Source organism: Mirounga leonina, unplaced genomic scaffold, assembly GCF_011800145.1.
Source record: "Mirounga leonina isolate KUSES-001 unplaced genomic scaffold, KU_Mleo_1.0 Mir_176, whole genome shotgun sequence".
Taxonomy (NCBI): Eukaryota; Metazoa; Chordata; class Mammalia; order Carnivora; family Phocidae; genus Mirounga; species Mirounga leonina.
Window position 1 is genome coordinate 54,299,140 of NW_023270454.1, and position 238,675 is coordinate 54,537,814.

A 238,675-nucleotide genomic window follows, 5' to 3' on the forward strand; every position below is an offset into this window, starting at 1 on the left:
CTATGCTTATCATGATGAGCATGGCAGAGAAAAGGACAACCAGCAGGTGTTAATTAGCATTTTCCAGCTTTATAACGCAAAAAGCAAGTTCTCTTCCACTTCAGTACCAAATAAAAATGTCAGGTGAATAATAATAGCTTCCGTTAATATAGCACTTAGTATATTACCTCATTCAATCCTTCCAACATCTCTAGGAAGCAGGTACTATGATCCCCTCCCCCTACAGTTTTCAAAGAGGAAAATGATGTCGTAAATTTCCCAAGGTCATACAGCTAAGAAGTGACAGAATCTGAATTCAAACCCAAGAAATTTGACTCTAGAGTCTATATTCCCAATACTGGGCTATTCCAACATAGAGTTGAGTAAAGAAAAACACCAACAAAAGTCCAAAAAGATCAACCAATGGGGTAGAAGAAAACCAGAGAAAATCTGGAGGAAAATGTGATAGCTTAATGAAGCAAGAGTTTCAAGAAGGAAGGAGATATTTATCCACTCAATTAGGAATAATCATTTACCCTTCAAAACATGTCATATATTCAACTATCTCCAAGTGTGAATTATCAGGAGATATCTGAAAATTTTCAAAATGAAAAGCTGCATCTATGAAAGAGTCAACGTGAATTCTTGAATAGGCTTTCATTACCTATTTACAACTTCACTTCAGAATTATTCAGTACCATGTTTCATTTGTCAAACAAACAATAAACAGCATTAAATGTGAATGGGAGGAGGAAGAAAGAGAAGTCAACTGTGTCAGATGCTAGTGAGAGGCTGAATAGATTAGGGCAGAAACTGACCATTAGCTTAGATGCTATTGATCACTGGTAGATTAGATGCTATTAATAAGACCTATTTCAGCCGAATGGTGAGAACAAAAAGTACACTTGGAAAGGGCTTATAAAAGGAAAAATGTAATGTGAGCAAGTAGAGACAAAGTATAAACAAATAGTTTGAGGATTATGTGAAGAGAGGGAGAGAAATGGAACATAAAAGGGGGATGTGGGGCCAAGGGAGGTTATTTTTTTTTTTAAGATTTTTTTTATTTATTTATTTGTGAGAGAGAATGAGAGACAGAGAGCACGAGAGGGAGGAGGGTCAGAGGGAGAAGCAGACTCCCCGCTGAGCAGGGAGCCCGATGCGGGACTCGATCCCAGGACTCCAGGATCATGACCTGAGCCGAAGGCAGTCGCTTAACCGACTGAGCCACCCAGGCGCCCGGAGGTTATTTTTAAAGATGACTCATAATAATCCATTTTTGTATTGTGTGGGTAATAATTAAATGATGAAAGAGAAAAGCAGTAGACAGTAGACAGAGGATAGTATTGGGGTCCTTGAGTAAACAAGCAGGATGTGATCTAAGACACCAATGGAGGGGCTGGATGTTAGCAGCAGAAACACTACTCCCAATGAAACAGAAAGGAAAAGTAAAAATGTGGAGAGTACAGATGGAGGTAGTTTGGTAGGTATAGTGATGGCAAAATGGGGGAATTTTTTAGTTAATTGCATTTAATTGGTTAAGATTATTGAGTATAAATGAGATGAAAGTATGGAGGTTTGAAAAGAAAGGTTGTCCTAGAGTATGGCAGAGTGAATGTGCTAGGGAAGTATAATAGCATTGTCTGGCAGCATTGGATACTATTTGGGATTTAGGGTGGAAAACTTGAGGCAAGCCCAGTCAGCATGGTTGCATGAACTTTCTCTACAAACGTCAGTTGCTCAAATGCGGTCACATTTCAAACAAACTCCAATGATATTTGAGATTTCAGACAATGACTACAGCTCCCTATCACCCTTTGTTCCAATTTGCATCAAAACAAAATAATATAGGTAGACAAAGACACACGACAGACAGATGGATAGACAGAAAGAAAGAATAGGATAGACTGACAGACAGATGGACAATAGATAAATTAGGGAAGGGAAGGAACGACAAAAAAGGGAGAGAAAACAGAGAAGAGAAAAAGAAAGGAGGGGAGGGGAGGATAGGGGAGGAGAAGAGGGAGATAAGATTTGGGCAACCCTTTGATGGTTAGAAAAAATGTCTAGATATTCTTTGAACTAATCCCATGTGAAAAGAATAATCTTGTTTAGAAATCTAATTGGCAAAATTAAAGCTAATTTCCTCATTCCCCGACTTCTACATTCAAAACATTATGACAGCTTCCACACAAAGGTGAATTTGAAGTAGGAAAAGCCATGAGGAAAAATTGGAAGGCCACTCTGGAAATGTCTTCCTAACCTCTGACTCAGAACTGATCTTAAAATCCCTGGGGTAAAAGAATCCATTCAGAGGCAAAGACAGAGAGCTGTAGTCCAAAGACCTGCTAACCTGAACCCTGCACTTCCTAGGAAAACAAGATTCTTAAGTCAACATTAATCTCACTATAATAATGAAGAACTGGCATCATCTCTCAAGAAGGACCAGCCAGTGGATTATGGCAGCTGAAGAAGGGAGTCAGGAGCAGAGTTTCAAGAGCCACTGCTTGAGCAGTACTCACTTAAAATCCCCATAGTGAGTTTATTCTCTCAGGGGCCATAAGACTTCCGTTCTTCTTTTAAATAAACACTGTGGCTTTATTTTTGGCTATAGAAGCTATATGACATTCCAGAGACTCAGATGAGAAGACAGACATATCCTGGACCATAAGTTCTTAAACTGATGTACATATGAATTCTCCCATGAGGAGGATCATCATAAGCTCCCAGCACCCAACCCTTAGAGCCCTGCACATACGATCAAAATTGTTACTACATTTTTTTGTAACACACCCTGTGTGTCTCACCTTTCTGTCTTTGCTCATGTGCTTTCTTTTGCCTGTAGAGCTTTCGTCCTCCAGCTATAGCTACTGAAAGCTGACCAGCCTTCAAAGCCCAGCTTAAATCTTTTGGAAAGTCTTCCCTGACCTTCTGAGTTGGGTTTTTTTCTAGTACTTCCTCAATAGTTTTTATTTTTGTGACTCTTATTCTATTGTAATAAAGGGCTTATATATCTGCCTTTGCTACTCTTTAATAAGCTCCCTGAAGATAGGGATGATGCCTTATTAATTTTTATACCCTCAAAGGACCCAGCAATATTCTTTGCACCTAAAAGGCCAACAGTAATTATCTGTTAAATTCACATATGTGTATCTTTAAGAAATCACATACTGGAATTAAGTGTTTTTGAAACCGATCATTAGGATCATTTATCTATGTGGACAAAATGTAGTTTTCAAGGTTTCTTGGTGACATATCTCCCAGGAATTGACATAAAGGTCTTAAAGACAGATATTTATCATAGCCGTGAAGTATCTTCTCTACCCCACCTTGGCCTCTCCCTCAAATCACAGTGATGGCTGACCTTATGGATGAAATGATCAACTTAGAGAAAAGTAATTGTTGTAATCTTCTTTCCTGTTTAAAAAGACAAGAAAATATTTCCTCCTCTGAAGAGCCTAGTAAATGAGAGATGAAAAATGTTTCAATTCAGAAACAGGAGTGGCAGGGATAATTTGTCAAGGCTTCAGAATACTTTGTAAAACCCACAGGGACTTTCAATCCTTGCAGTTAGCAAGTCCCAGAAGCTACATGGTGCAGCAAAAAGGCTTTGGACTTATCCCAGCTCAGCTACTGATAGCCTATGAGACCTTATCAATGTCACTCCTTGCTTTTGGTCTCAATTTCCCTATCTATAAAATAAGTAAGTCAACATACTGAGTAATCTCTAAGGTTCCTTCTATCCCTGATCGTCTCTGAATCTGAGATATTAAGATGTCTCTGCTCTGTAGCCATTTGAAGCAATACAGCAAAGGTGCAAACAATCTGAGCACCACAGTCAGACCCAGCAGAGGTCTAAATCCTGCCTTGACCCCTCTGCTGTGTAACATCAAGGAAGATAGATAATCTCTCTGTCTTCGGTTTCTTCATCTGCAGGAAAGTTATAATAATATTAGTAACTACTCAAAGGGTTATTGTAAGGACTAAAAGAGATGAGTGAATTGCTTAGCACAATGCCTGGCACATAGCAAGCACTTGATGAATTTCATGATTATTAACTTAAATGGGATCTATTTCCTACCCCCCTCCCCGCCCCGCCAAGCAGTTAAGCATTCACTTATTCCCTTATGCTTCTACACCTACGTTTACAACCACATATATGTTAATGAAAGAAGATGGTACTTAATGGATGCTTTATACATTGTGCGGGTTCAAGCAGTTTAGCACTCAGCTATCCCAGTATGTTTCTATATATAAGATTACCAACACTTATATCTTATTAAAAGATGTTACTTGAAGGGAACCATTATGCATACTGTAGTTTTAGGCAATTAACTAAAGGTTATTCCCATATTCTTCCACACATAAGTTTATATACCTGCATATCTTAATGAAAGATGCTCTTTGAAGGATGGTTCAGACACAGTGAACTTTCAAGCAGTTAACCACTAGGCTAGTCAAATGGGATCTATTTTCAAAAACAGTAAATATATCTTGAAACTACTAAGGGAACCACCTTTTGCAGGTATGTGCCCAAGTATCCCTAAGGCAGCCGGGAAATGGCCCTGGACTAATGAAGGAGGAGGTTATAAACTGGTAGACAGCGATATGATCCATGAGTATATTTTCTTGGTATGAATTATGTTGTTGTTATTTAATTGAATTACTTACCAACATTTAAAAATCAGAGTTTCACATTTCTGGCTTATTTTGAAAAACTGGAGTATCTGGCAATAGTGAACCTACATTCCTACATAGCTTCAACAACTAAAGCTTCCCCCTTAAAGGTCCCATCACTCTCTGTTGTTTTCCACCCAGCCTGTTCCACTCTTTACACTACGTACCTCACCCTTCTAGATATTTCAGTTTTGACCCCTGTCTTAGGGAATGAGGACAGCTGTTCTTCTCCATTAAAGAAAGCCCACATTTTTCCCACCACATGCAGAGAATCTAAGAAAAAAAAAAAAACAACACACAGAAGGATGCGGAGCTGAAACATGGAGTCAAAGGGAGCCCTAATTACATCAATTGCTCCCTGGATGCTGCTCCACCTGAAACCCATACATCCTTAGCTTTCCCAGTTAAATGAGTCATTAAATTCCCTTTTTAAACTGAGGTACTTTGAGTTTTTGTCCCTTGCACCCATGAGACATAACCAATTCCATGACTAAGGTGGCCAACTCATCCTTGTTATATCGTGGAGAGTCCCACATCCCTGGAAATCTCTCACTCACAGGCAAAATGGGAATGTTGATCAGCCTACTACTCATGGCAGAGTTATGATTCCAAGTCAGTGCCTATCATCAAAGCCTATGTGTCCTACCTCTTCACAGCTCTCACTTTCATTTCCAAAATTCATTATTATATTATCAAAATATGGGCCAGTCTCTAATACAATCTTCCTATAAAATGAACCAAGGCCCTTTGGAGAAATGGCTGATTCTAGGGCTGAAGCAGAGAATATACAAGATAGTCTAGACCATCTTGTAGTACTAGAAAGTAAGGAAGTACTAAAAAAACATAATGATGGGGGCATATCAAAGACACACAGGAGCCAGGTGAAAGAGCTCCCAATGGCCAATGCTGGAGCAATTTGAGCAACTAATAAATAACAAAATATTGTATTATAACCCAAAGTATAAAATAAATATCCATGGATCAATACTGATGTAAACAAATGGTTGAAATAAATAAATAGGGAGAAGAAACAAATCTCCCTTACAAAAGAATTCCAAATAATTTATGTTGATACTCTCCCCTTCAAGAGGTAGAATTTAACTTCCCACCCTTCCTTCCCCCTTTACAGTAGGCTGGACATACTGACTGGCTTCCAAGAGAAGAGTATGGAAAAGGAGGAAGAAGTGACTTAACAGTGGAGAAACCTGACTACCTTGGCCAGGTGATGAAGATTAAGATCAACATGATAAGTCACCTTTATATGATGTAATGAGAATGGCACTACATGTTATGGTCTTCTTCCTAAAAACCCATGATCTCTGCCTAATCATGAGAAAAACACTGGAGTAATCCAAAGTTGAGAGACATTCTGAAAAAAAAAAAACCAAAAACAAACAAACAAACAAAAAATAAAAAACCTGACTAGTATTTCTAAAACTATAAGGTCATTAAGTTAAGGAAAGTTTGAGAAACTGTCACAGACCAGGAGAGGCTAGGGAGGTATTATGATTAAATGTAATGTAATATCTTGGGTGGGATCCCAGAACAACAACAACAAGGGAATTAGAGGAAAAACTGGTAAAATCTGAATAAAGCATTATGTTTAGTTTTAACGTACCAATGTTTATTTTTAACCTGTGACAAATGTACATAGTGATATAGATTGTTAGCAATAGGGGAAATGGGGTGAGGAGTATATGGGAGTTCTTTGCACTCTCTTGCAACTTTTCTGGAAATCGAAAACTAATATAAAATTTTTAAATTATTAAAAAAATAATAGATCAGTTCATATTCTAAAGAAAAGCCCCACTACAAAGAATGATGTGGCTTTATCCATTTCAAAAACTTAACATAAAAAGTACACTTTAGAAAAGATGGATTTTATGTAATTTCTTTATTTTCTATATAATGTAACAAGCAGCTCAGTGTCATCGTCTGGACTTTTCCCATTATAATTAATTGCAAATTAGTTGTACCATAAGATTTGATTGACCTACTTAGAATTTTGGTTCTTCCAATCATTAATTAAACTTACATGTCTTGGCAAAACAAATTAATACTATCCAAACAAATTAATAACCTAGGCTCCTAACTCCTGTGATTTTGGCAGGTTATATTTTACTTTCTAAAGACTGTACATAAGGGAATCCTTAGGTAGGGATCTGCTGTCCTATCAATACACATACGGAGTTATTCTTAATGAGTGTTAGAAGAATGCCCTGAAGGAAGAGCAGACCTCATCATGCCTTCTTATCAGAGCAATGAGAAGCTGGCCCAGTGCCCTAGTAAAAGACTTAGATGAAAACATCAAACACAAATCCTCATGATGAGGAAGCGACTCATTTACTCAACAACACTCTTCTTAACGCCTGAGTTAAGAATACATAAACGACAGACACTGAAGTTTTCCATTCTTCAAGAGCAAAATAGCAACACGTTAAACAGAAGGTGTAGAGATGCTAGAGATGAGTTCTTTAAATATGCAATTGGGTCTTTAGGACATCAGAGCAGTATGTAGTAGGAATAAATATGCATTTTATGAATAAACACTGATCACGTGCTTCCCATTGACTGCTTCTTCTAGGCTCTGCAGAGGACATAGAAATGATTAGGACACAGTCCATTCCCTCAAGGCACCTGCTGTCTGGTAAGTTGGATAAGGGAAGTATACCTTTAGTTACAAGCATAAAGCAGAAGTTAATATGTGCCCCCAAGAAAAGTACAAAGTGTTCCTGGAGGTCAAAGAGGAAGACATTAAATCTGATTATGGACAGGTAATCAGATAGCATTTTGAGATAGGTTTAACATCGTGGTACAAACTAGACAGCTTTGGATGGGAGTATTATTTTTGAGAGCCTCAGCAAAATCATTCAAGTTTTTCTGTTTACCTAGGGTATATGTAAATAAATCTTGGGAAATGTGACTTTTTTAAATTTAAATTTCAATTAATTAACATATAATGTATTATTGGTTTCAGAGGTAGTCAGTGATTCATCAGTCTTACATAATACACAGTGCTCTTTACATCATGTGCCCTCCTTAATGTCCATCACCCAGTTACCCCATCTGCCAACCCCTCCCCCCCCAGCAACCCTCAGTTTGTTTCCTATGATTGACTAAGAGTCTCTTATGGCTTGTCTCCTTCTCTGACTTCGTCTTGTTTTATTTTTTCCTCTCTTCCCCTATGATCCTCTGTTTTGTTTCTTAAATTCCACATGAGTGAGATCATATGATAATTGTCTTTCTCTGATTGACTTAATTCACTTAGGGAAATGTGACTTTTAAAAGGAACTGAGATAGATGCTAAGTCTAGGGAAAAGAGTGAGATGAGGAGCATTATGTCTATGTGCTCTTAACACATCTCCCCTCTAGGGCTGAAGCAGAGAAAGAAAATAGTAACTGTACTGTGGAGAGATCAGACAACACTTTAATCAAGTGATCAGTGTTAACATGATGCCATACCCCCTGAGAAGGATACCACATTTCTATGTAGTTTTCTAGCCAGACATCTAGTCATGAGGAAATCTGAGTCTAATCATGAGGAAACATCACACAAACCCAAATTGAGGAATATAATATAAAATAACTAGCCCACGTTCTTCATATACATCAGTCATAAATGACAAAGGTGGGGAGTTCTTCCTGATTGAAGGAAACTGAAAAGACAAGACTAAATGCAATACATGATCTTGGATTGGATCCTGAACTGGAGGGGAGAAATGCTAGAAAAAACAATCTTGAGGCAACTGACAAAATTGAAATATAAACTGTACATTTTAACTCTACATGTTAAATTTCCTGAATTTAATAACTCTACTGTAATTACATATGAGAATATCCCTGTTTTTAGGAAAAATGCACTAAAGAATTAGGGAGTAAACAGGCATGATGCATGCCATCTACTCTTAAATAATTCAGAAAATATATATGTACATATGTATATGGAAAGAGAGAAAGCAAGTGATAAATGTAGCAAAGTGTTAAAAATCAATGACTACAAGTAAAGGGTATATAGGGTAAGGGGGAATTCTTGGAATAATTCTTGCACCTTCTCTGCAGTTTTAAACTATTTCAATTTAGTCATCCTTTTTTTTTAAATTTTATTATGTTATGTTAGTCACCATACAATACATCATTAGTTTTTGATGTAGTGATCCACGATTCATTGTTTTCGTATAACACTCATTGCTCCATGCAGTACGTGCCCTCCTTAATACCCTGTCTTTTGATTGGAGTGTTTAGTCCATTTACATTCAAAGTAATTATTGATAGGTATATACTTACTGCCATTTTGTTACTTGCTTTACAGTTGTTTTTGTAATTCTTCTCTGGTCCTTTCTTCTTTTGCTCTCTTCTCTGTGGTTTGATGACTTTCTTTGGTGATAATGCTTGGATTCCTTCTCTTTATTTTTTGCATATCTATTACCAGTTTTTGATTTGCGGTTACCATTAGGTTTATATACAACATCTTATGCATACAGCAGTTTATATTAAGTTGATGGTACTTAAGTTTGAACCCATTCTAAAAGCACTAAATTTTTACTCCCCTCCCCACAATGTTTTAGGTATATGGTGAATCTTTTGACTGTTTTTTTATAAATATATTTGATTTTACTGCTTTTGTGCTTTCACCTCCATACTGGTTTTATGTGATTAATCTACTACTTTTATTATGTTTATATGTACCTGTGAAATTTTTCCCTTTCCCACTTTTCTTAGTCCTGCTTATGGTCTTTCCTTTCCACTCAAAAAATCCCCTTTAACATTTCTTGTAAGATTGGTTCAGTGGTGATGAATTCCTTTAACTTTTGTTTTCTTGCCATTTGCAACAGCATGGATAGATGAAGAGGATATAATGCTAAGTGAAATAAATCAGTCAGAACAAGACAAATACCATGTGATTTCACACATATGTGGAATTTAAGAATCAAAACAAATGAACAAAGAAAAAAAAGAGGAAAACAAAACAAACTCTTTTTTTTTTTTTTAAAGATTTTATTTATTTATTTGGCAGAGAGAGAGACACCGAGAGAGGGAACACAAGCAAGGGGAGTGGGAGAGGGAGAAGCAGGCTTCCCGCTGAGCAGGGAGCCCGATGCGGGACTCGATCCCAGGACCCTGGGATCATGACCTGAGCCGAAGGCAGACGCTTAACGACTGAGCCACCCAGGCGCCCCCAAAACAAACTCTTAAACATAGAGAACCAACTGGTGGTTGCCAGAGGGGAGGTGGTGGGGTGATGGGTGAAATAGTGAAGGGGATTAAGAGTACACTTACCATCATGATCATTGAGTAATATATACAATTGCTGAATCACTATATTGTACACCTAAAACTAATGTAACACTGTATTAATCATACTGGAATTAAAATAAATAAATATTTGTCATTAGCAAAAAATAATAATTTCAAAATAAAAAGTTTTAAAGACTATAAAATATTAAAATCAAAAGTATTTTCATGCATAAAGTTTCATAACTTATTTCTATTAAGGTATACATATTTTTACATAGGTGTAAATTACTATGTTATATAGCACTTAAAACTTTAAGATCTTCTTTTTCACTTAATACTGTCTTATTTAAACATTTCCATGTATCAACTTGATCACATAGCTATCATTTTTAGTAACTATATAGTTTTTTATTATGTAATCATTCTTCTATTAGACACTCTGTTGTTTCCAGTTTTCACAATTATGATGTCACTCCTGTGACAATATCTATAGAAATTATTTCCTTTGGGAAAATTTTCTAGGGGTTTTAGAATAATTCTATAGAACAAGATTTAAAAAGAAAACTATACTGTTCCTGTAAAAAGATTTTATTTATTTATTTATTTATTTGAGAGAGAGAGAGTACAGGCAGAGAGGGAAGGAGAAGCAGACTCCCTGCTGAACAGGGAGCCCAACACGGGGCTTGATCCCAGGACCCTGGGATCATGACCCGAGCTGAAGGCAGATACCCAACTGACTGAGCCACCCAGGCGCCTCAAAACTAAAATGTTTTAGATGTCAAACTTATATGGATTGATATATACTCATGCCAGAGGACATTTCCATACTTCCTAACATGGAGTCAGTTTTGAAAATTGCTCATTAGCACATGGTACCATTGACAGATAACAGCTCTCCCCCCCCCCCCCCCCCCAAACACACAATTCACCAAGCCTGTAGAGCAAAGCAAATGGAGAATAAGCTTTTCTGGTTAACACAAAGCACTGACGACCAAACTTGTTTATGTTCAAATGCATTGGTTTTGGTAAATATGTCTTATTCTTACAGAACTCCCAAGATATTAATATAGGAACTGCTTAGTTAAAAAACAATAACAAAAAAGATATATACTTTGACTATAAATGTGTTGAGAGAGCTTGAGCACCAAAAGAAGACTAAATGTGTATGTAATGATAATTATGTCAGGCTAAAGACCAACTTGAATGAATGACTGTAAACAAGGAACACCAATTAGCAATTTCAGCAACTAGGAACTGGTTTGTAAAGTATAAGAGAAACATGGGACTTCGTGGAAACCTATCAAGGAGTATACAACACAAACAAAGATGTATCTAAGCTGAGAACTATAAAATGTGTGGATATATACAGAATGTAAGCACTTGAATTCTTACTAATACAAATGAACAAGAGTAAAGTTTTCAAAGAGATTGCTAGCACCATGGAAAGTTTAGGGTAATGGAAACGATGCATATCTCAGTTTGAAATCAGTTACATGGGTACATGCATTTGTTGAAACTCAAAACTGTTCACTTAAGAACTGTATGTTTCATTCCACATAAGATATGTCCCAAAAAATGCAGTAGAAAGCACACAAAATTAGGTGCCAGCAGACCTGCTCGGCCACAAACTAATTCTGTGAGTTTAAACGTCATATAACTTCAGGTTCCTCATCTGAAAAGCAAGGAGACTGTGTTAAATGATCTCTTTAACACAGTTCCTAAGTTCCCTACCAGAGAGTCTAACTGACAGTTTTTTTAAAGTAGCAATGAATTTATGGAAATTAATAACCTTAGGACATTAACAATTTTAACCTAAGAAGTTTCAATTATATTAAGTAATACATGAATATATTATCATTATAAATAGAAATTCAAATGATATAGATAAAGCAAATGTTCCCTCCAGCCCCCTTCTCATAATCCTAGAGGGGACCATCCTGCCAGGGTGTAGTGTATTCTTATAGGCTTTGTTTTGTTGTTATGGCTAAAGAGGCAGTATGGTTCTGTGGCTAAGTATGAACACTGTGGAGTAATGCTGCCCAGGTCTACTGCCCAGTAGCACCATTAGCCAGTGTAGAACCTTGCTGAAGTCACCCAAACTCCCCATGCTTCAGTTTCCCTATCCAAAAATAGCAACAAAGGGGAGCCTGGCTGGCTCAGTTGGTTAAGCAACTGCCTTCGGCTCAGGTCATGATGCCAGGGCCCTGGGATCGAGCCCCGCATTGGGCTCCCTGCTCAGCGGGAAGCCTGCTTCTCCCTCTCCTGCTCCCCCCGCTTGTGTTCCCTCTCTCTCTCTCTCTGTCAATTAAATAAATAAATAAAATCTTAAAAAAAAGAAAAAAAAAGAAAAACAGCAACCATTCACGAGGTTGTTGTGAGAACTAGATATGACACACATAAAACAGAACAGAGCCTGGAACCCAGGAGTATCAGTTATTACTGATAAACTGTTCACTATTTCATAATAAAATATCTACACTTGCTTCCTTCAATACAGTTGAAGAGTAAGTAACTTAAACACCCTAACTCAAAAGAAGTCACTCAAAGTGGCACATTAAGTACAAAGGCACTAAAAAAAATCATTGCTCTTGAGCCAAAAAGGTTTCTTCAGTATCATTCAAATGGTACACCTTGCAGATGGAAGACAGGCCTATCAAAATTCTGTTGCTAATGTTTCAGATTTTTACTTAATATGGGAAATATTAAATGGGTGGGGGAGAAAGGAAAACTAAAATTCAAGAGAGCCACATCCAGCCTTGTTTCCCTAGGTCTATCCCATCTGAGTGAAAATCACCAAGCAGTCATGATACCTAAGGACCCAAGGACAGCAGGAAGCATAATCTGTCCTAACACATAGCCTAATAAATGACTAGCTTTGTATCTAGGCTTATGGGCAGGGGTACAGTGTGCTTGCTCTATTACTCATTCTGCATTTACTCTGTAAAAGATTTCCATTTCCTAATGAAGAAAAAAGCCTGCTAGTTGTTTATTATTTCGGTGACACAAAAAGACATAGAAACTAAACTTTCAACTGACACAAGGGAGAATAAAGTACCACATTTTCTTCCAATCAATTTTTAACCTTTATACACAGTGATAACAACTGTGCCAAAGGTTCTTGATCCTGTCTACATGAAAGGGCTATAACTGACACCCAGTCCACAAGTCAACAGCCTTAACTAATGAAAAGATAAGGACACTGACTGCAGATTTGTGCGGCTCCTGGCTCCTTCTGCTGGGGTGGACCCTGCACTAGCAGGTGATCCGTTTATTCTCATGACAATCCACCCTGCACAGAGTGCACCCATGTAGTGCCCTGCTGGAGATGAGAGACATCACGAGGGTGGGGATAAAGGCCTGGACTTGCCCTTTAACCCAACCCAAGCATGTTTCTCTGCCCTTCCTGGCTGAATACCGTATCAACATGTTTCCAAGAACAACAGATGAACTTAGGTGGCAGAGTAAACTACGGCCCTTATGGTGTGATTTAAAGATCCCTCTGCCCCCAAATTACCCTTCTCCTTAAAAGTGGCTGATAGCCTATATTTGAAATGTATTCCTTTAGCTTAATAAGCATTGTCTTAGGGGTGCCTGGGTGGCTCAGTCAGTTAAGTGTCTGACTCTTGATTTTGGCTCAGGTCATGATCTCTGGGTTGTGGGATCGAGCCCCCGTGTCAGGCTCCATGCTGAGCATGGGGCCTGCTTGGGATTCTCTCTCCTTCTCCCTCTGACCCTCCCCCACCCTGCTCGTGCTCGCTAGCGCTCTCTCTCAAAAAAAAAAAAAAGCATTGCCTTAAAATGTAAATGTCCTTGGGATACTTTGTTAATGTAGTAAGTCATCCAATCAATCATTCTCACTATGCCATGAATTCATTTCATCCATTCCTTTCTTTCTACCAGCTGGCTAAGATCACCAAATCTAGGGGATGAGAGTTATTGGGTTATGTTGTATTGTTGTTAGTCTATTTTTATCTTTTGACCCAGAAGAACTTAAAAAGGAGGGAAAGAGAATTTTGGAGCATGGGGCACTACCAGGGAAGGGAATTGAGGAGGGGGAGTAGATAGAATGGGCAGCTTGAGAACAACAGGAGGGCCTTGATCCCCCAGGGCAAGGAGAAGGACCCAGGAAATGAGTGCAAACTCAAAAAACCCTATTATTTCCCAACTTTGGGACCAGCCTACTTCAGGGAATACTACTCCAGATCTGGGCAATCTGGCATAAACTCTGATTAACTTTCAAATTAATAGTACTGAGATTAATAGAGGAGCAATTTTTCAGTACATAAACTGAATTTAAAATAACCCAATAACCACATGAAAAAAGCATAAGGAAAAATTCTAAACCCACACACATGTACACATCCCATCATGTACATAACTATAATTTCGGTGAGGAACAGAATTCTAAAGTTGTAAATGATGCAGAGAAAATAACCCCATCCATATATTTCCCCCTCTTCACTAAGGCAAACTGAAGACTATAGTAGTCCTATATGATGACACTGGGTGTGTATGGGGGGAGGGGATTATCTTCCCACACTGGCCTGCTCTCCTGTGCTACATTTCATATAGCCATGACCACAGCCGTATATGGAGTGGAATAAGGACAGGACCTGCACAGCTCTTGGTATCCCAAGGATGGAATTGCTGGCGTCCTCTCTTTAAATGTGGGCTGAGCAAATGTGTGAGCCAGCAGCTATGAGCTAGTTTCAAATAAATGACTGCTTCCTAGATCTGCCTGGCTTGTAAAAATTAGTGGGTGCCTATTTAAAACAAGCCATGCCTTAGAATTCTGATTCAAAATATCTGAAAAGGGCCCAGGAAATTTTCACTGGTACTTCAGATGATTTTTGAAATCAAGCAAGTTTTATTTTATTTTATTTTATTTTTTTAAAGATTTTATTTATTTATTTATTTGAGAGAGAATGAGAGAGAGCACGAGAGGGAAGAGGGCAGAGGGAGAAGCAGACCCCCCGCTGAGCAGGGAGCCCGATGCGGGACTCGATCTCGGGACTCCAGGATCATGACCTGAGCCAAAGGCAGTCGCTTAACCAACTGAGCCACCCAGGTGCCCTCAAGCAAGTTTTATAAGCACAAGTTTTGTAGTTTTGAAATCTGCAATTTCAGAAAGAAAACCATGAAGAGGGAGAGGCCAGTGGTGTTTCTCCCCTGAGCTTGGGAATATGCATTGGGAATATGACAAGGTAGATTATTACTTCAGGTCCAATCCACTGCCCATCTTGAAGAGAAAATTTCCATGATGTCCGCAGGAATCCAAGATAAAGAGGGATTTTAACTCTTATGTATAAAGGCCGATTAATACTCACAAACTCACTACATGTAGTGAAACATACAATGAAAATCTTAGTGTCACACAGCTATTCTTCCATGTCCTGGTGGTAAAGTCATAGCCCCACTAACAAAAAGTAAATAAATAAATAAATGCATGCATCTCAATACTATAATGGTACAGCCAGAGTTCTGAGATAATAGAATAAAGCTAGTTAATGCAGCTAGTTAAAATGTGGATACTACTGAGAGCTATTTTTAACATAATCCTCAAACAGAATACAACTTTTCACAAGAATTCCTATATCATAGAAGTACATTAGGAATCCCAACGAGCAGATTCATAAATATATGGTGAGGGCCTCGAAGGGAACATAGGAAGATAAAAACAGCAATAATGTAGATTGGTAGGATTATAAGTGAAGTTTTCTATATTATTTTCCTTTATTTTTATTTTAATATGGATGCAATAAATAAGGAATTAACTATTGTTAATGTATTACTTGCTATTTACCCATCACTATTTTGTCAAAAAGCAAATTAAAATATTCCTTAATGACAACTGAGTCAGCTTACTAAAATTGTTTCTATTAATGAAGATATTAAAGCCCATCAATATATTTCTTTGTAATAAACTTCATTTTTGACATGGAAATACTATAAGAGGCACTGAGAGTCTTCTTTTTTTTTTTTTTTAAGAGAGAGAGCATGAGCAAGTGGGGGGAGGGTAGGAGCAGAGGGAGAGGGAGAGAGAGAATCTTAAGCAGGCTCCATGCTCAGCATGGAATCCACTGTGAGGCTCAGTCCCATGACCCTGAGATCACGACCTGAGCCAAAGTCAAGAGTCTGATGCTTAGGGGCTCCTGGGTGGCTCAGTCGGTTAAGTGTCCCACTCTTGGTTTCAACTCAGGTCATCATCTCAGGGTCGTGAGATCGAGCCCTGCGTCTGGCTCAGCACTCAGCACAGAGTCTGCTTGAGATTCTCTATCCCTCCCCCTCTGCCCCTCCCCCTGCCTGCATGCACGCACAGGTGCACTCTCTCTCTCTCTCTCCAATAAATAAATAAATAAAATCTTAAAAAAGAGAGAGTTGGACACTTAACCGACTGAGCCACCCAGGCACCCCAAGGCATTGAGAGTCTTATCCCAACTTCTGAAAAACTATTTTATACAGTATGAAAACAGAATTAAATGTTTACTAAAATAGCACCAACCATTCTGAAAACATAAAATATGCAACAGAAGTCTCTAAGGCAGAGGGAAGGGAGAGGCTAAAGTCAAGGGAGTAAGGACACAAGAGAGAAGAGTGGGCAACACCTGCTGCATGAGAATTCACTGCATACAGGTGACCTGTGATTTTGCTGCTGTCTTCACTGCCTGAGGATGAGGCACCTGGGCCTCCAGAAAGTACACCGTGGTTAGTCCTACATACCTCCTCCCCAAAACAACAGGGCTCACCAGCAGAAGTGTACAGCTGGAACCATCCCATATGGGCCTCATGATCCTTTTATGTTTTGATCTAGATGGAGGAGGAGAGAGTGCCTGAAGGTGGGACAGGAAGAATCATCACAAAGAGGATCCCAGGCTCCAGAAAGGAGAGTCTGGGGGCCTGACAATGCGTGAAAACAACTGATATCAGAGTGAAGGGCTAGAGACCAGCCCTGTGATGGTGGGGAGAATCATGGCCAAGACAGGGGAATAGCAGAGAAAGAAAAAGACAGAGACCCCAAAGAGAAACTGTGAGAACTTGTAGCCTTGCTGCTCTGTAGCTGAGTGCAGACAGACAGATGCTGCTGCCTGAGAGTCCTTGATGACACTATTCTCAGGCAGGCTTGGCTGAGCTCATGCTTTCCTGTCTGGCATACCTCATGAGGATTTTCTTGTTTGACCACAGCTGACTAAAGGATCTTTGCTTCCAGATCATTTGTTAAGGGAGGTGTAACTGTGCAAAAGAAAGACAGGTGCTGAGTCCAGGCCAATGGGAAAAACAGAACTTACACATTTCTCCCACAGTTTAAAAATACGATGTTTGAAATCTGTACTGAAATCAAAGATGGCTTTTTTTTACTTGACTTTCCTACATGATGACTTTTCTGCTTAATATTTTCACTAAAAAGATATAAGTTGGAATCAGCAAGAAATTTCTCTTCTTATATTTTGGTTTGAAGTTTGATGTTCTCCTTATTTTGAGGATAATAATTGGGTTTTACCATTACATCTAATAAAAATAGGAAAAGTAAAAAATCTATTTTAAAAAGGCCTTGAGCGGGCGCCTGGGTGGCTCAGTTGGTTAAGCGACTGCCTTCGGCTCAGGTCATGATCCTGGAGTCCCTGGATCGAGTCCCGCATCGGGCTCCCTGCTCGGCGGGGAGTCTGCTTCTCCCTCTGACCCTCCCCACCCCTCAAGTGCTCTCTCTCTCTCATTCTCTCTCTCTCAAATAAATAAATAAAATCTTAAAAAAATAATAAAAAATAAATAAAAATAAAAAGGCCTTGAGCAATATGTGACAATGCACAAGAATTAGTCTTCCTCTAAAAGTCTGGTTCTCCTGCCCCTAAGTTTCGGAGAGAGAAAGAGAGAGGTCTGGCTCAGAAGAACTGTTTTGTCAAGTAAAAAATGGCTCAAAAAGTGTTTACAATTCTCATTTGATTATTTTCTGTAGAAAAACAGCAAAAATCATTATGGGGACTTTAAATAAAACTTTCAGTATATGCAAAGGAAATGGTACAAGCTACACACTAAGCTGTGTGTAGTTTTGAATTAAGTCAAGTAAAGTAAGAAAGCATCCAAGATAAGGCTAAAATACACCCTTCCCACTGGGGATCTGCTATCCCTGATTAAAAAACTGTAACAAAGCCAATCCTGGCAAAAGCGATGTGCTAGCAAAAGGAACCTTCTCCATTTCCTCTTACAAATACCCACAGCAGGACTTTCCTAGTCGCTAAGTAGTTACCTCTCACTCTCTGTCTCTCTCTCTCTCCCTTTGTCTGTCTCTCACTGTGTCTCCGTGTGTCTCTCTGTTTCTGTCTCTAGATTTCTCTGTGTGTGTCTCTCTTTCTCTAACCCCCACCTCCTTCAAAAGACTGTGTGGAAGATAGTCACAATGTCCACATAAACCCTGTATATTCCAGAATTCCTCAAAGTAGTATTTAACGTATCCTAGAAATTACAAACTACTACAGTTCTCTGGTAGTGCTATTCAGATGCATGACTGTTCCACTTTAAGCTAAACTAGGGAGAATACTTGAAGAATTTTAACTTCTAGCTCCCCTAGTAACGTACATCTTTTATCATCCAAATTTGCCATGTGTCAGAAAGCCACTGCTATGGCAGCTATTCAACAGCCTACACAAAATGAGTCAGGGTACTCATTCCAGTTCCAGACAACCAATGTCCATGTCACCTATCACCTGTACCAGGGACATCTGGACTCAGAGTATCCCCATGAGGCTCAGTGAGTGGCAAGACAGGCCAGAAGAGGGAAACCAGGAACTCCAAATAGAGCCCAGGAGTAGAGCTGGTGATGGTCAAGGGTCCCAAGAGGGATGACTGGTATTTGGCTTTCACAGGAGACAAAAAGAAGATCTAGGGCCCCAGGCAGCACACCAAGCCAGGAAGATAATCTGGGGCTTGGTCATAGGACATGGCAAAACCAGTAACCAACCATAATAAAGTGAGCCAAATCAGATCTTTTTAGGAATTACTGGTGGTAGGGATAGAAAATTACATGTAAATACATAAAACTATGTATGGGAGAAAAATTCTAGAAATTATAAGATTAGGTATCTAGTCTCATGTTTACTCCTTACAAACTGGGAGCCTTAAGCAAATCACTAATCTCACTCAGCCTATTTGGACAGCTCTAAAGGAGATAATACCTGTCACACCTGTTGCACAGGTTTAACGGACAGGTGTGATGAAAGGACAGGTGTGAAAGCAGTTTAAAAACCACAAAGTTCTGAAACACACACACACAGTGTTCTAGACCTGTGACACGGCTTCTTTCCCTTTTGTTGCACACCTGAGGGACACTCTGGATTTATAAGAGAACAGTAGTTCTTAATGCTTCAACTTTTACCATGGAGGGAAGTACAGAAGTATCTGGGCTGGGAAAGTATCAGAACCTACAAGCTTTTAAAAGCCTCCTCCTGCCAGACTCCAATGCCCCGCTGTCTCTCTCCCCCCAACCCCACGGACGCACAGTGAGAGTTATTCCTCCAGTCCAACAGTATTTTCAGTTACTTATTGTCAACATGATATTTGATTTATGTTGTAAGTTGAAACTGGAGGCCTGGAGACCACAAGGCCCACAGATATACTTTCTTTGGCTACAGTGTGGCCTACACAGGTACCTCTCTGCTCCTCCTCCCCAAATTACACATACCCACTACAGTTCTTAATATTTAAAAATCTGGGGCGCCTGGGTGGCTCAGATGGTTAAGCGTCTGCTTTCGGCTCAGGTCATGATCCCAGGGTCCTGGGATCGAGTCCCGCATCGGGCTCTCTGCTCCTTGGGAGCCTGCTTCTCCCTCTGCCTCTCTCTCTGTGTCTCTCATGAATAAATAAATAAAATCTTAAAAAAAAAATATTTAAAAATCTGTAGAGTTCCATAAAAATTTAGTTTTCTATTTTTTTAAAGATTTTATTTATTTATTTGACAGAGAGAGAGAGACACAGTGAGAGAGGGAACACAGCAGGGGGAGTGGGAGAGGGAGAAGCAGGCTTCCCGCAGAGCAGGGAGCCCGATGCGGGGCTCGATCCCAGGACCCCGGGATCATGACCTGAGCCAAAGGCAGATGCTTAACGACTGAGCCACCCAGGCACCCCAAAAATTTAGTTTTCTAGAATCTCTTGAAAAATTAAAAATATCTAGCAACACTGGGTCCAAATTCCCACAAGGCAACACTCAAGTTTTAGGGAGGATCAGAATCACAGAGAGATTGTTAAAACAAGGCAGAGGATCACAGGGGAAAAAATGAAACAAGACGAAACCAGAGAGGGAGACAAACCATAAGAGACTCTTAATCTTAGGAAACAGACTGAGGGTTCCTGGAGGGGAGGGGGATGGAGGGTGGGGGAATGAGTGATGGACACTGGGAAGGTTATGTGTTGTGGTGAGCATTGAGTGTTGTGTAAAACTGATGAATCACAGACCTGTACCCCTGAAAAAAATAATACATTATATGCTAATTTTTAAAAAATCTTTAAAGAAAAAAAACATGGAATACAGGACCCCACCCTCAGAATTTCTGATTCTATTAGTCTGGGATACCCTGAAAACCTGCATTTCTAACAAGTTTCCTGGCAATTCTGATGCTGCTGGTCCAGGGATCCTACTTTGAGAATTACTGTGCTAGACAGATCACTGCATGGGCTGCTCCTGGTGAATAGAGATGCACACTCCAGTTTGCCATAGCCCCCACTACCTCCTATTGTCGGTGACACAAGTATCTTGTCATTCATCATGCTTTCTCTGTTGTTTCCTTACACGTGCAAAACCACTTAACTAACTTAATGTGCCTGGCCTCCTAGGCATTTGAGTTAGCAACCTCTGCTACTTGAGGGCAAAAACCCTGCCTTACTTCTACATCCACTCCTCCCTCTCCCTTACCCCCTTCTCTTTCTGTCTCATACATACACACTCACCATCCCACAGTGTCTTAAGATAGCATTCAAATATGTTAGTTGCTTTTACTTCCTGCATTAAGCAGAACACTTCAAGGCCTGAGCTTGAAGGACAGTAAGACTTCTAAGCTAGGAGCTGGTTTAGTCAGTCCTCTTTCCCCTTGTTTATTGGATCCAGACCTCAGAGCAGGTCTATGCTGCCTCAAATGTGGATGTGGGAGCAAAGAATAAAGCAGAACACTACACTGAGTCAGGCATTAAGTTCTCCTGAGACCCACTTCTGCTATTTAGCTTCTCAGCTCCTGTACTTAGCCCCAAATCCTCTAAATTGAGCTACCATCCAGGAATACTATCAGTTGAGTAATTCAACAAATTGCCTTCACAAATTGGTTTTGTGATCACCAGCTTGAGGGCAGGGGACAGGCGTGGGTGATGACTCGAGGTCCCTTGTAACTTTCTTTTCTCTTTCGGGGACAGGGAGGAGTGGGGGGAGGGGAATCTTAAGCAGGCTCCATGCCCAGCACAGAGCCCAATGCAGAGCTCTATCTCACAACCTGGAAATCATGACCTGAGCTGAAATCAAGAGTCAGACGCTTAACCAACTGAGCTACCCAAGCGTCCCTATAACTTTATTTTCTATGAGCCCATTAATGAAGACTTGGAACAAATTCTGTGCACATTTTGAAATCCATCAAAATGCAGGCCAGACTCTTCTCCCTAGTGTCCACCCCCTACCTACACATGCTCTATCTTGGATCTTTGGTCCTAAGCCATGGTTTGTGTAAAATGGTCTCAAATTTAATTTCCACTGAGAGTTTAAAAGTTTCTCTTTTCAATAATGAAATATAGGCAGTTCGTTCCAGATGCGCTGTAAAGAATTCCAGTCTTTAAGGCCAAGAAATTTTATCCTTCTTTTATGGGCTGACAGCAAATGAAAGTTTGTTTTGCCAAAAGGGGTACCAAAGTAATTTGTGAAGACCTGACCTCATTAAAATATTCTTGAAATACGACAAAAAAGAAAGAAACATCTAAATTAACTGTTAGAGGCCTTTCTTGCACTGTCAAAAAATAGCCTCAGAGCAGTATTACTATCACTTCCATTTTATGGAAAAGGGCTCTGAGGCTTATACCAACCCCCCAGGATTATACAGTTATCATCAAAGACAGAGTCAATCTTACTCTCAAGCCCATGACCTCCCCATTACCAATTTATCTTCACTATCCACAGGTCTTATACCAAGGGCAGATCTTCCCTCTACATTACCTCTAAAAAGCTTAAGAACTCAAGAGGCTGAATATGGCCCAAAATGTAAAGCATAAAATAGAAGACCACATGATGATTGCTTCTTAAAACAATGAGAGAAATTTTGGGTGCCTGGGTGGTTCAGTTGTTAAACGTCTGCCTTCAGCTCAGATCATGATCCTGGTGTTCTGGGATCGAGCCCCACATCAGGGTCTCCCATTCCCCCTGCTTGTGTTCCCTCTCAGTCTCTCTCTCTGTCAAATAAATAAATAAATAAAATCTTAAAAAAAAAAATGAAAGAAACAGAGAATCAGCACATAGTGAATCAGAGCAAAGATATGCAAACACACTTTTATAAGTGACAAATGACTCCTAGGCCAGAAAGGCTTTGCTTGAATGTAATAACAAATCTTTAAAAAGAACAGATCCCTCTGAAGGAGATAGGGAGGTAGCAACACAAGTAAAAGAGCCTGAGACAAAAGTTATCAAAGCCCATTAGGCACTCTCCAGACTCTTGGCCTTCAATGAAAAGAGATGCCTAAAACCAGTCAATTTCAGGAAGCCCAGAAGCCATGAAGGGAAAGACCAACAGATTTAACCACATAAAAAATTAAACAGTTTTATAAGGTAAAGGATGCCTTAAAAAAAAAATCAAGACTAGTGAACATAAAAGAGGAGAACCTATTTGAACACATGTTAGAAAAAGGGTTAATATTACCACTACCATAAATATCCCTCCACCAAAAAAAATGATCAAGAACAAGCAACCCAACAACAAAAAATGCACAGGAGAGGAAATGAATAGACAGATCATGGAACAGGAAATGCAAATATCTCAAAAACATACAGAAAAATTCTCAACCTCACCTGCAGTCAGGAAACATAACAAATTAAGGAACATTGTTTTTATCAACCACAGTGCTGGGGGAAAAAAAAAAAAAAAACCTAAAGAACTAAAAATATCAGTACATCAGGACTAGTAAGGGCATAGGGAAACAGATACTATTCCACATTTCTTGGGGAGTATATGAATGCTATATATATAATCCTTGAATCATAATTTGGCTGTGTATAATAAAAATAAGTATGCCGCAAAATCCCTAAGTGGACCCATGCAGTTCAAACCTGTGCTGTTCAAGGGTCAACTGGATTTCTTTGTAAACTTCCTTTCAGCTTTCCAAGTGGTATAATACTTTAAACAAATTCATAGGTAAGATAATGACACTTAAGTTTCATACAGTAAATATAGATAGGAAATAATGGTTTCAATTCATTAAAGTTATCATGTTGACTAAAATAATGCTTATCTAATGATTCTATGAGCTGGGGGTATTAAGTTTAGACCCATTTTGTCTTTAAACCAAAGAAGAAAACAGCAAGATTCTTTCCCCACTCATTTTTTCACCCTGTAGTCAGAGAACAGTTCCCTAACATGCCAGAATGTAGATCTCTTTTGATCTTTAGTTTTTTGACATTTTTGGCTTAATTTTTATTTAAAAACTATTGCACTAAAATATGATATACCTTGATTATGGAGTTATTTGGCACCCTCTTAAATTCTGAGTATGAAATTAGTGCCTCACTGCCCTAATTCCAGCCCTGTCTTGCATCTTTGGTGCACAAGCTCAGATAATGTAAAAAATATGCAATATTAAAATGAATCTAGATGGGCACCTGGGTGGCTCAGTTGTTAAGTGTCTCCCTTCGGCTCAGGTCATGATCCCAGCGTCCTGGGATTGAGCCCCACATCGGGCTCCCTGCTCAGCGGGAAGCCTGCTTCTCCCTCTCCCACTCCTCCTGCTTGTGTTGCCTCTCTCACTGTGTCTCTCTGTCAAATAAATAAAATCTTTAAAAAAAATTTTTTTTTAATTTTTAAAAATGAATCTAGACAACAAAACCTTCTGATAGTTGTTTTTACATGGTAGTGTGTAGGTTAAAAAAAAATGTAGCACATAATGTCATTCATGGTGAGGATGTTCAAAGTTTTGGAACAAATGATGATGTATATTTTTTATTTGTGCCATTTCAAACTTCTTGTCTGAGATGGGCAGGAAGATATCTGCCGAGTTGCAGTATTAGTAGATGGCCAATATTTTATAAAATATTCAGGTAAGCCATGGCTATGCCCTTTAGCACTTCTATCTGGGTTATTCTTTAAACAACAAGAAAATAATTCAGAATTGATGACTGCCATTTATGAAAACAATAGGATTTAATTTTCTTATTTGAAGATATACATAAAGCTAAATGAAAATAAACTCTTCATAAAATAGGTTGCTCTCTCTAGGGGAAGATCATTCAATAATGCAAGAAAAATAAATGTATTTAAAACAATAATAACTCACTTATCAGCTGTCATTTAGGGAGTACTTTGTGTTACGTGAGATAATGACAAACTAAGATGTAAGCTGAAAGTATAGTCAGGAGAAAAAATCCATATAAGGAACAACCTCTGAATAAATCGTCATGCTGAATACTAGTCCCAGTCTTTGTTTTTTGAAGTGTTGAAATGTGTTATATAATTATTGAATAAGATTGGACACATTTGTTTCCAAAACAAAGTAAGCTAGCAAATAACTAGCGTATTCACTTTGATATTGAGGCATTTTAAGTAGTGGGGAAAAAAAACCCTCAACATTCACCAGTAGGGGGATGACTGAATAAATTCTGAATATCCATATAAACATTGTGTAGTTATTAAAAAGAATAAAAATAGCATTATTTGAGAGGTAGTAAAAGGCAGTGGCTAGCCTTTTACTACTTTTACTACTAGCCAATGTGAACTCAAGAGCCACATTGTCCAAGTTCAAACTGCTGGTCCCACAATCACTAGCTGTGCAATTGAGGACAAATTAATCACATCTCAGTTCCTCATCAACCCAATGGGGATAACTACCTATCTCATATGGTAGTTGTGGAGTAAATGAGATAAAGCATAGGACCTGGCATCTAGCACGTATTGGAATAATGTCCATACTTTCTGGGAGGTGGGGGTGAGAACTGTACACATTTCATAGCATAGGTCTATTTTAGTTAAAAATATATTAGACCACTGGGGCACCTGGGTGACTCAGTCAGTTGAGAATCCAACTCTTGGTTTTGGCTCAGGTCATGATCACATGGGTCATGGGATAGATTCCCTCATGTGCCTCTGCACTTAGCTGGATGTCTGCGTAAAGATTCTCTCCCTCTGCCCCTTCTCCCACTCATGCGCACGCTCTCTCTCACTCTAAAATAAATAAATAAATCTTTAAAAAATACTTTACAGCATTTATTAAATATAGTTGAACATTTAGAGCATAAAAATATTTTCAGCACACTGTATATGTAGATGTGTTTGGTGGTGAGAGGAAAGAACATTTTAACTTTTTCTTTGCACATTTCTGTGTCATTTGGCTTGTTGCAAACATGTATTGCTTTTTGGAAGTGGGGTGGGTGAGGGTGCTAGCAGGAATGGAGGATACAAAAGCATAATTAAAGACTGGGGAGTGAATCTGGAAACTGAGAAGTTTGGCAGGTTGGCGCACAGAATGCACAATGGAGAGCCGCAGGTATAAGGCTGAGGGTGACCCAAGGAAGGGTCGTGTGTTCAAGGAAAAGGAGTGTGGACTTTACCCAGATGTTCATGGAAAATTCTGTAGAACAAAAGAAATGCAAAGTATTGGCTGTACCCCGGCAATATGAAAGATGAACACCTCTCCACCAAAACACAAACTTTTTTTTTAAATTTTATTTTATTATGTTATGTTAATCACCATACATTACATCATTAGTTTTTGATGTAGTGTTCCATGATTCATTGTTTGCATATAACACCCAGTGCTCCATTCAATATGTGCCCTCTTTAATACCCATCACCAGGCTAACCCATCCTCCCCACCGCCCTCCCCTCCAGAACCCTCAGTTTGTTTCTCAGAGTCCATAGATAGTAGGAAACACAAACTTTTCTGTGGCTCCCTTTTACTCTGTATCAGGATAAAGTCCAAACCTAAGTCCATGGGTCTTATCACCAGCCTTCTTACTCCACCCTACTCCAACCCTAAACTCTACTCCAACCCCAAAACTCTACAGTGAACTACTTGGAGTTTTTAGAAAGCTCTGCTTTCCCCAGGTTCTAAGACCTTTGCTTAGGCTACAGCTTCTGCCAGCAGTGCCCTTCCCCTATGCCATTCTTGTTCTGCCTGGCTAACTCCTCAGAGCTCAGCTAAAACACTCCATTTCCTGGGAAACTCAGCTCAGTCTCCCAAGGCTCAGTTTCCCTTCTAGGTCCTCTCCTATCACCCTGAAACTAACCTAAAAAGAGTACTTTTGACATTTATTCGTAACTGTGCATTTATTGCCTGCCTTGCCAACTAGACTGGAAATCCATTAAGGGGTGGTACTTGATATTATTCCTTGCTCATTCTTCAGTACCTAGCACAGAACACAAAACACAGAGATCTATAAATAAAAAATATAAACAAATAAACAAATGGATATCTTTAACTATACAAACCATCTAATCCCCTTTCTTGTATTCCATGTTTTCCCAAGAAGTTTCTGCTTTAATTCCCTGTCTTATATATGTTAGCCCATAGGCAGAGAATCCTCAACAGGTCATATCAGTGCAAGACTGGGTCCATGTGACAGTCATATTGCTCACTTAAAACTAACAAATTGGCATAGGGATTTTATATGTCAATTCTGTATCTTGGTTAATTTAAGTTCTGCCCTAGAGGAAAAAACCTCTATATACTGGCAAAAGCAGATGTCTGAGCATTCAAAATGAAGGGCCACAAGTCTAAACTATGGCAAATTATTATAGCAAAGGCCTTTTGGAAGGACTTTCCTGTTACATCTGGACCTTGATTCATTCACTCATTCAGCAAATATAATAACTCCCACCAAATGGCAACCTTCATTCTAAGCTATGACAATACAGCAGGAAATAGGATAGACAAGATCTACCATCACAGAATCACATTCTACTGGGGGTTAACAGAGGGACAGATAATAAACATGTAAAAATAAGATAATTTCAGGTAGTGCTAAATGCTGTAAAGAAAATCAAACAGGATAAGAAATGATTAAAGTTGAGGGAGAGGGAGTGAGAGCTCCTTAGACATATGATCAAGGTAAGGCTTCTCTGAGGGGTGAATATTTGAGCTGAGTCCTAAGTGATGAGAATATTCTCAGTCAGACGTTAGAAAATCTGGAGGCAGAAGATTCTAGGCCTACAGAAGAACAAATCCAAAATCTCTAAGATAGGAATGAGCTTGGAATATTCAAACAAAGATAGAAAATCAGTATGGTTGGGGCATAATGAGCAAGAAGGGTGATATGAGAGCAACCAGAGGGTAGGTATAGAATAGATCATACAGGCTATAAGGAGTTTGGATTTTATTCTAATGCAAAAGAAAGACATTAGTAAAGTATAAGTAGGGAAGTAATAGAATCTGATTTATATTGTTAAAAGGCTAATGACAAAGAATGAACTCTAAGAAGGCAAGAGTAGACAACAAGAGGCTGTTGTTGTGGTCCAAATCAGAGCAACTGATAGCTTGTACTAGGACAGTAGCAGTAGATCTGGTGAGAGGTGGTTGGTCAGGTTTGGGATAATATTTTGGAGACAGAGTCAATAGGATTTGATGTAAAATTAGATGTTGGAGGCAAGAGGAAAAGAAGAATCAAAATTGTGATCTTCTGGCTCTTCTTGTCAGAAATTCCTGCATCCAGGACACCCGGGTGACTCAGCCGGTTAAGCTTCTGCCTTCAGCCCAGGTCATGATCCCAGGGTTCTGGGATCGAGTCCTGCATAGGGCTCCCTGCTCAGCGGGAGTCTGCTTCTCCTTCTGCCCCTCCCCCTGACTCCTGCTTGCATGCTCCTGTGCTCTCTCTCTCAAATATAAATAAATAAATAAATAATCTTTAAAAAGAAATTCCTGCACCTGTTTGCTCCTAAAAATTAGTGTTCTGCTGGAGAACTTCCTTTCAATAACGACAACAAAAATTTCTCCTAGTGTATGACAATATTTGAATTACCCACATCGATTTATTGTAGAGAATTCAAGAAGTTTATTTTGTGTTAAACTAAAGCTTTTAACCTGCTGATATATATATATTTTTTTTTGGCAATCTAGAACATAGCTCATTTTCAAAAGACCCAAGTGCTTATAGAACCTAGGCTTGTGTCCCTTCACAAAGTGTCATTTCCTTGAAATGTTACAGATCTTTATGCCCAGAGCTTCTATTAGTTATCACTTCCTTATTTTGCTTTATAATCTTATTTTCTCATATCATGGCTATACTTTATATCATTGTTTTACGAATGTTAAAACCAAGGCTTAGGAGGCCCGGTAAATTATAGCACAAAAAGAAACAGAATGGCAAGCCTGATTTCCTTAGTCAACCCCCTAATGTATTCATTCACCTGTGAAACTCGGGAGATAGTATGTCTTAAAGAACTGTTTAAGGCTACAGAGCGATTCTTTTTCTCCTGAACTTAACTCCTTTGATGTTTTATATATTGCCCTGTGATAGTCTCTTAGAAAATAACATTTTGAGGGGTGCCTGGGTGGCTCAGTTGTTAAGCATCTGCCTTCGGCTCAGGTCATGATCCCAGGGTCCTGGATCAAGCCCTGCATCCGGCTCCCTGCTCAGCGGGAAGCCTGTTTCTCCCTCTCCCACTCCCCCTGTTTGTGTTCCCTCTCTTGCTGTCTCTCTCTCTGTCAAATAAATAAATAAAATCTTAAAAAAAAAAAAAGAAAACATTTTGAAAACAAACTACACTTATTACTATGCACAAACCTATAAGATATATACAAAATATTATTGGAAAAAATGCAAGCAGGATTGAATATAATTTCATGGCTAAAAGAACTTACGAAAATTCACAGTATATATTTATTGTGTTAATAATCAGAGCACTGTTAAGGATGGAGAGTATCTAGGGAACACAATAAACCATACCCCTCTTCCTACCAAGTTGTGAACCAACTGAAAAACAGGCAAAAGAGTAGACAGCTGAGAACTATCACTCTTACTGATAAAGCTGATGCTGGGAACAAGGCAGCACTAATGGGCCTCCCAACAGTGAACCCTGGGACCAGGCATACATACCACTGAGTCACAGACTAGCAGAGCAGGACTATAGAAACTCTCCCCTCCACCCATTTCACAGACTTGTCCCTGTAAAATCTGCAGTATAAAGAAACAGACCAGAAGGCATGATTCCTGATGGCAGCCTCACAAGAGTGAGGCTGGCAAAGGGCTGAGCTTTCTCACCTAGTTTCTCACCATCCAGCATCTTGCCAGTGGGCCACTAAGAGACCCAAGAGGCTGAGAGCATTAATAGAATCCCCTGCAACTACACATTGCTCACATAATTTTGTTGTCTTAACCTTAGTAGTCTCCAAACTGGAGTCAGTCTACCATGGGATTCTACAAGTACTTTCCAAGGAGAACACAGATAATTTTTAGGAAATCAAGTCCATTTATTCAACTTTTACCTACTCTTTCCTAAAACTGAGCTGCCTAAAATGTGACTGAGGTTGAAATGTCACAACAATTCTGTTTATCCAACTCCCTTTAAAAATCATTTTTTTCCCACTTATAAAAAACAACCATCCTCTCACTCATCCCAGATCTTACCATGGCAAATGTTCCCATGTACAAAAAGCCTCTGAGTCACCACACTAAAGAACAACTCTAATATCGATGTCAATATTTAATTTAATCGAGGCATGATAAACCTATAGGAGGACTTCCTGATTTTCTTTATCTTATACATACTCTATTAAGAGAAAAGCATGGTGGGGCACCTGGGTGGCTCAGTCGGTTAAGCAGCTGCCTTCGGCTCAGGTCATGATCCCAGGGTCCTGGGATCGAGCCCCACATCAGGCTCCCTGCTCAGCAGAGAGCCTGCTTCTCCCTTTCCCTCTGCCTGCCACTCTGCCTACTTGGGCTATCTCTCTGCCAAATAAATAAATTAAAAAAAAAAGAGAGAAAAGCATGGTGCTAGAAATAGGGTATTTTGGTCTGTGTTGGGGTGTTCTGAGTTTTTTTTTTAAAGATTTTATTTATTTATTTATTTATTTATTTATTTATTTATTTGAGAGACAGAGAGCATGTGTGGGGGAAGGGCAAAGGGAAAGGCAGAGAATCCCAAGTAGACTCCACGCTGAACCTGAGGCAGGGCTTGATTTCATGATTCTGAGATCATAACCTGAGCTGAAACCAAGAGTCAGACACTCAACTGACTGAGCCACCCAGACGCTCCAGGGGTGTTCTGAGTTTTATCTACATTGTAGAGTGGGATGGCAGGAGTCATGATCATTTTTGCCCAATGCCATTTCCTCTTCCATTCCCTGTTAATGCCAAAGAACACTGTTGAGATAGCCAAGAGAAATACTGAAGGAGGTTGAGCCCTACTTCAACTGGGTAACAAACTCACAGCAAGATTTCATATATCTATCTCAGAATTCAAGTATAGATGATTTGTGGAAAATATTCTGGTAAATACCAGTCAGCTACAAGGCACACCTGCCTCAGGAATGAGAAAGAACTTGATGTAAAGGCTCATTCTATGTCTCAGTTACATATTTCAGATGATTTTAAGGAAAAGGATGTTAAAAAGTTCCAAATTTCCATCAACAGATCAATGTTACATGTAAAAGAAACATACATATATCAGAGGTAAGTCAATGTTCTGTATTCTTGAGCAATTATACAGACTCATAGGAGAAAATATTTTCATTAATATTTCATTAATTTCATTAATTTTTACCTAACGATTATTGAATACAGTAAATCTATACTAATTTACTCCCACAACTGTTCATTGTCACTTGTTAACCATCTCACCTCATTATTCATCCCCATCTTTTATGTAGATTTAGATACATAGTTTTCTATTGTATTTTAATCATTTTTGGTAAGCCCTATACCTAATAGTCCTATCTTTTTCTGTCTTTTCCTATTCTGTCTCCTAACAAAAATTACATTCATGAACTAATGATGGGGGGGAGCTCCAACCATTTCATTGAGAGACATATTTCCAATAAAATTTTAGTTCTCTTTAGTAATGATGTATAAAAATTTATAACAGGGGGCGCCTGGATGGCTCAGTCGTTAAGCGTCTGCCTTCGGCTCAGGTCGTGATCCCAGGGTCCTGGGATCGAGCCCCGCATCGGGCTCCCTGCTCGGCGGGAAGCCTGCTTCTCCCTCTCCCACTCCCCCTGCTTGTGTTCCCTCTCTCGCTGTGTCTCTCTCTTCAAATAAATAAATAAAATCTTTAAAAAAAAAAAATTTATAACAGTTATGATCAATTATGTACTAATAATAATTGTAATAATAATTCAATCCAAAAGAAGTTTTTGACACTTAGAACCTTTCAGTAATAGAAAATTGTTTAAATTATAAACAAATTTTTATTGCAGAAAAGAATGATAAGGTAAGCAATAAAATATATTTGAACATAAAATATATTTTTAAACCTTTTGTGGGGAAGTAGAATGAAAATACAAACTCAAAGAGAAAAAATAATGTAAATTTCTGTAAAAATAGATGATGATGAGTATTCAATTTCTATGGAATTTAATTTCATTAAATGTATTTTAAACTTCTTTATTTTAAAATATTCGTATTTACTTTAACCAGAAATTACATCTTTTGCAACTAAACTTAGGACAAAAAAATTTTACATGTCAACTTAAAAATTATTTGGGGGTTATGTCAGCAAAATGTATGAAGACCATTGCCTTAACCCCTTCAGCTTACCCACTGAGATCAACTTGGGATATGATTATCCTCCTTGGATAAGAAGTCAGCAGTCAGGGCAGTCCTGCTCCCACCTTCTGCTTCCACCTTCATAAGGTCACTTCTCCAATACAATGTTCACCTCTTTTGTGGGATCTCCTGGAGTCACTGGTAAAGTGTAGATTTTGTTCCCAGAATGCCTTGAATGGGTCAGAACAACATATCACTAAATCAGCTCCAATGCTGTTCTGTACCCAAGGCTATAATTGACAACCTATTCTATTCCATCTCAAATTATGTCCCCCTACCTTTTTCAACATTAACAGAGGTTCTAAAAGGATCAAACAATAACATAAAAATACTCCAAAAATTAAAAGCCAAAAAGATGTGCTCAATTTGATTATGACCCTCCCCAATATGAATTTTCCAGGGAGAAATGAAAAGTTCAGATATTAAATTATCTTGTTCTTCTAAGTTATAGCCCAAAGTAATCAGTACTAACCTCCTATTAAATCTAAAATTATTGATGTCCAACACTGAACTTTCATGATCTTGTGAATTAAAGTTCAAACAACAGGTTTTGTCACTCCCTGGCAATGAACTTAGCTCCCAAAACTGAAGCTCCCCTTCCCCCAAGGGGCCTATCTTGCTAAGCTTACCCCAAACATCCCCTGGCATGGGCAGGACCCTGTGAAACTTACGGTATGAAGTAGCAGAGCAGAAGGCACACCTTCTGTGGGAGGTCTGACTTCTATGGGAAAGGGGAGAGGAAGAAGGTGGGCTACACACACCAAACTTACACATCAGGAAACTTGCTAGGAGCACTGGAATAGAGTATTGAGAGTTATGGTAGTGGCACCCACTCCATACTTCAAGAAACATCTGATGTGGGAAAGAAGTGTTTTCCCCTAAAATAAAGAAATAGAAAAGAATTATAAGACATAGGCTCTCTTATTTAAGAAATATTTGTTGAGCACAAATTTCTGAGCTAGATTTGCTGGCAGATTCATAAGTGAATCAGAGCTGGATGCTGCCTAACGACCAACCACTAAAATTTGTAACATATACGTATATGGATATGTCACATATTGTAGGTTTTTGCTGCAGCAGTACCCTACTTCCAGTACCAATTTTTGTATTAGTGTAGATTAGGCTTTGTTTGCTAGCAAACAACCCCAAATATCTCAGCGGTTTAGAACAGCAGAGATGTGTTTCTCATTCATACAACTGTGTATGTTAGCTGAGGGCTCTTTTCCACTTTGTCCTGACTTTAGGACCCTCACTGACAGAAACAGCCACCATTTGAAACATTGTTGGGGTGACAAATTAAAGAATGCCACAAATTCTTTGTCATTCTTCTCCTCAATCTCCATCAAGACGTGGAGTTTATTTCTCCACCCTTTGCAACTGAGCTGGCCCTGTGAATGCTTTAACCAACAGACTGTGTTATTTCTAGGCCTAAGACTTACAAGACCTAGACGCTTTTGCACTTCTGAGAGTCTTGACCCACCATGTCAGAAATCAGGCTACTCTGCTGGAGAAGCCATGTAAAGCGAGGCCCTCGGATAACAATGGGAAGTAGAAAGTCTTGGACATTCTAGCATCTCCAGCCCCAGAAAATACCTGGCTGGAACCACATGAGATCCCAAGAAAGATTGGACAACTGCCCATGAGCCCACAAAACCATTAGCAATAGTAAAAACAATTACTGTTTTAAGTCATTAAGATTGGGGTGGTTTGTTATGCAGCAATAGATAACTAAAACATTCCCTCACTGTGTGAAAGGGAAAGAGGGCATGAGAAACTGTGCATTCTTAAAGCTTTTACTAGGAAGTGACACAGATCACTTCCAATCACATTTCACTGGCCACACTGAGTTCAAAAGGCTAGAGAAATGCAATTCTACTATGTGTGTAGAAAAGAAATGGAAATATTTGGTGGCTAGTACTATTATCTCCCAGAGAAAGGTCAGGGCTGGAGAGGTACATCCTCCATAGAGAAGACAAGTAAATCACTAAGTAGATAAAATGTCAAGAAAAAAAAGAGTAACAAGAGAAGAAAAGAACATAGATAACAACAGATGCTTGTAGATGACTTCTAGGTAAGGTAGGGATGGATATAAGGAAGTAAAGGAAGGTGGAAAAGACTCAGAAAAGAAACATCTACAAAGGCAAAAGGAGACATCTAGGGATCCAAAGGAGTTTCAAGAACAGAACAGTCAAGAACATAAAATAAAATGGATGGTATAGGCAAGGAATTTGTAAAAATTCAAAGAGATCAATGTGAGCTGATATAGTCACAGGCCTGGAACAGAGGTAGAATTAGAGAAGGAAATGAAAGACAACAGAATTTGGATGGTTGGAAAGGAGAAAGAAGGTCACTCTCAGTGAGGAAATAAAGTCTTGAAGTGGGGAATAAATTTAGCAATTGGGAGAACAGGGACTAGGTATTGTAAAGGGAAACACATCAATGTAATAAAAGTTATGTGTAAAGTAGATTACGTTTGCTGCAGGGAAAGCCATTTGTGGATTTATGGAGACCTTTGACTGCTAACTGAGATTTCTGAGTTATTTCATTTTAAATAGCTGAGCACCACTGGAGATAGGGTGCCTGAGTAAAGGAAATCAGTATACAGCACTAGTCCCTTCATGTAGAATGAAGAAGGGAAAGACAGAGCAAGCCATGAGTCAGAAAATTACAGTATTCAAAGCAGGAGTATCCTACTGGGAGAATTACCTGGCGGGGGTGGGGGCGGGGGGCCAGGGGGAGAACTCCCTTCTAGACCAGTTCAGGAGGTTTAGAATAAGTTGCTAAGAGAACTGAAAAGAAAAGGGGGGGGGGGTTCAAGTGTGGAGGAGTTGAGATATTTATCAAGGATATAAAAGAAGAGCACCTGGGTGGCTCAGTCAGTTAAGCAGCTGCTGCCTTCGGCTCAGGTCATGATCCCAGGGTCCTGGGATCGAGCCCCATGTCGGGCTCCCTGCTCAGCAAGAGCCTGCTTCTCCCTCTGCCTGCCACTCTGCCTACTGTGCCCTCTCTCTCTCTTTCAAATCTTTTAAAAAAGAAAAAGGATATAAAAGAAAATGTTTAACTTTTTACTTCCATGGCAGAGAAGGTTGGTTACCTACCCAACATTCCCCACCCTACTTTCTTGACAATACTGCTCATTTCCTCTCTTCCCTCCAAACCAATCAAGGAAAAGAAATCTACACATATATAATTGAGCTCCAAGGTAAATCCTGATAGGTTTAAGCCAATTGGTTTAACCACTCAACTAGCATCATCTTTCTAGGGAGTGTGTGGGGTGGGAAGAGGGTTGGTTTTTTTGGTGCCCCAATGCCAGAGGTGTGCTACTGACATTTACTGGGAAGAGACCAGAGATGCTAAAATGCATGCCACAATCCTGCACAAAACCTGCCAAAAGCTAGATAAACTCTTACCAATCATGGTAGTCCCAAGCTCCTTGTCAGTTACTGTTTCAGGGAATAGTGACTCACTGGTCAATAACATATAAGGATTGGCCTGCTATGAAACCTCTGGGGTGGTTTCTTCCTGCTGTTGATGTCATCCCAACTGTATGACACCTGGTACTGCTACAAGCATCCATCTTCTCCCCAAAACCAATTTCTTCCCAATCATCCTGTTTCCATCACTGGCATTTCCTGTTACCAAGTCCTAAAGCAGTTTTGGCTTCTAACCATTAACCTCAGTATGACTATTCACTCAGATTTGTCTGGGACAATCTAATTTTAATCCCGTTCTCCCAGTATATAGTGCCCCCTTTCAGTTCTAGAAGTATTCTAGATTGGACGCTAGATTATATGGACACTTACTTTTCCCAACTAAATGCTGTTCACTCTGCCTCAAGAAAGTTACCTTTAAAGCAGGGGTGAGCAAACTATGGCCTGTAGACTCTTTTTATACCTCTGGAGATTAAAAAAAAAAAAAAAAGTTTTTTACATGTTTAAATGGTTGAAAAAAATCAGTATTTCATGACATCTAAAATTTCAGTGTCCATAAATAAGTTTTATTGGAATACAATCATGCTCATACCTTTAAGTATCTTCTACGGTTGCTTTCTTATTTTAAGACAGATAACTAATTACGAAAGACAGTGCCTAAAATATTAACGTTTGGCCCTTTATAGAAAAGCTTGCAGACCCCTGCTCTAATGCCACTTAGTTCTAAGTTTCCTCATTTCTTGCACAAATACCGTAGCCTACTAACTTGTTTTCCATTCTTTTTTCATTCCAATCCTTAATATCCCTGGTAGATAATCTCTCTAGAAAAGTTTTTTTTTTTTTTAAGATTTTATTTATTTATTTGAGAGAGAGAGAGAATGAGAGAGAGCGAGCATGAGGGGGGGAGGGTCAGAGGGAGAAGCAGGCTCCCTGCCAAGCAGGGAGCCCGATGCGGGACTCGATCCCGGGACTCCAGGATCATGACCTGAGCTGAAGACAGTCGCTTAACCAACTGAGCCACCCAGGCGCCCCTCCTCTAGAAAAGTTTTGATCCTGTCATTTGCTGCTGTAAAATCTTCAATGGCTCCTCCAAAACGGGGAGTATTAAGTCCAAGCCTATCCGTTGACTGAAGACTACCAACCTAGTTTTCCAGACTTTGGTCCTCCTGACTACTTAAACCTTAAATGGACCACTTGCCCGTTTCCCTAATAAGTACTTTAGTCCATATCACACGCCCCCATTGCTTGCCCATGTCTCTCCTCCATCGCACCGGTTCCTCAAGATTAAACGGAAACTGTTACTCCCTTAATACACCTTCATTCACTCATCACACCAGTAGTTCACAGCAGGTTGTTCTTGAGGTGGGTGTGAGGGAACTCACTGACAACAAAGAAAACTAACTAGAGCAGGAAGGAGCAAGTCAAACGAGTTGAGTGCTTTAAGTAAAGGGCCCAGAATGAGGCTTCAGAGGTGACATTTACGCCAGATTTTTTAAGGACCTGGGAGTCTAAAAAGACAAGACCTAAGGAGATCAAAAGAAGCTGTAAATAAAGCTGAATGAGAGAACAGAAGGACCACCTTATTCTATCAACTTCCCTATCGGAATAACACCTTTAGTCTAAAACCTGAAAGAAAACTCTGCAAGAGCAGCCGTGACCAAAACCGCCCGGGAAGCGGCTGCTCGGTGCCACCGAAGACAGCAAGTAGATTCCGGATGCCAAACAGCCCCGGCGAGGGCTCCGTGCACTCATTCTGCGCCAGGAAGACTCCAGCCAGTCGCCAAAACTTTTGGGTGGTAGCTTTGTCCGCGCGCCCACGCTCCAGGCTTCCGGACAGGCGCGACGGCGCCCGGGTGAAAAAGAGACGCCGCTCAGTAGTTGGCTCCAACAATTAAAACTGTGTCGTGGCTTCCCACAAGCCACCAACCTGCGCCCTCGAAAAGGCGACCCAACCAGACCCCGCCTCCGAGGCGGCCTCGGCGCACGTGAAGTCCCCGTGCGGAGTGACAGCGAGGTGACGGGAGTTCGCGGACGCGAACCCCGGCCTGGGAAGGGCAGCGATTCCGGGGCGCACGCGCATAGCGAGGGACGGGGCGGAGCCAGCCTCCCAGAAGGGGTGCAAAGGAAAGGAGAGCGCGTGGCGCTCCGGAACCCGCGCACGCGCTGTAGTCTCACCCGGCCTTTGCGCGCGCGCGGCCGGCGCTGCATCTTTCCTTCAGGCCCGCCCCCCTCTTCTACTTCAGCAAGCGGAGGCGAGGAGCGAAAGCAGGGAAGTGTGGGGCGAGGTGGGCGGGGCGTCGCACGCGAGCGCGGCCTGCTAAAGAAGGGAGGAGGAGGGAGAGATCCAAGACATCGTTACCGCGTCAACACCCAATGGAGAGCAGGCTTGACCCCGCCCCCTCGCCTCATGTTATTGGCTGGGAGGCCCCCAGATGGGCGGGGCTGGCCGTGGGGTTGGGGAGGGCAGGGGGCGGAGAGGAGGAGGAAGGCGCTGGCGGGCAGTGATGGCGGCGGGTGATGGGGACGTGAAGCTAGGCACCCTGGGGAGTGGCAGTGAGAGCAGCAGCGACGGCAGCAGCGAGAGCCCCAGCGGCGCGGGAGCGGCAACAGAAGGGGGCGGCTGGGCGGCAGCAGTGTTGGCGCTTCTGACGGGGGGCGGGGAAATGCTGCTGAACGTGGCGCTGGTGGCGCTGGTGCTGCTGGGGGCCTACCGGCTGTGGGTGCGCTGGGGGCGGCGGGGTCTGGGCGCCGGGGCCGGAGCGGGCGAGGAGAGTCCCGCTGCCTCTCTGCCTCGCATGAAGAAGCGGGACTTCAGCTTGGAGCAGCTGCGCCAGTACGACGGGTCCCGCACCCCGCGCATCCTGCTCGCGGTCAATGGGAAAGTCTTCGACGTGACCAAAGGCAGCAAGTTCTACGGCCCGGGTGAGGAGGAGTTGGAACGGGAGGGGGAGGACCTCCTGCAGCTCAGGGGCGACCCCCTTCTGATGGGGAGGCCCCTGGGCACTGGGTTAGTTTCCGAGCCTTCTCGACGTCTGGACCCCTGCGCCTTGGCTGCTGCACCTGGGACGGCCCGCCCCACACACACCCCCAGCCGCGGGCACCTCCAGCTTTCCCCCCCCGAAGTCCGGGTTTCAGTGTCGCCCCAGGAACCAGCTCTCAGCTTTCATCTGTCTACCATCCCGTCCCTCCACGAAGCTTTTTCTTGTGCAGAATTTTTCAAAATCCTTTCAGTTGTCGCCCGTGCTGGCCCACAACCAACCTTCCCTGAGCTTTCTGATTCCTGGGATGGGTGGGGGCAGGAGGGACGGGAGATATCTAAAGTAGGGACCCAAAGTTGTGGGCCAGGTAATTCGCAGCTTTCCCTTCTTTACTCTATTTTGCCACTGATCTCCCTTTTCTCTACTATTCCCCATAAGGCCACGTTTAGGTACACGTCGTTCCAAGTCCCCAGCGTTTAGCTTGTGAAGTCTGGGCATATAAGCAACACCTCAGACTCTTTTTTTAAACCAGTTTTAGGATGGAGATGCTTTCTAAGATTAACAATGTATGTAGGATGAGGACAGACCAGAATGTAGATCTTAATAAAGACTGGCAAGGATAGTCTCCCTGAGTTTTGGGGGTGGAGCTCAACTACCCAGCAGGCGGGCCTGTCTGGTTTCTTTCTTTTCCTTTTTTTTGATAGTAGGAAGGCAAGTATTCAAATACACGTCGATAATGACTTACTGTGTTTTCACTGAGCAGAAAAAACTTAGAAGAGCTATAAATCCACACCCCAGTGCACCACTTCTGCAAGTTGAAGAATTTTAGAACTTTGCTTTCAGAGAACCGTGTGTGTAGGGTAGTTGGGTTAGAAACCCTTCCTTTACAATGTAGTTATAGCATACATTCCAGATTATGCCAATAAACTTCAGTCCAAACTCATGGAACCTGCTGGTATACAGTAAAATTGAGTAACGTTGTACATCTTGATTATGTAGTAAATAATTTCTAAGCTTTAAAAAAGTGACTACAATAAAAAATAATAAAATTAGGGACCTAGAGTGACCTGGTGTTCGAAAGAGTACATCCAAGCCTTAAAGTCAAGGGGGTTGGCAAGTCTAGAAAAATTGGTTTTCTTCTTGATTTAATCTGTTGGTACATGAGATTTATTGGCACTTGCAAATATGTACCTCTGATTTCAGTGCTTGGTGGTTGGAATATATTTTAGAAGTGCTTTGGTTTGCTGTTAAGTGGAATAGAGATAAGTAATTGGAGATTTTATGTGTTGAACTATTTCTTAGTTGCTTGTATTTTTGTGTGTAGAACTATATTCAGTTTAAGCAAGTCTGAGATAGTGCTTCTGGTTGTATAAATATGAAAAGCAGATGTCTACCTACTTAACTCTACTGAAACGGTTAATACTTTTTTTTGTTTAAAGTATATGGGACAAGAGAATAGGGAATAGGGCCAAAGTACAGTAATTAAATGGACAGACCAAATTAAATAGTTAATTATTTTTAAATCAAGGATTTACACAGTATTTTGTACCTGAAGTTTTTTCCTCATTGATATTAAAATGTATGTGCAGGAATTAAAAATTGTGTACAGGCTTAGATTTTTAATATAGCACCTCCCCAACTAAAAGATCTGCTTTTGTAGCCCCTATCTAAACTGATGATGAAACAAACAAAAGTATTAGTGCAAAGAAGCATATTAGTCCTCACACATTATGCTTTGCCACTATCTGGGAATAGCTAGGAAAGGCTGTTTTAGACACAGTTTAGCAGCCTCCAGTGGCAAATGTTCTGCAACAGAAATTAAAAATTAAGATGAGAGTCATAGATGTGATGTAGATAGCCTTCATGTGGCTTGGGCATTGAGGGGGCTCCTCAGATAACAAGGGAGAAGTCAGTTTTATTTATTTTTCTTTTTGGGGGGAGAAGTCAGTTTTAGGTTGGCTTCCACCAATTCCCAGGTCCTGATGAACAGCCTAGGGGTAATTAGTTATTTTCTAAGTATTTATTGATCAACCTAGTACAGACGTTTGGAATGTTATATTATGGAAAGGAACTTGAAAGTAGCCAGATCATCTATGGGCTTGGAATATGTTGATATTTCACATTAATAGGAGATGTAACACTTTTTCCAAAAGTCTTAAAAGCCAAATTTCTGACTATGAAACAGATATAAGTTCAGTTTGGGTTTTAATTTTTATTTTCATCCTCAAGTCAGTTGAGCACTTTGTAACAGAATAATTCAGAAGCAATGATTTTAGCCTGACAATCTTAGTAGCTTGAAAGAATGAGGTAAGAAGCCAGAAAACCTCGTTTCTATGCCTAGCCAATATCTACTCCCATTTCACAGTATTGGTCTTGGAGTTAAAAGTTTTTTTGTGAGGTTTTTTTCCTATGTCGAAGATGCTGTTTTCTTAGTCATTTTTAAAGTTCAAGTTCTTAAAAAATTAAATATTGACAATTTAGTGGAGTAAACACATGTTGGCAAACAGTTGGCATTAACTACATTTGCCATCATTAAATTTAGTAACACTTCAGGCACTTGGCCAGCATGTGAGGAAAGTGGTCATATAAGAAACAATGAATATGGGAGGAGAAAGGGAATAAGATTTGTTAAGCACCTACTACATCAGATCCATTAATTTGTCATCTCCACAATGCCTCAGTGAGGTTAGTAAGTATTTCTGTCCTCCGATGGGAAGTCTGAGGTGTAGGTATTTGGGGTAAATTGGCTTGGGTCATACAGACATGGCGTTCAAATCCAGATATATTTAACCACAAAGCCTATCTGTACTTCAGGTAAACTGCGTTCTGGGATAAACTTCTGGAGAATCTTACTGTTGTTTTTATATCCTCTTCTGGTTCCCATAAGGATTTAAAGCCTCAGATACGCTTTCATGGCCGTATGTTGTGCTGTCCAGTATGGTAGCCATAAACCGTATGGGGCTTTTTAATTTTAAGTTAATTAAAATTAAATATAGTTAAAATTGAGTCCCTCCATCACACTAGCCACATTTCCACTACTCAGTAGCTACATGGCTACCATGTTAGTGCACTTTATAGAGTAGTTCCATCTTCCCAAAGAGTTCTATTCAACAGCGTTGATTCTATAGGTCAAGGGAGGAGGAGGAGGAAACTCCGTTTATTGAGCTTATTATCTCATTTCATTTTCAAACAGCCCTAGGAGGTAAGTAATGTTCCCATTTTACAAATGTGGAAACTGAACTCAGGGAGGTTTTGCTCAAAATCACATACTCAGTGGCAAAACTAGAAATCAAACACAGTCTAACTGGCTTTACAGGCCATCCCTTCCCATTGTAGCACTACAAAATATACTTTCATATGTTTCTAGCGTCATAACAGAGTAGGAAGACTGGAACAGATAGTATAATTTTAAGTAACTTGATTTAATATTACTACAATGAAATTCTACCAAAATAGTGTTTTTATTCTTTAGAATGGCAAGAAATTATACAGTTGACCTTTCTAATAGTTTATCCTGCATTTCTGAAATTTAAATCTGTTGCTTCCCCCTTATTCCATGTAGCATATTCTTTGACACAGACCGAAGCAGTATTTTCTCCAACTTACCTTTTGAATTCTACTGGAAAAGAAAAAGTCATATATAAAAGAGGTACCCCATGAGATGCCTAATATCTAGGAGAATGGGGAAAGGAGCACATGTAGCTTTCAAGTGTTTTTCCTCCTTTTTATAACTTTATCTTCGCGATGTTAACTTTTATTTATAGTTTGCAAAATTACAGTTGAAGCAAGAGTTGCAACATATAGACTAGGCCCAACCTGACCTCTTCCTTCATGGATATCCTATTGACACTACTCAGCTCACATCCCAGCTACTTGCTTCGAGGCCAACTGGGTCTGTTTGGGCTAATGGCCATACACACCCATTACCTTTCAGTAAAATAAAAGGATCAGCTGAGTTTTCTGATGAGTTTTGATACTCTGCTCAAATTTATACTAGTTATTTCTATAATACCTACTCTGAATTCAGCATCATTCCATTGTTTTTAATCTTTGAGGGAATTGTATTTGTGTTAAATGCTAATGCTAATTATTAAAGAATAGCTGAAAGCATATATGAAACCAGACTATGTTATTCATGCTGGAAGAAAATAGATTTAGTAACATCTGGAGTTAGCTATTCAAATTCTTTTAATAATTCTTTCAATAAGGGGCGCCTGGGTGGCTCATTTGGTTAAGCGACTGCCTTCGGCTCAGGTCATGATCCTGGAGTCCCAGGATCGAGTCCCGCATCAGGCTCCCTGCTCAGCAGGGAGTCTGCTTCTCCCTCTGACCCTCCCCCCTCTTGTGCTCTCTCTCTTTCATTCTCTCTCTCAAATAAATAAATAAAATCTTAAAAAATAATAATAATAATAATAATTCTTTCAATAATATATGACCAAGATCTCTCCTCCCCTCTGTACCCATGTTAGACGTGACTAAATAACTGCTGTGCCCTTAGAACCTGCATCCTGTCTCAAGATCACTAATATAGGACTTCATCTCCATTTTAAATACTGAGAAGGAGTTCTCTGGATTTCATTACACTGTTGCTTAAATAAGATGCTGTGAAAAATGAGTTAACTGAGTTTTCAAAACAGATAGGTTCCTACCTGTGTAGAGTTTATAGTATATTTGGGAAAACAGACAATAAATAAGCATTCAGCATATAATTATAATTTGTAATTAAATATTCAATGAAAGAAATAGGATATGTAATAGAGGGTAACAAAGGACTTTAGAATAGATGGTTAAGAAAGGTGCTTTATTTATATTAGTTTATCAGGAAAAGGGGGTTGATATTTAAGCAAAAACCTAAAGGAGTCAGCCTTACAAAGATTGGGTGTGAGAATGTTCTGATGCCATCTAGCACTAGATCTAGAACTGATCATATTGTGTTAATCATCAGAGAAAGAAACATCCTTAACCTTTACTGATTTTGAGATTTGACTTCAGCCTTTGTTTGGTTAGTATTACCTCAGTGATTCTTTTTCCACTGATCTGTGGTATGTTTTATTTTCCTTTTATAATATAGCTAGATTTTTTTTAATTGAATCTAGTATCAATACTTTTTTTTTTTTAAGATTTTATTTATTTGAGAGAGAGAATGAAGGGGAGGGGTGATGGGGCAGAGAGGGAGAAGCAGACTCCCCGCTGAGCAGGGAGCTGGACTCGGACTCGGGGCTCCATCCCAGGGCCCTGGGATCATGACCCAAACGGAAGGCAAAGGCAGGTGCTTAACTGACTGAGCCACCCAGGTGCCCCTCAACACTGTCTTTTAACAGCTTAATCAGTTTATATGTTTTCACGTTACTAATATATTTAGATATATTTCTACCTTCTTATTTAGTAATTTATCTTTGTCATACTTTGCTTCTTTTTTCTACCTTTTTTCCTTCTCAGATTAATTTTTTTTTTAATTCTTCCACTTTTTCTCCCTACTTATTTGGATATATTCTATTAACATTCTTTTAGTGATATCCTTAAAGTTTTTGCTGTAGAAGACACTATTCTTCTGAAGAATATAGGAATGTTAGCCACCCTATCTGTGTGAATTAGAAAAACTCTCTTTAAGACACTTTACTGTCATTTGAGAGAATATTTCTTAATAAATATACAAAACTACCATGTACACAAATGTGGATGGTGTCCCTTGGGTTGTGTAGTATACAGCCATAGGTTGTGGCCCTGCTTTAGGAAACCTTTAATCCTTCCTCCACCCTTATTTTCTATGGTATTACTATTAGACTTGTAGATCTACTGTATTTTTTCAAATTCCTCCCCCAAATTGATTAAAGTATTACCTTTTTTTATTGTCACCCTCATTTAAATTTACCAACATAGTTACCATTGTCTTTATTCACTGTCATTTCTTGCATCTCATTCCTTTGCTCAGGGTTCAGCTCTTATTTTAGTAAGGTATGTCCTGTAGTTTTTTCACTGACACAAAAAAAATTCTGTATATGCCCTTATGCAGGAATAATAGTATAGGTTTTGGATATAAAATTGTAGGCTGATTGTTTTACCTTTAGATCTTCAGTAGTAGTATGCCACTGTCTTCTACTTCTCTTCAAGTCTGCTTTTGGTTTATTTTCATTCCTTTGATTAATCTGTTTTTCCCTTTGTCTAGAGTTTTGCTCTTTTACTAGGATTTGCCGAGGTGGGGATTTGATTTTTTTTAACATGTGCCAGACTCTACTAAAATTTGAGGATGTGTGTCATCCATTTATTTTAGAAAATTTGAACCCATTACCTCTTCAATTATTGCCTCCCCCATTGTCTTCTAATAGATACACATTAGCTTTTCATTCTATCCTTCATGTCTCTTAATCTTTCCTTAATGTTCCATCTCTTAATTACTTAAAAATTTTAAGCAAACATACTATAGTTCTTTAATCTGCTTGTATTATTCTGGGGATGCCAGTTCTCATCTGTTATATATGCTCACTTCATGGTGGTTTGTTTCTTCATGTAGTTTATAATTTTTACTACAAAAACACATCTTCAGCAATTACAGTCTTTTTGTTTCTGGGGGATTTTTTTTCTATGCTGTTCCTTAAGCCCTGGGTTTTAGAAGTCTTCCTGTAGAGTAGCTTAGATTTATTTCTAAATAGGGCCTCATGGAAGTTTTTTTAAAAAAACTATATTTTTATTAGATAATACATATTCAGAATAGAATATTTTAAAGCATATATTGTGAAAAGTAACCCAGTGACGATGTTCCCCTTCCTAGAAGTGAGGAACCAATCTGAGTATTGTTCCAGAGCTATTATCTGTAAGTATGACCATGTGGATATGTACTCCCTGTGTACTCCCTCCACAGACACACACATACACACACACACACACATATATTGTTGCATATTATACAGCCTTTACTATCTGGAGAGCCTTTCATCTCAGCATAAAAAGAGTCATCTTATTCTTTTGAATATATGTATATTCTGTTACATGAATGTATCATAATTTAACAGTCCACTATTAAGAAACATTTGTTTCCAATCTCTTATTAATACTTAGTGCTGCTGTAAATATTCATGTACATGTCCTTTTACACATGTGAGTAAACTTATAAATTCCCAGAAGTAAAATCACGGATTCTTAGGGTATGGGACATTTTTTAATTTGGGTACTTATTTTTGAATTGCCCTCCAGAGAAATTGGAGCAATTTACACTTCATGAAAATGCCTATTTCTCACCCCTTTGCCAAAAATGTGATATTAAACTTCTTGGTCTTTGTCAGTCTGAGAATTTAAAATGGTATCTCAGTATTGTTTTAATTTAACAATATTTCTCTTTTTTAGTGAGGTTGGACACCTTCTGAATTTTGAGCCATTTATGTTTCCTTTCCTACAAATTATCTGTTCATATATATATATATATATTTTTTTTTTTTTTTAAGATTTTATTTATTTATTTGACAGAAAGATAGTGAGAACAGGAACAGAAGCAGGGAGGATGGGGGAGGGAGAAGCAGGCTTCCTGCCAAGCAGGGAGCCCGATGCGGGGCTCCATCCCAGGACCCCAGGATCATGACCTGAGCTGAAGGCAGACACTTAACGATTGAGCCACCCAGGCGCCCCTGTTCATACATTCATTGCCACAGTTTTTCAATCATGGTATTGGTCTTAGAGATTTTAGGTGTTCTTCAAAAAGTGAATCAACCTTAGCTTCAAACATTTTTCCTAGTTTGTCTTTTTACTTTATTTATGGTGTTTTTGTAAACCACACAGAAATTTTTGGTTTTATGTATTCAAATTTATCTTCTTTTTATGGCTGCTGAGTTTTCTATCATAAGTTACTTAAAGGTTTTTTGCACTAAAAAGATTATTTTTTTTAAATACATAGTTTTTGGAGCACCTGGGTGGCTCAGTCATTAAGCGTCTGCCTTCAGCTCAGGTCATGATCCCAGGGTCCTGGGATCGAGCCCCACATCAGGCTCCCTGCTCCACAGGAAGCCTGCTTCTCTCTCTCCCGCTCCCCCTGCTTGTGTTCCCTCTCTCGCTGTGTCTCTCTCTGTTAAATAAATAAATAAAATCTTTTAAAAAAATATGTAGTTTTTTTTAAATACTTTTATGGTTTGGGTTTTTTAGTTCCATTTGGAATTTATTTTAAGATGTGAAATAAGGATTTTTACAGAAAATTATTTAATTACCCCAACTATTTATAGAATAATTTTTCCCCCAACACTTGCAGTATTACTTTTATTGTTCTCTAAATTCCAATAGATATTTAAGTCCGTGCTATTTCTTTTTTTTTATCACATTAACATTCATGGTTTATTAATCCTCTCATGTAAAATCTGCACAACCACCACAGATAAAGCCACTGCTGCATCTTTACTCCTTCTCTTGTCCAATCTCCAGCTCACATTTTGCCAGCACCAACATTGGCTTTTGCAGTCCCCCTGACTTCATTCTGTTCTTGCCTTCCTTTCGCTGTTTTCTTTTTCTTCTCATATCAGCCATGTCTTGCCAGTCTGTGTTTGGGTTCATTTTGTTGTTGTTGTTGCATAATCCAAGGAATCATAAATCATGCCAAAGTCAGTTGTCTTGCCACCACCAAGATGGGTTCCGAACCCAAATACAAATATGACCTCTGATGTGGTCTTGTACATTTTGGCTATTTTTTCCCAAATACTGTTGCCTTTCTGGGGTGAAGGACATCAATGACCATCTGTTTCCACCGAAGTAGTCGGTTGGTCATGAACTTCCTGGTCTAGATAGTTACTGTGTTGTTCATGATGGTGGCCAAGCTTCAAGCAGCTGGGGAGGAAAAGAGCAAGTCCATGCTATTTCTTCACCTTAGAATTCTCATTCTCTGGTGGCTGTGTAAACTCAATCCCCACTCCCACATCTGGCACAGGCCTGGGATTTTAATTTTTCAGTCTTCCTGGTCCCCACTCTAGCCATAAGCCTTGGGGCCAAGGCCACTGAGCTGAACCCACAGTATTGCTGACAGCTTTCTAGTTTGAATTTCAGAAACAAGATTGAGCTGGGGAAAGTATTTTACCTGCCTAAAGTTAGGGCCAAACTAGATAGATACTTGACCCATTTTATACCAATGCCTCTAAGATTTGCCCATTGTTAAATGTTGGTTGAAGCCTCTAGAACCCAGGTATCTTGGCTTCTTGAGGAGTATTCTTTCATTTTGACCACACTACCTTCTCTCTAAAAGTCTTGGGACTTCCTAAATCTAAATATAAAAAAAATAATATTTATTACTTGGATTTCTTTTAATCACTTTTACATTATTGCTTCATTTATTCCAAGGCCCATTGTGATCTTATTTGGAATAAATTACTCAAATACCAAGTATAATTAGGTTTTTTTTTAAGTTGTTTTAATAATCACAAAAGACTATTATCAAAACAGGCCAGAAAACTAGGCTGTTTATGAACTTTAATGGATTATAGTTTGTCCCTGAGAACTATGGTTTTTATACCATGGAAATAACTGAACTATTCATTCTGGAATTTTCTCCTCTTCATAAATACTAATGTAGCTACACAGTCATCCTAATAATCACAGAATTATCTGTGAACATATTTTAGATATTTTATTTCCTCCTGGAATTTTCTGTTCATTAAATTACTCTTTAAAACATTTTCTTACAGTGACCATATGTTTTTGCCTTTTCAAAAATATGTTACCCCAGGAGCGCCTGAGTGGCTCAGTCGTTAAGTGTCTTCAGCTCAGGTCATGATCCCAGGGTCCTGGGATGGAGCCCCGCATCGGGCTCCCTGCTCTGTGCGAGGCCTGCCTCTCCCTCTCCCACTCTCCTTGCTTGTGTTCCCTCTCTCGCTATCTCTCTCTGTCAAATAAATAAAATCTTAAAAAAAAAATGTTACCCCATTCTACCTGATTTTATTAAAGTAAGCAGTTTCAGGATACACTAACTAGGAGATTTATTGAATTTTGAATTTTAAAAATCTGTGCCACAGGTTGTGTTTAACTCTCAGAGTATTAATGAAATCTGAATTCTAGTATAATGTCATTTTGATATATTTAATATTTTTGAAAGATTTACTTTGGGGTGCCTTGGTGGCTCAGTCGGTTAAGCATCTGCCTTCCGCCTAGGTCATGATCCCAGGGACCTGGGATTAAGCCTGCATTGGGCTCTCTGCTCAGCAGGGAGTCTGCCTCTCCTTGTCCCTCTGCCCTCCTTCCCACCACCCCCACTCATGCGCTCCCTCAAATAAATAAATAAAATCTTTTAAAAAAAGATTTGTTAAAATGATGTCTTAGAACATTTGTTATATAAGTATATTTAAGAGAAACTGCTTTGGTTGAATAATTGCTGTTCATTTTTGTAGCAAGAATTTTATTGAAGTTGTAAATCCACTTTTATATCAGCATTATATTATAGTCTTTGATAAAGCAACAGAATATAATTCCCTTAGCTATTACTGAAATGTTAATGTCTAAATGAGCCTTAATAGTCAAAATAACAGTTTATATAAGCTGGCCTTACCAAAAGACTTAGTACCATTTAAAATTTGCTTTCCTTGGGTAGTTCTGTTATTTTAGTATTATGGATAGGCAAGTACGGTTATCAAAATACTGGAATCCGTAACATTTATGTTTGTTGTATAAGGGGGTAGTAGAATGGGGAGGTATTACTGGCTTCTCAGATAACGCTTCTGGTTGAATTATGAATGCAGAAATATGTACTTTATGTAGACCTCAGATCCTCCTTTCTCTGAGCACATCTGTCCAGTTCCAATTCTAGTTGTTAATGTTCTTTATGGTCTTACGGGAAAAAGTAAAGAAAACTGTTCCAAAAAGACCTTTTCAGAAGTTAAATGCTTCCTGAGGGAAATCCTAAAATGTGGAGAAGACAGCTTAATATAGTTTAGAGGGTGGGGCAGTACATTAATCACTGAATCATTATTTTCTATTCAAGAGTTAATAAAACATCATTTTGCCTAGAATGGGGATGGTTGTTGACTCTAGTTCACTCTGAGTAAATCGGCCATCTAAAACCAAAAAAAGAACGTGTTCTATGAAGTTTCGTTTTTACATTTATTCAGTGTTGAGGTCTCCTTAGAGAAATTGGCAGAGAATTTTATTAGAGAATGCATTGGTACATAATTAATATACTCAAAGATGGAGGATTTTCTGGTTGCTGTTTTTTATAATGATCATCTTTTCTTCTCTCCTTTTTACCATTGAGATGTGTTTAATGATTTACACTCTGAAGTACACTGAAGTAGATTGACTTTTGCAGGCCAGGGAGGTAAATACTATAACAAAATGATAAGAAAAGCTGTCGGTGTATACAGCTTTTTTGTTAATTCTCCTTCATTTTGATTTAACCAGGTATTCCAAAGTGTCTATTCCCCTGAAATTTTGTAATTAATGAAATGCTCCAATTTTCAGGGTTGTCATTCCATCTTTGGGTTTGTGGATCGGATCGTCTGTTTTCTCAAGTGTATTGTGTTTGGGGTAGAAAAGTAGAGATAGTACTTCCCAAGTCTGGTGGTCATTTTAGGCAAGTTACTGAATGTCTCTGCTCCTTTTCACCTGCCCGGTGGACAAAAATTGTTCCTTCCCCTTTGCAAGACTGTGAGAAACGAAAGTCACATGCTAGAAAGTTCTTTAAAAGGTTGAAAACTATCGTTTTACACTGGTAGGTTTTTATAGCCCTGATCAATTTTATTTTTTCTTTTGTGTGTATGACTCATCGCTGTTTTAAGTTTGTCAGCATTGCTTTGTTTTGAGGGGAAAAAAAAGTCATAGTAGTTCTGTTTATCTAATTTATCTATCTGTTTATCTATCTATTTATGGCCTCCATCTGGGGAAAAACAGCTATTGGCACAAAGCATGTGGAGTTATGCAAAAGAAAAAAAAAAACACAACTACTTTTCTTTTCCCTAGAGACTGTTCTTGCTTAATTTTCAAAGTTAATATTTCTCTAAAATAATTCCAATTTAAGGAACAATATTGAATTTTTTTCTTAAATGCTTAATACCCTTTGCAAGGTGAATTGATATAATGGGCAATAGTTTGAAGGTTATAAATGTTGGCCAATTGTAAATAGTGTCCCAGTTTCTTATATAGAAGACAAATTTATTTATTTTTTATTTTTTTGAAGATTTTATTTATTTATTTGACAGAGAGAGACACAGTGAGAGCAGGATCACAAGCAGGGGGAGAGGGAGAGGGAGAAACAGGCTTCCCGTGGAGCAGGGAGCCCGATGCGGGGCTCGATCCCAGGACCCTGGGATCATGACCTGAGCCGAAGGCAGACGCTTAACGACTGAGCCACCCAGGCGCCCCTATAGAAGACAAATTTAAAAGTTTAAAATGGTAGCCTAAGTGTATACTAATAGGAAAATGATTAAATTTTAGGTATATTCATTCAGTAAGAAAATATATAACCATTAAATGGTAATTGTGAATGTCACCTAATATTAAGGAGCAATATGGAAAATACTTGGGATAAAAAAGTACTTTACTGGGAAGAATTACCTTTATTTTCATGTTAATGTAAGTTGTACCTAGTAATACCTAGTAATGCTACTTTTTAAATTTATCGCAAATGCCGCTTCTGGTTCCATGCCTTAAACTTTGCAGACAATGGCTTTCTTAGACCTGATGAACTTTATGGTGCACTGCTTTCTGTAACTCAAATTAATGTTCATAAATGTTTAGATTATTGCCCATTTAAGTAGATTTTGAAGTTTCCTAAATGTTTTCAAATATGAATATGGGTATAATCATTACTCATTTAAAAATTAACAAATTTCTAGGTTTTTTTCTTGTTTACTTCTCCTTAGAAAGTATTTTATTTTGTTAACTGGACAATAAGCTCTCTTACCACTCCGTTGCTCATAATAGTAATTCTGGTTTTAAAATTATTTTCTCTAAATTACCTTGGTCATATACAGAAAACTGTAGCCTCAGGAAAAAAATGTTTTTATTTTGTAAAATTAGGTATTTTGGCAATCTTTTTTTAAGTAATCTCTACACCCAATGTGGGGCTCGAACTCATGACCCTGAGATCAAGAGTCGCATGCTCTTCTGACTGAGCCAGCCAGACACCACTTAATTTTTAAACCAACATTTTAAACAGAAAAACTTTATGATCTCTGCGGCCTAACGTGAAGACAGAAGTAACTCTCAAAAGATTTTTATTATAAAAATAATTTTTTAACAAATATACAACCAAAATCAGAAACAGACCCATAAATACAGAGAACAAACTGATGGTTGCCAGAGGGGAGACGGTTGAGGGGATTGCCAAAATCTGTGAAGGGCAGTGGGAGATACAGGCTTCCAGTCATGGAATGAATTAATCGTAGGGGTGAAAGGTACAGCATAGGGAATATAGTCAGTGGTATTGTAACAGTGCTGTATGGTAACATATGGTAGCTACACTTGGCGGTGAGCATAGCATAATGTATAGAGTTGTCAAATCACTATGTTGTACACCTGAAACTAATATATAACATTATGTGTCAACTCTACTTCAATTAATAATAATAAAGGAAAGTAGTAGTAGTAATAACAATAATAATTTTCTAAATAGCCAGACTTTACCAGTTATATGAGGTAAAATTTTTTCTTCCATTCCCCAGAAAAGATTGCCACTGTTCAGTGTGTGGTCTGTATTCTTTCTGGTGTTTTTCACAGATACACAAACACATGTATGTGTATTTTCTTAATTCAAAGCAAATCATACGCTATATATACATACTCTTCTGAATTGCTCTTTTCAGTTACTCTATTATGAACTTCTGTCTGTGTATACATATGGAGATACTTCATTCTTGTTGATAGTTATGTACTATTATTACATTAAATTAATGTACTGTAATTTAACCAGTTTCTTGATAGGGAAAATTAGGTTGTTTCAGTTTTGTTTATTATATGTTTTAAAGAACTGAAGTGTCTTTTTTATCATGTATTTGGGTGGAGATTTTGCTCACCATCGTGAATCTGTTTAAAGGATCAAAATCGAGAGTTACTCCTTATTTGAAATTGCAGCTAATATTTTGGAAGAAGTTTCCTATGTTTCTGCTTTATGCCAGGCCCGTGCTAGGCATTGAGTACTGACCTGAGCATGACAACTGCTGCTCTCAAGCACAGACTTTGGGAATGGCTCATTTCTGTCAGCATAAAAATCATGCCATTCCTCCCTAGGGAGGGTGGTTCCTAATTCCTTGGACAAAAAGTTAATCATTTTGTGTCACTCAGAACGGTTGGGGCGCCTGGGTGGCTCAGTTGGCTAAGCGTCCAACTCTTGATTTCGGCTCAGGTCGTGATCTCAGGGTCGTGAGATCAAGCCCTGCATCGGGCTCAGCACTGAGTTTAGAACCTGCTTAGGATTCCCTGCCCCCTCCCCCACCACTCCTCACACTCTACTCTCCCCAAAAATAAAAATAATAAAAACTTAAAAAATAAAAACTGTTCCTTGTAGCCACATCTCCTGTTTCGCAAGAGCTGTGACAAATGAAAACCATTTTTTAATGACTTTTCATAGTTTATATAGGTAATTGTGAGTATATTCTGGTAGTCAGGTGATACTTATTTTGAAAATTGGTCATATTTCTGATAAAACCAATCATTCAGCAAAGACCTGTTGAGGATGTGCATGTGCTATGCGTTGAACTAGTCACTGGGGGTACAAAGATGATACAGTCTCTGCTTTCATACGACCTACTTTGAAAAAGAGAAAGAAAAATATTTTAGATCCACAGTTGACTTGAGTCTTTAACAAATGCTTATCTAGTGGATGTTCTGTTGATTATTTTTAGATGCCACAATTAATTAACAGTAATCAGTGAAGCATTATCTCCCCTCAAACAAACCAGCTTCCAAACCTAACTAACTGCTTAAGTTTCCTCTTCTCCCTAATATGTTATAGTCTTCAACTTTGAATACAAGTTTTGAGGTATTTAAATTTCAGAGAAAAACTTTATTTTGTTCTACAGGCAGATTTCCAAGAAGTTTCTTCTCATTTTCCCATTTAGTATCTGTCATGTTTTAAAAATTAAGGCTGTGTACCAAATATGAGTCATTATGAGGTTTCTTTTATTTCACTTTTTCCTTTGAGGCATTCTAAAATAATGTTAAGGTAATGTCAATAATTTCTTCTTTTCCCCCCCAGCTGGTCCATATGGAATATTTGCTGGTAGGGATGCCTCCAGAGGACTGGCGACATTTTGCCTAGATAAAGATGCACTTAAAGATGAATATGATGATCTCTCAGACTTGAATGCTGTACAAATGGAGAGTGTTCGAGAATGGGAAATGCAGTTTAAAGGTACCTTCATTTTGTCGGGTTCTTCGGAAATATTAAATTTATGGCCAAAGAAAGTGTATACTATGTCACATTCCTTAAGAGCCTGAGGATATCTCTTTTCATCACCATCATTATTTGATGATAAAAAAGCTAAGTATGAAAATGATTGCATATTATTATTATTTAAAAATTCATATTTAAAATTTGACTTGTTACAACCTATAAGTCTAACAAAAACTGTGGCACCTTTAGTCTTATAAGGCTTTTTAATTAAGATAGAGTATTTTTAAATATAGGCTTCTATTTAAAACTGAATTTATTTTGATATTGATACTATAATTTATTCCAAAATGATTTTATTGATCTTACTCTCAAACCATAAAGAAAAAATATCTTTCCCCTTTATTATACCCTCGTGGCATCCGTTATTACCTCCTATGTGACAATCCAGATAGCTATTTATGTGACCTCTGCATCCCTTGGCAACACTTCTGGTTCTTCTGGCTTCTTGGCACTTGAACCGGTTCTACTGTAGGAAGCAGTCCTCCTATCTTATCCTCCTGGTTTGTCAGTTAATTCACTTAACCTAGGTTCAGATTCCTGACCAAGAAATAACTAAATATGGATCACCTTGGACACCACAATGTTCTAAATTAATACCTGGTAACATGAAACAAACAATATTAACAGAGATGTAAGAAGAGAGTTTGATAGGAGAAAGAATAATGGTATGACTGGAGCCACACACTGAGATCTCAAAGAACACAGGATAATAAGTAACAAATGACTTTGCTTTTCATTTGGTTTATTTTCCTGGAGAGTAGTACCCTATGTCACATTTTCTTCCCAAGAATATTTTCTGGTTGGATCTCCTTATCATGAGCTCTAAGTGATTCTGATGAAATGTCCTTGGTTAAGAGCTGGTATATATGGAACACTCTCCTGCAAAGACAGTCCCCAAGCTTTGTAAATTCCTTAATCCCATTTTCTTTTGTTCAAGCCTTACATGAGTACAAAGACCAGCCACAGTGAACAATAGGAACAACTTAGCCTATTCTATATAATTTTAAAAGAGGCAAACACCTTCCTCACTGTATAATGGAATAGCGAAACGAATTTGATCACTACTGATTTTCTTTTGATGTATTTTTCAGAAAAATATGATTATGTAGGCAGACTCCTAAAACCAGGGGAAGAACCATCAGAATATACAGATGAAGAAGATACCAAGGATCACAATAAACAGGATTGAACTTTGTAAACAACCAAAGTCAGGGGCCTTCAGAACTGCAATTCTTATTACTCCCTTTCACAGAATGTCCAGCATCTTTGGGTTTGGTTCACCTGCTGCAAAAAACATTCAACAGATTGTATACAAGCTAAATGAGTCTCACTACGAAGATTTGAATACTAGACATTATTTATGCTGCCAAACTCATTTATTGCAGTTGTTTGTAATGTCTGGTGGGGCTTCATCATCCTGAAAAGGAGGAAACAGGGACTTTTTTAAAGAGCAAGAAAGTCACAAGGTTACTTTTTCCTTCCTTGCTTCCTCCCTCCCTCCTACCCTCCTTCCCTCCCTTCCTTCCTCTTTTTTTTTTTTAAATCAAAGACAACCAGATATGTATTTGCTACATAAGTGTACAAATCTCAAAAACAGCAAGGGATTCATGTGCTGTGTTCTTGTTTTAGCTTTGAGGGAAGAGACTTGGGCAGGAGAAGTTGGGGGTGCACATCAATTTGGGTAGTTTAGGTTACTGAAACATTAAAATGTGAATTCCCAAACTTTTCTTTTTGGGTTTTGTCAGGGAAAAGAAAAATACCTTTATTTCTAAGAAATTAAGAGAAGGGATTTCAAGTGGATCTAAGTCAAAGCTAATTCCCCAATAGTAAGATCATTTGAAACTAGTTTTTATCCCTTCCCTTCCCCTATTGATCAAATCAATATTAATTGTGCCTTATTTCACTTATATAGACTTGAATTATTTTAGGGAAAGCCCCTATGTGAATTCAGAAGTCACTACAAGCAGCATTGAGACTGAAGTTGGGATATTCTCTTGACCGCAAAACCTTGAAGTCATTCTGTGTATATAGAATGTAAAAGGAATATTCAGTGTTACTGCCACATATGTTAATATACACAATCTTAATTAGCATTGTAATGGCCAAATGCATTCCCTCATGCTTTTTCTCTTTTAAAAAAAATTGAAAAACAAATCAACTCTGTCCCCCAACAGCTGCCTAATTTTAGGAGTCTGACCCTCACATCTCATTGGTGTGGGTGCATGGGGCCGTAGTATGGATGTTGTATGGGTGTGTCTGAATGTGTGTGAGAGCGCCTTGGAAGGGACTCTGCAGATACTGTAAATACCAGTACCGTTTTAATAAAGCATGTACAATAAACCAAAATAAGCTTGAGTTGGACTTTATATACAAACTGTAAGCCAGTGCATTATGATATGGTAGTCAGGATTGTGCATTTGATTCAAGATAAGGAAAAATCTTGGAAATGAAAAGCAGGCACTGGTTAAACAAGTTGTACACATTGTACCACATTCACTGTAACTTTAGGAAGAAATTCCACTTTGTGGAACATTCTCAAGAGATCTGAGATTATTCAGGTAAGAATTGATATATAAAAATGTACATATTTTTACTTTATATTTTGATGCCAACTGATTATACTAGAAGTAATAGCACCAGATGGTAGTTACTGAACACAAAATAATAAAGGATATTCTACTGATAGGTACTGAATCCTTCTATTGTTCATTTGTAAAAGCCCTATATGTCGGTTACTTGATTTCATCACGACTACTTAGGTTCTTGGTTGGATACAAGTTACACCAAAAAAGATAATTTTATTAAACAAGTCACCAGTTAAAGAAAAGATTTATTCTGCTTTATGAGTATAATATATGCAGAAGCCATCAAAGAAAGGGGAAATGTAAACTGCAATAATAAGCTAAAGTATGTAAAATACTACATTCTATTATATTCGGTCTTGGAATGTTTTGTAGAAAATGATGAACATCAGCCAAATCTTTGCTGAAGACTGGTTGTAAAAACTGAGGAGTATTGGTAAATGCTTTGTGTGTTTTTATGTAAAATATTTTTTAAACAAATTTGTTAAAGTACATGTCCTCTGTAGTAAGCATATAAATATATATATATGAATCATTTGAGCCTAAAGTTCAGAAATAAATCTACACCTGTGAATAGAGAAACCCTAAATATCCATGCAGTAAAAATTATGCAGTCTGTTAAGAAAATTGAGTAATTTTGTGTTTTGGACTTGAAATAAACCGTGTTCTACAGACAATTCCTCAATTTTAGTTGAATGTTTCTCATTCTCAGGTAGTTTGCTGGGTAGTATTGGAGTAAGGAGATGGGAGCTATGGTGGTATTTTTGCTGCTGATTTCCCCTTAGCCTCAATTTCCCTAACTTTCCTGATGATTAGAACCACTGGAAGTGCTTTAAATATAAATCCTTGGTCCCCAGTCCAAACCTACCACACACTGAGCCAGAACTGAAAGAGAATGGTTTTCAGACTCTTTATTTGTAAGAAGTGCCATGGTAATTCTTGTGGTCAGGCACATTTGAGAAACCACCGTAATCTTTTCAAGTATGTTGTCCATCTTTGTCATCCACTTGAAATGGAACTTACTCTTGGATAATTTTGGTCTAATTTCCTATATTTGGTTTCATATCATCCCCCAAACTTCCTCAGAGTTAAAGTATCAGGAGATTCCACATAAAAAATCTAATGTGGTTTTTTTAAAGAATTTTATATTCAGATTTTTATCTTTTGATAACATCTCAAAGTTGGCATGTTTTTCAAATCTATACTGTGTGTACTAGTCAGTTTCTCTCCATTAGGAAATGGACCCATTCAGATACACATCAAGTTTTTAAAACCTTGACCATGATGTGAAGGCTTCTTAATATTCTCCTGACAGGGACGCCTGGGTGGCTCAGTCGTTGGGCGTCTGCCTTCGGCTCGGGTCGTGATCCCAGGGTCCTGGGATTGAGCCCCACATCGGGCTACCTGCTCAGCCAGGAGCCTGCTTCTCCCTCTCCCACTCCCCCTGCTTGTGTTCCGTCTCTAGCTGTGTCTGTCGAGTAAATAAAATCTTTAAAAATATATATATATATATTCTCCTGACAGTAATTCTACCTGCCTTTTTTTGAAATCTGTAGAATCCAACACTATACCTACCTCTACCTATAATCGGGAAAGCTAGGACTGAAGAAAATTGTCTCTAGAAAACTTGATGAATCAGACTCCTTATCTGATTATTCCATTTACTTCTATTAGTAACTGAGAAGTGCAGCAAGTTGCCAGAAATGTATGCCATTGGCATGTTAACACAGTGTATAACCTTACAGAGTTTTTATGGATCAGAATAAGCTGGTAATAAATATATAAAGTTTACAAGTTGCTTTGAGCATAATGGAACTGAGTCATCAAATATTATAGTGATGGTTCTTTTCCTCTAATGAGTTAAAAACAAATGCTTGGGGCACCTAGATGGCTCAGTCGGTTAAGTGTCCAACTCGATTTCGGCTCAGGTCATGATCTTAGGGTTATGGGATCGAGACCCCTGTTGGGCTCCACACTTAGCGGGTCATCTGCTTCTCTCTCTCCCTCCAGCGCCCCCCCCCCCCCGCCTCACGCATGCCGGTGTGTGCCCTCTCAAATAAATAAATACATCTTTTTTTTAAGTACCAAATGCTCAAAGATAGCTTTTGAGTATGTGTCCCACTAAGCAGCTCTCAGTTTGGTAGATTCTAATAACATTATGATCTATTTGTTGTGGCAAGAAAGTTCAAATAAAGACCCCCCAACTTAATGTTTTTAGGCAAGAATCATCATTCCCGGGCACTGTCAGAAAAGGCTGTATCTCCTTACCACACTTCTGTAAGTCAAGACTTTGAGGTGACCGGAGCTAGATTCAGCTTCACATTTATTATACCATCACTAGTGACTGAGAGAACATTTGCCTGTGATTACTCCATTCAAGAGAGCACTTGACATGCTGTAAACACTCCGGTTTGTTCTCGAGATTTTTCTATCACTGTATCTGCATAGGACCCAACTAAATAAACCAAATGATAAAGTTTGGTGTAAGAAGACTGGTAAATATTTGTATATTTATTTTAAAAGCATGATTTTAATGACTACATAGTATCATTTCCAAACAGAATTTTTAGTGAAAATGCAGGATATTCCATATATGGTGTGGTGCCAACCTGGTTAAAGAAAATAGCAAAGTTTGGAAGCCAGATCAACAATTTAAAAACTAAACGATGCTTTTCCCTGATTTTAAAAGTAATATATGCTCAGCGTATAGAAAAGGATTAAGAAAATAACCAACAGTTAAGCAAACTTAACCTTTTCCTACATCTCTCCAGTCCCTTTCTATGTACAGGATCACAGTGTGTTCTTCAAGGCTTCAGACAAGAGGTATCCACCCAGTCATGCTGGACATCTCTACCTGGAACCGCAAAACGAATGCATCATTTTCCCCTTAAATTTGCTCCTACTCTTATGTTCTCTGTCAGAGACCCACTGCTATAGTCTCCTGACTTACCTTCCGACCTCCCTTGTTCTCATCAGATTCGTAGTCCCTGTTGGCAATCTAAAATGTAAGTTTGACCTCATTTCCTTAAGGCCTTCAGTGGCTCCCTATTTCCTAAAGAATCAAGACAAGGCTAATGCCCTCTTCATCAATTCCCACAGCACTATCTGTTACATAAAACAACTTGTATCTTCCAGAATATGCCGCTAGCAACTTACCCACTCCATTCTTCAGTCTGAATTATACTGTCCTCCACACCTTCCCAAATTAACTGCCTTCCCAGATCATTTGTTCAGTCTTAGAGACTCAGGCTCAGACTCAACTTAGTGCCCCCAGAATGAATTAGGGAGCCCCCATTCCATGCCTCCATAATATCCCAGGTGCATTTGTATCAGTGATTTATTCATGTGTTGTAATCATCTGTCTCCCCTGATGAGCCAGGGACCAGAACGTCCTCCTATTTTAGGCCCCAGTTTTCCCAAACTTGGTATAGTGCTGGACACATAGTATTTGTTCAAAATGTTTTTTGTTAAATTTATAAAGTCAGAGGGTAGACATTCCAATAGTTCTAAAACGGGGTCTCCAAGGAAACCTTTTAAAGACTCGGAAGAGAGCCTAGGGCTGCATGAGAGCAGCGCCTCTGCTTGGCTTTGCTTCCTGGGCTTGCAAGTAGGACTTTGAAGTCTGTGCTGCAGAAAAAAATGTGGGGAAACCAGTGGACGAGATGATCTCTAGTACCCTTTCTGTTTATGAATACAATTCAAGGGCAGAACTCTGCAGTCAGAAATACCTAGCAATACTTACTCTACGACTGCAAAATACAGATAGATCTTCACAACGGCCTGAGCACCACAATGCAACCCTGACCCACCTGCCTGTCTAATCAGAATTGTTTTGCAGCAGCTACAGGGCATGGGCTGCACCAAAGGGGGAAAAAATGGAGAAAGGGAGAGGACTTCCATTTCTTTCTTCCCCTTATGGCTAAAAACATTCATCAGTGCCTTTGAAATCCCACCCAGGGAGTCCTTTGCCCCCTCCACTATGGACCTCACCACCCGCTCCCCCTCTATCCCCACTACTCCCATTACAGAGCTGCTCATCGCAGTTGCTAGTCTGTTCCAGGGGTAATTTAGGAAGAGACAAGTTGAATTGATCTTGCCCAAAATAAACTGCGATGTAATAAAAATATAATGAGAACAGTCCAACCTGCTGCACTTGCCTAGGAAGAAATGCCTTATTTGTAGAGCAAGACCTTTGCCCTTAAAACCTGTGCTAACACTGAAAAAGGAGACAAAAGCAAGATAAGATAGGAATAAATCACCTTTCTTATGTAAGAAACGCAGGAGCAAGCATTTTCATTCCTTCTGCGTTTCAGCCGTGTCTAGTGGAATGAGTTTAGGCCTCGAAGGAGGTCTGCTGCCTTCTGGTGAACTTGAGTAAGTTTCTGAACTTGTCTGAGCCCCCAATTTTCCTTGTTTGTGAAAGGAACCAATAATACCTGCCTCAAAGGTAAGAAATAAGATAAAGGACACCACCGACCCCATGACATGGACTACACATTATCCCTTCTTCCTCGGCTTTGCAGTGGTAGAAAGACATTTGAAGTATCTTTTTAGGTGGTATATAATTTTCTTTCTCTTTAAAGTGAAAATCTGAATAACCTTTTGTTAATTAAATCTATAGTTCTAAATCTGAAAAATGTTTACTAGCCTTCCCACAATTTAGCTATCAGTAACAAAGTATTACATTCAGCAACAGAGCATCAGTGAAATATTAAAGTTCAACAATAATGCCAGGAGGCATAGATCCACCTTTATTAATATTCTCACATGCCCAATTCATAATTTATATATTTAGAATTTAAACTTGTAGGGTGGAGTTTATCCTGAAATCATTTGTTTAACTTTATCAACCTGTAGATGAGGTGTCAGAGACAGAACTAAGTGATTAGGGGCGCCTGAATGGCTCAGTCGTTAAGTGTCTGCCTTTGGCTCAGATCCTGATCCCAGGGTCCTGGGTTCGAGCCCCGCATCGGGCTCCCTGCTCAGCGGGAAGCCTGCTTCTCCCTCTCCCACTCCCCCTGCTTGTGTTCCTGCTCTCACTATCTCTCTCTCTGTCAAATAAATAAAATATTTTAAAAAGAAAAAAAGAACTGTGATTATATTAAATTGAAAACACTTCATTACTGACCACCTTCACTGAAGAACAGTAAGCACATCATCCATAAGTTAACTTTCTTTGGGAGCAAAATTACAAATGCTAGATTACAATGAGGTTACCAGTGTATTTGCTGTTTAGCTTCACAGATTTGTGTGCATTTTTTAGTTAACCTTATCTCAACTGCCACGAAATAATTCAGAATCATTTCACGACTCAACTTGTGTTAAGCAAAACTAGTGATTAGAATGGCTTTAATATATTGCAAATGTACTGTTCAGCGATTTTCCTCAAATGACTGAGTCTCTTAAAGTAAATTCAAACTTCAGTCATCCTAAATGAAAAAAATCACTAGGCTCACATTATCTCTAACATAGATATTCTTGAGCAGTCAGAATTCAGTTCAAATTGGAATTTACTCATAATGGTTAACTATATGTCAACTTGGCTGGTCTATGGTGCCTGGTTGTCTGGTCAAACACTAGTCTAGATGTTGCTGTGAAGGTGTTTATGAGAATAACATCTACAATTGGTTGACTATCAATAAATAAATAAAATCTTAAAAAAAAAAATGGGGTCGGGAGTGCCCCGGGTGGCTCAGTTGGTTAAGCAACTGCCTTTGGCTCAGGTCATGATCCCAGAGTCCTGGGATCAAGCCCCACATCGGGCTCTCTGCTCAGTGGGGAGCGTTCTTCTCCCTCTCCCTTTGCCTGCCGCTCTGCTTGCTTGTGCGCTCTCTCTCTGTCAAATAAATAAATAAAATCTTTACAATCAGTTGACTTTAAGTAAAAACAGATTACCCTCATAATGTGGGTGGCTCTCATCCAATCAGTTGAAATCCTTAACAGCAAAGACTGAGATTTCAAAAAAAAGAAGAAATTCTGCCTCCAGACTGCAACAGAGACACCCTTCCAGAGTTTTCGGCATGTTTACCTGCCCTGTAGATAATGGACTCAAGACTGCAAATCAACTTTTACCTGAATTTCCAGCTCCCCAGCCCTATGGATTTCAGACTTGCCAACCCCAACAATTATTTGAGGCAATTCCTTAAGATAAATTATTCTCTCATTGTCTACCTATCTACTATAGAGAGAGAAATCTCTCTCCATATAGATATTTAATTTCTACATATCCAGAGATTTAGATATATCTATATTTATATCTATATGTTCAAAAATTTAGATATATCTCTATCTCTGTCTCCTATTGGTCTGTTTCTCTAGAGAAACCTAACTAATATACTACCATTTCCTAATTATTAATACACATGAAAATTGAAACTTTTTCATTTTTGTAATTAAATGACAAATCCCTTCTTAACTCGGTTCAATACCCAATACTTGATCTGAGATGGTCACCTGCGCTTCAGTTTCTGAACTTGAAAAACATTCTAGTCATGAAATTACCAATATGCCTCCAATTGTTCCAAATAAAGTCTGAAATAATTTTTCGTCTCTGAAATAAGATTTCAGCAGAAGTCATGAGACAGGCGCCTGGGTGGCTCAGTCGGTTAAGCATCTGCCTTCAGCTCAGTTCATGATCTCAGGTCCTGGGATCGGGTCCTGCATCAGGCTCCCTGCTCAGCGGGGAGTCTGCTTCTCCCTCCCCCTCTGCCTGAAACTCCCCCTGCCTATGCTCTCTCTCTCTCTCTCTCTCTCTCAAATAAATAAAATCTTAAAAAAAAAAAAGAAGTCATAAGACAGACCAAGAGGAAAGATGAACCCAATTAATTCTTCTGCTCTCAACAATACCAAAATCAATATGAAATTTAGGAAAAGAGTTTAATCTAGTAATTTTAGTCAGAATCACTTACATTGACCCCAAGAATGATTTTTTAAAAATATTTAAACAATTACTTAGAAATAAATTTAACAGAAGTAACATGAAAAATCATTCTCTTTTTTGCGGGGGGGGGGGGTACCTTCAAACATTTCAGCTAAGAGAATGTTTAGAATGACCCTGCCCCACCTCCCATTGTTGGTTCCTCTCCAAAGACAACTATGATTTTCCATTTAGTGTGTATCTTTCTGATCTTTTTTTGAAGATTTATATTTGTATGGCTGCACCTGTAGAAATACTACAAAGCTTAGGTTCCAGAATCTATAGACTAACTGCCTCAGTTTAAATCCTAGCTGTGTGACTTTAGGCAAGACACTCAACTTCTCCATGTGCCCCAGTTTTCAAATCTCTATTATGGAAATAATAACAATACCCAATTCGTGGGGTCATTTTGAGGGTCAAATGAGTTCATCTAGTAAAGCACTTAGAACAGTGTGTGGCACATAGCAAGCACTATAAAATATTAGCCATTATCATTGTCCTCTCCCCTCTTTTTTTTTTAACATAAATGATAGCCATCCTACCATATGTTATTTTGCAAACTTGTCTAACCTATTTACATATTTTGGAAATATTTTCATATTACAGATAAAAATCTACCTCTTTTTTTCAACTACCTCAAGTCTCATTTTCCATATAATGATTTCAAACAGCTCCTTAGTACCTAGAAAAATATCTATGTTTATGCAAAGTTTATCACTTTTTCTACATGATTCAGTAAACTAAACTATCAGGGGGTACAACCCTACTTCGTCAAAAGCATTATTTGAACCAAGTTAAGAAGGAGATAAGACCCTGCCATCACCTGGGCCATAGCTATCACCACCCTTGGTAGCTTCCATTTTTTAACCTGAAGAGGATGACCCAACAGAGACGCAAGCAATCGGTCACTGGCAAAATTATGGTACTCTGGCTGTCCTATTTCTCCCTTCTTCTTCCAGTGCTGCCTCACTGCCGTAAGCCTGCATGTGTATTTAGAAAGGCCAGGGGAAACAAATGATTGGCATGGTTGAAGGTGATGTTTACGTTGTAGATCTGATTATTTGAAGTTCCTTTTTGAGGGGGTGTCCTCCTTTGGACCCAGGAAGAATTAGAAGTTGTTGCTGCCTCATCTCATGATGTTGGCATCCATCCACAGAGGAGGAGTTGAGAGGGCAGTTGGAAAAGGGTGAAGACAGACTAGGGAGGGTTCTTCTCTGATTTTCTGAACATTATCCTCAGGCCGGTCCTTAAATGGACTCCCTTACAGTCCTAGCCCCTGGAATAGGGCCTGGCACAAAGCAGACATTCAACAAATATTTAAATGAAAGAATCAATTAGACCTTTACTTTCCATAGCAGGACAAAGCATATTTCACATTTAAAAAAAGGTAGGGGAAGGGGTTATTGTATTATCAGCATCTCTATGTCTCTCTTCCTGCCCTCTCTTAGATCCTCACACTGTTGCATGAGCTGTTAGGGGCAGAAATTGAGTCTTTCTATCTTTGTGTCCCTAGCCCTAAGACAATATCTGCTCATAAATATTAATAAGTGAACAAATAACTTTTAACTAATTTAGTTCTGTCCTAAAGCAACACTTAATCGTTAGGTTAGCTCCAGAAATGCAAAAGCCCCTGAGGGTACCCCAAAATGATCACTCCAGCTTCTTCCAGGGCAAACCCACCTTTATGAGACTAGATTAGAACTCCTCAGCTTGTGAATCTTTTAGGAATGGGGGACCAAGGCAGATGTGCCTGGGGCATTTTGGCACTTTGCCATCTGCCAACCTGAAAAGTACTCCTCATTCTTAGCCAGATGGTTTTTGAGCTGATACTTTTTCCCAGTCACATGTCTGAGCTGATGCAATTATGTTCCAGAGGTTATAAGAGAAAAGTTGCTGGCGATTTTATCTAAATGAGCCAATGCCTTGTTTCTGTTTATGTGGCAAAGGTTTTCACAAAAATCAGCATTCCTAAGAAGTATACACACAGCTTGTCTGACCAGGCCCCAGTAGGAGACACAGCACGAGCCATGGTCAGGTGGAAAACACTCTTAGCACTCTGAAAGAATAACATCACAGTCAGCATACTCACCAGGGGACTCCAAGGATGACAAACATATACTGTGCCTTATAAGACAAAGGGGGAATCTGAGTCCTGGTGAGTTTTCAAGTGCATCATAAGACTAAATGAATGGTGCATTGCTTCATTATCAGGAAGGACCAGGATGGAACATTCCAGTGAAACCAGCAAGAGTCCTGAACTTTTCATTTTTACAAATAGGACTGCAAAGGTGTCAGTTGACAGGCAGGATGAAAGTTAGAATGGTGTACTGCCAAATGATTCCTTCCTTTGCCTACTGCACGTTTCGGTGCTCCCATTTGTCTAACTCAGTTGGCAGAAAGGAGACCAGCAGCAGATCCAAATCCATTCCATACACCAGATGTAAGTCCCCCAAGAATCCTGGGGAGGAGAGGGCTGATCTTATTTGTTAGGAGAGAAAGTGAGGCAACTCCAAAAGAGGATAAGGCCAAAATAGTGTTTTTCAAATGGAGAAATCTTCCCCTGCCTTCATTCCTAGGAGCATAAACTTTTACTTTCCTGGTGAGATCGCAAGAACTAAGTGTGTCAACTCCAAACACTTAGGTATGGATTTTTCAGAGAATGTTATAACTCCAACTTCACCCTGTCCCATTTCATTCTAGATGTGGTATTTAAAATAAGAGAATTCAAAATTCTCCTCCAAACTGGCTTCGTTTCAGAAAATTAACTTTGTAGTCACCAGGACTTCCTTCACAGTGAAGTTCAGCCAAGGCCTTATCTTGCAGAAACAAGTCATGTACCATGAACTTCACATAAAGAAGGGATAATTTCACACACAAGTTTTACCCATTCAGGTCTTAGATAAATTATGGCCCTCGTCTGTTCAAACATCACACTCTTTATATGTCTCCTCATCGAAGCAGGACTTAAGTTTATGGGGCTCTAAAAATGAGTTTCTTACCTGGCATCCACCAGGATATTGCAGCGGCCAAGAAATAACTCACTGGAAAGAGTCAGGCAGACATCCCCTCTGGAAGTTCTCAGTCCTTCTGGAACATCCATCACAAGGACATGAAAACTTTGTTCATGGCCCCTTTGCAACCATATGGAGCAGGTATATATTCAAAGCATGTGCTCAAGAATATACAGAATTTCCCTTTCTTATAACACACTCAAATCTCTATTTTGAACTTGCATTTCCCTTTGTGATGGATGTAAAATAACCCCCAATTCTTTGCAGCTCACATCAAGAAGTGAAATTTATTTCCCCACCCATTGAATCTGGACTAGCCCTGTGACTTGCTTTGGCCAACAAAATGTGGTAAGTGCATGAGACTTCTGAGCCTGGACTCAAGGGGCGTCACAGCTTCTGTCCTTATCCTCTTGGGAAACGTCCACCATCATACAAAGGAGACCAGGATGAAAGACTTGTGGAGAGAGAGGCCCAGGCATCCCATGAGTCACCAGACATGTGAGTGAAGCCATCTTGGATGGTCTAGCCCCAGGCAATCCCCAGATTACTGCAGCTGCATGAGCAACCCCAGGCAAGAATGGCAGAAGAAGCGGCGCCTGGGTGGCTCAGTCATTAAGCGTCTGCCTGTGGCTCAGGTCGTGATCCCAGGGTCCTGGAATGGAGCCCAGCATCGAGCCCCGCATAGAGCCCGCCATGGGGCTCCCTGCTCAGCAGGGAGCCTGCTTCTCTCTCCCCTCCCCCTGTTTGTGTTCCCTCTCTCGCTGTGTCTCTCTCTGTCAAATAAATAAGTAAAATCTTAAAAAGGAAAAAAAAAAAAGAATGGCAGAAGAACCACTCCAGGTAAGCCCTGCCCATTGCCAACCCATAGAAACTGAGCAAAGGAACAATGGTGTTTTTGAGCCATTAGCTTTTGGGATGATTTATTATGCAGCAATAGATAACTGGTACACCTCTGGTGGTTGAAACCATAATCTTGGTCAATTCCAGGAAAGTAAGTTTGGTTTAAATTCAAACAATTCAGAATTTCCTCATCCACAGCTTTCTCCCTGAAGTGACATCTAAAGTTCTACACAGCTCCTATATCTAAAACCTGAACAATGCATTTAATATGATCAAGCTATTGTATAAAACTCTACATCCAACAGAGAATACACTTTCTTTTTAAGACGTGAAAAATTTACAAAAAAACATTTCATGTGTTAGGTCAAAGGGAAATCTATATAATTCTGAGGGATTGCTATGCAGACTAAATTATCTTATCATAATACAATAAATTTAGAAGTTAACAACCAAAGGATACCTTTTGAAATTTTCATATATTTAGAAACTAAAAAAATTACTAAATAAAAGGGTTTCAAGTGATAATGAAATACATGCCCAAATCTATGAAATGCACCTGTGCAGTCTTTAGAATGAAATATAGCTTTAAATGAATTTTTAGGAAATAAGAAATATTAAAATAAATTCTCTAGGTCTTTAAGCTATTTTGGTGTGGGTTTTCTGGAAGTTGTAATAAAAATTATGCTCATGAAGTATTGTAATAGTGTTGTATGGTGACAGATGGTAGCTACACTTGTAATGAGCACAGCATAAGGAATAGAGAAGTTGAATCACTATGTTGTATACCTGATGCTAATATAACATTGTGTGTCAACTATACTTTAATAATTAAAAAAAAAGTATGTTCATGGTACTGGGCCCTCAGTTTTTCTAAAGGTTGCCACCCCCGTTCATTTCTTGATTGATTTTGAAAGTCTTTAGATCTTCTCTTATACTACAGAGAATATCTCAATGTCAGGCCATGCAAAATTTTCTGTATTAAGTTCTGGCCTGCTCAACTTTTTAAAAAAAAATTTCAGCTTTATTTTTTTTTTAAGATTTTATTTATTTATCTGAGAGAGAGAATGGGAGACAGAGAGCATGAGAGGGGAAGGGTCAGAGGGAGAAGCAGACCGTCCGCTGAGCAGGGAGCCCAATGTGGGACTCGATCCCGGGACTCCAGAATCATGACCCGAGCCGAAGGCAGTTGTCTAACCAACTGAGCCACCCAGGCGCCCCAAATTTCAGCTTTACTGAGGTATAACTGACATGTAAAACTGTAAGACATTTAAAATGTTCATCAGGGTGATTTGATATATATTTACATTGTGAAGGAGTCCCCCATCCAGTTGATGAACACATCCATCAGGGTCCTGCTCAACTTTTATCAAAAGTCCAATCGAAGGAATATGCAAGAAGTATATCTTTTTTTTAAAAAAGATCTTATTTATTCATTATCCATTTGAGAGAGAGAGAGAGAGCACAAATGGAGGGGAGAGGCAGAGGGAAAGGGAAAAGCAGGCTCCGCACTGAGCAGGGAGGCCAATGCAGGACTCGATCCCAGGACCTGGAGATCATGACCTAAGCCGAAGGCAGACGCTTAACCAACTGAGCCACCTAGGCACCCCAAGAAATACATCTTAAAGAACAAATAGTTACTCCACTTCTTTAGCCATCTCATTTTTATTCCCTGGATCATCACAGAGTTGCATATGGAATCTATTGTCTTCCTTCAGATCATCTTTTTGAATTATGTATACTGTTATACCTTTGTTTAACATAGAAAAATGGTGGAAGAAACTACAGACAGAACCTACTATTGTATTTATTGGGGAATGGTGTTAAGGATGTTCATGTGTCATTTAATGCCCATACATGAAAACCTACACAAATGTCTTATAGACCTAAATAACAGAATTACAGAATAACAGAAATTGAATCTTGTTTTAATGGAATGTGAAGTTTTAAACTATCAAAAAGTTTCTCTTTTTACCTTGGCTATTAAGCAGCACAAAAAAAATTGTAATCCAATTTTAATAACTATACACTACTTTATGACCTATTAGTCTGCATGCTATCCTAGCTTTAAAACTTTTGTTTTTTTTAATTTCCATTTAGCATAAGGTCAAAATTCTTTTAATTATCTCAATTCCTTTATGTAATGAAGAGAAATAAAAATTTTAAAATATATATATTGAAGTTTTGGGGAGTCCTTGAACTAGAATGTAATCTTCCTATAAATGCATATATATGGTCTTCCACGCTAGTGAGTTATATCTGACAGATAATTTCACTCCATTTAGCACTTTTCAGTTTTCAGGACAAGAGTATTATCCACAAAAGTGGCTTATCTAACCAGTCTCAGGCTCTCTAGAGGTTATCAGTTGGGTGACAGACATCTTAGTATTAGGCGTTTCTTGCAGCTTCTGTTAACCACTGGGTTAGGGGGTAATCTGAGGGACAGCCAGGAAGGAAGACAGGGACCATGACCCTCTCCCACTTTCACTGGACAGCTCTTTTGCACATAGTAATCCTGCCAGAATATGCTTAATCTTACTATGAACCAGATAATTTTGATACCTGCTTCTTCCAAGGGAAATGGGATTCATCAAATATGGTCAGATAAATCAGACTGAAATTACTCCTGAGCAGACACTTAATGGTGTTAAGAGTGTGATCTTAAAGTCTTTATATTGTATAGAGTCTTTTTAAAAAAGTGTTGGGCTTTTAGTACTTTGTTTTGTTTTTAAATAAGAGTGAAAAAGAGGTAGCAAAAACATTTTGGTGTCTCCCCCTGACTTCTGGGTTTAGCATATAGATTCTAGTTCCTTTCCTCTTTCTCCTTTTCTGTTTATGAGTGCCCAAATCACAAAAATGTATGCTTCTTTGAGAAATCCATGATATTTCCTGATTTAATAGGTATAGAGTAGGGGGAGGAGGGCATTATTGGCTGGAAGAAGATCAACAAAGGCATATTTGGAGACTCGGGATGATCCACTGGGAAATGGTGCTCGTGGTGTGGGGAGCAGTAAAAAGCTAGCAAAATGACACAATAGTGAGGCACACAACACCCATTAGAACGAGACACACTACACACTACCAAAATGCAGAACACTGTCAACACCAGATGCTTTTGAACATGTGAAGCAACAGGATCTCTCATTCATTGCTGATGGGAATGCGAAATGGTACAGCCACATTGGAAGACAGTTTGGAAGTTTCATAGAAAACTAAACATACTCTTACCATACAATCCAACAATCATAATCTTCGGTACTTAGAGTTGAAATCTTATGTCCATACAAAAACCTGCACACAGACATTTATAGCAGCTTTATTCATACTTGCCAAAACTTAGAAGTAACCATGATCTCCTTCAGTAGGTGAGTGGATAAATAAACTGTGATACATTCAGGCAATGGAATATTAATCAGTGGTAAAAATAAATGAGCTATCAAGCCATGAAAAAACACAAAGGAAACTTAAATGTATATTACTAAGTGAAAAAAAGCCAATCTGTAAAGGCTACATACTGCATGATTCAACCATATGACATTCTGGGAAAAGCAAAACTATGGAGACCATAAAAAGATCAGTGGTTGTCAGGGATGGGGGATGGGAATGAATAGGCAGAGCACAGAGAATTTTCAGGCAGTGCAAACACTCTATATGATACTATAATGATGTATTTATGTCATTATACATTTGTCCAAACCCAAAGGACATACAACACCAAGAGTGAACACTGAGGTAAACTATGGACTTTGGGTGAATATGATGTGTCAATGTAGGTTCATCCTTGGTAAAAAATGTACCGTTCTGGTTAGTGATGTTGATGATGGAGGAGGCTATGCATGTGTGGGGGCAGGGGGCATATGGGAAATATCTGTACTTTCCTTTCATTTTATTGTAAACCTGAAACTACTCTAGAAAAAAATAAAACCTTTTTATTATTTTTTTTAAAGTATCTTTAGAAATACCTTGGGAAACCCTCTGGAAAGGTACACAAGAAATAAATGGGGGACGTGGGAGAAACATGTGGGAAGGAAGACTTTTCTCCACGTAACTGATATAAATTTTGAGCCATGTGAAGTTAATGTCTATTCTAAAAAGAAATAAAATTATTTTAAAAATATATTAAGAGGGGTGCCTGGGTGGCTCAGTTGGTTAAGCATCCAACTCTTGGTTTTGGCTCAGGTCATGATCTCAAGGTCAAGAGATCAAGCCCTGGGTTGGGCTCCATGCTCAGCATGGAGTCTGCTTGAGATTCTCTGTCTCCCTCTCCCTCTGTCCCTCCTTCCACTCATGTGCACGTGCTCTCTCTCTCACAAATAAAATAAATAAATAAAATCTTTAAAATTTTTAAAAAATATATTACGATCCCAAAATATAATTTGGAAGGCATAAATGCTAGGGAATTTCTTTTCAACAACACTGTGTGACATGATTAAAGTGCCATTTACAAAAGGAGAGTCTATCAGAGAATAGGATAGAGAAGGACAGGAGGGACTAACGGCTTTGCTAGACACTTTGAAAGCAGGCTTAAACTTTTATTTGTAGCCCTGGCTAGTAGCTTGCACGTGGTAGCTCTGATAACATAACCATTGCTACTGTGGTGGTTGCTGCTGTGGTTAATGATGATAATAATGTTGACGATGGTGAGGGCATTGAGGGTGATGATACCATTTGGTATAGTGGGGATTCAGGAAGCGTTTGGAGTAATCCCCACACAGATGATGTTTTATGCCCATCCTATCTACTCCTCTAAATTTTGTCTTCCTTTCTGATGATATTGCTCTAGTTCAGAGTGCTTATCTTGCTGCCAATTTTCATTCTTTCCCATCTAAACGATTCTTTACACTGTGATGTCAGCCATCTTCTCCAAAAATCCATCTCCTTCCCAGTATCCCACAATGAGTTCCAAAGGCTACTCAGATCAAAACTTCTCACTAGTTGGTTTTCCTGCCTAAATACTCTTTCCTCCCTTAATACAGTATGCCAGCCCTGGCCCTCAACTCCAACGGGGAACATGCCTGTTCCTTAAATGTAGTTGTTATAGAAATCCTTGTCCATTTTTCTGCCGTATATTCATCTCAAAATTCTTTTCAAGCAGCACCTTCACTCAAAAAACAGTCAGTACAACATACTTTAAAAATCTTATCAAGAGAGTTAAGCTGGCAGAGTAGGAGGAGGACCCTATGCTTGCCTAGTCCCTCAAACACAGCTAGATAAATATCAAATCATTCTGAACACCCAAGAAATCTGAAGACTGACAGAACAAACTACACAACTAGAGGGAGAGAAGAGGCCACATCATGGAAGGTAGGAGGTGCAGAGACATGATTTGGGGGAAAAGGATCACAGGTGCTGCAGAGGGGAGAGAACTCTGATCATGGAGAGAGGTGAGAGCGAAAGAGCAACAGAGACAGAGGAGGAGAGAGAGAGAGCTGTGCACAGGGGATCACACAAAGAAAACATTTCCCCAAAACCACTGACTGAGAAAACAAGAGGGTCTGATTATTTTGAGTTTTTATAACCAGCAGAGCTCAGACTGGAGGTTTTGGTTTTTTTTTTAAGACTTTTATTTATTTATTTGAAGAGAGAGAGCACAAGCAGGGCGAGCAAAAGGCAGAGGAAGAGGGAGAAGCAGGCTTCCCACTGAGAAGAGAGCCCGATGCAGGATTTGATCCCAGGATCCCAGGATCATGACCTAAACCAGAGACAGATGCTCAACTGACTGAGCCACCCAGACACCCCCAGACTGGAGTTTTAGAAGTTTGTGTGGTGCCTGGTGTTGAGCCTTGTGGGCACTGCAGTGCTCCTTTGAAAAAGGAGGGCAGAGGCCCAGGATCAATGGCACAATCTGAGGATCCCCTGGGATGCACTGGGAGAGACAGCTCCCCCTTCTTGGAGTGCATCTGGGAGAGGTGGCATTGCCTCTCATGGGGACAAAAGAGCCAGCAGACACCATTGAGATCCCAGGGCCCTTAAGCATAGGGGCAGACATACCCACTGAGGGTGGCTAACCTGGACTCAGGCTTTTTACAGCACTGTACTCTAAACTCCAAGCTCCTGCACGATGGTGCGACTGCCCTTCTGGGACAAACCAGCACCAGACCCAGTGTGGCAAGATCCTCCCCAGGGGACCAGTGTGGGTCAGTGCCATGCCAGGTCCCTAAAGGTTGAAGTTTTGAAACTCAGCCAGCAGGCCTGAGATAAAATACAAGTGCAGTATGCTGCCAGTGGGCAGGTGGTCCAAACACAGAGAGGGTGAAAGCATGGATCTCACTGACTCCTAGGACACATGAGGAAAGATTGTTCACTCTTCCATGAGGGCTTCCTGGACAGCGCAGAACTCAACTCCCCTCTTTAGGGATGAAGGAGGGGGCCGGCGCTATTTTTCTGCCCCTCCCATCAGTACAGACTGACTTCAGTGGGCAGCACAGTGCCAACAGTGGAGGCTTGAGCCACTTACACCAATCCTTGCCCCCCGAGCTCTGCAGGTGTTTCTTTACTAGGCAAGTAAAGGACCAGAGCAGCAGGCTCCTCCCCCAGAAGATGAATACAAACCCCCTGCACACTCCAAGACTACTGACCACAGAGTGCTGCAAAGCTTTAGCTTTAGTGGAAATAGAATCAGAGTTCTCTTAACAAAAAGACCAGAGCACACCTGGTTAAAACTCGCCACTCTGGACAAGGTTCAAATACTCCCTACAACAGGCAAGGAGAAACTCTGAAGAGGACTCACCTGAGGGAAAGAACAGCCAGAACACAGCAGCAGAGTGCACAAGAAACATTTCCTGAAGCAATGGATCCAGGACAATAGATGACCTCTTCTTTATAAAGTCATTACTCTCAGGGGCAAGAAACATAATAGGCTCTCCTAACACAGAGAAGAAGAGAAAGACTTAGACAAAATGCCAAGATGGACGAATTCACCCCAAAAGAAAGAACAAGAAAAGGTTATGGCCAGGGATCTAATCAAAACAGATATAAGTAATACACCTGATCTGAATTTTAAACAACAATCATAAGGATATGAGCTGGGCTTGAGAAAAACATAGAAGACACCAAGGAGTACCCTACTGCAGAGGTAAAAGACCTGAAAACTAGTCAAGCCAAAATAAAAAATTCTATAACCAAGATCTGAAACTGACCAGATGTAATGACCACAAGGATGGATGAATCAGAGGAACGAATCAGTAATACAGAAGATAAAATTATGGAAGTAATGAAGCTGAAAAAGAGGTAAAGAAAAATACTGAATCATGAATATAGACTTAGGTAACTCCATAAGCATAATAACATTCATATTATAGGAGTTCCAGAGGAAGAAGAGAGGGGGGCGCCTGGGTGGCTCAGTTGGTTAAGCGACTGCCTTCGGCTCAGGTCATGATCCTGGAGTCCCGGGATCGAGTCCCACATCGGGCTCCCTGCTCAGCAGGGGGTCTGCTTCTCCCTCTGACCCTCTTCCCTCTCGTGCTCTCTGTCTCTCATTCTCTCTCTCTCTCAAATAAATAAATAAAATCTTTAAAAAAAAAAAAAAAAGAAGAAGAGAGGGGAAAGGGGGCAGAAGGTTTATTTGAGGAAATTAGAGCTGAAAACTTCCCTAATCTGGGAAAGGAAACAGACATCCAAATCCAGGAGGCACAGAGAACTCCCATCAAAATGAACAAAAGCATGCCAATGCCAAGACATATCATAGTAAATTTGCAGAATGCAGAGATAAGGAAAGAATACTGAAAGCAGCAAGGGAAAAGAAATCCCTAATTTACAAGGGAAGACAAATAAGTCTGGCAGCAGATCTGTCCGCAGAAACCTGGCAGGCCAGAAGAAAGTGGCATGATATGTTTAATGTGTTGAATGGGGAAAACATGCAGCCAAGAATACATTATCCAGCAAGGCTATCATTCAGAATAGAAGGAGAGATAAAGAGTTTCCCAGACAAACAAAAACTAAAGGAATTCATGAACACTAAACCATCCCTGCAAGAAATATTGAAGAGGGTCTTTGAGTGGGAAAGAAAGATCAAAAGTGACAATGACTAGAAAGAACAGAGTACATCTCCAGAAAAAACAGCTTAACAGGTAATACAATGGCACTAAATTCATATCTATCAATAATCATTCTGAATGTAAATGGACTAAATGTTCCAATCAAAAGACATAGGGTATCTGAATGGATAAAAAAAACAAGACCCATCTATATGCTGCCTACAAGAGACTCATTTTAGACCTAATGACATCTGCAGACTGAAAATGAGGGGATGGAGAAACATTTATCATGCTAATGGACATCAAAAGAAAGCCAGAGTAGCCATACTTACATCAGACAAACTAGATTTTAAGCCAAGGGCTGTAACAAGAGATGAAGAAGCACACTATATCATAATAAAGAGGTCTAGCCAACAAGAAGATCTAATAATTGTAAATATTTATGCCCCCAACTGGGGAGCAGCCAAATATATAAAACAATTAATAACAAACTTAAAGGAACTCATTGATAACAACACAATAATAGTAGGGGATTTCAACACCCCACTCTCAGCAATGGACAGATCATCTCAGCAGAAAATCCACAAGGAAACAATGGCTTTGAATGACACACTAGACCAGATGGACTTAATAGATATTAAGAACATTTCATACTAAAGAAGCAGAATACCCATTCTTTATGAGTGCACATGGAACATTCTCCAGGACAGATCACATACTGTGTCACAAACCAGGCTTCAACCAATACAAAAAGGTTGAGATCATACCATACATATTTTCCAACCACAATGCTATGAAACTTGAAGTCAACCACAAGAAAAAATTTGGAAAGACCACAAATACATGGAGGTTAAAGCTCATCCTACAGAAGAATGAATGGGTTAACCAGGAAATTAAAGGAGAAATAAAAAAATATATATACATGGGAACAAATAAAAAGGAAAACACGGCAGTCCAAAACTTTTGGGATGCAGCAAAGGCAATCATAAGAGAGAAGTATATAGCAGAAAATTTCCAAACTCATTTTATGAGGCCAGCATTACCTTGATCCCCAAGCCAGACAAAGACCCCATCAAAAAGGAGAATTACAGACCAATATCCCTGATGAACATGGATGCAAAAATTCTCACCAAAATACTAGCCAATAGGATCCAACAGTACATTAAAAGGATTATTCACCATGACCAAGTGGGATTTATCCCCGGGCTGCAAGGTTGGTTCAATATCTGCAAATCAATCAGTGTGATACAATACTTTAATAAAAGAAAGAACAAGAACCATATGATCCTCTCAATAGATGCAGAAAAAGCATTTGACAAAGTACAGCATCCTTTCTTGATTAAAACTCTTCACAGTGTAGGGGTAGAGGGTCCATACCTCAACATCATAAAAGCCATCTACGAAAAACCCACAGCGAATATCATTCTCAATAAGGAGAAATTGAAAGCTTTCCCTCTAAGGTCAGGAACACGGCAGGGATGTCCACTATCACCACTGCTATTCAACGTAGTACTAGAAGTCCTAGCCTCAGCAATCAGACAATGGAAAGAAATAAAAGGCATCTGAATTGGCAAAGAAGAAGCCAAACTCTCACTCTTTGCAGATGATATGATACTCTATGTGGAAAACCCAAAAGACTCCACCGAAAACTGCTAGAACTCATACAGGAATTCAGTAAGGTGGCAGGATATAAAATCAATACACAGAAATCAGTGGCATTTCTATACACCAACAAGACAGAAGAAAGAGAAATTAAGGAATCAATCCCATTTACAATTGCACCCAAAACCATAAGATACCTAGAAATAAATCTAACCAAAGAGGCAAAGAATCTGTATTCAGAAAACTATAGAATACTCATGAAAGAAATTGAGGAACACACAAAGAAATGGAAAGATGTTCCATGCTCATGGATTGGAAGAACAAATATTGTGAAAATATCTATGCTACCGGGGCACCTGGGTGGCTCAGATGGTTAAGCGTCTGCCTTCAGCTCAGGTCATGATCTCAGGGTCCTGGGATCGAGTCCCGCATCGGGCTCCCTGCTCCTCGGGAGCCTGCTTCTCCCTCTGCCTCTCTCTCTCTCTCTCTCTCTCTCTGTCTGTCATGATAAATAAATAAAATCTTAAAAAAAAGAAAAAGAAAATATCTATGCTACCTAGAGTAATCTACACATTTAATGCAATCCCTATCAAAATACCATCAACTTTTTTCACAGAAATGGAACAAATAATCCTAAAATTTATATGGAACCAGAAAAGACCCCGAATAGCCAGAGGAATGTTGAAAAAGAAAAGCAAAGCTGGTGGCATCACAATTCCAGACTTCAAGCTCTATTACAAAGCTGTAATCATCAAGACAGTGTGGTACTGGCACAAAGACAGACACATAGATCATTGGAACAGAATAGAGAGCCCAGAAATGGACCCTAATGGTCCATTTGGTCAACTAGTATTCGACAGAACAGGAAAGAATGTCCAATGGAAAAAAGACAGTCTCTTCAACAAATGGTGTTGGGAAAATTGGACAGCCCCATGCAGAAGATGAAACTGGACCATTTCCTTACACCACACACAAAAATAGACTCAAAATGGATGGAAGACCTAAATGTGAGACAGGGGTCCATCAAAATCCTAGAGGAGAACACAGGCAGCAACCTCTTCGACCTCAGCCGCAGCAACTTCTTCCTAGAAACATTGTCAAAGGCAAAGGAAGCAAGGGCAAAAATGAACTGTTGCGATTTCATCAAGATAAAAAGCTTTTGCACAGCAAAAGAAACAGTCAACAAAACCAAGACAACCGACAGAATGGGAGAAGATATTTGCAAATGACATATCAGGTAAAGGGCTAGTATCCAAAGTCTGTAAAGAAGTTATCAAACTCAACACCCAAGAACAAATAATCCAATCAAGAAATGTTTTTCCAGTTCTTAACCTAAAAAGTTGACATCAACAAAATAACAAAATCAGAGTATGAGTTCTGGAGGTGACAGAATGGGTTTTAAGTTCTCGCTCTGCCACTCATTAGGCAAGTCCTTGAACAAGTTATTAACCTAAGATTCAGTTTCCTCACACAAACATTAGGTTAATAACAGTACCTACCACACAGGATTGCTCTAAAGGATGAAATGAAAAAAGTATATAAAAGCTTTCTCATGGAGTCTGATAAACAAGAAGCACTCAATACTCTTTTGCTCTTTCCCCTTTTCTTATTCCACAACCTTCTCCATAAAGCTGTCTCCAACTCACTCCTCTTGGTTTCGGCCACTCAAGACCTGTTCCCCTCTTTCCAATTAGATATTATTTTCTGAGTGATTTTGAGCTTCTGCTTCTCTATCTCTATAAAGTACCTAGTCCATACTTTGTTTTACAGTCAAATCTTTTTTATAGTGGTAAAATATAAATACCATAAAAATGTATCATTTCAACCATTTTTAAGTGTACAATTCAGTGGTATTAAGTATATTCACAATATTGTGCCACTGTTTCCAAAATTTTTTCATCAACCCAGAGACTCGATTCCCATTCAGCAATAACCCCCCAGTTCCTAGAGACCTCTATTTTAGTATGTTTCTACGAATTTGCCTAGTGTAGGTACCTCATATAGATGAAATAATGCAATATTTGTCCTTTTGTATCTGGCGTCTTTCACTTAGAAAATGTTTTCAAGGGTCATCCATGCTACAGCGTGTTTCAGAATTCAATTCCTTTTTATGGCTGAGTACTATTCCAATGTATGGATAAACCACAGTTTGTTTATCCATTCATCTGTCAATGGACATTTTGGTTATTTACACCTTTTGGCTACTGTGAATAACGCTGCTATGAACATTGGTATAAAAGTATTTCTTTGAGCCCATTTTTCATTCTTTTAGGCATATACCCAGAAGTAGAAGAGGTGGATCAATGAAAATTCTGTTTAACATTTTAAGGAACCACCAAACTGTTTTCCACAGAGATTGCACCATTTCCACCAGCAACACACAAGAGTTTTAACTTTTCCACAACCTCACCAATACTTGTTATTTTGGTTTTTGTTTTTATAATAGTCATCCTCGTGTGTATGAAGTGGTGGCTTATTGTGGTTTTGATTTGCATTTCTCTAATGACTAATGATGTTGGTCATCTCTTCATGTGTTTACTGGTTGGTTATATATTGTCTTTGGTGAAATGTCTATTCAAGTCTTTTGCCTATTTTTGAATTGGGTTGTCCTTTTGTTGCTGAGTTGTAGGAGTTCTTTATATATTCTGGGTATCACTCCTTCATCAGATACATGACTTACAAATATTTTCTCCCATTCTGTAGGTTATCTTTCCACTCTCTTTGTACTATCATCTGACACACACAAGTTCTTAATTTTTATGAAGTGCAATTTGTCTTTTTTTTTCTTTTGTTGCTTATGCTTTTGGTGTAATACTCAAGAAACCCTTGTCTTCTAATTCAAAGTCATGAAAATTTCCCCCTATATCTTCTTTTAAGAGTATTATACTTTTAGCTCTTAAATTTAGGTCTTTGATCCCCTGAGGTGATTTTTTTTTTTGTATATGATATAAAAGTCCAACTTGATTCTTTCACATGTGAATATCCAGCTTTGCCAGCATCATTTGTTGAAAAGATGATCCTTTCCCCCATTGAATGGTCTTAGCACCCCTGCTGAAACTAATTGACTATGTATTTCTAAGTTTATTTCTAGGCTCTCTATCCTATTTCATTGGTCTCTATGTCTGTGTGCCAGTGCCACACCATGTTGATCATGGTAGCTTTGTAGTACTTTTTTAAATTGGTAAGTGTGAGTCTTCCTAATTTGTTCTTCCTTTTCAAAGTTGTTTTGATAGTCCATCATTTTTATGCAGGTGAGCTTGAATATGTGGTGGATGCATTCAAGAAAAAAAGCAGAAAACTGAAAACTCATCCTATCTCATAGTTCTTCATCTCTGGCAAGGTCCCCGTCAATGTCTTTTTAGTCAGACTGGTTCACTTTGCACTCAGAAAGATATAATGCAGCTGTGGCCACAAGTATAAATAAATGGGCATGGCATAGGTTACTGCAGTTAACGGGTGTATGGAAAGTCCATGAGTTACCCTATTGGAAAGAGCACTTCATAAAGAGACCAGAATCAGGGTTTTAGTTCCAACTCTGTACTTCAAAGCAATGATTGTGAACAAGTATCTCACTTTTCTAGGGCTCTTTAATTATTTTCATTGATCTATAAAATGATGATTATACCCCTGCCCAGTGTAACTCACAGTGATATACTGAGGCTCAAGAGATATAAAGCATATGGCACTCTACAGCTAAGCACTCTAACATGGAAGCTATTATCACTTGCATGACTGGTCATTCATCTCGCCAGAGCCATGAAGGTCTTCATTTGGTCAGGTCCTTGATAACTGTTAAATAGAATTTTCTCGTCATAAAAGTTCACTGATACTCCAAAGTTTCAACTCCATGATTATCAATAAGGGTTTGTCTAGTTTTATTTGTATTTTTTTTAAAAGATTTTATTTTTAAATATGCACCATGGGGCTCAAACTCACAGCCCTGAAATCAAGAGCCAGCTGAGTGCCTCAGGGTTTGTCTAGTTTTAGTTGACAGCTTTTAACCTATCACATCTCATGTCAACAACCAAGAGGAAGTAGTGCTCAGTAAGACTGCTTTAGTTCATCTATTTCATACAGGCAACTGTGAGGACCCTGTGAGAAATGTGGAAGCCTGTGGGAGAGAGAACTCATAGACACCTGGGATAATCTCCTATTCTATCTCCTAAACTGAAAGGAAATATATTATTGCTTATCCATTTATGAGATTGCCTTTGGCTGGTGAAATTGCAAGGGCTAGTCACAACAGAAGGCCTTTTTTGAAAGACAAAACAAGCAAAAACAACAAAAGCCCTCCCTATTAGTTGTTGGTTCACTTAGAAGCAATTGCCAGGACTCTGGCAGCAAGTCGTTTGGGGGCCCACTTGACAAGATTCACACATGATCCACAGAAGGTAGAGAGAAATCTCATCTCTGCATGTTAATTAAGGAGGACAGATGGCCCTGTGATTATTCAACCATATGTAGGTCAAGACTAAATGAATTAATAAGCAACTTAATTCTCAGCCGCCTCCAAGAGCTTATGGGGCATCTATGAACAAACAATTGCCAAAGTATCCTGGGAAACAAGAGCTAGGAACGGGGAGAGAGATTAAATTTCCCTCATGGTACACTAGGTTCCACAGCCTGGGAAGGGATGTCTCAGTTCCTCTACCACACATTGTCTTCTATATTGGATTTGGGATATTAAAATGAGTCAAAAGTTATCAATCTTAGTTTCCCATGTATAAATGATATAACTGCAGCCCATAGGGTCTCTCTCATTCTCTCCTTTTTTTTTTTTTTTTTTTTTTTTGAAGGTAAGCTTTCCTTAATCAATCACTTTAGGACTGAAAAGCTAAGGTAGTAGAGCCTAGAGCCATAAGGACAAGTGTAACAAGATAGGAACCACATGCTGGGAGCCAACGGAGGGATCCGGGAACAAGGTTTGAAAGGGCTCTGAGGAGCAAGGGGCTGCCAAGGCAGAGCTTAAGCTGGACCTGAAAAGAAAAACGGGCACCAGCTGAGGGGAAGAAAGGACCGGGAAAACTGTGTGCAAAAGGCAGGAAGCTGTGCAAAGCACACAAGGGATGGTAATCAAACCAGTATGACCAGATATCGCGGGGGTATTAGCAGAGATCGGTGGGTACAGGTTATTCGCTGCAAACAGGGCCTTGGAGCAACAACAACGTCGGGTGCTGATAGGAGAAACCAGCCTTTCCTTTTCCCAGCAATCCTGCCTGAGCCCACAGAATAGACACTAAAAACCTTCCAGGAGTGTATACTGGGAAAATTAGGTGCCTCCCTCCTCTTTGCTCTCCACTCCTCCCCATGTGTGAGGAACTGGTGAGACTGGCAAAGGAATTGAGCTGCCCTGCTCAGCTCCTCTTGCCCTTTCTCTTCCCCGGCCAAATTCCCTAGGCCTGACCAGTTTTCCGTCTTCATCTCCTCATCCTCTCCTAAATGGTGAGCGACTTCCCTCTGAGGAGAGGGCTGCATTTGTCCAGCTGTCTTTGGATGGGCACGTTTACCTTTCTGAGCAAAGGGGTATTAAACCCCGTTGTCAAAGCCAGCATTCCTGGGTTTGCTCCTTTTGTCTCACTCCTGGGTATATCTGAGTTGGGTTGGAACACTGAAGGAGAAGGAGCATCATTTCTCTCCTGCTTAAAACCCCGACATCCCAAAGTCTGGAAGATATGGATAGACTCGATAAACAGATGCAGATAGAGATACAGAGATAGAGATAGTGCTGCTAGTATTATTTGTCTTTACAGCAAAATGTAAAGGGGATGTTACAATGAGTCAGTAGTAATAAATCTTAATTTCTTAGCTATGTGAAGCTTAGGAACTTAAATTTTTCTTTTTAACAACATACATAGAGCACAAAATTTAAAAGGAATAGATTAGGGTAAAAGTCTCCCTCCTCTCTAACCCTTCAGTTACCCAGTTCTCCTCCCCATAGGCAACCATTATTAATCACTTTCTTATTTATCCTTCTAGGGCTATTCAATTTGTATGCAAGCAAATATGTGGGTTTTTTTTTTTTTAATCAAAAGGTGGTGCTGTGAGCCTTGCTTTTTTTCATTTAACCTGTCTTGTAGACTATCCCTTATTATTCCTTAAGGAATATCCCATTATTCCTTATCAACTGTTGAGTTATTCTACTCAATGGCATCCCATTATATGGCAGTACTATATCAAGTCCCTCATTGTTGGATATTCAAGTTGTTTTTAACCTTATCCTATTAAAAATAATGCTTTCATGACTAGTAGGTACATCTTTGCAAATGTGTGCCAAGTAACAAAGGTCAGGTGACGCTATTTATCCTGTTTACCAGGCATGACCTCCTTGGCAATCCCTCCCCAGCTTCTGTTCTGCCCTGGCCACTAGCATTCATCTGCTATCTTAGTACTAAGGTACCAACTATAATTGGAGATATTAGGTAAAGAAGTTGCCGTATTTAATGTCTTGAATTCTCTCAGAGATTTAAAAGAATTATAAAGGAAACGAACACAGGCGGCAGTTGACCTACTTAACTCTTTGGTATCACTCTGGAGCTACTTAAAATAGAAGTGACGTGGAACACAGGGGAGGAGATTCATAAAGTACATGCTATCTATGGTGCATATAAAATAATTACACCAACTTCAAAGCAATCTTTAGAGCAACCTTTAAGTTTGAGAGCTATTTTAATTGTATGGGAGACTAGAACCAAGATAAGTTAAAGCAAATTTATGCTTCCTTTTCATTTTTCCTTTACTTATAGCCTTGCTATCCTTCCTAGTGTCATCCCAAATAAAGGCCCTTCCAGTACCCCTTTGCCACATGAGCGGAGTTTCTTCTTTTGATTCATGCTTATGTCTCCAAATTATCCCTCTCTCCCAAATAAAGTTCTTTCTCCTCTGTACTCAATTTTTCATTCACTCTCAGAAATAAAGGATTTGATGAATTAATTTTCACCTGAGTGGCTAATTCTTTTCCCTCCTAGAAATACTTAAGATTTTTAATAGCAAGAGCAGGTTAGTGCTAGATAGAAATTTACATGCATTTTCATTTAAATATTGGGAGTAGAATAAGGGCCCATCGATCAACATAACATTGCCAGCGATACAGCCGAACCAGGGTTTGAATGCAGAGCTACTTAACTCCAAAGTCTGCACTTGCCCCCCTCTCATCAATGTTCAGATATTTTTGCCTGAAAAACCCCTACATTAATTTTCAAAACTTATGTATCCCTCACAAAGCTTTAAGTTGACATTTAATTTTTTTCATTTTAATAGTTGCAAAGGACATAATTTCTAGTATATTATACTGAACCAATATTTATAAATATCACCTTTTAAGTGAATCCAGTGAAACCCAAATATAACATTTATATCCATTTTTTAAAAGGTTTACGTATTTGAGAGAGAGAATCCTCAAGCAGACTCCCCACTGAGCACAGAGCTCCACATGAGGTTTGATCTCAGGGTCGTGAATTTGAGCCCTAAGTTAAGCATGGAGCCTGCTTAAGATTCTCTCCCTCTGCCCCTCCCCACTCATGCTCTCTCTCTCTCCCAGAATAAAATAAAATGTATGAGCAAGCTCTTCTTTAACATTTAGAAAATTTATACCTTTCCCTTTTCTCCTTGAACTTGTATTTCCATTCCATTTTCTTCATATTTTTATCTTTATACATGTCAATGCTTGAAAGTCTTTTTTTTATTTCAAGTTTTTATTTAAGTCCTAGTTAACATATATGGTAAAATTGGTTTCAGGTGTAGAATTTAGTGATTCATCACTCACATTTAACACCCACTGCTTATTTATCACCAGATATGTATCTATAACAAAAATATGTTTGTAATTTAAAATTTCATTTACTTTCTTCCGAATTTAGGTCGTTCTAATTGATAAAGTTTTTTTCTTCTGGATTGAGTTATTACTACAAATATACATAATTGATGAAGACAACATATATAAACATTTTGGTAATTACTAAACATAGGTAGTAAATTTTGCATTATTAGTTAAGGTAATATTAGCTACTGTAACAAATAAACTCCAAATTCTTGATGGCTTAATACAGAAAACTATTGCTTGACAATGCAGAGTCCCCAAAGGGACTAGGTGGTGATACAGATACACAAGCTCCTCCCATCTCGGGGCTCTGCTGTCTTCCACATGTGGCCTCCACATAGCCCAAAAAGGAAAAAATGAGCATGGAGACGGCATGTAGGCAGCTTTAGAAGTGGTGCCCTTTACTTCCTCTGCCTTCCAAAACCCAGAACCAGTTATATTGGCAAACCAAAACCAGCAGGAAGATGGGTTTGCTGTCCAGCAGCGTGCACCGGGGAAAGGAGAAATGATTAAACAGCTTGACATCTCTGCTACAAGTTCTACTGGAAATGGATGTCTTGAGAAGAATTACGATCCAACCTTTTAAAGAAATCTCATGAAAGAGAATGTTTTAATCTGCTAAAAACAACTTTCTCTGGCAGCTATTTTTAAAATATTTCTTGTAAATGGGAAGTAGGAAATTTTAAACATTTTATCAGTTGAAATAAGGACAGTAATTAGATTTCGTATGACTTGATAAAAACATGTTCTTTCATTAACACACTGAACACCAAGCAAAATAAACAAAGCTACTCTTAACAGAAATATTTTTATTATTTTTTAAAAGATTTTATTTATTTGAGAGAGAGAATGAGAGAGAGAGAGCACATGAGAGGGGGGAGGGTCAGAGGGAGAAGCAGACTCCCTGCCGAGCAGGGAACCCAATGGGGGACCTGATCCTTGGACTCCAGGATCATGACCTGAGCCGAAGGCAGTCACTTAACCAACTGAGCCACCCAGGCACCCAACAGAAATCTTTTTAAGGACAAATTCAGCAAATCTTGAATTTATGAGAGCTCAATGTATCATTAAAGAAGATTTCACCTCTGCGTGGCCCATAATGCCTTTCACATCTAAAGATATTTGGGATGGGTAAGGGCAATGCCTTTTCTTATAAAGTGGAAGAATCTATTAGTAACTCAAGCATATGATCAGATAAATCAATTTTATAAAAGAGTACTTATGTTGAGAATCTGGAAGTTGAATCCTTTAAAATGATTTATGTCTATGTAAACTTCTCTGGAAGTATTTATGTTCTCCTGGGCATACCCCCAATTTGAGTACTGCTGCATTATACCATACTACCTTGACAACCCAGAGAAGTTTCTTTTTTTTTTTTTTAAGATTTTATTTATTAGAGAGAGAGAGAGAGACAGCAACAGAGAGAACACAAGCAGGGGAAGTGGGAGAGGGAGAAGCAGACTTCCCGCTGAGCAGGGAGCCGGATGTGGGGCTTGATCCCAGGACCCTAGGATCATGACCTGAGCCGAAGGCAGACACTTGAAATTTTTATGCTTCCCTTGGTCCTTAGATTATATACTCTGGTTCATGCAAAAGGAAGTGAGAGGCAGTGAATGGCAGTGGGGGTTAGGGGTTACTAGAGTGTCACTGAGCCTGGGAGAGACCATGGGTCATGGTAAGGCAGATTCTCACATCCTGCTCAGGGACTGGATATTTATGATGAGGCACAAGTAATACAGTGGTGATGCTGGAAAAACATCATCAGCAAAATTATTAATAAATAAGAGAGAAAAGTAAAAGCGAGACGTTATTATAGTCCAGATTCATGACCTGGTGACCAATTCATGGAATTCACCCCCTTGTCAGTTGTTCTGAGTCAGTAGAAAGAGCAGCATCTAAGCACCCTCCTACCCCTATTGAAGTGAGCCACCACAAGGACAGAAAAGTGTTCATAACTTCATTACTCTGGGACAATGAAATCATTTTTCTTTTAAGATTATTTATTTGAGAGAGAGAGAGAGCAAGCATGAGTGGTGGAGGGGAAAAGGGAGAGAGAAGCAAACGCCCAGATGAGCAGGGAGCCTGACGCAGGGCTCAACCCCAGGACTCCAGAATCATGACCTGAGCCAAAGGCTCAACCGACTAAGCCACCCAGGCGCCCCATGACAACGAAATCATTAAAAGGAATCCGACTTTTCTTTACTAAAATGTTTTGAGATTAATTTCATATGAGATTTAAAATATTCATAGCCTATTGGAGAAAATATCTTTACATTCCTGAAGATAACGTGTCCAGTGCTTAATCCTAATAATAGCTAGTGTTTACTAAATGCTTTAACAGATATTATGTTAAAGGCTTTACATTTAATCTTTATAACACTCAAAATAAATGCAATTTTGTAGATGAAGGACTGAACTTAGGGGATCAAGGATTCAATTCATGTTTCTAACAAATAAGTTGTCTCTAGAACAGAGGTTACTATACTTATTTGGGATCATAAATCCTGGTAGGAATCTGATCAAAGCCATGGATTATCTCCCCAGAAAAACTCGTAAGTATATCAAATTCTACATACTAAATTTTGGGGTCTCACAGACCCTCCTCCTCTCAAAGCCCGTCTATTGACTCATAAAAGGTAGTCTCCTCTTATATTGGCATTCAACTGGAAACCAGAACATTTTAACATTAAACATTAGAGTACTCTGATTATGTTGTAATGAAAGTCTAATGTATCTTTTTTTTTTTTTTTTAAAGAGTGAACGAGCAGGTGGGGCAGAGAGAATCTTAAGCAGGCTCCATGACCAGCACAGAGCCCAACATGGGGCTCGATCTCAGACCCTGAGATCATGACCTGAGCCAAAATCAAAAGTTGGATGCTTAGCCAACTGAGCCACCCAGGCACCCCAAAAGTCTAATGTATCTTAAAACATGCTGAGAGGGGCACCTGGGAGGCTCAGTCAGTTAAGCACATCTGACTTCGGCTCAGGTCATGATCTCAGGGAACCTGGGATGGAGCCCCACCCTTGGCTCCCTGCTCAGCAGGGAGTCTGCTTGTCCCTCTCCCATTCCCTACTCCCCCCCCCCAACCCCCAGCTCATGCTCTTGCTCTTGCTTGTGGGCGTTGGCCATGCGCGTACTCTCTCTCGAATAAATAAAATCTTGAATAAATAAAATCTTTAAAAAAAAACCACTCTGAGAAAGGTATTCAATTTTGTAGAGCTGGAATACTACCTGGAAAAAAACAAAACTAAAACAACAAAGAGCACATTCTGCTTTTTTACTGAAGCAAATATGTATAGTATATTGGTAGAAACCATTCTGTTAACCAAATCATGTCTTAATTGGCCAAGTTTAAAAAAGACTCATTGTACACAATTCAGAAAATTGGTAAAGCATAAAGCCAGAGGTGCTTCCTGTTAATTGTGTGGCATATTTCCTTCAAGCTTTTTTTGAGACTAACATACCATTATTTACGAATACTATAGTATTGTTAGTTAACAATAATAACCCTAAGGTAATACAAAATTTATAATCATGTTCTGGATAAAATGTTCAGTTTAGTTTTTATTTACCGTACCTCATTCTGGGAAAACATTTAAATGCATAAATTATATTGTTCCCTAATCATGATTTTCCTCCGAAAGAGGATTTACCATATAGCACTCAAAGCATATATTTATTCTACTAGGCCATCCATTACTGCAGAGGATGTCCATGTTACAAAAAGTTTAGTCTTAACCAGAAGAATCTAATCTTGATTTTATAATAGTAAACAATCATTGCAGGTGACTTTTCGAGTCAGAGTCCACTTTCAGACTGATGTTAAAGAACACTCTGGTTAAGATGAAGAGCTTGGGGTCTAGAACTCAAACTACTTGAATTCAAATCCTTGCTTTGCCATTCAACTAGCTGTATGATAACAATTTGCTCTAATTATAAGAGTAACATCTGGGACGCCTGGGTGGCTCAGTCGGTTAAGCGGCTGCCTTCGGCCCAGGTCATGATCCCAAGGTTCCTGGGATCGAGTCCCACATCGGGCTCCTTGCTCAGCAGGGAGCCTGCTTCTCCCTCTCTCTCCCTCTGCTTGTGCTCTCTGTCAAATAAATAAAATCTTTAAAAAAAAAAAAAAGAGTAACATCTAATTTTGTTGCTCATGTTTCAGGCAGGATCCATTCACTTGTGTGATTTAACTATACAGCTTAGGTTAGCCAGACATTTAAACAGACGTATCTTAACAATTTTCTTGTTTGTTTGTATCTTGAGAGTTAAACACAAATAATGCTAATGAAGTACTTCAAACTTTAAAGTAAAAGGACAAAAAACCAAAGCAATAGTATTTTTATCTTTAACCATACACAAATCTTAATGCTGTTACTATATTTATTTACTAATAACTAAGCACAGTTTGGCATTGCCCTAACAAGGTAATCATGAGTTGTTGAGACACATAGGACTATTAGGAATGCAAGAGTAATTGATTTAATTATATGTCACCACAAGATGGAGAGTTCTCCAACACACACACACACACTTCTGTCAAAAGACTACAGATTTGACTTATTCCATTCTGCCATCTAGTGGTGATATAATTAGGTATTACCCACTATTGGATCAGTCTCCTGTGCAAGAATAAAAACAAGCAGTTTCTTAAGAACTAAAAAATTAGGGGCGCCTGGGTGGCTCAGTCGTTAAGCATCTGCCTTCGGCTAAGGTCGTGATCCCAGGGTCCTGGCGTCGAGCCCCGTGTCGGGCTCTCTGCACATCGGGGAGCCTGCTTCTCCCTCTCTCACTCCGTCTGCTTGTGTTCCCTCTCTGTCTCTCTCTGTCAAATAAATAAATAAAATCTTAAAAAAAAAAAAGAACTAAAATTAATTGAAAGACAAGATTTAAGCACAGAAAGGAAAGTGGTAACATCATTTAGTATAATGGCAAGGAGAAGCGTGTCAGAGAAAGTCAAGGAGAGAATGTCAGCATGGAGTCCCAAACTGGCAAAACAAGTTTAAAACATAAAATCTATTTCAAAACTAAAATATCGATTTTAAAGCATAACTTTATTCCTCATAATTACTTTAGTATAAAGAATTCTAAATATGGCCTCGCCTATTTCTTAAAAAAATAAGTAGTATGGATTTAAATAATATTAACGTTTTTTTACTTATAAAATGGAAAACTGCAAAATCATAAGGAAGCATCTAAGGTCTCTAGGGACTTACATAAATTTTGGGTAGGGCTATTTAGATTTATTTTCATTAAATAACAATGCTTTTATTTGCTTGAATTTTACATTTAAAATTTAAGGAGTAAATTTTTTAAAATTTATCAAAAAATATACATACCATGTCAAACTAGCAGAAACAAAATTAGAAAGCAAAAGGTTAATGTTCTTGATAAGTAAAAAAGCTATATAAATCAATCAGAAGAAGATAACAACAAAAAGAAGACATAAGGGATATGATCAAGCCATCTACAAATAATGTAGTTTATAAAGAATAAAAATTACCACTCATTAGTAAACTCATTAAAATAATATTTTTTGTTTCTCAATCTATCAAAGAGAAAGATTTATAATAACCAGTGTTGGTGAGGATGTAGGAAAGCAGATGCTGTTGGTGAAATATAAACTGTGCAACCATTCTAGAGTATGTTAAATGGGAATACATGTTTACCTAGAATGTCAACTACTGGGAATTTATACTCAAAGTAGAGGTTTCCCCTGCTATCTGAAAGTAGTGTGTTCTTAAGAAACCTTTAATAAGCTGAAATGGCATAAAGAGAAGTATCCCCCCCACTTTCCTCAAGTTCTCATTGCCCCACTTTGCTTTTATTTAAGACCTATCTTAGTAGCTGTTTTTGATAACTGAAAGAAATTCAAAGATTTTCCCTTTCACGACAAAAACCATTACTGTACTAAGGTCAGTCTTTCATAAATGTGAACTTCCCTGAAACTCCAATTTGATATATACACAAAGATTCATCTGTAGGTATGTGATTAAGTTGTTGTTTATAACAGCTCAAACCTCATCACATGCGAAAGTTCAACAATAGGAGATCAGATAAATGTAAAATATGATGCGATATGAAGTATACGCTGGTATTTTATATAACTTGTAAAAGTCATGGTGTAGAAATAATGACATCAATAAATGCTCACCTCTAAGATGTGGAAAAAGCAGGTTATAACACCAGATGTATAGCATGATACCGATTTTGGTTTTTTCTTTTTTAAAAAGGTACTTTATTTTCTTCTTTGTGCTTTTCTGAATTTCCCAATTACATGTATTACTTTTATAACCAAAATAATGATAAAATTTCTAATTACACATCACGAAACTCTTGATTACTGTATTTTTATATAAAATATACAATTTTCCAATCAAATTTACACTTGAATATTTAGGTGCATAGAAATAATCTTAAATACAGGTTTCAGATGTATGTGTTCAATACAAAAAGGATACCGAGAAAATTTTTTAGATCATTTCAAGAGACCCCCTTAAAGCTAATGAGTATGATCTGGAAATTTCTCAGTGAGAAGCCAGAACTACATATCCACTTAAGAAAACATTTAGAAATGTATTATTCTAATCCCTTAGTTGTTTTGTATTCTCTTTCCAACATCTCTAAGTAAAATGTATTTTCTGAGTCTTCAAATTTGACTGTTTCCTAAAATTAACACATCAAAATGACCCCCAAATACTAAATATAAAACTGCAGATTATCACTTATGCATGGGTAATAACTAATGAAAATCTCTTAGTTCCTGATGAATAGCCAACTTATCCAAAGATTATATGTATTACAATGTTGTCACTCTATAAGAACAAGACATCAAAAAGAAAATAATAATTTAGTGTATTAAACTAGCTGCTCTGCCAAGAAAATATATGTAGTAAATAAAAATGGATAAGTTTATAACTGAAACTTCATTCACAAAATATAATGGTCTTCTACTAGCAGAATTTGATATTATAGCTTTTCAACTATATTCTAAACAAAATAATTAAAAATCAATTCCAATAATTTAGAGTAAGTGCTTTATTTTTTTAATACCCACAAAAACTGAAACTATCATTTACATCAGTTGCAAGAGCAATAAAAATTAGAAATCAATTTGCTATAACTCTTGAAAACATGAGCATAAAACAAAACTAAAAGAAACAAAAAGGAAAAACTAAGTACTTCTTTTAAATTGAAGATAATCTGACTGCCTGTGACATACCCACCTGCAGATATACAAACAGCAGATGCATTCAAAACAGTGCAAGATTTAATTGATTTAGAACAATATTCCAACCAATCTCAACCAAGTTTTCAATTACTTGTGCAGGTTTATTATAGAGTCACAAAAAGTAAATAAATCTCTTCTAATATGTAACCAGCTGATGCCAATTCAGAACACTCCACACCAGCACAACAATAACTATGGAAATCATGAGGTATGACTACAGGAAAAAAAAGCAAAACCCAGCATCCAATGTGCACATATTTTATACTTCAATTTGACTGCAATATAATTATACTTTGGTTAAAAAAAAGAAGTTTCCTTAAACTATATGTCTAAAAGAAAAGCAAATTATCATTTTATATTCTTTTTTTAAATTTAAAAAATACATACGTAATCTTCCTTTGTTTTTGATAAGTTCAAATATGAATTGATAACAGGGTAATTGGATTCTTTAGGAAAGCTCTATAGAAGAGATGAATACAACATACTATATCTTCTTTAAGAAGTATGAGCTGAAATGTTAGGCATTCCTTGTATTGTTTTTGTATATATTTAAGGAATGCTGTTCTTGTAAACAATTGCTTTGAAAAAGAAATACTGAGACCAAAATACGTTACTAGAGGATCTCTACAAAAGGTCACCAAAACTATCCTTGCTCATGACATCAGGGAAAATGTTTTTAGAATTTATCTTGTTAGAAAAAAATGCTACCACTTTTCTTCCTTTTTCTTTTTTGTGATTATCACAGTTAAACATCAGAAGATTTTTCCCAAATAAATACGGATGTAAATGTCGATTTCAAGGGCAAACAACTTTCATAAGAGTCTATTTCTTAGGCATTTCACCATCTGTTGAGACTGAGGCAGCACTGTCCTGGTGTAAATTGTCACTGGACTCCTGTGAAGTATTCCTTCTGGGACAGTTTATTGGGACCTGAAGCTGATTAGCAGATGTAGGCTTAGCAGCATTTGGTGGCTTTGTAGAGGAATTAGATGGACGTCTATGACAACTACTGTCCTCACCAGAAGTAGATGAATGTCTTTTTCTTCCAAATTCCTCACTAATAGGGGGCTGCAAATTATGAAAGACAATATAGTGACAATTTTACTTTTTTTTCCTCCCTTCATAATTACGGTCAGACTTTTTCAACAAAGAAGGAAACTATGTTGGCATTTCAGTAGATTTTATTAGTATAACAAAAACTTACCAGCAATTTAAGGTATTAAGCTTAAATTTCCTCCTTGACTAAATCAGCCTATCAGTACTTGTTCATTCTTTCACTCAACATATATTTATTAAGATTCTTATACGTTTTAGGACTTGAACTACATTGCGAGGCATAAATATAAGGCTGGGTCCCCTGCCTCCAAGAAAATGTTTCAAAGAGCCTATTTTCCTTCTTTTTTCAACTTCTGTCAACTGCAAAGCATTTATAACTCTAGTCCCTTCCAACCCTAAACTCCTATCCTAGGCTTGTTTGAATGATAATGTTTAACAGATAAATGAAAGCAGCAGGGAGAAAAAGGAGATACCAAATCAAATAATCTTTAGCGAGTCTGAAGGTTTATCTAGGACTTCTAGGATAAGGAAACTGGAGAGCATTACTGATGGTACTAATTTTAAACATTTTCAAACATAAATATCCATTAAGCTCCCAAATCCCCTCAGACTACAAGCAAGGAGGGGGTAGGCAGTGAAACGGTATTCTGCACTGAACAAGTCAGCTTTTAAGGCCTTTCCAGTTACAAAGATTTGGGAGCCCAGAACTATACACCACCAGACTAATATTTTCATTTGGAGACAAGTTAAGACCATAACCTCCTTCTCCAATCTTCCACTGTATTTAAAAGCGGAGGCCTGAATTCTTAGTTTCTGCTCAGATAGGACAAAAGTCACTATTATAGAGCAAGGATGTCCTTACTATAGAACTGGCTAGGCCACTCTAGAAACATCTTAATTCCACAGACAGGCACTTCTATTAATTCTGTCCCTGAGCCATCAAACCTATTTACACAAAATATAAGACAAACAAATTACAATACTAAGCAGAGGTGGACCTAGCATTCCTTTCACCTCTCTCTTTTCTGTTCTTTTGATTCTTCTTCTTTCTTTTTTTCCCCCTTGTCCTTTACTTTATTTTCATCCCATTCTTTTTTTTTAATGCTTTCCTTTTCCTCTTGAAATCAAATTAAGGCTTACTCTCCTGTCTCTATATATGTACATAACATTCTTGTCTTAATTTCATTATGTGGGGAAATTTAAATTCATATTATATCAGCACATATTATGAAAAGTATAGAATAAAAGTACATAGAAAGTGAAAAATTTTAGAACTGTTAGTGAGAAATTAGTAACATACCCACATAAAAGTTACTAAATCTATAAAATGTTTAATTATAGGGGCACACCAAAATTAAAGTGAACTGACAATTGCACTGTGGTTATATAAGATGTTAACATTTGGGAATATGGGAATTCTTTATACTACTTTTGCACCTGTTTTAAAGTTTGATTTCAAAACTAGAAAATTACCATTTCAAAATAAAAAGTTAAAAAAATAAAAATTGTAAAATTAAAGTTAAGAAAGTCACTGAAAGCTCAAAATATGAAGGTAATAAAAAGACTACAGAAGAAAGGACTTAAAACTTACGTCAATGCGGAAGTCTTCTAACCTCTTAAAGCTACAGAGGTATTTCTGAAGTTTTGGGTCAATATGCTGCGTCTTAGATTGAGAATATTTTAGATAAGCCCAAAACTTTTCTAACCCATATAGCTGACCTAATAACAAAGAAAAATATTCACAATTAATTATATAGAATTTAAAAAATGATTCATATTAAACATGATCCTATCAGCAATTGACCATTTATCTTCCAGCATATACTTTATCTAGATTTTGAGAATAAGACTTTGTAATAATAATGGCAGCTAACATTTAGTAAGCATTTGTTATATAACAGGTATTAAGTGGTTTTTATATATTAAACTAATTTGAACCATATACAAACCTGTAATACGGGTGCTCTTGTGTATATTACTGGTAAGTAAACTAAGGCTAACAAAGTTATGTAACTTAACCAAGGTCACACAGCTACCAAGTGGTGAAAATGGGATTCAGACCTACGTATGGATCTAGCCCAAAGCTTGCACTGTTACCTACTGTGCTATTCCATCTTTCCAAGCAGTAACTTGCTGATGTTACAAAGAATTTTCATGTAATGGAATATCAGTGAGTATCATCTTCATGTTTGTCAAGGGAAAAATGGCAAAATACTACTCCATAAAGGAAACTCTTGGGCGCGGTTATTTTCCAACACCTCACAGGGATGACCTTCTTACTATATGGTGCCCCATCCTTCATCAAGAACCGTAATACTGGCCTGAAGGTCTTAAATGGCCTATTCTGAAGAAAATAGTTATGAACTCCTTCCCTATTTATTGACTCAGGTTTACAATTTCCAAATAGAACAAGATTATTGGGTTTTGTTTTGTTTTACCAGATTCGTAGTCTTTTTTGGTTTCTTCTTGGAAATCCTTAAAAATTTCTTGTCTGAATTTTTTTTCCAGTCCATAACTATAAAACCTGAACAGACATTCTAATCCATACCTGTAGAAAGGAAATAAAAGGTTTATAATAAAAATTTTACTATGACAATGCAAACATCTCATAGATAGAAGCAAACAGGACACAAATAACCCCAAGCAAAAAAAACAAAGGCTTAAATGTATGTAATTTTTAGGATGCAGGTTTTTTTTAGCTGAAGTGGTTATTTAGTAATCCATAGATGGCTTTGCTATTTTTGTTCACTCAGCCATAGCACCTCATAGAAGTATACCGGGAACCTGCAGAATGAGGCAGCCGATGGGCAACTACAGTGTGGCTTGGTATTTCTGAAGAAATTGTCAAAAGATTTAGTGACATTGGGAATGTTTTCAATTTTTTCCAAACCGAGGTTTATACTAGTGCATGGTTTTAAATACTTTTGAACAGAATCTTTACTCAAGAGAGAGAAAGACCTCACTTTTGTACCCTAGACCCTATGTGTGGTTGACCCATTCAACTAGAAATGACAAACCTAATTAAATGGCTCCTAACAGATCTTCCCTGCTTCAGTTATAAAGTACATTTCATAAAAGATATTTTGCTAAAATAATTGTAATCACTACATAAGTCAGAAAACAAATTTCCTTGTATTCTTCTATAACTACCTAGAGAACCCAAGACAAATTTTGCACAGTGGATTAGCAAACTACATGGGCTCAACCTTTAATTAATGGTGATGAGTAGAACCCATGAGAATGAACAAAGTCAACAAGGCAGCAGTAAAAGGACCATGTCTAGCTTACTCAACTAAAACATGTCACAATTAAAAGATTCCTCAGTTAGAATCCTTACGTTGTTCTGAGTGCCTTAGTGGAATAAAGACTACAATTTCTTCATTACTAGTAACATAATTTTGCCTAGTTTTTATTCACAAGAAGGGGTGTGTGTGTGTGTGTGTGTGTCTTTTGTAACTAGCTTATTTTCAAGATGGAAAGTGATGGTCTGTCCAGAAGAATAAATAGGTTTCTTGGCAAGCCACCAAGAGAAATGTGGGACTACCAACTAATACACCCACACACTGACCTGAACTCTTTGCTTTGGTAGCCGTAAGTGATGCTATTCTTTGAGCTTGTATGACTGAAGGCTAAGCAGACTAAGGACTAAAGAACCACCATCTCAGAAATGACAAATCCGCCTTGATACTTCTTTCACGGGATATTATTTTGATATTAGTTATATATTAGTTTATATTGGTAAAGGCCAATAGACTACTACAATATTTGGATTTTTAGTCTTATTTTTTAGTAAACCAAATCCAAAGACCAAAAGGATGACATTAATAACAACCCAACTAAGCAGCATAACTGCTGAAGAGCAGGGGCAAATGGCCAGCCTCTCAGTTGTTATTTATATTCATTTACCCCTCATTATGAGACAGCTTAGATGAGTGGAAAACATAAAGGCTGAGAAGCAGAAAGAACTATATTTGAATTTTAGGCCTGTAATTATATCCTAAAAATGGGGATAACCATATCCTACTTTTTAAGAATAGATGACATAATATTTGTAAAGCACTTAGACCAGAGGTGGCATGTTGAAGACACATAATATAAAGGTTATTTCTCTCCTTCCTTCTTGAAACCATCTTTAGCCAATGGATAAATTTAGTCAGTGGGTAGATTTAGTATTGATCTTCTAATAACAGTAACAATTTATTGAGCACTTACTGTGTATCATATGTTAAGACCTTTACATGTTCTGTTTTGTTTAATTTTCACAATAACCCTATGAGGGTATCTACCATAATTTCCCCTACTTTATATATAAAGAACCTAAAGCTTACTGGGAATAATAACTTGCCAAGCTCACAGTAATTAATAGGCTGGGATTCAAATTTAGGTCTGATTTCAAAGCCTTCAGATGCTTAACCACTGTGTGATATTTCCTAAGGAAAGCTAATCCAGGCTAGTCATGAACACTGCAAAAACAGACCCAAAATTATGTGTTAAAAAGCTACTAGAGGGACGCCTGGGTGGCTCAGTCGTTAAGCATCTGCCTTCGGCTCAGGTCATGATCCCGGGGTCCTGGGATCGAGTTCCGCATCAGGCTCCCTGCTCAGCGGGAAGCCTGCTTCTCCCTCTCCCACTCCCACTGCTTGTGTTCCCTCTCTCGCTGTCTGTCAAATAAATAAATAAAATCTTTAAAAAAAAAAAAAAAACAACTAACAGAAACATACACAGACAACTGTAGGAACACAGAAGAACTCCCAACCTAGACTTGGATAGTCATGGGCATATCAGAAAAGTTATTCGAAAGTCCTGAAGAACAAACTGTTTGCAGAAAGAGCAAAATATGCTGAGATTAATTATAAAAATGACTTTCAAACTTTTCTAAGTACAAGAGTAAGAAAAATACTTTATCTGGTGACCAAGTCAACATAACACTCACAAATATAATATGTGTACATAAAAGCATATATAAGTTTTGCAAACAATTCTTAAATTTGCATGTATGTATGTGAAACTGCGAAAAAATTTAGCTTTACTATGTTCAGTACAGTCTGATATTTTTCAAATTACTAAACTGACTTCACAATCCACTAATGGGTAGCACACCATAGTTTGAATGAGAACATCAAAATGAGAAACAGCAAATTTTGCCTTTTGTGCCAACTCTGGTAAACTGGCAGTAGCTGTTAAAATTTTGATAAGACTATAAATCTGAATTCAAGAACAACATTAAACAGTGCTGGGACTGATTAGAGATGTCAGTAATAACAGAAGAGAGAGAAACAGAGGTAAACATACTATGTATCTGTCATTCCTGATCAAGATAAAGATTCTGGATGAAAATTAAATAGTCTTTATTTTTATAGAAGTCAGGGCAAATGTAATTTTTTTCTAGAAAAATTTATTTGCAGCATCTTGTATTCCTTTCAAAGATCATAATAACTGATTAACAATATATTCTTATTTAAGATTTACAAATAGAACTTGACGAATGGTAAATATGAGTAAACAGTAAGTGTAAAATTATCTTTATTTCTTCTTTCCATCTCTTCTTCCTCCTACCATTTTCCAGGAATAAACAGTTTGCATGAGCCTATCTCATGTTCCTTCTCACCCTTTTAGTCTGGTCTCAACCCCACCCTAAAGACACTCTCAAAACTTATCCAGGGGCGCCTGGGTGACTCAGTTGGTTAAGCGACTGCCTTCAGCTCAGGTCATGATCCTGGAGTCCCGGGATCGAGTCCCGCATTGGGCTCCTTGCTCGGCAGGGAGTCTGCTTCTCCCTCTGACCCTCCCCCCTCTCATGTGCTTTCTCTCTCTCTCTCTCTCATTCTCTCTCAAATAAATAAAATCTTAAAAAAAAAACAAAAACAAAAAAACTTATCCTGAACATTTCCCAAGAAAACAAGGTCTAACCTGGATGAAAAGAATGAGTTAGCAAAGAAGAGGGAGGAAGAAGAGAATATATATAGACACCTTAAGGCTAGAGCTTGTGTCATTCAGAAAACACGTTCTGTACCACTGTTGCCTAGAGAACTAGAGCGCTGGTAGGAAAAAAATGAGATCTGATAGATGAGTCTGGACACATCATGAGGGGCTTTATTTTTTCTTGGCTCAAGGTATCTTAACAACTAGTTTAGCTCTAAGTATTTATCAATTTGGGGATGTGTATGCCTATGCAAGGGAAGTCTCTAGTGGTTCTCTCAAATTTCATTTGGCCTTTGTGCCAGCCCCTAAGAAGACTCCAAATGATCCTACCTCCTGGTATTCACAATCTTGGGTAGTCTCCTCCTACCAGGTATGGTACAAGGGTTGGTCTGTGTTTATAATACAACATGGCAGAAGTGATGGTATGTTACTTTCAAGCACAGGTTATACAAGACACCAAGGTTTCCATCTTGGAAGTTCTCCATCTTTCTTAGATCATTTCCTCTGAATGAAGTCATGTTGTTAAATGCCTAATGGGAGGCCTATGTGGTGAAGAACTAAAGCTTCCTGCCAACAGCCATGTGAATAAGCTTGAAGAGAATCCTCCAGCCTGAGTCAAGTCTTCAGAGACTGCAGCCTAGTAAAATACCTTGCCTGCACATGAGACATCTAAGTCAGAACCACCCAGCTAAGCTGTTCCTAGGGTCTTGACCCTTAGAAACTGTAAACTAATAAATGTTTGTTGTTTAATCTTCTGAGTTTTGGGATAATCTGCAATGCAGCAATAGGAAACTAATACAGCCCTCTCTCCAGTTATGTTGTGCTACTTTCATAGTTCAAAACTGGGCTACTTCAGTACTAGTTTTTATATTATTTTTTTGAAAACCCCTTAACTGTAAAAATGTGAGAAAATATTTGACCTGTAATTTTCTTTTGCATCTTCCCAAGCAAGTTGTCTAAATTCCTCATACATTTTTTTATTGAAGTGATCTCTGAGGAAAAAGGACCAGAAACGAAAGAGGGTATTCATTTCTTGGGACTGGCCAATTCCCAAGCGTTTTCTCTCTGGAAAAAGTTGAAATAATAAAACATTTTTTTGTTAAAGAAACTTACTAAAGTCAAAACAGCAGACATTTTACATAACTTAAAATATTAATCTCCAAAATGTATTTGGGTTTCTTCTAAATAAGGGACAAATATTAATCCATTTTCTGGCTCATTGCTCAAATTTAAGCATTCGTCAATAGTAACAAGAATATGCTAAACTTTATTTCTTAATGTATCTAAGCTACAAAACACATGAATACTTAAGGTAATTATAACAAAATAGAAGAATATCTTAACCTGATATTAAATGTCACATTTTTTAATATTATATTTTAGTTTTAAACATAGCTACATAAAGGACAAGCATCTTACCACTTAGACATCTTCGACGATACTTGTGGTACACTTGTTGGGTAAAGCCATTTTCCTTCAAAAGTTCATGAGAAGGGTGCTGGAACTTTGGAAATGAATGAGGAGTATATCCATAACTTCCTACTAGTGGTGCACCTTCTGAAGGTGAAGCATTTGAACTGCTGTTTGAGGAGGGGGGAAAAAAGCCTTCAAACTGAAATATCAAGAACCAAGTGTTTAAACAATTTGTGCTCTTTGTTTGTTATTGAGTCTGAACACTGGAAAAGACATTAGTCCCTAAAACTAAACTAATGACATAAAGAACTATATATGAATTGCTATTTATGTTTAACACACAGGTATATTCAGAAGATGATAAAGAACATGGTTATAAATTCCCAAACTAAAGCAGTAAGTAGAAGCAGTAAGTAATTGAATAGCTAGCTTATTGCTCTTCCAGATCATTATTAGTTTAGTTTCTTATGGTACTGGAAAAATTTTCAATTTTCATGAGTAATTAAGTAAATGATGTAAACTGGATAAATGGAAATAAGAAATAAAATCTGGCACAAAGGCAATAATTTCATGAGTCCAAAGACATCCTTGCAATTCTGTACATCAATTCCACTTCTGAAAAATCTCCGAAATTGGTCTTCTCCTTTTTGTCTGCACTCCATTATTCAAATATAGGCTTTCTTCCTCTTTTACTCAAACTAACCGGTCTCCTTGTTTTTCCAGTCTCCCTCCTCTATCCTACCACCAAAGTGAACTTCTTGTGTTTCGTTTTGTTTTTGTTTTTCAAGGTGATCTTCCTAAGACACTGATCTAAATCAGTGGTTTTCAATGTGTGGTCTGCGGATGCTTGGAGGGGTTCCCAAGAACTCTTCAGAAAGTTTGCAACTCGAGACCATTTTCGCAAAAACACTACGGTATTACTTGCTCTTTTCACTGTGTTCACCTTTGTACGGATAGTACTAAAGCAATGGTGTATAAAACCGCTGATGATAACTGAGGCAGTGGCACCAAACTTTACATACTAGTGATTGTATTATTCACTGCAATGCATGTGCAAGATTTTAAAAATGCCAGTTTCAACTTAAGATGTCCTTGATGGAGCAAAAAAAATTAACTTTATGAAATCTCAAGCCTTGAGTACCTGTCTTATTGTGTGTGACAAAATGGAACAAAAGCTTTAGTTCTGCAAAATGAGCACGTTCTGGAAATGTTTCACAACAATGTGAATATACTTAACACTCCTGAACTGTACACTTCAAAATGGTTAAAATGGTAAATTTTTTATGTGTTTTTAATCACAATTAGAAAAAAATGGGGGGCGCCTAGGTGGCTCAGTTGGTTAAGCGTCCAACTCTTGGTTTCAGCTTGGGTTATGGTCTCGGGGTCCTGGGATCAAGCCCCAAGTCAGGCTCCATGCTCAGCTCAGAGTCTGCTTGTCCCATCATTCCCTTTGCTCTCCCCTACCCACCACCACCTTCCACTCTCTCTCTAATAAATAAATTAAATCTTTAAAAAAAAAAATGAGATGAAAGCATAAAGCACTTTTGCAGCATTATCCAAGTACAATGGCTATTTTTATTGACTGAATGTTTCTTGAATTCCTAGCCCCTAATATGATGGTATTAGGTGGTAAATGAGTCATGAGGGTAGAGTTCTGATGAGTGGGGTAAGTGCCCTTATAAAAAGAAACATGGGATAGCTTGCTTTCGTTTCTGCTATTTGCCATGTGAGGATACAAGAAGATAGCCATCTGCAAAGCAGGCCCTCACCAGATACCAGATCTGTTGGCACCTTCATCCTGGAACTGTGAGAAAGAAACTTGTTATTTAAGCTACCCAGTCCATGGCATATGTGTTAGAGCAGCTCGAATTGAGACAGTTGTCTATTTTATTTTGTTTTATTTTATTTTATTTATCTGAGAGAGAGAGAGTGCACAAGCAGAGGGAGCAGCAGAGGGAGAGGGAGAAGCAGGCCCCCACCGAGCGGGGAACTTGACCGGCTCGATCCCAGGACCCTGGGATCATGACCCAAGCCAAAGGCAGACGCTCAACCGACTGAGCCACCCAGGCGCCCCGAGAGAGTTGTCTTAAGCCAAAGCACTTGTGTGATAAAGTTGTGAGCTGACCTAGCTGATTTTTTCATGGAACACCATTTTTAATTAGAAAACAACAAACAAATTATGGTTATTCAGACTTCATTTTGTGTCAGACATTTCCCTGAAAATGAACAAAATGAATCTGTAATGTCAAGGAAAACGGAGCTTTCATGCAAATATCAGAATTTTTGAAACCTTGTATTTGTCGCCATGAGCCTGATAGTTTCCACTAATACTTAAAGACTTTTCTAATGAAATCAGTGGTGATTTTTTTTTAGGAGTTTGTGTATGCATGTCTGCATGTATGGTAAAATATACATGATATTTAATTTTAATCATTCTTAAGCATGCTTACTATTCATCAGCATTAAATATTCACAATCTTATATAACCATCACCACTATCTATACCTAAAACTTCTTTATCATCCCTAACAAAAACTCTATTAAACAATAATTAGCCCTTTCCTCCTCCCTTCAACTCCCCATAATCTCTGTTCTACTTTGTCTCTTTCAATTTGACTATTCAGGTACCTCACATACAAGTGGGATCATACTATATTTACCCTTCTGAGTCTGACTTATTTCACTAAGCATGTTTCCAAGGTCTGTCTATGTTGTTGCTGCATAAATTAAACTTTCATTCTTTTATATGGCTGAATAATATTCCATTATATGTATATACCATATTGTTTATGCAGTAATCTGTTAATGGACATGGGTGGTTTCGTCTTTTGGTTGTTATGAATAATACTTCTATAAACATGGACATAAAAATGTTTGTTCAACTCCCTGTTTTCAATTCTTCTGGATATATACCTAGGAGTGGAATAGCTAGAACATATGGTAATTGTATGTTTTAACCTTTTGAGAAAATGACAAACTGTTTTCCAGTGGCTGTGGTATTTTATATTTCCACAAACAATGCTCAAGGGTTCCAATTTCTCCACATCCTCACAAACATTTATTTTCAGGTATATATGTATGTATGTATGTATTTAAGTAGGCTCTATGCTGGGCATGGAGCCCAATGTGGGGCTTAAACTCATGACCTGAAATCAAGACCAGACCTGAAATCAAGAGTCAGCTGCTTAACCAACTGAGCCACCCAGGTGCCCCATATTTTCAGTTTTTAAAAAAATTATACACATTAGACAGCTCAGGCTGCCATAACAAGATACCACAGATTGGGTGGCGTAAACAACAGAAATTTATGTTCTTCAGAGTTCTGGAGGCCAGAAGTCTATCAGAAGGTGGAGGAGGGGCAGTAAACTATCCTCTGGACTCAGAAGGCACTTTGAGACCAAAACACAAAGCAAGCTACTCCATACTATTTAGTTTTTTATTTAGGGCAACTTACTGCCAGGGGGATGGGGTGGATGGATGATCTCAGCACTATGCAGCTATTTTCCACAAAGTCCAGACCTTAATCTACAGAATTTACAGAGCAGGGGGATCATTGTGGTGAGGTCATAGGGTAGTTATCTAAAGTAGCGCCATCTCTGTGCCAGAGGGATCTCTACTAGTTGTCTAAAGTGGCACAATCTATACACCTTCCCTCATTCCAGCTAGAGCACACAGTATCCTCCAACAGGCCTGGAACATGTAGCCCTGTGGAAGGTCATTGTGCAGACAAGAACAAGATAGAAGGCAAAAGATGCAAAGTCCAAGATCAAAGTGCCAACAGCACTGGTTTCTGGTGAGACTTCTTTTCCTGGCTTACAGAGAGCCACCTTCTCAATGTGTCTTCACATGGCTTTTCCTCTACATATATACAGAAAGACATCCCTCATGTCTCTTCCTCTTCTTATAAAGACACCAGTCCTATTAAAATAGGGCCCATCTTTATGACTTCATTGAACTTTAATGGGTCTCCTTAAAGGCTATCCTAGCTCCAAATATAATCACACTGGGGGTTAAGACTTCAACATATATTATTTATATTACCATCCTAGTAGCTGTGAAGAGGTATCTCACTGTGGTTTTTGATTTGCATTTCTCTAATGACTAATGATGTTGAACATCTTTTCAAGGGCTTATTGGCCATTTGTATATCTTCTTTAAAGAAATGTCTATTCAAATCCTTTGCCCGTTTCTGACTTGGGTTTTTTTTTTTAGTTATCAAGTTTTTGACGTTCTTTATATATTCTAAATATTAATTCCTTATCAGATATTTGATTTGCAAATATTTTCTCCTATTGAGTAGATTGTCTTTTGACTCTGATACTATCTTTTGATACATAAAAGTTCTTAATTATGATGAAGTATGATTTATTTTTTCCTTTTGTTACCTGTGCTTTTGGTATCTTACTGAAGAAACCAATGTCAAATCCAGGGTGATGAAGATTTTCCCTTATGCTGTCTTCTAACAATTTTATAGTTTTAACTCTTCAGGTCTTTGATCAATTTTGAGTTAATTTTTTTGTACAGGGTATAAGGTCTGGATCCATTCTCATCCATCCTTTTCCATGTTGGATATTCAGTTTTCCCAGTACCATTTGTTGAAAATGGGCCTTTTCTCTACTGAACAGTTCTAGCACCCTTTTTTGAAAATAAACTGACCAGACACATGAGGGTTTATATCTAGGGCCTCTATTCTATTCTATTGGTCCACTTGTTTGTCTTTACGCCAGGACCATAATATTTTTGGGGTTTTTTGTTGTTGTTGTTGTTGTTGTTGTTGTTTTACTTTTTTCTTTTTTGTTTACAATTACCTTTTTTTATTTTTAAGATTTTTTTTATTTATTTGACAGGGGGCAGGGGTGAGAGAGCAAGCACAAGCAAGGGAAGTGATAGTCAGAGGGAGAAGCAGGCTCCCCGCTGAGCAAGGAGCCCGATGTGGGGCTCCATCCCAGGACCCTGGGATCACAACCTGAGCCAAAGGCAGCCACTTAACCAACTGAGCCACCCAGGTGCTTTAGTTTAATACTGTAGCTTTGTAGTAACTTTCAAAGTCAGGAAGTGTTAGTCCTCCAATTTTATTCTTCCTCTGTAAGACTGTTTTGGCTTCTCAGGACTCCTTGCAATTTCATATGAATTTGAGAGTAAGGTTTTCCATTTCTGTGAAAATGGTTGTCACCATAATCCATAGATTAATGGAACAGAATAGAAAACCCAGAAATGAACCCACAACAACATGGTAAACTAATCTTTGACCAAAAAATGAAAGAACATCCAATGGAAAAAAGTCTCTTCAACAAATGGTGGTGGGAAAACTGGACAGCCACATGCAAAGGAATGAAACTGGACCACTTTCTTATACACAAAAATAAATTCAAAATGAATGAGAGACCTAAATATGAGACAGGAAACCATCAAAATCCTAGAGGAGAACACAGGGAGTAACCTCTTTGACATTGGCCATAGCAACTTCTTACTGGACATGTCACCAGAGGCAAGGGAAACAAAAGCAAAAATGAACTACTGGGACTTCATCAAGATAAAAGGCTTCTGCACAGTGAAGGAAACAATCAACAAAACTAAAAGACAATCTTTGGAGTGGGAGAAGATATTTGCAAATGACATATCAGATAATGGGTTAGTATCCAAAATCTATAAAGAACTTATTGAACTCAACACCCAAAAACAAATAATCCAGTTAACAACTGGGCAGAAAACATAAACAGACATTTTTTCCAAAGAAAACATCCATATGGCTAGTAGACACAGCACTCCTCATCATCAGAGAAATCCAAATCAAAACCACAATGAGATACCACCTCACACCTGGCTAAAATAACAACATAGGAAACAACAGATGTTGGCAAGGATACGGAGAAAGGGGAACCTTCTTACACTGCTGGTGGGAATGCAAACTGGTGCAGCCACTCTGGAAAACACTATGGAGGTTCCTCAAAAAGTTAAAATAGAGAACCACCCTCTGACCCAGCAATTGCACTACTAGGAATTTACCCAAAAGATACAAAAATACTGATTCGAAGGGGCACATGTACCCCAATGTTTATAGGAGCAGTATCAATAATAGCAAAATTATGGAAAAAGCTGAAATGTCCACTGATTGATGGATAAAGATCATGTGGTATATATATATACATACACACAATGGAATATCATTCAACTATAAAAAAGAATGAAATCTTGACATTTGCAACAATATGGACGGAGGTAGAGAGTATTATGCTAAGCAAAATAAGTCAGTAAGACAAACACCATATGTTTTCACTCAGGTGTGGAATTTAAGAAACAAAACAAATGAACACAGGGGGAATAAAGAGAGAGGCAAACCATAAAACAGACTCTTAACTATAGAAAACAATTTGAGGGTTAGTGGAGGGGAGGCCGGTAGGCAGATGGGTTAAATGGGTAATGGGTATTAAGAAAGCCTCTCGTGATGAGCACTAGGTGCTGTATGTAAGTGATGAATCACCAAATCCTATACCTGAAAGTAAAATTACACTGTATGTTAGCTAACTGGAATTTAAATAAAAATTTGGAAGAAAAAAAAAAGAAAAAGGCTGTTGGAATTCTGATAAGGATGTTGTTGAATTTATAGATCACTTTAGATAGCACTGATGTCTTAACAATGTTAAGTCTTCCTATCCACAAACATGAAATGTCTTTCCATTTATTTAGGTCTGCTGTAATTTTTTCAGCAATGTTTTGTAGTTTTCAGCATACAAAACTTTCACCTCTTTTAGGCGCTAATGTAAACAGAATTGCTTTCTTAATTTCCTTTTCAAATTGTTCAATGCTGGCATATAGAAACACAACTGATTTGTGTTTTGTACCCTGCAACTTTGCCAAATTAGTTTATTAGCTTTAGTATCTTTCTCGTTGATCCTCTGGGATTTTCTATATATGGGGTCACATTATCTGTGACTGGAGATAGCCTTACCCTTTCCTTTTAAGATTTTTTTTTTTTTTTAATTCATTTGAGAGAGAGAGAGAGAGCACAAGCAGGGGGAGAGGCAGAAGCAGACTCCCCGCTGAGCTGGGAGCCTGACATGGGGCTTGATCCCTAGATATCATGACCCGAGCCGAAGGCAGATGCTTAACTATCTGAGCCACCCAGGCGCCCCTTACCCTTTCCTTTTTAATTTGATGTCTTTCCTTTCCTTCTCTACTAGCTCTGGCTAGAACTTTCAGTACAACATTGAATACCAACAGTGAAAGCAAGTATCCTTCTCTTGTTTCTGATCTTAGGAGGACAGATTTCAGTCTTTCACCATTGAGTATGATGTTAGCTGTGGGTTTCTCATAAATACTTTTTACCATGTTGAGGGATTTTTCCTCTATTCTTAGTTTTCAAACACTTTTTAATCATAAAAAGATGTTGGATTTTGTCAAATGTCTTTTCTGTGTCAGCTGAGATGATCATGTCATTTCCTTAATTCTTTCTCAAAAAATGTTATTTATTTTAGAGAGAGTGTGTGTGTGCAAGCAGGGGCAGGGGGACAGGGAGAGAGAGAATCCTTAAGCAGACCCCCACTGAGCTTGGAGCTTGATGTGGGGCTTGATCCCAGGATCCTGAGATCATGACCTGAGTCCAGATCAAGAGCTGGCTGCTTAACCAACTGAGCCACCCAGGCGCCCCAGTCATTTCCTTAGTTCTATTAATATGATGTATTACACTGATTTTCTTATGTTGAACCACCCTTGCATTACTGGGATAAGTTCCACTTGGCCATAGTGAATAATATTTTCAATATATTGCTGGATTTTTTAAAAACCTATTTATTTTTATTTATTTTTTTTAAGTAGGCTCCATGCTCAACATGGGGCTTGAACTCACAACCCTCAGGTTAAGAGTCACCTGAGCCAGCCAGGGGCCCCTGACAACTGCTGGATTTCATTTGCTAATATTTTGTTGAGAACTTCTGCATCTATATTCATAAGGGACACTGGTATATTATTTTATTTTCTTGTGATGTCTTTATCTGGTTTTGGTATCAGGGTAATGCAGGCCTCACAGAGTAAGCATTCCCTTCTCTTCAATTTTTTGGAGTCTGAAAGGGATTAGTGTTAATTCTTCTTTAAATATCTGGTAGAATTTACTTCAAGTGAAGCCAGTTGGGCTGGAATTTTGTTGGGGGATTTTTGATTAACGATTTGATCTCTTTACTCTTATGTATGGGTTGAGATTTTCTATTTCTTCTTCAATCAGTTTAATTTGTATGTTTTGAGGAATTGGTGCATTTCTTCCAGGTTATCTAATCTGTTGATGTATATTGTTCATACTATTCTCTCTGAATCCTCTTATCTCTGTAAGGTTGCTTAGTTATGTTTCCATTTCCATTTCTGATTTTAGTTATTTGCATCTTCTCTTTTTTCCCTGGCAGTCTAAAGAAACTTTGTTAGTTTTGTTGATCTTCTCAAAGAACCAACATTTGTTTTTACTGTTTATTTTATTATTTATTATTTTCTCTGTTTTTCTCTTCTCTTTATTGTTTATTTTTGCTCTCATTTTCAACATTTCCTTCCTCCCTTCTGCTAGCTTTGGGTTTATTTTGCTCTTCATTTTCAAGTTTCTTAAAATATGTTAGGTTACTGATTTCTGATCTCTTTTCTTTTTAAATGTAGGCATTTATAGCTATAAATTTCCCTCTGAGCACTGCTCTCCTTGCATTCCATTAAGATTTGGTATGCTATGTTTTCACTTTCATATATCTCTAAGTATTTTCTAATTTCTTTTATGATTTCATCTTTGACTCACGGGTTAAAAGTGTGTTGTTTAATTGCCACATATTTGTGATTTTTCCAGTTTTACTTCTGTTATAGATTTCTACTAACTTCATTATATTGCAGTCAGAGAAGATACCTTATATGGTGTCTCATTTAAAATGTATTGAAGTTTTTGTTTTGGCCCAACACATGGTCTATTGTGGAGAATGTCCTGTGTGTACTTAAGAGCGTGTATTCTGTGCTGTTGTTGGGTAGAATATTCTATATATATATCTGTTAGGTCTAATTGGTTTATTATGTTGTTCAAGTCCTCTATTTTGTTACTCATCTTATGTCAAGTTGGTCTATGCATTATTGAAAGTAGTGTATTGAAATTTCCAACTATTCTTGTAGAACTGTTTATTTCTCCCTCCAATTTTTTCAGTTTTTGCTTCATATATCTTTTTTAAAAAGATTTTTTTATTTGAGAGAGAGCAGTGGGGAAGGGCAGAGGGAGAGAATCTCAAGCAGACTCCCTGCTAAGCGTGGAGCCTGACATGGGGCTAGATTCCACAACCCTGAGATCATGAGCTGAGCTGAAATTAAGAGTTGGATGCTCAACTGACTAAGCCACCCAGGTGCCCCAATTTTTGCTTCATAGATCTTGAGGGCCTGTTATTAGTTACATATATGTTTATACAATTAACCCTTGAACAATGCAGGAGTTAGGGGTGCTGACACCCTACACAGTCAAAAATCCACATGTAACTTTTAACTCCCTAAAAACTTAACTACTAATAGCCTACTGCTGACCAGAAGCCTTGCTGATAACATACAAAATTAACACATACTTTGTATGCTATATGTATTATATACTATACTCTTATAATAAAATAAGCTGGGGAAAAGAAAATGTTATTAAAAAATCACAGGAGAAAATAAAATTATAATACTGCACTGGGGATTTAAGTATAACTGGAGTATATGAATTTATATTCATATCAATCAGCCTAGGATTTATTTTAGCAACATTCTGCAGATTAGGAATAAATATAATGGAAAGAGATCAGGGTTTACTCAGTTTGAGATTTGGAGCTATTAGAGGCATAAAGTCTAAAAGCAAGAATCTAGAATTCAATCAAAATTTATGAGACAGAAAAAGACAAGAAAATTAAAATTTTAATCAAAAGATAATGCAAAAAGGGGGCGCCTGGGTGGCTCAGTTGGTTAAGCGACTGCCTTCGGCTCAGGTCATGATCCTGGAGTCCCTGGGATCGAGTCCCGCATCGGGCTCCCTGCTCGGCAGGGAGTCTGCTTCTCCCTCTGATCCTCACCCTTTTCCTTCTCTCTCTGTCATTCTCTCTCTCTCAAAAATAAATAAAATTTAAAAAATATATAAAACAAAAAACAACAAAAAAGATAATGCAAAAAAACCAACGAGATTTACAGCAGATGACCCACCTATTGGTATGATCACACAGTGGACTTTAAAATTACTATGATTAGATGAATATGTTGAAGGAACTCGTGGAAAGGAGAACAACATGCATGATACAGAATTTCAGTAGGAAAAGGAGAACTATTATTAAGAAGTCAAATGGTAATACAAAATATATGAAGCACAATATCAGAAATGAAAAATTCCTGTGATGAACTTATCAGGAGACTGGACACAGCTAAAGAAAGTAAATTTGAACATGGCTCAATCAAAATTATCCAACATGAATTACAGAGAGAAAAAGTAGAAAAAAAGATCAGATCATCTAAGAGCTGTGAGGTATTAACAAATGGTCTAATGTACATGTAATTGGATTCCCAGAACAAGGGGAACAAACAACAAGAACACAGGCAAAAAATACTTGAAGAGATAAGAGATGAAAATTTTCCTAACTGAATAAAAGACAACAAACAATAAATCCAATGACTTGGATAAACACCTTGTGTGTCACACACATATATACACATATAACCGTATCCATATCCAGATCCATCAAAGAATTTTATACTCAATATCTTTCAAAATAGAAAAAAACAAACTTCTCCTGATAAACAAAAGTTGACAGAATCCACTGCTAATAGACCTGTACAACAAGAAATGTTTAAGAAAATGAAGAGCACTGGAATGCCTGGGTGGCTCAGTCGTTAAGCGTTAAGGCTTCAGCTCAGGTCATGATCCCAGGGTCCTGGGATGGAGCCCCACATTGGGCTCCCTGCTTAGCAGGGAGCCTGCTTCTCCGTCTCCCACTCCCCCTGCTTGTGTTCCCTCTCTCGCTGTGTCTGTCAAATAAATAAATAAAATCTTTTAATTAAAAAAAAAAAAAGGAAGAGCATTAGAAATGGTAAAAATGAGAGCAAATGTTTTAAAAATTTCTCACATTGGGGCGCCTGGGTGGTTCATCAGTTAAGTGTCTGCTTTTAGCTCAGGTCATGGTCTCAGGGTCCTGGGATTGAGCCCCAGGGATGTCTGATCATCTGGCTCCCTGCTCAGCAGGGAGTGTGCCTCTCCATTCTCACCCCCCCCATGCACTCTCTCTCTCTCTCAAATAAATAAAATCTAAATAAATAAATAAAATAAAAATTTCTCATGTCTTTAAAAGATAACTATCTAAAGAAAAGTAATAACAAAGCATAGCACAGATGGGAGGAAATGGAACTTTACGATATCAATATTCTTATGCTATACATGTAGTGGTATAATATTATTTGAAAGTAGACTAAGTTGAAATGTGTATTATGAACAGTAGAAGACCAATAAAAAATAAGAGATATAACTGAGAAGCCAATGGTAGAGATAAAATAGAATTATTATAAAAACTCAACTGATCCAAAAGATTGAAGGAAAAAAACCAAAGTTGAGATGAGAAAAGTAGAATATAAAATGGTAGATTTAAATCCAATGATATCCATAAGTACATTAATGTAGATGATCTAAACATATGAATGTTGATAGTGGGTGAGGCTGTGGTGTGGAAGGCAAGGAATGCAGGGAGTATAAGGGAACTCTCAGTACCTTCCACTCAATATTTCCTGTGAACCTAAAACTACTCTAAAAAAATAGATCAATTAAAAAAATTTAGTCATTATTATAAATACTTGTCTGTCACCCCTGAATTAAGCTCCAGAAAGGCAGGGACTGTAATTATCTTGTTCCCTGCTGCTTACTCAGTGCCTAGGAATGCACCCAACACAATGTTAAGCCCCTGCTTTCCTGATACATTTTACTTGTGGGAGAAAGTGGAGTGGTGCCTGGGAATGAATAAATCACTATATAGATGAATTATTAATAACAAAAGATATAACATAATAAAAAATGAATTGTAAGGAACATATTCCTAACTAAACGTTCCATTAAATGTTCTAACTAAACTAAATGTTATTGACTAAACATCCTTTACCATTATTTGTTGATCTCTAAATATACTGCTCTGATAAAAAAAAATATCCTGGAGGGGTGCCTGGGTGGCTCAGTCGGTTAAGTGTCTGTCTTCAGCTCAGGTCATGATCCCAAGCCTGGGATCGAGCCCTGCGTTGTCAGGCTCTCTGCTCAGTAGGAAGCCTGCTTCTCCCTCTGTCCGTCCCCTTGTTCGTTCTTTCTCTCTCTCTAATAAATAAAAATCTTTAAAAAAAAAATCCTGGAAAATAAACTCTCAAAATCACTTAGAACACAATAACCATAAGTATACAATAGGCGTGCAAAAAACATATACACATTTTATCTTTTAAGGACACTGTATCAATGAGAACAAAACGTAAAAGTACCAAATAAACATCACTGGAAAGACAGAGGAGGAGATTTTCAGATCATGATAAACTCACTAGCTTTTCTTTGACTGAAACTATCTAATCCTTCCCTCTAGTAACCAATCAAAGAACACTTTTTCCTAAAGCTAAGTTTTCATTTAGAAAGTTGGTCAGATAATTATTCTGAAAATACCTCTGCATCCACTGTACAGGACAAAACATACCATATTTTTTTTTTTTTAAGATTTATTTATTTATTTATTTATTTGACAGAGAGAGACACAGAGAGAGAGCGAACGCAAGCAGGGGGAGTGGGAGAGGGAGAAGCAGGCTCCAGGCCGAGCAGAGAGCCTGACGCGGGTCTCGATCCCAGGACCCCAAGATCATGACCTGAGCCGAAGACAGACGCTTAACGACTGAGCCACCCAGGCGCCCCAAAACATACCATATTATATTGCACAACTGGCATTATCAAATGTTTGCTCTATCATCTCTTTTGAGGTAAATAATAGTCTTTTTAAAAAAAATTAACGCTAAAAGAAAAACCACTTACTACTAACAGTCAGCTAATCTAAGTTATTTTCCCCAAAACGAAAAATTTCAAAATAACAATGTGTTTTATTTCCATATTCTTTATATAGTTTGAGTAGATTGTTTAGCACAGTAATTCACTAAGAATTAATGCCACTCAGAATCTGGAATCTTTCACAAACTTACATAGTTTTTATCTAAGAGTACACATTTGTGGAAACTAGTTTAAGTGGAAAAAAGATTGTCCTACTCAAGTATTCCTTAATGTACTTATTGGAAAATTGTCCCACTTATTTCTTTTCCTTTGGCTTCTTTTCAAAAACTATTTTCATTGTTCCATACTTTGCTAACATATAAATTTTTAAATATTCCAAATGCCTAATTAGTAACTGTTTTCAACTTAAAATCAAAAACCAAGCCATGTTTGACAAATATAGTACCTGACAGATGTTCTTGGCCCGTGATCTCTGGAATCCATTACCCAACCAACATGACACTCTAGAGGGGGATTTGTACTATGTCTTGTTTTTCTCTTTCTTGGACTCTAAAGAAAAAGAAGTCAAACATTGCAATTACTTCAGTAGTGTGAACTTCACAAGTAAATTAAAACCCTCTGACTGTAAACTAGCTCAAACATTTTCATACTGTGGATGACACATTATGAAATCACATGAAGTCACAAAACTCAGTATCTCACAAGTTACAAAACTTAACAAAGAAGGTCCTTTGCTAGGTTTCAACACAAGGATTAAAGGAAATACAACTTAGTGTGATTCTTCATTATACCTTCTGATCGACATTAATTACACTACAAACTGTAAAGAAGTTATTCCTTAACCTGAGAAAACATCACTATGGTAAAATACCATTTTTAAGCAAATTCTTACAATCTAAAATATATATTTAAAAAAATGATAGAAACTAAAAAGTCTCATTTTGTAATGTTAAAGGATATAAAATGCACGCTTTATATTCCTGCTTGTTTTGTGTACCTTTACATCAATAGCTTTTGGTTCTTTAACAACAGGATAAAATCTTGGTGTTTTGTTTGGATCTTGTAACCTGGGTGTTCGAGGTGTTTTAGGTGTCCTTGCAGGATAAATTCTAGGAGATTCTGGAACTGCTGTGGGCAATGAATTGGCCATTGTTGCTGAAGATATTTCTGAAACATCAAACAGCTTCTGGGCTAATTCATCACTCAAATCTGCAAAACAAAAAAACTAGCTAAATGTATTTAGATGCTAAGAAAGTATTTTACTTGAGAACAAAGTTAATTCTGAAATTTTCTACTCTCAAAAGATTTTTTCATTAGAAACATTTAATATGTAAGAATAAAAAATAAACACTTGTCTGTACATCACCTACTTTACTAAATTTTAATTTTGTTATATCTGTTTCTGACTTTTTTTAAAAGAAAAATAGGCTGAAGCCCACTATATAACCTTCCCCAACCCCATTTCACTTTTCCTCCTCAGAGACAACCAGGCTTTCAAATTTGGTATTTTTATCTATGTAATATCTATGTATTTTTATATTTATAATAACATTATTTTGCATAATTTACATGAGTGACATCATACTACATGTATCATTTTGCAAGCTTTTATAGTCATATTTTGAGACTTGATTATTCAAATTCTACTCATAGCTTTGATTTATTCATTTTTACTGCAGAAGATTATGCTGTTATACAAATACATTAAAATTTATCCATTCTCCTGAAGATACACATTTATGTTATTTCTAAATTTTTGATAGAAGCAAAGAAGCTGCAGTGAACATTGTTAAACCTGTCTCTCTGTACAGGTATGAGCATGTCGCTAGGGTTGATATCTGAAATGGAAATGTTGACTAAATGTGACTAAAATGACACATGTATCTTCTGACTTACTGATTACTGATTGCCAAGGTGATTTCTATAATGAATGGTTTCACCAATTTATACTCCCACCAGTAGCATGAAAAAGTCTCAGCAATTTGATACCCTGGTTAAGACTGGGTTTTGTTTAGACGTTTAAATTCTTTTCTACCTCATGGGATTTAAATGGTATTTGTATTTCCTTGGTTACTAGTGAAGTTGAGCTTATTTTCATATGTATAGTCATCATTCAGATTTCCCCTATCATGAGCTTACCATTCATATCCTGACTCTATTTCTATTGGGTTGTTTTGCTCATTAATTAATTAGTTTGTGAAAATATCTTGGTAATAAGATACTAATAAGTAAGCAAGCAGAATGTAGGTTCTGTTTCTATGGGTTTTCTTCAGACTTATCAATTTCTTTTGATTCATATAATAACTTTTTGTTCATCATTCAATAAATATTATTGAGTGCCTACTATATGCCAAGCACTATTCTAAACACAAGGTTGTAAACTCAAAAGTGAACTTACCACAGATCTGTACCTCTGAAACAAATAATGCAATATATGTTAAGAAAAAAAAAAAAGAAGAAGAAGATAGCAGGAGGGAAAGAATGAAGGCGGGGAAATCAGAGGGGGAGACGAACCATGAGAGACTATGGACTCTGAAAAACAAACTGAGGGTTCTAGAGGGGAGGGGGTGGGGGGATGGGTTAGCCTGGTGATGGGTATTGAGGAGGGCACGTTCTCCATGGAGCACTGGGTGTTATGCACAAACAATGAATCATGGAACACTACATCTAAAACTAATGATGTAATGTATGGGGATTAACATAACAATAAAATTTTTTTTTTTTAAAAAGTGAACTTACCTATTCTACTACGTAATTTCCCTAACTTCCCCTTTCCCTTCCCAATCTGTTATCAGAAGGTTTTCTGAGGAGCAAATTAGGTGATTTCATGCATCTACTTAAAATCCGTCAGTGTTTTCCTTTTGCCTCCGGAAGAAGTCTAGTCTCTTTATCATGGCATACTAAGACTTTACTGATTTTGATTCATCTATTGTCTTTCACCACTTCAGTTTTAATGCCCCAGATAGTAACCTACTTGATCCTGTTCTCTTGCTTGATATCTTTTCATGTGCTTTTTCCTCTCTCTGAAAGTCCCTTTCCCTTATCTTTTTACACCCAATTGAATCATATCCTTCCTTTAATACCCAGCATAGATTTTACTTTCCCTGGGAATTTGAAGCATTCCTTGAACATCTTCTGCCAGTAAAATTAATCAATTCTTTTCTGTGCCACCTTTGCATTTTCTCCATTTACTGTTTCATTTATTAAATTAAAATTTATTTTCTTATATATTATCCCATTAGATGCTAAGAACAAGTCCCAGTGGTTCCCTGAAAGCAAGGGCCACAATCTTCTCTTTGTATACCACTGCCTACAACAGCGTTAATAAAAAAGCATACACACACCAAATGACTGATGACTGAATTCTGTTAATACAGATTTTCCTTGGACCAAAAAGTTATGCAATCACAAGGATAAAACTATGATCATACACTGAAAAATATGTTAAATTCAGCACCTCTGTAAAAGAAATATTTAAAGATCTGGGAACAATAACAGTAAGCTTCCTAACAACCAGATTATAGTTTCCAAATTCCATTTCCCACTGATCTGGTCCTCTAAAAGAAAAAAGAAAAAAAAAACTAGAATAGGTCATGAGGATACAGCAGCAAACTTCAGTGGACCCCACCAGTCAAAACTGAAGTACTCTGACCACTAAAAATAATGACAAATTGATTAAACATGTCAAATAAGTAAGTTCTATGAATTCATAATGGTACCTTAAAACTTAATCACATTTGTAGGTTGCTAGGGCACAAAACTCATTGTTCTAAAAACTGATAAACTGAATAGAAAGAAACAAGCATTTATCCTTCCTTTCCTGGAAAAATTGAATTTCAGGGTAACAAAAGAGTAGATAAAAGAATATCCTTCTTGGGGTGCCTGGGTGGCTCAGTCATTAAGCGTCTGCCTTCGGCTCAGGTCATGATCTTGGGGTCCTGGGATCGAGCCCCACGTTGGACTCCCTGCTCGGCAGGAAGCCTGCTTCTCCCTCTCCCACTCCCCCTGCTTGTGTTCCCTCTCTTGCTGTGCCTCTCTCTGTCAAATAAATAAATAAAATCTTTAAAAAAAAAAATCCTTCTTTATAGAATTCTAATTAAGAAACACAGAAGGGATGATAGAATTAGAAGATGACTAAAAAAAAAGAAGACTATTTTGCAACTCTAATGAAATAGAGAATCTAGGGAATATATTCATCAATAACTCTTAAAACCATTTAGTAAAATGTTGAAGGGAGATTCAACATCAAAGACACGATCCCTGAAAGGAGTAACTGATAAACTGGACTTCACTAAAATGAAAAAAAAACAAAAAATCTGATACACAAATGACACTGTCAAGAAAATAAGATAAGTCACAGACTGAAAATACTTGCAAAAGACACATCTGATAAAGGACTATTATCCAAAATATATATAGAACTCTTAAAATTCAACAATAAGCAAACAAACAAACCAACTAAAAAATCTCAACAGATACACTGAAGAAGTGATATATATGGCAAATAATCACAGGCAAAGATTTTCCACATCACATGTTATCAGGGAAATATAAATGAAAGTCAAATACCACTACATACCTGTGAGTATGGCCAAAATCCAGAACACTGGCAACACCAAATGCTGGTGAGGATATGGAGCAACAAGATCTCTTATTCATTAGTGGTGGGAATGCAAAATGATCCAGTCACTTTGGAAGACAGTTTGGCAGTTTTGTATAAAACTGAATATACTCTTACCATATGATCTAGGAATCAGCCTCTTTGGTACGTATTCAAAGGAGCTAAAAACTTATGTCCACACAAAAACTTGCACATGGATGTTTAGGTAGCTTTATTCATAACTGCCAAAACTTGGGACCAATGAAGATGTCCTTCAGTGGGTGAATGGACATATTATGGTATATCCAGACAATGGAATATTATGCAGTGTTAAAAACATATGAGCTATCAAGCCATGAAAAGACATGAATGAACTTCAAATGCATATCACTAAGTGAGAGAAACCAATGTGAAAAGGCTACACACTGTAGGATTCCAACTATTCAGTATTCTGGGAAAGGAAAGCTATGAAACAGTAGAAAGATCAATGGTTGCCAAGGGTTGGAGATATGGTGGGGGAAATGTGAATAGGTGAAACACACAGGATTTTTACTTTGTATGATACTATAGTCATGGATACATGTCATTATACATTTGTCAAAACCCAAAGAACGTACAACACCAAGAGTGAACCCTAATGTAAACTATGGACTTTGGGTAATAATGATGTGTTGGTGTAGGTTCATCAATTGTAACAAATGTACCACTCTGATGTGGGTTATTGCTATGAGGAAGCAGCATCCTTCACCAGATGGGTGATGATCATGTAAGCTCAGGGCAGGGAGAAAATGGGAAATCTCTGTATCTTATGCTTAATTTTTCTGTGACCCTAGAACTGTTCTAAAAAAAAGTCTTTAGAGAAAAAAAAGTTGAAGGGAAATTTTATGATGAATGGATCAGGCCAATAACATTTAAATCCAATGATCAATCATAGCAGCAGCAAAAGAGAGCCTAAAAGAGGGCACCTGGGTGGCTCAGTCGTTAAGCGTCTGCCTTCGGCTCGGGTCATGGTCCCAGGGTCCTGGGATCAAGCCCCACATCGGGCTCCCTGCTCCGCGGGAGGCCTGCTTCTCCCTCTCCCACTCCCCCTGCTTGTGTTCCCTCTCTCGCTGTCTCTCTCTCTGTCAAATAAATAAAATCTTTAAAGAAAAAAAAAGAGAGCCTAAAAGACACTGTATGACATAATTGGAACTAAACAGCTCCTTCTAAGAAACAGTCTTGCCACCAGAGAAATAAAAATCTTGAATATACTAAATCTTCTACATCTAAATACTAGTTCATAGGGAATAGAGGAGATAAAGGGACATACTGATTGAAAGGAAGATACAAACAGGTAAATCTGGATCATAAATCTTATGACAAATTAACCAGTTTCTTCAACGAGTCATTGGGATGGAAAAATAAGAGAAGATGAATGCTTACAGATTAAGAGTAACTTAACTGTCCTAATGATCAAATGGAATGCATGTTTCTTTGTTCCTGATTCACACAACCAACTTGAAAAAGATATATACCAAACATCAGGGAAAACCAAACATAAACTGCACATTGTGATATACAATGAAGTACTTGCAGAAGAAACGATATTTATTTGAGTGAAATGAGATTCAACATGAAATACCAGAAACCTATGGGGAACAGGTACAGATGAAAATAGAATGTCAAACTATTAACAACTGTTGAAATTAGGTAAGATAATTACATAGGGTTCATCAAACAGTCCTCTCTACTTTTGATTTTATCTGAACATTTCCATATTAAAAATTAAATTTCAGTTTTATTATTTATTTTATTCCAGATTTATTTACGTGTAAATTTTACCCACCAATAAGAGCAGATATGTCAATTTTGTGAAGACTAGGACCTATAGAGTGTTATCTCAAAGGAAATATTTTACAAAATTTTTACAGCACATCTATACCAATTTACAATATTTTGAGAAAAAATTATCAAAAAAACCAAGATAACTGCAAGTACATAAAATATTTATAGTAGATATAAAAATTTTCTTACTAGAAATATAAGTAATTAGGGAACAAGAATATATGAAAGTTGTTTTTTAATCAACTATAAGCCTAGGATGCTATATGAATATCATTTGGATGTTATACCTTCTTAATCAAAATGATGGGGCATCTCTTGTACAAGAATGTTCAAAATAGCATTTTTCATAATAACAATAACTGGAAAAAATAAAAATATCAACTGTCAAATGGATAAACAAAATGTAGTAGTCCATACTATAGAATACTACTTAGCAATAAAAAGAAGCAAAGCACCGATATAAGCAACGACATGGATTTATCTCAAATATTTTAGTTGAAAAAAGCCAGACAAATGAAAACACATCATATGGTTCCATTTATATGAAATTTCTAGGAAGTGCAAAAATATACAGACAAAAAGCAGATCACTGGTAACCTCAGAGACTGCAGTTGAGTGTTGAGAGTGACTGTAAATGATCATGAGGGAACTCTCTAGCATGATAAATTGTTCTAAAACTGAATTCTGGTGCTCCTGTATAACTATACAAAGTCACTGAAACTCATGAAACAGTACACAAATGGGTTAGTTTTATGGTATGTAAACCATACCTCAAAAAAAAGCTATAAAAAAACAAGACAGAAGACCAAGCCATCTACTCTTCAGGGAACCTCAATTGTCACTGTATATCATACAGTTTCTGCTACAGGTTTATCAGAGAAGACTGATATTTCAGAGAACGAGGCTAAAGTACTGATTTTCAAAGTGTAGTTCCAACCAGCATCATCAGCATGACATGGGAACTTGTTAGAAGTGTATATGCTCAGGTCCCACTTCCATTTACTAAACCAAAAACTCTGGGTATGGAGTCCTATAATTTGTTTTAACAAGCCTTTCAGGTGAATGTGATACTTGCTAAAGTCTAAAAACCAATGGACTGGGGTACCTGGGTGGCTCAGTCGTTAAGTGTCTGCCTTCAGCTCAGGTCATGATCCCAGGGTGCTGGGATCGAGCCCCGCATCGGGCTCCCTGCTCTGCAGGAAGCCTGCTTCTCCCTCTCCCACTCCCCCTGCTTGTGTCCCCTCTCTCCCTGTCTCTCTCTCTGTCAAATAAATAAATAAAATCTTAAAAAAAAAAAAAAAAAGAACCAAGGGACTAAGGGGTATGCTAACTATTCTTCTACTTAAGATTTCCCAAATTTTATGACTGCCAAATCAAATCTTGGAACAGTTGCATACCTGAACCATATGAACCTTGTCCCTAGTCTTCACTGTCTTTATAGATAGGAATGCCTTTATAAAACCAAAACTTAATATTATGCTGTTGGTGTTCAATGAAGACTGATAATAAAACATGCTACATGAGGACTAGCAAATTTAGTTTCTTTTAAAAATAAAATGCCTTTGAAGCAGGACTAACCAAATGTTTTTTCTTTCTTTCTTTCTTTCTTTTTTAAAGATTTTACATATTTATTTGACACATAGAGAGAGAGATAGCAAGAGCAGGAACACAAGCAGGGAGGGTGGGAGAGGGAGAAGCAGGCTTCCCACCAAGCAGGGAGCCCGATAGCGGGGCTGGATCCCAGGATCCTAGGATCATGACCTGAGCCAAAGGCAGATGCTTAATGATTGAGCCACCCAGGCGCTCCAAGCAAATGTTTTCTATAAATGCAAGACAGTATATATTTTTGGCTTTTCAAGTTATAAAGTCCCTATTGAAACTACTCAACCCTGCCATTGAACACAGCCACAGACTACATGTAAATAAAGGTGTGGCCAGATTAGACCATGGTAGGCCAGTTTTGACTCATCATGTACTGTCCACTGTATGAGAGCAGTTAGATATAAATCCAAATACTGGATTTATACTTTGCTTACAAAAGAAGTCATTACAACTATATTCCATGTATTCAATAAGGTAGTGGAAAGTATAAACATATCAAAAAGAGATAAAGATAATAATAACTAAACTTCTAGAGAAGAAAAACATAAAAGCTGAGATTAAAAATGCACTGAATGGGTATAAAAATATATTAGACACTGCAGAAGAAAAAACTGATGAAGATATAGGAGTAGAAATAATCCAAACAAAACAAAGAGAAAAGAAACCGGGGGGAAAAAAAGAGCATTAGTGAGATATAGAACAACTTCAAGTAGCCTAATATACATGTGATTGAGGTCTTGTAATTGAAAAGGAAACAGAAAGAAGTACAGAAAAAATAAGCTTTTAAAATGTAAAATGTTGGGGTTCCTAGGTGGCTCAGTCGGTTAAGTGTCTGCCTTCAGCTCAGGTCATGATCCCAGGGTCCTGGGATCGAACCCCTCATAGGGCTCCCTGCTCAGTGGGGAGACTGCTTCTCCCTCTGTGTGTGCTCTCTCATCAAGCTCTCTCTCAAATAAATGAATAAAATATTAAGATAATAATAATAATACAATAAAGTATAAAATTAATTTAAATTTAAAATAATGGCTGAAATTTTTCCAAATTTTATTAAAAGATCCAAAAATTCAAAAGCCTCAAGTATAAGAACATGAATTTTTTTTTTTTTAAGATTTTATTTATTTATTTGACAGAGAGAGACATAGCGAGAGAGGGAACACAAGCAGGGGGAGTGGGAGAGGGAGAAGCAGGCTTCCCGTGGAGCAGAGAGCCCGATGTGGGGCTCGATCCCCTGCTCGACCCCGGGATCATGACCTAAGCAGAAGGCGTCCGGGAACATGAAGAAAATCATACCAAGACAATCATAATTAAATTGCTCACAACAAGGGATAGAGAGAAAATATTAAAAGTAGTCAGAATGGGAATGCAAGCTGGTGCAGTCACTCTGGAAAACAGTAAGGAGGTTCCTCAAAAAGTTGAAAATAGAACTACCCTCTAACCAAGCAATTGCACTACTGGGTATTTACCTGAAAGATACAAACGTAGTGATCTGAAGGGGCACCTGCACCCCAATGTTTATAGCAGCAATGTCCACAATAGCCAAACTATGGGAAGAGCCCAGATGTTCAACGACCCATGAATGGATAAAGATGTGGTGTGTACACACACACACACACACACACACACGAATATTATGCAGCCATAAATAATGAAATCTTGCCATTTGCAGTGACATGGATGGAACTAGAAGGTATTATGCTACGCAGAATAAGTCAATCAGAGAAAGACAAGTATCATATGAGCTCACTCATATGTGGAATTTAAGAAACGAGGCAGAGAATCATAGGGGAAGAGAGGAAAAATGAAACAAGACAAAACCAGAGAGGGAGAAAAACCATAAGTGACTCTAAATCACAGGAAACAAACTGAGGGTTGCTGGAGGGGAGACGGGTGGAGGGATGGGATAATTGGGTGCTGGACATTCGGGGAGGGTATGTGTTATAATGAGCACTGGGTATTATACAAGACTGATGAATCACAGACCTGTATCCCGGAAACAAATAATGCATTATATGCTAATTAAATGAATTTAAATTTTTTTAAAAGTAGCCAGAATCAACAGCATTTATCCAATCTGAACAGAGGAAATAACCATTGGAAAAAGTTAATCAAGTCTCGGGAATCTGTAAGACAACAACAAAAGTCTAGAAGAGATGAAAAAGTGCAGAGCTAAAAATTTTTGAAAAAATAATAGCAAAAAACTTCTCAAGTTTGGCTAAAGGCATAAATTACAGATTTAAGAAACTGAGAGAACCTCATAAAGGACAAACCCAAATAAACCCATGCCCAGACACATCAACCCTTAGGTGCTGAAAATTTAAGACAAATAAAAATTCTTGAGAGAAGCTAGAGAAAAAGAATTCATTATGTGTAGGGATATAACCTAACTTGAAAAGATATATGCACACCCTCCTTGTTTTACTGCAGCATTATATACAACAGCTAAGATATGGAAGCAAACTAAGTGTCCACACATAGATGAATGGAAGGAGAAGATGTGGTATATATACCACACACAATGGAGTATTACTTGGCCATAAAAAGGGATGAGATCTTGCCATTTGTGACAATGTAGAAAGAACTAGAGGATATTATGCTAAGTGAAATAAGTCAGATAGAGAAAGACAAATACCATATTATTTCACTTATATGTGGAATGTAAAAAACAAATGAATAAACAGACAAACAAAAAGAAGAATCAGACCTATAAACACGGAAAACAAACTGACTATTGCCAGAGGGGTGGGGGCTGGGAGGATGAGAAAAATGGGTGAAGAAAAAATGAGGGAAGGGAAGCAGGAGATACAGGCTTCCAGTTATAGAGTAAGTCACGGGAATAAAAGGTACACCATAGGGAATATGGTCAATGATATTGTAACAGCACTGTATGGTGACAGATGGTAGCTACACATGTGGTAAACATGGCATGATGCAGAGATACTGAATCACTATGTTGTACACCTGAAACCAATGTAACCTGTGTGTCAACTATACTCAAATAAAAGAGTTTTTTTTAAAAAGATGACCCAACTATATGCTATCTATAACAAAATAAATAGGTAGGTTAAAGTAAAAGAATGGGGAAAAAATATACTATATATCATGCAAACAGTAATCAAGGGCGCCTGGGTGGCTCAGTTGTTAAGCATCTGCCTTCAGCTCAGGTCCTGGTCCCAGGGTCCTGGGATCAAGCCCCACATCCGGCTCCCTGCTCCACGGGAAGCCTGCTTCTCCCTCTCCCACTCCCCCTGCTTGTGTTCCCTCTCTCACTGTGTCTCTGTCAAATAAATAAATAAAATCTTAAAAAAATAAAAATTAAAAAAAAAGAAAACTCAATAAAAAATATATATCAAAAGATTTGAGCAGATACTTCACCAAATATACTGATGTCAAATTAGCACACAAAAAGATACTCAACACTTTTAGTCACAATGAGATACTACTACGTATCTATTAGAATGGCAATTTTTTTTTAAACTAACAGTACCAAGTGCTGGTGAGGTATGGAGCAACTGGAACCATCATGCTTTGCTGGTGGGAATGAAAAATGACACAGCAACTTTGGAAAACAGGCAGTTTTTTAAACATACACTTACCACAAGACCCAGCAATCCCACTCCTATGTATTTACCCAGGTGAATGAAAAGACTTAGGTGCACCTGGGTGGCTCAGTCAGTTAGGTGTCTGCCTCTGGCTCAGGTCATGATCCCAACGTCCTACTCAGAAGGGAGCCTGCTTCTTCTTCTCTCTCTGCCCCTCCCCCAAGCTTGTGTTCTCTTATTCACTCTCTCAAATAAATAAATAAAATATTTTTAAAAAGTAAAAGTTTATAGTGGCTGAGTAAAAATTTTTTTAAAAAATAAAAAAATAAAAGTTTAAAGAAATTTAAAAGAAGTTACCTTTCAGTATTCATAGTAATAGTATTATTTAGTATTATTAATATTAAATCCTAAAACTATTATCAAAGGATAAACAAGTAAATAATCCTGCTACTGTGGTTAGGAACAAAAGATTTTTTTTCATGTAAGTAAAAAGCAGTACACATACAAAATCAAACAAATTAAAATTAAAACCTTTAATCGTAAAGTTGAACAGAAAATATCAACATGAGTTTATAACCAAAAAAGCCTAGAAACAATACCAACTGGCAGGAATTCAAGTACTGACAAAACTTATCATCATTCCCGTTGGCAAACAAAACAGTTAGCAATCTAACTCCATTATCACAGAAGAAAGCAATGAAAGGTGGACTTGGAGCTAAAAGCCAATAAACTGACGAGCAGCAAAAGTATATCAGTAAGAATAACTACAATAGGGGCACATGGGTGGCTCAATCGGTTAAGCGTCTGCCTTCAGCTCAGGTCATGATCTCAGAGTCCTGGGATCAAGCCCCATGTTGGCTCCCTGCTCAGTGGGGAGTCTGCCTCTCTCTCTCCCTCTGTTCCTCCCCACTGGCCTCCCTTCATGCTCTCTCCCTCTCTCTCAAATAAAATCTTTAAAAAAATTAACTACAACAGAGTAAAACACATCTAATGCATTTATGAAACCATAATGATAATTTAAAATGAACAAAAAAACTAAACCTCATTGGTGATCAATGAAAGATGTTAGGGAACCAGCTCATTACTTTGAAAACTAGCAAACAAAGAGAAAAAATTGAGCACTTATTCTCTTTCCGTAAGAACTCTATCTCAGGATAAACAAATAATCAATTAGGGGGATTTTTCTTTATGAAGTATTCTATCCTACTAAATTTAAGAAGCAATGATAAAAACAGAATAATCACCATTTTGCAGCCCCTGTGACATAAAAGCTCCAAGCAATTATTATCAATGGCTATTAAGGCCACACTGAGAGAGACAATTGAGCATTATGTGCCTCCTGGTAAAAATATTCAATAATTACCTATGACATATTCTCGCAAAAATTTAAGCCTCAATCTGATCAAGCCTCTGTATCAAAATAACAGTTACAGAAAATTCAGGACCAGAGAACAGGTTGAATGAAACCATGGAGATGCAATCAGCAAAATCCAAAATGTGAGACATTCTACAGAACAACAATCTAGTTCCTTCAACAATAAATTGCAAGGAAAAGAATTACTTTGAACCTAAAGATTAAACGAGACAAATCAACCTTGAAATGTTCAAACTTACATGGATCCCAATTTTTTTTAAATGATAACTGAAGAAATGTGAGCACTAATTAGATATTTGATATTAAGGAATTAGTATTAATTTTAGATGTGATAATGGCATATGTTATTTATGTGTTTAAAAGAGTTCTTTTTAGGGGCGCTGGGTGGCTCAGTTGTTAAGCATCTGCCTTCGGCTCAGGTCATGATCCCAGGGTCCTGGGATCAAGCCCTGCATCAGGCTCCCTGCTCCGCGGGAAGCCTGCTTCTCCCTCTCCCACTCCCCCTGCTTGTGTTCCCTCTCTCGCTGTGTCTCTCTCTGTCAAAAAATAAATAAAAAATCTTAAAAAAAAAAAAAGAGAGTTCTTTTTAAAGACACATACAAAAATACATAGGAATGAAAAAATATTAATAATAATTATTAGAAGTCTGCTTCAAAATTATCCAGTGGGAGTAAAGACCATAAGTGGAGCTGAGATGAAATAAAATTGGCTATGAAATTAAGTAGCAAATGGGTACTTTTTTGGGGTTTCATTACATTACACAATTTGTTTTATTTTGGCATATGCTTGAAGCTTTCCAAATTAAAAGTTTTTCTTTAACCTGCCTTCATAAAAACTATAACAAAATCCCTTACACTTGACTGAAAATGTCTGATTCAATTTATGTATCTCCCAAATATATTTATATGTTCACAATAGCTAAAGCCTTAGGACAAAAGAATGATGTTAATGGTATATTTTAAGGAATCAGCAAGTCAGCGAAAATTTTTCTTCATTTCAAAAAGAGAAACATTCCCAGCAATCTCAAAATCAAATGAGATACATAAAGAACCAACCAATTCTACTTGCTTTTCAGTAAGTATCTGGGTTTGAGCATGATCTGGTGTTACAACAGATGACTCCTAGATCACCTTTGTGATTACCTGCCTAGTCACCAAGAGTAAGGTGGGATTATACTATAAGGCTGACTTACCAAATTTACAGTCTGTACTTTCAAGTCTCTAAAATGTTTTGAAGTTCACCAAAGGACAAATAAAAGTTGAGTTTTAAAATTCTAGTCTTTTACCAGATACCTAAATGTTTTCCACAGATAGAAAAGAAGAAAACTTTTAAGACAATTTAGAACTGTACTATTCAGAAAGTATTACACAGAAAAGCAGATTTACATACCTTGCCTGGACTGTGAAGGTGTTACAGGAACTTCTTGGTTTGGCTCAAAAGGAAGTTCAGGTGTTAGGTTTTCAAACTGCTCTTTACTAATGAGATTTAGCTTCTTAAAGTTCTCAACTTCTTGCTGAAGTAGAATGGAGGAATCTAATTACTAAACTGGCTAGTAGAGTGACCAGCAAACAATAATTGTTACCAATCTCAAAAAAATGAGTTTAACTACAACAGAATAAAAAATTTCCTAATAATCTAGCATTATACTTATTAACAATTAATGGTCAGAATCTAAAAGAGGCACAGAGAACCCCAAAATCTTATATTATATAATTAAAATACATTATAAGAGCATACATTCTAATCATTCCTTATTTGTTGAGCATTTACACACAAGTCCACTAGGGTATTATAGAGGTTACAAAGTAATCTAATAATGTATGTTCCCTACTCTTAAGGAATTTACAAGTTAGATGGAAAAAAAGAAAGGTACACATAAAAATTAATAGTATTAGGCAGAATATGAAAAATTGTAGTATTTGGTATAAGAATTGAGATCATCAGGGAGGCATCACAGAAGAGATGGGACAAGAATGAGAAATTTAGAGAAAGAGAAAAGCATTCCAAATCAGGTAATGCAAGCAAAGATGAGAAGCTTGGAATAAGCAACCATTTATTAGAAAATAATAAAGTTAATGAGAAAATCTGTGTAGAATCAATGGCAAAAAGCCCTGATATGGAAATGGGAGAAAGCTCTTAGAAGACCTTTCTACCAGGCCAAGAAGTTTTCACTTCATTTTCTAGTAATGGGAAACATGTGATGATAAATCTAGATGGCCCTGGAGGCTCATTTCCAAACCCTATTTATAAGGTTAACAGCAAGAAGGCTTAGTGGGTTTGAGTTTTTTGAGCTCGAAGGAAGAACAGGCATCCCTGCCTCATGGACTGCTGAAGCTTCCCCTTTCTAACAACTGTTACATAGTCACTTAGATGTTCTCTGCCCCAACCTACATATATAGAGAGGATTACAGAGTGGAGGCCAGTCTCTAGTGTAAGGTCATTTGGCCATGGTGCATGACGACCATTCATGCCTGGCCTAAGCTGTGAAATAAAAAAAGAGTTTGAGAGACTCCCTGCACTCTACTACTTTTTGTTAAGTTTCCTCCAATAAACCCTATATCACACCTATATCACTCAGTGCTAATGGGTCCATGACCCATTACAGAACAACATCCAAAGAGGGTTTTAGCAGGTAAAAAACATAACAAAACTGTGAGATGGACCAAACTAAATATCATCATTACAAAACAGTCATAGTACCTTGCTCTTAACAGCTAACCAAATAATCTTTCCCTTCTGCCTTCAAACATAAATAATTGTCAGCTCACACCATTCATTAGATCCTGCTAGTCTTTTAAATTAGGATCTATCATGTTTTCATGAAAATACATTAAATGATTACTTCAGGGGTGCCTGGGTGATTCAGTTGGTTAGGGGTCTGCCTTCAGCTCAGGTCATGATCCTGGGATGTTGGGATCGAGCACCGCATCGGGCTGTCTGCTCAGCGGGAAGTCTGCTTTTCCCTCTGCCTGCCGCTCCCCCTGCTAGCGCTCTCTCTCTGTCAAATAAATAAAATCTTAAAAAAAAAAATGATTACTTCAGCTTTTGTACCTATACCAATACTGCGTTCCCAAAAGTCTTCAATAAGCTCTTCAAGCTAATTCAGTCATTACTCCTCACGGTCCCTTATCTTATTAGCAATTCCTACTAAAAAAAAAAAAAAAAAAAAAAATTACTGTTATGATTATCATATGCCAGAGATAAATAATATAGTTCTAACCTGATGGGAACGAACCTGTGTAACCACCATTCAAGTAAAGATATTACCAGCACCCTAGAAGTAACTTCATGCCCCTTCTTGTCACTACCCTCTTCCTCTCCCTAAAGACAATCAATTAGCCGACTTCAATACTGCAGGTTTATTTTGCCCGGGTTTGAACTTCATAAAAATGTAATCATAATGTATGGTTTATTGTATGCACAATTATCTTCATGAGACTCCTTTATAGTTTGTAACACTACAGCAGAGGTCGGCAAACTACAGCCCCCAAAGGCCAAACAGGTCTTTGTAAATAGTTTCAGTGGACCACCACCATACCCATTTGCTTAACAGCATGTTTGCTTCATTGCTGCAACTGCAGAGTAGTTGGCATAATGTATGATCCATAAAGACTAAAATATTTACTATGTAGCTCTTCACACAAAAGATTTCCTCATCCCTGCTCTATGGCATTCTACTGTATGGTCACACCATAATTTTAAAAACTCCATTACACTCTTGATAAGCATTCAATTCCTTTTCAGATTACAATTACAAATAATGTGATAAATATATTTTTACAAAACACTTCTCTTGCTGACAAAGATATACATTTTTAAAGATTTTATGTATTTATTTTAGAGAGAGTCGGGGGGGCGGGGAGGGAGAGAGAAACTCAAGCACACTCCATTGCCTGATGTGGGTCTTGATCTCACGACCCAGAGATCATGACCCAAGCTAAAACCAAGAGTCAGGATGCTCAAGTGACTGAGGTACCCAGGCACCCCAAAGAACACATTTTATTGAATGTTTACTAGAACTGGAATTGTTGAATAGGGTGGTATGCTTCAACTTTAGTAGAAAAAGCCAAATACTTCTTCACAGTGGTTGTACCTATTTACGTTCCCACTAGCAGTACATATTGTTCTACATTCTCACCAACACTTGGTATTGTCAGTTTAAAAAATATGTAGTCATTCTAAAAAGGACCAAACTATGAATATACACAACAACTTGGATGGACCTCAAGGGCATTATGATTAAAAAATATCAATCTTGGGGTGCCTGGGTGGCTCAGTCATTTCAGCGTCTGCTTCAGCTCAGGTCATCCTGGGATGGAGTCCTGTGTCAGGCTCCCTGCTCAGCAGGAAGCCTGCTTCTCCCTCTCCCTCTGCTGCTCCCCCTGCTTGTGCTCTCTCTCTCTCTCTCGTCAAGTAAATAAAATCTTTAAAAAATATATCAATCTCAAAAGATCACATGCTCTACGCATTCTACTTATAGAACATTACCAGAATGACAAAATTATAGAGATGGAGAACAGATTAGTGGTTACCAGGGGTTAGGAACAGTGAAGGGGAGGCACATGAATAGTGTCTTGACTGTGATGGTAGTTACATGAATCTACACGTGATAAAATGACATTAAACTATACACACACGGCGCGCCTGGATGGCTCAGTCGGTTAAGCATCTGCCTTCAGCTCAGGTCATGATCCCAGGGTCCTGGGATCGAGCCCGGTAGCAGGCTCTCTGCTTGGCGGGGAACCTGCTTCTCCCTCTCCTCCCTGCTCGTGTTCTCTCTATCTCTGTCTCTCTCTCTCAAATAAATAATATTAAAAAAAAAAAACTATACACATACATTTGTGGTAAGAAATGTCAATATTCTGGTTTTAATGCTGTGCTTCAATTATGTAAGATATAAAATCTGGAGGTAACTATGTGAAGGGTACACTGGACTTCTCTGTACTATACTTCCAACATCCCGGAACTCTATATCTCAAAATAGAATCAAAACTTTAAATATACAGCCATTCTGGTAGATCTATGTGTAATCACATTATGGTTTAATTTTCATCTTTCTGATTACTAATACTGCTAAAAACATTTAATATATTTTATTTGGATAGCCTCTTTTGTGAGGTGACTATTCAATTCTATTACTCATTTTTTTAAAGATTTTATTTATTTAAGAGAGAGGAAGATAGCAAGAGAGGATAAGTGGGGGGGCGGGGGGACGGGGAGAGGAAAAAGCAGGCTTCCCGATGAGCAGGGAGCCCAAGGCATGGGTCCATCCCAGAACCCTGGAACCATGACCTGAGCCGAAGGCAGACACTTTACTGACTGAGCCACCCAGGTGCTCCCAATTCCATTACTCATTTTTCTATAGATTTCTTTCCCTTATTGATTTATGAGAGTTCTTTATAAAATGTAAATGTATTCTTCCACTCTGTGGAAGAAGGAACTTGCCTTTCACTCTCTTATGGTGTCTTTTGGTGAAAAAAGTTCTTTTTAATGTAATGCATTTTATAAGTCATTTCCTTCATTGTGTAATTTCCTGTTTAAGAAATCTTTGCACTGTTCCCGGGAATGCAAACTGGTACAACCACTTTGGAAAACAGTATGAAGTTTCCTCAAAAAGTAAAACTTAGAACTACCCTATGATCCAGCAATTGCACTAGGTATTTACCCAAAGGATATAAAAATACAGATTCGAAGGGGTACATGCAACCCGATGTTTATAGCAGCATTATCAACAATAGCCAGACTATGGAAAAAGCCCAAACGTTCAAGTGATGAATGGATAAAGAAAAGATGGTAAATATATATACGATATACTACTCAGCCATAAAAAGAATGGAATCTTGATATTTGCAACAACATGGATGGAGCTAGAGTGTAGAATGCTAAACAAAATAAGTCAGAGAAAGACAAATATCATAGGATTTCACTCATATGTGGAATTTAAGAAACAAAACAGATGAACATAGGAGAAGGGGGAAAAAGGAGAAAAAAAAAGAAGAAGAAGAGAGAGGGAAACAAACCACCAGAGACTCCTAATGATAGTGAACAAACTGAGGGTTGATGGAGGAGGTGATTGGGGGATGGGTTGGATGGGTGATGGGTATTAAGGAGGCACTTGTGATGAGCACTGGGTATTGTATGTAAGTGATGAATCACTGAATTCTCCTGAAACCAATATTGCACTGCATGTTAACTAACTAGAATTTAAATAAAAATTTCAAAATAAATAAAAAATTTTAAAAGGAAAACTTTCCCCTTTCTATAGATGCTATATACCTTCCCTTTATAATTTTTCATCTGATTATGAAATTAACATATTCTATTGTTAAAAGTTTGGGGAGCAAACTTTTGGGGAATAAAAGCAAAAAGCAACACACACACACACCTTTCCCTACTCAAATATCATAAAGATAGTATCTCATCTTTTAGAAATTTTATTATTTTGCCTTTCACATTTAGAATAACAATATATGTAGAAATGAATCTTTGCATATGGTAGGAGATAAGGGTCAAAGTGCAAAAAAAATGTGTATTCTGCAGATGTTGATGCAGTATTTCATTACGTCAATTAAGCAGTTTCTTAACTGCACTGTTTGCATTTTCTACATCCTTACTGATTTTATCTTCTTGCTAAATCTTGTACCTTTCTTGATAAGGTGTTTCAAAATCTCCCACTACGATTATAAATGTTGCCTGTCAATTTTTGTCTTATGTAATTTGATGCCATGTTATTAGATGCATACACACTTAGAAGTATTATATTTTCTGTGGCAACTAAACCTTTTATACTTAAAAAGTGTCCCTTTTTATCTTGAATAATTTTTTGCCTTAAAAAAATCCACTTTATCAATAGACCTACACCAGCTTTGTTGTGTTTATTATCAATATTTATTCAAATCTACAAACACATTTACCCTTTACAATGCTCTTCATTCTTTTCTATTTCTTCAAGTTTCCTTCTGGAATCATTTTCAAATCATTTTCAAAATCTTTTAAGGCTGTATCTCCTATGCCTAAAAAACTCCCTTTAATATTTTCTTTAAAGCAGATCTGCTGAAAATAAACTTATTCAATTTTCACATGGCTAAAATTATTTTACCTTCATTTTTAAACAAATTCATTGAGATATGACTCATTTACCATAAAATTTGCCTATTTTAAGTACACAATTCAATGATTTATTTATCTTTATTCCTGAACACTAGTTCCCTTTCAGTACTGTGATTATATCATCCCATTGTCTCCTGGATTCCATTATTACTGCTGAGAAATTAGCTGAAAGGCTTATTTAAAAAAAAAAAAAAAAACAACAAAAAAGTGTAGCTCTGGGGTGCCTGGGTGGCTCAGTCGGTTAAACGTCTGACTCCGGTTTCAGCTCAGGTCCTGATCTCAGGGTTGTGGGATTAAGCCCTGTGTCGGGCTCTGCACTCAGTGCAGAATCTGCTTGAGATGATCTCCCTCTCCCTCTGCCCTTCCCCGGCTTGTGCTGTCTCTAAAATAAATAAATAAAATCTTTTTAAAAGATTAAAAAAATTGTAGCTTTTAAAGTAATCTGTCCTTTTTCTCTGGCTTTTATTATTTGTTTTCAGCAGTTTTACGATGATGGCCTTGATGTGGTTTTTCTTTTATTTATACTCTCTGGAGTTCTTAGGACTTCTTAAGTCACCCCTCATCAGTTTTGGTAAAATGCCACCCATAATCTCTTCAAATATTACTTGTACCTTATTCTCTCACTCATCTCTCTTCTGAGAATCCAAGTATATGTTAGATCTTCTGACTATATCTCCTATGTCTTATACTATTTTCTGTATTATCCACCTTTTTAAAAAAAATTTATTAACATATAATGTATTATTTGTTTCAGGGGCACAGTCTTACACAATTCACAGCACTCACCCTAGTATATACCCTCCCCAGTGTCCATCACCCAGCCACCCCATCCCTCCCAGCCCCCTCCACTCCAGCAACCCTGTTTGTTTCCTGAGATTTAGAGTCTCTTATGGTTTGTCTCCCTCTCTGGTTTAATCTTGTTTCATTTTTCCCTCCCTTCCCCTATGATCCTCTGTCTTGTTTCTCAAATTCCTCATATCAGTGAGATGATATGATACTTGTCTTTCTCTGATTGACTTATTTTGCTTAGCATAATACCCTCTAGGTTCCATCCACATCATTGCAACCATCAAAAAAAATGAAATCTTGCCATTATCCACCTTTTTTGCTCCATGTTTCACTTTGGAATCTTTTGTCCCATCTTATAGTTTAGTAATTCTACATTCAGCTGTACTTATCTACTGTTAAGGCAACTCACTGTGCTCAGTTATTACACTTTTCATTTCTGGAATGTCCATTTGGATCTTTTTTAAAGATTCTAGTTCTCTGATAAAATTCTCCACCTTTGCCTTTTTTTTTCTTTTTTTAAGTCATATTAACAATAGCTAACTTAAAATCTGTTTGATAACTCTGTTATCTGAATCTCTATGGGTTGGGATGCCTAGGTGGCTCAGTCGGTTAAGGTCTGCCTTCGGTTCAGGTCATGATCCTGGGGTCCTGGGATTGAGTCCTGCATCAGGCTCCCTGCTCAGTGGCAGGCCTGCTTTTCCCTCTGCCTGCCGCTCCCCCTGCTTATGCTCTCTGACAAATAAATAAAATCATAAAAAAAAAAATCACTATGGGTCTATTTCTTTTTTTTTTTTTTTCCTATCACATCATCTTGTCTTCTTATATGCCTGATTATGTTCTGAGAGACAGAGATTATTATTAAAAATTTGAGGCCTGGGGCGCCTGGGTGGCTCAGTCATTGAGCGTCTGCCTTCGGCTCCGGTCATGATCCCAGTGTCCTGGGATCAAGCCCCGCATCGGGCTCCCTGCTCAGCGGGAGGCCTGTTTCTCCCTCTCCCGCTTGTGTTCCTTCTCTCGCTTTGTCTCTCTCTGTCAAATAAATAAATAAAATCTTAAAAAAAATTTTTTTGAGGCCTAGGATGCTATTTTCCTCCACAAAGGATTTGTTTGCTTCAGTTAAGTGGCTAGGGGCATCAGAATGTTGACTCAATAGAAGCTGACCACTGAAAGCAGATCTTTTCCAGTTCACCCTAATTTCTAAAATGTACCCCTTTAGAGTTCCCAAAGCCTGGAAGGTTTATTAGAGGTCCCCCTCCCTCCAGTTTTTGAATTCCAATTTTTGTCACCCTAGCCCCACGAATTTTTTTTTCAATCTCTTTTCTGCCTCTCAGTTGCTTTTTCTGGAACTGACAGATGCCTCTAAGGATATGCAGACACTGATGCCAGTCTTCTTTAGATTTCCTTCTTCCAGATTTTGACCACACAATTCTTTACAATATTGTTAGCTCTACTGTGCCTTCACAAAGACTTTTTTTTTTTAAAACCAACTTTCCTAGTTCTCAACAGGAGGACTCACATGAATTAATCTACCACAACTAAATGTACATTCAAATCTAATTTTTGTTTTTTTATAAACTTATACCTTGCCTTGCTCAAAACGGGGCCAAAGAGTCTTAATCAAATGGATAAGAAATACTTATAAATACATGAATTACATTTCAGTGTGAGAGTTAAAAATAGGCACATATGAGGTACAAGAGTAGAAGAGAAGAGTATTTTTCTGGAGTAGATAACAATAAAAGCTATCGAAGAAGTATTTCCTGAGAGGATAATATCTGAACTAGGTTTGCAATCTAAAGGATGAAAAGGAGTTTGGCAAGCAAACCATATGAAATGATACTGCAGGCAGAGGGAACAAAACATGCAATGTGGTAATGATGGAGTATAAAATTTAAGTCTGAAAGCAGTGGCACAATGAAGATAGCTATGTGAGAGCCAAACCATGAATTATTATTTGCCAAGGATTTGCACATTACTGTGGAGGGGAGAGTAAAGAAGCACTGATTAGCATTAAGAAAAATATACAAATGGTCAAATCTATACCTTAGAAATTTGAGGGATTACATTATTTTCCTTGAGATCATTTACTTTGAAAATAATGTAAGCCTGAAACTGTACCCATCATTGCAATCAAATGGAGAAAGCCTGACTGAAAATGAAATTAACAAAGAAGAAAGTACACCAAAGTTAGGGAGCAGAGAGATGCAAAATCATTCTCTTAAGTTTCAGATAAAGACTTGCCTGAAAGCAAGGACTGCTTCTTGGACTTCTAGTAGTAAATTCCCTTACTTGCTAGGAAGAAAGGAAGAAAGGAGAAAGAAAGGAAGAAGACTACTCTGACAAAAGGAAAGCTAAAAAGAAAATAAACTAGAGCCAAGAACCTACTGTACAAACCACATGGAGAGATGATGCAGGCCAGAACTATTGTAAGGCAGTAGGAATGGATAGGAAAGGATGGATAGGACTTAGTGACAAACTGCATTTTGGAAGTTAGAAGTTGATGTCCTGAGGTATCCAACCTAAATTTAAAAATATAGGAGATAGGTTCCTTTAATTTCTTGAAATGGAGACAACATAAACGAGATACCTGAGGAACAAGAGACACGGCTGGAAAATCTAATAGACTGGTTATATATTGCTAGATACCCACAGGCACTGGGAAGTCATTAGCATACAGTTAATGACAAAGACCTGGGAGTAGATTCTCTTACTTATAGACAAGATGATACAAGATAAAGTAATAAGAGAGGAGATTAAGGACAGAACCAGGGAAGATCACATTCAAAAAACAAGCAAAAACTGTACACTTAAAAATGGTTAAAACAGTGAAATATATATATATGTATATATATATATTTATACATACATCTACAATAAAAAAAAAAGATATCCAAGAAAAGAGAGGGGCAAGTAGACCATCTTGTTGTGTCATAAAGTATGAAAAGCGCTAAACAGATGGGGACATACCAGTTGTACACCAGTCAACCTGAGAGAGCTCTAACCTGACCAGATTTGAGATATTTTGAACATCAAAACGAATGATGACAGGGGCGCCTGGGGGGCTCAGTTGGTTAAGCGTCTGACTCTTGGTTTTGGCTCAGGTCATGATCTCAGGGTCATGGGATCAAGCCCTGAGTAGGGCCCTGCACTCAGTGGGGAGTCTACTTGAGATTCTCTCACTCCCTCTGCCCCTCCCCCCATGCTCTCTCTAAAATAAATAAATATTTTCTAAGAAAGAATAATGACAGGAATGAAAAGGAACCCATTTGGGGCTCCTGCGTGGCTCAGTCGTTAAGCGTCTGCCTTTGGCTCAGGTCATGATCCCAGGGTCCTGGGATCGAGCCCCGCATCGGGCTCCCTGCTCAGCTGCAAGCCTGCTTCTCCCTCTCCCACTCCCCCTGCTTGTGTTCCCTCTCTGGCTGTTTTTCTCTCTGTCAAATAAATAAATAAAATCTTAAAAAAAAAAAAAAAAAAAGGAATCCATTCTAGAGTCCATACTGACCCTAAAAATAAATAAGTTATTTAATTAATTAATAATAAACAAATAGGGGCACCCGGGTGGCTCGGTCGTTGAGTGTCTGCCTTCAGCTCAGGTCGTGATTCCAGGGTCCTGGGATCCAGCCTCGCTTCGGGCTCCCTACTCGGCAGGAAGGCTGCTTCTCCCTCTCCCACTCCCCCTGCTTGTGATCCCTCTCTGTGTCTTTGATAATTAAATGAATAAAATCTTAAAAAATAATAATAAAAATAAATAAATAAAATGGAGAATAAAGGTTTTTTTACAGAAGAATGCAAAGTAATTAACATAAAAGGAACAAATAAAAAAATTACAATCATATAATCACCACAGTAGTAATATAGTCAGGCAAAAATCATCAATAAAGGCTAAAACATTGAGTGAGGACTGCTGGGGAGCAGTTTCAAATTGTCACCCCAGAGATAACTTATTAATTACAAAGGGTAAAAGGTATCTTTACAATGAAGAAATACGGTTCACATCTTGATAACCAGATGACCAGTTCTAGAACTGACATCATTATGTCTCCTGAGGTAATGTATTGAACAGTGCACAACATCACCCAAGTAATATTTCTGCCAAAATATTTAACCTGAAATTAATCATGTGGAAATGCCAGGCAAACCTAAACTGAGGGAAATTTTACAAAATTACTAACCTGGATGCTTCAAAAATGTCAAAATCATGAAAAAAAAAAAAAGGCTGAGAAATTCATCTAAATGAAAGAACATTAAAATATATAATTCTAAAAGCAATGTGTAATCCTTGGTTAGAGCTGGTATCAAAAAAAAGTTTTAAAGGATTTATGATAATTGGGAGGAATCTAAACATGGACTATATATTAGATATTAGCATTCTATCAATGCTAAACTTCCCGTGTTTGATAGCTATGGTTATGTAGGAGAATGCACTTGTTTTTAGGAGATACAGGATAATAGACGTAGTGATGAAGTGGTGTAATGTCTACAAATAACTCTCACACAGTTCAGGAAAATGCATTTTATGTACATCCATAAATGTATTATATAGAGAGAAAAAAAGGAAATGTGGTTAAGATGTTAACAACTGTTGAATCTAGGTGAAGGGTATACTGGTGTTCATTATTCTTGAAACTTTTCTAAAGGTTTGAAACACTCCAAAACAAAGACTTAGGGGGAATAAAATGCAGATGTGTATTACTGATAGAGAAACATGTCTATAATGTATATAAAAAACTAACACACTTTAATAATGTCTTCCAGAAGTATACATTTATCTACAATTCATATTGGCAAGAATAAGAAAGTTGAAGCAGGAAGGGTTTCCTTCAGCCAAGTTTCTGGAAAGAACCCTTGGCACTTCAACTATCTCACCTCCTCTTTATATCAATATGAAGTGCAGTCTGGATGGTAGAGGAGGTGAACAGTTAAGGTAAGATTTTTTTTTTTAAGGATGCATATGACCTTAGAAAAAGTAAGAAACCAGTAGAAACAAAAATTAAAGTTGAGAATATGTCCCTTTGTGGATCATGATCCCAAAAATCACTTGTTTTCTTGTCTTCCTCAAGTGAAACTATATATAACTACACCTATTTTTTCTCCTAATAAGTGGGCATTCTTTTCTCTTTTGTTCCCCTGTTTTTCTATACCTTAAAAGTTCAATAATTTTTCCAGTTTTAATTCTCCCTTCTACACTAAGTACCCTAAAATCTACATTACTGGCTTCCTTACCAACTCCAGGATTTACAGAGAGGATTAAAGACATTTTACATGAAGAGACACCATGACACCATCAACATTTTCAAATCTAATCCCAGTATCATTCCCTTTCCGTTTTTCCTTGTTAATTTTCCTATTTCTAGCACACTGATACTATGAACTGTTTCTTTAAAATCTCTTCCCAATTTGGCACTTTTTCATTCTCACAAAGCCTGGAACATAATCAGTTGTTAATGAATGTGGGGAAAAAAAAATAATATCACTTTGGCTAACATTTCATTTCACCTTTACTATAAATGAGTTTTTTAACTCAACTTCTGCCCTCTCCAACTCTGACCTAGGGTAACTCTGTTAAATGTTTTAAACCATATTTTGATCACACCACTTTATAAGAACTACAATTTCTCCTTATTCTATTTTTTTTTAAGATTTTATTTATTTATTTGACAGAGAGATAGAGAGAGAGCACAGATAGGCAGAGTGACAAGGAGAGGGAGAAGCAGGCTCTCCGCTGAGCAGGGAGCCCAATGCGGGGCTCGATCCCAGAGCCCTGGGATCATGACCTGAGCTGAAGGCAGATGCTTAACCGACTGAGCCACTCAGGTGCCCCATACAACTTCTCATTCTAAATTCCTACATAGCTTTCAAGATACTTCACAGTCTGATCCCATCTCACCTACCCAAATAATTTTCAATTTCAGTAAAGTCCAATTGCTAACATTTAACTTATAGAAATTTGATTTAGGGGCACCTGGGTGGCTTAGTTGGTTAAGCATCTGACTCTTAGTTTCCCTTCAGGTCATGATCTCGCATCCTGTGTCAGGTTCTACACTCAACCTGGAATCTGCTTGAGATTCTCTCTCCCTCTCCATCTGCCCTTCCCCCCGCTCTCTCTCAAATAGATTTTTTTTAGTTTAGTTTATACTTGTGCAGCAATAACAATAACTATAATGTGCCAGCAATGCAACTGCCATTCTATTCAATGAACAAATGTACTAATGTAATTAAACCCTAAAATACTAACTCACATAAGAAAAAAAACCAACAAAAGGGTGTATACATTTTATTTTTTTTTTATCTTTTTTTAAAGATTTTATTTATTTATTTGACAGAGAGAAACACAGTGAGAGAGGGAACACAAGCAGGGGAGTGGGAGAGGGAGAAGCAGGCTTCCCGCGGAGCAGGGAGCCGATGCGGGGCTCGATCCCAGGACCCTGGGATTATGACCTGAGCCGAAGGCAGACGCCCAACGACTGAGCCACCCAGGTGCCCCGGATGTATACATTTTAATAATGTCCTGATCACTGGAAAGTAAAGTGTCCAAACAAGTATAGTTATACCAAATCCTTAAGGACCTAATTATAATCAAGGGGTTTTTTGTTTTGCTTTTGTTTTTAAGTAGGCTCCATGCCCATTGGGGAGTGCAATGCAGGGCTTGAACTGATGATCCTGAGATCAAGACCTGAGCTGAGATCAAGAGTGAATTAACTGGGGCGCCTGGGTGGCTCAGTTGTTAAGTGTCTGCCTTCAGCTCAGGTCTGATCCCAGGGTCCTGGGATCGAGTCCCACATCGGGCTCCCCGCTCTGCGGGAGGCCTGCTTCGCCCTCTCCCACTCCCCCTGCTTGTGTTCCTGCTCTCGCTGTGTCTCTCTCTGTCAAATAAATAAATAAAATCTTAAAATAAAAAAAAAAGAGTCAATTAACTGAGTAACCCACCCAGGCACCTCAAGGGCTTTTGTTTTAAAAATAAAGTTGAGAACCATAGTGTAACAGCATTTGCATTTTTTTTGCATTATTTTAAAAATTAGTCTCTAAGAAGAAAGATGACCATGAACATAAAGAGCCACCAAGTTAGAATCTCCCATAAATCTGCTGAAGTGCTTCAAACAGTGAAACATTTGAATATTTTATAAATATAATCCTGTAAATTATTATATACATGATAAATTTACATATGCACATTATGACGTGGGGCTATACTTAAAACCATATACATATCTGGTGGGTGGTTTAAGGGAGTTTAAAAAATATTTTGGCTATATGCAACTTACAACTTAAAAGGACTCTAGAATCAATTCCCAAATAATACTCAACTCCATTGTATTAAAGAATTCATATAGTTAGGTCTTCTTAGACCAATCAATACTGAGCAACTTTTCTTTGCTCAACAGACAATATAAGAAAATTACAAGCTGTGTTTTTCATAAATTCTATCATTATTAAGATATTAATAAGTACATCTGATACCAGCCTAAGTGTCCCAATGAAAATAACAACTAACTGATACAAAATACCTATTTTTAGCATTGTACAACTATCAGTCTAAGACTGTGATTTCTGAGAGGAGAAATTCACAAGGTCGATTCCACCATCATCTGAGCTCTCTTTTTGGATACAATTTCCCAACCATGGCATAGGAAGCTTCCTCCCAAGGAAAGAATGGCTGTCCTGCTGAGCTGAGAAGGTAGTGCTTAGCATTCCAGAAAACTGGAGCAATGGAATCTGTGAAAAGAACATTGAAGAAGAGGGAGCTAAGGGGGCAGTAAGTTCAAGGGAGGGTCAGACTCCTGATGGTTAAACTACATACATGGAGGACAAGACTCCCTGAGACATATCCAAAAGTAGCTGCTATGAGGTTGAGCTAAAGAGGTATACTAAAGGTCCACAGTGTTGGGAAATGGCAAGCATACAAATTTTCCAGTTGAAAATAGAGACCCCTTGTTAACCACTCAATAATACCCATGGCACCCACAGTGAGATACACTTTAAAATTTAGGCCTTGCTATAAGGTAAAGCCTACACCCTAAAGAAAGATCTACTCTAGGTCCCTAGCATAGCTTAACACAAAATTTGGCAATACACTGGGTAAGACAGAGTTTAGAGAGTAAGTTCTGTCAAGCTAAAGGCTTTCTACAAATCTGACCAAACCAAGGGAAATCAAGCCCACACAATTCCAAGCTGGCCAGCCAACTGAACAAAAAAACCAACATTCATCAAGGGAAGATGACATAATCTATAATCCCTAAAGTATTTACAATGTTCCATAAAATATTTAATTATTAGATGTGAAAAGAAATAGGAATATGTAACCCACAGTCAAGGAAAAGGCAGTCAATAGGAACTATCTTCCAGACAGTTCAAATGTTGGACTTTAAGACAAGGACTTTAAAGCAACTATTATATATTTATGTTTGATAAATTGAAGGAAAAGATAGCCTTAATGAGTGAACAGATAAGGAATCTCAGCAGGAAAAAAGCAAACTACAAAAAACAGAAACTGTAAAACTAAAAAGTTTGTGTTGGATGAGCTTAAAAATAGAGTGGAGACGGCAGACAAAAGAGTGAAATTAAAGACAGATTAGTAGATATAATCCAATCAGTAGAACAACAACAACAAAAAAGGTAAGAAAACAAAAAGAATCTCAGGACCTCTGAAACTATAAAATGGTGGAACATACATATGATTGAAATCCTAAAATAAAAAAATGAATAAGAAAGAGTAGGAAGAAAGAACAGCTAAAATTCTCTCAGAAAACCTTCAAATTATTGGTCCACGAATTTCAGTTAACCCTAAATGGAATGGATTCAAAGAAAAGCAGTCTGAGGGGCGCCTGGGTGGCTCAGTTGTTAAGCGTCTGCCTTCGGCTCAGGTCATGATCCCAGGGTCCTGGGATCAAGCCCCGCATCGGGCTCCCTGCTCAGCAGGGAGCCTGCTTCTCCCTCTCCCAGTCCCCCTGCTTGTGTCCCCTCTCTCACTGTCTCTCTGTCAAATAAATAAAAATCTAAAAAAAAAAAAAAAAAAAAAGAATGAAAAGCAGTCTGAGACACATCATAATAAAATTGCTGAAAATCAGTGGTAAACTGGAAATCCTGAAAACAGCCAGACAGGGGAAAAAAAGACTCTTTATATACAGGGGAACAATACAAATAATGGTTGACTTCTAATTAGAAACTGTTTAAGGCCTAAAGATAACAGAGTATCATCTTTAAAATGCCAAAAGGAAAAACTTTCAATTCAGATTCTGTATCTAGTAAAGATATCATCCAAATATCAGTGTCAAATAAGGATATTAAAGACATTCTCAGGTAAACAAAAACTGGGATGATCTGTCAGCAGACCTGCACTACAAGAAATGCTAGAAAGTGCTCTTCACGCTGAAAGAGAAATGATAGCAGATAGAAACATAGTATAGAAAGGAATTAAAAGGATAAATATAAAATACTATTATACTAAGTGAAAGAAGTCAGAGAAATACAAATACCATATAATTTCACTTACATGTGGAATCTACAAAACAAAACAAATGAATAAACAAACCAAAAGCAGAATCAGACCTACAAATACAGAGAACAAACTACTGCCACAGGGGAAGGATAGGGGAATGGGCAAAATGGGCGAGAGGGACTGGGAGATACAAGAATCCAGTTAAGGAATGAATAAGTCATGGGGATAAAAGGTGCACCCTGTCAATGGTATTGTAATGGTGTTGTAACAGACCATAGCTACACTTGTGGTGAGAATACCATAAGGTATAGACTTGGATCACTATGTTGTACACCTGAAACTAATATAACATTGTGTGCCAACTATACTCAAATTTTGAAAAATTTAGGTAATTTTGTGTTGGTGGGAAAAAAAGACTTGTTTTCTTTTCACAATTTCTTTAAAAGACCGCTGATACCTTTTGTTTTTTAAGACAAGTGATAACGTTAAAGCAAAATAACATTTTACGGGGCGCCCGGGTGGCTCAGTCGTTAAGCATCTGCCTTCGGCTCAGGTCATGGTCCCAGGGTCCTGGGATCAAGCCCCGCATCGGGCTCCCTGCTCGGTGGGAGGCCTGCTTCTCCCTCTCCCACTCCCCCTGCTTGTGTTCCCTCTCTTGCTGTGTCTCTCTCTGTCAAATAAATAAATAAAATCTTTAAAAAAAAATTTTTAAAAAAAGCAAAATAACATTTTAACATGGGATTTACAATACATGTGAAAGAATATAACAATAGATAGCACAAAGGTAATGGAATTATATTTTTGTAATTACATATTTGTAAGCCTAAAAGTATTAAATGTTAGCTGAGAAGTAAAAAGTATAAAGTGGTACAGTAATGGCTCTAAATAAATTTTGAAGTTAAGGAAGCATATTATTAGCCCTAGAGTTAATCACTAACATAAAAACTACAAAGAGGCATAACTAATATTCAAAAGAGGAAACAAAATATCGTAAAATGTTTAACCCAAGAGGATCTAATATTTAAAGGACTCTAATATTTAAAAATTTTAAATCATGTATATATTTTTTAAGATTTTATTTATTTATTTGACAGAGAGAGACACAGCGAGAGAGGGAACACAAGCAGGGGGAGTGGGAGAGGGAGAAGCAGACTCCCTGCCAAGCAAGGAGTCCGATGTGGGGCTCGATCCCAGGACCCTGGGATCATGACCTGAGCTGAAAGCAGACGCTTCCTGACTGAGCCACCCAGGTGCCCCTAAATCATATTTCTAAATAATCTATGAACAAAAGAAGAAATCACAAGGGAAATTATGAAATATTTCAACTACATGATAACACAGCAGATCAAAATTTGCCAGAAGTCAAACCAAAGCTTGGAGAAATTTACCTTTAAATGACTGTAAAAGGAAGAAAGGTTTACTAGTGAAAAATATGTTTTAACCTTAGGAAGCTAGAAAATAAGAGCAAATTAAATCCAAAGTAAACAAAAATAAGTAATATATAGTAAAAATCAATGATACAGAAACAACACACTAAGAACATAAAACAGTATTTTATCAAACACTTTATATTGTGGTTTTAACATACATGTTCCTAATTAATAATAAGGTTAAGCATTTTTTTCATTTGTCTATTAGTCATGTGGATTTCCTCTTTTCCAAAAACCACATCCCTGGCTTTTGGTGATTTTTAAAAGGGGCTTTCTGTGTTTGCCTATTGAGTCTTAAGAATTCTAACACACTCTGAATAATCATTTGGGGCCATATATATTCTAAAATATATTCTCTCATTTGAAAATTATCTGTTTTCCACATTCTTTAAAAAACATACTTTTTTGTTGTTTTTAAGAGATTTGTTTATAATTTGCAGTTTCAGGTGTACAATATAATGATTCATTATTCACTGCTCATAAGTGTATTCTTACCCTCCCTTATTTCACCCATCCCCTCACCCACTAACCCTCTGACAACCACAAGCTTTTTCTCTATTTTAAGAGTCTGTTTTTCAGTTTCTCTTGTTTGTTCATTTATCTTGTTTCATATACGTATAAATTCCACGAGTGAAAAGCATATGGTATTTGTCTTTCTCTGAGTGACTTACTGCACTTGGCATTATACCCTCTAGGTCTATCCATGTTGTTGCAAATGGCAAGAGCTCATTCTTTTTTATGGCTAGGTAATATTTCACTAATTATATATACATATATATATATGGAATAAAATATATATAACACTTGTTCATTCATCAATCAATGCACATTTGGGCTGTTTTCATATCATGGCTATGGTAAATAATGCTGCAATAAATATATGGGTGCATAGATCTTTCTGAATTAGTGTTTTTGTTTTCTTTGGGTAAATACCCAGTAGAAGAATTATTGGATCATATGGTAATTCTACTTTAAATTTTTTAAGGAACCTCCATACTATTTTCCACAGTGGCTGCACCAGCTTCCATTACCACCAACAGTGCACAAGGGTTCCTTTTTTCTACATCTTTGCCAACATTTGTTATTTCTTGATTTTGATTATAGCCATTCTGACAGGTATAAGGTGATCTCTCATCGTGGCTTTAATTTGCATTTCCTTGATGGTTAGTGATGTTGGGCATCTTTCATGTGTCTGCTGGCCATCTGTACGCCTATTCAAGCCCTCTGCCCATCTTTGGATTATTTGCTTTTTGGTGTTGAATACTGTAAGTTTTCTATGTATTTTAAATATTAGCCCCTTATTGGATACATCATTTGCAAATATTTTCTCCCATTCAGTAGGTTGCCTTGTTTTTTTGATGGTTTCCTTTGCTGTGCAAAAACCTTTTATTTTGGTGTAGTCCCAATAGTTTCATTTTGCTTTTGTTTCTCTTGTCTTAGAAGACATATCTAGAAAGAGATTGCCATGGCTGATGTCAAAAGATATTACTGCTGGGGCACCTGGGTGGCTCAGTCGGCTAAGCGTCTCCCTTCGGCTCAGGTCATGATCCCAAGGGTCCTGGGATCGAGCCCTGCATTGGGCTCCCTGCTCAGCAGGGAGCCTGCTTCTCCTTCTCCCTCTGCCTGCCTGTCTGCCTGCTTGTGATCTCTGTCAAATAAATAAAATCTTTAAAAAAAAAAAAAGGTATTACTGCTTCTGTTTTAGGAGTTCTATGGTTTCAAGTCTTACATTTAAGGTCCTTAATCGATCTTGAGTTTACTTTTGTATATTATGTAAAAAGGTGGTCCAGGTTCTTTTTTTTTTTTTTTTTTAAAGATTTTATTTGAGAGAGAGAATGAGACAGAGAGAGCACGAGATCGGGGAGGGTCAGAGGGAGAAGCAGGCTCCCCGCCGAGCAGGGAGCCTGATGTGGGACTCAATCCTGGGACTCCAGGATCATGACCTGAGCCGAAGGCAGTCGCTTAACCAACTGAGCCACCCAGGCGCCCGGTGGTCCAGTTTCATTCTTTTGCACCTAACTGTTCAGTTTTCCTAGCACCTTTAGCTGAAGAGGTTATCTTTTCTCCATTATATATTCTTGCTTCCTTGGTTATATATTGACCATATATGTGTGGGTTTATTTCTAGGCCCTCTATTCTGCTCCATTAATCTATTTTCTGCCAGTACCATACTGTTTTGATTATTATAGTTTTGTTACATACCTTAAAATTTATGATTGTGATACCTCCAGCTTTGTTCTTCTTTCTTAAGATGCTTTGCAATTTGGAGTCTTTTGTGGTTCCATATGTATTTTAGGATTATTTGTTCTAGTTCTGTGGAAAATGTTGGTGTTTTTATAAAGATTACATTTCTTTGTAGTAATATATTTCATTTGTATTGTATAGATATTTTGACAATGCTGGTTCTTCTAATCCATGAGCACAGTATACCTTTCCATCTGTGTCATCTTCAATTTGTTTCAACAATGTTTAATAGTTTTAAGATACAGGTCTTTCACCTGCTAGGTTAAATTTATTCTTAGGTATTTATTCTTTTTGATCTAATTGTAAATGGGATTATTTTCTTAATTTCTCTTTCTGCTACTTCATTATTAGTGTAAAGGGACTCAACAGATTTCTGTATATTAATTTTGTATTCTGTGACTTACTGAATTCATTTATCAGTAGTTTTCATCAGTCATTTCCAGTAGTTTTTTGGTGGATTCTTTAGGGCTTTCTATATATATTATTGTATATATATTCAATCTGCCAATAATGAAAGTTTTACTTCTTTACCAATTTGGAAGCCTTTTATTTTTTTTTCCTGTGCGACTGCTGTGGCTATGACTTCCAGTACTATGCTGAATAAAAATGGTGTTAGACCATCCTTGTCTTGTTCCTGACCTAGCTGAAAGTTAATGAATTTCATTCATCTTCTTAAAGAACCACTCCTGGTTTCATTAATCTGTTTTATTTTTTTAGTCTCTATTTCTGCTCTGATCTTTATTATTTCTTTCCTTCTACTTCTTTTTCAACCTCCCGTAGGTGTAAAATCAAGTTGGTTGAGATATTTTTTGCTTCTTGTGGTAGGCCTGTATTGCTACAATCTTCCCTCTTAGAACAGCTTTTACTAAGTATCCCAAAGTTTTTGGACCATTGTGTTTTCATTCTCATTTGTCTCTATGTATTTTTTTATTTCCTCTTTGACTTCTTGGTTGACTCATTCATTGTTTAGTAGCATGTTATTTAGCCTCCATGTATTTGTGTTCTTTCCAAGATTTTTTTTTTTTTAAGATTTATTTATTTAATTGACAGAGAGAGACAGCAAGAGAAGGAACACAAGCAGGGGCAGAGGGAGAGGGAGAAGCAGACTCCCCCTTGAGCAGGGAGCCCAATGCGGGGCTCGATCCCAGGACCCTGGGATCATGACCCGAGCCGAAGGCAGTCGCTTAACCAACTGAGCCACCCAGGCGCCCCTCCAAGATATTTTTTATTTGAGAGAGATCATGTGAGAGCACAAGCAGGGGGAAGGCCAAGGGAGAGGGAGAAGCAAGCTCCCTGCTAAGCATGGAGCCCAACAACATGGGGCTCAATCCCAGGACCTTGAGATCAGGACCTGAGTTGAAAGCAGATGCTTAACCGACTGAGCCACCCAGGCACCCCTCAACCTTTTTCTTGTGGTTGATACCCAGTTTCATACTGTTTGGTTGAAAATGATGGTTTCCAATTTTAAAATTTTATTGAGACTTGTTTTGTTGACCTAATATATCTATTCTGGATAATGTTCCACATGCACTTAGGGAATGTGTATTCTAGAGGCACCTTGGTGGCTCAGTTGGTTAAACGCCCAATTCGACTTTGGCTCAGGTCATGATCTTGGGTTATGGGATTGAGCCCCACATCGAGCTCCATGCTCAGGACAGAATGCTTGGGATTCTCTCTCTCCCTCTCCCCTTCCCCCCGCTGGCTCATGCAGGTGCTCTCAATAGATAAAATCTTGGAAAAATAATGTGTGTTTTGTTGTTTTTTGGATGGAACATTGTATCTATTAGGTCCATTTGGTCCACATGTCATTCAAAGCCACCTTTTCCTTGATTTTCTGTCTGAAAGAAATATCCATTGATGTAAATGGGGGTTAAAGTCTGCTACTATTATTGTGTTACTGTCAATTTCTTCCTTTATTTCTGTTAATAATTGCTTTATGTATTTAAGTGCTTCCATGTTGGATGCATAAATATTTACAATCGTTTTATCATCTCGTTGGATTGTTCCCTCCATTATGTAGTGTCCTTCTTTGTCTCGTTAGTCTTTGTTTTCAAGCCTATTTTGCCCAACAATATATATTGCTACCCCAGCTTTCTTTGCACTTTCATTTGCATGATAAATGTTTTACTATCCCTTCACTTTCACTCAGCACATCTTTAGGTCCGAAGTCAGTCTCCAAAGTCACGTATAGATAGGTCTTCTTTTTGTAAACTAGGCTGTTATCCTATATCTTCTGATTGGAGCATTTAGTCCATTTATATTTAAATAACTGATAAGTATGTATTTATTGTCATTTTGTTACTTGTTTTACGGTTGTTTTCGTAGTTTTTCCGTGTACCTTTCTTCTCTTGTTCTCATCCTTGTGGTCTGACAGCTTACTTTAGGACTTTGCTTGGATTCTTTTCTCTTTATTTTTTCTGTATCTATTATAGGTTTTTGTGGTTACCTTAGATTCATATATAACATCTTATGCATATTGCAGTTTATGTTAAACTAATGGTCACTTAAGCTTGAACCCATTCCAAAAGCATTAAATTTTTAATCCCCTCACTCATATTTTATGTATATGATGTCATTCTTTACATCCTTTTATTTCATGCATCCCTTGACTGATTTTTGTAGATATAATGGGATTTACTGCTTTGTGCTTTAACCTCCATACTGGTTACACTGAAATAAAAATCAATACACTAAAGGGAATCAGTGACAGATTAGAAGAGGCAGACGAACGAATCAGCAATCTGGAAGACAGGGTAATGAAAAGCAAATAAGCTGAACAGGGAAAAGGAAAAACTATAAAAAATGAGAAGAGATTAAGGGAACTCAGTAACATCATCAAGCGTAATAACGTTTTCATTATGGGAATCCCAGAAAAATCAAAAAGAAGGGTCAGAAAACTTATTTAACGAAATAATAGCTGAAAACTTCCCTAATCTGGAAAAAGAGAAATCCAGATCCAGAGAACAGAGAGAGCACCCAACAAAATTAACCCAAAGAGGTTTATACCAAGACACAATAAGCAAAATGGCATAAAAGTAGCGATAAAGAGAGAATTTTTTTTTTTTAAAGATTTTATTTATTTATTTGACAGAGAGAGATAGCAACAGCAGGAACACAAGCAGGGGGAGTGAGAGAGGGAGAAGCAGGCTTCCCGCCAAGCAGGGAGCCCGATGCGGGGCTCGATCCCAGGACCCTGGGATCATGACCTGAGCCGAAGGCAGACGCTTAACGACTGAGCCACCCAGGCGCCCCAAGAGAGAATTTTAAAAGGAGTAAGAGAAAACAAGTTATATACAATGGAAACCCTGTAAGGCTATCAGCTGATTTTTTAGTAGAAACTTTGCAGGCCAGTAGAGAGTGGCATGATATACTCAAAGTACTGAAAGGAAAAAACTCTGCAACCAAGAACACTCTACCCAGCAAAGTTATGATTCAGAATAGAAGAACAGAGTTTCCCAGACAAAAGTTAAAGGAGTTTATTATCACTAAACAAGCATGAAGTTAATTCTTTGAGTGGGAAGAAAAGGCCATAATCAGGAGTAAGAAAATTATGACACGAAAAAATTTCACAGCTAAATGCAAACATACAAAATTAATCACTTATGAATATACTTATTTTTAATGGTATAAAATGCATCAGTAACTTTGTATATTTATGGAAAAAAGCCTTCCTTCACCTTCCCCCACAAGGGGGAAGATATTTTCTCAGAAAAGGTTTATTGTTTTGTCTTTCACATTTAGGTTTCTAATCCACTTAAAAGTAATGTAAATGTAGTTTGAGGCAGGGTTCAAATTTCACTTTTTCCCCCATAAAAGTATCTTACTGACTCATTATTAAGTAGTGCATTCTTTCCCCATTGCTCTGTAATATAACCACCTGTGTCATACATCCTGTGTCTATATATAAGTAAAATATTCCTGGTTCTCTATTCTCTCAAATTATCTATATATGCATTACCAACATTTCATTATTTTAATTATTAGAGCTTTATTAAAAATCTTAATATCTGGTAGGACAAGTCAACTTTGCACTTTTAAAAGTGACTTTGTGGGCCCCTGGGTGGCTCAGTTGTTAAGTGTCTGCCTTCAGCTCAGCTCATGATCCCAGGGTCCTGGGATCGAGCCCCACATCAGGCTCCCTGCTCGGCGGGAAGCCTGCTTCTCCCTCTCCCAGTCCCCCTGCTTGTGTTCCCTCTCTCGCTGTGTCTCTTGTCTGTCAAATAAATAAATAAAATCTTAAAAAGAAAAAAAGTGTCTTTTGCTATTTTTTTTTTTTTACAGAGGGAGGGGGAGAGAGAGAGAGAGTAGGCAGGAAAGGGGGACACAGGGAGAGAGACAATCCCAAGCAGGCTCCACGCCCAGCGCAGAGCATGATGTGGGGCTCAATCCCACAAACCTGAGATCATGACCCCATCCAAAATCAAGAGTCAGACACCTAACAGACTGAGCCACCCAGGTGACCTAAAAGTATCTTTGCTACTTTTAATATTTTGCACTTGCATATAAATTTTGGAATCAGCTCCTCCTAATAGGAAGGGAGTAAAGGAAAGAATGAGGGGAAAAACTTGGGGGACTGCAATGAATATATATATCAAGATGTTGAGGACCATTTCTACAATGTTAATTCTTGCAGTCTGTGAAGATAGCATCTCTATTTATAGCTCTTAACATCTTTTTAATAAAGTTTATAATGCTTGCCACAAAAATCTTGCACATATTTTGTTACAATTATCCTAGTTACTTCTTACCTCTTTAAGATTTTTATTCATTTGAGAGAGAGACAGACAGAGCACAATCAGGGGGAGGGGCAGAGGGAGAGGGAGAAGCAGACTCCCTGCTGAGCTGGGAGCCTGATGCTAGGCCCGGTCCCAGGACCTAAAGATTGTGACCTGAACCAAAGGCAGACACTCAACCGTCTGAGCCACCCAGGCACCCCTGCTTCTTACTTCTTGCTGCTATTATAAACAGCTTTTTTTTTTTAATTTTCATTTTTCTGGTTGCTAGAAAAAATGCAAAGAGATTTATTGATCTTTATATCTAGGAATCTTGCTGCAGACTAATAATTCTAGTAATCTTTAAATTTCTAGGATTTCTAAAATAGCTATTAAAATCTTTAAAAAAAATAAAATAGCTATTAACTTCATCCTATTCTTTAAATGAATGCTTTAAATTTTTTACCATTATGTATAATGTTAAATGCAGGTTCCTGTGCAGATATTTTTATTTGGGTTATAGAAACTTACATCTATTTTGTGAATTCTTTTTTCTAAATCCTAAATACATATAAGCTTATCAAATGCTACTGCTACATCTGTTAAGTTTATATTTTTTCTCTTATAACCTCTATTTTTCTCTTTTCTCTATGTGGCAAACTGGTATCCTAAGGCTAAATTAGCCTGATTCTGAAATAAATTCAATTTATTAAACTTATATTCCATGAGTTCTAGAAAATTCTTAGCCCTATATCTTCATATATTGCCTCAGCCCCCCCTTTCTCCCTGCTCTTTCTCGAACTATAGTTAGATCTGTACATTGGATTTTCTAACTCCAATTCCTGAATGTCTTTCATAATTTCCCTCTCACACTGTTTCATTGTGGGTAATTTCTGCCAACCTCTCTTCCAACTTACTAATTCTCAGTGTCTTGTCAGCTTTGTCTCACCTATTAAATCCAACTATGAATTCTTAATTTTACATGAATATTCACTTATAGGAAATTCCATTCATTTTTTTCAAATCTCCTTTTTATTTTCCCATTCTCATACTTTGAACTTCATCATTTATTAATTGAACTATGTAAAACATTTATTTTATATACTATGGCTGCTATTCTGTGACTGGGTAATTCCAACATTCAAATTATCTGTGAGTTTCTTTCTGCTGTCATTTCAGCTGTAGAATGCACTTGGTATCTTATTTCAGTGAGTGTTTAATAATTTTTTTCTCAGAGCTACTTATTTTCTTCAGAAAATATTTTATCGAACTATTTTGAGGCTTGGAATGAAGTCAGTCTGGGAAGCAATCTACAACTAATGGGCCAAAATATTTGGTAAAGTCAAAAATATTTACTATCCAGCCTGATACAGAAGAGTCTGCCATCCTCAGTTCCTCCAAAGATGATATGGTTTGCTTATGCCACGCACCTGTGATTATTAACAGCCCAGAATTACTTTATATTGTCAGTTTTAACTTTTTTCAGACTAATAAAATATATTATGAATTTCAACTGAATATCCATAAATGACTACCAGCACATAGTTACTTCTCAGAGCACTTTCCACCTGCCTCCATTCAGAACCAAGACCCGGGTATGCAATTTTTCTTAGTTTCTTTATGACTCAAATGAATGGTGAGTTCATTTCTAGTTCACTGTCACACTGAAGATATAGCCTCGTCTCCTATTTTACTTCCTCACTTGGGTGGATCCTAGGGTTTATCTCCTGTACCATGTTCATAAGGCTATGAATTTCAAAATGAAGTTCACCTTATTTAGTACATGTCTTCAGAGTAAACACCTGTCCTTGAACTCAGTTTCTTTCTCTAGATTCTCACTTTAATCTGTGGAATTAGTGAGTATACCTTATTTTTTGTAAATTTTTTCAATAATTTTATCTAGGATTTTTACTTATTCTCCACAGAAGGATCATCTGGGAACTTACCCTTACATATAATCATATACAGAACACTTGAATCAACCTCCTTCACTTGTATTTTGCTATACCAGAGGTTTATATAAGGTGCTGTGGAAAGAGCAGGAAGTGGAAACCAGGAAAGGATGCTCAAAGAAGCTGATGTCCAATCAAGTCTGAAATATGAATAGGAGTTTGTCTAACAAAGATGATGGGCAAGAGCATTTGAAGACTTTGAAGAAACATATGGAAAAGCTCAGAGATAAGAAGAGTATCTTTGGGAAACTAAGTATTTCAATGTACAAAGAGAGGAGCAATAAGGGTGGAAAAGTAGAAAGAGAGATATGGAAGAATTCATGAAATATGAGAGTACAAATGAGGCTTACTGACTAATGTGAGGCAAGAGGGCTATACCCATGACAATGTTCAGGGATCATAGAGCCAATTATCAAGATAAGAATCATAGAGCAATGTAGAGTTTTTTGTTTTGTTTGGAGAGGAAAAGGAGCTGGGGGTGGGTGGGGGGTTGAATTATGAAATAATAAATTGTTTGGGGCATGTTGATTTTTAAAGGCCTCTAGGACAAATATGATGAAATGTCCCAGGAAACACCTAGATACACTGTACCTGAAATTTAGGATCAAAATCTAGCCTAGACATAAAAGAGTTGGGATTAAAAACAACAGCCACAAATGAAGCCCTGAGTAGAAAGACGGCCTAGGGAGAATAGTTGAGTCTTAAGTCATAAGCCTAGGAATCGCCGGCATTTAAGGAAAAAGAGAAGCATGTAAATCGAACTGAAAAAGAGTGGCTTTAGAAGTAGGAGGAAAAGCAAAAAAAAAATATTGACTAATGGGAAAGCCAAATAAATGTTCAAGATCAAGTAAGATCTAGATAGTCTTTTATCCATCGGTTTTAGAAATCAGTCAGTAATAATCTCAGTACTATCCTCCATTTTCCTCTGTCTGGTCTCTCTGGTCTAAAGCCTCTACAGTAAAACTTCCTCCAAAAGAAGTAGCCTCTATTCTCCCACTGCTCACTAGGAATCTTCGATTTTTCTAAGAACGCTAGTCTCTCATTCTACAAAAATGACTTTTTATCTTCATCACTCTCGACACTTTCACCAGCCCCATAACCTTGACCCAGTTCACTGAGAAAGGTTAAATCATGAGAAGGAACTCACTCCCTCATATTTCCACCACCAAATCTACAAGCTCTCCCACACCCATGTTCTACTTCTCTCCAGATAAAGACAGGATCACTTTGAAGGCCAATACACTTCTATATAAATGCTTCTCAACTAGAGGTGATTTTGCTCACAACTCCCCTAAAGGGTAGGGTGCTACTGGCATCTGAAGGGTAGAGGTCAGGGATAATGCTAACCATCCAATGTTGCAAGACAGTCCCAACAAAGAATTACCTGATTCAAAATGTCAGTAGTACTGAGGCTGACAAACCCTGCTCCACATGTTCTGAATCCCTTCCTGTCTCTGAGAACTTAGCCCCATTTTTCTACTCCCTTCTGTATTTTCAACTCTCCCTTTCTACTCAACCATTCCTGTCACCTGTAAATGTTCCAGTATTTTCCATTCTTTAAAAATATACAAACACACACACACACCACAATCTCTGACTGCTTATGTCCCTTTAGGTACTATTTCTCCAATACTTTATACCAAAGTTCAATACTTGTATTATTCAATATAATATTTAATACTCACATACATTTGAATGTATTATACTCATATTTCCACTAGTCATTTCTTCAGACTTTTCCCCCAACTGTTCCACTGAGGTAACTCAGCAAGTTTCTTCTTTCCTGTTTATGAAGAGGCTCATAACTAAATTCAATGGTCAATTATGGTACTTATCTATTGCAAAGATTTTCTGGTCTAATTATCTCCATCCACCCACCCTACTCCCAATGACACCATCATCATAAATTACTAAAAGATTGTATTTTCAGTAGTCAGTCATGTTCACTACTACATTCCCAGTTCCCAGCACCATCAGGCACTCAAATATATGTTAATGACTGAATCCCTGGCAAAGAGTTAATTTCTTATGAAGCTACCATATTTGAAGTATGTATGTCAAGATAAGACACTAACATATGCAAGGGATTATGGCTGGAATTTAAACAATGGGGCAAAACCTGAAATCAGGTCTCCTGATTCAGCTGTCTCTCCAGCAGGAAGTCAATTCAAAACATTTTTCAAAAAAATTTCAAGATTTTATTTTTAAGTAATCTCTACACCCAGCATGGGGCTCAAACTCACAACCCCGAGAGCGTCACATGCTCTACCAACAGAGCCAGCCAGGCACCCCTCAAAACATTTCTAAAGTGCGTGACTACACTTGATTTGGGGCCTCATGTTGTACATGAGAGTAAAGTGATCTGAGAATCTTTCAGACTAAGGTATTAGAAGGAAGAATTAAGAATTTCACATTTTAGGGCACTTGGGTGGCTCAGTCTGTTAAGAATCTGCCTTTGGCTCAGGTCATGATCTCAGGGTCCTGCCAGAGTCCCACATCCGGCTCCTTGCTCAGCAGGGAGCCTGCATCTCCCTCTCCCTGCTTGTACTCTCTCTCTAATAAATAAAATCTCAAAAAAAAAAAAAAAAAAGGAATTTTACATTTTAAAATACACAAAAGGATTGGGCGCCTGGGTGGCTCAGTTGGTTAAGCGACTGCCTTCGGCTCAGGTCATGATCCTGGAGTCCCGGGATTGAGTCCCACATCGGGCTCCCTGTTCGGCGGGGAGTCTGCTTCTCCCTCTGACCCTCCTCCCTCTCATGCTCTCTGTCTCTCATTCTCTCTCTTGCAAATAAATAAAATCTTAAAAAAAAAAAAAACAACACAAAAGGATTAATCATGGAAATGTCTAACATTGTGGCACCCAGGAAGAACTCCACAGACTATACTTTGAATCAGTCACAATTTCTATGTAAAGCCTGAAGCTTCTGATTCTTTAAACTCCTGGTCTCTCCTGCACTGGTATCATTAATTATTACTGGTCCCACACAACTATAATATGGTCTTTGTTCTTTCTCCCACATGCCCAGTCTTTATGGTTTCCAAGTCTCTACAACCCTATGAGGTAGAAAAGAATGACCCCCATCTGAGATTCATAGAAGTTTTTAGTCCAAAACTGTACTCAGTGAACTTGCACACAAGTTGATTCTTGGTCAGGAACAGGCCTCAGTTTTGCCAGAAAGGTTCTCAACTTGGTGTTCTTCACTAGTGAGAAAAGAAACAGCTCAACTGGTAGTGAGGGAAAATTTAGATGACTCTCTTCTTGCCAAGTCAATATGATGCCCATATGATGTCTGCCAGGTGATGATGTGGTATCTCTTGGTGATTTGTACACCATTTCCAGCTATATACCAAAGACTTCACCACAGTTGAAGTTCCTCTCACTACCTGCAACAAATACAGACAAGGGCCTACTTGCATTTGTAAGGGGAATGTGGCAAGTAGTCAGCAAAATCAAGAGCAGCCACTGGGTATCCACAATTCCAGAACATTATCTGGGTCAAGGTAGAAGAGAGAGCCCCCACTCAGTATACTCTCAACAATGTCTCTGCAATGGTCTCGGTCATTCAGCAACTGGAAATGTTTTCTTACACAACACAAAGCCAGTAACTCCAAGACCACCTCTGGAAATTGCCACTTAGACCACCAGTGATTAACTTCACACAATACTCCAGGAAGTACTGGACAAAGCTGGCATACTGTACAACAGCAAATGTTATGAGCCTAAAGATGAGATTATAAGCAGGCTGACCAATGTGATTCAGAAGCTTTCAATTTGAAGGTTCTTCTTGAAATGCTGGAAACAAAGGTATGAATATATATATTTAGGTTTCTACATAAACAACTGGGACAGAGAGTATAATGATTGAGGAACTGGTTGTAATGGTTTCTCTCCCTTGTTCTGCAGATTCAAACTAAAGATTTCTAATTAGGGGGCAGTATCATGAGAGATAGTAGACTGGGCAGTCCCTGAACTTCATGTGCCCAGAGGCAAGCGAGCACTATGAGTAAACAGACACAGAGGTCCACCAGCACATCTCTGAGATGGAAGGCCTATCTGTATCTCTTCTATTAATAGTGCCTTCAACACTGTCCAAGTTTCCACCACCACCCCAAGCAGACCACTGGGTAAGAATAGTTAGATGCAAAAAAAAACAAAGACAGGCTCAACCTACCTTGAGTTTTAGCCCAAGGAGCAACAACCCTGCAGCTCCAAGAAGTGAATTAGTCAGCTCTGGCTTGCCTCTTATTGTCCCACACATCCCAGTTCATGCTAGCCTGGTTTTAAGTATTATTAGGAAATATGCCATACAGAAGAATGTATTAAATATACATGTGCAACTTATCCAGAAAAATATTCATATAACAACTAGAAACACAACACTGTTAGTACATTAGAACCTGTGTATCCTAGTCCCTCACCCCCCAAATCACCAAAATTCTGACCTGAAATTCTGATCAATCATTCCTGGCTTTTCTTTATATGACCTTCTATGTATACATACACTTCTGAAAGATACATGTTTGATTTGACCTGCCCTTGAGCTTTATGGAATCACACACTGTATATAACCATTCTTAACTTCTTACACTTAGCTCTTCTCAAGATTCATTCATAAAGGTGTTTATAGCTGTCATTCATTTTCACTACTATATAATTTATACACTGTATACTATACCATAACATGTCCAGTCAGTAGCTGATAGGTATTTTAGTTATTTCCAATCTGTGAATATAATGAACAATTTTGCTATTTTGCCATGTACTGTTGCTGATGAACACTTTTAAGTTCCACTAGAGCAGTGCTGTCCAATATACACATAATGAAAACCACAAGTAATTCTAAATTTTCCAGTAGCTACATTAAAAACATTTTTTTAATATTTTATTTAACCAAATATATTATCATTTCAATATGCAATAATTATAAAGATCATTGAGATATTTTACATTCTTCTTAACTAAGCCTTCAAAATCCAATACTGTACATTTAAAGCAAATCTCCTTTTGGACTAGTCATTTTGAAAACTCAATAACCACAGGTGGTTAATGTTGGAACAATGCAACTCAAGAGCATTTTTTTTTTTAAGATTTTATTTATTTATTTGACTTATGTAAGCAGGGGGAGTGGCAGGCAGAGGGAGAGGGAGAAGCAGGCTCCCCACTGATCAAGGAGCCAGATGTGGGACTTGCAGGACCCTGGGATCATGACCCCGAGCAGAAGGCAGACGTTTAGTTGAGCCACCCAGGCACTCCTCAAGAGCATATTCTTAAGTACAGATGGTAAGCATAAGATATGGTTTCACATTTTTTACTCCCACAGATTAATAAAGTTCTTGTTCCAAATATTCCCAAACATTAGTCTGTTTTAATTTTGCTCACATGGGCTTCATGAAATATTTCACTGACATTTTAATTTGCATCTTCTTAATAATGTTAAACACTTTTTCATGATTTCAACCATTTGGGCTTCATCTTTCATGAAATGCTGGTTCATGTCTTATAATCAGTTTCTACTGCATCTTTTATTGATTTGTACATTTTTTTTTTAATTTTCCTGAAGTAATCTCCATGCCCAATGTGGGGCCTGAACTCACTACCTGAGATCAAGGGCCGCATGCTCTATCAACTGAGCCAACCAGGTGCCCCTATGCATTTGTTTTACAATACTTATCACACCATGAATGGAAACTATTTTTTTTTTTTCGCTTCATGAACTACATATGCACTCTTGATGTTTAATAAAAAATTATTTGTGATAAACTTTTTTATTTTGTCCTTTATGGTTGTGTATTTTGTGTCCACTTAAGAAACCTTTCCCTACTGTGAGATCATGAAAATCTTTTACTATTATCCCTTCACAGCGTTTTGCTTTTGCCTTTCACGGGAATAGTTTCGATTGACACTAGAAGGCAGAAGCCTGTAATTTCACTTTCTTCCCCCACACACAATTTTCCCAGAACCACATATGAAAAATCAGATTTTCTCCTTGATTTGTAATACTACCTGTCATTCACCAAGTGTGCATATATGCATGCAACCATTTTGGGACTTCCCATTCCATTTCTACGGTCCGTATCTTTAATTTGCTAAAACGAGTTGCCCTGCTTTTAGGAGTGTGATGAGTTTCTTGTCCCTTATATTTTCATATAAATTTTAGAATCAGCTTATCAAATTCCTTTGAAAAAAATCCGTTGAAATACTTACTGGTATTTAATTGACTTTTGAATTGACTTTGGGAAAATTACCCTCTTTACCACACTGGATCTTTCAAACGTGAGCTTGTTATTTCTCTCCCTACTTATGTCTTTACTAACACCTTTAATTATAATAATCTCCTTAAAAGTCTGGTTAAAACTTTTACCTTTTCAAAGGTCTGTCTTCTAAAAGATCTATCCTAGGGGAGGCAGAAGGGTCCTTCAAAGATATCCAGATCCCAATCCCTGTAACGTGATTATGTTAAATAAATGCAAAAAGGAATTTGCACATGTAATTCAGATTTCTAATAAATGACCTTAAAATAGGGAGCTTACTTTCAGAAGTGAATTTGATTTGATAAAAGTTTAAAATATTTATACCTAGATAACCTATAATGCTGAATTCTCATATTCTCATGAATTTCTCATTCATGTTCTCTTCAGGTTATCAGTATCAAGGTTACGCTCTTCTCATAAAATACCTGAAGTATTTATTTTTCGCCTACTCATTCAACAAGTATCTGAGTATTTACTATTAGCTCTATTCACTGGAAATACTTGTGCATGGCTGGAATTATTCCAATTTTAGAAAAACATGCTAATAAAGCCAAGTTTTCTCCAAGTTTGAAGATTTATAAAAATGGTTTCTATCAACTTTCTTTTCCAATAAATTTTGGTAAGTTACATATTTTTCTAGAAATTTCTCCCTAGCTAATGTTCAAATTCTTGGTCTAAAATTCCTTCTTAAATTTTTCCATAATCAGTAATTACATCCCCATTTTTACTGCAGTGAAAATAAGTACATTTTCCTCTTCTTTTTCTTCATTAATATTAGTCTTTCCACAGAGTTAAGTGTTGGTATGATTCTCTTGTGTTAGATCTAATTATTATTTACTTCCATATACTTTTATGGGGATTTATTTTGTTAATTCTTTTTTTTAACTTTCACCTTCTTGGAAGCTATAGCAGATTCTATAATTGTTCAAAGCCTGCATTCCCTAGATTAAGGGATTATGCATATCCACCTTTCACACTTTTTGAGAATATACATTTCCAGCCCCATAAATTTAGCCACCATCATTTGCTTTAGCCAACTGAATGTGAGAAAATTACATAAAGAACATCTAAGCAGCAACTTTAAATACATTTATACACTTTAGCTCAGGCTCTTGTTCATCCCCTATTATTTATGAATGAATAAGCAAGTGCTATATAATGGCTGTTCTTTCAGCATGAATCCCCCCAAAAATAAGTATTTTCCTGATAAGATTCTTGACTTTTAATCATTACAAAATGACTCTTTAGTACTAGTAATGCTTTGTTTTCAAATCTACTTTGTAAATCTATTGTCTGATATCAATATGTACAAAAGCTTTAGTTACTTTTTATTTGGGAGGTAGGTGGATGTTCTTTTACAAAACTTTTACTTTTAATTGGAATAAAAAAACCATAACACAAAACTTACCATCCTAACCATCTTTAAGTGTACTGTTCTATATTGTTAAGTATATTCACTGTTGTGCAACAGAGAGCCAAACATTTTTCATTTAGAAAAACTAAAACTTCACACCAATTAACTCCCCCTTCCTCCCTCTCTGGAAGCAACTGCCAATCTGCTTTGTTTCTATGAATTTGATTTCTTTAGTGCCTCATTTATCAGTGGGATCATAGTGTGTCTTTGTGGCTGATCTCACTGAGTATGTCCTCAAAGACCATCCATATTGTATTATGTGACAGACTTCCTTCCTTTTTAAAGGCAGAATAGTATTCCATTAAACATATATACCACATTTTGTTTATCCATTCACCTGATGATGGACATTTGGCCTGCTTTTTGACTATTGTGAATACTACTGCTAAGAACATGACTGTGCAAATATCCTTTTAGTTTTTTGAGGAACGGCCATACTGTTTTCAATAGCAGTTATATCATTTTATGTTCCCATCAACAATGCACAAGGATTCCAATTTCTCCACATCCTCTACAACAACTGTTGTTTTCTGGGTTATACTTTTTATTTTGAAAGTAGCCATCCTAATGGGTGGGAGGTGATACTTCATTGTGAATTTGATTTGCATTTCTCTAATGAACAGTGATATTGAGCATATTTTCATGTGCTCATTGGACGTTTGTAGATCATCTTTGGAGAAAAGTCTATTCAAGTCCTTTGCCCATTTTTTAAACTGAGTTTCTTGTTGAGTTGTTGGATTTCTTTATATATTCAACAATATTAACTCTATCAGAGGATATGCAAATATTTTCTTCTTTTCTGTAGGTGACTTTTTCATTCTGTTGTAAGTTATTATAATCCCAAACTGTTTTTATTACATGTGCTTTTGGTGTCGTATCCAAGAAATCATTGCCAAATCAAATATGAAGATTCACCCTGTGTTTTCTTCTAGTTTGTCTTTAATCTTCAAAAATTTTTTTACGTATGAAGTTAAGGGAAGGGTCCAACTTTACTCTTTTGCATGTGGCTAACCAGTTTCCCCAACACCGCTTCTTAGATTGTCTTTTCCCATCTAGTGATCTTGGCACACATATTGAAAATCATTTGATCATATAGTCAACTCAAGGATTTGTTTCTGGACTCTATATTCTACTTCATTTTTTCTAGGTCTGTCTGTATGCTTATACCACACAGTTTGATTATTGTAGTTTTATAATATGTTTTGAAATTAAGAAATGTGGTATTTCCAACTGTATTGTTTTTAGAAATTGTTTTTTGGCTCTTCAGGGTCCCTTAAGATTCCATATCAATTTTAGCGCTAATTTGCCTAATTCTGTAAAAGATGCCGTTAGGATCTTGGGATTGCACTTAATTATATAGATCACTTTGGATAGCACTGACTTAAAAAAAAAATTTAAGATATAATTCACATATGGTACATCTAACCTAGTATATGATTCAACTGCTTTTTAGTATACATAATTTTGCAATCATCATCACAATCAGTATTATGACATTTTCATCACTCCAAAAAGAAACCCAGTACCCATTAGCAATCACTCTCTACTTCCTCACAAGGAAATTCCCACCCAACCTAATTAAGCCCCACCCTAAACAATCACCAATCTAATTTGTCTTCTGGACATTTCATACCAACAGAATCGTACAATATGTGGTATTTAGAATAATGTTTTCTTTTTTTTTAAATCTTTTTTTTTTTTTAAGATTTTATTTATTTATTTATTTGAGACAGAGAGAATGAGAGAGAGAGAGAGCACATGAGAGGGGGGAGGGTCAGAGGGAGAAGCAGGCTCCCTGCCGAGCAGGGAGCCCGATGTGGGACTTGATCCAGGGACTCCAGGATCATGACCTGAGCTGAAGGCAGCCGCTTAACCAACTGAGCCACCCAGGCGCCCTAGAATAATGTTTTCATGTTGCAGCATGTATCAGTAAATTCATTTCTATTGTTAAACAATATTTTTATATGGTTATACCACTTTTTATCCACTCATCGTTGGGTTCTTTCCACTTTCATAATGTTGCAATTAACATTTTTGTACAAGTTTGTGTGTGGACATATGTTACTTCCTTTGTGTACATAACTAAGAGTGGAATTCCTGGTCATAAGACAAATCTACGTTTAACCTATTGAGAACTGCCACACTACTTTCCAAAGTAGTTGGATCATTTTACATTCTAACCAGTAGTCCACAAGGATTTTAATTTCTCTCCATCATTACCAAAACTGTGAATGTATCTTTTTTATTATAGTCATCCTGGTAGGTAGGAGGTGGGATCTCATAGTGATTTTGATTCTTCATTCCTCCGGTGGCTAATGAGATCAACAAATTTTCCATGGACTTATTAGCCGATTGTGGATCTCCTCTGGAAAAGAAGTCTATTCCGATTCTGTGCTCATTTTATAATTGGGTTGTCTTTTTATTATTGAGTTATAAGAGTTATTACAAATACAAGTCCTTGGGCACCTGGGTGGCTCAGTTGGTTAAGCGACTGCCTTCGGCTCAGGTCATGATCCTGGAGTCCTGAGATTGAGTCCCGCATCGGGCTCCCTGTTCAGCAGGGAGTCTGCTTCTCCCTCTGACCCTCCCCCCTCTCATGCTCTATCTCATTCTCTCTCTCAAATAAATAAAATCTTTAAAAAAAAAAAATACAAGTCCTTTATTAAAAATATGATCCACAACCATTTTCTCCTAACCTACTTTTTCAGCGTTTTTACAGCACTTGTAGCTTCACAGCAAAATTATGTGAAAAGTAGACTCCCCACTATCAACATTCTGCACAAATTGTTTACATTTGTTACAATTAGTGGACCTACGTTGAAACATCATAATCACCTGAAGTCCACAGTTTCATTCTTGGTATGTATATCCCACAGATTTTGATACATGTATAATGACATGTACTCACCATTATACTATCATACAGAAAAGTTTAACTGCCCTAAAAAACCTCTCTGTCCTGCCTATTCATTTATTCCCTCCCCAAACCCTGGCAATCACTGGTATTTCTATTATCTCCATAGTTTTCCTTATTCAGAATCTCAAATACTTAGAATCATACACTAAGTATGTAGCCTTTTCAGACTGGATTCTTTTACTCAGTAATACGCACTTAAGATTCCTCCATTGTTTGCTCATTTCTTTTCAGCACTGCACAATATTCCATTATCTGGATATACCACAATTTATCCATTCATCTGCTGAAGGACATCATGGTTGCTTCTTCAGCAATTATGAATAAATCTACTGTAAACAACATATGCAGATTTTTTTAAGCAAACTCTAACTTCAACTCAACCCCAAGATTGAGTCACATGCTCTATCAACCCCAAGATCGAGTCACATGCTCTACCGACTGAGCCACTCAGCCACACCAACATATGCAGATTTTTGTGTGGCCATAAGTTTTCAGTTCCTTTGGGTTAAGTACCAAGGAAGATGATTACTGGATAGTATGGTAAGAGTATGTTTAGTTTTGTAAGAAACAAACTGTCTCCCAAAGTGGCTATACAATTTTGCATTCCCAACAGGAACGAGTGCCTGTTGTTCCACATCCTCATCAGTGTTTGATGTTTTCAGGGTTGTGGATTTTGACCATTCCAACGTGTTGCAGTATCTCATTGCTTAAATTTGCACTTCTCTGAGTATATGATTATTCACCAACTGTATAACTTTCTTTGGTGAGATGTCTGTTCAGATCTTTGGCCAATTTTTTAATCAGGTTGTTTTCACATTAAGTTTTAAGATTTTTTTTTAATATTTTGAGTAACAGTCCATTATGTGTCTTTTGCAAACATTTTCTTCCAGTATGTGGTGTGTGTCTTCTCATTATGGAGTGTTCTTTGCAGAGCAGAAGTTTTTCATTTTAAGGAAGTCCAACAACAATTTCTTCCTTCATGGATCATGCTTTTGGAGTTGTATCTAAAAAATCATCAACCAGGGGCACCTGGGCGGCTCTGCTGGTTTGAGTGTACAACTCCTGATTTCAGCTCAGCCTGTGATCTCAGGGTCGTGGGATTGAGCCCTGCATCAGGCTCAGCATGGAATCGGCTTGGGATTTTCTCTCCCTCTCCCTCTCCCTCTGCTCCTCCCCCAGCTCACACAGGCATGCTCTCAAAAATAAAATTTAACTTTTTTAAAAGATTTTATTTTAAACGAAATTTTTTTTTTTTAAGATTTTATTTATTTGAGATGGAGAATGAGCGAGAGACAGAACACGAGTGGAGGGAGGAACAGAGGGAGAGAGAGAAACAAGACTCCCGGCTAAGGAGGAAGCCTAATGTGGGGCTAGATTCCCAGGTCTCCAGGATCATGACCCAAGCCAAAGGCAGCCGCTTAACTGATTAAGCCACCCAGGCGCCCCTCTTTTATTTATTTGAGAGAAAGAGAGAGAGAGAGAAAGCACAAGCAGGGAGGAAGGGCAGAGGAGAGGGAGAAGCAGGTTCCCCACTTAACAGGGAGCCTGATGTGGGGCTCGATCCCAAGACCCTGGGATCATGACCCCAGCCGAAGGCAGATACTTAACCAACTGAGCCACCCAGGCACTCCAAAATTAATTTTTAAAAGTCATCAACCAACCCAAGATCATCTACATTTCCTCTATGTTATTTTCTAGAAGTTTCACAGTTTTATGTTTTACATGTAGGTCTGATCCACCTGGACCTACTTTTGGTGAAAAAATATAGGGTCCGAGTCTAGATTCATTTTTTTGCATGTGGGTCTCAAGTTGATCCATTACCATTTGTTGAAAAGACTCTATTCTCTCCATTGTACTGCCTTTGTCCTTTGTCAAGTATCAGTTTACTGTATTATTGAAAGTGTGTTTCTGGGCTCTCTATTGTGTTCCATTGATCTATTTGTCTATTCTTTTTACCAATAACACATTGTCTTGATCACTGTAGCTTTGTAGTAACTCTTGAAGTCAGAAAGTATCAGCTCTCTGACTGTTCTTCAATACTGTACTGGCAATCCTGGTCTTCTGCCTCTCTGTATAAATTTTAGAACCACTCAGTTAATATCCACAAAATAAATTCCTGGAATCTTGATTGGTACTGCATTCAATCTACAGATCAATTTGGGGAAAACTAGTAATACTGAGTCTTCCTGTCTCATTTAGTAGTTCTTTAATTTCTTTTCATTAAGAGTTATCATATTACTCATATAGATCTCCTACACCTTTAATTAGCTTTATACCTCATTATTTCATTTTGGGGAAGGGGTGCTAATGTAAATGGTATTATGTGTTTTTTTTCTTTCCCTATCATTTTCTTCATGGTGCCCCCTGAAGGACAAAATTTAAAAATTTTTTATGATATCCAATTTTTTTCTTTTGTCGCTTGTGTATTGGTTTCATATAAGAAACCACTCTGTCAAATACAAAGTCATGAAGATTTTATGTTTCCTTGCAATCCTTGTATAGTATTTGCTCTTATATTTTGTATCAATTCAAATGAGTCAATTTTTTTGTACATGGTGAGTTAGGGTGGCATCTAATATATTCTTTTGCATATGGATATCCACTTGTCTGTCCCAAGACGACTTATTAAAGACTATTCTTTGCCTATTGAATGAATAGTTTAGGCACTTTTGCCAGAAGTCAGTTGAACATAGACATATGCATTTATTTCTGGACTTTGTTTGTCTATGCTTTTCCTAGTAACAACACTGTTTTAACATAAGGACTGTATATGAATTCTTCAACTTTGTTCTTTTTCCAAGATTGTTTTGGCTATTCTGGGTCCCTTGAATTTCAATACGAATTTTAGAACATCTCATTTTTCTGCAAAGAAGCCACTTAGGATATTGACAGAGATTATGCTGAATCTACAGATTGATTTTGGTTGGTTACTACTTTATGGTGTATGCTCCCTTATCTTTTTGATGTCACATATAAATAACGTAACTGATTTTATTTACATATACTCTGATGATATTTATTATTTTTGCTATCTAAACATTTGGGTTTAAATCTACAACTTTAGGGGCGCCTGGGTGACTGTCAGTTAAGTGTCCAACTCTTCGTTTTGGCTCAGGTCATGATCTCAGGGTCATGAGATCTAGCCCCCCACTGGGCTCTGCACTCAGCGGAATCTCCTTAAGATCCTCTCTCCCTTTGCCCCCTGGCCCCTCCCCCAGCTCGCTGGCTTGCTCCCAGATAAATAAATAAACAAACAAACCTACCACTTTATTTTTGTGCTGGAAGCCCCTTCCTTATTCTACATTTTCCCTTTCTCCTAGTTTCACAGTTCTTTCCTCTAATTTTATTTTTGAATGGGTATCCTTCAAACTGCAACATGAAAACTTTAAAAACTAATCAGTATCTTTTTCCTAGACACAAAAAAAACCCCTTAAATACTATTCATTTAATTGCTCTCTCCAAGTCTGTGTTAATGTTATGTTAAATCTGTAAGACACTGTTTTATACAGTTAATATTTAGATTTATTCACATATCTCTTGCTTTGCTCTGCAATGCTTTCTATATACCTGGCATCTGAAATCATTTATTCCACCTTTGCAATTTCCTTTGATGAGGCTTTCTTAAGTTACAATTTCTCTCATTATATTTCACCCTCTTACTTGAAAGACATTTTGCAAGGCATACAATTATACAATTATAGGTTGATAATTATACAATTATAGGTTGATAGTTATTTTCCCTATATTAATAATATTAATAATTCCAGTGTCTGTTGCATTCAACTGTTTACTGTTGGAAAGTCAGCTGTCAGCTGTGCACTCTCCTACCTTTAAATGTATTCTGCCTTTTTTCCCCTGGCTGCTCTAACTGCTCCTCAATTCAGAAAAAGTCCCAGCTATTACCTCTTAAAATACTGACTTTGCCCCCTTTTCTCTAATCTTTCCTTCTGAAATTCTGATTAAATGTCTATTTTAGACCATTTTTATCACTCTGTATTCCACATTTCTTGCCTTTCTAAACCTTTTCTCAAAATAAAAAGCTATAAAATAAAATCCAGATGTTAAATTCTACAACTTGATTTGAAATGTAGTAAATAATAGCAAAGATTCTCCAAAATATCATTACATACCCTTTCATATATTTTCTTTGCCTCTCTGTGCCTCTCTGTACTGATTTCTGAGTAGTTTCTTGTAAGCTGTCTTCTGATTTACTGATTCTCTAATTGTATCTAATCTATTAATCCCCTTAATTGAGTTAATTTAATTAACTATTTTTACTTGCAGAAATTCTAGGAATGTTACTGTTTACTACTTCTTCCCTGCATATACTGTTTTTTTTTAAACAGAGTTAACAGTTATTCCATATTCTGTTTAATAATTCCATTATCTAAATTATTTCAGGATATGGTTTTGCTCAGTCTCACATGTATTACCATATTTCCTTGTTTTATTATTAATTTTGTGAATTGTTCACGTTCCTTTTAAGATAATTTGAGTAAATTATTCAAGGTCTAGGATAAAAGTGAATGTCCTCACAAAGGAGCTATGTTGGCTTCTGCTAGGTTTCTGGGAAATTAACAGGTCATAATCACTTAAAATTCATGACTAGTGGTCATGTCATCTAGATACTATGAATTTAAGTTGCATGATTATAAATTCTAAGCCATTTTTCTTAAGTCTGTTCAGCACAACTAGGGAAATTTCTTTGTAGTCCCACAGAGGAGTAGGTGAGAAAGCAAGTCAAGTTCTCTTTCACTTAGGGTGTATTCCTTTTAGGTACCAATTTAATAGAAGACTCACTCAAATCCCCAACTTTGGCTGAGCCATAGGTTTGTGGCTATGGCTTTTTTCCCTTTATTTTTGGGGGACTTCTGGAATGCTGAATTCCTCAAATTCCAAAATGGTCTCCAGGGCAACACTGGGTTCAATACTCCACACTCCTCTATGGCTTTATTCTGATAATAACTTACCTTGCCAATCTTCAAGGATTTTAAGATGTTTTCTCATCTAGTAAAAGGCCATTTGAGTTGTTTTCAGCAGTAAGAACATGGCAGAAACAGAAAGCCTACACTCAGTCTAGTGCAGTTCAATATAACTTCTGGATCCAGCAAAAAATCCTTTTGTGAAGTCAGAAAAGATCACTAAACTACCCTATCAATTTGGCATTCTTTTCATTTACATCTAACTCAATCTGTCCAGTTCCTGACATATCTGATTATTCTTTCCTCTTGAAGTTGGTTTTTGGCTTCTACAGCACCACTTCCTATTACAACTCCTCAGTGATGATTCCTCAGGGCTCAGATCTGGGTTTTCTTATTTCAACATTTCCTCTGCTACCAAGTTACCTTAAATTATCAATACCCATCTCCTAGACTACTTTAATAGCTTCCCAAGGGGATTTCTTCTGCCACTCTTGTACCTATCTAATCCATTCTCCACCATAATAACCAGAGTTATCTTTTAAATACAAAAACGAGGGTGGCTCAGCTGGTTAAGCATCTGGCTCTTGGTTTCAGCTCAAGTCATGAGCTAAGGGTCATGAGATCGAGTGCCATGTCGGGCTCCACACTCAGTGCAGAGTCTGCTGGAGATTCTCTCTCTCCCTCTTCCTCTGCTCCTCCCCCTGCTCACTCTCTCTCTAAAATAAAATCTTAAAAAAAATAAATAGAAAAAAATAAAAAGAAAAATTAGATTAAGCCCTGTTGCCTGTGTAAAGCCCTCCAAGGTACTTTACTTGAACTTTAGAAAAATTCCAATTTAGCACGGCCCACAAAACCATACATGATCAGACTTCTGCCTATATACTACCGTAACTGTCCTTATATAATAATACTATAAACAAATGGACTTGTTTTTCAGTCCTTAAAATACACCAAATTCTTTCTTCCCAAAGATCCTTGCCACTTGCCGTTTCCTCTTCCTAGAATATGGTTTACCTGGTCTTTGCAGGGTTTAATCTTACTCATACTTCAGATCTCACTATAACTGACTTTCTCACAGGCATTCATTCCCTGACAATCCAACCCAGGAGCATCCTGTTCTTTTCCTTTAGCACATTTATTATAATTTTTAATTTGTGATTAAGTATTTATTGTGGGTTTATTTTAATGTCTGTCCTCCCAATTATTTGTAAGAACCAGGCATGTAGAGACCCTACTGTTATCTTCCCATTCCACGCCCAGGACCTAGCACAATGTCTGGCTCATAGTAGGAGTTTAACAAATATATATTAAATCATTGTTTTCTTTCCTTTTAAGCAGACCCACAGGAAAAGTACAATTCTAATCAGAAATTACATGTTGAACACAGAATTAGAAAAAAGGGGAATAAGTCAGGTGATAAGAATGTACATACAAATCAGGCTAAAATACAATATACTTATGAACAGACCCATAATGCTTAAGAGTCATATAGCCAAGATTACTTTCCCCTAATGTTTCATGGTTAAGTGGTCAGATGCTGGTTTTTAATTAACTCAATACATGGCTTTTCCTTATTGTTGTCTACACTTTAGTTAAAGCAAATAAATAATCACCTACAAATATGTTTCTCAAGATGGCCTGAAAGTTCATTATTTGGAACTCAAAAAAATTCCCCATAGAACCAATATTATATACAGTGGTTAGCTTTTTGTTGGTTAGTTCATAATGTTTAATCCATTATTCATTTATCCACCTAATGAATATGAATTGAGTGCTACTATGTGCCAGGAACTGTTCTAGCAGTGGAGATATAGTAGTGTACAAAATAAGATAAAAATTCCTATCTTCATTGATCTTATATCCATGTGATCAAAACAGAAAAGAAGTGCAATATACAGAACAGTAGATGGTGAAGAACAAAGCAGGGTAGAGAGATAGGGAATGGAGGGAGTGTAATTTTAACCTATTATTAAATTTATTTCTAGCTCTTTCTATTCCAAAAGGATCTAAGTTAGAGATTACTTATAGAACCTAAGTATCACAAAATAACCATGCTTACACAAGGAAAGATTTTAAACCAAGAAACTATAAAAACATACTTCCTTTTCACAGTAGTAGGACAGAGAAAACTATTCAGACCTTAAGTTGCAGACAAGCTACAATAACCTGAGGCATGGTCTCCAAAAAGGCAATGGTTAGAGAAGGTAAGGGGGTGAATGCACTGATGGGAATTCCAGAAAGAAAAAGAAATGAAGAGCGAAGGAGGAAAGCACACTTCTTGCTAATGATAACGAACCTCCATGGACAGCCAGTCCCTTTGATTTCAATCACTAGTTGGCAGACTCTTTTTCTACAACTGTTAACTATTTCTGACCAAGATCTCTCCTCTATTTGGCATAGTATAGTTACACAACTTTCCCCCTCATTATTCTGTCCCAAAAACAAATATTTAACTTTTTTTAATGGCAGAAAAAGATCCCATTAGTCCCTGTCTTTATCATTAAAATTCATATCAAAGGAACGCAGATAGCCAGTAGAATACTCTGGTTCTCTCATATTTTACCCTCATAACTAGGATAGGTATTCAGGATGTGGGGTCAAATTCAAGAAGATAAAAAACTGGAACAAGGTTTCAAAGAGCACCCCTAACACCACAGTAATGATTGCACAAGGAGAGACAATCAGCCATTTTAATCTTCTATCCTTGTCCACAACCATAAAGCATTCACCATAGACTAAGGAGAGAACAATGGAAGGGAACAACAAAAGTAAGCCTTCTCTAAAACCCTACTCATTTAGCTGGGGTGATTATAGGCCAGGGTAAGGAATGAGCATATAAACTAAGTCTGTCCATTAACTTCAGGTTTTTTTCTTCTTATTAGAAAGAGCCTTATTATTTTCACTGAAAAAAGGGTTTTAGTAAATGAGTGCTAATTTTTTATAATTATTCATTTCACTGTCATTTTAATAAAATTATTTCTCAGGTTGTGACTATCAGACATATTCTGGGAATTTTCAAGATTAAATTTATTTATATTCAAAATTTAATAAAATAAAGCCTCAAGTTTAGGAAAAGTACAGGGAGCAACATAATAAAAAAACTAGTATCAGCAGAAATATTACCCAGAAAATATTACCTTTATGGCTGTGTGTGTGTTTTCATCTTCCTCCACCCATAGATCCTGTTCATAGTAATATAAGCCATCATTAATGACTTTAGCAAGTTCAGATGTAATTTTTGCCCGAGACATGTGGTTGCCTGTTCGATCTCCTCCAGGATGTTTTCTCATGTAAGGTGGTGTCTGAGTTACAATCAAAATCTTGTTTAAATCCTGGTCATCAATTTCATAATCTGAATCATTATCAGACCAATCAGTAAATGTGTTTTTTCGTCCTATTTGTTCTATCTCTTCATCAAATAAAAAATCAAGTTCTTCTTGCTCTTGTTCATCTGAAGGATACAGCTGATCTGATGCCTCTTCAGGTAGAGATGATGATTCCTAAAGGAAGAAAATGGTATTTTATATACAAACTTTTTTTAATCATTTGAAAAGAAACATATCACAATAATGTTACAAGTTAGTAATATGAAGCCTGTGTGTTCAGTAACTAGTTAGCAGGCAAATTATAAAAGAAAATCAAGCCAGTATTATTCTGGCCCAATAAATACAAAGAATTTGCTAAACACTAAGTTTAATGCTAAATAAAAACACAAAATTGAGTAAAAGGAGGGTTAAAGACTCCTTTAGAGTAAGAATGGTGCTTAGCTAATCCATTATAGCACACCAACTCATTTTACAAATGAGGGGAAAAAAAGGCTTAGAGCTATGAAGTTAATTTGTCCAGAATATCAGAATTCGTCAGGACTAGATCAAGGTTTTCTGACTTCCAAATTCAATGATCTTCCTAGTCCAAATCCTCACAACATTAATGCCATTAGCTAGGTTTCCTAGCTAATCCCTTTTCTCAATCTTCAGCCTCACTCACTGTGGCCAGGTTTTCATATTAAATTTACCTTAACATGCATTGAACTGTTGAACTTTGTCCTTCCTGAAAAAATTTAAATTGCTTCCTATTGGGTGACATAACAAGTCCAAAACTTTAGATCCTAGATCTTCTAAAATCTAACCTCCTCTAGATTTCCATAACTCTCAACACAAGAAAACAGATGTCTCAATGTCATTTTCCAATGTCAGCCTTTGACCAATCCTTATCCTTCAGCAAATGTTAACTCTCCTCTGCCTAGAATAAAACAATCCCCCTCTCTCAGAATTCCTATTAATGTAGTACATATCTTTTCAGTCAATTATTATCTGGTCCGGTGAGCCAGGCACTGTTCAAGGAAAGGATATACAATAATAACTCTGCCCAGACAGAGCTAACATTCTACTAAATAGAAGACAGTCCATGATAAGTTTTTACTAAAAAAACATAATAAAAATAAATAAGTTTTAACAACTGTGAATATATTTTTAAAAAAACTATATACCTTGTTATTCACATTTACAAGTACATGAAAAAAAGTCTGAGAATAAACACCGAACTGTTAATAATGGTAAACCCTGGACAGAGTTTCTTACTTTTTACTTTGTATCAGTTGTATTTAAATTTGTTTCAAACATAGATTTTTTTTTTTTTTTAATTTGTGAGGAAGAAACAAGAGATTTGGGTTGAAGAGGACTTGACTGAGCACACTTACTTGCAGTAATGATTCACAGTAATGAAAAAAATAAATCCATGTCAATATGAAAACAAGTATTATACTATCAGAAAATCAGAAATTGTTCTGACTTTCTGGAAAGCAGAAAGCAAATGGGATTGTATTGATAATAAACAAGACTAGAGGAAACAGCAACCTAGAATCTATATAAAGACTGACACCACTGGTTCCACCGGGGCCCTAAAAAGTTTTGAGATAAGCACAGTGAGCAGGAATGGACTATGTGACAGCCATCAAAATGGATATTTGGAAAACCAAACTACAGGATACAGCTAGACAGTCAGTCCCACACCCTTACCTGAGAATATGAAACTATAAAATCTGCTCCCAACTTAAAGCCCAAGAATTGCTTTCTAAACAAAATGAAGGATTTGCCAAGAGAAGGCTCATGTCCATGGAGCCAGACAGAGGTTGAACACATCCCAGTATTATTCTAAACTTCTAAAAAAGAGCTGGGGGGAAGAAAGAGAAGGTAATTTTACCAATGAATGAAGTACACTAAGGAATTCTACTTCCCAGAGAAAAGTACTGATTTTATCAATTCTGAAGACTCAGAACTAGCATGACTGTTCTCTGCCAAGGTCTAGAAGTCTAACAGGACCTTTACACCTAACCAAGAGTGTGCATGATGACATCTCACATTCAGGAGAAAGGCTTTCTGGATGAGCAATCTACAAGGCCACAAAAGAAGTCCATACCAATTTATCAATAACTAATATGAACCATCAACTAAAGATCACCACATATTAAGAAATAATCATCACCCTAAAAGAGGACTGTAAAAAAAAAAACAAAAACAAAAACAAAAAACTGATGGAAATATCAGAAAACAGAATCTTTTTTAAATCCCCAATTCCAAAAAAAACAGTAGCCAGATGATCAATTCAGGGAGTCCTAGGGGGTCCAACATCAGATAAAAAGGAACCAAAAGTTGAAAAAAAGAGAAACATGAATTTTCCCAAAATAACGGACATGAATACACAGCACAATAAATAAAAACAGACCAACTCCAGGGTATATCATCTGAAATTTCAATAGTGGTGATGAAGAAATACTCTTTAAAACCTCAACAACAACAAAATCACTTGTTACAAAAAAATCTAAAGGGACTAAATTTCACAAGAAAAAGAACCTGACCAAGATGACAGTAGAAAAAATGCTTTCAAGGGCACCTGGGTGCGTCAGTCGTTAAGCGTCTGCCTTCGGCTCAGGTCATGATCCCGGGGTCCTGGGATCAAGCCCTGCATCGGGCTCCCTGCTCTGCAGGAAGCCTGCTTCTCCCTCTCCCACTCCCCCTACTTGTGTTCCCTCTCTCGCTGTGTCTGTCTCTGTCAAATAAATAAATAAAATCTTAAAAAAAAAAATTCTTTCAGATTACTAAAGAAATCTATCTCCAAACAAGCTATAGCTACTGTAGAATGTTTATTTTTAAAAGATCATTTTTTTTTAAAAGTACGTTGGCAATGTTGTTAAGTAACCCAACTCAGGAGGTATCACTGAAATATCTAGGCCCCCAGAACCTACAGTCAGCTTTCCTCCAAGCCAGATCCTCACTCTGTAGTATCAGAATACATTTCAGATCTTACTAATGGCACCAACATTCTTTGGCCATAAAACTGAAGGTCCTAGATTTTATATCATTCTTTTTCCATTATTAAAACCAGATTCCATTACCAATTTGCTGGCCCTATACACACTTACCCTTCCAAAAACTTTTTTTAAACCAAGCCAAAGATGCTATCAATTTTAACAGGAACCACTATTTTTATTTTTTAAAATTTGCACAATTGTGCTTTATTAATTAGCACATTTCCTGAATTTAAGCCCCTTAAGAAAAAGAAATCAGTTTTGGAGAGTTTTAAGTTGCTTGGCACCTCTCTAACTAGTCTTTGCAGTAATTTCTGGCACTTAGTAACTTTCCTTTGCCAGTTCCTGTAAGAAAGGCAAAATTTTTCTTTTTTCTTTTATTTGGGTATAGTTGACACACAATACTGCATTAGTGTCAGGTGTACAACATATCAATTCAAGTTTTATGTTATGCCATGCTCACCGCAAGTGTAGCAACCATCTGTCACCATGTAATGCTATTACAATATCATTGGCTATATTCCCCATGCTGTGCTTTTTATTACTGTGATTTATTCATTCCATAACTGGAAGCCTGTATCTCCCTCCCCCTTCACCCATTTTGTCTACACCCCCCACCCCTGCCCCTCTGCAACCATTAGTTTGCTCTCGATAGTTACAGATCTGACTTTGCTTTTTGTTTACTCATTTTGTTTTTTAGATTCCACATGGGTGAAATCCTATAGTATTTCCCTTTTTCATTTTGACTTATTTCACTTAGCATAATACCCTCTAGGCGCACCCATGTTGTCGCATATGGCACAATTTCATCCTGTTTTACGGGTAACATTCCACTATATATGTGTATCACATCTTCCTTATCAATGGACACTTAGGTTGCTTCCACATATTAGCTATTGTAAATAATACTTCAATAAACATAGAAGTGCATATATCTTTTTGAATTAGTATTTTCATTTTCTTTGGATAAATATTCACTAGTGGAACTATTGGATCATATGGTAATTTCTATTTTTAAATTTTTTTCTTTTTTTTAAGATTTTATTTATTCATTTGAGACACAGAGATACAGAGAGAGAGCGCATGAGCAGGGGGAGAGGAAGAGGGAGAGGGAAAAGCAGGAGCTGAGCCAGGAGCCTGATGTGGGGCTCGATCCCAGGACCCTGGGATCATGACCTGAGCCAAAGGCAGACGTTTAACCATCTGAGCCACCCAGGCGCCCCTCTATTTTTAAATTTTCAAGGAAACTCCATACTATCTTCTACAGTGGCTGTATCAATTTACTTCCCCACCAATACCATACAAGGGAGGAACCATTATTTTAAAAGAAATACTGAAATGGAGATTTTTTTTAATGTGGAGGACAAATGTAGATCTTAGAATAAATAAAATACTATACAAATCTTTGTCAATGATCCAGGACACGATCCTTTTTATGGTTTTTTTTCTGTGTGTGTGTGTGTATGTGTTTTCAGGACACCATCCTTAGCCTCCCTACCTATACAGGTATGTTATTTGCGATGATAATCATAGAATTAATCAAGAACTTCAGAAAATCTTGTCTTGAGAAAGCTGCTTTAGGATTTTTTTAAAAGATTTTTACTTATAATGAGTGAGCACATGAGTAGGGGGAGGAGCAGGGGGGAGAGGGAGGCAGCCCCACATGGGGCTGGATCTTGCCACCCTGAGCAAAAACCAAGAGTTGGACACTTAACTGAATGAGCCGCCCAGGCACCCCTAGAAAGCTACTTCAGGCTTTTAAGATGTCCCCAGTGGGAGGGGGAGGGAGGGGGGACCACCTCTTTTAACATTTAAATATGCTGTGTTTAACCCCCACGGCTAATTAAAAAGTTATCTTTGATGAGGGTTTTTCAAGCTCAGCACTATTGACATGTTAGGCTTGATAATTCTTTGGGGGTTTTTTTTGGGGGGGGGCGTTGTGCGCTGTAGGATGTTTAGCAGCATCTTTGGCCTCCACTCACAAGATGCAATAGCACTCTCCCAGTTTTAACAACCAAAAAATGTCTCCAGACATTGCCAAATATCCCCTGACGAAGCAAAATTTCATCACTCCCTCATTCCCCCAATGGAGAACGACTCTTATAACCCTTCATGCTCTCTTCTTCATGCTGTGATGGTAAGGATAAAGAGCCTTGGGTTCATAATAATCTTCAATATAATAGCCTTCTTTATGCTTCCCAATTCTTTTCAGTAACCTTTTCCTTACAGAGCTGACTTTCAATATTTGAATCATTTGAGTATCACTGTTTCCACATTTATTTGTAGTAAACTTCTTACTTTGAGATAATTGTACATTCACATACAGTTATAATAGAAATCTTACATTATTTTTTTACCTAGTTTCTCCCAATAGTAACATCTTGTGAAAGTATAGCAAAATATCACAAACAAGATAAACATTGTAATAACCCATTAATCTTACTCAGATCTCCCCAGCTTTATTTGTACTCATGTTATTTATGGTTTAGATCAGAGCAATTTTTATCACACTTCAAATTTTGTGTATCCAACCATGTGTCAAAAATATAGCAGTGCTACCATCAAGGATCTCTTCTGCTGTTTCATAACCACACATCCCACTCCCTCATGTGTCCCTAAGAAATCAATTCTCTTTTCCTTCCTTACTGTACACAAAAGCACCAAAAACACATATAATCTGTACCCTTTATAAATAATTAACAGGTCACAAATAATATAACAAGGTTATAATATAAATTCACAATTTAGAAAAATTTTGTCAGCTTTAAAAAAGTTATTCAAATTTAAATTAGTCACAAGTAAAAAGACCACATCAAAATATTCTTAAATCATATTCAGAAATAGAAGAGAAATTTTTAAAGTTGACACAATATAACTTATTTTCAACTACTGAGTATACCTGAAGTTTTCACTTATAGCCAATTTTTACAATTTAAACTTTTCCAAATTTTATAGATTTACTTGACAAACAAAATACATTGGCCTTACACTCAACCCAGGAATGTACTACACTTCACTTGGTTTATAACAATTTACCTTCAATTTCACTGGAGATGGACGATGTCTCTTTTTAACTTCTACCCAAGGTTCTGAGTCCAAGTCAGGCAAACTTGTAGACAAACCTCTAGACATTGCTTGAAGATTACTTGTTTCAGTATTTTTCTTTGGGTTCAGTGGACTTCCAGTTCTTGGAGAATTTGGGGCAGACTCTAAAATTTTAAGTTAGTACTTAGTTAAAATATGGTTTTCTTACTTATAAAACACTTCTTTTTCTTTACTTAGGCTTGATTTTTTTCCCACAAAAACACGATATATCAAATCTCAATTACAATTTTTCCAATGTCTTTCAAACCTGAAAAGATGTAATGTAAGATGTATTTGAGTGAAGCCAATGAATAATAGATAAAAGAAATGTCACCAACTCTTACACAGATCACATTCATTCAAACTTCTTAAGCATATCAATTGAGTCACTAACTGTGGTAATACATTTAATTTAGGGGTCAATTCCCTGTCAAATCTTAAAATCTATCAATTATAATGAAATTATGGAATCTCAAATGCTATTAAGCAGAGTAAATGCATATTTTATTCAAGGCAGTATCAGTCCTTCACTATTCTGCTACAATCTATAGCAAGGCAATCATTATTCACTCTTCACATTTCCTCTGCTTACTGAGTTTTACCTAAATGCAGTGTGCCCACTTAGCTCCTACTGGATACTGTAAAGAGTAGAATGTCACATCATTAAAGTGCACTGCCCTGGTAATAAAGTTTAAAACATTTTAAAACTCTGTTGGAATTAAAAATGCTTTTCTCCACACTATCTCTTAATCAAAATAATTACATCCTCTATAAATAAAATCCTGATTCCTTTACAAATCTTTTTCTAAAAATTAAAAAGAATACTTATTTTAATTTATAATGCAATACGTACTTCCTGGACAAAGAGTTTTAAATACAAATTTATACTCTAAGATTCTAAATATCATTTAATTTAGTCCCCAAAAGCCAATTACTTGAAAATACTGCAAAGCTGAATATTACATGGAGAAAGTTGAAATAAATTAACAGCAACAATTCTTTTATTTACTAAATGAAAATGCAAAGGCACATGCCAGGACTTTGGGTTTGAGAAGAATATTCCAAGATTTTACTCTCATCTACTACATGCTAGAAACAAGTAAGAGTTATTATCCTCTCTATGAACACCTATTAGATACAGGATTCAAATATCAAATTACTATACTACTTTTTTTTAAAAGTACATTGCTTCATAATGGAGAAGGCTCTAAAATTGCATTGTCCAGAACACAGCCGCTAGTCATATGGAGCTACTGAGCACTTAAAACATGGGTAGTCCTAAAACGTGCTAGTAAGTTTAAGGTCCATACCAGATTTCAAAGTCTTAGTACAAAATATCTAAAAAGGTAAAATGGATCTGTAATTTTTATATTAATGTTATAATATCTGGGTATATTAAAATATTTTAAATGTTATTAAAATTAATTTCATTTGTTTTGTAGCTTTTCAGGCTATTAAAATTACTAGGATTACATGTGTAGCAAACATTATATTTCTATTTGACATTGCTGCTTACAACTTTCTTAATTAATGGTACATGTATCATCAATTGACCCACAGAGGTAGTATAGGTGAAATGCTAGGTTTGGGCTGCAAGTATTGATATTAAAGTTATAGGAATGGGAAGACATTTATCAGCAGAGAACCCTATTTCTAATACTATAAATCACCTATGCTCATAAAGTGAATAAAGCCTTAAAAACAGACTAAGAACCACCACCCTGGCAACTGTAAAAATTAACCAAATTACTACGGATAGTTCATGTATAAATGATTAGAATGGCACATGGTAGGGAAATCAGTTAACTACTATTTTTAACACAGAAATCTAATCTTAAACACCTACTTAAGTTTATTATATAATCATCTCTAAATGCTCGCTAAGCTTGAATGTTTCTACCATGAAGTCAAGTGTTTCACGATATCTACAACACATGCTTACAAATTAAACATTAAAATACCAAAGAATTTGAGTAAGACAAGAAAATTTAGAATAGTCTGAGTTTTTAAAGGGAAATGTTCACCTTATAATTACCTACACATACGCTGTGTGACTTGTTTTCTTTTACAATGAAAAAATTTCAAACATTATGTATGTAAATTTTAAGGGTAACGGTAAACCCCTAATCTTCCAAAAACCAATGAGTCTGCATATTACTTGGATGACTGGACATTCAACTTACAGATAAGAAATTAGACACACACTTTGACATTTATAGGTTCTAATTTGTGAGAACATAGAAAAAAATTTATCTTTGCTATTTTCATTAATTGAAAAAATTGTCAACATGACTCTCCAGGGGTAAAATCACCCTATATGTTCCATGATTATCTATCTAGTTTGACTTCTTTATCCACCCTGAATCCAGGTAATGACACAGATTGCTTTAAAAGGATTATATACTTTATGTGCTGCACATTCAGGAATACTTCTGCAACTTTCCAAAGGAAATCCCACAGCTTATTAAAAAATCATTAGGGATGCTCCTACATATTTTTCAAAAAGCCAACAACAACAAAAAACCCCAAGATGGTCAGGTACCTGACCCTCTCAATTTTGATGAATGAAATCCTTTTACTACTTAAGAGTTGATAATGCAATACTATATCCATTGAACTGCAAACCCTAAATTTTAAAATTAACATCTTACCATTCCCATAATCAACATTTTCTGGTGCATTGAGGTCCTCTGTTCAGTGCAAAGGTGAACTCATGTTACACAATTCAACCTCCATAGAGGGAAAAATAGACATTTTAATTTCTTTGATGAAAAAAACAAAAATGTTTAAATATTTTACCATATAAATCCCTCAGGAAGTATACATCAATGGTTATGTTTTTTGAAATATAAAGTCTTCTCTTTAGAGATAAAAAGGATACAGATAAAAGTTTCTTTATCTATAGGTACAGATAAACACAATCTACTTTTCCGATTCCTATATCCATTTCAAATTTTTGGTGACATACTACTCTCTACTGAATTTAGGACCTAAGGCTTTCTCATCAGAGGATAATTATTAAAGTCAGAAATATGGGCATTCATGGAAAAGGCTGAATTTATGTATTTATTCCTATGGTGTAAGGTAAATCTGTATTAACTCTAAGAACATTCTTTCTATATGCCTTCATTATGCAGCCAGTTACAGATGTATAATCTAAATAACCTAAAATTTTTGACATTTAAATATATAGTGACTTGTTTTGGCAATGTGTATGTGAGATGTAAATGAGTGTATATTTAAAAAAATACAAAAATGTACAAGGCATTGTGATTTTATTCTTGTAATTTTATTAATAATGCATAAATGGTTAAATGAACAGGCATCACCAACTTGACTGACCTATCCTAGCTACCCTGTGGGAAAAGTATTTTCTATTTTTATCTAACTCACTTAAAGCCTGTTCATAAGCAGGTTAAAAACGTCACCTTGGACCCCAAGTTTACACAAATAAATTAATCTAACTTATACAATCAGACATTAAGTCTTTAAGAAAACCTAAAAAATACCATTTTTCTTCAACTTTTAAAACAATTGCCCAAGTTGTTTGCTAGGGCTAGAGGCACAGAGGGCTGACAAAGAAACACTAAATAAAAATATCTGTGAGACTGTCTGCTGGTACTTTATTGATGGCAGGTCTCACATACTGGTGTATAAAAAATATATCTTGAAGAGTTCAGAAAAAAATATTCTTGTTCATTTCTCAAATGTCTTATCCCTCAGTGTCCACATTAACACATCTTATAGTCCATGTGAAATATTATGACAACATGTGAGTTGTACACTGTACACTACACTGAAGGGCAAATCAAATAGCAAAGGACCTAACAATATGGGAAATGCCACTCAAGCCTCTCCATTTTTGTTTTGTTGATCTGGACACAAGTACATAAGTCTGGAAGGAAAAGACAGAATCTTGCAATATTTCCAGAATGATAATTAACTCTCCCACCGTAAATAAAAGTAGCACATGCAGCTCAGGCTAATTACACACAAATGGGTGGCTCCTATAAAAACAACAGCAGTCCTCTGGTCTCTCTCTCATTATCATCACAAAGGTGTTTGTCTCCATTGTAGTGGTGGCCCAACCTCCTCCACAAGGAGTCGGGAGTAGACATTCTTGCATAGAAGTCTGGTCGCTTTCATTTCTGCAGCACGATTTGTTCCAGTGTTTATAATATTTCAGTGAGTCACCTATTCCTCTGCATATTCGATCAAATGACATCCAAGCATCAGTAGATCATCACCCTGACTGAAAAAAGTTTAAGCACACACATTTTTTCCCAAGAGGGAATGTCTTAAAAATGATCCAGGAAAAAATTCTTAATATCAAAGCAGTTTTTGGAAATTCTAATTACCACCAATTCTTTATCTGTAATTATAATAATTTCATAACAGTACCCCAATGCTGCTTTTGAATATAGGTCATCCCGTCTTTACAAGACAGGACTGAAGCACACTAGTAGCAAAATTAAAGTCACCCCCTCTTGAGTATAAGACTTTTAAACTACTCATCCTACTAGACTACTCCAATCTTACAAAAGGAAACTGGCACAACATATCCATAATCATTTGGTAAAATTACGAAGATAGGTAGAAATTCCGTACATGACAAAGTACACAATTTAAGAACAGAGCAGAGATTTACCCATAATTCTTAAATCCCTTTTTAATTTATGGCTGGGGGGGCAAAATGAATATAATTCAGAGCATCAAAAGTCATTTTGTAATCTTTAATTTTCCTATACAACCTAAATAAACTTTTTTAAAGGATAGGTCTATTGGACCAAACAGCCCACCATTACACTGCTTGCTCTAGAAGAAAAGTTGTTACCTGTATGTGAACAAAAGGCTTGGCCTGGTACAAACTCTGGGCAATCAATCAGTTGAGAGAAGTCTGTTTGTGGCACACTACGTGGAGGAGGGCCCGGAATTGGCCATTTTTCTGGTTCTATCTTTTTTCTCATTTTCTCATCCACAATTTCCACTTCTGTGCTATCTTTCAGTGCCTACAAATAGGTATTTTGAGCTATTAAAGAACTTTCATTCAAAAAACTGTAATTGCACATCCTATACTTCTAATAACCTAAGAATTTTTTAAATCTGAAATTAGCAGACATTATTACAATAAATGTTTCTAAAAATACCAATGAATTAACTACTTAGAATGAATTTTTAAATCATTTGCCCCTGTAATAGGTAACACATATCCTCACATAACACGCAGCAGATAATTTGGTTTTAACAGAATAGGCCTTTAAGGATCATTACATCACCTAGAATCAAACTACTTTTACCATAATTAATTTTTTTTCTCTATTTCCTTTTATCTTACCTTAATATAATACCGCCAAATAAAATTTAGTCACTATTTTAATAACTACCACCATTAATTGATAAGAAACAGACATATACATTCCTCACAATACCCTATAATGTACACAGATGAGGAAACTGAGGCTCAAAGAAATAATCTGATAAAGATCATAGACTGGGGCGCCTGGGTGGCTCAGTCGTTAAGCATCTGCCTTTGGCTCAGGTCATGGTCTCAGGGTCCTGGGATGGAGCCCCGCATTGGGCTCCCTGCTCAGTGGGGAGTCTGCTTCTCCCTCTCCTTCTGCCCCTCCCCCCACCTCCCGCTGGTGCTTGCTCGTGCTTGCTCTCTCTCAAATAAGTAAAAATCCTAAAAAAAAAAAAAAAAATTGTTAAAAAAAATAAATAAAGATCATAGACTTAGTATGAGTCAATACTAGGGCTCAATTTTTATTAGCTGTCCACCACTAAGTCTTAGTCACTAGACTATAGTGCTTTGCAAAAATAAACATGCTGCATTTAATGATAAAACTAGAACAAAATTTCCTCAAAATAAAGGACTTATTCATCTGAATTTTATCTGAAATTCAAGGGTACTCACCTTTTAGAAATTAAATCAGGAAAAATACAAATATTATATAAAAACTGAACATACGTACTTGTTATTTTATAAAAGTTACAACTCACTATCTTTTAGTGGAAGAACGTATCGTATGTGTTACTTTTACATCTGTATGCCCTTAGTGTTAGTATAGTACTCACTTTTCAAGTTATACTTTCAAAACTGGACAGGACTTTAAAATTATTAAAATTTAAAAACAAACTTTTTTGATGGGAATGAGGATACCCTCTGAAAAAATAGAGTATTAAATAGGGAATAAAGAAAATAAGGAAGAAGCCAATAATAAGGGGTTTGAATTGGTGATAGCTGTATTTTTTTTCTAACATATATTTTCCTAGTTTTGTCTGCTGAACATTCTAGAAGCAATGATACCCTAGTAGCAAACCTCAGTGCACGTAGCATCCAGATCCTGCAACAACATGGATGAATTTCAAAAACTACAAATGAAAGAGCCAGGAGAGGGGGGGCGCCTGGGTGGCTCAGTCGGTAAGCGTCTGCCTTCAGCTCAGGTCATGATCCCAGGGTCCTGGGATCGAGCCCCACATCGGGCTCCCTGCTCTGCTGGAGGCCTGCTTCTCCCTCTGCCACTTCCCCCTGCTTGTGTTCCGTCTCTCACTGTCTCTCTCTCTGTCAAATAAATAAAATCTTTAAAAAAAAAAAAAAAAGAGCCAGGAGACAGAAAAATTCCATTTACACAAATGTGTACAAATAAAAAGGCAAAATTAATCTATGCTAATATAATCAGAAAAGTGGTTTGGATTGCGGCAAAAAGTTGATGGGTAGATTGACTGTGACTGGAAAGGGCCATTAAGGAAGTTCTTAGAGGAATGGGCTGAATCTTTTTGGGGGCAGGCTTATACAGCTTAAATTTTTCAGAACAGTGTTTGGTAAAGACTGCCAATATGATGATAGAAAATGGAGCAAGTGAAACTCTCAATGGTGGTAGTTTTAATTGGTTCAATAATTTGGAAAAAATGTTTAGCAGTATCTACAAAAGCTAAGTGTGTGTGTGTGTGTGTGTGTGTATTTATCCCGTTACCCATGTCACAGGAAAATAAGAGCATTATGACCATCAAAAAATATGTATGATAATGTTCACAACCATACCACAGATTCAAACTGGAAAGAACCCATGTATCTACAAACAGCAGCATGGAAAAATACATTGTGTTACATTCATATAATGAAATACTACCCCAAAATAGATAATGAACAACTGCTACACACCAACAACATGGATAAACCTCACAGAAATGATAAGTACAAGTCAGATATAAAAGAGTACACGTACCTCTGATTAGGTGAAATTAAAAAACAAATTGAGAGAGCTCTGAGAAGCAATTACCTATGAGGAGAGCACTGGTACAGGCTAGGAGAGGGGCACAAGGGAGCTTCCTGGGACGCTGAACATGTTTTATATCTTAATCTGGAGGGCAATTACACAACTTTATACACTGAGAAAAGTCATATGTAATCCTATGATTTCTAATATATAGTGTATAAATTATGCCTCAATTTAAAAGAAAAAAAAATGAGTAGGGAAAAAAAACCCCAAAGTTCTTTGTATACAACTATTGAATAACCTAATAAAAAGGGGGCATAACAATTTATGTAGTATAACATGTACTATCTCAGGAGAAATAATACACAAAAAAGAAGTAACACTGTCACCAAGAAAGGTTTAACTAGTTTACTACTGGTAAAAGATGGGAAGGAAATTCTTCACTATGTGAAGAATTCCTGAATTCTTCAGGAAGAAAATAAAGAGAACAGAAGTGAATGTTGTGATTTAGACCTGAAAAACATCATACAAAAATTATGTTTTACACAAAATTAAGGAAAAGAGGGGCACCTGGGTGGCTCAGTCATTAAGCATCTGCCTTCGGCTCAGGTCATGATCCCAGGGTCCTGGGATTGAGCCCGGCAAGGGACTCCCTGCTCGGCGGGAAGCCTGCTTCTCCCTCTCCCACTCTCCCTATTTGTGTTCCCTCTCTCGCTATCTCTCTGTCAAAAAATAAATAAAATCTTAAAAAAAAAATTAAGGAAAAGATCTAGACAAAATAAGAGTTTTATTAAAACCAAACCATGATTATCTTCAACTTCTGAACAATTAGTTATAGTATACAGTTAATATTTCTGGATACCTGAAGGTTTCTCTAACTATTAATTTTGGTCCTTCTCTTAATGGTATCTATTATTATGAACAAATACCAATATTAGAATACATAGATAATGTATTCCTAGCTTCTGGTCCCATGCCTGGTACTAAAAGAAAAGATTTACTATGTGCAAAGACTTAAAGATAAGATGGCAGCACACATTCTGAGGAACCACAGTAAGACAATTTGGAGAACAGTTTCAGGTGAGAATAGCAAAAATAGTTCTAAGGATTTTACAAATATGTTAATTACTTCTCTTAAGCCCTTACACTCTATGATAGTTTAAGTATTATTTGCCCTATTTTAACAATGAGAAAACAAGCATGAGGAGGTTAAGTAACTTGAATAGTTACACAACTGATTAGCTAAAGATCAAGGATTAATTGAATTTTGTTATGTTCATCACCATACAGTACATCATTAGTTTTTGATGTAGTGTTCCATGATTCATTGTTTGTGTGTAACACCCATTGCTCCATGCAGTATGTGCCCTCCTTAATATCCATCACCAGGCTCACCCATCCCCCTATTCCCCTCCCCTCTAAAACCCTCAGTTTCTGGGAGTCCATAGTCTCTCGTGGTTCGTCTCTCCCTCTGATTCCCCCTCTTCACCTTTCCCTTCCTTCTCCTAATGTCCTCCATGCTATTCCTTATGTTCCACAAGTAAGTGAAACCATATGATAACTGTCTTTCTCTGCTTGACTTATTTCACTCAGCATAATCTCCTCCAGTTCCACCCATGTTGATGTAAATAAATGTTGGGTACTCATCCTCTCTGATGGCTGAGTAATTGAATTTAGGAAAAAAAAAAGGAAGTCACAAACAGCTCTCAGCTATGGAGCAAGAATCAGGAATGCAGTAAACTGGATCTACCATATGATCCAGCAATTCCACTTCTAGGTATATACCCAAAGAAAATGAAAACAGGATTCTGAAGGGATATCTGCACGCCCATGTTTATTGCAGCATTATTCACAGTAGCTAAGATGTGGAAACAAACTAAATGCCCATCAACAGATGAAGAGCTAAAGAAAATGTGGCATGCATATATATATATATGTATACACAGATATACATATGTATGAGAATATTATTCAGCCATGAGATAGGAGGACATCCTGCAATTTGCAACAACATGGATGGACCTTACAGACATTATGCTAAATGAGGTAATTCAGAGAAAGACAGGTACTGTATGATATTGCTTATATGTGGAATCTAAAAAAGTGAAACTCGGGGCGCCTGGGTGGCTCAGTCATTAAGTGTCTGCCTTCAGCTCAGGTCATGATCTCGGGGTCCTGGGATCAAGCACCATGTCAGGTTCCCTGCTCTGCGGGAAGCCTGTTTCTCCCTCTCCCACTCCCCCTGCTTGTATTCCCTCTCTTGCTGTGTCTCTGTCAAATAAATAAAAATAAAATCTTTTTTAAAAAAAATAAATAAATAAGTGAAACTCATTAAAAAAAAAAAAAGAGTAAAATGGTGGTTACCAGAAAACAGCAGGTGGGGGCGGGTAAGATTGATGTTGTTTAAGGGTACTAATTTGCAATGAATAATAAATAATCCAGAGATTTCATGCACAGTATAATGACTACAGATAATACTGTACTATAATTATGTGATAAATACCACTACAATACTAATCATATTACTATGTATGTATCAAAGTAAAAAAAAAGTACAGTAAGCTGAAAATGAATGGGAAGAAACAGATTCAGTAAGAATAGCTATGTAGGAAACCTCATCTGGGACAGAGGTGTGAACTAAAGTATATTTTGCTTCTTTTGATAGTTTTTCAGGAAAGAAGACTTGAGCCTATCAAAATACAAATAACAAAATATTGATAGAATTGAAATGAAGATCCAAAAAAGGAGTGAACAATAGAAGGGCATCCTTAAAGACTAACAATAATAGCAAATTCGTATTTAGGGCTTACTGTTTGTGCCAGACGCTGTCATTACACATTTCATCCTCAAGACAACCCTATGAAGTATGTATTGTTACCATTTCCACTTTACAGAAGTCTCAGGACATTGCCCTAGGTCACAAAACTACGAGGATGTGTATGCTGGTTCTCAAGCCTGTACTGTAAATCAATGTTTATATTGCAACGCCCAGTGAAACCTTAACATTCATAACAGAGAAAGGACAACTTTCCCACTGTAACCAATGGTAGGTACATAATAAATGTTAAGTGAATGTAGACCTGTGCTGTTCTAAATCACTGTGCTTATATGTAAATTCATTAACAGTAACACAAAAGTTCTTTTAAATATTCCTTCCCTACTGCTGTAAGTTATAAAGAAACAGATAATCAATAACCTAAAAATTATGCCTGAGGACTCACTGGGAACACCAACAGACCAAAAAATCAAACGATAATGAAATTACAACCAGATTCCTACAGAAGTACGGAAGAATGGAGAAAAACAGTAACAAATTCACTGAAAATGACAACTGAGATAGATCTTTGCTATAGTACAAACGATGGCAGTAGTTAATAAACTCATTCTACTATGAATATATCATAATATTTTTCTGAAGACTAAGCTTTACAGGAAAAAACCAAGTTTTCTTCAAATTATAGTATACAGAAATTATTTAGATGGCATCTATAAATAAATGTAATAATGGTAGTACTTGAAGTAATTTCTTTCATAGAACAAAGCCTCATTAATTACACATCAACAAATAACAAATCACTAGTTTTTATTGTTTTTGGAATCTTGAATCTTCCTATAGCTAGTTTTTAAAGCCTAGAGCACACATGTTCAAAAAAATTTGCTAAAGAAGTCTGTTAAGAAAATAAAAAGATGAGCCAAAGATTGGGAAAAAATATTCGTGAAACACAAAGGATCTGTATCCAGAAGAACTCTTACAATTATAAAAAAACAAACACTCCATTAAAAATAGGCAAAATATCTGAACAGACATTTCAACAAAAAAGGTACACTGATGGGAAATAAACACATAAAAAAGGATGCTCAGCGTCATTAGTCATTAGTCATGAATAAACTGAAATAACAAGTGCTGATGAGGCTATAGAACAATGGAAGTCTCATACAAAATGGTGGAATGCAAAATGGTCAAACCCACTTTGAACATACTTCTTACAGTTAATACACTTACAATACATGCCAGCAACCACAATCCTCAATATTTACCCAACAGAAATGAAAACATATCTACACAAAGACCTTTCTACTTTATTCATAATCTCCAAAAACTGGAAACAATCTAAATGTCTATCAACAAGTGAAGGGATAAACTGTGGTACATCCATACCGTGGAATACTAATCAACAATAGGAAAGAATAAACTACTGATAACGTATAACATGAATAAATCTCAAAAGCACTATGCTGAGTGAAAGAAATCAGAAATAAAGGGCTACAAACTACATACAAACATGTAACTTATTTATATGATATTCTGGAAAAGGCAAAACTAAAGGGACAAAAATCAGATCAGTGGTTTCAGGGGTTGTGTATGAGAAAAGGGATTGGCTACACAGAGGCACAAGAATATAAGTCTGGCAAAATTATAGCAAAAGGGCAAATCTGATTGCATGTATGTAGGGAACAGAAAACCAAAAATGTTCAAAGCATTTCTAGAACAGGACAAAAAAATTAACGAAAACATTAAGAATACAAGTGGAAAGACTTTTAAATTAGTGTTTCTATAGCACAGGAAAAATTCTCCAAATTTTAATAAATAGAAATACATGCTATTTTGCAGCAACCTGAGAAGACTACAGGACCAAGCTCAAGAAGGTCCAAGTTTGAAGGATCAGGTTAAAAATAGGTGGAAACATCATTAGTAAACCGCATTTGAGGGGTTTCCAAGGTTAGGCATTTACTTGGGTTTTATAAAATGAAAAAAAAAAAAAAGCCATGAAAGAGTCTAAGCCTTAGGCAACTAAAGATTATTTTTGTGGTTTTTTTTTTCCTTAAAGTTTTTAATATAATTTTTAGAGCAATTTTAGGTTCACAGAATAATTGAATGGAAAGTACAGACTGTTTTGTAAATGAATAATTACCTCTAAAATGAGATTAAGGTTTGTAGTGAGAGCCTGAACACGGTGGAAACCAGCAATCAGGGAAATAGGCAAGAAACCTTGTTTATCCATCTTTCTTCTAAGAAAGAAGTCCCGTTCTAAATTTTCTATACTGAAGTAATACTCACTGAAAAAAAGAAACAAACAGAAATAAACATAAGTTTAATTCATTTATTCAACAGGAAATAAAAATATCTATGACTTATATATCAACAGCTTTAAAATTATTTTATTAATAACATACAGATTTAATACAACTTAGATATGGGATAAATACAAGAAAGAGCAAAACCCTATTGAATTTAAAATTTCTTATCCATGAGTAGAAAGAACTTTAGACTATTGATTCCCTTCCAAAAACCTAACATTAACTTCTACTTAGATCAGCTTTACCTAAGTATAAAGAATTAACCAGCATTTTACTTTAAAATAGCTCAATAACTGATTTTTTTCAATAACTGTTTTTTTTAAAATGAGTCAATGAAGTGAAAATTTTCATTAAAAGTTACTTTAACTTGCTTCATTTAAACACTACATGACTAAAAACAGGTCTACAGATTGCCTTCCAACTTATTCCCCATCACTAAGAACATTATATTTGGAAGTATACTTTGTCAAGTTTACAGGGTAGATTAGTTTTTGTTTTGTTTTCTAAATTGACAGGGTACTGACATTGTTTAATATATTTCTGAATCCTAGTAATCAGCACAATGCTGAGTAAAAATTTAATGAATACATGAGCACAGGTGTACACACACAATTATATATTTGCAAGATCTCCCTCTTTCTTTGTTGGAGAGAACCATAAAAGACCTTACGAGTGAACAGAATATATAGCTATACAAGGAACATCTATGATACTATGAGGTATCTGGGGGTAAAAATACAGGAAAAACTTAAATACCTTAATCTTCTCTAGGAAAGTATAGTGAGAAATGTAAATGGATAAACTGTATAATCAATAACTACAAGTTCCAAGATACAAAGATAATATGGATATATTTAATAATGACATTTGAGAAACACATTTAAAGTTACAGCCTCCAGGGAGCCTGGGCGGCTCAGTTGGTTAAGCGACTGCCTTCGGCTCAGGTTATGATCCTGGAGTCCCGGGATCAAGTCCCACATCGGGCTCCCTGCTCAGCAGGGAGTCTGCTTCTCCCTCTGACCCTCCCCCTTCTCATGTGCTCTCTCTCTCTCTCATTCTCTCTCTCAAATAAATAAAATCTTTTAAAAACTAAATAAGTAAATAAAATAAAATTACAGCCTCCATATCGGAAAATAAGAAAAAAATTCTAGAGAGACCAAAAGGACAAATGGGAGGAAATGTACAAAAGAATACAAAAGAAATACATAACATCAATGATAATATGGCCTACAGATTAATAATCCTATGTTTCCAAATCAGAGAGAATTTGCAAAGATCGGTGGCAAATTATGAGAAAGCATACCAAATAATATACTTTGGTGTTAACACTGGGTGACTAAAGATACCCCTGAAGTATTCAGGTCAAATTCTAACTTTGAAGAAATAATCACCCATAAATGAGAAATGGCTTTGAGCTACTTTTCACTGGGAGGAAAGATCTTATTTTAGAAATGTAAATACTCAAGTTGTTTCTTTATACTCAGATATTTATCCAACTATCAAAGTGCAAAGCTCCCTTAGAGATCTCTGAAATACTACTGACATCCCAGTAACACCAGTAAATCATATACTCATCTTAAACACTGAAGAAAAAAATCTTAAGTCTTAAAGAAATAAACATTCTGATTTTGTTATACCTCAAAAAGCCCTTTTCACAGTGCCTGGCATGTGGTGGGCACGTAATACATGTGTTCTAATTTTTGTTACATGTCAAAAGTCCTTTTCACAGTGCCTGACGTGGTAGGCACAAAATACAAACACTTAAATTCTAAATTTTCACAAATTAAGACATTTGATTTAGTCATACGTTAAAACTGTTCTTAGACAAAAACTTCTGAATCATTAATAAGATGACTTTTTATTCTAGTACTTTGTGAAAACCTTAGTATCTGAATAAATTCATAAATCACCCTATTACCTATAGTATGTATTTTTTTAAACTTCTAGTGGGTTACAAAACTACTCATCTCTAAATCTAAATGCCAGATTCAGAAGCTAGAAATAATCAAGATCTTAAATTTTTAATATTCTGACACCAAAATGACAAATTATTAATATATTTTTCAGTTAAAATAATTTTAAAAATTCAATCATCCATAATGTAGTTAAGCTTCTTACTTTAAAATACATTTAGCACAGTTTTCCACAAATGCAAGAAAGTTTTTCAGTAACTTCTCAAAGAGAAAAATGTAAACCCTAATCAATGAGCCTATCTTGAGAAACCTCAAAGAAAACCAAGTCAAAAGTATGACTCCTCAAAGCATGACTCCACTAATCAAAGAACGATTAACATTAAGAGTCATTCTAAACCTGGTGCTCTACCACCTGCCAAAAATCCTACTGCTAAAACAGTAACAACAAAAAAAGGAGTCATGCCCAATGCTGTGTCTGACATTTTGTTCAGTGTCCTAGGGGACATTATCATGTCCTACCTTAGAAGCTCTGGATTCTACACTGCATGATCAGAAATTTTGTCAACACTGATGTAGCTCTGCTCCTCCCTCACTTGTATGAGCACATTGGAGGCCGATTATCCTGACATGGAGTTGCATATCCACTGTCAGGTCTCAGAAGGGACCTGGCAGCAAGAGTTACAAAAAAGACAGGAATAGTGGTTTGAAGTTGATAGCCACATGCCAGGCACTTTCTGCCCATAAAAAGGCCCTTTTCTTCAGTGTTTGCGTCAACTGTAACAGAAGAAGCAAGAACAAAATAAACAAGTTGCTTCGTATTGTATGTAAGCCAATCAAATCCACCATGAAGGCATCCCAGGAAGATGCCTGGATGATGCTGATGAAGAAATTATTTTCTAGTAACAGAGTAAATTTTCTTTCATAAATAAAGGAAGATGTTTTTAAGATGCTTATACCCTTTCAAAAATAGCCTTTTTCCTGCACTTTGTAAGAATAAAAAAATAATCAAATTTCAGCAAACTGGTTATGCAAATCACTTGGGGACATTTTTCTCACTACCATATAAACACATTATATAAATATGCAAAACATCCTGTAATACTAATATGTACAAGGGTTATTTTTTTCTTAAAGACAATAAAATATTCTAACTTCAACTTCAGTATTCAGAAGGCAACTATTATGAGGACTAGAGTAAAAAGTCTGAACTAAAAAAGATGAGGTAGTTCCCCTTCAATATGTGTCACAAAGAAAGAGAACTTAAAAGTTAAAAAATAAACTTAGAATTCTGAAATCGTTTGCTAAGAAAGTAAAAAAATATCTATCACAATGTTTTGCCATTTATGTTCATTTGCAAATTTCAATATAAAAATTTATTTGCAAATAAGAAGCCAGGCTTTGTTCAACTTCATATATATACATAGCAGTTTCATATTCTTTTATTTAATCACTCGTATTATATCCGATAATATTTTTTAATACCCCTTAAGCAGAGAAATACCTGAACAGTAGACAAAGCAGGAGTCTTATATAACACATGAACCAAATATAAGTTTTTTAAAAATATTTCAGGTTTTACTAATATTTTCTAGAAAAAAAAATAACACAAAATACTTAAAATTTTCCAATTTTACTAATAAACAGCTTAGAAAATGTGTTATAGGGCGCCTGGGTGGCTCAGTTGGTTAAGCGACTGCCTTCGGCTCAGGTCATGATCCTAGAGTCCCAGGATCGAGTCCCGCATCGGGCTCCCTGCTCAGCAGGGAGTCTGCTTCTCCCTCTGACCCTCCCCCCTCATGTGCTTGCTCTCTCTCATTCTCTCTCTCTCAAATAAATAAATAAAATCTTTAAAAAAAAGAAAAATAAAAAAAGAAAATGTGTTATAATGTATTCACTATCAAGGATGTTAAAATTTGATGTTACTATCCCATCTATGTCTAACTTACATTTGGCGTTTAATATACTCTTTAAGCAATGCTTCTTCCACAGGATACACCTGCACACCTGTACCATCATCATAGTAATACATCATACTGGTATTAAGTTCTGTTTGAAATGGCTGATCAGTCCTTTCACCATGTTCTCGATAGCCATACGAATAATCGAAGTTCACTTGATGTAAGAAAAAGAAAAGTGATTACACATTAAAAAGAGAGAGAGAGAGAGAAATAGTCACCATAAAGAAAAATCCAAAGTGAAGTATTTCAAGGGATAACAAATATAAAACCATCTTTATTATCAGACCAAAAAAAAAATTACTTAAAACATTATATAGGATACTGGAGGAAAGAGGGCTTACATACTTTTTTCAAACTCATCTAATTTAACAAAATAAAAATACATGTCCTACATCGAGGATTTCCTCTGCCTCGTCCTCTTCCCCGTCCTCGGCCTCTTCCTCGACCTCTAAAGGAACCTCGGATATTACCACCCTCACTTCTCACACTGGAAACTTCATCTTGATCGTCTCTCTTTTCTCTATCACGCCTCCAACCTGTTAAAAACAAATATATTTTTACACATTCCAATTTGCAATGGTGAATAATGTGATTATTTTTATGAAAACATGGTAACTAACCCTCCCCACCTTGTACCTAGCTGTTAGTAACCAGGCATTCTTCAGATAGACAGAAATTTAAGAGATCTCATAGGAATCTGTCAAAATATCCCTGGCATAAAAGAGGGCCCATAAAATTATTGACATATAAAGAAGACATTCTAATAAGCAAAATAATATACTAAAAAGATAAAGAGATCCTTTGTTAAGATGGTACTGTTGAAGATTCAAGAAGTTCCAAGATGACTGAGTTTGCATTATATAAAACTTAAAAAAAACCCTTTTCACAAAATGTTTAAGGAGAGGTTGTCTCAATTTAAGTAAAAGACATTCCTTTTAAAGAAAAAAAGAGGGGCGCCTGGGTGGCTCAGTCATTAGGCGTCTGCCTTCGGCTCGGGTCGTGATCCCAGGGTCCTGGGATCGAGCCCCACATCAGGCTCCCTGCTCGGCGGGAAGCCTGCTTCTCCCTCTCCCACTCCCCCTGCTTGTGTTCCTGCTCTTGCTCTCTCTCTCTCTCTCTCTCTCTGTCAAATAAAAATAAAATCTTTAAGGAAAAAAGGAAATGAAAACACAAAACAAACTAGAAGAGGGGCACGTGGGTGGCTCAGTGGACTAAGGGTGTGCCTTCAGCTCAGGTCATGATCTTGGGGTCCTGGGATGCAGTGCACCCCGCCCCCGGCATTGGGCTCCTTGCTCAGCAGAGAGTTGGCCTCTCCCCCTCCTCCTGCTCGTGATTTCTCTTCTCTATTTCTCTCTCAAATAAATAAAATCTTAAAACAAAACAAACTAGAAGATATCTGCAGTACGATACAGGAATTATACCCAGAATACATTTAGAATTCATTAGTGCACATACACTGTACACACACACAGCAACTCAATGGGAAAAATGGCTAAAAGATAGGTAAGCAAACAAGAAATACAAATGGACCATAAATACATAAAGTGGCATTCAGCCTCATTGGTCATGAGAAATGCAAATTAAGACAGAGTATTTGATCTACCCCAGGCTGACAAAATTTTAAGGTCTTATAATTTGAAACACTGACCAAGACAGAAGAAAGTAGAACACTATATACCATTATTGAGAGCAAAGCCAGGCACATCCACTTTGAAAAACAATTTGGAATAATCAAATAAATTCGAAGGTACATATATATAGATCCTAGAGACCAAGGTTTTTTCAACCGTAGCATTACTGACATTTGAGCCAGATAGCTCTCTAAGTATAGGGGGCTGGAGGATGTTTAGCATCATCCATGACCTCTACCCACTAAATGCCAGTAGCAGGCACTCACCCCCCACTCCCCTAAAACAGTATTATCTCCAGACAAAGCCAAATGCCCCCTTAGGGATAGGGGAAAATCACTTCCATTGAGAATCACTGCCCTAGATGCTGCAATTCCTCCTTAATGAGTATCTTAATAGAGTCTTTTTCAACACATCTGTCTCAACCCACAGTAAGCCTTACTGTATGTTACACCCTAGAACATACAAAAATTTTTTTTGTAATTTCAAAACAGCTGTTGGGCACCTGGGTGGCTCAGTCAGTTGGGTGTCAGCCTTCAGCTCAGATCATGATCTCTGGGTCCTGGGATGGAGCCCTGCATCGGGCGTCCTGCTCAGCAGGAAGTCTGCTTCTCTCTCTCTCTGCCCCCGCCCACCGCTTGTTCTCTCAAATAAATAAATAAAATCTTTAAAAAAAAAAAAACCCACAACTGTGATGAAAAATATATTTTGAGTGAAGCACTCTAGAATCTACCAATTTTTGAAAAAACTGATCATGACCCAGTACACCAATTTCATAATGCACTCATGGGCTGCAGTCTAAAGAAATTATCCCAAAGAACCTCTTGTACATGTTTACTGGAAAACATGCATAAAAATGTACATGGTAGCACTTTAATATGAAAAAACTAAAACAATCCAAAGGTCTATCAACAACAAATTCTATCAAATAGTGAAATACCCTTTGGCAAGGAAAAGGACTCACAGCAATACAACCAACATGCATGAATCTAAGAAAATGAGACTAAAATGAAAAAAATTAGTGCCAAAGAGTATGTTAATGGAGTCATACTGAATGTCAATTGCATGTAAAAAATACTCAAAAAACTTACATTCAGGCCTTTTTTTCTGAGAAGAGAAGCAATGGGTTGAAATTGCAGGGGGCACACAGGGAAGTTCTAAGGTAAAGGCAATATGCATTTCTAAACTTGGTGCTGAGCTCCCAGTGTTGATTATTATTGTTGTTCTTTAAAACCTTCATGTTTTCTTATATGCCCAATACTTCGTAAGAAAAAAAATTAATTATGGATATATATTATTTTTTTAACATTAAAGTGATATATTTGAGAAATGATACAAAGGCAAAAAATGTCCGTTTTTCTGTAGACAAGTTTCTTAATTTTCAAGTCATATTTTGTGGACAGCTGAGTAAATATAACTACATTTCAGATGGTATTAGGGAATTATTGTTGATTTTCCTGGATGCTATGTTTTTTTAGGACAGCAGTGCTGAAGCGTCATGACTGTCTGCAAGGTACTTTCAAATAATTCAATAGATAGGTGAGTTAAATATAGCAAAATTACTAAATCTAGGTGGTGGTTAGACAGGTATTCACTGTACAATTCTTTCAACTTTTTGTGTGTTTAAAGTTCTTCATAATGTAAGTGGAAACTTTTAAATGTAGTATTAGGTTTGTAAAATTTTCTTAAGCCCTCTCCATCCATTCACAGGACAACATGTATGCTTTGGAAATTATCACACTAGAAAAGTAATTGTCAGACTTAAGATTTCAGCAGAGACCTATAAAACCAAATGCTCACCTAATTGTTGCCACAAATCCTCCTACTGTCCTCTGCTTTCTGAAATGTGAGAAATTCTATTGAAATAATGTATCTGGGAAATAATCTTTAAGTAGTAACATTAAATGTGAATGTATTTTATACATGTATAATTTATATTTATAGCTCAGTAAAGTTGACTTTTTTAAAAAAGAGCCAGAGGGGTGCCTGGGTGGCTGTCATTAAGCATCTGCCTTTGGCTCAGGTCCTGATCCCAGGATCCTGGGATCGAGCCCCGGGTTCCCTGCTCCGTGGTAAGCCTGCTTCTCCCTATCCCACTCCCCCTGCTTGTGTCCCCTCTCTCGCTAGCTCTGTCCATCAAATAAATAAATAAAACTTTAAAAAAAAAAAATTAATTTAAAAAATAAATTAAAAAAAATAAAGAAGAGCCAGAAACCACCCATCAGAGGCTCCCACTAGCCAAATCTGGGACAATCTGAGCATCAAACTAAAAAATCACGGTAATGGATTATAATCCACCAAAGAAATAAGCTGTAAATCCACAATGATAACAAGAGAAGTCGTTCCTTATACTGGAGTGCCAGATTATAGTAATAACTGAATCAGGCAAGAATCATCAATGGAAACTAAAGCTCATGTGAAAAGTCTGATGAAAAACTGGGTGTTTCCAAAATTTCAAAGTCTCTCTCACAAATTACATATTAATTATAAAGGAGAAAAAGTACCTCTATAATAAAGAAACCTGGAGCACATCACCTTAATCAGCAATAATAAGATAAACCAAGATCATGTGCATTTCCATGCACTGAGAAGAAAACAATTTAACTTCTGCAGTATTCCTGCCAAAAATTCATAACCCAAATCTAATCATGAGGAAACACCAGAAAACCCAAAGTGAGATATCTACCACCTAACTACCATCTAAAGACAAAAGCAGAACTGTCCCAGATTAATGGAGACTAAACAGAACAGACAACTAAAAGCAATGTATGATTTCAGATTAGATCCTGGAAAGGAGGGAGGAAAAAAAAAACTGAAAAGGACACCACAGGGAAAATCTGCCTGTGGACAGTCACACCACATTACTGTTCTTATGATATATACTGTGAAGGTATTTAGTGTTAAAAGGGGCACAATGTCTGCAACTTATTCTCAAATCATTTATACTATAGTTATTAAAATTATGAACATTAACACTAAGTTCTTTAATGTCATTTTTCTCTTAGAATGTGACTTACTTCGTGTATCATTTCTCCTATTATTATGTGATGATTTATTTGTTTCGGGTTGACATCTTGAGCTGTTCCGGGATCCTGGTCTTTCTTGACTGTCTGGTCTTATATCATCTAAGTGGAGTGGTACCCACTTGTGCTTATTAGCTTGAAGAAAACCAAATAAAGTCATTTAATGACACTGCACAATTTTCATTAAAGCTTTGCAATTCTGAAAGGATGCTAAATTTTAATCAAATGGGAGATTTAGTTTGTCCTTAAAGGTTCTTAAGAGGACTAAAATAATTTTCTTTTCACAGAACTCCTTGATAAACTTACCTGTGCAAATATTTCTAAAATTCATGTGAAAAGCCAGTTGATGGAATACCATTGGTATTCTTTTACTTTCAAGCAAAATGCTCACCCTTGTTTAATTCTGATGAGTGAGCAATACATGTAATACACTACTCCTAATACTTGACTCCTTCACTTTAGAATGGGGTATATCTGACAAAACATTATAATGTACACACTGAAAAAGTCTGGCTGATGATTCAAAACACTTTTAGTTTCAAGTCACTGTCCAAAATATTAATTTATCCAGCATTACTAATAATGAAAGGTTTCTCAAAATTAGAGAATAAAATTTGTCTAACGGCATTTGATAAATCTCTTTATAGCTACTACACATGTTCCTAAGACAAGAGATACAAACAATTTAACTTCTCTTGTTGCCTAAATGATAGCATAATTGTTATACTATAGTAACATCCTGATTACTTAATTTGTGGAATCTATAGTTAAGGTTTCAAAATATTTAGTCTTCTACTCAATATATATATTTTTACTACAACAGCAAGACTCATGTGCAAAGGAAAAACTACCAAGGTAATTAAGGGAAAGGGAATTATCAGTATGCAACTACAATACTGATTTCCTTTAAATCCTGCAAACTACTCACAGATGAGGAAGAGAATAATGAAAGAATCTTAAAAAAACTCTTTAAATTCTGTACTATAAATTCTATCAGTGAGATTCTCTGGTATAAACAAGCCCTTTTAAAGATTTTAAAAAAAAATGGGTGCTCTAAGGAGAGTCAATTCATGACTCTTGTATGAATTTATCTATAAAAACCTGGATTTTAGTGTTGGCTGATCAGTTTTAATTGAAGCAATTAACACAGAAGACAAATTTTAAAGCAGGATGACAGACCTATCATCTGTATTAATTCTAGACAGCCAAAAAAGACTTATGTATCTAAGAAGCATGAAAAAGCTAAGTGACAAAAATGTTTAAGAAATGTGGGGCGCCTGGGTGGCTCAGTCGTGAAGCGTCTGCCTTCGGCTCAGGTCATGATCCCAGGGTCCTGGGATCGAGCCCCGCATCGGGCTTCCTGCTCCACGGGAAGCCTGCTTCTCCCTCTCCCACTCCCCCGCTTGTGTTCCCTCTCTCGCTGTCTCTCTGTCAAATAAATAAAATCTTAAAAAAAAAAAAAAAATGTTTAAGAAATGGGTAAATTTTTTCCTAACAACCACAAGGCTGTCCTGTTGCCAACCACTTTTGAGCAATCAGCCTTGGCTCATTGTATCAAGTGACCCTAATATGCTTGCCCTGCAGCTAAGGATTAGATATTCATTTAAGAAAAAAATTTAAGGGCGCCTGGGTGGCTCAGTTGGTTAAGCAACTGCCTTCGGCTCAGGTCATGATCCTGGAGTCCCGGGATCGAGTCCCGCATCGGGCTCCCTGCTCAGCAGGGAATCTGCTTCTCCCTCTGACCCTCCTCCCTCTCATGCTCTCTGTCTCTCATTCTCTCTCTCGCAAATAAATAAAATCTTAAAAAAAAAAATTTAAAAAAAAAGAAAAAAATTTAAGTAAGTGCTCAATATACCGTAGATTGTTAGTTCCATTATTAAACAAGTTGGCTGGAAACTACACCTCATTATAAAATGTCCACTCCCATGCCACATTACTTCCATGAATTAAAGTGCTTTAATGGCTTCCCATGGCATTCAAAGTAAAATTCTAATTCCACATTACCAAAGCCCTGCACAACGTGGACCTTGCTTACCTTTCCCATAGCATCTCCTGTCACTTTTTCCAATGTTCACCTTGTCTCAGCTACTGACCTTCCAACAGTTTAAAGAACTTTTCTGCCTAAAGGCCTGAAGACACTTTTACCTAGGCTCAGAACACTGAATGAGTATATGCTTTTACAAAGCATTTAAATCATAATCTATCCCTAGACACATGAAAAGTTGTGTAAAAAATATGGAAAAGGATACAAAGACTGTCTTTTCTTCAAGGGGTAATTTAATGAGGAAATGCTACTAAAAGGAAGTTGACCAAAACTATTCTCACTTTTTTCTTAGAAAAATATTTTCTCAGAACTCCCTGAAAGGGGCGCCTGGTTGGCTCAGTCGTTAAGCATCTGCCTTCAGTTCAGGTCATGATCCCGGGGTCCTTGGATTAAGCCCCACAACTAGCCCCACATCGGGCTCCCCTGCTCAGCGAGCCTGCTTCTCCCTCTCCCTCTGCCTGCTGCTCTCCCTGCTGTACTCTCTGTCAAATAAAATCTTTTTTTTTTTTTTTTAATTTATTTGAGACAGAGAGAACGAGAGAGAGAGCACATGAGAGCAGGGAGGGTCAGAGGGAGAAGCAGGTTCCTTGCTGAGCAGGGAGCCTGATGCGGGACTCGATCCAGGGACTCGATCCAGGGACTCCAGGATCATGACCTGAGCGGAAGGCAGTCGCTTAACCAACTGAGCCACCCAGGCGCCCCTGTCAAATAAAATCTTAAAAAAAAAAAAAAACAAAAAAACCCCTCCCTGAAAAACAGGGAGCAGTTCCAATGTAGACTTAAAAAATACTTACCACACAACTTTTCAAGAATATATCTTAAAAAATATATATATATATCTATGCCTATCTCTGTAAGTGCAACTTCATTACAGACTTACATAGAGTACATGTCAAATGCAAAAAAGGAAAGCCAAATAGTTCAAGAATGTTACAAAAGCACATCAGTTACCACTGCAGATGGTATCTGGAAGAAATCCAAATACCCACTGGTGACTACTAGGAATCAACTGATTAAACATAATTCATTACTATAACTTTCTTCAAAAAATTAAAATCAAAATGAAAATATAGTTAGGGCGCCTGGGTGGCTCAGTTGGTTAAGCGACTGCCTTCCGCTCAGGTCATGATCCTGGAGTCCCTGGATCGAGTCCCGCATCGGGCTCCCTGCTCGGCAGGGAGTCTGCTTCTCCCTCTGACCCTGCCCCCTCTCATGTTCTCTGTCTCTCATTCTGTCTCAAATAAATAAATAAAATCTTTAAAAAAAAAATAGTTAAATTAACCTCTCTTTCATTAATTACTTAACTGAGCCTCATCCTCAGTGGTATTTTCACCAGGACCATCTAACCAAGACATGAAAACAACTTAAACAACATTGATAGATAAATGGATAAAGGAAAATATGATGTATAAATATACAATGGAATACTATTCAGTCATGAGAAAGAAGGAAATCTTCCCATTTGCAACAACATGGATGGACTTTGCAGGCACTATGCTAAGTGAAATAAGTCAGAAAGATAATTACAGTATGATGTTCATTACATATGAAATCTAAAAAGGCTGAATTCACAGTAACCGAGAACAGATTGGTGGTTGCTAGGTGTGGAAGAAATGAGTGAAGGTGGTCAAAAGGTACAAACGTCCAGTTGTAAGACAAGTAAGTTCTGGCGATGTAATATACAGCATGGTGACTACAGTTATCAATACTGTACTATATATTTCAAAGTTGCTGAGACTAGATCTTAAAAGTTCTCATAAGAAAAAACTCTGTGACTGGGAGGTAGTAGATATTAACTAAAATTGTGGAAATCACTTCACAATATATACATATATCAAACCACTGTGTTGTGTACCTTAAACTACACAATGTTCTGTATCAATTATATCTCAATAAAACTGCTGGAAAAAATGAAGTTATAGATGAACTAACCTCTCTTTCGTTGATTACTTGACGGAGTCTCATCCTCACTGGCATTTTCACCAGGACCATCTAATTTTGTTTCCCGGCTTTCTTTGCTCTCACTGTTAATTCTCTTTTCAACCTTGTCTTCTCTTTCTTTTCTATTTTGTGGCTTCTTATTTCCTTGGCTGATGACACTCTGGCACTGCAAAAAGTTTTTCTGAATGAAATAATTTCCATGAACATTTTCACTAACATATCCAAAAATTTGTGGTTAGTCAACCTTTTCTAAATACTGCAAAACAAATGACAACTTTTATCAGAAATAAAAATCAACTTTTCGAAAGATACTGTTAGAAGTCAAGCCATAGACTAGGAGAAAATATTTGCTACGTATCTGATAAAGCACTTGTATCCAAAATATATAATGATCGGGACACCTGGGTGGCTCAGTCCGTGAGGCGTCTGCCTTTGGCTCAGGTCGTGACCCTGGGGTCCTGGGATCAGAGTCCTGCATCGCGGTCCTGGCTCAGCGGGGAGCCCACTTCTCCCTCTGACCCTTGCCCTGCTAGTGCTCTCTCTCAAATAAATAAAATGTTATGTGTGTGTGTGTATATATACACACACACACACACACACACACGTGTATATGTATACGTGTATATATATATGTAAAATGATCTCTGAAAATGCAGTAGTAAGAAAACAACTCAATTTTTTTTAAAAATGGGCTACTATTGAACAGACATTTCAACAAAAAGATATACTGATAGCAAATGTAAGCGGAAAGGTGCTGGCATCATTAGAGAAATGCAAATTAAAACTACAATGTGATGCCACCAAACACCTAACAGAATTAGATTAAAAGACTGACTACACTGAATATTAGTGAGGATGTGACACAACTAGAATTTTTATACACTGTTGGTGGGAATGAAGTTTGGTAGTTTCTGAAAAAGCTAAACCAATAGCTACCACACAATCCAGCCATTCTATTCCAGGTATTTACCCAAGAAAAATGACATAATACATCCATGCAAAACTTTGTACACAAATGTTTACATAGCAGCTTTATTTTTAACAGCCAAACACTGGAATCAATACAAATGTCCATCCATAGATGAAAAAGCAACATTTCACTCATAAAATGAAATACTACTCAGCAATAAGAAAGTATTAACTACTAATACACATTAATGACATAAATAAATCTCAAAATAATTAAGCTAAGTGAAAGCCAGGGGAAAAAAAAAAGTCATATTGTAGGACTCCACTTATATAAAATTGTAAGAAATGCAAATTAATTATAAGTGACACAAAGCATATCAGTGGTTGCCTGGGTTGATGGGGGGATTACAACAAGAAGAATTACAAAGGAGTGTGAAGAAGCTTTTGACGTAATGGTTAGGTCCATTATCTGATTTTGGTGATGGTTTCACAGGTATGTATAGGTCAAAACTTAGCAAACTGTATACTTCACATGCAGTTTTTTATGTTATTTACTCACTAATTAAGCTGTTTAGATATGTTATCTACAACTACAAACCAATAATGTACAAATTACAAATAGCGAAGTGTAGTATCAAATGAAAACATGTAACCAGATAACCATATATGCTACCACTTCTCTAAAAAGCCCCCTGATGTCTGGGGTGCATGGGTGTTTCAGCAGGGGGTCTGTTTCTCCCTCTCCCTCTGCCCCTTCCCCTGCTCCTTCAATTTCTCTCAAATAAATAAAACCTTTAAATAAATAAATAAAAAGCCTCTTGACAGAATATCTCAGAACCATCTTTTAGTTTCTTTCATAGTTTAAATTAAAAACCAGGCGCCTGGGTGGCTCAGTCCATGAAGCGTCTGCCTTTGGCTCAGGTCATGATCTCGGGACCCTGGGATCAAGCCCCGCATCGGGCTCCCTGCTCAGTGGGGAGTCTCCTTCTCCCTTTGCCTTCCTCCTCCCACCCTGCCTGTGTCCCCCCACCTCTCTCAAATAAATAAAATCTTTAAAAAAAATTTATTAAAAATCCATTCATTGTGGCTAAAATTAACAAGTCAGGAAATGACAGATGTTGGCGGGAAGGGGAAAAAGGGGAACCCTCCTACACTGTTGGTGGGAATGCAAGCTAGTGCAGCCACTCTGGAAAACAGTATGGAGATTCCTCAAAAAGTTGAAAATAGAGCTGTCCTACTACCCAGCAATTGCACTACTGGGTATTTACCCCAAAGTACAAATGTAGGGATCCGAAGGGGTACGTGCACCCTGATGTTTATAGCAGCAATGTCCACAATAGCCAAACTGTGGAAAGAGCCAAGATGTCCATGACAGAGGAATGGATAAAGAAGATGTGGTATATATATACAATGGAATATTTTGCAGCCATCAAAAGGAATGAGATCTTGCCATTTGCAACGATGTCGATGGAACTGGAGGGTGCTATGCTGAGCGAAATAAGTCAATCAGAGAAAGACATGTATCATATGACCTCATTGATATGAGGAATTCTTGATCTCAGGAAACAAACTGAGGGCTGCTGGAGTGGTGGGGGGTGGGAGGGATGGGGTGACCAGGTGATAGACACTGGGGAGGGTATGTGCTCTGGTAAGTGCTGTGAATTGTGCAAGACTGTTGAATCTCAGATCTGTACCTCTGAAACAAATAATGCAATATATGTTAAGAAAAAAAAAAAGAAGAAGGTAGCAGGAGGGGAAGAATGAAGGGGGGGAAATCGGAGGGTTAGACGAACCATGAGAGACGATGGACTCTGAAAAACAAACTGAGGGTTCTAGAGGCGAGGGGGGTGGGAGGATGGGTTAGCCTGGTGAAGGGTATTAAAGAGGGCACGTATTGAATGGAGCACTGGGTGTTATATGCAAACAATGAATCATGGAACACTACATCAAAAACTAATGATGTAATGTATGGCGATTAACATAACATAATAAAAAAAAAACTGAGGTGGGGGAAGGAGGAAAGGTTGAAAGGAAGAGAAACACACACAAAAAAATAAAAAATAAAAATAAGGGGCTTCTGGGTGGCTCAATCGTTAAGCGTCTGCCTTCGGCTCAGGTCATGGTCCCAGGGTCCTGGGATCGAGCCCCACATTGGGCTCTCTGCTTGGCGGGAAGCCTGCTTCTCCCTCTCCCACTCCCCCTGCTTGTGTTCACTCTCTCACTGTGTCTCTCTCTGTCAAATAAATAAAATCTTAAAAAATAAAATAAAATAATAAAATAAAAATAAAAATCCATTCATTGAACACTTCTTGATTTGATACGCTATATAAATGCATATGTGTGTATATATATACATATATAATTAGCACTTCAATACATATTGAAAAAATTATGTATCAAAAAACATATAGCGGGACGCCTGGGTGGCTCAGATGGTTAAGCATCTGCCTTCGGCTCAGGTCATGATCCCACGGTCCTGGGATCGAGCCCCACATCGGGCTCTGTGCTCGGTGGGGAGCCTGCTTCTCCCTCTCCCTCTACCTACCTGTCTACCTACTTGTGATCTCTCTCTCTCTGTCAAATAAATAAATAAAAAATCTTTAAAAAAAAAAAAAAAAACATATAGCAAATTCTGAAATAAAATGGGCTTCAAATTAGACTCATATTAATTAATGATATAATTAATAAAAATTAATCTCTTGGGCGCCTGGGTGGCTCAGTTGGTTAAGCGACTGCCTTCGGCTCAGGTCATGATCCTGGAGTCCCAGGATCGAGTCCCGCATCGGGCTCCCTGCTCGGCAGGGAGTCTGCTTCTCCCTCTGACCCTCCTCCCTCTCATGCTCTCTGTCTCTTATCCTCTCTGTCTCAAATAAATAAATAAAATCTTAAAAAAAAAAAAATTAATCTCTTTTGGGGCACCTGGGTGGCTCAGACTGTTGAGTACCAGACTCTTGATTTCAGCTCAGATCATGATCTCAGGGTCGTGGGATGGAGCCCTGCCTCAGGCTAAGCTCAGCAGAGTCTGCTTGAGATTCTCTCTTTTCTTCTCCCTCTATTCCTCCCCCAGCCCCATGCATGGACGTTCTCTATCTCTCTCAAATAAATAAATCTTTAAAAAAAATTTTTTAATCTCTTTAATTGTAAGCATTATATGAAGATAACAGCATGGTAATACCGCTTCCAAATGTAAGATTACCTCCTGAGAATATAATGAGATGAAGACAACATGATGGATAAAATCAGGTATCTGAAAAAGGGGTTAGACTATAGAAAGGATAGCTGCTAAGTTTTCAGCACTTCTTTATTAATGTAATTCTCTAAACCTGAAATAAATTTTGCATGTTGAAATGAGAATATTTTCCTTTTATTAAGAAAAAGCCTTAAAACAATACTCACTCCAGTGTTCACTAATTCACTTGGTGTTGGCCAATTCGCCATATCGCTGAAATCACTAGCCTAAGAAGTAATAAATAAGTGTTATATCTGCAAATTAGAAATCTTAAGTAGAAAAAATATTTTCTAAAAGTCAAAGCAATTTAAAAAATCACCTACATACAATTATATGCAAGCATTTGCCAAATTAATTCAACTCTCCAAACAACAAAACACTGAAATAACAATGCTTCGGTCTTATGATCCACCTTCTAGCACTATTAATGACACTAAATTGATTTACATAGGATAACAGAATAAATTAATATACACAGGATTTGAACAAAAGCTACAATTCTCTAGTGTATTAACTTTAACCTAACACCAATGACACAACTAAGTACACAATAATCTAAGAGTTTCTAACATACCAATTCTCAAACTCAATATAGCTAAGAAGAAGAGAGCTAAAAACATACCTTGTTGAATTTCTTTGTCTTGAGTTTTCCTGCTTTTATAATTTTGGGGGAACTGAGCTCTAAAAAAAACAAACAAAACAAAACAAAAACCACAGAATTAGGTGGGTTTGTTTTTGGTTTTGTTTTTTTTTTTTTTGGTTTTTGGGGGGTTTTTTAGAATTGGTTTTACAATCACTTAATTCAATATATTTAACAAAACAACTATTATATCAATTTCAGTAAGCCAGTGTCATCATCATTTCCAACAAAATCCAGAGTTCTGAAACTCAAATTCTTAACAAAAAAATCAACTATAGTTCAAACACAGATTCAAATTGGTCTTTAATCAAATCAAAAGTGAAAAATAGCAGTTTACTTAAACTGACAGATCAATCCTTTCTCTGACAGAATACAACATGAAAAAATTAGAAATATAACATGTTGTAATACAGTAAAGTTAGTAACTCACTTCCCAAATGGATACATTTTGCTATATAATTCATACATTGACATTTATCAAGGACTATCCAGAAAATAAATCAAAAGACTTCAAACTATTTGTCCTTGAAAACAAACCAGTTTGACAACTACAATAGGTTGTATATATATGAAGTCATAAAAAATAGAAGTTTGGACAAGACTATCATGGTATTGCCACTGATCCCATCTTGAATAAGACGACAGTGGTTGACAATAAAATAGATAAAGAGACCGAGAGAGACTGACTCTCTAAATGAAACTTTACACTGTTTTTTAGTTTGGTTCATTACTTAGAGCAAGATGACCAATGGGTGTGTCACCTACCTAAACATGATCTAAAGTAAATATTGAAAAGCAGAATAAACTTTGGATCTGTATCTACAGAAAAACAATAATCCAGCAAAACATGAACCCATAAAATCATGGCAATGACCAATTCATAGAATAAAGCAATCTTTGAGTTAAAACTCAGAAGCAGATTTTAAAAGGAAATAGAAAACTTATCAGAGGGATGAAAGATTAGGATGTCACCAGGGACAGACATAAAAGAATCTTGGATATTACAGTAATTCTATTCCGAAAGCAAAATAACTAGTACACAGGCATTTCTTTTATTCTTCTAAGTATACACATATATGTGTATGCGTATACATGTATAAATGTGCATAAGGATAAGACATTTCATTAAGAAAAATTAGATCAAAAACTACGGGTTAACAGGACAAAAAAATGGGGACAGGAAAAAATTAATTTAATAAAGAACAGTATCTGCCTGAACGTTATCTAGAATTTGACTGATGTTCTATATATATACTATGTATATTTTATGAAAACTATAAGATACATAACATTTGGAGGACTTTCCCCTCAACAAAGTGGAAAACATTTCCCAAAATATTGCTAAATCAAGTAAGTTAAGTGCCTGGTAGTTACAAAATAAAGCCTTATACAAAATATTTAATGAAATGGAAAATAATAAGGGAGAGGGCACACAAGCAGATTTTATTTAGCTTTATTATAAATCAATTAGACATTAATAATCACAAAATTAAGGTCAGAAACTAAAGATAAAAAATTATTCTGGCCATATAAAAATAAACTTTTTAACTTCATTACTAAATGGCACAACTAAGTTATTAACAAAATTTTTAAAGATACTTGAACATGACAAAAAATTAATAATCTATTGATTTAAAAACCGATACAGTTCCATACTCTACTCAGACATTGATTATAACCTCTAGCTAAACATGAAGAAATACGTTGGGGAGGAGTATTTATTTCTTTGCAAATTTAAAAATTTTTAAAAGGAAGAGATTTTAATTTTAGCAGATTCTTTTGGACTCAAAATTTTTAATTTTTCTTTAAATCTTAATCTCTCAAATTTACTCCTCAGAAAATTTGGTAGGAAAGTTTATATTTAACTCTGTGGCATCAATAATGCTGACATTTTAATGGAGTACCGTTATGTACACATTGTAATTGGGATGTTTATGTACATGTTATCAATATAATAATTTAATCTCATCACAGAGTATCTGACAAACTATGACGGCCAATGTGGTTGGATACTCTGCAATACAAAACAGTGATTTCTTAACATTTGTTTCTAAATGGTCCTTAAGAGTTAATTTACTTTTCCAAGAAGAAGACTTTCCCAGAACATTCCTGTTCCCAAATTCCAATTTCTACCATGGAAACAGTAAGTTTCCTGATTAATAAGTTTAGGAAAAAAACCTGAACCTACGAAGCCAGCATCTTTTCCTCTTTTTCCTTTGGGGGCTCGCTGTCCACAAAAAGCAAGCATCGTGGGGTGCCTGGGTGGCTCAGTCGTTAAGCGTCTGCCTTCGGCTCAGGTCATGGCCCCAGGGTCCTGGGATCGAACCCCGCATCGGGCTCCCTGCTCAGCAGGAAGCCTGCCTCTCCCTCTCCCATTCCCCCTGCTTGTGTTCCCTCTCTCGCTGTGTATCTCTCTGTCAAATAAATAAATAAAATCTTTAAAAAAAAAAAAAAAAAAAAAGCAAGCATCGTGGGCTGCTTTTTCATGCTGTCACCTTCACAGGGACAGCCTCCTCCACCAGATAGGAGGACCTGCAGTGGCAGTGCAACACCAACCGTGTGGATACATTTGTCTAATTCCAAGTTCAACATAAAGAAGTCCTTTGTGCTGCTCACTCAGACCACCTCATCAACTCAGACTTTTTCATTTAAAACGTCGCTAGTTAAGCTGGGCGCCTGGGTAGCTCAGCTGGTTAAGCTTCTGCCTTCCACTCAGGTCATGACCCCACGGTCCTGGGATCAAATCCCACACTGAGCCCCCTGCTCAGCAAGGAATCTGCTTCTCCCTCCACCCCTCCCACCCCCCCACCCCCCCACTCATGCTCTCTCTCTCTCTCTCTCAAGTAAATAAAATCTTTAAAAAAATAAATGAATAAATAAGAGCATGATAGTAAGCTGTAAAAAATAAATAAATTTTGAAAAACCTGAGAATCACTAAATTCTACTACTGAAACTAATATTATACTGTATGTTAACTAAAATTTAAATAAAAACTTGAAACATTAAAAAAAATCTGAGTAAAAGATGAACAAATGCTTTTAAAAAGAAATACAGGGGGCTGGGGCAAAATACGTGAAGGGAGAAGAGAGATACAAGCTTCTACTTATGGAGTGAATAAATCATGGGAAAAGGCACAGTATGAGAGGGACATAGTCAATGATACTGTAACAGTGATGTAAAAGGGACAAATGATAGCTACTCTTGTGGTGAACATAGTATAATGTATAAACTTGTCAAATCACTAAGTTGTATAAATCACTAAGTTGAAACTAATGTAGCATTGTATCAACTATCCTCAAAATATAATTTAAAAAAAAAAGAACATGAAATGGCATTCAATTGTACTAATAAAGAAATGTAAACTAAAACAAAACACTTTTTACCTATCCTATTGACAAAAAAGAGAATGCCAAGTGTTGGCCAGCCTATAAAGAAATGGACATTTCTCGGGGCACCTGGATGGCTCAGTTGGTTAACCATCTGCCTTCAGCTCAGGTCATGATCCCAGGGTCCTGGGATGGAGCCCTGCACTGGGCTCCCTGCTCAGCGGGGAGCCTTCTCCCTCTAGTGTCCCCCCCCGCCCCGCCCCGCCTGTGCTTGCTCTCTCTGTATCAAATAAATAAAATCTTAAAAAAAAAAAAAAGAAAAGAAATGGACATTACTCTCATGCAGTTGGTAATAGTGTAAAGTAGTATACTCTCTCCAGGGTAATCTGTCATTTAAATTCTATATACCTTTTAATAAAGCAATTCCATTTCTGGGAAATTACCGGGGAAGCAAGACAAGGTACAAAGATGTCTGTATAAAATGAAAGAAGCCCACCAGGTTTTAAAAATATTTTATATACACATAGAGAACAAGTAAAACAAGCCTAAGAAAGGTAATTTCTTTTCATGTATACCAAATTCTAAGTTACAATTCCACTTCTTTCCAAAAAATATAACCACTCCAAGTGAAATGCATGCTATGATTCTCTTCCAACTTCTCAATTTAAGGAATAACAAAGGATGAAGTAAGAAAGAATTAATGGAATCCTAAGATGCAATATATAACTAGCATCATAACCAACAAAAATGGGCTTAGTGCTATAACCACAGTTAGATGGTAATAATTCTCATATCTCTCTGCCCTTCTTTGCTGGATTTGTTTTGTTTTTTCCATAGTTGCTACTTTTGTGAAAAGTTCTTGCTTAAATGTGTTAAGAACACAATGTATCTTTTAATAAAAGAACAACCCCCACCCTATTTTTTTTTTTTTTGACCAAGACTCTCAGGCATCTATTAAAAGTCCAAGAAGGTGGAAGACCTAAAGCCTCACTCCCCCCTTTTTTTTAATTAACATATAATGTATTATTTGTTTCAGAGGTACAGGTAAGAAAGGTAATTTTAACTTAAAGTTTCCCATATTTTAACTAAAATGGAGGAAATTGCTCTGCATGTTTTTAGAGAAAACCTAAGACTGAAAAAGCAAGCCAGCCTAGAAAATTAAAAACATTTTTTAAATTAAAATATATTATGTATACATTTTTTTCCAAAACAGATGAAACATAAGAAAAAGCCTCCAGTGGCTTTAAATATACATGAACAGGGGCGCCTGGGTGGCTCAGCCGTTAAGCGTCTGCTTTCGGCTCAGGTCATGATCCCAGGGTCCTGGGATCGAGCCCCGCATCCGGCTCTCTGCTCCGCGGGAAGCCTGCTTCTCCCTCTCCCACTCCCCCTGCTTGTGTTCCCTCTCTTGCTGTGTCTCTGTCAAATAAATAAAATCTTTAAATAAATAAATAAATAAATAAACAAACAAACAAACAAACATGAACAGTGTGTGATCTTCATATATCTATTTTTCAAGTTACCACTGGTAAGACACTATACTACTGCAACCTTTTGAGTAATATTCCAGTATCCTAAACCATTATTCTTTAACTCTAGGAATCTATCAACTATAATCTATAATTCTAAATTGATAAGGAAAACAACCCATTTTTAAGGGCTTGGACACAGAAAAACTGCAACACTATTACCTAGTGAGGCAGATGCAACATCCTTAATTGTTAACAGTGATTTATTGTGCATCATTAGGATTGAAATCCCTTGTTATTCAAACTGTGATATCTGAATCAGCATCACTGACATTTGGGAACTTACTTAAAATACAGAATATCAAGTCCTACAGAATCAGATCTGCATTTGAACAAGACCCATAGTGGATTCCTAAGCACATTAAAATTTGAGAGTTGCTAGTATAATCTGTTCTTTAAAGACTGACTCTATGGCTAACCCCATAAGAAAGATGTCTGTTACAGCATGATTGCATTAAATCATAATTTTAAAAAGTCAAATTTTTTTTCAAATTAATAAAGTCCACAAACTGAGTACCATTTAAATGAAAGCCATTGTTGTGGACAATATACAAACATCAAGAAGACAGCCTTTGCCTCAAAGAACATGACAAACTAGAACAAGAGATAAAACATGTGAATATATAACCCCAGTACAAGGCACTTAGGGATAATTTCTGTAAGAGAACTATGAACTATTACGGGACAGCAGCTCAGAGAGGCAAGAAGACTACATACAAGAGTTAGCATTTGAACTTGTTTTTCAAGGATAAACAGAATTAAAACAAAGGGAAGGATGATAAGCAAAACCTTAACAGGCAGGAAAACTTAAGCCATTTATCCAAAACACAGGGTACACAGAAGGCAACATAAACAAAAAGCTAGAAAGGTAGGGTAAGACCAGACACATTATAGGTTCCCTCCCAATTTAAGTACTCTCTTCTCTTGTTAACAGCCAATATACCAATGTGTAGGGTATTTAAGTAGCTTTTTTTGGGGGGGCGGAGAAGGAAATGCAATGTCACAGGGACAATTTTACTCTAATTTTTATGGCTATAATCTTTAGCAAAATTTTAACTAAGAAAACGCACTGGTAATTACCAATATTTCACATAATTTTATATTTAAGAGAGAAATCTAGTAAAATGCCATTTTGCTACAGTGACTGCTTTAAAAACTACTTAATTCTCGTACTCTAAAAGTGGGAGTATCGATTTGTACAGTCACTTTGGAGAACAATTTGTCAACTAACAAATACCCTGTGACCTAACAATTCTAATTCCCATCATCTATCCTAGAGAAAGTCAGACATATATACAAGAGGTATGTAATTTTTAAAGTAGGCTCCACGCTCAGTGGGGGCGGGGGCGGGGGCTTGAACTCACTACCCCAAGATCTACCAACTGAGCCAGCCAGATGTCCCCAAACTCACTTATGGTAAAGAGAAAAAATAAAAAGGGTCAATCAACTTTAAACTAAAAATGGAGGATGATATGTTCTAAAAGCATATACAAAACACTGTATTTGGAAGAAAGATCTGAAAGGATATTCAGTAAACAGCATTATTACCTCTTTTCTTGAAGGAGACATCAAAACAAGCAGAATGTATTTATGTATCATTTATACAACTTACTTAAAGTGTTTTTAGGGTAAAAATAAGCTTATTTGAGGTTTCTGAGAAGCAGACATTAAGAAAAAGGAGAGTTGATGAGGTCAGAAGACTAAGGATGAAAAAGATGGAAAAAAATCAGTATTTTTATATACCATGTTTTCATTGAGTAAAAGAACTGAAATTATATTAGAAAGCTGATTTTTGGTATGTAGAATATAGCCATAGCTACAAGTAAGAAATTAATAAATCCCATATTGTGATTTTAATACATGTTTCCAAAATAAATGTACTTTAAACAAGATTAGGACAGATTGTGGGACAATCTTTTCTGGTCTCCTAACTGAATTAAAAACTGCTGTGACACTATTCTAGGCCTCTTGGATAGCCAGGCTTTGGTTGAAAAGAAGGCCTTGTGGAGCCTGGGTGGCTCAGTCGTTAGGCGTCTGTCTTCAGCTCAGGTCATGATCCTAGGGTCCTGGGATGGAGCCCCGCATCAGGCTCCCTGTTCCACGGGAGGCTTGCTTCTTCTCCCTCTCCCACTCCCCCTGCTTGTATTCCCTCTCTTGCTGTGTCTCTCTCTCTAAAAAAAAAAAAAAAAAAAAAAAAAAGGCCTTACCTAGATTAAGAGAAACAGCAATACACAGGCCAAAACCATCCTAAAAGCGGAATAAAGTATCTCACAAGGGCTGAAGAAGCAAGAATGATTCACCTGCAGTTCAATTAGAACTGCAGGTTCTAACAGAGAAAATTCATGATCATCTGTCCCAAAATAATCCTCTTCATTTGCTACGTTTCCATCTCTGATAATGAAGTCTCTGGCAAAATTTTGTGGATGGAATCTCTGTGCCTCATTAAGAGAGTGACAGTAGATCCAGGTTTGGCCAGGACAAGCATGGTTTAAGTCTGGTATTCCAGCATAATTAATATCCCTCTCTTTGCCTCTACAGTATCCTGGTTTGTAGGATAAATTACACAGGCCCCCTACTAATAGATTATCTCTAGTTTGCACCTACTCTGAACCTTTAAAGTCCTCTGCTATTTCATTATTCTTTAAGTTGCAAATTTGCTTAGGAAAGCAGGAAGCTAAGGCACCCCAGGTTGTAGATGGCACTCTGGTATTGACTGGAAGAGATGAATACACCCTTTTCATTCATTTACATGGCCCAGAAAATTGCCAAAAGTCAACTAGCTAGTTAGTAACAATATGTGCACTAGAACCCAAGTCTTTCAGAACAGTGCATTTATACACCATAATCTCTCAATTACCCAACTACAAAAAGAAGTTGAGGTAGAACAGTCAGTACTGGGGAGAGTTTATAAGTTACTACACTACTCCAAGTAGTTTAGAATGGTATTCCTCTAAGCACAGAATGTATTCCAAAAATAGAAAGAATTGCCTAGAGAGAGCCATCAGCAAAATCGAAATTCCCATGAACCACAACATAGCTCAAGCAACACCTTGTTCTTAATCTCCAACAAAGATACCCAATGAAGGCACCTGAGGTTAATTGAACTGTTAAATACTTTTCAAAAGGACATTTCCAATTAAGATTCCTGAGTCCTATCTTGAAAGTTTTAAAACCTGTCAAATTAGCTTTACAATCAAAAGTTCATTTTTTGGGTAGTTCACTGAATATAAATTTTAACTGTGTAAGTCTAGAAGTAGGGAGGTTGGACAGCCCATTAAGGCTCATTAAGGGCTTTCTTTCTCTTTGCTAAATTTATGGAGATTATACTTTAAGATTTTTGTTTCCTTCTGGGGCACATGGGTGGCTCAGTCTTAGGTTAAATGTCTGCCTTGGGCTCAGGTTCATGACTGAGCCCCGCATTGGGCTTCCTGCTCAGCGGGGAGCCTGCTTCTCCCTCTCCCTCGGCCTTGCTTGTGCTCTCTCGCTCTATCTCAAATAAATAAATAAAATCTTAAAAAAAAGATTTTTGTTTCCTTCAGTTAGCGATAGTAGTAAACAAATAGATCTTTGCAGCTAGAAGAGAATGGTGGTAATATTAAATTTAGAGCAAATTTCTAAGTAGTTTTTTTCTGCAAGTGTCAAATTTATCAAGAATAATGAGTATTAAGGGCGCCTGGGTGGCTCAGTCATTAAGCGTCTGCCTTCAGCTCAGGTCATGATCCCAGGGTCCTGGGATTGAGCCCCATATCAGGCTCCCTGTTCAGCGGGAAGCCGGCTTCTCCCTCTCCTGCTCCCCCTGCTTGTGTTCCCTCTCTCGCTGTGTCTCTCTGTCAAAAAAACAAATAAAAATCTTAAAAAAAAAAAAAAAAAGAATAATGAGTATTACCATGTAAAAGCTAAAGAAATCAATTAACATTTATCTCACTCTATTGGAGTTCCTCTGAAGAAATGTTAATATACATGCAATATAATGTATTTATAATAATCACCTTAGTTATACCACATCCTTTGACTCACTTGATCCTCACAACCCTGTAAACATGCTCACATTTTCCCCATTTTATTGTTAACCTTTAATTTTAAGAAAAAGATATGCAAGTAAACAGCTGTAATTTCTACATAAAAAGTTCAATTAACTTACTAAAACTTAATTTAGAAAATAAAACTAGGAGATACTACTTTTTGTTATTTAGTATTTCCATTTAAACTTAAAAACAAACAAACAAAAAAACTACAACCAAAATAAAGCACCCAGGGCCATACTGTATTGGTCAGCTTTCAAATGCTGTGACATAATCTAACCTCCTCTAAAGAGGAGGAGGGCTAACCGAATTTTAAGACTCTCATTTACGTACTGTGCAATCCACTCTCACGTCAACTATCCTGTTCAACTGTTTTCCACCAAAATCTCAAGTCCAAGCATTTTGTTGGCAACTACGGTATAGTCTCATTCTTAATATGACCTTTGTTTCCAAACAGATTTTCAGCTTATCAATTATATCACAACGAAGAAAATTACAATCTCGCTTCCACTTATAAATAAATCCCCTTGCTCCGACTTGCTTCACGCCCCCCCCTTTTTTTTTTACAAGTCCACAAAAACTTTTCTATAGGATGAACTGACTATCTACCTATAAAGTTAGCTTTCCCAAGTCACTACCACGTTGTGAGGGGGTAAAACTCAATGAAGGCCGCGCCAGTCGAGCGGCTCAGCGACGTTACTCCCGCAGTGCCCCCACCAGTCAAGGAGAACCCGAGGTCCCACCTCTTCCTGCCGCTCCCTTCCCAGATGTCCATTTATGTAAATCGGCAGAGTGAATGACACCTTGGAACAAAATACCTCCGACTGTCAGGGGAAGAAGGTCTGCCCCTCCCCCAGCCCCACGACAGGCTCTACAGCCAAGCAAATCACCCCTGCACACACCCTCCCACTGCCCACGGCAAAAAAACCACAGACCTGCCTCCAGGGTTTCCAGTGGGGACGGCGCCGGTCCCGTCCCGACAGGGGGCAGGTGCTGAGGAGGCTTTTTGGTCCAGGGGTTCTCCTTAGGCGGCGGCGGCGGCGGCGGCTGCAGCTTTTCCTTAGGGCCGGTCGCCGCCGCATCCTCCAGGGCGTCCTCGGCCGGCGGGTCCCTCGGCAGGGGTGGCGGGGGTTCCCCGCCGAAGGGGCCCCCGGGCCCGCGCGCCCTGTGCGCCAGGTGCAGCGCCAGGGGTCTCACGGGCACGGCCGCCTGGGGCACACTGTGCCCCAGCACCAGCGCCGGCGACGGCTCTCCCCGCGCACCCGCGATGATGGCTGTCGCGGCCCTCTCTTTACTCGCCGCCAACTTGCCCTCCCGTTCGGGCGGGGACAGCTGCTCGGCCTGCCGACTCGCCGTTACCAACAGCGACTCCTTCTCGGCAGCCACCGCGGATGGCTCCTCCCGAGAGTGAGCGGCGGGCACCGCAGCGCGAGCAGACATCGTCCCCTTGCCCCAGCCACCCCAGCCGGGGGGGGCCCGGGGCCAGGGAGCCCGACTGCCCGTCTCTCCGCCGGGGAAGCGACTGGCTCCGGCCTGGGGCAGAAAACCCGAAAGCCCGGCCGCCGCTGCCGCCACCGCCGCCCGCGTCGGCCGACGCCGTGCAGCGCCCGGCCTGCCGCCCCTCCCTGCGTGGAACGGAGCGCTAACCGCCCGCCGGCCCAGCCCGCCGCACAGCCTCACGTCCCGAGCCAGCCAACAAGCGCCGGGCGTCGTAGCCGGGAGCCGCGAGCCCTCACCTGGCGCGGGCAGCGGCGGAGGCGATGCGAGTAGGGGCTGGAGGACCTCTAGCGGAGTCAAGGAGGCGCGTGCCCCCAGAGCCGGTAACAGCTCGCGGGGGCGGGGCGGGGGCGTGGAAGGGGCGGTCCCAGAGGACAGAGCGGGGCGGGGCCTCCCGGAGGAGCGTGACGTGGCTACTCACCGGCTCTTGCCCTCGCCAGGCCGCCGCCTGCGGTGGTTGACTGACGAGTTCGTCCGGGTGCCGCCCGGCCTAAGGGCCGGCCCCGCCCCAGCGGCCCGCCGAAGGGGAGGGAGGGCGAACTGGACGATTCCGCAGCTCGCGGGCTACGGCGGCCCGGACTGCGGGAGCGGGGGCGGGGCGCTCACGGGGCCTCTGTGACTCGCCGCGCAGTGGCGCTGCGCTCTGCCGGGTGCGGGCAAGGGGCGGGCCGGGCTACGCACGTGGCGCCTGACAGGTGAGGGGGTCTCTTTGCCCCAGGCCAGGGCGCGAAATTGACTCGAGGACGCGTGGGCTCTGCCGACGACCCCGGGCCGCTTCCTTACGAGCCAGGGTCCCGTACGGGGCCGTTTTGCCTTTGTGTCCGTCGCTTCGCCCGGTGAAAAAGTTTCCTCCTGAGGTTTGGGGGCACCTCGATCACTTCTAATCCTGAGCCACGTCCAGAATGGAAATTGTGTACTTTGTAGGTAACTGTTTATGAAACCTTTCCCAGGCAATTGGTTTAGTGCACTACCCGCCTTCATTTCCACCCTCGAACTGAAATATTTTTAAAGTGCTCTTGAGTAAAACAAATGATTAATATTTCGCCAACTTCTTGTTGTTGTTACACGTTCCTTTAATTTGTAGAGATAACACTTGTTTACAAATTAACCGTGTTTCCTAATATTTTTTCCTGGAATGGATATATGTTTAAAAGTTACAAATACGTTTTGATTAACTCCAGTAAGAGCTTTATACTTGGCACTGAAATTCAGTGAGTGATAATACTGATTTCACGAGCGTGGATTTATAAGTCACTAAATGTTTATGTTCCTGTGCAAGGTCGCTGAAAATGGATTTGACCCAGTGAATATTTTTTCACCAAGGGACACCCCCCCAAAAATATCTGTGTCCACCATTTGTATGCATTTGGCAGTGGGTCCCTCCTAGCTTTCTTTAGGGCTGCCAAACTACGCAGAGAGCTTATACAGGACTCTTCTCCAGGGGTCTCGCTTCAATCACATTAAACTCGAGATTAATGTTTTTATTTACTCAGAAGTTGTACTAGGCATAATTTTTTATTTCCCTAAGGTTAGTAAACTATTCATACAACAGTTATAAATAAAACCTTTCTTGTTCTCCGTATCACTGATTTCCAATTTATCTGACCCTAAGCAACTTTCGGAACCCCATTACCAATTAAATAAGTACTGTACTTACCTATATTCCCAAGGAGGCGCCATCTTTACTAGCCCCGTTATTGGTAAAGCTTTGTTTCGTTAGCTATCAACTAGCTGCTCTTCCTGTTACTAATCAGCCTTTTGGAGTCCTGCCAGGCAATGCTGGTTTTGTTTACAAAAGCTCAGCAACAAGTTCAAGCTGGATGTGACTCAGAGAACACATTCTATTTTACCATCTTTTTTTTTTTTTAAGATTTTTATTTGTCAGAGAGAGTTGGGAGAGAGCACAAAAGGGGGAGTGGCAGGCAGCAGGAGAAGCAGGCTCCCCGCTGAGCAAGGAGCCAGAGTTTGGGAATCAATCCTAGGACCCTGGGATCATGACCTGAGCTGAAGGCAGACGCTTAAACGACTGAGCCACCCAGGCATCTCTTCACCATCTATTTAAATACAGGTGAATTAAAGACTGATTCTGTTGAATACAAGGTTATAGAATGGTTTTCCAAAGTTAGATTCATATGGGCTACCTAACCGGGGTTGGTGGTTTTGTTTGTTGCTGTTTTGTTTTGTTTTGAAGTGAAGAATTGTAAAGGTGCTTTATTGAAAAAACACAGAGGGCTTTCTTGGAAATAGGTTGTGTTTGCAGGAAGAGAAGAACTGGAAGGTAAATGTGTACTCAGAAAGGTCTCTAAAGAATTCAACGGTTGGGGGGCACCTGGGTGGCTCAGTCGGTTAAGTGTCTGCCTTTGGCTCAGGGTCCTGGGATTGAGCCCTGAATCGGGCTGCCTGCTCAGCAGGTTACCTGCTACTCCTTCTCCCTCTCCTGCTCCCCCTGCCTGTGTGCACGCACGCGCTTTCTTGCTCTCTCTAATAAAAAAAAAAAAAAAAAAGAATTCAACGGTTGGTACTTGGGAATCATCACTGTAACGCAGTACCGCTAATGTCAGCGAAGGGAGTTGGCAATTTGTTGTCCCTCCTTTAAATACATATTAATAGCTCCTATTTCCACGTAACTGCCTCTTGGAAACAACTTCACCTATCTTCTACTTGCCTCTCCACCCTTTTCCTGCCCTTGCGCCAGGCAGGGCTGACCTGTACAGATTGCGTTGATGGATTCCCTCACAGTCCTTGGTATCTCACAGGGGTTCAGGCAGTAGGAAGTATCTATAAGAGATAGGAGGCCAGAAGATAGTGAGGTCAAAGTCCATATTCCCCAAGCTGGTGAATTCCATAACCACCCAGGACTGACTGCAGAACCCTCTGTTCAGTTAATCTCTCCAATTCTTCCCTTTGTCCCTTCAGGCCTAGTCGTAACTGCTAGCCCTTGGGATATTGCATTTTCTCTGTTGGTTTTCCTGAGTCTTGGACTGCACCTCTGTAAATCACCCTTTTATTAATTCTATTCTAAAAATTATGCAGTTTAAGCTTTACATCTGATTTTTTTTAAGATTTTATTTTTAAGTAATCTCTATACCTGATGTGAGACTCAAAGCTACAACCCTGAGATCAAGAGTCACACACTCCACCAGCAGCCAGCCAGGTGCCCCCATCCAATTTTTGATGGGACTTTGACCTAATTTACCTTTGCTGAAACTCCATTATGTTAAGTCATTTGGCCTCTGCTGCTACTTGCCAGATTCTTCCTCTGCTTTTTAGTTAAAAATCAGGGAATCAAGACAGATTGGCTCAATTTATTTTTTGTAGCCAAATCATTATCCATCTTCCTATGGATCATTTGCCCTTTAATAGAGTCCCCATCTAGCCTGGAGGGACAAGTTACTTGGTTCAAAGGAGCCAAAGGAACCCAGGCACCCCAAAAAGATTGGGTTTTTAGGAAGACGTTCTGAGCTATCCTTACCTCCAAGTTAACAGAGCCTTGGGCCCGTTTATCAGAATAATAGCTTTCATTATGAGCTGAAAGCTCAGATAAGTACTTCATACTTCCAATTATCTTTAACCTTCAAGGCAGGGTCAGTGCTAATGTGTGTTTGAAATGCTTTGTACCTTCTTTTCAGTAAGTTAAGTATCAATCTTAGCTACAGTGAAAATAAAAGTACCTTTAGAAATTTTTGAATTTTTGCTCTATTTTTACTTAACGGTATCATACAAATAGGTAAAAACACTGTGCTCACTATGCAAACATGGGTTCAAAACAAATCTAGGCTACCTTTCAACCAGATGTTCTTAAGTGGGTTGCTGTCTACTTTTTGGTAGGTTTTAATAGACTAGTGTAACAGAAGTAGAAACTCTAAAAAGAAGTGTCTTGTCTAAGAACTCTCAGCCAATAATAGAGTTGATATTCTAAACTCTATTGTCACACTATTTAGCCTTCTTTCTTTTACAATAACTTGTAATGACACAAGTAATAGGAAGTAATATTTCATCTTTTTGAAAAATACTATAAAAATAAACTTACAAGCTCAAGGAAGCATAACTTTTTCTTTTCCAGTTTTCAAAGAACAGGACTTTCAAACAATAAGGTGTAATCTGTCTGAATTCTTCCTACTATCCAGTTACATTTAATATTAGTATAGCCTTATAAATACTAATGATAAAGGATAGTTGGAAGAAAGGTAGGCAGGGGGCGCCTGGGTGGCTCAGATGGTTAAGCGTCTGCCTTCGGCTCAGGTCATGATCCCGGGGTCCTGGGATCGAGCCCCGCTTTGGGCTCCCTGCTCAGTGGGGAGCCTGCTTCTCCCTCTGCCTCTGCCTGCCGCTCCCCCTGCTTGTGCTCTCTGCCTCTCTGTCAAATAAATAAATAAAATCTTTAAAAAAAAAAAAAGAAAGAAAGAAAGGCAGGCAGGGACAAGGACACCCCCACCAAGAGGAAACCACCCTTAAAAAGATTTTATACCACCCTGGAAGGAGCCCTCCACCCTTTTCCACCTGATAGATGACAAAAATGATTGGATGACAGGCACAGGTTAATTAGATTAAAACAGCCCTCCAACAAGCCCATAAAAAACTCCTACACTTAGAAACTCTGATGGCAAAAGAAAAAAAAAAAAAACTCTGATGTCAACCCTCTAGGGTCCCCTCCCGCTTTGGGAGCTTTGTATTCCATCATTCAATAAACTTTACTATCACTCAGTGAACTCTGCTTTGCTGCCCGCCGTTCTTCGTCTGGCCTACCTCTTCATTTTTCGAAGCGGCGTGACCGAGAACCATGGGCGCTAGTGAAGAAATCCTCTAACGCTAGCAAAACAAAGATGAGATCTTTATTTTTTTTTTAATTTTATTTATTTATTTGACAGAGAGAGAGATAGCGAGAGCAGGAACACAAGCAGGGGGAGTGGGAGAGGGAGAAGCAGCCTTCCTGCTGAGCAGGGAGCCCGATGGGGGACTCGATTCCAGGACCCTGGGATCATGACCTGAGCCGAAGGCAGACGCTTAACGACTGAGCCACCCAGGCGCCCAAAGATGAGATGTTTAAATTCAAGTTCAGATGAACTTCAGTGGTTGACATCAGAAAAAATTAGCTTTCAGGGCACCTGGGTGGCTCAGTCAGTTAAGCGTGTCTGCCTTTGGCTCAGGTCATGCTCCCAGAGTCCTGGAATCGAGTCCCCCATCGGTCTCCCTGCTCATGGGGAGTCGGCTTCTCCCTCTGACCCTCCCCTGTCTCGGCTTTCTCTCTCTCTCTCTCTCCCTTTCTCAAATAAATAAATAAATAAGATCTTAGAAAAAAGAAGCTATGTATAGAAATTAAGAAAAAGTTCACAGCTTCTTAATACTTGTGGCTTATTTTAATCTGTTGAATAAATGTTCACTGAAAACTAGGCTGGACTCTGGGGTTACACTAGTGAACTGGTCAATTTCGGGACTTACACAGAGAGGCAGAATGCATTGTGCAGTGGCTTTCATACCTCATGAGTTGATATGTACAATTGAACCAGAGGTTTTACAAACCACAACTTATCCTTCCTAAATGAATACATTCTTATATGATCTATTCTGTTCCATTTCACTTTTTTTAAAAGCACTAAATTAGTTTCATGGCACAGGTACAGAATGTAACCTACAGTTTAAAAAATGACAGTAGCACAATGATTAAAACTAGATTATCTGGGTTCAAATTGAGGGAGCAGAAGACTAGCTGAAGACAAAGGGGACTCTTGACTCTCTCACTCTTCTTCCTAAATAGATGTGGGGGCTTCTCCCTCACTCATTTCCTGGGTTAATGGCTGTAACTGGAGTCAACTGTGGTTATTCTACCTTGGGACGGGGACTTTAAGGAATATTCCCAAGCAGCTGCCGAAACTCCCTTTGTTTCAGGGAAATTCCCTGTCTTCTCTGGCCCCACATGGACTGCCTGTTCCCCTTGTTGGTGGGAAAACATGGTGTCTGTTCCTCTGTTGGAGCTGATGAGCTCTAGAACCTGGAACCCTTTCTCTGCCTTCTGGCGACACTTTGCTTCTTCTGTCTCCCCTCCCCCTTCTTTCTGCAGTACCTTGGGTCCGGCCTGCCTAACTGGCTTCTAGGCCATCCTCGGTGCCTCAGGCACCATGGCTCCTTCTCCCTTCGCTGTCAAGGGGCAAGAAGAGCACCCCCTGGACTTAATACCACCCACTCCAGATTTCCCCACCAGTGTCTCAGGTAAAAATGAAAATGGGGTGAGCCCAGGTGGAATATATTCAGTATTTAAACTAATTTAAGTTTGAAGGTTTAATTCAGATAGACATATCTTTAAAGTTATCAGCAATAAAGGTAAAACTTTTAGTCTATCGAGGTTTGCTGAAGGTCAAATAAACCCATGTTAACTCTGTTGCAGTTTGTTAGCAAAAAGGTGACTTAAAATGATGGTTAATTTTGTCTGACTCAAAGTTTTCATGGGTAACTGTTAAGATAGTTTTCAAAGTCTTTGGTAACCTGAAACTTTAAAGTTTTGCTTGGATGATAAATGGGATTAAATTCATTGGACATCTAGGTCTTTTCCAAATAGGATAAAGTGTTAAATCATTGATTACTGATTGTAGGTATACAGGTTTGTGCTTTTGACTACTTATTGCAAGAAACTAATGATATTTTAAGTCTGTTGGCAGACATGCTTTGTGCTTAACTGATTGACATTTGCTATTGAAAAAGTTCTGGTGTAACAGTTCACAATTGGTTCAACTTAGTCTTCACTGGAGACTAAGGTTTCTAAGAATGCAAAATTCTGCTAAATGTAATGAAGACTGATGGGAATAAGGGAAACAACTCTGTATGTAGAAAAGTAGGAGATATGTAAGAAGGATACACGGAGGTAAATGAAAGTAATTTTGTCCTAAAAAAGATGGTCGGTTGGAGCGAAATGGCTTGACAAAATCTGAATGCAAAGGAAAATTGTAGAAGGTTTGTGAAGGGAAATCTTTGGAAAGGAATTTTAGGGGTGATCAGGATGGATGAAGATTGAAATGAAGGGATTTTAAAAAGTACACTGGTATAAGATTGAAATTCTCTCTCTGTTCAAAAAACAAAGTTTTCTTGAATTACTGGTCTGCTCTTGGTAAGAATATAAACAAAGGGTTTTTCTCTTTTGGTTGTCCAGAAAACCAGTTTCTATGTTTTGTCATTATCGGGTCTTCGATCACTTGGTTAAAACTTCTCAGTATTAAGGAGCTAAGTTTTGCTAACAACTATAGAACCCTACAGATTTGCCTTTCAAATCTCTTGTCACCTTGGTTAAATAAAAATAATTTTTGTAATGTTCTGTAATCCTGTGTAGGCACGTGCTCAAACTTTCTAAGGTTTCAACAATTTTCACAAGATTTAAATTATAAATGGAAGTCTCTTTAACTCATTAGGCCTTTTTATTTGGTACATTAAGTTATCCGGAAGTACTGTTAAACAAATGATAAGCCTTAGGTTACATTTGGGTAAATGCTATAACTATTCTAGAGATAATATGTAATTCCTAAGGTTTTAGTGTTTTAATATAAGGTTATCATTTAATATTTTGATTATTGAAGTGTCGTGTGTCACAGAAATAACCAGATTGCCTTGCCAGCCATGTTGTAATCTCAGATCTTTTTTTTTTTTAAGTCTTTTTTTTTTTTTTAAGATTTTATTTATTTGACAGAGAGAGCACAAGCAGAGGGAGAGAGAGAGAGAGGCAGGCTCCCTGCTGAGCAAGGAGCCCGATATGGGACTCGATCCCAGGACCCTGGGATCATGACCCAGGCCGAAGGCAGCCGCTTAACCGACTAAGCCTCCCAGGCGTCCCGTAACCTCAGATCTTTAATCATGTCCATTTTTGAGTCTTGTCATTTATAGTTATTGTTCCATCTTCAAGGAGATTCATAAAAAGGACTTTCAGGACAAATACAGGTATTCAATATCTTTAAGATTAAAACTGAAATGGGTAAGAATTTCCAGAACTAACTAAAGCTGCATTCAAATTAAACAAGAATTAGTAACATGGGACTAAATGAACTAAAAAGATGATTATAGTTTTGTGACTCTTGTTTGGAACATTGCTGGTTCTTTAATGTTTGCTCTCCCAGATTAGGGAAACTTCCTCTCAAGATATCTATGGCTTACAAAAGTATGATAAAATATTCATTTGTAAACAAATTGATGCATTTAAATTCTATCCGAACCTTCTGAAGTTCAAATAAATATTCTTCCACAGCAATCATAGTCATTTGCATAAATTCAATAAGAATCTGTTCTTGTAACAGGACACCATTGGAAACTTTGGTTATTTTACCAAGGCTTTAACTGGAATGCCATATTTGAGAGAGGCATGCATAGACTCAAGTACGACCAGACAGCTTTGAGGAACTAGGGTTGACTTCATGAAAGAGCCATAAAGCCCCTTGGAAATGTTGGCCTGATACCTTACAGAGTTCCCAGCTGCCTCACCAGGTGAGTAAAGAATGTCAATTCCTGGCAGGTACAGGAATCTCAGGATATACTGGGGACCTCATGAAGAGGAATCTCCCCACATCTACAGCTATTACAGGCATGTCTGATGGCAAGTACTTGGCTTGGCTTCCAGCCTGGAGAGGCTACTAAAAGTTCAATCTAGAGATTCCTTATAAAAGTTCCAGCAAAGCAGATTCTAAAAGATCTATATGATCAATCACTATTCTTGCCGAGCTTATATAAATAATTAGGCCAAGTTTGTTAAAATTAGTACTTGTTTTGCAAACATTAGTATTGATTTGGCTGACTCTGAAAATGAGGGTTATTTTAGAGACAAATTATGTTTCAATAACCCACCTTTGTGGATGTTAAATCCTAGTTTTGATTGTCCTGAAATGTTGTTTGCTTAAGCTAGACAACTTGAGGTAAACTTCAGAGAAATAGCTTTTCTATTTCCACACAGTAGCTCATGTATAGGCAGTCTTCTTGCTTGTTATTCTGTGGGGATAACAGGACCCCATGGGCGTATGGTTATTTTGGATTAATTCCCCAATGATTATATAACTTAACTAACACCCTGACCAATTCTGTGTGTCTGGGATGATGAAAATTTTTCTTAAAAGCCAGAGTATACCCCACTCCATAGCGTTAACTATGGAGTTATGGAGATAATGGATGACCCCACTTTCTTTATGATTGGACTGGATGATGCACTTGAGGATGCCCTTATTTCTTGAGTTTTCTCCTACTTGTTTTCTCCTACTTGCCAGTGATTACTTGTAATTAGGATATTGATGCTTTACCTCAAACAAAGAGGTCTTCTTGATGGTATTATCCCGTAGTCATATTTATCCTAAAAGCCACCTCTATTGAGGTAAATTGCAAACAAAAGATTTAGCCAAGCATACAACAGTCCTCTTGGTAGGAGCCGCAAAACTCACCATGGGACAGTCCTTGACTGCAATGACTTCACATCAGGTCCAGAGTGTCTTAGAGACCAAAGGCCACCAATAGATGATAGGAGGCTGACTTATTAAATACCAGGTTATGCTTATAGATATGTCTGAAATATACTTAAAACCTGTCAGACTTTAAACCCAGCTACCCTAATGCCTGGACCTGACCACTGTACTTCTATAGAGCATAATTATTCAGAGATTATTGATCTAGCTTATTCTAGTCAACCAGATTTAAGATGCCCCTATTAAAAAAGGAGATGACAGTTGGTTTACCAATGGCAATAGTTTCATGGAAAAGAGAGGTAAGAAAAGCTGGGTATGCTATAGTGCTCACTTGTGCTTGGCAATTGCCAAAGCCTTAAAAATTAATATGTATACTGACTAGTCCTATATGCCCATGGAGCAATTTAAAGAAAAGGGGATTATTATCAAGCCATAACTCCCCAATCAAATATGGGCCTGAAATTATTATATAAATTCAAAGGATGGACTTCCAAAACTTGAGTAGCCCTTGAAATCCTGACTGTACTTTAAGGAGGCCTAGTATTGGATGGGTGGCTCCTGACTGGAACCCAATGGCTCTATGACCCTTAACTTGTGTCCACAGCTTCCCCCAGGCTGGATAGGCCACTGTACTCTGGGTCTGGCCTGGATGCATGGATGCATTATTAAAATCATTACCAACCCAGCTAACCTTCCAAATTTAAAACAACGGTGGACATGTTCTGTGTCTCATTGGTATGACCACCTAACATCCATCTTTTTTACCTCTTTGAGACTGGAGGATGTTGTTTGGCACATGGAAGCTCTTAGTACATGGTCAAAGCCCTAAATGACACTCAATACAGCATTTCTCTATTAAATACTAAAGTAATACAAATGTGTGATGCAGTTTTACAAAACTTGCGCTATAATAAAAACAGAATGCTGTGTATACATTCTAGATTACCACAAATATTTCTAGGTTTCTAACTGACATGAATACTCAAATTGGTGCTTTAAATGATCTCTCTTTCCTTTAGTGATTGCTTTAAACTCCTCGACTGGAGGAAAATTATTGAAGATCAATTATCAAAGGTCTTTTATTCAGATTTCTCTTTCTTATTAAAATATTAACGTTATTTTGTTGTCATTTCTGGTGTCTCCCTGCCTCATGCCAAGACTCCTTCACTGCCATCACTTCTAGCTAACAGATGATCCCTTCTATTCAAGGAGATTCATACATGTTGACCACGTTGGATTCAGCCACCTCCCTCCCCTTTTGTAACTCCCCCATATGTTCTCCAAGTGACCAGTATTGACCCATAGGTAGGGACATCTCTATGCCCCTACTCAGCAGGAAGAAGTTACAGAACATGAGACCTTCCACCTCAACAACCTTGAAGATTTAAGGGTCAAATTGTTCAGGGGGGAAATGATGAGGGAGCAGAAGACTAGCTGAAGACGAAGCATAGGCTTATACCCTGCAACCTCCCCCTACTCCCCACTCTTGGGTAGGACATGAGTGACATTCTTCCCGGAATCTCCCAACTGTCTTAATACCTTGCTAGAGGGGAAAACAACCTTAACTTGACAATGGCAAGGCCTCGGATATCTTGTAGGTATCTTGTAGGTTGGTCCTCTGTAGCATATGAAAGTTCTTTTGAAGCCTCCCTTTTCCTTACTTCCCCCAACTCCTGAGTATATGATCACCACTCCTCAAGACCCCAGTGCAGCAGCTCTTTCTGCCCAGGGGTCCTGTCCCCGTGCTTTAATAAAACCACCATTTTGCACCAAAGATGTCTCAAGAATTCTTTCTTGGTCATAGGCTCCAGCTCTGGACCTCACCCCACCGAACCTCGCCTATATCCTGAAACCACATCAAAATGACAGCTCTGCCACTTCCTAACACCAAAAAGGCAAATTACTTAACCTCTCTGTGATTTAGTTTCCCCATCTATAAAACATGAATAATAATTATACCTACTTTGTATGGTTGTTGTGAGAATTAAAAGTGTTAGTTTATTTAAAATTCATTGAGTGGTGACTGGCAAACACTACAAGCCATCGTTATTGTTATTATTACTATTATTTTTATTTTATTAGAGACTAACAAAAAACAGACTCAGTAACGACAGATTGTTGATAACTGTTATGAAGAAAACAAATCAAGGTAAAATTTAAAGTGAGAATTAAAGGATGAAAATGAACAAGTTATGGGGCAAGTATTCTGTTAAGATGAATGTGATCTAGTTTTTGAATATAGGTGAGGTTTGGTGAGGTGAGGTCTGGAGCCAAGGCCAAGAAAGAATTCTTGAGACATCTTTGGTGCAAAATGGTGTTTTATTAAAGCATGGGGACAGGACCCAAGGGCAGAAAGAGCTGCTGCACCAGGGTTCAGAGGGGTGACTGATTATATACTTGGGAGTTGGTGGGAAGGAAAAGGGAGGTTTTCAAAAGAATTTTTGTATGCTAAAGAGGACCTACAAGATATTGGAGGCCTTGCCTTTGTCAGGTTAAGGTTGTTTTTCCCTCTGGTAAAGCATTAACATTAAGACAGTTGGGAGTTTCTTTCTGGAAGTTAGGTTATTGATAATGCTTTTTTCTTGTAAATCACGAAGACATTTTGTAAACTGAGGGAGACTCAGGTCTTGCTGGACTATAATCTCTATAAGTCAACTATTTGTTTTTTCCTTCCCTTAGCTTTAAGACAGCCGGAGTGCCTGAGGAACGTCACACAGATCCCACCTGGGAGTTGGAGGTGGGGGCCGTTGGAGGGTGTCAGCTTGTGCTTTGTCCTCAGCTTGCCTTCTGCTCCCTCATCAGATGGAGCTTCCTGTTAAAGGATTGAAAGAAGACAAAGCTGGGGTGTGTGTGGTCACCAAGGCCTGGAAAGAGGCCTGTAGCTAGCACATAAACAAAGCATGCCTAGGGATGAGGCTGATAGTCTAAGGCAGACCTGCAGGGGCTTCTAGATTATGGCAGAGTTTGAATTTTATTCTCAGATCAATAGGAAGCCACTGAAAAGTTTTAATAATTAATACCCCTGTTGCTGCAATATGGAGAATGAAGGGGGTAGTCAGTGGCAAAATCCAAAATGTGAAAAACCAAGAAGCTGTTGTGGTCCTCCAGGATTGAGGTGATGAAGGTCTTCACTGAAGTAGTGGTTCTACAATATGGCAATAGAGTGACTTAAGATTCATTTTGGAAATTAACAGAACTTGCTGATCTAATAGATGTGAGAAATAAAGTAGTCAAGTTCTAAATTTCTACCTAGAATAACTGAGATAGGGGTTGAGATAGGGGTGTGGGTATAGGATCTTTGCCGCATCTTCTTAGTATGTAATGAAGTAGGAGAAAAATTGGAGAATTAACAGCAAGTGGTACACCCTAAGTATAAAATCTGAGAGACTAAAAATTTAAGGAATAAACTTATGAAAATCATGTTCCACCTCATTAGAAATCAGGGAAATGCAAATTAAAACCACAATGAGAAAACTCATCAGAATGGCTTAAAAAAAAAAAAAAAAGTCTGACACTACCAAAATTGTTGATGAGGATGGGGATTAATGGGAACTCTTATACATTTGTAATATAAATTGTACAGCCAGTTTGGGAAACTGTTTTACAGTATTTACTGTTAAGCAGTATTTACTATAGTTGAACATGAAAACATCTCTGACCCAGCCATTTTATTCCTAGTTATATGTATATACCCGACAGTAATGTGTGCACACATGCACCAAAAGACATGAGTGAGATGTTCATAGCAGCATTCTTTTTTTTTTTTTTTTTAAGATTTTATTTATTTGCGAGAGAGAGAATGAGAGACAGAGAGCATGAGAGGGAGAGAGAGAAGTAGGCTCTCTGCTGAGCAGGGAGCCCGACGTGGGACTCGATCCCGGGACTCCAGGATCATGACCTGAGCCGAAGGCAGTCGCTTAACCGACTGAGCCACCCAGGCGCCCGTAGCAGCATTCTTTATAATAACTCTTAACTGGAAATAACCTAAGTGTCCATCAACAGTAGAATATATAAATAGTGGCATAGTTATACAATGAAATACTATATGGTTTTGAAAAATGAAACTACAGATATAAGCAACAATATGATGACTATCATAGACATAATGTTAAACTGTTAGACAAAAAAGAGGACATAAACCAATACACTGTGATTTATATGAAGCTAACTTTGCATAAAGTTCAAAAAGAACAAAAATCATAGTGTTAAAAGTCAGGATAGTAATTACCCTTGGGAAGAAGGAGGGAGTTAAGAAAAAAAAAAGTGGGGGGCACCTGGATGGCTCAGTCAGTTAAGCGTCCAACTCTTGATTTCCGCTTGGGTCATGATAATCAGGGTCCTGGGATCGACTCTTGCATCAGGATCCTTGCTCAGCAGGGAGCCTGCTTCTCCCTCGCCCTCTGCCTGCCGCTCCCCCTGCTTGGATGCACGCGTACGTGCTCTCTCTCTCTCTGACAAATAAAAAAAAAAAAATTGCCTGTAGATAAAGGATATGTAGATCAGTGAAGACCAGAATCTAATTCATTTAATAGTAACATTATTCATTGAAGAACAGTAACTTGTATTTTATATTTAATGCATCAATTTCTGTAAGTTCATCATTGAAGAGAAGATATATTCTTTTATTTCTCATTTCGTTTTCAAACATAAACAGAAGTAGAGAGGATATTGTAATGAATTCTCATTTACCTATCATCCAACTTTAACAATTAACCACATTGCCATTTCTGTTTCATTTATATACACCCCTGTATTGGTTTTCTATTGCTGCCATAACAAATTCCTACAAATTTAGTGATTTTAAGCAACACAAATTTATTATTTTACAGTTCTGTAGGTTAGAAGTCCAACATGGGTTTCATTGGGCTAAAATCAAGGTTTGTCAGGGCTGCATTCCTTTATGTAGCCTCTAGGAAGGGAATCCATTTTTTTTGTTTGTTCTAACTTCTAGAGGCTGCCCACATACCTTGGCCGGAGGTCCCTTCCTGCATCTTCAAGGCCAGCAATGGTAGGTTAAGTCCTTCTCACATCACATTCCTCTTACCTCCTCTATAGTCAGATCTCCCTTTGCCTCTCTCTTAAGCCTCCCTCTTCCACTTTGAAGGACTCATACCATTAGATGGGAACCATCTGTAACCTGTAATCCAGGATAATCTCCCCATCTCAAGATCCTTAATGTAAGCACATCTACAAAATCCCTTTTGCTTTTTAAGGTAACACATTTGCCAGTTCAAAAGATTACATCTTTAGGGAACTGTTATTTTCTGCCTACAACAACTTCCAAACACACACACACACACACACACACACACGTTATTGTTTTTTCCTGGAATATTTTAAAGTAAATCCTAGACATCATAAAATTTTCCTATAAATACTTAAGTATGTATCTGTTTCTTCTTTGTTTTCAGTCTAGCTTCTGACTCCATACTCAACCATATCATTAAAAGTACCAATGACCTATGACCTACATATTAATAAACCCATAGGATGATTTTCAGTCTTCATCTTTCTTTTCCTCCAGCTTCATTTATCAAGATTAAGTACTCAATGATAGCTAATAGTTAGAATACACACACACACACACACATATAAATAGTAGACACTAAGTGCTTTGCAAATGTTAACTCATTTAATCCTCAAAACAGCGATATAAAATAGAGATGGTTATTTCCTCCACTTTCAGATGAGAACACTGAGACAAAGTGGAAAAATGGTTTGTCCAGGATCATACAGTTAGAAAGTGCCAGAATAAAAATTTAAACCCAACCAATCTTGCTCTGTAGTTCTCTGTAGTTCATTTAACCACTATACTATACTGCTTTTCCTTTTCCTTAAACTTGTTCAGCAATACTAAAAAGTAGCTTGTGGTGATTTGTTTTCAATCCAATTAATCTGTGTAAATGGTAAATCCAAATGGTACAATATTGTTTATAGTATTTAATGGAAAAAAAGCTCTCCCTTACTGAGTCCTAATCGCTAAAGTCAGCATCTTTGACCTGCCACTATAAAACATAAAGATTTAACACACTCACATGAGCCCATCCTCCGTTCCCTTTCTATTTTTGATGTTTGTGGAGTTTTTTCTATTGTTTACTTTAAATAACATACTTGAATGTTTACTTGAATATTCTATCAATTTTATTTTTTATTTTTTTAAAAGATTTTATTTATTTATCAGAGAGAGAGCACACACAAGCAGGGGGAGCGGCAAGCAGAGGGAGAAGCAGGCTCCCTGCTGAGCAAGGAGCCGGCCTTGGGACTTGATCCCAGGACTCCGGGATCATGACCTGAGCAGAAGGCAGACACTTAACTGACTGAGCCACCCAGGCATCCCACTATTCTATCAATTGTATTTATTTTTTTATTTTTTAAAGATTTTATTTATTTGTCAGAGAGAGAGAGCACATGCAGGGGGAGCGGCAGGCAGAGAGAGAAGCAGGCTGCCACTGAGCAGGGAGCCTGATGTGGGACTCCATCCCAGGACCCTAGGATCATGACCTGAGCCAAAAGAGGCAGACACTTAACCGACTGAGTCACCCAGGCATCCCTATTCTATCAGTTTTAGATAGAATCTCTTATATCCTCACTCTGTAGAGTGAGAATATATGACCTAACCCTTTGTTCTATCTTCCAGTTTTTGTTTTCTTTATATTAAGATCTTAACCTTCTTTATTGTGAAATAAAGCATACACAGAAAAGTGCCCCCCCAAGTAAAAACCCACAAATGTACAAGTTAATGGGTAAAGTGAACACCCATGTAATGGCTACCCCCAGTTAAGAATTAGAACCCCCAAGGGTGCCTGGGTGGCTCAGTCGGTTGGGCGTCTAACTCGATTTTGGCTCAGGTGGTGATCTTGGGGTCATGGGAGCAAGCCCCACATGGGGCTCTGCCCTCTGAGGGTTGCCTGCATGAGATTCTTTCTGCCTCTGCCCCTCTCCCCACTTGTGTGCACAAGCACGTTATTTCTCTCTCTCAAATAAATAAATCTTAAAAAAAAAATTAGAACCCCCATGTGTCCCTTCCTATACACAACACTTTCCCCCCTCCCCTTAAGGAGGAAATCACTTTCTTACTTTTCTTTATGGTTTATCACCTAATAATGTATCCCATAGATTTACCTAGTTTTTTTAAACTATATACAAATGAAATCATACTATAAGTACTGTATCATTTTGAATTTCTGAATAATAGAGTATGATGTCTTAATTCATTCTAGATATTGCCAAACCATTTTCCAAACTTTTATACTAATTTACACTTCCATTGGCAGTGTTTGAGAGTATGACATATTATGGACGATATTTCTTCCTTTCATTTACATTGTCAAAAGTGATCATTATATCTATTATGTAACCATAATGTGCTTCTTTATGCTTCGTTCATAGATTCGTTCTAAAATTTAAGAATCCATAAACAGCTTTATTTTATGAGTGTGTAGATATTCTTCACTGCAGAACGATATGGTGTGCTAGGATTGCATTTCCTTCTGTATGGTTTCAGTGTCATTATCTCCTAGAAACAAGATCAAATGGATTCATATTTCAGATTCCATCAGTATAAGATAATAAATTCGCACTACCTTTGAGTGAGATTCATATATACATAGCTACTGATTTTTGTGGTACAGTTTCTGTTTTTCCAAGAGTTCTTGATTGTTCCTTTTCTCCGTGCCTCCATGATACCACATTCTCATTGTTTAATTCCTGCCTTTCTAGCCACTTCTCAGTCTACCTCTTTAATTCTTCTTTGCCTAAACATTAATTGTTGGTAGAGATACCCGAGACTATTTCTTAGGTTAGCAGATTTCCAAACTGTGCTCCCTAAACCCTTAGAATGTTGGACACTCTTTTAGAGAATCTTTAAGATCGAGGTCAAAACTATTTTCATAATAATATTAAGATATTATTTGCCTTTTCCCTTGTTGCTATCTGTACGGATGGCACAAAAGCGATGGTGGATAAATCTGGCCACTCAGCACAAATCAAGCCAATGACACCAAACCATACTAGCAGTCATTGTATTCTTCTGCCACATACTCGTAGTGAAAAAAACAAACATTGCAAGTTTCACCTAAGAACGTCCTTGGTGGAACAGTAAAAATTATTAATGCGATTAAAGTTTAAGCATGTGAGTCTTTTTTTTTTTTAAAGATTTTATTTATTTATTTGAGACAGAGAGAATGAGAGACAGAGAGCATGAGAGGGAGGAGGGTCAGAGGGAGAAGCAGACTCCCCGCCGAGCAGGGAGCCCAATGCGGGACTCGATCCTGTGACTCCAGGATCATGACCTGAGCCGAAGACAGTCGCTTAACCAACTGAGCCACCCAGGCGCCCAAGCATGTGAGCCTTTTAATATTCTGTGTGATGAAATAGGAAGTATACATAACTCATTCTTGCTGTATATTAAAGTATGATGGTTGTCTTGAAGAAAAGCACTGAGATTGAGTTGTAAGTGGACTAGCTCCTTTTATCATGGAACCCATTTGTACTTGAAAGAACACCTGACACCAGACTAGGTTTATTCATGCTTAGATAATTTGGCAGACATTTTCCTAGAAATGAATGAAGTGAACCTGTCATGTCAATGGAAACAACTGATGATATTTGTTGCCAGTGATAAAATTCAAGCTATCAAGAGAAAATTGGAATTTGGAAAACATGTAACTACAGCATGAGCTCAACAGCTTCCCATGGTTAAAGACTTTTTACTGATGAGATCAGTAGTGATTTCAATAATATATCTTTTGATGTTGTCTAATGAGGGGTGTCAATATTTGGAAGTTCTGAATAACTAAGCCAATTATTTTTTCTTTCTTTTTTTTTTTTAAAGATTTATTTATTCATTTGAGAAAGCGAGAATGAGAGAGAGTACATGAGAGGGGGGAGGGTCAGAGGGAGAAGCAGGCTCCCCGCTGAGCAGGGAGCCCGATGCGGGACTCGATCCCGGGACTCCAGGATCATGACCTGAGCCAAAGGCAGTCGCTCAACCAACTGAGCCACCCAGGCGCCCCGCCAATTATTTTTTCAAATGACTAAAAACATTACCAAGTCGTACATTGGTAAGACAAAGGGTAAGAAAGACTATTGGCTTTCTTTTTCTGACTTAAAATGTTTTCACTATTATTACATAGTCCTTAAATATGAGCAAACATATTTATTACTATTTAACTGTTTGATTCTAAGACAATAAGCACAAGTGAAAATATATTACTTAGAAAATAATTCAGGGTTTCATGGATATTCTGGATCAGGACTTGGCCCATAGGCTAAATCCTGACCACCACCTATTTTTATACAGGTGCAAGCTAAGAATGGTTTTTACATTTTTTAGTGGTTAGAAGGACGTATTTTTTGTGGCACATAAAAGCTATATGAAGTTTGAATTTCAGTTCCATAAATAACTTTTATTGGAATACAGCATGCTCATTCGTTTACATATTGTCTGTGGCCGCTTTTGCACCACAAAGGCAGAGTTGAGTCGCTGTGAGAAGAACCATATGTGGTGCCGTCATCACTTTGTACTATTGCTAAAAGGCAAATATCAAGAGAGGGATCTAATAAAATTCCATAAATGTTTTCCAAATGGTGATGAATATGTTTAATTAAAAGTTTTGCGTATAAATGCAGTACCTATCTGTATGAAAAGATACTTTCAAAGTTGAAATATATAAAATCTCATTACAGGTCAGCATTAATAGATGAGTATTTGGAACAGATTTTTTTTTTAATTTTTTAAGATTTTATTTATTTGAGAGAGACAGAATGAGAAAGAGAGAGCATGAGAGGGAGGAGGATCAGAGGGAGAAGCAGACCCCCTGCTGAGCAGGGAGCCCGATGCAGCACTCGATCCCGGGACTCCAGGATCATGAACTGAGCTGGAAGGCAGTCGATTAACCAACTCAGCCACCCAGGTGCCCCGGAACAGATTTTTTTTTTTTTAAGATTTTATTTATTTGAGAGAGAGAGTGAAAGAGCACAAGCAGGGGGAGCAGCAGAAGGAGAGGGAGAAGCAGGCTCCCTGCCCAGCAGGGAGCCCGATGTGGGACTCGATCCCAGGACCCTGGGATCATGACCTGAGCCGAAGGCAGATGCCCAACCATCTGAGCCACTCAGGCGCCCTTGGAACAGCTTTTGATGACAGGTCTAGAGTGTTTTCTGACACTAGCCACCAACAATCCATTAGTTCTCTAATTGTCCTACAAATCAATTCAGTTCTGACACTAACTACCCAGAGTTAGTGTCCAACGTCACAAGTTAAAGGACTCATTCCCACAAGTCTGCCCTCACTTCAGACATCAGCCACAAGTAGGGTACCCAGGCCATCCACACTTTTGCCCATCCAACTACAAATCAGTCACCACACCCCCTCCTTAGGTTTGAGAAGTTGCTAGAATGGTTCACAGAACTCAGAGAAACTATTTATGCTTACTAGTTTGTTATAAAGGATACAAATACAACTCAGGAACAGCCAGATGAAAAAAATGCACAGGATAAAGTATGGGGGAGGAGGTACTCAGAGCTTCCATGCCCCCTCTGGGCATGTCACCCTGCCAGCACCTCAGTGTATTTGTAGAAGCTCTCTGAATCCCACCACTAGGGAGTTTCTCTGGAGGTTTCATTACTTAGGCATAATTGATTAAGCCATTGGTCATTGGTGATTAACTCAACTTCCAGCCCTCCCCCCTTGTACTGACTACAATAACAGCCATACAAGCAATGTACACGTTGCCAAGGTAACCTGCAAGACCACTATGTTTATCAGCCAAAACAGGGGAGTCCTTGACCCTTCAGACCTCAACTTGCTCACCAAGTGATGTGGTATGTATATACAATGGAATATTACTCAGTTATCAAAAAGAATGAAATCTTGCCA

The 238,675-nt window shown here is 37.7% G+C and overlaps 2 protein-coding genes across 6 annotated transcripts; one reads left to right on the forward strand and one right to left on the reverse strand.

The window, feature by feature from the left end:
- Window positions 1-37,720: 37,720 nt before the first annotated feature.
- On the forward strand, window positions 37,721-56,824 carry PGRMC2 (progesterone receptor membrane component 2). Its single transcript, XM_035023103.1, has 3 exons — window positions 37,721-38,163; window positions 53,371-53,526; window positions 54,660-56,824. Exons 1-3 carry the CDS (start codon window positions 37,746-37,748, stop codon window positions 54,755-54,757), a joined length of 672 nt encoding a protein of 223 aa, XP_034878994.1. The 5' UTR covers window positions 37,721-37,745; the 3' UTR covers window positions 54,758-56,824.
- A 35,439-nt stretch (window positions 56,825-92,263) lies between these two features.
- Window positions 92,264-218,721, reverse strand: LARP1B (La ribonucleoprotein 1B). 5 transcript variants are annotated; one of them, XM_035023087.1, is made up of 19 exons: window positions 218,617-218,721; window positions 207,986-208,044; window positions 207,531-207,590; window positions 203,217-203,391; window positions 199,235-199,375; window positions 194,982-195,125; window positions 194,578-194,743; window positions 190,553-190,697; window positions 183,257-183,431; window positions 178,375-178,547; window positions 172,169-172,531; window positions 127,240-127,363; window positions 113,908-114,119; window positions 113,356-113,459; window positions 99,935-100,095; window positions 99,436-99,580; window positions 95,032-95,141; window positions 94,185-94,312; window positions 92,264-92,605 (listed from the first exon to the last, which is right to left on the reverse strand). In XM_035023087.1, exons 3-19 carry the CDS (start codon window positions 207,570-207,572, stop codon window positions 92,360-92,362), a joined length of 2,754 nt encoding a protein of 917 aa, XP_034878978.1. In that variant the 5' UTR covers window positions 207,573-207,590; window positions 207,986-208,044; window positions 218,617-218,721; the 3' UTR covers window positions 92,264-92,359. The 5 variants fall into 5 exon arrangements, with proteins under 5 accessions (XP_034878978.1, XP_034878976.1, XP_034878977.1 ...); XM_035023085.1 differs by lacking the exon at window positions 218,617-218,721 and adding an exon at window positions 217,816-218,574; XM_035023086.1 differs by lacking the exons at window positions 199,235-199,375; window positions 218,617-218,721 and adding an exon at window positions 217,816-218,574.
- Between the last annotated feature and the right edge of the window lie 19,954 nt (window positions 218,722-238,675).

Bases quoted from the DNA above. Each gene is read 5' to 3' on its own strand.
- PGRMC2 (XM_035023103.1), top strand. From the start codon at position 37,746: ATGGCGGCGGGTGATGGGGACGTGAAGCTAGGCACCCTGGGGAGTGGC. The intron at 38,164-53,370 runs GTGAGGAGGAGT...TTTCCCCCCCAG, and splicing joins CAGCAAGTTCTACGGCCCGG to CTGGTCCATATGGAATATTT. The intron at 53,527-54,659 runs GTACCTTCATTT...TGTATTTTTCAG, and splicing joins ATGGGAAATGCAGTTTAAAG to AAAAATATGATTATGTAGGC.
- LARP1B (XM_035023085.1), bottom strand. From the start codon at position 218,320: ATGTCTGCTCGCGCTGCGGTGCCCGCCGCTCACTCTCGGGAGGAGCCA. The intron at 208,045-217,815 runs GTCTGTGGTTTT...TGTTTTTTTTAG, and splicing joins ACTGGAAACCCTGGAGGCAG to AGCTCAGTTCCCCCAAAATT. The intron at 183,432-190,552 runs GTAATTATTCAT...ACCTATTTGTAG, and splicing joins ACCTTAATCTCATTTTAGAG to GCACTGAAAGATAGCACAGA.